At 35.7% G+C, this 241416-nt stretch overlaps 7 protein-coding genes and 1 long non-coding RNA gene across 9 annotated transcripts; 5 read left to right on the plus strand and 3 right to left on the minus strand.

Annotated features, from left to right (window-relative positions):
- Positions 1–477: 477 nt before the first annotated feature.
- wnt6a (wingless-type MMTV integration site family, member 6a) lies at positions 478–10882 on the plus strand. The gene is made up of 4 exons (XM_056458998.1): positions 478–912; positions 2632–2852; positions 5837–6162; positions 9597–10882. The coding sequence occupies exons 1-4, from the start codon at positions 839–841 to the stop codon at positions 10056–10058; spliced, it is 1083 nt and encodes a 360-aa protein (XP_056314973.1). The 5' UTR covers positions 478–838; the 3' UTR covers positions 10059–10882.
- A 6660-nt stretch (positions 10883–17542) lies between these two features.
- Positions 17543–19353, plus strand: cdk5r2a (cyclin dependent kinase 5, regulatory subunit 2a (p39)). Its single transcript, XM_056458999.1, is given in 2 exon segments — positions 17543–17997; positions 17999–19353. Coding segments are annotated over 2 exon segments (927 nt in total). The 5' UTR covers positions 17543–17823; the 3' UTR covers positions 18752–19353.
- Positions 19354–45272: 25919 nt separating this feature from the next.
- cryba2a (crystallin, beta A2a) lies at positions 45273–48151 on the minus strand. Its single transcript, XM_056459000.1, has 4 exons — positions 47927–48151; positions 47164–47305; positions 45707–45849; positions 45273–45588 (listed from the first exon to the last, which is right to left on the minus strand). Exons 1-4 carry the CDS (start codon positions 48124–48126, stop codon positions 45441–45443), a joined length of 633 nt encoding a protein of 210 aa, XP_056314975.1. The 5' UTR covers positions 48127–48151; the 3' UTR covers positions 45273–45440.
- Positions 48152–66521: 18370 nt separating this feature from the next.
- LOC130230057 (uncharacterized) lies at positions 66522–68120 on the minus strand. Its single transcript, XR_008837900.1, has 2 exons — positions 67980–68120; positions 66522–67011 (listed from the first exon to the last, which is right to left on the minus strand). It is a non-coding gene; the product is annotated as an uncharacterized LOC130230057 (long non-coding RNA).
- Positions 68121–75182: 7062 nt separating this feature from the next.
- Positions 75183–128435, plus strand: tmem198b (transmembrane protein 198b). Its single transcript, XM_056459680.1, has 5 exons — positions 75183–75605; positions 110809–111086; positions 118177–118758; positions 123954–124156; positions 126925–128435. Exons 2-5 carry the CDS (start codon positions 110918–110920, stop codon positions 127078–127080), a joined length of 1110 nt encoding a protein of 369 aa, XP_056315655.1. The 5' UTR covers positions 75183–75605; positions 110809–110917; the 3' UTR covers positions 127081–128435.
- A 1859-nt stretch (positions 128436–130294) lies between these two features.
- desmb (desmin b) lies at positions 130295–149648 on the minus strand. Its single transcript, XM_056459678.1, has 9 exons — positions 149011–149648; positions 144048–144108; positions 142812–142907; positions 140824–140985; positions 137420–137545; positions 137117–137337; positions 133131–133174; positions 132085–132173; positions 130295–130870 (listed from the first exon to the last, which is right to left on the minus strand). The coding sequence occupies exons 1-9, from the start codon at positions 149592–149594 to the stop codon at positions 130829–130831; spliced, it is 1425 nt and encodes a 474-aa protein (XP_056315653.1). The 5' UTR covers positions 149595–149648; the 3' UTR covers positions 130295–130828.
- Positions 149649–158289: 8641 nt separating this feature from the next.
- dnpep (aspartyl aminopeptidase) lies at positions 158290–177229 on the plus strand. The gene is made up of 15 exons (XM_056459681.1): positions 158290–158381; positions 158759–158849; positions 159913–160001; positions 161173–161286; positions 161463–161588; positions 161744–161868; positions 162968–163052; positions 167017–167124; positions 167471–167548; positions 167664–167744; positions 167825–167989; positions 171038–171073; positions 171181–171282; positions 174859–175026; positions 176985–177229. The coding sequence occupies exons 1-15, from the start codon at positions 158376–158378 to the stop codon at positions 177033–177035; spliced, it is 1425 nt and encodes a 474-aa protein (XP_056315656.1). The 5' UTR covers positions 158290–158375; the 3' UTR covers positions 177036–177229.
- An 81-nt stretch (positions 177230–177310) lies between these two features.
- On the plus strand, positions 177311–238444 carry ptprnb (protein tyrosine phosphatase receptor type Nb). 2 transcript variants are annotated; one of them, XM_056459682.1, is made up of 23 exons: positions 177311–177635; positions 187890–187940; positions 192010–192120; positions 195103–195208; positions 195298–195424; positions 197234–197582; positions 200085–200222; positions 200338–200372; positions 203325–203614; positions 204428–204514; positions 210541–210620; positions 213250–213314; positions 216898–217107; positions 217325–217582; positions 219486–219633; positions 219859–219932; positions 222730–222807; positions 225263–225382; positions 225802–225968; positions 231809–231862; positions 233411–233475; positions 233823–233896; positions 235398–238444. In XM_056459682.1, exons 1-23 carry the CDS (start codon positions 177557–177559, stop codon positions 235467–235469), a joined length of 2838 nt encoding a protein of 945 aa, XP_056315657.1. In that variant the 5' UTR covers positions 177311–177556; the 3' UTR covers positions 235470–238444. The 2 variants fall into 2 exon arrangements, with proteins under 2 accessions (XP_056315657.1, XP_056315658.1); XM_056459683.1 differs by lacking the exon at positions 204428–204514 and having other exon boundaries at positions 177312–177635.
- The last annotated feature ends 2972 nt before the right edge of the window (positions 238445–241416 follow it).

Below are 241416 nucleotides of genomic sequence, written 5' to 3' on the forward strand. Positions count from 1 at the left end.
TTGATAATGTAAACAAGATGACGATAAAGCAAGGCATCAATTAAAGTTTTTCTCTGCTCCTAAAATTTGATGTGAAGATTTGGCATGGTCATCAGAAAATCATTCTTTGGCTTGGAAATGCTCTTCTGGCTGATAGCACAGAATACTGATATAGCTTTAGGGCCAAGAGGACTGCCAAGGTCAACACAAGCAAGAGAACACTTTATGAAAAACATATCAAAAACGACAGCTGGACATCATGATACTAATTTAAATTTAGGGGCTGATGAAAACGAGAAATAAAACCAAAACAAAAACCTGGTTTACATAAATCCATGGGAATCCTTTTTGTTTCCAAAACAAATAAGGGTTGTGCGGGTTTACATCAACCGAGTGAGTGTCAAGTAGAGTTTCTGCACCGTTTGTTTACAAACTCCTGAACTTTTTCACTTGACAGGGATTTTTCTGACGCTACGTCAACAGAGGTGGAATGCGCGCGTGCCAATAGATGTTAATAAGATACGATAGACGCGCTGTTCAGAAGTGAGTTGCGCGGGTTCACTCTGTAAACACACTTGATGTTTTATCTCATCACAAGTTAACAGTTTTGTTGTTGTTGTTGTTGTTGTTTGGATTGGGCCAGGCTAACAGCAGAGATGGTTCTGTCTTCGCGCCTCAACCTTTTTTTTTTGCTGAAGGATGGTAAATAATTTTTAATGGCGCGACAGTGCATTTTAGACGTTTTCATACTATACTGTACTCTATTTTTGGTGATAAGATGCTAGTTCAAGGATTTCCTGACAAACTAAGGACATATCGATGGGACAATTTCAAGATTTGAGCCGTAAGTGGATATAGGATGCTCTCAAAGCAAAAGCACGTCACCTGGTTCCATGTTATCCTCTTTACGACTCTCATACCGCTGCAAAGAAGGTAAACTGGAGCTTTTCTTCTTCTTCTTCTTCTTCTTCTTCTTCTTCTTCTTCTTCTTCTTCTTCCTCCTCTTCCTCTTCCTCTTCCTCTTCATCTTCTTCTTCTTCTTCTTCTTAAACTACATAGATTTAAAAAAAGATATCTCTGAAAACGAATATTCTTGAGCAACTATCATTTTTTGTCAATTAGGTAAAATGGTTAAACCAAGCATTTCTGACTGCATTCAGTTCAATAAAGATTTTTAGATCACAAGAGGCAATGAAATAAATGTTAATAAAATAAAATAAAATTGGCTTGAAGAGGGTGGGCCATCACTTGAACAAAAGAAAATGTATTTTCTTTCTTTCTTTCTTTCTTTCTTTCTTTCTTTCTTTCTTTCTTTCTTTCTTTCTTTCTTTCTTCATAAATGTCTAACACACTCTATGTATTTTTTTTTAATTATAGTTAAACCTTTTTAATTCATTTTAAAATTTTAATCATTTTAATTACTTCATGTTTTTATTTCTTATACTTGTTTTATTTTAGTATAATCTTTTAATCTTGTTTATGTAAAGCACTTTGAATTACCATTGTGTATGAAATGTGCTATATACAGGGTTCATACACATTTTTACCACTAAAATTTCATGACTTTTCCGAGACTTTTCCAGAACTCTCAAGTACGTTTTCATGATATTTCATGTAATGTCTACATATACATGGTAAATAATAAGAAAAACAATGACGTTCAAATTTATTCCAGCATATCATAGAACACGCAACAATCTATTTTGTTTAAATTAGTTTTTATATCTATGTAAAATTGATTTTGATAATGCTTACACAGCACTAACAATATGAGAGCAAGTTTTTGGCTAAGGACAGAAAATAAGTAAAGACAACTAACCTATATTCAAATTAGGGCTGCACAATATATCGTTTCAGCATCGACACTGCAATGTTTGCATCCGCAATAGTCACATCATAGGATATGCAATGTTGGGATTAAAGTTTAATATAGAGTTTATCATCTGCATGCATTTTTAAAGAGATAGTTCACTCACAAATTACTTACCATTTTCATTACACCCTTCACTTGTTTCAAACATTTATGAGTTTTCTTTTTTTTAAATGAACACAAAAAGAATATAATTTAATAACTCCTATAGTATTGAAACAAGTGAAGTGTGAGTAAATAGTGAGTACATTTTAATCTTTGAGTAACTGTCCCTTTAAGGCCTGTGACTGTGTGAACATTTCAATATTTCAAATTTTAAAACATCCGGCCACAAGAAATTTATTGTAACTTTTATAAAGATGAAATAATATACAATGAAGACTATGCAGTATTGATTATTCAATATCTGTACCTGATTAGTAAATACCTGAAAACTATAATTCACTTTTATCTTTACTATATTTCATCTTTATATGCTTATAATTTATTTGTTATAGATTATTCGAGATTTACTCCTCTAAAAAATCCCCCCAATCAATCCAAATAAATTAAAGTATACAGATATTTGCTAAATTAATTTCCATGATTTTTTTCAAAGTTTTGTGGGTTTTTCTGTTTTTTCAAAACTTTTCCAGGCCTGGAAAATGCCATGTCAAAATTCCATGACTTTTCCAGGTTTTCATGACTGTATGAACCCTGTATATAAAAAACTTGTGTTTTTTTTGTGGAAATGTGTATCTGTTAATTTTTATATTACTATTTCTGTTTCTTTTACACCACAGGGTGAATGGGAACCCTTTAGTAATGGATCCCAATAGCATCTGCCGTAAAACTAGGATGTTGGCAGGCAGACATGCTGACCTGTGCCAGTCTCAGCCTGAGATAATTCAAGAAGTGGCAAAAGGTGCCCGGCTGGGCATACGAGAATGCCAACATCAGTTCCACAACCATCGTTGGAACTGCACCAGTCAGGGCAGAAACCTGGCCAAGATCCTGCAACAAGGTGAGGAACAAAACAAAAGCCTCACCTTGATAGTGCTGAGTTGAACCTCTTTTGCTTTCAGTATTGCATTCATTTTTCTTGCCACAGATTCAACAAGATGCTAGAAGCATTACTCAGAGATATTAGTCTGTATTAGTATGATGTCCTCATATAGTTATAGACTACACACATCCATGATGCAAATCTCCCTTTTCAACACATATATTAGTTCTATTAGTTTGAGACAAAATAGGTATAACAAGTGTACTTAATAAAGTGGCCAGTAAGTATAATTTATAACTGTAAGTCATTATTCCCCTTAAACTCAACCATTAGGTTGAAAATATAGAAAACATAAAAGCAAAATGTAGTTTTTTCCTGTAATCAGATCTGCCATAATTTCAAGAAATATGTTCTTTTAATGTGTTTTGTTTTGTTTTGCTTTGATTGGCATCTGCTGACTTGTCAAATGATGTTTCTGCAGATTCTGAACTACTCTGCAGTTCATTGCTTAGTCATAGTTTTATATGGGTGTTTGTGCAGTTTTTATTATTGTTTCAGATTGTAAACATGGGATATGAATTCTTTCAATGATGGTTTCAAAAGTGAATGTCGCTGTTGAATTCTTTGTATGGCCTTTAGAGGGCGTGATTATACTACAGTTTGTCAGTTTTACCAAAGAGATTTCTTGACCCATAAAATAAGCAGAACAAAGCAGTAGAGCTTTATTTAACTATTAGCAGATTGGAAGTACATCATAAAAATGTTAGTTACTTAAAACATAACATTACATTATTACAATACTTAAAAAGTGAGTAAAGCTATTGTCCTTAAAAGTATATTCAGAATATTATCAAGCTAGAAGAATACATTTGTGTGCATAAAACAAAAAAATAACTATATTCAACAGTGTCTTCTTCTCAGTATGAGTATATTGCGCAAGTTTACATGCAATGTGCAATGATGTATATGGCTATAATAAAACAGGTGTATGTGTAGGGGCGATTTTAGGATTTTCATTTTAGTGGGGCTACTTATATTGACAAAAAATAAAAATAAATATAAATCAATCAATCAATAAACATCTATCTATCTATCTATCTATCTATCTATCTATCTATCTATCTATCTATCTATCTATCTATCTATCTATCTATCTATCTATCTATCTATCTATCTATCTATCTATATATATATATATATATATATATATATATATATATATATATATATATATATATATATATATATATTTATTTTTTCCTTTCTGTGCTAGACTGTATGGTATAGTTAATGCCACACAAACTGTAAAGTGTTTTATATTGGTAGTTCATTTTGAAATAAAATCCGAGAAATGTTCATTAAGAGTTAAATTTTTCGCTGGAGGAAACAACTGTGCTGATGAGGTGAATGCCGAGAAAACCCGAGAGCTCCTCCATGACATTAAGATACAGGTTATACAAAGTTATCTATATCAAAGAACTGCAAATAAGCAGATATTATAACAATTTATCAATAAACACACACCTCATTCTCCCGCTGTCCCCGGCTGTGGTTTGCTGATCAAATGAAAAACAAAAGACAGGGAGGAGCCAAATTCTGCCGCTGTTTTCATATCAAATTTAGAGGGAACTGAGGTGATAGTTTAATGTACAGTTTATGAGCTAATCTCAAAAGTTTTAGGGGGGCTGAGTAGAAATATAGGGGGGCTGCTAACCCCCCTAAAATAGGCCTAGCAATGCCCATGCGTACAGTATGTGTATATGACAGAGACCATATGTGTGTGTGTGCCCCCTATACTGACACTGAGGAGAACAAACTATTGAATAAAGTCGTTATTTTTGTTTAATGTGTGCAAAAAAAATATGTAGCTTGATAATATTCAAATTGAACCACTCGAAGGCATACAATATGGACTGTGTTGGGGATGTTTTGGGGTATTTTTCTGGACTTTAAAAGAGTTGGTACCGTTCCTGTATATATGGAGGATGAGGGAGCTCTCGGATTTCACCTAAAATATCTAAATTTGTATCCTGAACACTAACAAAGGCCTCAGGGGTTTGGAAAGACAAAAGGGTGAGTAATAAACAACATCATTTAGATTTTTGGTTGAATTAACACTGTACAATAGGGTCACTTTAAGTAAAGTCCGCTGATCACTTTTTATAGTCCATATGTGAGAGAGTGAGAGAGAGTGAGAGAGAGAGAGAGAGAGAGAGAGAGAATTTAAGAATTTAATACACCTTTATTTAATACAAAATTTTAAACTACAACATGTTTCATTGATTTAAACAAACATATTTCCAAATCACACAATATTTTCATCAAAGAACAATACATTATTTTCCACCCAACACAACATATTTTTACACTCCACATGCCTTCAAACTCTCTCAGAGATGAGTCCAACTCTCTCATTGACAAATAAAAATTAAAATCATGCCTTATTCTTGCTCTTATAAGCCCTTTAAAAATCAGTTCAACTTTATGATTGGTCTCATACAAAATCTTGTATCTTCAGAGAGAGAGAGAGAGAGAGAGAGAGAGAGAGAGAGAGAGAGAGAGAGAGAGAAGAGGCTATAAAAAATCATTTAATCTGTTATGAGTAACTTTTTTTTTTATCAGAACATGACATGATGGCTGATAAAACTTGGATAAATTTATAAGCCGAAATTGTGTACATTGTAAATTTAATCCCTAGATTGAATTCGTCTTGGAGGAATGCTCTACACTAAAGGGAAAAATGTTCTTTTGGCAGTTCAAGGTTTATTAAGGCAAGTCTAGACAATGGAGATGAGCGAGGAATGCGAATCTGCTAAATGAGTTGTTGTTAATGTTGTAATTCCTCAAATATTTAAGTGATGAGTTTGATGGGATGTCAAAGTAAAATTGGTTAGATAGAGATCGTAATCATACCCATACCATGAGATCATCCACACAACAGAATGCACTTTTTGTGTATGAATAAAAGAATGTGAACTGTGGATCTATGAACTGTTTTCTAGATATCCAAGAAACTGCATTTGTGTATGCCATCACAGCTGCTGGGGTGATGCATGCGGTGACACAGGCCTGCAGCCAGGGAGCGCTGCCTCAGTGTGGCTGTGTGACCCGTCAGAGCTCCTCAGAAACTTACAGCGTCTCCCCAGCAGAGGAAGTGCTCATCCAGGCCTCATCTCTCCATGATTGGCACTGGGAATGGGGCGGCTGTGGAGACGATGTAGACTTTGGTTATGAAAAGTCTCGTCAGTTCATGGACACCCGGCAGCGAAAAGGCAAGAGCGACATCAGGAGCCTTATTGACCTGCACAACAACGAAGCAGGAAGAGTGGTATGTTTGCATTTCTGGGCTTGGAAATATGACAGAATAGGAACAGGAAACTGTTGTTATTATTATTAATAGTAACAGACTGTAGTATTATATTTTTGCTCTCCCATTTGGTTCTACAGCAAATGAAAAAGATATTCTACTGCTTTCCTTGATTTTCTAACAGAAAGAACAGGGAAAGATCTGTATCTCAGCAGTAGAAAGTAGAAATGTAGAAAGCTCTTACATGTACAGTTATTTATTTATTTATCTCTAATAATAATAATAATAATAATTAGTGCTGGGCAAAGATTAATTACAATTAATCACATCCAAAATAAAAGTTTGTGTATTATATGTGATGTGTTTATTTTATCTATATATTTATTACAGTGAGTATATGTGATATGCACACATTTACATAGAAACAATATACACAAAACAATGTTGTTACATTAAATAAATTTACAATTTATATATAATTTGTTCACATATATTTTATATCTAAAAATAAATGTACATTTTCTCAAATATATGCATGCCTGTGTGCATTTATATACACGTAATATACACAATACACACTCTTAAATTATGTTAAAACAAACTTTTATTTTGGATGCGATTAATCATGATTAATTTTTTGCCCAGCACTAATAAACATAATAATAATAATAATAATAATAATAATAATAATAATAATAAAAATAATAATATTTTTAAAATTATTTAAATTAAATATTTAACTATTTATAGAAAATAATATTGTAATAAATTGTATATATGTATATATATATATATATATATATATATATATATATATATATATATATATATATATATATATATATATATATATATATATATATAGGCGTCACAGTGGAGCAGTGGGTAGCATGATCGCCTCATAGCAAGAAGGGTGTATGGATGTTTCTCGGTGATGGGTTACAGCTGGAAGGGCACTGCGTAAAACATATGCTGGATAAGTTGGTGGTTCATTCCTCTGTGACGACCCCAGATTAATAAAGGGACTAAGCCGAAAAGAAAATGAATGAACTGATATACTATCAGTCAAAAGTTTGCTGTGAGTATTTTTTTCTTTTTCATGTTTTTTTTTAATAAGAAAATTATTCTTAATTAAAAATTAAGATTTTTTTCAACACATTTCTAATAGTTTTAATAACTCATTTGTAATAACTGATTTATTTTATCTTTGCCATGATGACAGTGTATCATATTAGACTAGATATTCTTCCAGACACTTCTATACAGCTTAAAGTGACATTTAAAGGCTTAACTAGGTTAATTAGGTTAACTAGGCAGGTTAGGGTAATTAGGCAATTTATTGTATAACTATGGGTTGTTTTGTACTATCAAAAATAAAATTGCATAAAGGGACTAATAATTTATAATGGTGGTTTGTTCTGTAGACTATTGAAAAAAAATAAAGCTTAAAGGGGCTAATAATTTTGACCTTAAAATGTATTTTTTTCTTTTAATCTAGCTGAAATTAAACAAATAAGACTTTCTCCAGAAGAAAAAAATATTATCAGACATACTGTAAAAATTTCCTTGCTCTGTTAAACATCACTTGGGAAATATTTAAAAAAGAAATAAAATTCAAATTCATATATATATACAGTTGAAGTCATAATTTTTAGCCCCTCTTGATCTTTTTTTCCTTTTTAAATATTTCCTAAATGATGTTTAACAGAGCAATCAAATTTTCACAGTATGTCTGATAATATTTTTTCTTCTGGAGAAAGTAATATTTGTTTTATTTTGTCTAAAATGAAAGCAGTTTTTAATTTTTTTAAAACAATTTTAAGGTCAAAATTATTAGATCTTTTTTTTTTCAATAGTCTACAGAACAAACCACCATTATACAATAACTTGCCTAATTACCCTAACCTGCCTAGTTAACCTAATTAACCTAGTTAAGCCTTTAAATGTCACTTTAAGCTGTATAGAAGTGTCTTGAAAAATATCTAGTAAAATATTATTTACTGTCATCAAGACAAAGATAAAATAAATCAGTTATTAGAAATGAGTTATTAAAACTATCATGTTTAGAAATGTGTTGAAAAAATCTTCTCTCCATTAAACAGAAATTGGGGAAATAAATAGGGGGGCTAATAATTCAGGGGGGCTAATAATTCTGATTTCAACTGTACAACTTGTACATATATTAATTTTGTGGAGAAACAGTCAGGAAACTTTACCATACGGTCACTTAACTGACCTTTTAATTCATTTAAAGTATAGTTCCCCCAAAATGAAAACACAAACATACAAGGAACTTTTCACAATATACACGTTAACCTAACAAAAACAGACCGAATGCCCCTTCGGAGTGGCGTTGAATAATTTTATAATCCATATATCATTCTGCACATTCTGACACGCTGTGAACTGATACCTAGATGAGCATCTGTATGCATCATTTAGAAACATATAGAAAACAATGCAAAGACAGTGTGCTACATGGCTGGCGTTTGCTTTTCAAAATAAGAGTTCCACACGCATACTAATTGTAATATAGGCTTATTAATTCAAATTAATGCTTTTGTGTTTAATAGTTTGTGTATTGTTCCGATTGGTCTGTTTTTTTACCAAATTTTACACTCACCAGATTTACATAAGAACGAGGAAACAATGATGTTTGAGGCTCACAGTATACCATTTCCATGTACTGAACTCTTATTATCCAGCTATGCCTGGATATATTCAGATTTTTATTATACGGCCCCTTTAAGTAATGAAAAAGTATATATGTGAATAAGTCAAAATTATTAGCCCTCCTGTGAATTTTATTTCTTTTTCAAATATTTCCCAAATGATGTTTAACAGAGCAAGGAATGTTTCACAGTATTATCCTATAATATTTTTTCTTCTAGAGAAAGTCTTATTTGTTTTATTCCAGCTAGCATAAAAGCAGGTTTTCATTTTTTTGTCAATATTATTCATTTTAAGGTCAATATTATTAGTCCCATTTTTTTAGATTGTCTAGAGAACCAACCATTGTTATTCAATGATTTGCTTAATTACCCTAGCTTGCCTAATTATCCCGGTTAAGCCTCTTAAATTGCACTTTAATGCTAGAGTATCTTGAAATGCTAGAATGCTAGAGAATGCTATCTTAAAAAATATCTAGTAAAATATTATTTACTGTCATCATGGCAAAGATAAAATAAATCAGTTATTAGAAATTGGTTTTTAAAACGATTATGTTTAGAAATGTGTTGAAAAAAATTCTCATTCCATCAAACAGAAATTAGGGAAAATTTTCAGGGGGGTTGATAATTCAGGAGGGATAATAATTTCATCTGTAAATCTGATTGACTTGACAATCAACAGATGTGCAAGCACACTTCGTCCTTTCAAATCTTAGTTTAAGAGATAAAATGCAATATAGTGGCTCAGAAAAAAAATAGATTGTTTTTGTCTTCATTTTTGATCAGGTCATCCAGATACAGATGAGGACTGAGTGTAAATGCCACGGTCTTTCTGGGTCCTGCACTCTCCGCAGCTGCTGGAAGAAGATGCCGCTCTTCCGTCAGGTTGGTGATCAGCTCATGCAGAGCTTCCACACGGCCGTCCGCGTGATGGGTGGCAATGATGGGAAATCGCTGGTGTCCATCGATCCGGATGCTCCCCCCCTTGATGCCAATGTCCTGATCTATTCAGCAGAGTCACCTGACTTCTGCAAAGCCAATCACAGAAGCGGCACAGAGGGCACATGGGGTCGTGTGTGTAACAGGACAGAGACTGGGCCAGGCGGCTGTGATAGTCTGTGCTGTGGGAACGGGTTTGCGGATTTTACAGTGGAAGAGGAAGAAAACTGTGAGTGTCGCTTTCACTGGTGCTGCGAGGTTCGGTGCCAGACATGCTCTCAGAGAAAGAATGTCAGCCTCTGCTTGTAAAGGAGTGTAGTAGTTGTAAGAGGACAGTTGATTTATGTTGTATGGCAGGCTCATTCTGAAACCATACCGCTATATACATTTCTGAAGATCACGAAATACGTCAAAGGAGGTAAGGTTTTTTGCAGCTTTTGTTTTCGTGAATCCACCAGAGGCCGCTGTGTATGCTTTTTCTGATCTCAAATTTCTCTTGCGAGTGCCATTCATACCTGCTGTTCTCACGTAAATCCACAAGAGGCCGCTGTTGACTAACTGACTGACTGACCAATCGACTGACCCACCCTCCTCCCTCCCTAAACCCAACCAATAGTGTTTCAAAAGCACTGATTGACCTGCCCACCCACTTCACTAAACCCAACTCACAGTTTTAAAAAGCAATCCAGAAAAAGAAAAGCCCTCGCCTGATTTTTACCACGTTTTCAGATTTTACCATATTCTCACCCTGTTATTTACTTGTTTATTTTATTTTTAGATTCTGTTTTTGTCTTACATTCTTTCTGGAACCGTTCTTCACTGGACTCAAACGTGGACAGCTCCTCTCTGCGTCTCAAGTCCGCCGACGTACATGGCGAACTAACTGGACAAACTGGTAATAGCGGGAAAACCATTTATACGGAGGTAAGCGGTCAGCTGGTAAACGAGAAAAGGAACAGCATAATACCACCCTATAGCGTTCATTTTAAAGACGAAATGCAGCCATACGTACTTCTGGCTACATAATTTGCAATTTCCAGAAATGTATAGAGGGGGACGTTTTCAGAATGAGCCTATGTTGTTGTTTTTCTTGATGGACCACTTTTGAGCAGTCTCTGTAAGTCAGGTGGGCATCAAGGCTTGAATGTAATGTCTTCTTTTTAAAATAAAAATAAAGCTAAGTGTATCATGCTGCCTTCTGCTGATCCTTTATTAAGAGAAATCAGTGTGCCATTTTCATTTCTGATTAACATTTAATCTATTAAAACACTACTATCTATTTTTATGCTACAACAATGGGAAAAAAATTGGTAAAATACTTACAAAAATTTGCACAAATCAAATTCGAATATATTTTACAAATCGAATTAGACAAATTATTTTGTTAACATTATGTAAAATGTGCTAATTGTTTTGTATAAAACTGCTATAAAAAATAAATTGAGTAAATGTTAATTGATTATCTTTAATTTTGTATCTAGATTGATTTAAAATTACTCAAATAAACCTTCATTCCTTTTAAAATATTGCTTTTATAGGTAAATGTATATATACATATATACACATACAGTTGAAGTCAGAATTATTAGCCCTCCTTTGAATTTTTTATATTTCTTTAAATATTTACCAAATTATGTTTAACAGAGCAAGGAAATTTCACAGTATGTCTGATAATATTTTTTCTTCTGGAGAAAGTCTTATTTGTTTTATTTCGGCAAGAATAAAAGCAGTTTTTAATTTTTTAAAAGCCATTTTAGGGTCAAAATTATTAGCCCCTTTATGCAATTTTATTTTTGATAGTCTACAAAACAACCTATAGTTATACAATAAATTGCCTAATTACCCTAATCTGCCTAGTTAACCTAATTAACCTGTTTAAGCCTTTAAATGTCACTTTAAGCTGTATAGAAGTGTCTTGAAAAATATCTAGTAAAATATTATTTACTGTCATCATGGCCAAGATAAAATAAATCAGTTATTAGAAATGAGTTATTAAAACTATCATGTTTAGAAATGTGATGAAAAATCTTCACTCCATTGAACAGAAATTGAGAAAAAAATAAACAGGGGGGCAAATAATATATAGGGGGTATATATATATATACAACTGTATTTATATATTCAACTATATTTATATTCAACTTCAACTTTATTTATATACATACACATATTTAATGTACATAACATTTAAGTTAACTAAATAAACATTTAAGTTATTTGTACTTAATTATTTAAGTTATCTGTAACTAAACATTTAAGTGAGACCACATTTGGTCAACTCAATTAATTGAGTTCCTTAAATCATTTGAGCAGTCTCAACTTATTAAAGTTTACAGTGTATGGATCCAAATTCTATTTAGGAGGTCCTAATAAAAAATAAGCACTAGTGATAATAATAGAAAAATCAATGTCTAACAAATATGTATCTTTTAAAAAGCTACCATATACATATTGTACATATTGCAAAGGGAACTGATATAAAAAATTCTAGTATCATAAATATGTTTTACGGATTAAATGTTAAAACAGCTTGCAGTAAGCCTGCTTCATTTTTGATTATGTGAGGCACTGTTGTTGTTGGAAAGTTACAGTCAGAAAGACAGAAAGATTTTGTTACAAATATATCTTATTGATGTTCTATTTTCAGGCATTGGGGAATAACATAGCACTATGTAGTTTATTGTGACATTGTACAATTATTGAATAACTTTTAAGGTCATTCTAGCCAAAGCACAATCTCACAAGGAAATATAAATTTTTACATAGATGCAATTTTTTAACCTATTTGTGCCCCCCCAAAAAATGGTTTTATGCATGTAGCCTTGTTAATAGTGTCTGATGAACATGTTTAGCATTTATTTTCTCTGTTTTTTTTTTTTTTTTTTAAAGAAAATTGTATTTGAATACAACTATAGTTGCTGGTGGGCAAAAATGGTGTAAGAACACTTTAATGTAAACATTTGATTAGGAGGAGAGCATTTGGTATTCTAACTCAAAACAACTGCTTTCAAAAGATCAATTCCTATTCATAAACACATTTATTATGAATAAAATTAGAAAACCATTTGATATGAACCTCTCCCCCAAGACAATTATTACAAATATTGCAATATTTAATTATAAATTAATACAAATATTAATATATAAAAAAATAATTCAAAATGTCTTATTCCCTACACTGCCAAATCCCAAGAGTGGAGAGTATTTGGAGTATTTGGTCCCACACTACAGAGTTACAGCAATCAAAGAAAGAAAAAAAATAACAAAAAATGTAAAAGTAACAAAAAGTAAAGTACTGGTGTAAATACACAAAAGTAAATACATACCTCAATGGAGACATCTAACAAAACAAGTATTTTCAGTGAGTCTCACTACAGAGTTTTGTAGACATCTGACAGAAATAGTCACACAGCTTAGTAATAAGTAAAGCTGCTGATTCTGTTTGTGGGATTGTTTAATGATCCTGATGAGCTGAGATTTTGAGAGATATATTTGAGAGGTCTTCAGTTGAATTCCTAAGGCCATGTCCACACATATGTTTTTTTTCTCAATTTTCTAAAAACCACACACCCTGGTGCTTTTGAAAATCTTCACCCTGACAAGAGTTTTAAAACAATGGTTTACAGTGACCTGATACTGTTTTTGTGTAGAAAAAAGCTGCAATTTAGGCAATACCCATGTTTGTGTGGACATCAGGGCCTAAGGTTGTGCATGAATTTGGTTGTAATTTTGTGTTTTTCTTCTGCGATTCTGCTTTTTAACAGCGAAAGTTCAATGTTATCTGTTCACTCAGCACTTCAACTCTTCTCCAGTGTTATTTGAAGTCTTTGTAGGAGTGGGACCAGTGAGAGATGTTAATTTGACTCTGAGGATTTTGCTGTGTATCAAATTGTGAATCAAAAAAGGCTACTTTAAAGTAAAGTTATCAGTTAAATGGTTATGTTTAGATGGGGTATTATGAAAGCAAAAATCATTAAACAAGACCAATAACCTTGATTTATTAACTACTTAACACATTATTCCCTAATTCGCCATGATTTATGCACTTACAAGGTATTTGCCCACCGGCAACTATAGTTGTCGCCTGACCATTTGACAAAATATACAGAAAACTATAGATCTCTTGAAAGATTTGTTTTATTTGGATGAATCTAGAGACCTTCATGATTATGTTGATATACCTTTGTGAACAAAAAATAACTTTCAGTATTATGAAAATTGCCTTTATTTGGGAGGGCTTGCCTCCATTTTGTATCCTGAAATTAGGGGTAGGAAGTGGAAAGCCTTATGTGGCAGAAAGTAAATCAATTCCTTTTTTTCTTTCTTGAAATCTTTTATTTGGTTGTTTGTTAGCATGGCATTCAGAAATGAAACATGGATAACATCTAGAAAATTACTTATAGAAGGAAAATTGCAATTATGTACTCATGTGGGCTTAAATGGGTTAATATGAGGTGTGCTGCCAAACCCCACGCCTCATTGGTGCATGAGCAAATCAAATTGAATGAATAATAGGAATCAGCTACTAAATAAAACTATATGAATTGCCTTGGGATTACGTCGGTTCTTCAAACAAGTAAAACAAATGTTTTAAGCACTGCTCACTGAAATGTTCTTTGCGTAACCAAAAACAGCCCCTGTTGGAAAAAAGGGCACATTTTGGCACCTTTATTTTTCAAAATGTATAACAAGAAAATGTGTGACAAGAGACCTTTTCAGTCTGCTACTTTCTTTTGCTCTTGATTATTTTCATTTTTCCTTGGTGACAGCATGTGGTCTGCTCTACAATGAATAATTCACTGGAACAAACTAAGAATATCTTGTCTTCTCCCCAGATCCTCACATCTCTTCCCAGGTTTGTTTTCACAGGGGTGCTTTTCTGTTTATAAAGCACATAAATATAATACTTGTTACCTGTCAAAATTTCAGAAGACCTTTTAAAATACAATATATCATTCAATAACCCAGGCTTCGAGTGTCAGAAAATATAGACATGTATTACTGCAGTTATATTTAAGTAGATACATTAGGAAGATACCTTTCATTATAAAGTCATTATAAAATGTGAAACTTAAAGTGATTGTTTACAGATTAACAGAAGTCACTGCCATTAAGCATGAAAGCATCATTGGGTGTAGGAAAATGGTGAATAGATTAAAATTAGTTTTCTATTTTCTGGAAAGTGTTTTCTATTTTTATACAAAATGCAAGTATAAATAAAAAGTAAATAGTACAAAAGTAAAAACAAACTAAATAGCCAAATCACAACTTGTCTTGTGGTTTTTCAATGACACCTGAAATGGAATGGATGAGAACTGTCCATGGTGCTGAACTCATGACTGTTATGTTACAAAGCTAAAGACACTCAACAATCTATTGGTTTAGAAGTCTATTTATAGATAATTTCCAGCATTTTTTCGTTGTGTAAGTGCATGCTTTTATTTAACTAAATATATTTGGTGCTAATAGTGAAAAAATGCATGCTTAAAAATGGAAAGAAATCTCTTTTGCTCATCAAAGAAGCATTTATTTAATCAAAAACACAATAATAAAAGAGTAACAACATGAAAAATAACTAATCCCATATTCTTTATCCCAGTCTTCAATGTCATGTTGCTTCAGAAATCAATCTAATAAGATTATTTTGATCTTTTTTTTTTACTGTTGTGGAAACTGTGATTTTTTTTTACTTTTCAGGGCTGTTTGTTAAACAGAATGCTCAAAATAACAGCATTTATTTGAACCCTTATGTACTATAGGGGATGTTTTCATGCACTCTAGGGTGATTTTGAGTCTTAATTTGGCCATAACGTTTCTGTGTTTCAGCTAGCAAAATGATTTTTGACAAATCCTATTTTGACACATATTTTGAGAACTCAATACATTCTGGGCAAACTGACCACCCTTTTATTATGTTCGGGATGAAAACATCCACTAAATTAAACTGCTGTAAAAATAAATCAGAAAAATATTTTTTCAGTTCTCTTTGTATAAATCTGTTAATAAACCTCAGTCCTGATCAAAACCACTAAATTGCTTAGAAATTTACAGGATTTTAACTCTTTAATTGCCAAATTCATAAATGATGTCACTGATTGTTGATAAAACCCACAAAATTACTTATTTTCGATATGAAAAGTAATTGTGGTCTGGATTTTTTACCGTTTATCAAAGTCTTGGACATGCGAAACAATATTGCCTTTGATGCATGGTTTTTGATTAATTTACTGTTGGTGGCTGTTTTTGCGTCATTGACTTCCATAATTACCACGTTTTTTGATTACAAAACCATAACATCATATAATCATGCCGTTTTGATTGTTGGTGGTTTTCCTTGTTGGGAACAGGTCAGATTTGTTATTTTTACTTTTGATCATCAGTTGGCACCATTAACCCTTTAGATAGGCCTGTGCAAAAAAAATCTTTGTTTCTTAGTTTATATGGAGTGTAACAGCAAATTATGTGTGTCTGTGAGTGTGTGAGAGTGTCCTTTATACACTTACCTTGATGTGTCTGAGAAAATCAAAATATGCATCTCAGCTTTCAGAACTACATGCAGTAAAAAAACAAAGACTGTATTTATGCACCATCAAATGAGGTAATAATGGAAGTAAATGGAGCAAAAACAGCCACCAACAGTAAATTAGGGAGAAAAAATGAAAATCTAACAATGCATCAAAGCCAATGTTGTTACTAATCAGTTACATGTCCAAGACTGATAAAAGGTACAAAAAATCCAGTCCACAATAACTTTTTATATTGAAAATACATCATTTTGTGTGTTTTTTTTCACCAAATCAGTGACATAATTTGTGATCTTGGCAATTAAAGAGTTAAAATCCTGTAATTTTTTAAAACATTTAGTAGTTTTGTTCAGGACTGAGGTTTATTAACAGATTTAAGCAAACAAATTAATAAAAAAAAAAAAAAAAATATATATATATATATATATATATATATATATATATATATATATATATATATATATATATATATATATATATATATATATATATATATATATATAATCTGATGCATTTTTACAGCAGTTTAATCCAATGGATGTTTTTATCCCAAACATAACAAAAGTAAATTTTAACAGAGCACAATATCTTAAAACTAATTTAGATCTGTTTTACATTGTATAACATATCAAAACATAATACCAGGGTGGACCACCATGCTGATGTTGTAATAATCTGTTGTATCTATGATTGTACAAATTAATCTCCACAAGGTGGAGCATAAGATTGACCCTTCAAATGCTGCAAAGGTGTCTGAGACTATACTGTAAGCAAAGCACCTGCAGCACTAGGGGGTTAAATGAACCTTTATTTGTGATATTTAAAAAGTATAAATAACCTAAATCAAGTTCCAGTGTGAAATAGAATTACAGTCACATAGTTAGGGAAAAGGTGGGCGTTTTCTAAATACCTCCTACCTTCTGACTTTCCTACCAGGGGTAAGGCATTATTTTTGGGAAATGTTTGTGTTGTCCTAAAGATATATAAGCTACTGCAATCCCTCACAGCTTGAAGACACGCAATTATGAGATACATTGCTTTCTATTGTTAAAAATTCTGTCTAAACCTCCTTGTAAAAATTGAGATCTTAAAGAGACTGTCTAACCTATATGCACACGCGCGCGCACATATAGATATATGTGTTTCAAGCTCCTCTGGTTGGTGAAACCTGACATCAGTCCTCTCACGTCGCGTCAGGATTGGCAGGCGTGGGAGGCTTATCCCAGTTAACAGGTCTGTACCTTGAGTTTTTTTGCCCGGCTACACATTTCAAGTCCTGCCCATTGCTCCTGCTGTCTGAGGCTGCGCGCGCAGTGGGATGCAGAAGGAGTGGCGGAGCGCGCGAGCGTGTGACTGAAGCGAGCATCGATTATTACATAGGTACGGTAACCTGATCAACTCAACAGCTGTTTTCCCCACTGTATACCCAGTGGTCACGCGAAACATAAATGGACGTGAACCTGTGATTCTGAAGTCGCACCTCCCCGAGGCACGAAAGGAGAGACAGCGCATTCCGAAGGGCCGGTGGGTGTTGGTCGTCGGTAGAAAAGATGGGCACGGTGCTCTCTATATCTCCTACGTCCAGAAAAGGAGGGATTCTGGACGAGAAGACGGATGGAGCTAGCGGAAAGACGGAGAAAAGCCTCAAGCGCCATTCGGTGCTGATTTCGGCTCTGACGTGGAAGCGGTTAGTCGCAGCGTCGGCTAAGAAGAAGAGTGCCAAGAAAAGTGAACCCGAACCCGCCCGTTGCTCAGATCGGCAACCCCGTTGACCAGCTGAACACTGAGAATCTTAAGAAATCGCAATTGGGCTCTGAGCGCAAGACGAAGCCTGGTCCCCTCGCAGTGCCAGTCCCTACAGTACCGGATAAAAGCCTTCGACCCAGTCAAACCCAGAATGCGTCCCAGAACGGAAAGCAGCTTCTTTCGGTTCAGCGGCAACCGAGCAGCCGCTCCATCATCTCCCCGAGACGAGTCATCGTGCAAGCATCCACTGGAGAGCTCCTCCGCTGCCTGAGCGACTTCATGTGCAGGAGGTGCTACAAACTCAAAGAGCTGAGCCCGAATGAGATCATCCTGTGGTTCCGAAACGTCGACCGGTCGCTGCTCATCCAGGGATGGCAAGATCAGGGTTTCATCACTCCTGCCAACTTGGTTTTCGTCTACCTGCTCTGCCGGGAGGCGGTGACCGAGGACATTTCCAGCGAGTATGAGCTGCAGGCCACCTTTCTCACCTGCCTGTACCTGGCTTACTCTTACATGGGCAACGAGATCTCGTACCCGCTCAAGCCTTTCCTGGTGGAGACCAACAAGGAGGTGTTCTGGGAGCGCTCGCTGCGGATCATTGACAAAATGAGTGCCAAAATGCTGCAGATCAACTCAGACCCGCATTTCTTCACCGAGGTCTTCCAGGACCTCAAGAACGAGGGTGGCTCGAGCGACACGAACGGACGATGGAGTAATAACCTGGACCGCTAAGTTTGGAGAGAGAAACGCTCTCTGATACCTCTCCACACCCTTAATTCCTTCAAGGGTGAAATGAATGTAAGGCCCGACTGCTGAAGGTGTGAGGAGCGTTTCGCTCTATATGCTGGTTTGTGCAAACGGACAGGGGGATTTCGCCTCACCTCCATGAGACGGGGTTTATGTGTAAAATACAACCTTCACGACCCAGTGAATGTCATGAGCGCGATCTGGGGTTTCTTCATAGTTTAATTAATGCATGCTTAAAGTGTTCTACTCGTATCATCATTGTGGTTTTGAAGATGAAAAAACAACGCTGTCTGGTGCCGAGCTAAAGTGAGAGATGTAAATGATTAGCTTGTGCGTCAGTCTTGGGGTCTTATTTTTCTATTAGTTTCAGAAACGATGTTGTCACCGACGCTGAGCTGTCCGGGGTGCTGGCCTGCAACAGACACTCTCCTCCTGTCTCCTGTGGCGCCTGATGCTATCTATCTGAACGTTGAATGTACTGTTTTACAACAAAACGATTCTCTACAGTCATATGTGCCAATTGTCATAGTATAAAACGTAATGTTTTATATTGTATATTTGAAAATATATGAATACAAATACCCCCAGACTCTCTGCCGCGTCTTTATTGTTTTGATGCTAAAAAAAAAAGATAAGGAGATATAGGCAGTCGATGCATCGGTTCGTGATTGAAGTGTCCTTTTTGCTGCGTTTTTGATCTGAGCATAAATGATCAAGGTTTTGCTGACATTGGCAGGCGCCAGCCAGGCCGGCATGAAATTGCATGCAGATAAAGACCACAGCTAGTTTGATTCAACCGAAAATGCACTTGCTTACTTAAACAAAACTCGAGCACTGATTGAAGTTGAATTTCATGCAGTGCATGAGACCACGCAACAGTGTATGGCTTGCGTCTACGTCATTCCTGCGCAGACTGCATATGCTTGATCGAGATAATCAGCCGGATAAAGGAGCGCAGTATAAATCCATTCTCATTATTCATCAGAGGCGTTTCAGCATATGTAACTGTGCAGAACGCGTTTTATTTTGACACAGAACAACAGACATCTACATTTAATTATTTGTTCATGATTAAGTTCTATAAATATGAATCGAGTTCTTTTACTCGTGAGAGGTCGCTGGCCGTGGTGCTGAAACTCGCTGCATTGTGTTCGTTAATAGGCCCGCAGTAGCCTCACAGATATGAGTTTTGTAACTATGGAAACTAAGGCTATGACTAGATTATTAAACATGGGGGACCTTGAACTTGGTCGATTATCTTACAAAAGCTCGACACGACTCTCGCAAATTACGTTTCAGTACATTTTGAAATCAATATTTAACCTGGTCTTCCAGTTCACAGATTTGGTTGTCATATTATGTCAAGAGCAAACTTCGAGATCTGAACCTGCACTGCTAAAAAAACATGATTTCTGCAAAATTGTTGCAAACAATTTTTGTGGGTTGAATTTAAACAAATTAAATGTAGAAATGTTCAACATAATTCGTTTGTTTAAATTCAGCCCATATAAATTGTATACAACCACATAACTTATTTTAGTAAATCCAAGGAATGATCTTTGAATCTTTTTGTGTATTTGTTAAAGAACAATTTTTAGCATTATGTTTTTTAAAGGAACTGGTGATTTTAATTGTAAAGAAATACTTTTGATTATAAAACTTAACTTAAAACTTAAAAATAAGCAATAAACAATATGAAAAGAAAAGAAAATGTGCTATTTTTAAATTCATTATATACAGGGTCATCAAATCAGTACAGTACACTGTTAGGCCTAAAAATTGATTTAATTTTTATTTAAATATTATTAAATATTTTATTTCGTTTGTAGTGTCTAATGTCTCTGTATGGTAATTTGTTTACATTTTGATTTTAAACATTTAATATAAATAGTAAATTCACTTTAACTACAAAATAAATATACCACACAAAATATCCATTATAAAGATATTACTTTTATTTAATGTCCTACGTTTTTTATTATTATGTCAATATATGTCTTATCATAGTGTTTTAATTTGTTTAAAAAAACATTTTAGTATAAGGTAAACGCATAATAATAATGCAGTGCCAAATCAAAAAGGTAATTCAAATAAAACATTGTTTTTATTAATATATTTTATTTCTATTAATAATTACTACTATTATTTATTTAGAAGTAGAGTATCTTGTTTTCCCAGTATGGCCAATATGGAACGTCATCATCTAACCTGACGTGTTTTATTCTGACCCCAATGGACGGGCATTGACATTCTGTTCACGTTTTCCTGTGGGTACAGGTAGTCCTCAAGAGGAGCGTCTTGAGTGTGAAAATGGTCCCGCGGGCGCATGACTCACTGAGCGAGTAAGCAGCAGCTGGTACAAAACGAGAGAACCCCAGAATTTGTGAATCAAGCACGTGGTGCGGGAGCTCGGCCATTTGATTGGCTGGATTTTGGTGCAGTCTGATAGAAGTGTCATTGTGACGGAAGGCTGCAGAACCGGCCATTGGAATTCAGTGGGCGCATTCCGCTCCGTCTCCAATGGCAACGGCTATATTAGTGAGAGGGTCTGATCCAGATCGCGCGTGGGCTGAAAAAACATGTCGTACAGCAGCTGTTTCTAAACCTGTAAGCCCCACTGTTGAAACATCACCGCAGCAGTATTAACTGTACTAAAATAAAACACGCACTTTAAAAAGATACCATTTATACAACTAATAGCTCATATTGTTGAGTCTTTCATTGTTATTGGACAGTAGATTTTGTAAATATGATTGTTAATCCCATAACCTGAGAAACTGCCTTGAAGCACATCATCTTTTTACTGATAAATCAACATTCAATCACAAAAGCCTAACATATAACCTATATATTTTTCTGTGATTACTATATTTACATCATGCAGATATAAAATGGGCACAAAATGAAAAGTCTATCATCATTTACTCACACTACTTGTTTACGTGAACACTTGAAGATGATATTATGAAAAATGTTGAAAACAGTCATTGACATTCTTCAAAATATCTATTTTTGTGTTTGTTAGGGGTAAAAAAGAAACTCAAAATTTGGGAATGTTTTAAAACAACTCATCAATGATTTTTTTAGGTGAACTATCACTTTAAAATACTTATAATTGCATTGATCATATGAGATTTCGAGCTGTAACATTCTTCAAAACATCTTCTTTTGTGTCTGTTAGAAAAAAGAGAAACTCAAATTTGAGAATGCCTATAAACAACTCTTATCAATGATTTTTTTTTGTTTTTTGGTGAACTATCCCTTTAAAATACTTTACATGCTTTGATCATACAAGATTCTGTAGCTCTAACATTCTTCAAAACATCTTTTATGTTTGTAAGGGGGGTCTCAAAGTTTGTGAATGTTTATAAACAACTTTTATCAATGAAATTATTATTTTTTTTTTAGGTGAACTATCCCATTAAAATACTTCTAGTTGCTTTGATTATGAGATTTTGAGCTCTAACATTCTTCTAAACATCTTCTTTTGTGTTTGTTAGAAAAAGTTTTGGAATTGTTGTAAGCAACTCCTATCAATGAATTCTTTTTGGTGAACTATCCCTTTAAAATACTTCTAATTGCTTTGATCATGTTAAATTCTGAGCTCTAACATTCTTCAAAACTTCGTTTGTGTTTGTTAGGGGAAAAAGATACTCAAAGTTTAAGAATGTTTATAAACAACTCTTATTAATTTTTTTGTGAACTATCCCTTTAAAATACTTCTAGCTGCTTTAATAATATGAGATTTGAGATTTGGAGCTTATTATGTCAGTATTATAATGTTATAAAACAAACTAGGGTTCAAAATTAGCTGTCTGCCTTTTCATTAAAGCATGCATCCTACTTCTCACCTCCTCAGTTAGTGTAAAATATTTTATCATACTGTTTTAATTAAGTTTAAAACAGCTTTTTCTTTTACAATGTAAAAATGTAATGATTGTAACATATCAAATGGGATTAAGGGAAACAAACTGATTTGATTATTTGAAAGCATTTATCTGACAATATTGATGATGCCATTTATGATGCCATACACATTGTATAGACACACACACTGCATTACATTTAAAATTGAATGGCTAACAGTACTTACATAAAGTTGAAGTCAGAATTATTAGCCCCCCTGTTAATTTTTTCCCCAATTTCTGTTTAACGGAGAGCAGATTTTTTCAGCACATTTCTAAACATAAAAGTTTTAATAACTCATTTCTAATAACTGATTTATTTTATCTTTGCTATGAAGACACAGTACATAATATTTTACTAGATATTTTTAAGACACTTCTATACAGCTTAAAGTGACATCTAAAGGCTTAACTAGTTTAATTAGGTTAACTAGGCAGGTTAGAGTAATTAGGCAAGTTATTGTATATCTGTTATGAAGCGGACAGGAGACAGAGGTAAGGAAACGTTAGGGTGTTTATTAAATGACAACAAGGAGCACATGAAGGATAGCCAGGAGGATCAGGAATGATGTTGGGGTCTTTTCCTCCGTGGCTGGGTAACAGGAATACACGAGGATGGACAGCACACACCAGATACAGCTGACAGAGGATGACACAGACTTGGAAGGACTGGAAGACAGGACGATTCGGGAGGACCAGGAAGACTAGGAGGAATACAAAGAGAACAGGTAAGTAAATCGTTTGTTTTAGCTGAGGATGACTACGCTGAGTGGTCGCTCAGTTGTCCGCTTTCGTCGAGACGAGCCCGGACAATGAGCGACTGGAGTGCTGTGCTTTTATCTGGTGCTCGTGAATGTGATGCAGCTGTGTGCTCATTAGAAGTCAGGTGATGGTGATCTTCGTGAGTGGGGGTCGTGAGAGCCTGACCAATCCATGACAATAACGATGGTTTGTTCTGTAGACTATCGAAAAAAATAGCTTAAAGGGGCTAATAATTTTGACCCTAAAATGGTTAAAAAATTTAAAAACTGCTTTTATTCTAGCTGAAATAAAACAAATAAGACTTTCTCCAGAAGAAAAAAATATTATCAGACATACTGAAAATTTCCTTGCACTATTAAACGTAATTTGGGAAATATATATATATATAAAGACAAAGTCAAAGTTTTGTAAATACAGTCTGAACATATTTTATAATATTTGTTGCCATAAAAATATTCATTTGTTTTCATTATTGTGTGATAGTGTATAGTAGTGTATATGATAGTGATATTGTATATTGTATATAGATAAATAGGCTGCTGTTACAGACCTACATCAGCTTTACATTCTTCTGATAAATCCTAATAATTACATTTACTTCAGTGAATAAAATCACAAAATGTCCTCCATAAAATCTTACTAAGATGTAAAAAATGTAAAACCATTTATTTCTGTACATTTCATATTTCTGTAACTCTCTCTTAGTCTATTTGTTTAGATGTTGAAATGATTAAAAATGTCATTAAAATATATTGTATTTTATGTACATAAAAGAATGTGGTTATCAAACTTTTTGCACCCAAAGCCCTCCATAAAGTAATATTCCTGGGACACCTTAGAACTTTTGGTAACATCTTAGTTTAAGTAATTCTGTCCATACAGAAGTACACTGAAAAAAATATTTTTTGCGAAATTGATGAAAACAATTAAATTTAGTAATGTTCGACTTAATTTGTTTGTTTAAATTTAGCCTAAATAAATTGTTTGCAACCACTTACCTTAAAAAATGTAGTAAATCCAATTAATTTTTTTTTTTCAGTCAGCGGTACCACTAGCAGCATTCGTTTTATGTGTTATTTAATGTATTACTTAACACATTAGTTAATGTATTAGATTAGATTAGATTAGATTCAATTTATTGTCATCACACATGTACATGTACAAGTACAAGGCAACGAAATGCAGGTAGGCAACGAAATGCAGGTATTGTATTAGTTAACGTGTATTAGTTAACGTGAATGATTTTTGGGTGAACTATCCCTTTAAAGTGATTTCTCTAAGAGCCATTTTAATGCAATTGTTTAGAGAGCAGTGGTGTCTATAAATGTACTGTACCCTGCCTAATATCAGTGATGTGCATGGATGTACAAAGATGCCCAGGTTAGTCACTCAATGTTCGTGACAGTGAAGCAGGAGAGGCAGAAGAACTGAATGTTAATGGCGAATAGAGCCATCTTACCTCTCTACCGCATGGTGTTGCCATATGGCAACATGATATTTATGTTCATTTCCTTGCCACTGTTTCTTTAAGACCAACATTAATTATTCTTTTTGTTGGAAAGAGAAGACTTTAGTGTAGCCAATGATGTGCTTTGGTTAAGTCACATGACATGCTGTGTTTTTTACTGTAGCGTGATTTCTGACAGACTAACGTTTATTGTGAGTAGTCGCTGAATGCAAATGTAAACGTCAATAAAAACAAAGGATCAACTCATGTCAGATCCACAAAAAAAAATCTGAAACATCAGCTCCAGTAAGTTATGATGACATATTCACAACTCCAATTTTTTAAATCAAATTAGTTTCTTGTAAATCGATCAAATGTATGTGCTGCCAAATGGCAACACTGTGCAATAGTGGAACGTGCAATATTGCAATGGGTTAGCTAGCTAGCAAGGTCAGCTGTGATCTTTTAAGTTGTAACAATAACAACATGAATGCTAGTAATATAATGTTGATTAGTTGTATGTTAATTGCATTTTCATTATGGATAAAATCTAGTTTTAATGGCAATACTACTTTTGAATAGATATAAATACAAGGAACAGTGTATTAGCGAGCACCACCATGTTCTATGTTAAGTGAAAGAAGAAAAGGACAGAACTGGCTCCTCCTGCAGATGAAAGTGAGGATGAGATGGGTTTTAGTGACCTTGAGAATGATGCAGACTGGACATTTGATAGAGACAGTTCAGGTAAGTTAGCTCAGAGGCAGATAAGACAGGCGTAGTGTAGTATAATATATAAACGTTGTTAGCTAGTAGCTACATTATTCTGATGCATCTGGATATACTAGACTTGTTTTTTATTTGTTATAATATTTACTGAAAAAAAATTATATTTACTGTATGTTGTATACATGATAATACAATATTGTGATTGTTTTCAATAATATTCAGCAAAAAAAGAATGGAATAAATGAAAGCTGTTGGAATATGAGTTATTGGAAAGTATGTATAAGTTCTGTGTTAAATCATTTCAAACAACAAAATTATTAATTATAAGGAAAGTTTTAAATTGTAAATTTCTAAGTTAGATCCATTGTTGGATGTTGTTCCATATGGCAACACATCATAAAGTACCTTAAAAAATATATGTTTCCATTTTTTACAGCACATCAAGTTAAGCCATTTTAAGAAAAGAAAAACAGTCAAATATAGTAGTTGGTTAAAGCGATTGGCCTATACGTTGCAGCAGGAAGCGCGAATAAGGACACATTACTCTTGAATGAAGCATGACTCCTGTTTATGTAAGAGTGCTGCTGTTTGCCACAGACAGATGCTGCCGCAGGAATTCCGTTGCCTTGGAAACGGCAGCAGCAGGAAGCGAGATGCAGGGACCACAGAAAGGATGAGGCAGACAATTAATAATTCACAATATTTCAATCGCCTTTAGTTTGTCTTGCGGAGACGACTGTCTGTTAGAGCTTTGGTGGGAATGTGGGATTAGTCCCAGGAGAACAGGCTATATGCAAACGAGCCAGATTAATGATCAATTCATAACGCAGGAAGAGAAAGACTGGTAGAGAGAGAGACAGAGGTGGAGATTGGCTTGATGTGTTCTAGTCAAGTGTGCTATATTTAAGATGCAGGATTTGGCTGAGGATTACATACCGTAAATGAATTACTGTAAATCAATTACAGCAAAAATACCGTATTTACTGTACATTTACAGCATTATTTAACTTGTTGTACATGTATTTACAGATCTGTATGTTTTTACTGTAAAATATTCTGTAATTTTCACAATGCAACTTTAAAATACAGTACCTTACTTCATAACTATCTTACAGTAAAATACAGTTCATATTACAGTTAAAAGTGCAGTAGGTGATTGTCTTCAGAAACATTTTTTGTTGTGCTGGTTGAAAGTCTCTTCACATTCCAATAGTAATGATTAAAGTAAATGATCTGAAAGTATTTATATGTATGTTTATTTTCTGGATTAGGCATAAGACTAAGAAATGTTCATCCAATTAAATATTGTCGGACCAGCTAATAACTCAATTACGACAGGTATCTCAAACTATCTGTCAACACATTTCAATTTTAATTTCTGCGCAGCCTTTTTAAGCAGACAGATACGTCACTCGCACGTGCACGTGAAGCACAGATCTACCACTAACCCCCTTTTTTATAATTGAGAATTTTTCCTTACTATGGGAAAATGTTTAATTTGGTTGTGTTCATTATAAAACAGAAGCTTTACATAAAAAGAAAATATATTTTCTTAATCTTCTTATCTTATTAACAAAATTTTATTCACATAAATGTAAATTTTCAAACCAAAAACCTTTTTTATATATTTTGCTTACTGAAATGCAGTATTACTTTGAAACTATTTGTAACTCTTTTACAAAAAATGCTTTAAAAACAACTGAAATTGGTAAATTATATAATCTTTTTCTTTAATGTGTGTTGTATATACCCCTTCTGTTTGTTTTTCTTTTGTTTTTTGTTGTTGTTTTCTTTTTTCAAAATGTTTTCTTTTTGTCTTTCCATTTTCTTTATAATGTACTCATTCATTCATTCATTTTCCTTTCGGCTTAGTCCCTTTATTAATCTGGGGTTGCCACTGCGGATTGAACCGTCAACTTATCCAGCATATGTTTTACGCAGCGGATGCCCTTCCAGCCGCAACCCATCTCTGGGAAACATCCATACACGCTCATTTACACTCATACACTATGGCCAATTTAGCCTACCCAATTTACCTGTACCGCATATCTTATCCTGTGGGGGAAACCAGAGCACCCGGAGGAAACCCACGCAAACTCAGGGAGAACATGCAAACTCCACACAGAAACACCAACTGACCCAGCCGAGGCTCGAACCAGCGACCTTCTTGCTGTGAGGCGACAGCACTACCTACTGCGCCACTGCGTCACCCTTTGTTTCTTTCTTATAATACTAATAATTCCTTACATTTAAATAGAGCTTTTCTGGACACTCAAAGCGCCTTGCAAATTGGAGGGAATCTCCTCATTCACCACGAGTGTGCAGCATCCACCTGGATGATGCGAGGGCAGTCATGTTGCACCAGACCGCACACCAAACACCAGCTGATTGGTGGAGAGGAGACAGAGTGATGAAGCCAAATATGATATGGGGATGGTTAGGAGGCCATGATGGACAGAGGCCAGTGGGCAAATTTGACCCCTACTCTTTTTCAAAGGACATCCTGGGATTTTTAATGACCACAGAGAGTCAGGACCTCAGTTTAACGTCTCATCCGAAAGACTGCGCTCACTGACAGTATAGTGTGCCCTTCACTATACTGGGGCATTAGGACCAACGCAGACTGCAGGTTCAGCACCCCCTGCTGATCTCACTAACCCCACTTCCCATAGCTTTCCCATGTGGTCTCCCATCTAGGTACTGACCGGACACAGCCCTGCATAGCGTCAGTGGGCAACCATGTGAGAGTTACAGAGAGCTAGCTGACGGCTGTCTGACCCTCCTGCTATCTGGCTTTTTCTTCATACTCTCTGTCTCTGTCTTTCTCAGGTAACGTTTTTAAAATTAAGATGGGTACAATTAATATTATAGGTTTTTATAAGTTAATGTCTTATCATTTTATACAGTTATTTTGAAACTAATTAATTTGCAACCATAGCAAAATGTTGTTATTGAATTGTTCCATTTTGAGATATTCTGTGAATTACTTTTGATTTAACTTCAACACTTAATTGATCCATATTTCAATTCAATATAATCACATGATACCAAAACTTTCCCACATATTTAGCTATTATAACTGCACTTCTTTCTGGTTTTGGAATAAGAATGCAGTTTGACTAGAAATGTAAATTTTTTCATCATCTTGCTGATACCGTTTTTACTTAGTCATTTCGGAGGGACTGCAGTTTAAATCGTTGTAGCTAATCGCTATCTTGTATATTATTAATTTTATACTACACCTGATTTAACAGATTATTTTGTTCGTTTTTAATCATTTTTTGTTGTTTTGATTTCTTTTACTTGTTTCTTTTATTTCGCATTTATGTAAAGCAATTTATATTACCATTGTGTTAGAAATGTGCAATATAAATAAACTTCCCAACACTGTTACTCCTTCCTGTAGATTAAATGGTAAATAACTTTTAAAAATATTGCTGCACGGTGACACAGTGGGTAGCAAGATCGCCTCACAGCAAGAAGGGTCGCTGGTTTGAGCCCCGGCTGGGTCAGTTGGCATTTCTGTGTGGAGTTTGCATGGTCTCCCCGTGTACGCGTGAGTTTCCTCTAGGTGCTCTGATTTCCCCCACAAGTCCAAAGACATACGGTACAGGTGAATTGGGTAAGCTAAATTGGCCATAGTGTATGAGTGTGAATGCAAGAGTGTGTGGGTATTTCCCAGTGTTGGCTCGCGGCTGGAAGGGCATCCGCTGCATAAAACATATGCTGGATAAGTGGGCAGTTCATTCCGCTGTGGTGACCCCTGATTAATAAAGGGACTAAGGCAAAAAGAAAATGAATGAATGAATGAATAAATGTAAAATAGTAAGTGTAAAAAAAAGAAACAGTATTTTACTGTAAAAAAGCATGGTAAGGTCATACAGATTAGACTGTTAATTACTACATTTATGTTTTTACTAATACATTGTTAAAATAAAAAAGTTTTAATTGTTAGCATACTACAAATTAACATGAACAAGCCACAAGCTATTTTATTAACTATTTTTTTTTTGTTACAGCCTTATTACAAAATCGATTAAATTCATTTATTTCCTCAAAATTCTACACACAATACCCCCTAATAACAATGTGAATTATTTTTTTTAATTGTTCCTAATTTACTCAAAATAAAAAACACCTGAAAGATCACATGTACATAAGTATTCACAGCCTTTGCCGTGAAGCTCTAAATTGAGCTCAGGTACATTCTGTTTCCACTGATTATTCTTCAGATGTTCACCTGTGGTAAATTCAGTTGACTGGACATGATGTGAAAAGGCGAACGCCTGTCTATATAAGGTCCCAGGGTTGATAGTGCATGTCAAATCACAAACTAAGCACGAAGACAGGATTGTCTCAAGTCACAAGCCTGGGGAAGGTTACAGAAAAAATGCCTCTTTGCCTCTCTGAAAGTTCTTATGAGCACAGTGGCCTTCATCATCCATAAGTGGAAGATGTTTGGAACCACCAGGACTCTTCCTAGAGCTGGCCGGCCATCTAAGCTGAGTGATCAGGGGAGAAGGGCCTTAATCAGGGAGGTGATCAATAACCCGATGGTCACTCTGTCTGAGCTCCAGCGTTCTTCTGTGGAAAGAGGAGAACTTTACAAAAGGACAACCATCTGTGCAGCAATCCACCAATCAGGCCTGTATGGTAGAGTGGACGGAAGCCACTCCCCACCTGGAATTTGCCAAAAGGCATCTCAAGGACTCTCAGACCATAAGAAACAAAATGCTCTGGTCTGGTGAGACTAAAATTTCACTTTTTGGCGTTACATTTGGAAAAAACCAGGCACCGCTCATCACCAGGCAAATACCATCCCTACAGTGAAGCATGTAGGAATGTTTTTTCAGCAGCAGGAACTGGAGTACTAGTCAGGATAGAGGGAAAGATGAATGCAGCAATGTACAGAGACATCTTGAATGAAAACCTGCTTCAGAGTGCTCTTGACCTCAGACTGGGGCGACGGTTCATCTTCCAGCAGGACAATGACCCAAAGCACAACACCAAAATCTCAATAGAGTGGCTTCACAACAACTCGGTGAATGTCCTTGAGTGGCCCAGCCAGAGCCCAGACCTAAATCCTATGAAACAGTAATGTAAATGGTGAGTAAATGGTGAGCAAATTTCCAGTTTTACACCCCTGCATGAACTATCTTTTTAATTTGGCACTTAGCAAATTGTTTACACTCAATCTCTGTCCACCAGAAGGCATCAAGACACAGTTGAGCTCATGTTCAAAACAAAGCCAAAGCATCCAGTGATCCTTTATAAAAACAAGTCATTTAAAATAAGAGCAACTGTCAGCGGATGTTTTTTTTGCTATCAAAACAACATTAACAATTCACACCACAAACACTCTGACTTCCAAACGAATCTATACTTAATCTATAAGCTGAGCTTCTTAAGTATCGGTTTATTTCCTTTTCTAGGTTATGTAGTTTGCTTTGTTTATCTTTTACCTCACACTCATTCACGATGGGGCTTATGCCTCTCGGTACTATATCTGTATGTGCTAATCTTGGCTATGAGCTTATTCTATTCTCCGTGTTACGCAGCCCCTTTGAAACACTCAGCTAAATGCGGAAGACATAATCCAAAGCTAGTGTTTAGAAAAACAACAATGGGGCCAAGACATAAACACTTCCAGAAATGGACAGAAGTGACTTATAAAATGCCTTTAAATGCTATTATTAGACGTCTATGCCTAGGCCCACACAGAATCTACGCCTGCAGAAATCCACCGATTGTTTAGCCCATTATTGAGTCTATTTATTTACTTGTGTAAATGTGTGTAAATATATATTTATTCAGTTTTATATACAGTAAATGTCAGTAATTTTATTGAAAATGTGCCAATCTTTATATGATTGATAAATGCAGTTTGTAAAGTAATATTTTCCGTCTTTCAGTAGATATATGGAAGATATATTATTTTTCCAAATAAGTGGTTCTAATTGGATTGGCATTTTAAACCTTAAATAATTTACACATTTTTTTTTTGCAAATTCTGTGCAATAATAACAACATTTTGAACACAAAAAAAGTAGATTCTGTCTGGCCTTGCCTATATTCAACTATATATATATATATATATATATATATATATATATATATATATATATATATATATATATATATATATATATATATATATATATATATATATATATATATATACAAGCAGTATCACACTCGTAGCAGTGCGATGTGGCTTTATATCAGCACTGGTGGGAGGCGTGTCTTGACATGAGGTCACAGGCCAAGTGCCTTAGAGAGGAAATACATCCACATTGCACTGCTATGAGTGTGATATTGTGTTTATACAACAGTTTGACAGCATAATCGTATATATAAAGAAGACAATCAAACACAGAGTTTCAAAATCCTTTTGTATGTGGAACTACTTTCTTCTGCCATTCATTCACATCTGCAGCTGATGTCAGAACAGCAGAAACTGTTGCTCATTCACAAACATCACTTTAGAGCTAGTATTTGAATGATTCCCTTGTTTAATATCTAAAGTGATGACAAAACAGGTGATTTTGCTGATGTTTTTAGATTATAAGGTTGAACAATATCCATCAGTCTAGAGACATTTCCAAGTATTTCTCTGTTGCAATCGTGATATCATGGTCTGCTCAATGACAGGCTAATGGCCGCTGATGCGCTGTCTCTCAGAAATTGTAATTTTTTTTAAATATAAATAAACTGCATAGTTGCAATCTAAACAACTACATTTTCAACTAAAAAAGGCTCAAAAGTACATTATGTTGTCCAACAGCAGCAATATTTGTCAAGCTGTAGAGTGTCCTCTGCTAGAATTGTTGTGTATATATAGCAGGCGTATAATTTAAATAGCATTAGACGAATATACGTTTTTTAAGACTTATAAGAATTTAGACTAGAAGAAAACTATAATGTAATGTAATGTGTATTTATATAGCACGTTTACTGTGTATGGCCGTACTCTCAAAGCGCTTCACAATCATGAGCGGGGTCTCTCCACACCACCACCAGTTTGCAGCATCCACTTGGATGATTCGACAGCAGCCACAGGACAACAGCGCCAGAGTGCTCACCATACACTAGCTATTGATGAAGTGGAGAGACAGTGATAGAGCCAATTCAGTGGATGGGGATGATTGGGAGGCCATGATCTTAAGAGCCGATGGAGGAAATTTGGCCAGGACACCGGGGCTACACCCTACTCTTTTACAAGAAGGGCCATAGAATTTTTAATGACCACAGAGAGTCAGGACCTTGGTTTAATGTCTCATCCGAAAGACGGCGCCCGGTGTCTCCTTCACTATACTGGGGCATTAGGACTCACACAGACCACAGGTTGGGAGCCCCCTTCTGGCCTGACTAACACCACTTCCAACAGCAACCTAGTTTTCCCATGTGGTCTCCCATCCAGGTACTGACCAGGCTCAGCCCTGCTTAGCTTCAGTGAGTATCCGGTGCTGGGCTGCAGGGTGATATGACTGTGGCAATATATAATAGTAATTACTGTGAAAATTTCCCTTCCTCTGTTAATAATCACTTTGAATATATTTGAAAAGATAAAAATATCACAAAATGCAACAATTTAAAACAATCTGTGTTGTTTTTCTTTTCTTTTTTTGAACAGTCATTTATTCACAAGCTTTTATAAACAATCTACCATTGTAACGCCATCGTTTGTGCAAATGAAACACTAAGAAAATGATGCATTATTCAAACTTATCTTTTCTTAGCAACTGTAATTTTGCCCCTTGACATGAAAACATTCATGAAGCTTTGCAAAGGACTTCCATTAAAAACAACTAGCCCACACATTGGTTAGATAATGTGAAGGAGGGGGAGTCAACAATACAGCTTTGATGATTTCATAGGAGCATGATGATTATCAAGACTGGGTCAGAACGCTGTCTTGGATCAAAAAATAACAATAACAATCAGCTTTGGAAACTTTTGGCTAAAATCAAAGTCCCTTTAAGACACGTCTTCTGCAGATATATGTGCCCTCCAGAAACTTGCGTTCTGTGAATGAACGTCGCCTCGTTGTTCCATCCCAAAGAGGGAAGAAATCACTTTCCCGAACTCTCACATTCAATCTGCCCAGTTGGTGGAATGAACTCCCTAACTACATCAGAACAGCAGAGTCACTTGCTGTCTTCAAGAAACGACTAAAAACGCAACAGTTTAGTCTCCACTTTCCTTCCTAATCTGCAACTGCCTCTCTGGCTATACCACTAACTGTGCTCTCTCTCTCTCTCTCAAAAAAAAAAATAAAATAAAAAAATAAATAAATTTTTACTAATGCTTTGCTTCTTAGACTTTACACACCTGAAACTTGTCTATAGCACTTGCTCACTGCTGCTCTTATAGTTGTGTGAATTGCTTCCTTGTCCTCATTTGTAAGTCGCTTTGGATAAAAGCGTCTGCTAAATGACTAAATGTAAATGTAAATGTACGTCATTTCACTCTGTGGCCATCTTTGAAACGCCTCTTGTGCAGTATACTTGGGCAATCTGTTCAAATAGGGAACATCAAATTCTCCAAATACAATGCCATTTTCCTTTGGTTTAGTCCCTTTATTCATCAGGAGTCACCACGTGAACCGGCAACTTATCCAGCATATGCTTTACACAGCGGATGCATATCCAGCTGCAACCCAGTACTGGGAAATCCATACACTCGCATTCACACTCATACACTACAGACAATTTTTTGTTTGATCAATCAGTTTGTTTGATTCATCACCTGTACCACATGTCTTTGGAGTGTGAGGGAAACAGGAGCATCTGGAGGAAACCCACGCCAACAGGGGGAGAACATGCAAACTCCACACAGAAATGCCAACTGAACCAGCTGGGGCTCGAACCAGCAACCTTTTTGCTGTGAGGCATATATTTGCCGTGCTACCCATATATATTTACATATAATATATTAATATACTGTACAGTTGAAGTCAGAATTATTCGCCCCCCTTTGAATTTGTATTGTATTTCTCAAATTATGTTTAACAGAGCAAGGAAATTTTCACAGTATGTCTGATAATATTTTTTCTTCTGGAGAAAGTCTTATTTGTTTTATTTCGGCTAGAATAAAATATTTTAAAATATTTTAAGGTCATAATTATTAGCCCCTTTAAGATATTTTTTCAATAGTCTATAGAACAAACCATCTTTATACAATAACTTGCCTAATTACCCTAACCTGCCTCGTTAACCTAATTAACCTAGTTAAGCCTTTAAATGTTACTTTAAGCTGAATACTCATTCATTCATTCATTTTCTTTTTGGCTTAAGCTGCGGTCACACTGGGCTTTTCCTCCCATAGACTTCCATTCTATGCTCGCAGCTCGCTGCGGTGCAAAGTTCAAGCTTGGTGAACTCTGACCTGCGAAATCGCATCACTTGACTGCGTGAGACCAATTGAGGATTAAAACACGACCTCTCTGGACAGAAATTTAAAACATTGAGCAATCGTTGGCTTTTTTAAATGTCTAATTATCTTGTTCAATCCCGCCCCTTTTTGCAGCGCCGTCCCTTTATTAATCCGGGGTCACCACAGCGGAATGAACCACCAACTTATCCAGCACATGTTTTACGCAGCGGATGCCCTTCCAGCCGCAACCGGTCTCTGGGAAGCATCCATACACACTCATTCACACTTTAGACAATTTAACCTACTCAATTCACCTGTACCGGATGTCTTTGGACTGTGGGGCAAACCGGAGCACCCGAAGGAAACCCACGCAAACGCAGGGAGAACATGCAAACTCCACACAGAAATGCCAACTGACCCAGCTGGGGCTCGAACCAGCAATCTTTTTGCTGTGAGGCGACAGCACTATCTACTGCGCCACTGCGTCGCCAAGCTGAATACTAGTGTCTTAAAAAATATCTAGTCAAATATTATTTACTGTCAACATGGCAAAGATAAAATAAATCAGTTATTAGAAAAGAGTTATTAAAACTATTATGTTTAGAAATGTGTTGAAAAAATCTCTCTGTTAAACAGAAATGGAAAAAAATAAACAGGGGGCCAATAATTCAGGGGGGCTAAGAATTCTGACTTCAACTATATATAATATGTCAGTGTGTACTTCACCCAATAGTTAAGAACTATATTTTTTGGTCGTCACTGCATTTTAATTTCTGTTCTATGCATGTTTTTGACCTCTGCTATTGTATTTTTTTGTTTTGTCAAAAATACTGTTACTCTATGCCTGTTGGACAAATTACATAATTCGACATAAGATATGATTTAGTATGGTGAAACAAGAATCTACATTAAAAGGAAAATTCAATCAGATCAACTTAAATTAATAACTTCAAGTTGTAAATATTGTTGAAACCTTCATTCTTAAGTGTAACAAGTTCATCCCTTTTTTATTGTACTTTTACTTTTTTAAAAGTTAAGTACAAATTTAAACCAGTCTTTTTGTTCTTAACTCAAGTATACTGGCCTTTCAGAGATATTTGTATATTGGCCTTGCAGATTATTCCTGATGATCTCGCAGAGAGACTCAAGGGGGATTAAGCTTGTTCGTCCCACCTGGCGTAATTATGAATAAAGTCTCAGCGCTGAGAGATGATGATTATATAACACCTCCATATAAGCTCGCTCAGCGTCTTCAGGATTCAGCTTGTATGTGCAGGGCAAGTCAGGGCAGGACAGGTCAGTGTGTTACATGTGTAGGTTTCGTAAGGTTAAAGTCTTTAACACTACTGTATCAAATTTGACACACAAACCTCTAAGATGATAAAGACTGTATAAAGTCCTGTCTTCTGCAATATACTAAATGCTTTTTAGTTATATGATTTTGAGAATTTCTTCATTTCCGGTTGGTGTTGCTATGATATTACAATCAGAGTTATTAGCCCTCCTGAATTATTAACCCCCCTGTAATTTATTTTCCAATTTCTGTTTAGCAAAAAAAAAGATTTCTTTAACACATTTCTAAACATAATAGTTTTATTAACTCATTTCTAATAACTGATTTATTTTATCTTTGCTATGATGACAGTATATAATATTTTACTAGATATTTTCAAGATACTAGTATTCAGCTTAAAATGACATTTAAAGGCTTAACTAGGTTAATTAGGCAAATTAGGGTAATTAGGCAAATCACCAATGGTTTGTTCAGTATAATCGAAATAAAATACTGCTTAAGAGGGCTAATAATGGGACCTTAAAATGAGTTTTAAAAAATTAAAAACTGCTTTTATTCTAGCCGGAATAAAACAAGTAAGACTTTCTCCAGAAGAAAAAACATTGTTGTTAGCCATAGTAAAACAGGAAGAAGAAGAAATCGTCTTTCTCGCCATCATATGGATTTACCTTCATAGGCTAGACACCGGCCTCACAGCTCCGTGAATGTTGGTGCTGTCACTTATTGATCTGCGATTGGTAAATGTAGCTTGGGTGGACGCTACTGCGCTACTTGATTAAAAAAATTGCTTCTCTACTGAAAAGCTATTGGATTTATAAAGTAGCAACGCTACCATCACGATACTGAGAAATGTATTTAAGCTAGTAGCGTAGCTTCTTGTAGCTGCTTACAGGTTGTGGCTCACAATCCAGAGCTTTGTCAATTGGAGGCGTTTAAAAGAGTTTTTAATTCTGAAAGTTCTCCTTTATCAAATGCTAGCTATATTTTTTTTCTCTGGAACATAATTAAAACTAAATGGTTAGCACTTCTGTCTTTGTGTCGTGTCCTTTTGAAGCCCAAAAACAGAAACAGAACAAGCTCTGTGGAAATAACAGCGTTTGGACGACATTTTAGCTTTCTCAGCTATAACATTACAGCGCCTCTGGCCATGCCCCTACGCTGTGCAGGGTGTGTGCGCGTGGTGAATGCACATAACCGGGAGCCCTTGTGTTCTCACTAGCCCGGATATATATATTTTCATAATCCCCAAACTTCGCTCGCTGCAGGCTTTGCTAAGCGAACTCTGTAAAAGCCAATGTCTCCCTTTGCAGTGAACTTTGAGTGTATTACATTCAAAGATGTTGTTTATGTTCACACAGCTACATTACACATCAACTAAAGTTTAAAATATGAAATTGCAGTGTACCACCCCTTTAATCAGTTGGAGAGCTTAATCAATTGTCCAAGTTGGGTTCAGACAGTACAGTACTGCTGTGTCAGTCACAACAGGCTGTCATACTGTTCGGTTCACCACTTGCTGAATCACGCTTGAGCAGTATTATCAATTGACCGGTTCTTAAATCTGATCTCAGAGTACGGTTCTAGTAACTGAATAACTCTGGATATTGTATTATTTAGAGTTGAGGGGGTATCAGGCATGTTAAAAAGTAAGTATTTTGTAGATAAGTGCTTACTGGAGACACAAATCAATTCAAAGAATTCAGTTGGAGTTCACTTAGAAGATCCAGTTAAAAAGAACGGTTCATTTCCGATCGGCCATCACTAGATCTTAATGTCTTTTTAAAGGGTAATTTCTTTTTAAACATTTTTTCTTTTTAAACAATTCTTTTCAGTGTACATTAAAATCTTTGTATTAGTGCTGGAAAGATTAATCGCATCTAAAATAAATGTTTTGACAAAATATATGTATGCACACATCTATACATATATTTGAGATTTGTTTTTATTTATATTTACATATAAAATATTCACGTGTGTAATACAAATTGTTTATACAAGTAAATACCTTTGTAACAAAATTGTTTTAAATAGTTTTGTTTTTATATATGTGAGTTTATTACTTATACATCGTAAATACACACATATATTATGTCAAAACAATCTTTTATTTTGGATGCAATTAATCTTTGCCAGCACTAATTTATATGCATTTAATAACATTGTTACGGTTATAGTCTAATTATTTTATTCAATCTATCTATCTATCTATCTATCTATCTATCTATCTATCTATCTATCTATCTATCTATCTATCTATCTATCCATCTATCCATCCATCCATCCATCCATCCATCCATCCATCCATCCATCCATCCATCCATCCATCCATCCATCCATCCATCCATCCATCTATCTATCTATCTAAATACATACAAACATACCCAGTACTATAATGACACAAACACAAAGCTATTTTTAGAAAATGGTCAAATGTACTTAGTGTTTACTTACAGTGTATTTAATAAAGTATAGCATATGGGTTAAGGTTAGGTTAAGTATGGTTTAAGGACAGTCTCTATATATAAACCAGTTTATGTAATGACTATGTTAAGTACATAGTACAGTGCTCAGCATAAATGAGTACACCACCTTTTGATAATCAATATGTATATTCATTTCTCAGTGAATGTAATAGTTTTTGGTGCATTTGTTTGGTCACCTAACATCTTCAAGAATAGAAAGATAATACATTTAAATTTCAATAAATTATTACTAAAAATACAAATACAAATTCACTTCAACATTTCAACTAAATTATAGTTTGTGTTTCTCTTGATTTTTCCTGTTTATTAAAGTTTGATTTTATATTTTTTCCCCAACATATGAATTTGTGTGTACTTTTTTGGACTGTGATCATAAGAATTTTTGTTAGATTAGTTAAAGTTTTGTCTTTGTGCTGACTAATACACAAATATATTATTGTACAGTAGAATTATTTTAAAAGAGAAATCTATGAGGGGTGTTCTCGTTTATGCTGAGCACTGTATATGTTCTTGCAAAACAGAACTGTAAAATAAAATAACATTTTTGTCTTATAATTATTTCAAATGTCAGACTTTAGGGTCAAGAGTAAGTGAAGAGGTGCAAAATGATTGTTATGAAATGACATAAGAAGGAAATAATTTTGGACTATTATTTATAAAGTGTTTTTTTTATTCTTGACCAACGTAAAGAAAATATCCAAAACACTTTTTGTCACACTTTAGCAATTTTGCTTGGTGGTTTGTTTGTCAATTGCAATACATATTTTAATATATTATTTATAAATATTTTTTCTATTGTACTGAGCAATAAATCACTTCAGCAGTACTTACACACACCAGAATTTTTACACTCTTACTACAGTTTTATTCATATCTATATTCTGAAGGATACTTTTTAAACAGAGATAAACAATCACCGGTCAATTTATTAAGTACACCTGTCCAACTGTTCGTTAACTCAAATTTCTAATCAGCCAATCACATAGCAGCAACTCAATGCATTTAAGCATGTAGACATGGTCAAGACGATCTGCTGCAGTTCAAACCGAGCATCAGAATGAGGAAGAAAGGTGATTTTAGTGACTTTGAATGTGGCATGGTTGTTGGTGCCTGACAAGCTGGTCTGAATATCTCAGAAACTGATCTACTGGGATTTTTAAGCACAACCATCTCTAGGGTTTACATGGAATGGTCCGATAAAGAGAAAATATCACAGTGAGTGGCAGTTCTGTGGGCACAGATGCCTTGTGGATGCCAGAGTGCCAGAGGCAGCAGAAGACCAAACAAGGTGACATCAACAACATGAAAGCATGGATCCATCCTACCTTGTATCAATGGTTTAGGCTGATGGTGGTGTAATGGTGTGGGGGATATTTTTTGGCACACTTTGGGCACAATAGTACCAATTGAGCATTGTGTCAACGCCTCAGCCTACCTGAGAATGGTAAGTTGCTGACCATGTCCATCCCTTTATGACCACAGTGTACCCATTGTCTGATGGCTACTCCCATCAGGATAACACGCCATGTCGTAAAGCGCAAATCATCTCAGACTGGTTTCTTGAACATGACAATGAGTTCACTGTACTCAAATGGCCTCCACAGTCACCAGAACTCAATCCAATAGAGCACCTTTGGGATGTGGTGGAACAGGAGATTCCCATCATGGATGTGCAGCTGACAAATCTGTAGCAACTGCATTATACTATCATGTCAGTATGAACCAAACTCTCTGAGGAATATTTCAAGTACCTTATTGAATCTATGCCATGAAGGATTAAGGCAGTTCTGAAGATAAAAGGGGGTCCAACCAGGTACTAGTAAGGTGTACCTAATAAAGTGGCCGGGTGTGTATTTTTATGCAGAATTAACTTGACTATATGCAACTCAGTAAAAATAAAATCTTTTATTTTCTGGCTGTTCGCAGTGTTCTATGATTTATGGAGCGATAAACTAAATACTAAAAAATAAATAGACTTTTTTATTAAAACGCATGATTAAAAATATATAAAATTTTTAATTAATTAAAGTTCTGATTTTTTTTGCTACAATTATTTTTCACAAAATAATGTCTGAGTTGCATATTAAAAAGTTTTAAAAACCCTGTCATTTAAAAAAGTGTGCAATTCTTAATAAAATCAATCAACTGGGGGAGATAGCTTCCTTTTCCTCATTTGAACCCTTTTCACCTGCAGTGTCTTAATTGATATTTGACAGAAAAGTGAATTACAGCCTGACAAAATGACAAGTAGGCATGATTCATGCGGGGTCATCACTGCCTCTGCCTTCTAGAACATCACTGCATGAGTGTCGCCATGGCAGCCAGCAGTGGCAGAGTCAAAGAAAAAAAAACTGAGTGAGAAAACCAACAGCAAGTGGGAACAGGAAGAACATCTGGTACTGTACTCACAACACAGAACAGAGCAGAAGGAAACCAGAACATGAATGAGGACAGTGTAAAGGTGGACCTACAGCAGAGAGAAAAAATAGGCTCAGGGGTGTATTTTGGGGGCTGGTGGGTACTAGGCATGATATATATATATATATATATATATATATATATATATATATATATATATATATATATATATATATATATATATATATATATATATATATATATATATAGCACACACACATGCACACACACAGGGCTCTATTTTAACGATCTAGGCACAAAGTCTAAAGTGCAGGCCGGTGCAAAAGCATTAAGGGCGTGTCCGAATCCACTTTTGCTATTCTAAGGATGGGAATATACACTCTGCGCTGCAGCGCAGAGTCTAACAGGGTTGTGCTTATGCTCTTAATGAGTTATGGGTGTGTTTGAGAATAAACCAATCAGAGTCTCATCTCCCATTCCCCTTAAGAGTCAGTTGCGTCGCACCATGGCGCATTTGCTATTTACATGGCAGACTTTGTAGGTGTTAAACCTGAACGCTTTACTAATGAGAGAAAACAATTAAACAGACCATCTGCAGCACAAGGATAAAGAATAAGCCTCCACCAATCGGCCATTACTTACACTTTCTATTTCTCTCTTTCATGGATAAGGAAATTGTGTTGTACGCACTTCACTGAAGACATGCATTAGCCTACAAAATTAAGATTTGTTTCAAAATTATTTCTAAATTCAGTTCTAATTTCCAGCAAACTAATAAATGAACAATAATAATGAAGTGTGGTCAAAAACTGAGTTATATCCAAACACACGTCCTATGCTCTATATGGTCCAAAACCTGACAGGTGGACAAATCTAAGCTTGTTTTTATAAAGCAAATATAACTATGCATTTAATAAATACTACTACTTATAATAATAACATTAAACAAAAGCAAGTTGTCGTGAATAAACTGGAAAAAAGCCCCCAAGATGAAGGCATGAAGGCAGTGGTTTTTATATTTATGTAGAAAATAATAATTTTTGTAACATTTTAATCCTTTAATTTTTTTTTCTTTTGTAAAGATATTTGTGTTTTACTGTACCTCCTGTTTGTTTTAAGTAATGTGTACGCGAGGTGGACAACTAACGTGCTCTGCGCTGGACTTTAGACCTGCTTTCAGCTGGTCTATTGCGCAATCTATTTTAGTTCCTCAAAATAGCAACGTGTCAACAATGCCCCTTAACGCACCTCTTTTCCAGACCACAACGCCCATAAGTACACAAAGTGGCGCAAATTGATTTGCTATTTAAACAACATGGTGCAAAACGGGAAAATTACATTTGCACTGGTCTGAAAATAGCAACACGTCGGGGCAAACACGCCTTGCGCCTTATTGTGCCAGGTGTATGATAGGGCTCATAATGTTGGTTGTAATATGGGTTGTTTAAGGGTGATTAAACTCTCTTGTTAATATAGAGTTGTGTAATAACTGGTATAATAAGCGTAGCAGCAGATGAAGTGTTTCTACACTTCAGGTGTAGTATAAGTAAACTCCAGTTTACATATAGGTCACTAAAGGTCTAACAACAACAACAACAATAAATCAACTGAAACACTTACTATTGTGCTTTTTTGTATTAGCTTTTAATAGACTGGCACTCACCTTGACTAGGCGTGGCCATTTTCAACCAAAGTCTATAGAATGTGCGAGACTTACGGTGTCTGTCTTCCAGTTATTTACGTGCACAAAACAATCATTTATTTTGCAAAATGCAGTATATTGTTTTAATGGATTGTTGTGTGTGTGTGCGTATGTGTTTGTATACATATATATATATATATATATATATATATATATATATATATATATATATATATATATATATATATATATATATATATATATATATATATTATTAACAGGAATTTTTTAAAGGAATTTTAAGAAGCTATAGTGGATTTGATGACAGAATGTCAACTTTGGTGATCTATAATTAGTCTAAATTTGCTACATCAACACTGTTATTAAACCCAACTAAGTCAACATTGAACTAACGTTAACTGAAATGGTTTCTTAATTGAGCAACCTGCAACACCATTAAATTTAAATAGACAATTTACTGAATAAACAATTTAATGAAATGCCTGAAATAGCATTATATAGTGCTTTTAATGTAAAGATTGCCTACAGTGCTAAACTGATCTACAGATATCGAGTGATTACTTTAACTTGCAGTGAAAGAGTTCCATATAAAATGTGTGACAAGGCAGAAAGTTTATTTGCAAAGAGCTAGGGCGCCATCGTGCGGTAGTTTGTAATGGTGGGAGACTTTTTTTTACATTTAGAATATAAAAGGGTTAAAGCATAGGGTTAAAGGCACAACTTTGGGAAAAGTTCATTTCTTAATTTATGGACAAAACATTAAATAATTTTCTCTCTAAAATTGAGCATCATTAACAAGATCGTTCTGCCTGCATAAATCTTTAACATAAAAAAACGTTTGGCCCCATAACCTAGCATACTACTCTGTTTCATTGTAATTTATTATTGCAGCAAATGAACTGTAACATAATTTATATATTTATGTATTTTATTTAAAAATATTTTTAAGAATTGCACATTGAAATATATATTTGCACTACGGTCAAAAGTTAGGGGTCAGTTTTTTTTCTTCATTTTTTTATTCTGTTCATCAAGGCGGCATGTATTAAATGTAAAAAATTGTTAAATATTTATAACAATTTGAATAACTGCTTTCTTATTTTATGTAGTTTCAAATTAAATGATTACTCCAGTCATTTTTGATTTTATTACTGTTACCATTTATAATAATAATAATAATAATAATAATAATGATAATAATAATAATCATAATACAAATAACAGAGATAATAATTAATATTGGAGTGATTTCCGAAGGATCATGTGACTCTGGAAACAGGAGTAATGAAGCTGAAAATTCATCTTTAAAATCACTTGAATAAATTATTAAATTCAATTATAATCTACTTTTGAACAGTTATTTTACAGTGTAATAACATTTCACAGCTTTACAATTTGTACTGTATTTTTGATTAAATATTAAATTTGTTTAAATTTGATTAAATGTTTTGAAATTTGTATTTTTGGTGAGCAGGAGAAGCTTATTTTAAAACATTTTAAAAAATACTCACCTTGAACTTTTGACTGGTAATGTATATTATAGCTAGAAAGATAAATTTGAATCACTTTTTAATGCAAATGCATAATAATGATTTGCCATTGTCATGACCTTTTAAACAACACATATTTTATGGATGAAGCCTACTTATTATTTTGCTCTTTTATTTATTTAAGTTTTAAACAACACATATTCAATGGATGAAGCTTACTTATTATTATTTTGCCCTTCTATTTATTTATTTAAGTTGGTTTTTTTTTACAACAAAATGCAAATGCAACTTTTTGCGCTTATTGTAACTACGAAAATCAGCCAGCAGAGGGCGCGTAATGATCATCTCATCCGTGACCAGATAATAATCTCATGATATTTGAATACGCCTTGATAATCAAAATACTAACTAGACGCTTGTAACTGATTCTGTTGTGCTGCTTTGAAGCCATTGTAGCTGTGCTTCAGTCAGGCGTTGAGTACATTTTCATATTTTCCTAAATTCCTCTCAGACTTTATATTTAACATTAAATCATAGGGAAATTTTGTAAAGTAAGACAAAAAAAAAAAAAACTAAAATTAAAAAAAATACATTGCCACAATTGACTCTGTTTCTCGAGTTATTTAAAACTTTTTTTATACCGGACTTTGTGTATTATTTAAATTACAAGGGCTGAATCGCCACAAATAAACGTTTAAAGCAGCAAAAACACAGTATTTGGCAACACTGCAAAAGTAGAAACAACAACCAACATCTCGTGCTTTTGTTTATTGAAAATAAATACAGTCCGAGGAGAACAATGTACATTCTATGATTGACATTAAGAAAAAAAATTCTAAAAAGTAAAATAAAACTAGAATCTAATCTAAAACTTTCTAATCTGAAGTGAAAAGCTCTGTTAACAATATGTTAAATCTTAAAGTACAAAGGCCAGGTTAGCCTTATAAGCTGTCATCATTTATTTGTATTGTTATAAAATAAAAACACTCCAGTTTTGACATTTCCTGGTTTGGTAAATTAAAGGAATGGCGACAAGCACACTCTTTTTGTCTGGAGTTTGAAAAGCATTTATTGCCTACTTAGTCTCATGTATTATAATACTGTCACTTGATACAGAGTAGCCAATAGGAGAAGAGCGGGGGCGGAGTTAGTGCTGAATTCTGCGCATTGATTGGATCTGGTTGCTGTGGGCCTGGGTGCCGAACTCGTAATATTTCCTGTACTCTCCCTGACGTCTGTCTCTCTCAAAGATATACTGGTATCCGCGGTAACCTGGAAACTGGTAACCCACCCAGCTGCCGTAGGTGCGAGGAGGAGGAAGGAAAAAAAAAATGTTATTCAGATAATAGTGTTTGTAGACAGCAGTAATTTAATGTTACAAACGTATTTTAAAGCAAACTCAGGATAACTTACGCTCCAGAGTTGACTTTGATAGAAGGAACCTCCTTACTGCACCAGCCCATGGCCATAAGAGAGGGGTAGTCATCGCACATCTCGAACTTGCGTCCCATCATGTCCTCACACTCATACATGGTAATTTTACTGTCACTGTGGTTCTGGTGGACAAAAGGTATATTTTGAGAGGTTTAATGGAATATTTTATGTCAATTTTCAGTTACGTGTACACAGTTGTTTCTGCCCTTTTTCTGCCCCCTTTTTAAACTTTTATATGTGAATAGACTTCAGATTAAGTGTAAAATATGGGTTTGTATTTAGATGGTGCAAAATGTTTTCATCACTGTAGCCTATTTGTAACAAATCAGAATCCAAATATAGGGTATGCAATAGGACTTTTAATTTGTCAGCGCTTCCGGTGAACTGTATGCAGTTACAAAATCGATGCGTTTAAGGTCTGTTTTCTTTAAAAATCAGCAATCTCCACTGGCGGAGTGATATCTGATATAAAGTGAATCTCCGATTGTACAAGAATCACTGCATTAAATAATATTCAATGGAGCTTTTGCGCTAGCCTGACAATCCTGACGGGCACGTGCGACTAAACGGATTTTCATCTCGTTTTATGCTTGAGCAACTAAATGAATGACAAAGTCTATTTAACCGATTGTATTTTAATAACATTACAACATCGATGCTGTAAAAGTAACCGTAAAAATGGAAGAAAAGTCACATTATCCATTCACCGGAAGTTTATCAGTATGGGAAGAAACACTAGCTCTGCATATACCCCATTATGTTCTCATTCTAACTAATCAGAAAATACATGTTTAGATATCAAACAAACTATTTTATAATATTAATATACTATTACTATTTATAAACTAGAGGACATTTTTATGAATCACCAATGTTTAAAGTCGGACAATTTAAAATAATATTGATCTGAACTGAATCAATATTGAAGCTGTATAAGCAGAATAACAACACTAATGTCTTTTTAGAGCTGTTTTCAGCTGAATTTTTCATATAGACCATTTCAATGTTGTTGTGTCATTTGCCCATGAACATTACCTGCTTGTTATTAAACTATTTCATAACTGTTACAAGAAGCAATTCAATCATAACTTAATGTTAAAACAGCTATCGTAACATTATTTATCTATATTTGGCTCTTTTCGCATTCTCGGAAGCTGTAGAAATTTAAAATGTAAAACAGGAAGTATATTGGGACCATTATTATTGTTTACATCCCTCAAAATGGTCTATATTTGAAGCTTGTATAATTGATTCTGTTACTTTTCTGTGGAGATGATTTCAAACTATTTGTATTGTAGAAATAGAAGAAGGGCATTAAAATCATATTTGAATTGCATTTTAGTTAGCAGATTGTAGGCCAGATATTTATTTATCCTACATATCATTCAGTCTTAACATTAATGTATTTTTTGTGATGTTTCACACTTTCGACTCACAGCACATTTGATGGGTCTGAAGGAAAGCATGTGTTCAGTACGGTAGCTGCTGTTTCCGCTCCAGGCCTGATAGCAAGGATAATCTCCCTTCTCCAGGATGAACTGCTGACCCTGATACTCTGGGTACTCATAACCAACCCAGCTGCAGGAATAAGAATCAAGTTATCTTAAATAAAAAAGGTTTGGTATAGTATATTGTATGTATGTGTGCATACTGTATACAAGAACCATCATGGCCTTGTAACTATTGTAAAAACTATTGTAATTTTTTTTTTAATGATCTATTATTTAGATGACATTTATATATCAAACTTTAAAAGTTTTTCATTTAAAAAAATACATTTGTATATTTTACAAATGTTTAGGGCACACTCAGAAGGTTTAACCATGTGTGTATATATATATATATATATATATATATATATATATATATATATATATATATATATATATATATATATATATATATATATATATATATATATATATATATACCCAGCTAATACATCAAGTACACTGTAAAAAAAATCCTGGATGCCTTAAATTTTTAAGCTGAATCAAATTAACCTTATGAGTCCATTAAACTTATGTTATGTTAAACTGACTTAAAACAGATTTCATAACTTATAAAATTAAGTTAGAACATGATTAACTTAGTTTAATAAGTTACAATAAACTAAAAACATATGCTGTCATGACTAATTGGTCATCTAATTTTTTACAGTGTAGGAAACTACTAAAATGTGCTCTCACACACACTTACGGGCCGTTGTCCACCTTGATAGAGCGGATCTTTTGGAAGTCCCTGTCCAGAATATTGGGGCACTCCAGTCTGAACTCACAGCGCTTGCCCTGGAAGTTTTCCTCTTCCCACACTGTGATCCTCCACTGGCACTGCTGCTCCATCTGCTCTCGCTGATTCATGATGGCCGCCTGTCTGCTCTCTCCAGCTACCGGCGACATTAGAGAATACGGTTAACAATACAACACCACCTGCCACCTCCACCCGACAGATCACAAGCACTACTATCAACATCAGCCTAACCTATGACCTCAGGCTAGCTTGGGTTATCAAAAGCTAGATCGCTGATAATGGTTTAGGTCACATTAGAACAAACACAGATCCTTTTGGTCTACCTGTGACAACAGACAGACATGCTTTTAACAAACTGACGCCCATCTGCTTTACAGGATATCTCAACCACAGGACATCAATAATTTAAGTTTGCATTTGATAAAAATATTAGGGCCCCCATGAATCCAGCGATGGCTGAAATGCCTCAATTCCAATGGTGCACTGAAAATAAATTCATTTTAAATAACCACCAGAAATAGGTGGCTTTTCAGTCCATGGAAAGATTCACAAAGGCCTCTAGTCCAGTCATGCATGGTTGCGTCCAGTCAAGCAGCGGTTTATCCAGTTTTAAGTTAAATCCACTTTCGTGAAGGTTAGGACCTAGGACGACGGCGGCCCATACTCACATGCTGTCGTGGGAGAGATTTGGCGTAATTAACATTAGGGGTCGGTCCATTGCGAGGTGTTTATATAGCCACTGTCACTGCAGTTACTGCAGAATGTGCAGAGGGACTGCCAGATCAGCAACATGTGTCAAAAGAGAGCTTAAGTCCCATTATTGTCTAACAGGCCTTCGGTTTTCTGACTCATCAGAAAAAACAAGGCCCATCCATAGAGTTTAACACAGACACCTATACAAACTCTGAATGCTCTTGCAATGTCCCCTGACTGCAGATTCACTGAGGAATGATAAAAGTGTAAAAAAGTTATTGAAATTGATGATATTTCAGTACAAAAAGAAGCATGTTGGTTATTGCTTTCATTGTACACTCTCATCAGTTTGGATTTAGCTAAATGTATCAATCAAATAGATGTTCATATCAGCTAAAAGTGACTGTAAGCACTGTATATAATCATAATCATAGCCTAATGTGCTGTTTTAATGGGGTTGTTTATTACATCTATCAGGATGTGGCGCCCTCTCAGATGTTCAGGAACATGATGCAGTTTTTGTAAGAGTCCAAACAAAAGGTAGTGTATTGTTATTCTATGGCTCTCATCTTTTGTGATGGCACAGCCTTTGTACCACCTAGAGATGGACTACATATATTCATCTGCTTGCTTCTACAAGCACATTCTAGCATACAGGAACATCACATATTGTGAACTTGTTTTAAAAGAGAGCTTGTTATGCTTTAAAAAAAAAAAAACTTTCAGGAATTGTTCCAAAGGAGCACACAAATTGGCTGGTCATAATCATAGTTACACTTTTGAAATTCTTGTTAAGTTAACAGTAACTTACTGTAAACAATTATCCAGTAGTTGCTGTATTTTATAAAACAGTAAAATTACTGTAATACTAATTACAATAGTGTTACGTGTACTGTAAAATTTACCTGCAAAAGTGTGTGGAGTTTTTCACGGCCATTTGCAATACTGTATTTAGATGCACAGTAACTGATTATTTCCTAGAGTACATTGAAAAATCTACAGTAACATACTGTAAGCCATGTACACAGTATGAAAATTTTGAGAATACAATTTGTATACTGTAAAAACAACAATATATACAGTAACACACTGTACACAGCTTATACAAGAAACTGTGAAAACAACAGAAATCTTTTACGGTGTATAGTCATCACTACAGTGTATAATCATCACTATTTCGAATTCCAAGTATGAAAAATGAATCATATGGTCATGGTTACAATCCCAGTGTATATGTGAGCAAATTTGGCAGTTTAAGGTTCGGCCTGTAAGCTCCACAGATATTAATTGAACATTGAAAGTTTTTGGGAAAGATTTTCAACATGATTTATGGTTCCACAAAACCCTTTCAGTTCATTCATTCATTTTGTTTTTGGCTTAGTCCCTTTATTAATCTATGGTCGCCACAGCGGAATGAACTGCCAACTTATCCAGCATATTTTTTATGCAGCGGATGCCCTTTCAGCTGCAACCCATTACTGGTAAACATCCATACACTTTCATTCACACACATACACTACGGACAATTTAGCTTACCCAATTCACCAATACCGCATGTCTTTGGACTTGTTCCCCCAAATATGAAAATTCTTTACTCACACTTTACATGTTTCAAACCTTTATGAGTTTTTTCCTCTGTAAAACACAAAAGAATATATTTTAATGAAACCTATAACCTATTGAATTCTGTAGTATTTGTTTATCCTACTATGGAATTCAGTGGTTACAGCTTTTCTTTCTTTTTTTTTTTTTTTTATATCTTTTTTAGTGTTCAACAGATTAAAAACAAAAATGTATTATTATTTTTTTTTTTTACATTTTCTATAAGTTTTAATAAGTTGACCTAAAACTGTTGTTGCTGAGCTCGGCTTAAGAAAACACATTGTATAATCTGGTTGCAATTCATAACTTTTGATTTCATGGCTTTTGATTGATTTATTTTTAATTCTTATGAGTTTGTACAATCTCATTTGTATACATTTTAGTACAGTATGCTCATCCCATGTAATTATTTTATGAATTGTCAGAAAAGTAAGTAAATTGTATGAAGTCATACAAATTTTTTCATATGAATTAGCCACTTTTCTGACAGTATGTAAAATCGGCTGGTACAGTGCATCTGCAAAGTATTCATAGCGCTTCTCTTTTTCCACATTTCTTTATGTTACAGCCTTATTCCAAAATGGATTAAATTCATTTCTATCACCTGATAGAGCTTGAGAGGTACTGCAAAGAGGAATGGGCAAAAAAGACAGGTGTGCCAAGCTTATGGCATCATATTCAAAAAGACTTGAGGTTGTAATTTCTGCCAAAGGTGCATCAACAAAGTATTGAGCAAAGGCTGTGAATACTTCTGTACATGTGATTTTTCAGGTTTTTTATATTTAATAAATTTGCAACAATTTAAAAAAATATTTTTTCACATTGTCATTATGGGGTATTGTGTGTAGAATTTTGAGGAAATAAATGAATTTAATCCATTTTGGAGTAAGGCTGTAACATAAAAAAAGTGGAAAAAGTGAAGCGCTATAAAAACTTTCCGGATGCACTGTATATCAAAAACGAGGAACTAAAAATGACAGAGGTATCGAACATGATCAGTAACCATGACAAATAAAAGTGCATAATGAAAAACCAAGGCAACTAATTAAACTAACTACAGGACTGAATAAAAAAAATTATCAATGAAGATGACAACATGGCAAATGTAGTATGTACAGATTGCATTTAAATAGCACTCACATATACTCAGCCTGATCTCACAAAGAGTTTTTGATTTTAAATTTTTTGAGTTTAGTGGCTAATTGTGGCTGAGTTCAGTCATACAAAAATGTACGGTCTTAAAAAGGAGGCAAGGCACCCAACTCCACCTCTAAAACCAACCATCATTGGGGATGAGCAAATTGTACGAATGAGATCGTACGAATATGAATTAGCCACTAAATTGAAAAGTTACACATTGCTGTGAGATCGTGTGGATATACCATATAGAATTTTCATTTTTAGAAATACAAAGTAATATTAAAGAGAGTACACACTGCAAATTTAAGAGAAATACACTGTAAAAATGCTTTTCTTACTTTTTTCTCATTTTTTGTCCAAATATCTAATGATTCCTAAATCAAGAAGCATAGGCAAGCAAAAAAATCTTGTTTTTAGAAATAATATGTCAAAGTTGAGTGAGTTTTTCCTTAAAACAAGCTAAATTTTCTTGTTTTTCCTCCTGACATGAGATTATTTTGCTTACTGCACATGCAAAAAAAAACTCATTAGATGAACTCAATTTAATCGAAGGCAGGATTTCCATCCAGTAAATTTATTTAGCACCAACTAAAAAAAAAACTATTTACACAATTAAATGCAGTTGAGTTGGTCCAACATGATTTTATAAAATAAAAGTTTAAATGCATTTGTATTTTTATTTAACTTAAACTCAAAGGTCTGATTACATCATGTATGTCTATTATGTGTCGTGCATTTTAAAGTCTCTTAGTTTTATTTGAAGTTATCCTAAATGAACTAAAAGAGTCATTTTAAAGCATATTTCATATGTTACTTACACAGTTGATTGAAACTGGTCTCAGAAACTGGTCTCAGAACTCATTTTAGGACAGTTATTTCTCACTGAGCAAAAAAACAAACTGCATATTTGCTAACTAAGCTGCCAACACCCAAAGCATGGGAGCTTCTGCAAGATGGGAATGTCAAAACCTCAAAGCATTACATCAAAATCTTCAAAATCTTCAAAAAGTGAAGATTAAACTCTAAAAAGTCTTAGATTACTCTAAAAACATCTTAGATTACTTTTTATTGTCAACATTTCCCTCTCTTAATTCAATCCCACACAAAGCATGTAGGGGCCCACAAATCCCCTAACCAGGTAGCTGGACCCACACAAAACGCTTAAGTTAATAGTTTACAAGTTTAAGTAGACTGAACATAAAACAAATAAACTGGCCAAAGCAATGACAAGAATTGTGTTGTTTCAGTTCATTTTAAACATGTAGTTTGAACAAGCAGCAGTCATCTTTTTTTGTTGATGCATTGGCAGATTATTTAGCTTGTTTTAAGGAAAAGCTCACTTAATTTTGGCATATTACTTCTTAAAACAAAAGTTTTGCTTGAAAAGCTTGATTTAGGAATTAAAGAAAGTAACAAAACAACAAATCTAAGTAAGGTGTAAAAGTTGCCCAAAACAGAGCATTAAATAATAACAGGTTAACTGTCACTGTCATGTAAAGTGACAATGATTTATATCAGTTATCAATGTTCTACATTACAATAAAAAGCAATGGTCATTATTGCCATGTTGTTACCTAACTGACCCAAAAATATACCCACAACCTTTTTCTTATAAATTATTTATTTTTCTCCAAAAAAACTGCTGTGATGCATCACATTTTGGGATGTTTTTGCAACATAACCGTAATTCGGTAAGCTGTGCAATTGCATGATTTTTATAAACATTAATGTAATGTTTTTAATGACAGAACAGGAATAATTTCACTTACTGATACAGATTTTTAATCCATTGTGATCATCAAACTGTAAATATATTTGCTAATTGTAGAATTTAGTGAGAAGTGTTTTCTGTGTGCCTGTGAATGTGAGGCAGAGGAGTTGCAGAGCTCAGTCAGGCCCTGAGGCTAATCACATCTTTCCTTGCATCACTACAGCATTCATTTCACAGTAAAATGAGTCCATTTACATCACTACTCTCTCACACACAGAGATAACCATTCAAAGTAGTTCAGTGAGTAAGCCAGGTCTTTATAAACCAGATTAAGACAAGATAACCCTTAAAATAGAACAAAAATATAGCCTTAAGTGAATGATTAGTATATTAAATTATTTAACATACCTATAAATGTAATATTTGTGAAAATGTAGTATCATTATAGTTTATAATGTATTTTTCTTATTACTCAGATGTGCATGTGATGAAATATGATTTTGAAAATGACTTAAGTGTACCGCTTGATATTTTACAGTATATTTGCATATATTTTTTGTTTTGTAGAGATAGTTAGTGCTCTATAACAGTATCTGCTTAATGGGCATTAAAGGTTCCATGCTATACTTTTAAAAAAATGCTTTTTTTGTTTTGTTTTTTACAATTTTCATGAAACCTGAATTTAAGTGGGTATAAAACATGAATAGATTATAAAAGCAGAGAGTTTGGTCTTTATTTGATATGTAATATCAGCCTGATCTCACGAGAAAACGTAAGTATTTTATGTTTTGTCAGTTTAGTGGCTAATTTGTACAAATTCGTATCATACAGTTCAGTCGTACAAAATTTTTAAAAAGGAGGCGTGGCACCCAAATCCACCCCTAACTTTATCGGGGGTTAAGCAAATCATACTAAATTGTACGAATTAGATCTTTCAAATTCATATGAATTAGCTACTAAATCAAAAAGTTACGAATTGCCGTGAGATTGCGCTGGTAATATGGCCATATATTCAAAGCCAAAAATAATCTGAGGACTATCAAATTTAGGTGAAAAACATCAAAAAATCCAGGGAAAGAGTGATATTTCACCCAAAAAATGAAAACGTTGTCATCGTTTACTCATCCTCAACTGGTTCCAAACCTTTATGAGTTCCTTTCTTCTGTTGAACACTAAACAAGATATATTGAAGACAGCGGAAAACTTAAAACCATTGACTTCCATTGTAGTAAAAACAAATTGAAGTCAATGCTTACTTTTTAAGTAATGCACTGCAATATTGAGTTACTTCTCAAAAAAGTAACTAGTTGAGTTACTTAGTTACTTTTTGTGGAAAGTAATGTGTTACGTTACTTTTGAGTTACTTCCGCGTTACTTTTTCTTACCTTTACCTAGTGTTGTCACTATACTAGAATTCGATACCAATCGGTACTGAAATTTTAAAAACGTTAATTTCCCACTAAAATCTGAGCGCTGTTGAGCTCGTTTTTAAACGGTGCTGATTTGATAGTGTTCACGTGCTCAACAGAAATGACTGTGATTGGCCGTGAAGGTAATCGGTTGACTGAACTCATCACTGTTTACAGAGAGTAACTACAGATATAGGGAAACTGGAGTGTTTTAAAGCTGCAAGATCAGCTGGTCTTTATAAGCTGACATATGAGGGATCCGCTGATGAATCCATCTTTGCGGTTTTAAAATGCTCCAGTGTTCCTGTATCTGTGGTTACACTCAGTAAACAGCAGTGAGTTTGTTGAACTGTTGACCTTCACGGCCAATCACAGTCATTTCTGTTGAGCACATGAAGACAATGGCAAGTCGACGGTGTTTAAGAACACGCTCAAATGTTAGCAGGAAATGGAAGTTTTAAAAATTTCAGTACCGATTGGTATCAAATTTCAGTATCGTGACAACACTACCTTTACCTTTTATCATTAAGAATTTGCAGGGGGGGGGGGGGGGGGGGGGTGGATAATAGAGGAGCTCTGCAATTAACAACGCACTGTATAACCTTTTTTACCTTAAAAAATCACATCAAATAATAATTCATGGATAATGTTATCTTCTGAGAACTTCTACACGCCGTATATACAGATAAATGACAGTTTAAAGCAATTTGTTTGATTCCTTTGTACTTTTTGTCTTATTAGTGAAGTAAAATGAGCATTGAGACAAACAATCCCCTTTTACTTGTCTTCCATGCGCTTAGAACAATGATAATAATTCCAGCACAGAAATGTAAGGCTCTGCCATCTTGGTTTCTATTTGTTTCTGCAGAGAGAATTTTTTTAAATTTTAATTCAGCAATTTAATTTTTAAAAGGCAAATTAATTAAACTAATAAGTAACTCAAATATAATTACTTTTATTCTAGCCGAAATAAAACACAAAAGACTTTCTCCAGAAGAAAAAATATTATCAGACATTCTGTCAAAATTCCGTTGCACTGTTAAACATCATTTGGGAAATATTTAAATACGAAAAAAAAAAATCAAAGGGGGGGCTAATAATTCTGACTTCAACTGTAGGTGAAAACATCAATGCAACATCAATATGCAACATCAATGCAACCTCTCCAAACCACAATAGTGGTAAAAAAAATGGTTCTAATAATAATAACAACCTTTATTTAACCAGTCAATTGAGAACTAGTTCTCATTTACAACGACGACCTGGCCAAGAGGCAACAAAAAAGCAGATACTGTACAAAGCAGCACAATACAATAAAAAAATTCCCAAATGCAGATTATAACATATAAATCCTAGAAAAAACTAAAAAACAAGCACAGGGATCTTGAACTATTGACTGGATTGAATTTTTAAAAGATGATAGTGGAATGAAAGTGCTGAGCTTCAGGGTCTGCTGCAGATGATTCCAAGAATCAGCAGCAGAAAACTGAAAATCGTAGCGACCAAATGAAGTACGAACTTTGGGTATGCCAAGGTTAATAAAACTGCTAGAGTGCAGATTTCGACGTGTTTTCTGAATATTAAGAAGTGACTGTAAATATAGTTGTTTACATTGTTAGAACACACTCTCCATGCCAGATAAATACCCCCGGATGCCAGATTCTGTCAGAAAATGTCTGTTTCTCTAGGTTCTCAAGCCAGTGGAACTGCCCAATACCAAAACCTGTTTACCAGTATTCAGCTGAATAACAGTCTCCTATCAAAATAGGAGTTGACTGAGAAAGCCAGGGAGGAGCAGAAGCAGGAGACAAAGTAATGATGATAAAGAAAGAGCAGAGTTTATTGAATAATCTTAGTTGCGTATGATTCAATAAATCCAACAAGTGTTATTATACCACAAGCAGCAGCAATGGCAAATGACTGCTTTACAGCATTGTCCAGAGACAATGCAGACCTTGAAATGGAGACATTCTCTTATCTCTTACTCTTGAAAACAAGTGTTGCTTGAATCCACACAGTCATAAGATTATAACAGCATAATAATATTAATAAAGCAATAACTAGCAATACTAGTAAATAATAACACAATACTAATAAAATAGTTATAATATAATATAAAAACATAATAAAATGACAAATAGGGGGCGATGCGGTGGCGCAGTAGGTAGTGCTGTCGCCTCACAGCAAGAAGGTCGCTGGTTCAAGTCTCAGCTGGGTCAGTTGGCATTTCTGTGTGGAGTTTGCATGTTCTCCCCTCATTCGTGTGGGTTTCCTCCGGGTGCTTCGGTTTCCCTCACAAGTCCAAAGACATGTGGTATAGGTGAATTGGGTAAGCTAAAATTACAATCCATAGTGTATGTGTGTGAATGAGATTGTATGGGTGTTTCAAAGGCATGGGTTGCAGCTTGAAGGGCATCCGCTGCGTAAAACATATCCTGGATAAGTTGGCGGTTCATTCCGCTGTGGTGACCCCAGATTAAAAATGGACAAAAAAAAATGAATGAATAAATGAAAATGACAATTAATAATAATACATCAAATAATAAATCATTAACTAGCGATCAATAAAATGATATAATAACAATTATATAAATGATTAATGACCATATGATTAAAAAATAATTAAATGAAGAATAAGAGGATATAAACAAATAAATTTTAAAAAACACAACACAAATAAATGGTTGTTTTCTTGAAACAACACACATATAAGCTTGCTACAAGGATTCTCAGATAGTTAGGTTCTTCAACATCATAATAAATATTTGAAGAGTTCAGATGCAAAAACCTCTAAATACCATCTAAAATGTCCTCTTAAAATTAACATTTTTCTCAGCCTATTTATGTTATATTTATAGCATATCTATGTTCAGTTATTCCACTTTAAAGGCAATTAAAATAAACTTATTTATCACTATAAAAGCAAAATTACTGAGTGCACACACAGCAGTCAGAGAAAAATTTAATTTTGGAAGAAAATATTCAATAGCATTTAGAGGTTTTTGCATCTAAACTCCACCAATCATCTACTGTATGGCATCACTGCTCTTTTGGAAGCTTTATTTTAAAGAGCGTATGATCCTAAACATTGTCTTTTTTACAGCTGTTTCACCCTGCGAATCATTCACTCCACCCACTCTTGGATAAAATCCAAGGCTGACACATGGAGCCTGAATGGACTGTATGGAGCTCAGTGTTCCAGGAGGACCATCACCTGCTTCTCACTTCCCCAGTCATTCACCCATTAGACAGAACAAACAGGTAGTGTTTACTCATCTGCCCCCACTCCTGCCGTCCGCGCGCTACACCCTATACCTGTGTGTCATGAATGTTTATTAGCGCGGATCTCATTCCGTGTGTGTGAGCAACGGGGTCAGTTAGTATGCAGGCGCACTATGTGTGTGCGTCTCTTTCATAAATCCATCTGTTCCATGGTAACCCTCTCTCTTTTTTTTCTGCGTCTCTGTGAGATGGCATTAGCATCCTCGTGTTGTCAGGTAGGCTTTGGAAAACAAGAGCTGTGTGGGGTGACGCACACATCTCCAGGACTGTTAACCAGTCACCTGTCCTTGGAACCGTATTCAGCAAAGTTTAACACTCACCTTGAATATAATATCCGCCATACAGGCGCACAGCGCAACAGTTACATCAATTTCACTGCCAAATTTCTGATTTGCATTCATTTTAAAGATTCCATCTCTTATGTAAATGCAACAGACAAAGATGTTGCAGTGTGGATATGTTTACCGGATTGGACAAGTGAAAGAGAATACAAATATCACCTTTTTTGGGGGGTACATACAAAATTTCTAGCTTATTTATACTTGAAGGGATAGTTCATACAAAAATTTTAATTTGGTCCTTTTACTCAGCCTTTACTTGTTTCAAAGCTTTATGAATTTCTATATTCTGTTAAAGGAGGTTTTTTGAAATATGTTGTAAACCTGTACACTGTAAAACGTTACTTAAAAGTTAGTTACTTAAAGCAAGTAAACATTGAAAATAAATAAACAAATAATATTAAAATTAAATAAAAATGTGCATAATTATAAAAATTGTCAACTTAACAGTTCCAAGTTACAATGGGTTTAACTACATTATTTTTGTAAAGTCAACTTGATTCTTTTAAGGCAATTGGTTTACTCGCTTTAAGTAACTAATCACTTTTGGTTTCATCTTAAATCTGCTTAAATTTGTAAAAACGAAAAAATGTGTTAAATTAATCGATTGGTGTTGGGACAACATGAATGAATTGTGTGGAACCCAGCATTTTTTACAGGGTACACTTATGTAAATTGAGTTGAAATGACACAATTTTTGAGATTTCATTGGGACAACTTAATTTTTTATGTTAAATTCACATAAATTTGTTCGAAAGTGTTAACTGAATTCAATTCGATTCACCTTTATTTCTATAGCGCTTTTACAATGTAGATTGTGTCAAAGCAGCTTCACATTGAAGATTATAGTGAATTGAAACAGTGTCAGTTCAGTTTTCAGAGTTTAAGATCAGTTCAGTTCAGTGTGGTTTAATATTCACTACTGAGAGTCCAAACACTGAAGAGTAATCCATCGATGCGCAGCTATACAAGTCCCGAACTATGCAAGCCAGTGGCGACAGCGGCGAGGAAAAAACTTCACCAACTGGCGAAAGTGAAGAATAAAAACCTCGAGAGAAACAAGGCTCAGTTGGGCACAACCATTTCTCCTACAGCCAAACGTTTTGGGGGCAGCTGCCATCTAGGCGCCGGAGTCTGGAGATTGCTGGACCTCAGCGAAGATTCGTCTGTCCCTGGAGTCTCACAGGAATCAGATGCATGCTCTCTACTCCTCCTTGACCACCACAGCAGCTGCTCGGGATAGGGCCTGGTCCAGGATTGTGGAAATCTTGTGAAAATCATCTCTTCACAGGGCTTGGATCACATTAGTGGCACTGCATAATATCTGGGGGCCTCGGGATGAGTATCCCCAGGTGGAAATAGAGAATAATTAGCGTAGCTGCTGTTAATAGTGTATATAAACGAGATGCATGGTGCACATTCATGCAAAACATTGAGTGTATGCTTTACTAAAAAGATAGGTTTTTAATCTAGTTTTGAACTGTGAGAGTGTGTCTGAGCTTCAGACATTATCAGGAAGGCTATTCCAGAGATTAGAAGCCATAAATGAGAAGGCTCGACATCCTTTACTCGACTCTGCTATTCTGGGTACTACCAGAAGTCCTTAGTTTTGAGATCTTAAAGAGCGAGTTGGATTGTAGCGAGACAGAAGGTTGGTTGGATAAACAGGAGCTAGATTGGTTAAAGCTTTATAGGTAAGAAGTAATATTTTAAAATCAATACGGAGCTTAACAGACAGCTAGTGTAAGGAGGATAAAATTGGGGTGATGTGATCATATTTTCTAAACCTGGTAAGAACCCTGGCAGCTGCATTTTGTACAAGCTGAAGTTTGTTAATAGAGGATGCTGGGCAACCAGCGAACAGAGCATTACAGTAATCCAGCCTAGAAGTCATAAAAGCATGGACTAGCTTTTCTGCATCTGAGATGGATAGCATACTTCATAACTTAGTGATATTTCTCAGATGAAAGAAGGCAGTTTTTGTGAGATGGGAGATTTTATTTTCAAAAGTTAAATAGCTGTCTAATATAAAACCCAGATCTTTTATTGTAGAGGTAATGCTAAATGTTGGAAACTAGTAACCACTTAATCAATTTGTGTTGGGACAACATGAATTGTGTGGAACCCTGCATTTTTTACAGTGTAGTATGTGTTTTTCCTACTATGGAAGTCAGTGGTTACTGGTTTCCAACATTTTTTCAACAAGAAAGAAACTCATAAAGTTTTTTAACCACTTGAGGGTGAGTAAATTGTGAATACTTTTCTATTTTAGGTGAACTATCCCTTTAATTTAAGGTTGTTGTTTTGGGGATTCCGTGTATACAGTGCATGGCAAAGATGATGAGTTTTTCTGCTGGTAGTACAAAGCTGAGGGCAGAAAGCACCTGCCACATGTTCACCGCCACCATGGAAACTAATCCCGCTCTGTGTGTGAAAAACGGGCCCTGACAGCTCCAACACAGACATCTGCATCTCCAACAAATACACTGTGACACTGTCCCACTGGGTCTTGGTGTGAGTGTGTGTGGTTAATCTTTTGAGTTTCTGTGATATGCACTGTTGGTTCAGATAAAAATAGAATGAAAAATTTTATATTAGTTAAAAAAAAGTTTTTGAGATTCATTTTTTTTATCAATTGTTTCCTCTGAGCACAAACTAATGCTGGTGTTTTACAATAGATTTTCACAGTTATGAGTTTCTTAAGTACCTTTCATTGTACAGTTCTTAAAATAACCAGTTTGTCTTAAAGTAAAGAGAGTTTTAAATCTCTTAAGAATGATTTCAGCTATTACGAACCATCTATAGATGTTAAAGGTTTTCATGGAACCATCATCGCCAATAAAGAACCTTTATTTAAAAAATAAATAAATACATTCAGTGAAACAGTAGTTCATATACCAAAAACATCGTGTCAGGTACAGTATATTTATTTTTAAGAATCATTAGATATTTTAAAAGGCTCAAATCAAGGATCATAGTGAGGTGGCCTGAAAATATGAATTGTAATTTTAAAGCTTTATACTTCGATACCATTTGTCACGGAAGAAATTAAATAATTGGGCACTAATATTTTATAAAACAGGATCAATTATTGGTATTCAAGTGTTTTTATTATAAGTCTACATTTTAAATTAGTTATAATATTATTTCTGAGTGATAGCTGAAGCAGATAATTTTTTTTATTGTTTTTATTCTCTATAGCATGCTTGCTTGCTACAATATGCATTTAAATAATGTAAAAGTGACTTAAAATGAAGTAGACTGAGGTTATAGCGTAAGGGTCAAGGGTAAAACTAAACTACCACTATCAGCTGGTTAATGAGATGGAGGATGACAACAGGTGGTTCCCCACGTGAATGATGATTGACAGATTTACTGCTTCCCAGATTAAAAGCAGCCATCTAAATCAGTGGTTCCTAACCTTTTTTTCCCTCTCTTTTTACATTTAAAATTCTTAACGACCAATCACCACCTAGATAAAACCCCTAGCAGATAAGAAGTAAAAAAAAAAAAATATATAGGTTTTTCTTAATTGCAACAACTTTGTAAAAGACTAAAATATATTAACATTACAAAATGATGGCCAGATTTATTTATTTAATTATGTAATGAAAAATATGGTTATTGTCATATTTACATTAGGGCATAGTGCATAAATTCTCAGTCAAACTGCAAGAACTGCAGTCTGAATAAAAATGCGAATGCATTTTCTGACAGTATTTGGTGCTTACCTTACGGAATGGCAGAAATAGAACTTTTATAATTGTATATGCTCCATAAGGGCCCGTTCACATAACACATGGAACTCATGAGGCGCATCGTTTACTTCACCAATGGGTACGTTTACATGGACACCAATAATCCAATTTTAATTTAAGACGATTAAGACAATACTCTAAATAAGACTCTACCATGTAAGCAGCGATTTTCGATTCATTTGATCTAATTAAGGTCATAATCAAACTAAACAGAAATGGAATTTAGACATGTGGAGTCGATTTTAGTCGCATTATTGAAGTGCAGTACAGACACGTAAACACCTTAATCAAACTATTACCGTTGTGTAGGATTTTCGCTGCATTTTGCAACAGGATATCCCATACACACACGGCTGTTTGACACTATTCTCTGCACCTACTGAGTCAGTAAAAAACCACAGACACATACACTGCAAAATGCGGAGTTTTTTTGCAGTATCAAATGCCATTAAAACAACACTCTTCCAGCAGTTCATAGTCACATCCAATATCTAGTTTGTCATGGTGGCATGCATGAAATGTTCCTGAATGAAAGTGAAAGTGCCAAACTGCAGTTAAAGTCTACAAATTAAAAATGAAACAACCGAAATTACATGAAACTCCGGAGGAATAGTGGATAGCGCAGTGACACAATGACATTAATCGAATTATGTGCTATAACATGTAAAACGGGATCATGAAAGGAACATTAAAAAAGCAACTCATGTAAACACCTTAATCATGTTATTGTCTTATTCAGATTAAGGCTAACAATTAGATTACTGATAACAATGTAAATGTAGCCACTTTCACCATGCTTAGTGCTAGCTCTCCCATGGCATTTGTTGTTGCTAGTCAACCCTCAACCATTCTCTCAGAGGATGTCAAACTGACAAATCATTGCTGCAGCTCAAATAAATTTTTTTGGAGAAAATTAAAAAGTGCTGCAGTGTTTGGGGGCGCTGTGTATGTCTGAGGTAATTAGTCTATCATAATATTGATGAAATTTTTATATTCCATACAAAATATAAAGCTGATTGGTTCATATTCGAGTTGCGCATGCTGCATTGTAAAAAATTGAGATGTTTTCAACTCGCTGGAGGGCATTGCAAGAAATAGTGTGCACTTTCTGACATTTTCATCTCAATGAACATTGATTTTTATGACAGTTGTTGACATGACAAGAATGTCTGTCAACTTTTGACGATTAAACTTATGGTTGCAATCTTTAAAACCTACTGCATTTGAAGCTCTGCTCACATTCTGCGATTTTAGCCAAGATTTGGTCGTCTGAGACAAATTGTGAAATCCTAAAAGATTCCTGTAAAGCTAAAATCTGTGTTGTTTGATCAATGGTTTGACATGTTCACTGTCAGCCGATTAATGGCCATTATGACCAAATTTTCCCTCAAATGAAATTCAATCAGTTTCAGAAGATTTCAGACACTTTATTGCAGTATGACTTCTCTTACGACAAGCGTCAAAACATGAACCAATAGAAGCGCTGAACTTGATAACAACGACAATTTCAAACCTCCTCAGGGAAATCTCGAAACCTATTTTTTCCTGGTGTTATTATCAAGGCATGTTAAGAGTAAAATTAATGCTACAGATTGTTTTATGTTTGCTGTGAGGTCTCATCATATCTGTGAGCTTACTGAACTTGTCATGGACTGATGATATTAAACAGGTGTCTGTGTTTGGTGCATGTTGTCATTCAGTCTAACGCCGCGGTCACACTAAAGTTTAAGCATGCGAAATTCTGTTATACAGTGCTGCAAAAGGGGCGGGATTAAACAAGATGATTAGACACTTTTTAAAAAAGCGAGTGATTGGTCCAGCAGGTCCACATTAAAAATTTCTGTATAGAGAGGTCATGATTTGATCTTCGATTAGTCTCACACAGTCACGTGAGTTCACCAAGCTTGAACTTTTCAACGCAGCGAACTGCATAAATTGTCGCACAAGCTTGCGTTTCCGGTCTGTCGCAGATGGAAGTCTATGGAGTGAAAAGTGCAGTGTGACCGCAGTTTAACATGATGAGATCTTATAGTGTGACATTCAGAAAGAATTATTAAAAATTGCTTTGTGAGCTACCTTAAGAGTTCTTCTATTGGGTCGGTGCCAAGTTCAATTCCTGGCTTGAGGTTGCTGATCCATCCCCCTCTCTCTGCTCCCAATGTATTCCTGTCTCAACTTCACTGTCCTATCCAATAAAGGTGGAAAAACCCCTAATAATAATAATAATAATAATAATAATAATAATAATAATAATAATAATAAAAGAGTAGAGTACTTCTATTGGGTCTGCATTTATTTTTAGTGGCGTCTAGCACAAATGAAAAAAATCCCCCCCCCCCCCCAAAAAAATATATATTTACAATAAAATAATTGAAGGGCACGGTGTATTATTTCAGCCACTAGATGGTGCATATTTACAACAAACAAAGGTATAGTTTGATGATGTCAGGACTCTAGCCCAATCCAAATTCTATTTTTGTACCCCACCCCTTCTCCTTGGCCCTTGAAACAGCGTGTGAAGGGGAAGGGCTTCAAAATGTACCCCTAAGAAATGGGACAGCACTACAGCACCTGCACACGTCATCATATGTCATCGCGATCTCTTACTTCATATGAAATCAGACAATCGCGACTGCTGTAGTTATTTATTCCAATTGTGTTATTTTTTGGTATTTATTTTCAGGAAATCACTGAAGGCATAAATCATGTTATCATAACGATCTAATGTGGCAATAAGATAGTAACTGTACTGTGCGTTTACACCGTGGTCATATTCATTTATGTAAACACACGAAAGCAACATTAACATTATAGCAGACACTGTAAAAAGACTAGACTAGACTTTTCTGACAGTGTATTCAAGTGTCAAGTGTCAGAATGTTGTGGGACTGCTATACAGGAGTTATTATTTGGGATTATAGATAGCGAAATTTAGCAGTTTCTATTTTTAGGTTTTTAGTTTTTTATTTGATTTTTATTTTATTTTTATAGCATGATGGTAAAACATGAACGTCATTATGGATGCATCAAAACAAATGCTTGTTTGTTGTAAAAATTTGTAATAATGATAAAAAATACTAATTTGTGTATCTCTACTTCCAGGTGCAGCTATGCTGCCGTTGTAGATGGTGTATTCTGGGAAAATTTCTTACCCCTTGGTTTTGAGTGGTCCTAAAAAATAGTTTCGAGGGGTATCTAGCCCTTCAAGCTAAATCTTCCCCTACACCTTCAAGCTAAAAAGAATTGGGACACCCCTACCCCTTCACGTGAAGATGCAAAACAAGGGGTAGGGGTAAGGGGAAGGGCTACGGGGCAGAATTGGGATTGGGCCTTAGTGTGGAAACATCGTAATTGGTGTTTACCTGTATTTCGTAAAAACCAAATGGAATTAGAGGGTGTATGACATCATTAGTATGGCCACACAGGACACGGTCCATAAAACTGCTTATTTATCTAGATTTGAACATTTCCTTGAAATAACTGAGGTAATGTAAATAGATCAGTCAGTAAAATTAATAACTGTTCTTGCGGGTTTGGGATATTTTAATGAAATAATCATACATATGCTGCCTTTAATGTATTAATACACTTTTACAGGAGTCTTTATACTTGGGTCATTGCAGTAAAGATGATGTCATTGGCTTGATTCTGGCAATCACACAGAACATATAAACCTGCAATAACTTTCTCAAAAGTGTTGGATTAAAAATATGGAAAAATTGCTAGATTAAATTTAAAAGTTATTTTAAATACAATTTTTAAACACAAGGATTGGGTTTGTCCAACTTTTGTGGACGGGTTGAAATTACTCAAATATTATTTGTAAAGCATGTGTGTGTTTAAGTCCACGTGCTCTTTTGGTGTGTTTTTGTTTGATTGCCAGATTAAAACCCCGAACAAAAGCCTCCTCCAACAGCTCTGGGCATATAGACAATTGACCTCAATACTTCGCCGTCTAATTGGTGAAATTGAAGATCCTCCTCTGACCAATCACAGACCGCGAGGCAGCCTGAAGGCACTTGCATATTTCATTAGTATATTGTAATGGTCTTTGACTGAAACACATGGCCCCTGGAGCCTCTTCAGCATCGTCCCAGCAGAACATTAAATTCAGATCTAATAACCGCCCTCTGAATCCACATCTGTTGCAAACCGCTTTTGTTTTTATTACTACGCTTGTATGGTTTTTGAGCTTTGTGTACTTAAGTGAAAGCAACAGATGTGATAGAAAACAATGCAGTCTACTCTATAACAGTTAATAATGCATCTGTAATATGAATGCAAGTAAATATGCACGTGCTGGCAACCCAACAACACCAGCCACAGATTAATGGCTTTATGTGCGTGTTATCCAGAAGAGCAATGGTAATTTATTTGAATGAATTTGACTTGAGAGATACGGAGGCCGGTGTGAAACAGATGGTCTGGCTGATGGAGAGGGAAGAGAGAGTCCAGGCTCTTCTAGTTAATGTTTTACCTGTTAGCTATTAGTGTAGATTACCCATTACCCCATCAAACTCCACTGACTGCTAGATTTCCATCGCAACCATATGCCTCCGCTGTTACCAGGCTGGCGTACGTGTGATAACTCAACATACAGACACAGAGGAGTTGAGAGAAACAAAAAGCAAACTTTATTTTGCCATTACATCACTGCAACATAGGTGAGCAGTTAAAAGCAGCACAGAGTAGAGGAAGTGGAGAACTCGACAAACATGGTGTCGGATGACAGATGACATTGTAAATCATGACCGTTTCAGAAGAGAGATGATCATTTGTGTGAGGATTTCACATTGATGAATGCATTTATGGGTTACTGGAGACTTTCTCCCCCAAGAAACGCTAAAGAAATTAATAAGTGGTGTAATTTCTAGTCCAAAAATAGCACTGAAGAAGTTCTGCACTTGCTTAACGCGAGCCGAACGAACAAAACTGAATCCACATGTATTGTGCGTGTGGCTCAACGTAAAGCAAGTGCAGTTTTATTCATCGAAGTTCTGCCGGCTCACTGGGAAACTTCAGTTACAAAAAAATAAAACCACACATTCAATCCATTTTTTTTCCTCAATATGATTTTCCAGGTTTGTTCTCTGCCATTTTCCTGCAAGACAGAAAAGATAAAATATTATTTTTTTAAGGCTTAAATTAAAAAATAAGATATATTGTTGTAATAACATATTGGTTTGCTTTTTCTACTTTTAAGTTAGTTTTTAGCATTTCAGATTAGTTTTCTCTGCAGTAACTGCATCTAAACTGGCTAAAATTGTGCAGTTTGTAGATAAATTTTATTAATATACAATTAATTTATTTATATAATATACAATTAATTTATATAATTAGTTTTTATTACGGGATATTAAAAAAAAAATCATAAAATGGTGCATGGTGAAGTAATTTTACATATTTCCTTTTATTGCAGCTGTTTTTTTTATGTTTTTTTTTGGGGGGGGGGGGGGGGGGGGGGGGGGGTTTGCACTGTATTGTGTTTTAGGGATAAAGGAAATGCCCATAAAATAAATGGATTAAATGTATTATTTTAAATAAATTTATTTTCAGATGTACTTTTTTTTTTAAGGAGTGTTCCCTTAATTTAAATGTTTAAATCCTGATATAGATGTTGATATATCTTGTGCAAAAATATAAAATATTTCAGAAGTCACTATTGCAAGGCAAATACAGTCATAAAAATAGGTTCTTTATTGGCATTACTGGTTCCAAGAAGAACTCCTCCAAAAGAACCTTACATTACACAAAAGGTTTCTTTAGAATTGAAACAAAATGATGTTAAGCGATGAAAATGTCTCTTTGAAGAACTGTTCATGAAAGGGTTTAGGTAACCAAATTCTGTTATTCTGTAGCATAAATTTAATAACAATATATTAAAAACATTAAAAAAAAAAAAAAAAAAAAAAAAAAAAACATTTCGGAAGCTTTAATTATTTAAAATTTAATCTTGTTTAATCTAGTTACAAAATAAAATAGACTTGTTTATGGTCTGGAAAAATGTTCAAATTAAGCAGCATTACGGTTTTTTTTTTTTATTTAGCCTGTTTTACCTGTCTGGCTCACCTTTGCAGCTTCATATCCAGGTTGTTGTGATGAAGGGCCTCAAAGTCGACGTTCTCGCTTCCGTACCTGCGGGTCCAGTGACTCTGCCTTGTCAGTGTCGCGTTTTTATAGTCGACAAAAAGCATGCCCCCTCTGCTTTCCCGGCAGCTGTAAAGGTGCTGATCTCTCCACGCACCTGTCGCTCTTCAGAGCAGGTCTGCTGTTGACCGATGGGCGGGGTGTGCGAGCTCCAATGCTCTGCTCAAGTTTGGGCCTTCAGTGCTTTAGATGCAAATTTTCTTTTTGCTCCAGCGATCTAACATCTGATATACTTATATTTTATACGGATCGACGTGATCGCGAACGGTAAACGTTTTTATTCATCCAGACGCTGAATCATTAGTCTATATGTGACAAGGAAGGGCTTGCTCTGCTACACACAGGGCGGGTTTCATTTGCACAAAATTTACATGACACTTGCAAATGTCTCTTTTTTTCCTGTATCGGATCCGATGTTGAAAAACGTTGTTACCTGATGTACGTCCACACTAGGTTACTAAGAAAACTGAACAGTATTATGAAAAGGCCGTCGTCAGACATCAGATTTATTCACCTCTGAGGCCACATTTTAAGTTATTGTCAACTATATATCACATAAAGAAACCGAGTTTAACTAAATGTTATTAGCCCCTCTGAAAGAAATATAGGTTTAACAACCAAAACTAAGCCTACAGCAGGCTGTATATTTTCCTTGCCTCAATTATTGTAATCTGCTCGGTTCTTGTAGCAGAATTATGCCTCCATCTTGTGGTGATTTGCGGAAATGACGTATTTGTTGTGTTTATGAGATTTGTATGAAACAAATGTTTATTTCAGCGTTACATTACAGGGAATAATGTAAATATACTGTGGTTTTTTTGTAAAAGATTAAGATTAAAGATCTATGAAAAAATTATTGAAAATGTTTTGCTAAAACTGGTAATAACCGGCAATTAATAATATCGAATAGCTGCCAGCATATTGATAGTTAATGAAACATATACAGGCAAAACAAAATTAATAATATGGCTCTTGCCAATATTTTTTACATCGAGGTCTTAAGAACTGAAATAATAAGTCCAACTTTGTAAAGTGTATTATGATTGCCAGCTGGATTGCACATACTCTGCTAGAACGCAGGGCCCAAACCTTCAGGGGGCCGTAAGCAGGATTTTATTTGGGGCCCCCTTGGTGCAAACAGTATGACAAATTATCGTCGATCCTTCATTATTCGCACACTTTCAATTTAAAACATTCATTATTGATTTTATTTGCTGTAGCTGTGTTGCTTATCATAACATATATGTTTTAAGACAATTCTAAATATTATTCTGCAGAAACAACTGCCTATTGATCCCACTTTAAACATGACTACTTGCCACAAAACTAAACAATTAGACACAAAACATTCATCTGAGCTGTAATTAATGTTGACAGAAACAAAAAACAGCTGGAAGTAGCCAATAGCACACTTATTATTAGTAGTAGTATTAGTAGTACTATCCAAACAGTCAGAAAATAGTGACAATAAAGATCATTAAAAAAATTGACATATATGTTAACACTGACATGTTTATTTTTATTTTGGAGTTCAAATATCTTTAAAGAATCTATCTATCAATCAAATTAAATCAGGAAGCATTTTTCGACATATTCGCGTATATCATATTACTAAATATCTAGAACAAAATGTTCAGTTTTCATAAATAATTCTAAATTAAGTGATTTTTTTTTTGTAAAGTGAACAAATTAATCTGCCAATGAGATAAATAAAATAATCTTATTTAAAACCAAAAACAATATTCTTTTATTTACTCTAATTGGCAGATTTAGTTTTTTTTTTTTTTAATGAAAAACATACACACATTATTTTGACGAAAAATCTGTCTAGAAAATGTTTATTGGTTTAAGAATTTTTAGATATTTGGACTAGGAACAAGACAAAAAACTATAAAAAAGAAAATCATTTTTGCAGTGTATTTACCAACTGTCAATGATCATTAGTACATGGCTGTGTAATAAGAAATTTGAACCAAATGCATAAATCAGAAGCTTATTTTTTATCACCAAGTTTATGAAGCATTTTGCTGCTGTGCCGTGCACTGTTGCTTTAATCACGATATGAGTGATTTTGCGATATATCGATAGATCACAAGAAAACCAACCAACGATATATCACGATTTTTGTAAATGAAGGGGAAAAAAATGCAAAAAATGTTGATACATTTCTTTTATTAACAGCACGTTCACAGAATTGCAACAATGTAAAACAAGCACACAGCTGTCAAACAAGCTTAACAATGCTGATTTGCAGAGAGCAGTTTGACTGAAAAGAGCACATCTCTATCATAGCAGCAGAATCTCAATTTTGTGGAATATGCATTGAAGAAAACACTGTCAAAATAGTAATTTATTGCTTTCTAGTTTTCTGTAAACTTAAAACACTTATTACAACTTGACCAACTCATTTTATGAAAACATTTATATGCTTTGCCCTGGTTTATTTTTAATTTAAAAAAAATCCTGCATTCCCACTAGATTAATAGTTTTTCTTCAACTGATTAGAATTCTCCGAGAAGTGAGCACAGACTCCTCTGAGCACGTATGATGTTTTCAGCAGTGGAAAACATTAGTTATTTACTCATCTATTTAAAAAGAGCATAATTTTTAAGATTTTTTAATTCCTCTAATATTTTTTAGCCAAATATCATCTACAAGACTTTGCAAAGGTCTGTAAGAGCACATATTCCTGTATGAAGTCACAGCACTGACTGCGGGCACGCACGGGCGATATAGCGAAGTGAAAGCACGTCTGTGAGGAAGAAACTAGCGGAAAATCCGGGGTGCTGGATGTCTGAAACACACAAATACATTGGTCCAGCTTGGACCAAGAATGTGTCCGTATAATTAAGACTTTCACCATTGCAATGGCCATCTGTCAGCGGTCTGCCATTACGGGTGCGCCACCTGGTGGGGGCTGGGTGGGTTGTAGCTAAAAAACTGCTGCAGTCAGTCTGCAGTCATTAATTAATTAATTCATATCTTTTGTAAGTTTAGATAAATATCGATACTTGGCGCCAGTGTATGTATGTATTGCGGCCATAAATGACATTATAAATAGGCATATATTTTGTCCCACCCCTAATCCACAACCCAACAAACTAAAACTAAAACAAAAGTCACTTCATTTCATGCACTCTTGGGGGCCCCCTTGGTGGCCATTGGGCCCTAAGCAGCCGCTTAGTTCGCTTATGCCTTGGGCTGACTCTGCTAGAATGCTCTATCCAGCTCTCTTGTCATTATTCTGGACTCCATTTCCCAGAACCCTTTGCACTGGTCATCGTCCCAGCTGATACACATTTCCCAAAATATTTAAGACATACTGTATAAGCTGCGTCTGAAATCGCCTAGTAGTTGAATGGCCTAGGTAATACATTTGAAATTTAATTTTAAAACTACAACACAACCTTTAGAAAAGTATGTTCTATATAGGATGAATGGAATTTGAACATACTACATCTGGCATTTTGTCATTATCACATGACTTGTCTTATTTGCATCGCTTCACTGCCATTCTCTCACGGTACATCATGGGATAGTATAGTGTCTGTTGGATGCGCACTTCAGAATCTCATCAGAAGTAGTAGGTCATCTGATTACTATATGAATAATAATAATAATTTGAATGTGGACTTCTCGGCTCACAAAAAAATATATGTTTTTCACATATATATTCGGGAAGCTAGCAATTTCGGACACAGCCTTACTCCTTTGCTTTCAATTTCTTTTATATGCTTTTTTGACTCTATGGCCTTTGCATTTTATGAATGGCCAAGCACCATGGCTTTGGTCATAAAATTCCTTAAATGTTCTTCGGAAGAAAAAATTAATTACATTTTGGATACTTTTGGATACCGGCGTGGGCCGGTATAAGTTTCTGATGTTATGATAACCTTGGATAAAAATATCATAGTTTCACGGTATCACTGTATTAAGTTTTTCGGCTCTAAAATACATTTTTTTAAATGTCTGGGTAAACCCATTACATTTACCCCAAACCCCCCGCCCCCCATTATTAAACACAATTTATTTTATTTTAGGACACATTTATATCACTTTGGAACTGTAAACATGTCAGGCTAAATAATTTAAATAAATCATTGCCTTCTGCTCTCTTTATTAGTTTCAAAAACACAGATTTTATACCTTTGGAACGGTATTATAGAACATTTTAGCAGTTTTAAAACCTTGACTTTTCCAAATCATGGTAAACCTTGAAACCGGTTAACATCCCATGCCTATTGGATACCCTGAGAATGCAGAAATTACTTTATGCTTGAACTATTCCTTTAAGAATTGCTTCTAGAAAGTACTTTACTGGCCTTCTCAATCTCCAACTTTAAATCTCATTGCGAGTTCTTGGTGGGATTTAAATAAACCAGTGACAACATGAAGCAAAGATGAGTGAAGCTTTTGAGGTATGGATTCCAGTAGAGAGGTGACAGAAGATTCTAAGCTTTTATTTTCTTAAAAAAATGTAATAAACTGTTCCAAAAAGTACCTTAATGCTTTATTTTATTTCTTATGGCACATTGGAATATTTTAATCATCTAAGGAATCATTTTGGGGGGATGGAAGGATTCTTTGGTTGTTAAAAGTAGAGAACTATCAACAGTGGTGGAAAGAGTACTGGAAAATCATACTCAAGTAAAAGTACCATTACTTGCCTAAAAATGTAGTGCAAATAGAGTAAAAATATCTGTTGTAGTATGAGTAAAAAGTAGCCCCTTTAAAAGAACTCAATAGTAGTGAGTATTACACTGAAAAAGCTGATGCATTTACATGTAATTTGTGGTTATGTGTAAACGTAACATTCTGTAGTGCATTTTAGTTATTGCCCAGCAGGCACACAATGTCATAAGACGTTAACATTAGGTGAGATTTAGGTTGTGATGTCAGGTGACCAAAATTCTTTCTAGCCAGCATCTAAGGACAAAATACAGTCAAATGAGGTTGATGTTTGATTAATTTTAGGTTGTGTTAGTAAGTGACTAAAATCCAATGTCGAGTTAACATCTTAAACCAACATCAAATTGATGTCAAATTCTGACATTTATTCGTTAGGTATGGCAACCAAAATCCAACATCTGATAAACGTCATAGTAGTAACGTCCACACAACAACAAGCTGTAGCATTAGACTTTGATATTTGATTGATTTTAGGTTGGTTGTTGAACTTTGACCACAGTCTGATGTTAAGTTCTGACGTTAACCTGATTTTCATTTTTAAACAAAATGCAATGTCCCCATGACGTTGGTGTACAACAAGAACCTGACATCACGTTGATGTCTTGTGCTTGCTGAATGTTTAAGGCCATTTTGGTCATCATACAGTAAATATCCGTCATCTTCTCATCAGTGACATGCATCTAAACAGTCTCTTGGTCAATGCGTGTTAAGATTTGTGACAGCTTCTTGACACTTTTAATGCTTCCAAACAGTTATGCAATTGTAAATCGCCCATGTCTTGAGGTGGTTCATTATGATGCGATTTAACTTCTATGTGCGATTTGATTGGACAGGAATCACAGGTCTCATTTTTCTAATCCCCATATATAGACTGTTGAAGGAAAGTACTGGAGTAAAATTACCAATACTGCCCTAAAAAATGTACTCAAGTGAAAGTAAAAGTACACATTTTTAAAACTACCTAGTAAATTACAGTTCCTGAGAAAAACTACTTAATTACAGTAGTTTGAGTATTTGTAATTTGTTACTTTACACCACTGACTATCAATGTCAGTAAAGAACCTTTATTTAAAGTGTTTTCAAACATTTTTGTTTACAACAGTGCAAGAGTTTAATTAGTTTCTACTGAGCTCTATATATACTCATAAGATGGCACAGTGTAGGATTTGGCATTCAAAAAAAAGAGGTTCCTTTTAAATCCCAAATAGATTACAATGAAATACAAAAATAGATTAGAATGAGAATTCTGGCATGATGACTTATCCAAACCATTGCATAATCACCATTCAGACCACACAATGAAAGTAAAAGGCGGCTGTCATTCAGCTTAACATCTCTTTGCGTTCCACAGAAGACAAAAATGTCTGAGTTATGTTTCCACATGCAGATTGTGCATCTCTCATCCATTTGTGTGCCATAAATCTTTTATCCACCAGATGGTAGCAGTGTTTTTGCACTTTCTTAGTCAAGTTCCTCCTCACGTCATTATTTTCCTTGTCTGCTGGAATGCTTTAATGGAACATTTGAGTATATGGCAAATATATGAGAGAATAACAAAGGCATAACAAGGTAACCAGCATACTTATTAATTGCACTCATTTGTGCTACTCAATAATTGTCAAAAATAGTCTTTAGATTATTAAAATATTCTTTAAATGTGCCATAAGAAATGCTAAAAGTATTTTTAAGAACAGTTTACTGAGTAATTCTTCAAATACTATAAAATACTTTTAAAATACGTGACACAGGGTCAGAAAATCAGACTTATGTTTTTGGCAAGAACCAAAAATAAATCGAATGGGTCAAAATGATTGATCTATTTTTAAAGTAAAAAAAAAAACATTAGAATTTTAGGTTGTCAAAGTCATGTTCCATGAATTTATTTTGTAAATTTCCAATTGTAAATATATATGACATTACCTGTCAACATTTTAACTAGTAATGTGCAATGCTATTAATTTAGACAAATTTAAATAAAACTTTCTTATTTACATCAATTTATAGTTTTTTAAATGCTAAGATTCCAAATTTTCAAATAATTTTATGTCGGCCAAATATTGTATATCATAAGAAGCCACACTTCGATGTGCTTATTTTTTACGTTTTTTTACATTGCCACTGACAACTGTTTTTGTGGTCCAGGGTTGCATATGATGCTTAGAACATTGATGAATCAATGCAGTTGCAGATGCAGAGAATCTAAGCGAGCACTTGTTTTTGTTAGACGAGAACAGCAGTCTGGGCATTTTATTACAGATTATATGAAATGGATTTTATTATTATTACTATTAGATTTGACCTCCGATACCACAAAGATTAGCTTTAGAGACTATCATTAATCGGAATGAATCCCAGGGATTTGCGTCTGGTCGTTGAAATTCGCGATCCTCCACTAGCAGCAGTCGCGTGCCCTACATCTCCGCGTGACCCCGCCTGCTCGGGCCAACACGGTCCGCCCCGCACTCACTGACTGGGTATTTATGGGTGTTTCGGCATCTTTTTGATGAGTGACTGTCATCTTAATCAGTTCTACGTACGGCATGGTATATAAGATAATTTATGCGCTTTATCTGCATTAGAGGACTTGTTCACAAACGCGAAGCAATACTCGGTGCGTGGACTAATTGGCAGCACCCACATCCAACGAAAAACCGACCGGGAGACGCTCGAGGGAACCTGGGGAACATCACCGGAGCTGCTCGTCAGAACAAACAAGTGTATTATTTGACATACAGAGCTCGAGTGTGAAGGGCTGGGACTGGAATGTGGCTGTTTGGCCGGAGATTAGACTGTCGGGCGAGCGAAGCCGAAGCACGAGACCGGGATCTGGGAGAAGCAGGATGCTGAACCGCCGTCAGGGTGAGCGCATATGGCCACGTCTGGACGCCTTGTTCAGAATAACACGATACCGATGTTAATCTAGGTACACTGGTGGTGACATTCGTGCAAAACGCGAGCGTGTCATGTTTAAATGGCTGTGCATCAGGAGTAGTAGCATAGGGGCATTTGAGTGCGTGTGTTCGGAAGGCGATCATATTAAGAAAATGATGTCGTGGCCTACTTTGCTTGCCATGTCTCATCTGCAGCCAGTCCAATAAGATTTTGTTATAAATTTATGGGACCGTCGTATAGCACTCTTATCTTTTAGCGCAATCCGTCTGCACTCGTGCGTTATTGTATTTATTTAACCGCAATACCGTACGCATGTGTGTTAGTACCTGCGGTAAAAGTGATCATAACTTCTGTTTACATGCTGCATTCGGTGATTGATGTGACAGACGAGACACGACTTGCCACATACACAAGCACACACCCACAAACAAGTGTTTTGTCTTGTAATAGCAAGTTACATGTCAAATGTAAACTTTATTTTTTTATATATATTTGTGCTGAGACATATTCTAGATCAGGAGTGCCCAAACCTTTTCTTATAAAGGGCCAAAAAGCAAGCTTGATTGGGGGTTGTGGGCCAAATTTATATACCAAACTGTATATATTAAATTTGCCATGGGTAAGTTTCTAATTTATTGGGTAATATTTAAAAATAAATAGAAAACGTTGGTTTAAATCATAATGACTAATGCAGTAATTTTTTTTTTACATTTTATAATGAAGTTATTACAAAAGAAAAACAATCCCATTTATAACACAAGTTCAATGCTGAATACACTAGTCGAGCTTACTTTGATTTGCTTGCAGATGTCTTGCGTCAGGGGTGCCCAAACTTTTTCCTTTAAAGGTCCAAAAAGCAAACTTGATTGAAGGCTGTGGGCCCAATGTATATACCAGTATATATAACAGTATATATTGAATTTGCTATGGGTAATTTTCTAATTTATTCTGTGATATAAAAAAACAACTAGAAAACATTGCTTTAAATCAAATTGACTAATGCAGTATCATTTTTAACATTTAAAAAAATTAAGTTATTACAATAAAACATAATCCCATTTATAACACAAGTTTAATGCTGAATACACTAGTCGAGCTTTGATTTGCTCGCAGATGTCTTGTGCATCTGTCAAGTGACAGTATTTACATTTTAAAAGTCTGATTCATTTACAGTATTTAATTTAATCATTTAATTTCAGTTTGCTTTCTTGTAGTTTATCAATAAATCAAAGAAACAAAAGGTTGCGTTAAATTCGAAATGACAATCACTGTCAAAGGCATTCGCCCCAACTACCTTCAGATGGGATGGCGGGCCAAATCAAAGGTTACTATGGGCCAACTTTGAGCATCTCTGGTCTAGATAAAGTTAATATACTATTAACATTGATCGCTTCCCCCCCCTTACTTTAATACCTCAATATTATTTTCTCTTATCTGAGATGGTTAAAATTTCAAGCAATTTTGTTACATAGATTTTTGGAGAGAACATTATTTGCTATATCTCATTCTGAGGAAGTGTTTTAGAAATAATGAGCACTTACCAAAAGTATAGATAAATATAGACTAGATTTGGGACGATAACCGTTTTCAAGGTATACCGTGGTTTGGAAAAGTCAAGGTTTTAAAACCGCCAACATTTTCTGTAACACCGTTCCTAAGGTATGTGTAAGATTTTTTTTTTCACTTTTTTGTTGTTGTTTTTTAGGACAACAGTATCTCCAGCAGAAATGATATCCAAAGATGCCGTTTAAAATTGTAAGGAAATCCGTGTTTTGGAACCTAATGAAGACAGCAGTAGTCAATCCTTCATTGGAATTATTTCGCCTGTCTTGTTTACTGCTGCAAAATATTTAAAATCTTTCATAATATAAAATATATTGTGTTCAAAGGGGAATCTTTTTTTACCCAGACATTTAAAAAGAACTTATTTTAGAGTAGTAATCGCAAATCCGTGACACCTTGAAATCGTGATTTTTTATCCAAGGTTGTCATACCGTCAGAATTTTATACCGGCCCATGCCTAATATAGAGCAATGTCATTAAATACCTTTTAAATCCAGTATTTCTTGGATATTTTTAACAAAATGGCTTTTTTTAACGATTGTTCAATACTTGTACTGTACAAGAACACAGTACTGTAGATTTGGCTTTTCACATAATCTCTTGATCTCCAAAAGAACACAAGGTTAGCTTTTCCACTGCTGCCATTTCCTGATATATCATGTTCACTAGCACGTGTGCCTCATCTCATCACCATATCCCCCTCAGGTATGGTCTGCCTCTGATACCATCAGAGAAAAGAGTACCAAAACATGTTGTACCCATGTCTGATCATTGACAAAAATTCACAAGCATACTGGCATCTGCACTTGCCTGTTGCTCTCTTACTCGCAGTGTGGTAAACCAAGATCATCTACACTTGCTTTTTTCTGGTAATATAATTTACTCACCTACTTGTTATTCAAGATTTAGATTTTTTTTTTCATCGTCAAAAAGAAATCTAGGTTTTTGAGTAAAAATTCCAGGGTTTTTCACTATATAGTGGACACCTATATGGTTAAAACTTCCAAATTACTGTAAGGCTCCCAGCAGAGGAGTAATTATTTTAGTGAAATGACCAATAATTGTCTTTATAAAGTTACTATTTAGGTAGCTAATGTAGTTTGCTTGCGTCCCGAAGCTAGTGGTGAGCATTCATGGTTAAACATTTTTATTTTTTTAAGAAACCATCAGATTTTTCACTAGGCAGGACACTTATTCCTTGGCCGGGACCATTTATAGTCCTTTGAAGTCTTTACTAAGGCTGCAATTTGGAAGTTCAAACCCTTGAACACCATAAAAACCCACTATATGTGGGAAAAATGTAATGTTTGGACTAAAGAAAGAAGGAAATGAAGATCATGTATGGCAAGGAGGTGAGAAAATCATCACCAAAGTTTTGTTCTGGCAATAAATTGATCCTTTTTAAGAATTGGTGACCGTCAGCAGCACACGTTTTGTTTGTGTGATGTTGTCATTTGCCCTTTAGCCAGTGTGAATATTCCCTGGAAGCCTTTGGTATTGGCACATGTCACCCATCGATTGCAGTGGTACAGTAAAGCAGCTGTGGCATGGCACAAATGATGCCCCTAGGACAGTCCCCATTATCTGTCCTAGATGTCAGCGTTCACATCCAATCAGAGTTCATTCATCATGCCTGCAGACCTATTCCTGTTGAGACGGTCACATTTAGAGCTATCATGTGATGCCACCAGATTTTATTGTATTTGATTGGACGGAAGGTTATGTTTTTACTGTGTTTGGGTTATGATGATTGGCACCCGGTGTCTTAATGATTATTCGCTGGTCTGCTGTCAGGTCTTAGTGTAATTAATTTGAATGAATTATTAATTTGTATCGATTTGGCCTGTCCGATGGACACTGGATCAAGTTAGTTAGCATCGATACACACGTGCTATTTCAGTCAATGCAGTGAAGCCGCAGTCACACTAATTGCTCTCCTGATATTTTTTTCCTGGAAATGTTGCGTCATTTTATTGGAAATCCAAGTGATAGTGAATTCCACAATGGGTTTGAGTTCATCACACTTTTGTAAAAAAGGAAAATACAAATTTGTAAAAAATGAAATATCTCTGCAGTTATATGCAAATATTTGAAAGCGAATGAAAGTGGCTTTTTTGATGAATTCGTAAATACTAGCTACATGTTTCAGTATCAAATAAACGCATAAATAAAGAAAATGACAGTGCTGAGATAACAGCAGTTAAAAAAGGCTTCCTTGTATAACAATGTGAATATTTTCCTATTATAATAATTTCTAATCTAATTATGCCGCTTTATTACACTTCATACAATCATGTATTGATTTTAACACCGCTTTATGATTTTAAAGTGCCCCTATTATGCATTTAAAAAGGTCATATTTTGGTTTTAGGGCTCTCCAACAGCAGTCTGATATGCATGCAAGGTCAAAAAACACTTTCATTGTCTTAAAATATGCATTAATTTTAACTAATTATCAGCAATTCATTCATTCAAACCCCTCCTTAGTGTGATGCTAGTCTGCGCTGATTGGTCCGGTGACCCAGTCTGTTGTGATTGGTGGACTGCGTTCAGCGTGAGACAATTTTATCATCAATTATCAACAATTTTGAAGTAGTCAGAGTGCATGTGTGAGCCCAATGCAGGAGTGCATTAAAGCAATGCTGGTAAAAACCAGCATATTGCTCTATTCCTAACCATTTAGTATTAATACATTTAGTATTAATCCACACAGTGGCAAAAGCTGAACAGTTTTGAAACCTGACCGCCGCATGTGTGTAGGAACAGCTGACGGTGGCCACAAATGCATTTAAATTCGTAAACAAAGCGACACGCGTCACATTTTCAACGTGGCTTAAGACGCAATATGAGAATACAAAGAGTTAACCAGATATAGTACAAGCGGTTACAAGTAACAAAACACAAATAAATAATTTGCAAGCTATAGAAAACAAGGAGGCAACCGTTTTAATCGCACTTACTTAAACTTGTGAAATGGAGGAAGAAACTGATCCATGAACTGTGTACTGTAAAGTTCCTATCGAGCTCTGACAAAGTCTCATACAGCAGTAGTCTTTTCTGATCCTTTAACAAAACGGCCGGCGAATGTCCCGTTGTAAGCACGTAGATTTCTAAAGCTCTCGTCAGAAAAATGATGGGAACACAGCACAAGGCTGGGGCTATAATGCTGAGATATTTTTTCAAAAATAAACTTCAACCACTGACTCTTTCACAGCCTCATCAGGGAAAATAACACTAACTTTCCCTCACACTTTAGAGCACAGCGTCTTGATTCAACCGGGATCTGCAACAGTGTCTGTCTTTTTTTGCTACAGTGTTTGTGGCCGGGGGTTTCAATTTTGTGCGTGCAACAAATGGGTGGGGCTTGAATTCTATATCGACGTAATGCCGTCACAGCTACCGCAGTGATTTCATTTGAACCACTATGAGTCGACTCTTTTATAGATGAATCAATAGTTTTAAACACGGTGCACTTTCAGATTTAAGCCTTAGCTGCATATTTCACTTCACTTAGAGCTGTGGTACACACTGAATGCAATGTCATTGGTTTGACCATTCGTCCACATGAAAAAGCAGTATCAGTTATAGGCTATAGTATCAGGTATAGGCTAAATTTCCTTTAGTGTATGTGTGTGAATGAGTGTGTATGGATGTTTCCCAGTGATGGGTTGCAGCTGGAAGGGCATCCTCTGTGTAAAACATATGCTGGATAAGTTGGCGGTTCATTCTGCTGTGGCGACCCCAGATTAATAAAGGGACTAAACCAAAAAGAAAATGAATGAATAAATGAACATTTACAATATTTTGCAACAGTAAACATGTTAGGCTAAATGAACTATTGACTTCTGCTGTCTTCATTTGTTTTACAATTTAAAACGGCATCTTTAAATATATTTTGTGCTGGAGATACTGTTGTCCTAATAAACAAAAAAAATGTATAAAAAAAAAAAATTCGTGCACATACCTTAGGAACAGTATTGTTTTAAAACCTTGACTTTTCCAAACTGCTAAATACATTCAAAACGGTGATTGATTATACCTTATCAGTTGACTGCAACTGTAACTTTCTGAAAACTCCAACCATATTGAAGATATTCAGAAACTCTGCTTCTGCTGTAGTGCAGAATTGTTTGCATCATGCTTTTTTCTCCTTTCTGATTGGCTTTATTCTATGGCTTTTATCACCACCTGTTGATTCATCATGCCCTTGACAGTGTGTTTTTGAGTTATGTGGATGAAGATTTGTATTAAAAACAAAAAAATATCTGTAGACATGGCATAAGTTTCACTTTTAACTAGAATAATACCTTCAGTTTTTACTATAAATCAGCTCTCTAGTCAGTGTTTTGCTGTAACATTAATTTGGTTGAAAAATTCCACTCATCATACATACAAAATGCCTGAAAGTTGTTTACAAAGTGTCACTATAGTCTTCGTTTTGAAACTGGATGCATTTAACAAGAACATGTGTTGCCCACACTGTTTGTGCCGTCATAATTTGAAGCATATTGTTGACTTAAACTGCAGATATTGATGTGGTTTAGCTCTGTTTATGCTGGCTTGGCTTCCATGAACACAGAAACGGCAAATAATTTTTCCCCCGGATGCAATTTATGATGAACAAACCAATCCATTGTCCTGCAGGCCTCTAGCTGGTTGGTCACATACGTTTTCCTCACTTGTGTTTGCCACATGGGGATGCTTTTGTCTCTTGTACAAATCAACAAAACATGTGGGTTCTTTTGATGTGCACCAACTCAAGGTTATTATAGTTAACGAAAATGAGCAAAAAAAATTAAAACAAAAATGTAAAAACATTTTCGTTGACTGAAATAAAATAAAAATGAGAGTAACCAAATTAAACTGTATTGTGTACATACAAACCTAACTGAAACTAACTAAAATTATAGCAAAACATCCTTCATTTTCGTAACTATTTAATGAGCCTACTGTATGCCTTTTAGAAGAAAATCTATTTACTTCATGCTGCCAAGTGTTTGACCCTAATGGCACCTCAAAGTCTGTAATCCTGATGCCATTGGCCAGATTCATCCGATTCTCCCCCAGTCATGCCTAGCTGTTATTCCTACGACAAAAACAAGTGGACATGACAGCAGCATGGTGACAGCATTAAATACGACCTGAGCAGATATTTAATTAATTTAATTAAATTTTATTTTAATTTAACACAGTTGTGCCCAATAATGGGTTTTATTTCCGTATTAGTGATTGCGATCTTCTAAGTAAACCCGTTGAACGAGTACATCAAATCAAACTGAATCATTTGAAATGATTCGCGTCTCCAGTAAGCACTTATCCACAAACTACTTACTTTTTAAACATGCCTGATAACCCCAATTTCCAGAGTTATTCAGTTATTAGAACAGTACACGGGTGGGATGTCCTGATCAAGTTTTTTTGCCCCTAAGTCCGAGTCATTTGAATTTAAGCATCTACCGAAACCCAATACGATACTTCTATAATACAGGGCTCGAAATTGCTGCAATTTTATCTATGCGACCTCAAAATATATTTTGGAGCATTTGTGCGAGTGCATAAAATTGTTGCATGCGACTGGATTTCACTGCAAAATGTTCACCGCATGCGCAGATTTAGTGTATCTAATTTCAGAAGCAGCCTTGCACTCATATTGTACTTAGGGCTGCTATCTTGTGGCCTGTTGTATTTGAATTTGAGGATGGTTCTAAAACTAAAACTATTATAACCTTCCACCAACTGTGACTAATATTTGACTCGCAAACTTTCTTATGATGGAAAAACTGATTTCAAGGTAAATCTGAGAATTTACAAGTGCAAGGAATAACAAACCTGTATTGTTTCGATAATTCCCAATCAGCGAGCCTGTTTATCCTCATGTTACGTAACAGTTGCTCTGGTTGCAGAACAGATTATGTGGGTTTTAATAGGTGCTTGATGATGTGTGTACTTCAGTATTACAGTATAATAATGAACAGACATTTTGGTGTGTGCAGTGGAAGCAAGTCATTGCTTTAACCTTAAAAGAACACAATGGAAAAGCTGGAAAGGCTGAGAAGTGATATGGTGTTAAAGAAAAGACAAAGGCGTACAGAGAGGGTGGAGGAGAGTGAGGTCATAATACTATTAATCCACTCAACATAAGCCACATGTACTGCAGAATCGTATTAAATATCAATGCGCACAAACACTCTTGGTCACACTTGTATTGAGTTATGAAGTGAGTTACTGTTATTGGATGGGACATTAACTAGTCTGTTTATTCTGAACCGTGGTCCGTGAAACAATGATATGGGCATGGGTAGGTGGCATGTGTAATTTGATGTGGATGGAGGCAGTGCTTTGTGGGTTGTAAGTACAATCAGTACAAAATTTATTCTGTTGAGGATTTTAGAAAGTGTGGGTTGTTCAGCAAGCAGAACATTGACTTTCTGCTAAATAGTAGATCTGCGTTCAACCTTGATTTATTCCAAAACTGTATGACTTTCTTTTTTTTTTTCTGTGGAAAAAATATATTTTTAGTGTTTTCCTTTTCTACTTGTTTCTTTTTTCTTATACACTGCAGGGGCTTTGCTAGACCCAATTTACAGGGGCACGTGCCCCAGTAAAAATCGCCAGTGCCCCAATAAATGCTTTGAGATATGATTTACTTCGTATGCAAATGTATATATTAAGCGTGGTAATTCTGAAATAAAGACGTTATTCTCTATGTTCAACCGAACCAACGCTGGGGAAAGCAATGTAGTTTAATCAAAAAGCGAACTGACGCATCTCCGCATGTGCGCAGAGAACCTGCACGCCTCTCGCACACGCTGCTCTTCGCCCGGTGCGAGTCGCGGTAGTTAACACGCACGCCAAAAAAGTAGGCTACTTGCTGCTCACGCACCACTCATGCGTTGTTAAACTGGAGTAACAGCCTTTTTTTGTTGTGCAAGTCGACAAAACTAAAGTTTAAACAATATGACAGTGATCTTACTAAGCATGCCTCCTGATAGATGTTTGTATGAAGCAAAATGGAGGGATAACGAGTCAGGGAGGTAAAGACTTAATAAACCTAATTCTCTGCCATGTGTCAAGCCTAAGACAACAAATAATTCTATAAAACATTTTTTTTGTATTTTATTGAATTGTCTATAGAATTTCATTCAAATGAAATTAATATTCATGCAAAAGATTTCTAAAATGATCTTCCCATGTCACTCCAGTTGTGTCTTAACATTGTTTTCCAGTTACATTAAGATTATTTAGAATAATAATTGTATAATAATAATAATAATACTTTTGTTTATAATAAATATTTGTTTTGTGTGTATGTATATATGTGTACATATACATAAAGGGGTGCGTGCCCCAGTTGAGCTTTATGTCTAGCAACGCCCCTGATACACTGTGTTTCAGTGGTCAACAAAACTGGTTGCATACAAATAACCAACATATGTGTTATATCAGTGGTCCTCAACCTTTTTATACTGTGGACCGGTCAACCCGTGACAATTTTACCGCAGACGGGGGGGGAGGGGTTTTAGGTTGCTAGGCGACCATCAAATGTTTTCTCAGAGGATGACAAGCTGACAAAACATTGCTGTAACTCTGATACAAGTTTTATTTATGGAGGGAATTACAAAGCACTGCAGTGTTTGGGTGTTCTGTGTTTGTCTGAGATAATTAGTCTACCGAAATATGTATATTCCATACAAGCTGAAGCTGATCGGTTAGTTCTTGTCCTGTGACTCACGGTGTGGTTGCAGGATTCATGCAACTTTGTGTGTCTGGAAGTGTTGAGCGTTGTTGAGTTGTTCTTAAACAGCGCTAATATGCCATTGCATTCACATGCTCAACAGCAATGACTGTGATTGGCTGTGGAGGTCATCCAGTTCACCAAACTCACTGCTGTTGACTGAGTGTAACCACAGATACAGGGACATTGGAGCATTTTAAAACCGCAATATATCAGTGGGTGGCTCGCACTGTATTTCAGTTAAAAGACAAACCAGCTGTATAACGTGACATTGAAATGCACCAAGTATCCCTGTATCTGTGGTTACACTCAGTAAACAGAGGTGAGTTTGGTGAACTGATGACCTTCACGGCCAATCACAGTCATTTCTGTTAAGCACGTGAACACACTGACAAATCTTGCTCAACAGCACTCAAATGTTAGCGGGAAATGGACGTTTTTAGAATATCAGTACTGAATTCCAGTATTGTGACAACCCTACATGTAACTACATTTCCTGATGCTGAAAAATCTTTCAGAGAGTGTGCTAGTGGCAAGTACACAACTGTACTTTTGGATTAAATTCAATTGTTTTTTGCAAGCCATGTGATATATACAGTATGTCATAATATGCACATTTTTGATATTCCAATAATTGCGATATATTGCTCAGCCCTAGTGTGAACTATGAAATACTTTTTCTAAATGAATAAAAAATAAGACATGTTACTATTTAATATATATATATATATATATATATATATATATATATATATATATATATATATATATATATATATATATATATATATATATATATATATATATATATATATATATATATATATATATATACAGTTAGGTCCATAAATATTTGGACATCGACACAATTCTAACATTTTTCGATCTATACACCAACACAATCGATTTTGAAATGTATTTACATTGTAATTACATTTGGAGCCTTAACAAGTGGGAGGCACATATGCAAACTGTTGTAATTTCTACAGCGTTCATCTGATTTGCATGTAAATACCCTCAAATTAAAGCTGACAGTCTGCGGTTAAAGCACACCTTATTTAATTTCAAATCGATTGTGTTGGTGTATAGAGCCGAAAATGTTAGAATTATGTCAATGTCCAAATATTTATGAACCTAACTGTATATAGCATTAGCAACAAATACTTAAGCTTACCTGTTTTTCTCATAACAATCACATTAGTTGCTTTTCCATTTTTAAATTGCGCTACTTGAAGCTGCTCCAAAGCCGATCCATCAGCGGAATGTCAGCCCATAGACAGACCAGCTGATCGACGCGGCTGTGAAATTTGGGGGAAAATATCTAATTGTGATATAAATTTTATTTTATTATTTTTTGACAGATACTGCAGAATTATATATATATATATATATATATATATATATATATATATATATATATATATATATATATATATATATATATATATATATATATATATATATATATATATATATATATATATATATATATTTATTTATTTATTTAATTTTTTTTTTACGATTTAATTTTGTAGTAAAGCTCCAGCTCAATAAATATTCCCATATTACCAACATGCTGTTTTTCTTTATATTAATTTGTCTACTAATGCTTCCGAAGCACCAAATGTCATCGTCCCACTTGTCTGTGCTATCCTGTTCTTTTTTTTATTGTGGCTGTAGTTTGCTTGCTCAATTCTGATTGGGCGGAATAAAAGTTTGCTCACTCAATTGGCTAGTAAGACTGTCACACACAGCCAGCAGTCACACATTTGCTCTGGCCGGGGGAAATTAAATTAATTATTTATATATATATATATATATATATATTAGTTAGTTAGTTAGTTAGTTAGTTAGTTAGTTATATATTTCATATTGCATTTGTATTAATCACACAGCCCTACCCCAGTGTCCTTGTACCAGTGTTTGCATTTAAGTGGTGAAAAGCTAAAAATCTTCTTTACTGTACTGAAAAAATAGTCACCTTCATCTTCAATGGCCTGAGGGTGAGTAAAGGTCAATTTGTAAAGCTTTATTTGGATGGATTGAATGAAGTTATTCGTGTCTTCACTATGTTTGTAGTTGGCTTCCAATAAAAGAACCTTTAATGATGCAGAATAATAAATGTCAGTCTGATTCGGGATATATGAAACCTTACATAAACCGAGATCTGATGTGCTTGTGTTTGCTAGACTAGTAGCTTCCCCATCTATGGGCTGTCATCAGCGATCATGTCTGTTTACTGCAAAACCGTCCTCTAGCTGGCTGCGATTTTTCAGTGGTCTGAGCAGTGCCACAAGTTATTTGTGCTGAGTTGCAGTACAAAAAAGCCACAATATCTTTTGTTTCCTCTCTGTCAGAGCAAAGAATTGTAGTGAAATCTGGTGTGGTAATCTGAGGAAAGCCTGTTTTTTTTGGGGGGGGGGTGTCAGGTAGATTTCTCTTGTGTTGAATTTGTGACCTCAGCACGTTGGCTTGGAATGATCTGGTTTAATCCGTTTAGTACTGCCTCTGGACATTTATTTGACTACCAGATATAAGTTTATCACAATGAGATCAGATTTCGGACTAGATATATTTTATGTTATTATTCTTGAGATCTTTTCGGAGAGATCTTAGGGAGGTATTTGTTGCCCATGAGCCTCTCTTGTTTTACATTAAAGTGACCTCTTTTTTTCAACTGTTGTTGGCCTCACGTGATCACCCCTGTGGGTACAGTTACAGCTCTGACGCCAGAGGAACTTGAATTCAATCCAGAAGTCATAAGGTTGCTTTAATGACAGATTGTTTTCATTACCAATGGTAGTTCGATGAGAGATTAGAGTGATAGAGCCTGCAGGGGAAAAAAAAGGTAGGCCTATGTCTATGATATTTGGATGCATTGGTTGGTGTGCGTGCGTGCATGTGTGTGTGTGTTTAGTTTTTTGCTCTGGCTTTTGTTTGATTTTTGTTTAGTGTTTAGATTTTACCTATTTATTAATTTACATTATTTTACAAAATATTTTTGGTGTGTGTGTGTGCGTGTGTGTGTGTGTGTGTGTGTGTGTGTGTGTGTGCTTTTTATTTAGGTTTTGTTTGTTTTGGATTTTGTTTAGTTCTGTGGGAGCAGAGTTATCTTTTTTATTGTTTTTACTTCTTATTATTAATATTATTACTGATAAGTATTAGTATTATTAGTATTTATTTACATTATTTCACAAAATAGTTGTTTTGTGTTTATTTATGTTTTATTTTTGTTTGTTTGGCTTCGATTTTGTTTAGTTTTGGGGAAGCGGGTTATGTTTTGTACATTTTATTTATTTTTTGATTGTTGTTGTTGTTGTTGTTGTTTTTATTATTATTTACATTATTTTACATAACATTGTTCTTTTGTTTTTTTATTTATTTATGTTTTGTTTGGATTTTGTTTAGTTTTGTGGGAGCGGGTTATGTTTTATTTATTTTTTGATTGTTGTTACTTTTGTGCATTTTGCTTGACCCAGGCTTTATTATTATTATTATTATTATTATTATTTAATTATATTATTATACAAAACATTTTTTGTTGAGGTTTTTTTTTCTTTCTTTTTTATGCTTTGATTGTTTGCTTTGGTTTGGATTTTGTTCCCTTTTGTGGGAGCGGGTTATGTTTTATCTGTTTTATTTATTTTTTGGATTATTATTATTGTTTTGTGCATTTTCCAGGCTTAATTTTATTTTCGCATTTAAAAAAAAAAATTATTTGATTTTTAGATTTTTTTTTAAATTATTATTTAGATTTTATTTAATTTTTGATAATTGTTTTAATTTATCTGCATTTTATTTCACATTTATTTTATTTGTGCTTCTTCACATCTGTTCCTGTTTTTTCTTTGAAGCGGTGTTGTTGTTTTTATCCAATGTGTTTCCTGTAGACCGAGGCTTGTGCTGTCGGAAGCATGACCTCACTGGATCCTTGTCATGCTGGGAGGCCCAGAGTTTGGCTGTTTAAACTTGCAAAGCAGAGGTTCACTTTCTTGTCATTCAGATTAAAAAAACTGTTATTGTTATTAAAATTAAGTTTGAGTCCATTCATCCATTTACCCAGATTCATTGAACTTATGAAAAGCTGTGAAATGTTTCATCCAGCTCCATTTTCTAGTCCTCTGCACAAGCAGGCAGTGGGTTCCTTTCACCCTACGTCAGCAGATCCTGCAGGCGACACATGAACAGAATGAGCAGAGCATGACTGATCCATTATGAAGGAGTTATGCAAGAGAGGGTTTCATCTCTTTCTCTTATACATACACATCACCTAAAGCTTATCAATTCTTCTATACACTGTATTTCCCTCTCAGTCTCGTATAAATCACCGCAGTCTTCTCCTCTCTTTTGTTTTGCTCATTGCTTTTCATCAATCTAATTTTTCCCTGCTTTTAATGCTCTGCATGGTTTTCTTCCGTTGGCGGTGTTCCACGTTCACCCACACACACATATACTCGCTCACACTGATCTTTTCCGGAGTGGAATTCTGTAACTCCACGCTGGGTGTTTGGCAGTGTCCAAACCGCAATGGGATGAGAGAAAAACAGCCCCTGCAGGGTTTGGCCGAGACGGCAGACTATTTTAGTAGCAGCCTGTGCCAACAAGCACCTTCCGATTCATGAAAATAGGAAAATCTGCTAGCATTATCGTTCGGATGGTGGTGTGTTGGCGCTATCTAGATAATGTGTGAATGAGACTGTGGTTCCATGTCTGTGCAAATACGATATAGATTGTGTGTTTTTTTGATTACAACAATGAAAATGTTTGGGGAAGAGGAAGATCGAGTGGTGGGGTGTAGTTTTTGGCGCCTGTCTGGAGATATAATTGAAATAAACAGCTGGACAGATGTTTTTTGCTGACATTTTGCAGCTCGCCAGACTTGCACACAGTACTGGAACAAAACAAAGAGGGAAAATCAAGGAAGTATGCATTTCATGAGCAAAACTGGATAAAGAGTTGGCAAAGAGGAGAGACTCTGGAGGCTGGATAAGATATTAAATACAATGAGGCAACACTATGATACACATTGATCTTGTAGAAGAGACTGGAACTCTGTGATCTGATGAACATACACACTGTTTAGCTCATCAGCCAAATTGTTCAGGAACTGAATGCGTTCCAAACACGATGCTGCCTAAAACACACACACGTACTCTCAGTATAATCTAGCCAACGCATGCTGACAGTGATGTAGGTGGGTTACTTCATAGATGATTGGTGTTGGGTGTGGGTGACTAAGGGAGTCGTGAGCGAACGTAGGCCACCAACTAGGCCCTGCTGTTGAATAAGACGGGGCAGTTTGTTGGGGGTGTAGTAGCAGGTGGTGCTGGATCTGCTTCTGCGGTCACATAGTGCTACTCATTCAGTGCATCATCAAACGCGTACAAACAAATGACTGTGCCTTGTTATTCATGCATGAATCAGATTGGAATCAAATGCTCTGTTTGAAGATCATAAGTTGCTTCACATAAAAGAGTGTTATGATACAGCCAGATAAATAATAACTGGTATTTAAAAAGTGGTGTCAGGTACAGTGGCAAAATCCCAAATGCCACCTAAACCCTAACGCCCTGTTCACACTGGGTGTCAACGTCAACGCTTTGCGCATCTGAAGCTCACCAGACACAATCGTCAAAGTGATGACAGCCAATGAAATCCAGCTTGTACGGTGGCACAAAAAGGGCACAGAAATAGTAATACTGTAGTTATAAAGATGTTCGTAGTTATAAAGATGTTTATAAAGATTGATCATAAAGCACTAGGTGATTAACAATCGTGATCTTAAGCTTGTCCTATTTTTGACTTGTGGCTATTCTCTGGTATATTTTACAATCATGATTGGCTATCATCTAGAGTAGTATTTGCATAAAGCATTGGCACTTAAAGGGCCATGAAACCCCCCTCTTTTGGTTCAAGTCTACCTCATATTTTTTTTGAAAAATACTCTTGAGATGGGCGTGGAGCTCTGCGAGCAGAGGGAAGAATGGGCGTGGCCGGCAGAGCAGGGCAAAAAGAGGGGAGCAAACAACTGTCAGTTGGCTCAAAAAATGAGACACAAACTGCGAGGAGACCCATGATTTTATAGTTACAAAGTTAAAATGCAGACTAATAAACAGTAATTTAATGTCCTGATACATTTATTATTCGTAATTTCATATACACAACCACAATTTGTTATATCATTATAAAGATAATCGAAACACTGTAAATGAGGACGACTTCTCTTCTCCTCAATCCCTGCGTTGAATGCAGATGCAGTGGATAGCAGTGCAGCTGGTCTCTTGCCCTGTCTATTCAAACCATTAGCCCTGCCGGTAATCCAGAGGATTTTAAACATATGGCGAACACAGCAGCATGGATATAGGCGATGTGTCTGAATGGTAGCAAATTCAACTGATAAAAGACAAAGTCTGCCATTCTTCCATTGTCGCACATCTCTCCTGACAAAAATGCTTACTGCAAACCCAACATCTTTGCTGTATCGGGCCTGACAGCATCATAGGGAAAAACATGCAAAAAGCCCCGTTGATCATAGAAACAAACACATATGCCCCGTGCTGTGCGCAGGCGTGGTCTCACCCTGAGTCTCACAGCATGGCAGGTCTGCCTTGCCTTTAGAAAGCACGTGCTCTCATGAATAATTAAGAAGCAGGGTCTACTCATAGGATAAGGAAACTCCGCTATGAATAATAATGAGAAACCGACGCGTCATCACTCGACTAGCAGATCCGCGCTACGTCACCAATTTTGATCCTGCCCCAAAAATTATTTTAAACCCAGAAGATAAAATTAGCTGACAAAAGGTTGAATTGTTCAGTTTTCCCCACAATTAAAGCTGACAGGTGCTAAAGTTGTCTAAATTGATGCTCTCACACACAAATCTGTAAAAAATTTTTTAAAGTACTCCAGAGTGTTTTGAACCTTTTTAAAGTTAAACATTTTTCAACTTCTGCAGCAAGCAAAGGACACAATACGACTCAGCGGACCCACAATTCAATTCAATTCGGTAAGGATTGATTTCACTCAAGTCGATGTCACAGTCTTCCTCTTAATATGTGCCTATCAATGGCACATGGTGGCTATTAAGGGAAGCCTTAAGCACCTTCTTAAATGATGAACAAAACACCCTACACTCAGAAATAAAGGTACACAAGTACCTTTACTTGAACACAGGTACAACCACACATATATTGAAATGATGAACTGGAATTTGCAAAAGATGTGAATGACATCGCAAATTTCTGTTGTACACTATGCCTACCAATAAGGGTACCATTGGGAAGCTGTCACTGGGCGGTACAAGACCTTTTCCAAATGTACCTAAAGGGTACATATTGATACGTACAGTAACTGGTCGTTTCCATTAAGCGGTATGGTTTGGTACAGTAGAGTAAGGTACATATTTATTTTTGTTTCCAATGTCGTACTTTACCACTATTTTGTAAGGGAACCATGCGCACAGCAGGTAGGGTACCTTCATTTAATGATATTGCATCACTTGCGCATACAACAAGCCATGCTTAAACAAAACTTATCTCTTCTTGTGACAGAGCCCAATGACAACATGAAGCAAGAACTGACTCTGCTGTATGTCCTCCACTTTTTATAAGGCCATTCAAATGTTGCGTCTAAACATTGTTGGAAAACATAAAAGAATGTGAGAACCCAGTCCAGGAGTCTTGAACAAGCAGAATTTCTTTATTGAGACATGTTGGTTAGTCTGCAGTCATACAATGTTTTTAAGAAGTCCACGAGTCTGCAAGAGCCTTCAGGAGTCTCTTACAAGTTTTTATAGACTGGTCTGTATAGTTCTTTTGCTAGAGTGAAACTCACCAAATCGAGGTTGAGCAGAAAAGATTCAGTCTGGATATAAGTCTGATCTTGTATTTGGGTAGATTCAACGTTCGTCAGGGTTGCATTCACCAAATAGTTGAGAATTTGTGACATCCGCGGAGTGACTTAAATTTGCCATTGAGCTAAAAATATTACATCTGAAGTGAAGCTTTTTCTTGAAGTTTCAAAATGAATTCAGGTGGATTTCAGTATTCTGTGGCAAATTATTTAAAATGTTATGATCTCAATCTCTATCCGGGTCACGGCACCAAGTTGTTTAAAAAAAATAAATCAATGAGAGAACCCAGTCCAAGCTAAATTTCTTAATTGAGTTGTGTTGGTTAGTCTGCAGTCATACAGCGTCTTCAAGAAGTCCACAAGTCTGCACGAGCCCACAGGAGTCTCTTACAAGTATGCAGTCTGCAAGATTTTATCACAAGTCTTAAGCAAGTCTAATAGAAACAGTCGTCCTGTCTATTATGTGTTTTAGGAGTGGGCAGAGTTTGTAGGTTGAAAATCTTGATTCAGGGACTTGAAAAGATCCTGAGGTTTCACCTGCCCTGATCACCCAAAAACAAAATCTTTGGGACCCTGTCTTTAGCCTTTGCATGACTTTGGCTCAGCCCGTGCTCAGGAAGGCAATAGGTTTTAATGTCTTTCACACCCTAGCTAGAGTTTTGAATGAAATGAGATAATTAAAAACCAAAGCGTAACTTTTTAGGTATACATTATTGTTAATTTGGAACTAGATTATATAAATTTACATTCCCATAACATGTGGAAAGTGAGTGGTGCCATTTTCTCTCTTTCTGCTTGCTTACCGCATTATTTGAAATGAAGAACTGGAGTTTTGCAAAAGACTTGTTACATGAACTACCTGAGTGACATCAATTCCAACTTTCTGATGTACACTATGCCTACCAGTAAGGGTACAGTTGGCAATGGAAACACGAGGCTTATCTGGGTGACTTATACCAAATCATTGGGTATTGAACTGAGCTGCACAGTGGAAACAGCGCATTAAGGGTCATATTAGGACCTAAACCATACAGTAGTATACCTTTTGAGAATGTTATGTACTAATATGTACCTTTTTAAGGTGTCAATATGGGCCCTTTAGGTTAATTGTACCTTTTGGAAAAATACCATTCAGTTGACAGCTTGTGGACATGTTTACAGTTATGATGCATGTGGCAGCCTTTGTAAGTGTGGCTTTTGTGGAAAGTTTTTTTATTTTTATTTTTTTAATTTTTTTTTTCTGTTGTTGTTTTTTCTTGGGGCACTGGCATTTGGGGCACACAAAATAATATTTTTATTTTATTGCAAATGTTTAATTTGTTTTCGGTAGGGTCTCCTACTCCCTTCATCCCTTTAAAGCGTTTTATCTATAAGAGTTTTAGCTGAAAAAAGGGCTGGGCGATAAAATTGATATCGTTATTTATTGACCGAACACCATTGTCAATATCGATAATAAAAAAAGTTTGGTATGTAGTTTTGGTATGAAGCGCTATACTTTTATTAAAACTTGGCTGCAGAGCGCATGCCTTGGAAGCAATGCCAAAAAGTTTAGGGTGTCAGTTTGTCATTTCCAATGGAGGTGCGTGCGACCTGCACAATGCACCCATGGGAGCGACGTGCACATGGTGTACAAGTGGCGCACACATAACGCAGGCGTTTTCCAAGTACCTAGAATTTTTCTGAATGCTACGAGCACACCGCGATTAATTACACCGCGATTCAGGACTAATTACCTCAGACAAACACAGCGTACCCAAACACTGGCACTTTTTACTTTTCTTCATAAACTTGCATCGGAGCGGCAGCAATGGCTCTCCGTTAGTCATTCCCTGAAAAAAACGCTTGTAACTTCAGGTCAGAATAACAACACAACTGAAAATGAGTACCGTATAGCAGCAGTGAGGAGATTGTAAATAAAAAAGGAATCAAGGATGTCGCCAGAGTGGCTTTTTGGTTTCTTTTCTTGTGCATCCCAGCCACTTGCACCCCATATGAAAGAGTTTTTAGCATAGGTATGGTAATGTAGTCATTAAACTTCACAATTTGTAATGTTGCAGTATGTATTTGAATAATGATGGTTGGTTCCTTTACTTGAAAGCTCAGATTTGATTATCATTATTTGTTTTGTTTGAGCTTTACTGTATCATTATTATTGACACCTTACAGATGTTGATCTACCTTAACCATAGCACACACTTTATAGCTTTTAATTCATCAAGTTTGAGTCTCTTCAACACTGTTTATTTTATTATAAAGAGATCAGATATTTTGTTTAAATATTTTAGTTTTTGACTATTAAAACTATGCCTTAGTAATGATGGTAAATTAAAATAAAGTGGTTAAATAAAAATCTTAATATTCCTAAATATATTGTTAAAAAATATTCAATAATTATTGATATCGAATGATATGAAACATGAAATCGTGATCATTGTTTTTTGCTATATCGCCTAGCCTTAGCTGAAACTGTGTTCCTTGGTGATTCATAAAATGTCAGTGGCAACAGGCACTTTGAGAGTCAAAAAGCTGATTAAAAAGGTACAAAGCTCATTCAGGCTTCTATACATTGAATCAGTCTGTGCAAATCAAGCATTATTTATAATATCATTACCTTTAATCCATGGTCTCCGCAAACAGAAAGCGTTCAACAAGGTCCGGAACAGTCTTTCTGTCACATAATGGCATGTTTCAAACATCAAAAGTATTCCCAGTTTAACACTGCATGTGTATCTTAATTTATTTTTCACCTCAAGTCAAGCAATCTCATTTTTTCTTAAGTTTTAGTATTAAATACTTGTTTGCTTCTGTGCCTTTAAGGCTTCATAATGAACTCTCTGTGTGCCAGTGAAGATCAGAGTCACTAGTCAGAAAACAGCCAGTTGCTGAATACTAAATAGGGGTTGTTTTGTAAACGTGGGAAGTGCCATGTAAATGTGCTCATGGCTTTAATGTCAATAACATCATGATTTCTAAATGACTCATTTTTGTAGCTTAGTTTTAGTATAAATGGCCTTTTGTGAACTTTTGTCGTATACTCTGTATCGTTTTTCAAAGATAAGAATGCCTCTTTTAAACATTTTTTTTAATAATAATTTTTAAAAATAATTTTTTTCTTCTGTGTATATCTTAAAGGCTAAATTACTGTAACTTGCAGAGAGTTGAATCGAAGTATATGTTTGGTAAGGAGAAAGTGACAACATCTGCATCTCTCAGTCTATTTTGAGGTGTGTAAAGTAATGGCTCAGTATTAGGGGATGTATTTGTATATTACGATCTCATTTTTCTGTGAGATTTAGGAAAGCTGCACTAGTATAATGTAAATATATAATATACAGTTGAAGTCAGAATTATTAGCCCCCCTGTTTATTTTTTCCCCCAATTTCTGTTTAATAGAGAGATTTTTTTTTCAACATATTTCTAGACATAACAGTTTTAATAACTCATTTCTGATAACTTATTTATTTTATCTTTGCCATGATGACAGTAAATAATATTTTACTAGATGTTTTTCAAGACACTTCTAAATAGCTTAAAGTGACATTTAAAGGCTTAATTAGATTAACTAGGCAGGTTAGGGTAATTAGGCAAGTAATTGTATAAAGATGGTTTGTTCTGTAGACTATATAAAAATAGTCTATAGCTTAAAAAATAAAAAATATATAGCTTAAAGGGGTTAATAATTTTGTCCTTAAAATGGTGTTTAAAAAAATTAAATACTGCTTTTATTCTATCCACAAAATAAAACAAATAAAACTTTCTCCAGAAGAAAAAACATTATCAGAAATACTGTGAAAATGTCCATGGACAGCAGTGCTCCGATTTTAATATGATTAAGACAATACTCTGATTAAGAGTCTAGACTACCATGTAAACAGTGATTTTTGATTACCTTAAAGGACCACAGACACCTGCGTCGCGAAATGCATTGTTTTTTTTCTTTCCATTCAACGTGCGGTATCAAATTCCATTAAAAGAGCACTCTTCCACCAGCCCTTACCTAATGCTCTCATCAAATACCTCAGTTTGTCATGGGCACATGAATGAAATATTTCTGAATGAAAGTGAAACTCAGGTAAAGTCAAAAAATTAAAAATTAAACGCCTGAAATTATATTAAACTCTGGAGGAAACATGGATAGTGTGGTGATGCAATGACTGTAATCAGTCTATGTATTATAATGTGTAAGACGGGATCATGAAGGGAACATTAAAAATGCAAGTCATGTAAACACCTTAATCATATTATTGTCTTATTCAGATTAAGGCAAATCATTAGATTACTGATAACCATGTAAACATAGTCACAAGTCCCAACGCTAGAAAAAAGGAGTTCAGTATTTTGATGACAGCCTTTCCACAGCTTAGTAGTAAACTAATGTAATTTCATAATGAAAATCTTACATTTATGCTAACCAACAAATGATCAAAGGAAATATATTAATGTAATTCAAATATATAAAATATGTATTGTTTACTTTTAAACTTTAATTATATTGTTCTATTAAAATTATTTTTTTAAAGATTGTCAAATAAAAGATTTTTCTAGAGTCATCCACCATACTTTTGATTTAGATTTGTTTTGAGTTTCGATTTAGCACGGGTATCGAAATAACACCAAACGATACCCAACCCTAGTGCACAGACCTGGGAAAATTTAACCCCCCGGCCACAAACACTGTAGCAAAAAAAAGAAGACGACAAACACTGTAGCAGATCCCGTTGAATCATGCCGTAAAGATTCTGGGCTCTGAAGTGTGAGGGTAAAGTTAGTATTATTTTCCCTGATGAGGCTGTGAAGAGTCAGTGGTTAAAGTTTATTTTGCAAAAATACCTCAGCATTATAGCCCCAGCCTTGCGCAGTGTTCCCATAATTTTTCTGACGAGTGCTTCAGCAATCTACATGCTTACAACGGGGGATTCGTCGGCCGTTTGTTAAAGGAAGGATCAGAAAAGACTATTAATGTATGGGACTATGTCAGAGCTTGACAGGAACTTTACAGTACACAGTTCATGGACCATTTTCTTCCTCCATTTCACAAGTGTCAGTGTGATTTTTAAAATGGTTGCCTTCTTGTTTTCTCTAGCTTGAAAAATTTTTATTTAATTGTGTTTTGTTACTTATAACCGCTCCACGCGGGTTGTACTGTATCTGGTTAACCCTTTATATTCTTATCACATCTAAAACCATGTTAAAAATGCGACTCGTGTCACTTTCTTTACCAATTTAAATGCGTTTGTGAGCTCGCGATCCACTGCTGTTTGTCATTGCTATTGCCATCGTCAGCTGTTCCTACACACGTGCGGCGGTCAAGTTTCAAAATAGTTCAGCTTTTGCCACTGAGTGGATTAATACTGAATGTGTGTCGTGGTTAAGAAAAGAGCAATATCCTGATGCTGGAGTTTAACTGCATCACTTTAATGCACTCCTGCATTGGGCTCACACATATCCTCTGCACTCTAACTACTTCAATGTTGATAAGCTGTCGTGGGCATTTCTCTCTGTCTCACGTTGAACGCAGTCAACCAATCGCAACAGACTGGGTCATCAGACCATTCAGCGTAGATTAGCTTCGCACTAAGGAGGGGTTTGGGAACAAATTAATTGCTGAACAAATCATAATGGAGTCGTTGGAATAATTAGGTAAAAATAAATGCATATTATAAGACAATAAACATGTTTTTTAACCTTGCATGCATATCAGCCTGTAGTTGGAGACCCCCAAAACCAAACTTTCACCTTTTTAATGCATAATAGGGGCTCTCGAACTCTTAACAGCAACAAAGCAGTTGATTTAGAATACAAACATCACCTATTTTTGTACTAACCTTATAGACTTCCTTTGGGAGAGGGTCACTGGCTTATGGGAATGGAAGGGACAATGAACAAAAAAAGTGATTTAATCTCACTGAGTGCTAAGCTTTTACATTCAGCGGTGTAATGTAAATTTGATGAGTGCTTGAATGTGTTACCTGGGATTCAAACGGAGCGGATGACTAGCGTTGGACCCGTTGGCTGATGAATCATATAGTGTTTGTCGGTAATCTGATTATGTTATTGCTCTGGAAGAGATATAAATACAAGTGTGTGGCATGAGGGTAAACTCTGAGTGCATATAGGTGCGAATCGGAAGCACAGGTGTCCAAATCCTCTAAAACACCTCTAGGGAATGAAGATGGGGAATGCTAAGCCTCTCGGTTTAAAGAGAAAGAAGTGCAAGTTGAGGTAAATGGCCGCAGATGGAAGTAATTAATGAGCTTTACAGAAGAACAGCAAGGGAGGAAGAGCAAAATGCAGCGGGAGACTAGAAGCCGAGCGAAAGGAAGGCAAATAGGAACAATAGGATAAATCGAAGCCAGACAGCTCTAACAGCTGTGTCAGATTAGGTTACCGTGGTTACAAGTGTCCAGCCCACTGGCCCACAACAGGCAGAGCAAGACACTCTAGAGGTCATAATGTTAACACAGCCCATACGCAGGTGGCGTCTGTTTAAACATGGTCATCACTATGACCTCAGGTAAACCTTTGGGAAATAACCCTTTCGGAAAGGATTTCAGGCTACATTTACACAACAACTATGTGGTCAAAAAATAAATGTCTTCCCTTGCTTTTCCAGAAAAGTTACACAACAATGTTTTTAAAATTATTCTGAAAACTGCCAAAAATGTGGACTGTTCCTTTTAATACTTTGAAACCCGTTTTCAAGAGTACACATTTTCATTCACTAAAACGCTGCTGTTGTGTAAACAAAAAGGCAAATTGCATTAAAGTTAATATAAATAACATTTCATTTTTTTGCTTAATGTTGTTGTCTAAAGATTTATGCAGTCTACATTCCAAAATAAAAGTACTAAAAACCCAAAGTGTTCAAAGAGAACATTCATTAATATGCATTTTTGGATACAAATGCGTACTATATTAAAGGGCACCTATTTTACCATCTTTTCAAGATTTAAGTCTTTTGTGTCTATAGAATATGTCTGTAAACTTTCAGCTCAAAACATCCATCAGATTATTTATTATACCTTTCAGAATGTTAGAATTTTCTGTTCTGAACACAATGTATCTGCAAGAAACCCACTGTTCCCATGTGCCTGTCAGAATCTCTTTGTCTCCGTCAGATAAACAGCACAGTGACAGACATGAAGGAAGCAGATCTCGCGTAACGTTAGTGATAAATACTACAGTAAGAGTTTTCCCAATGATTTGTTGTGGAGTTAATTCAACCCTTTATGGACGATGAGTCATACACAATGTTGTTACAAAGTTCACACACACACACACACACACACACACACACACACAGCGTGTTTAATTTTGCACTGTTTTTGCATGGCAAATGTGACTGGATACACATTAATATCCACTGCTGTATGGACATCAGTTATGTTAATGTACAAAATAAACCTGACTTAACCTCTACAAATACACCCTATCATACACCCGGTGCAAAAAGGCGCAAGACGTGTTTGCCCCGACGTGTTGCTATTTTCAGAGCAGCACAACCTTCATTTTCCCGTTTTGCGCCATGTTGTATAAATAGCAAATCCATTTGTGCCACTTTGTGGACTCAAGGGTGTTCCGGTCTAGAAAGGAGGTGTGTTAAGGCGCATTGTTGGGGTGTTGCTATTTGCGTGAGGAACTAAAATAGACTGCACAACAGAACAGCTGAAAGCAGGTCTAAAGTCCAGCGCAGAGCACGTTAGTTGTGCGCATCACTTACATATTGCTTAAAACACGGCGGATGTAAAATATTAAAAGGAATAAAATATTATTAAAATTATTGCTTTGTACATTAATATAAAAACCACAGCCTCCATGCCTTCATCTTGGGGGGCTTTTTCAGTTTATTCACGACAACTTGCTTTTGTATAATCTTATTATTATTATTATTATTATTATTATTATTATTATTATTCATTCATTCATTCATTCATTTTCTTTTCGGCTTAGTCCCTGTATTAATCTGGGGTCGCCACAGCAGAATGAACCGCCAACTTATCCAGCATATGTTTTATGCAGTGGATGCCCTTCCAGCCGCAACCCATCTCTGGGAAACACCCATACATACTCACTCACACTCATACACTACGGACAATTTAGCCTTCCCAATTCACCTGTACCGCATGTCTTTGGACTGTGGGGGTAACCGGAGCACCAGGAGGAAACCCACTCGAACGCAGGGAGATCATGCAAACTCCACACAGAAACGCCAACTGACCCAGCCGAGGCTTGAACCAGCGACCTTCTTGCTGTGAGGCGACAGCACTACCTACTGTGCCACTGCGTTGCCCATTACCATTATTCATTCATTCATTTATTTATTTATTTTTTTGGCTTAGTCCCTTTATTAATCTGGGGTCGCCACAGCAGAATGAACCACCAACTTATCCAGCCCATCACTGGGAAACACATACACGCTTATTCACATGCACATACACTGTACGGACAATTTAGCCTACCCATTTCACCTGTACCGCATGTCTTTGGACTGTGGGGGAAACCGGAGTACCCGAAGAAAACCCAAGCGAACGCAGGGAGAACATGCGTCACTATTATTATTATTATTATTATTATTATTATTATTATTATTATTATTATTATTATTATGATTATTATTATCATTATCTGTATTGTTTATTATATGCATATTTATATTTGTTTCATTAAAACAAGCTTAGATTTGCCCACCTGTCAGGTTTTGGACCATACGGAGCATAGGACGTGTGTTTGGATACAACTTTTTTGACCACACTTCGTTATTATTGCTCATTTATTCATTTGCTGGAAATTAGAACTGAATTTAGAAACAGTTTTAAAACAAATCCTTGCGCTTAAACTTATTTAATTATGTAGGCTAATGGATGTCTTCAGTGGAGTGCGTACAACACCGTTTCCTTATCCACGAAAGTGAAAGTAAAGGCCGATTGGTGGAGGCTCATTCTTTATCCTTGCGCTTTTTTTTTTTTGTTTCACTGTTTTCTCACTAGTGAAGCGTTCAGTTTTTACTCTTACAAAGTCCTCAATGTAAATTAGCAAATTGCTATGGCACGATGCAACTGAGTCTTAAAGGGAATGAGAGATGAGACTGATTTATGGTTTGTTCTCAAAACACACGCAGAACTCATTAATAGAATGAGCACAACCCTGTTAGACCATGCGCAGTGCATAGTTTTTCCGTCCTTTAAATAGCAAAAGTGAATTTGGACACGCCCTTAATGCTTTTGCGCCCTGCGCTTTTTGCGCCTAGATCGTTAAAATAGAGCCCATTGTGTTTCTATCTCTCCAATATGACTGTGGACACATGATACCTACACACAGTCCAAACAGCTGTCCAAACTGTCCAAACAGCTTACAAATGATGATTTTCATCGTAGGTGCCCTTTAAGGTACCAATCCAGGTTAAGTACAATTTGTGTATGATAACGGGCATGGTCAATATTCTCTTTTTTTACATGCACACGTTTTGACAGATAATATGTCAGTAATTTGATGCTTTGCAAAAGTTGCAGACACCTTTACCAATATCAAAATGCATTTTTGATGCACAATTAATTTAAACAGTCGTTTATTAAGAAACTTAAATAGGCCTACAATAATAAAGAAAGTCCGTTCTAAAGGTAAAACTAAATAAAGTGCTAAATACTCTTGGCACATGAAAGTGTAAAGCCTGCAATCCAAAAGAAATGTGGAATGTTGTTGTGTATCATATTTAACAAACAGTTTAATATGAATTTTATGTAATTTTGCTCACATGAATAATTGAATATTACTCATATGATGTCATTACGCTGCTGTGCCTTCAGCCTATTGTTATATAGCTGATCATGATTTTGAGGATCGATAGATCTGTCCTTCACAACACATGCAGCGATCTCAGATAAGTTCATCAAGACATTTTAATCTGATTCGCAAACTTGTTTGAAGAACCAAGTTTGTCAGAGATGTTAGAAAGGTATGAAGAACGGAACCCAGATTGGCAATATCGGAATAACTGGTGATTGTTTTTAGTTTTTGCTTAGAAATAATAACGTTTTATTTGACAATTAAATTGAGCAAATTAACCTATTATGCCCTTATGACATTGGATTATATTGTTGGCAATAAAGAAAATAAAGAAAACGGCAGCTGGAGTTACATAAATTAAATTACTGTATTTCATTAATTTATAGTCATTAACATATGTCAATGTTTTGTAGTACTAACATTTACACAATGTATTACACAGACATAAACAACCATAAGCATGGGGTGATAAAGTCGTATAATGAACCATCATGATAACACATCTAAAATTAAAGTAATGCAATAAACATTATTAATCAGCATTAGATGTAAATATAATAAAACTCTAAATAACTCCATGAGAATTTTCTTTTTAATTATATTATTTATTATAATATTTTTTTATTTATTTTATTTTATTTATTAGCATTTTACTGTTTTTTTTTTGTTTTTGTTTTTTTGAAAATCACAGACAGTGTATTTTTACTGCATTTATCTTTTAAAGTATATCATTTTACAATAAAAATAAGACTGGGAAGGCACTGATGTTCTTTATACTTCACCAACATTCATTCACTGTAACATTTCTGACCTCTCCAGTGCTCCACAAACATTTGGATGCCATTTTGAAGAGTCCTTATGAGGTACTTGTACACACTTCTGAATGAAACCACTGGTATTTGCTAGTATAGCCACTTGAAAGGCCTTAAAGTCTTCAAAGACCTGCTTAAACTTCAGTAAGTGATGATGACACATTATTGAGAGGGCAGTTTTTACTGTACCTTCAGCCTCATTTTTTTGTTTCACTCTGCATTACAATGTTAGTACGCTGAGTGAACTGTCTTGCCCAAACACATTTTTACTTGAAGCTCTCTAAACCTTTCATGTTAAACTTTTTTGACTATACACGGCCCTTACACAAGTCAAAGTCTAGTTGAGTTGAATCATTTCAGAGAGTGGCAGTGAATGTTTGTTTAAGGATATGATGATCAGTTTATTTCAGTTTCTCATGCTGGGATGATGATGATGCTACAGCAACACTTAGAAAAGCCCCACAAGCTAGAATGCCTTTGATTGGCTCCTGGTCTGTTGCTATGGAGGGAGAGCATGCCTTACTATTGGCTAATGCTGTGTGGACCCGAGCTGGTAAGGGTTGCATCTTTTCATTGTTATGGTCACAGACAGGAAGTGGATGGTCATTATTGTTGGACCTCTATCTGGATGGAGGGATCTATTGAGGTGTAATGAAGAGAACATGGCTGTTTTTGTCTGTGTCAGACTGTAGTTTGGGTTGGCAGGGATTTTCTCCCACGTGCGGGTTGATTTAAATAGCTTTGATTATCCCTAAGTTAGAGATAATTACTAAGGCATGTGTTTTGTATGACAGAGAAGTGGTGAAAACGGGGAGGGAGCATAAACGAAACAATAGTGTTCTCACGTTCAACTCTGACCGGCTTCAGGGGAATTATGGGCTGGGGATCTGGTTTTTCTGAATGACTAGTTGACTAGTCTGTCTTAAGGAAGCCCTGTATAATTAAGTTGTTTTTAGGACTTTGCCCACCAGTTCAGATGCATATCATGGAAGGCGTTTCTGCTTTAGAGCAGATGTATGTAACATTGCTGAATGGAAAATCACACAGGGCAGGTTTTAAGACTATAGCAGCATTTCTTTTTTTAAAGGGACGGTTCACCCTAAAAAGGAAATCCCTCACCATTTACAGTACTCTATGGTAAGGCTGGGCGATATTGCAGAAAAATGATCATGATATTATGTTTCATATCATTCAATATCAATAATTATTGAATATTTTTCAACAATACAATTAGGAATATTAGGATTTTTCGTTATTTAACCAACCTTACTAAGGCAAATAGTTTTAATAGTCAAAAACAAAAATATTTAAACAAAACATCTCATCTATTTATAAAATAAACATTGTTTGAGCAATGTGTATCTGCAATAGTTACGTTACAGAATTAGATTAATTAATAAAGATTAAAGATATTACTAAATATTATTATTTGTAATTATTTATACAATGATGACCATGCTATTTTACATTTGATTGTTCAATTTCTGTACTTGAATACCGTTCAACGACTCAGAAAACTAAAAAGCACAGTTTTTTTGCTTGTAATTTATTATATTTTATGCAGATGCACTGCATTGAGTTTGACTGGGGTGATCAAGTCTCTATCAAACTTTCCGAATAGAGCTATTCAAATCATCTGGTGAAATTATATTCATATTGCAATGTATAGTTGAAGAATTATTAGCCCCCTTATTTGAATTAGTTTTTTTTTGCTTTTTTAAATAATAAATATTTTAACAGAGCAGGAACGTTTTCACAGCATGTCTGATAATATTTTTTCTTCTGGAGAAAGTCTTATTTGTTTTATTTTGGCTAGAATAAAAGCAGTTTGTAATTTTTTATGAACCGTTTTAAGGACAAAATTATTAGCCCCTTTTAAGCTAATTTTTTATCCACTGTCTACAGAACAAGCCATCGTTATACAATAACTTGCCTAATTACCCTAACCTGACCAGTTAACCTAATTAACCTAGTTAAGCCTTTAAATGTCACTTTGAGCTTTATAGAAGTGTCTTGAAAAATATCTAGTAAAATATTATTTACTGTCATCATGGCAAAGATAAAATAAATCAGTTATTAGAAATGAGTTATTAAAACTATCATGTCTAGAAATATGTTGAAAAAAATCTCTCAGTTAAACAGAAATTTGGGCATAAAATAAACAGGGCGGCTAATAATTCTGACTTGCACTGTATATCGCAACAAAATGTTGTAATGTCAGATTTTTCTAATATCCTGCAGCCCTACATAATAGGAACAAAAACACGACGGTTCTCAAAAGTATCAAATATGGTACCAATCGGTTCTGAAAATTAAAAAACTTCCATTTCCCATTTTCCACATTTAAGTGCGTTCTTAAACACCACTGATTGACCACTGTATTCACATGCTCAACAGAAATTACTGGCTGTGACTGGAAGTTAAATAGATGTTTTTTTTCTTTTTTTTTTTAATTTTAGTACTAATTTGTACCAAATTTGATACTTTGAAAACTCTACAGAGCACATTATCAACTATACAAACAAATTTCAGATGTTCACTTGCGCTAATAAGCATGCTGTTTTTTTTTTAGCGGTCCTCTTTAATGGACCACCCTTTCATCTTAAAAATCTATAAATGCTTTTAAATGGTTTGTTTGAAAAATGTAAACCTTTTATCTTCTTATTGTTTGATCTGACTCCCTCATGAGAAGTCAGTCACAACATCAGCCCCATGTTTCCCTCAAAGCATGATTGCACTAAATTCATTTTGTCAACTCAAAACTAATCCTGTAATCTTGAGTTTGTTCAGCCACCATCATGGTACAGGCCCCTGATATTGTCTTATACGATATGCGAAATTGTGGTAGAAAATATTTGACTGGCTTCTGTCTTTCATTTGATGAATGAATAACACAAACCGAGGAGTAGAGAGATGAACGTATCAAATCTTTTTCTGGCTCTGACTGTATTTGATTTGTTCATCACATGAAAGACTGAAGCCAATGACTCAAACCCGATAGAGGACTCGAAAAAGGAATGAATATTCTACCCCAACTGCACAAATGTGCGCATGCATGAATGAATGAATCACTTCCTAAGTGAACTGATCTTTTTTGAATCACATAAAAGATTCATTCAAAATTAACAAATTGTAAAAGAACAACCCATTACTGAACTCAATCTGAATTTAACCCGAGGAGAGGCAACCTGTGGAACACACTAAACAAACTAGCCGGATCAACAGCCCCACAAAGTCCAATGGCTGACTGCCGACTTAGCGTGTCTCAGCCTTAAGGCTGATTTATATATTCGCCTGGCACCGCGTCGCGCACCTCATGTAATGGACAAGGGTTTTATACTTAACGAGTTCACCGATGGGATATTTTTTTTAAAACGACAGGTGACGGTCAAAAGAAACTAACTGTAAAATCATACGAATAAACATATGTAGGAAGTTTCCGGAACTATGTCATATCATTCTTAAAAGATTTTTAAAGTAATTATTTTAATGATTTTAAAGATTTTTTTAACAGTTCAAAATGTTTTTTCAATCAAACTTTGAGGAATCACTTGCTTTTATTTATATCTCGCACTGGACAGTTTTATCTATTAAAGTTCATAAAAAAATAAATAATAAACAGCAGAACATGGGTTGTTCTACAGATATTTTTTTTCCATTAAGGCAAGAATAAAAGCAACAAAAAAGTACACTTACTAAAAAATAATAAAGGTTTTGTTTAGATTTAGGTTCAAATATTTTTTTTCCAGTTATCAAAGCAATAATTTATTTCATTTTAGTTTTGTAACTATTAAATTGTTTTAAATTTAAAATTGTGTGTAAAACCTTTGAAAGGTGGGAAAACATATTCTGGGTCTCCACTTTTGCCATGGCCTCTCTTTTTGGTGCTAACAAAATTATCCCCCAAGTTTTTCTAAACTTTTTTGATTGCTTTGGTCTGAACCAGTTGAAAAGAACCAAAATGCAGTCATGTGACAAAATCGACATCACTCATTGGCCAGATGTTGTTGAATGTATTTCATAAACTTCTTTTCGGTTAGTCAGATTTAACATGTGGGAAAATGGCAATGGAACTCTCGCAAGTAAACAAACCGGCAGACTCCACTCATGGGTTCGTTTGAAAGTGTACCGAGACCACCTCTTCAAGTAGGTCTCGGTATGCTTTTCTGGTCCGCTTTTGGTGCGAACTCGAGTGCGAATGCCACATTCACACCTGCCCAAATGAACCGCACCAAGAGGGAAAGCGAACTCTAGTGCAAGTCCTGAAGTGCGTTACACAATTCAGGTAATGCAGGTGTGAAAGCACTCATAAAGATGTCTGTACAGGCATACCTGTTTCAGACAAAATCTCTTCAAAGTGATTCATATTCAACTTAAATGAAATGCGGCGCCATGCGAACTGTTTGCTCGAGTCTCGAAAAAAAGTTGTGCCCTCCGCCAGGTGAAATCATGTCACGCGCACCCAAAGAGAAACACCGCAATGATGTCACATTCGCCGCGCACTTAAGCGAACTAGCGGACGCGTGGAGTATAAATCAGCCTTTAAGATGTGAAGGTATTGCTTGGTACAAATGCTAATTATTTTTACATCCTTAATGACTTTGCTTATTATGAATCATGGTTGCAATAAAGCAGATAATTGAGATGAACTGTTCAGAAGATCCACTTTGCAGTTCCTGTTGCTGCAGATCAGTAGTGTCAACATGGATTTGCATAGATTAGAGTTTTAGTTTGAATAAGGAATGAAGAGCTCAAGATATCTTGCTGAGTTTTGTAGTAAACAATGCCAGAACAATCACACAACTGTCAGAGAAGAAGAGGCTATTCATTAGGTCTTCATTTAGAGAAAGACGACCTGACTGCAGAACAGTTATTAGGCACAAAATGAACCACAACTATGTGACGGAGGAGAAGGGCATGACTGAACAAGCGATAGAGGGGGAGGAAGTGTGTGGGGGAGAAAAAAGAAGAAAGCGAGAGAAGACTGGAGTAAAGTGAAGAATAAAGGGTATGACAAGCTTCTGCGAGTGATTTATGGCCTTGTATTTCAATAGTGTCTTGTGGACGAATTTATGTTTTATAAATGTAGCCTTGCTCAACCTAAAATCCTTTCCAATGAGTTTAGGACACAATAGTCAAGTTCTAAGGGAAATGTGAAGCTAAAGGAGTGTAACACATAGATACGCGCACACACACACACACACACACACACACACACACACACACACACACACAAAACAAGAACATGAAGTCTCCCACTTGTCCTCTGTTTTGGGTAGAGTCAGTATAATTCTTCAAAACCTGTTAAACTGGAATGCACTAGCTTTGAGCCTACAGCTGAGCTTTTTTTAGGTTGTGTCTCTGTGTGTGTATGTATAGCAAACCTCAACTGCATGATTCTGTCATCTAAAAATAGAACTATTATTGATAAACTTTTCATATCTCAAACTTTATCCACATATATGTGTGTGTGTGTGTGTGTGTGTTTGTGTGAGCAATATCACTCTCGTAGCAGTGTGATATGGCTGATATTACGTTTATACAACAGTTCAACGACAGAATCGTGTGTATCAAAAAGAAAATAAAACACGGAGAGTTTAAAAACCCTTTTGTATGAGGAACTGCTTTCTTCTGCCATTCATTCACAGCAGCAGCTGACGTCAGAACAGCAGAAACTGTTGCTATCTTACAAACGTCACTTTAGAGCTAGTGTTTGAATGATTCTCTAGTGTAATATTTAAAGTGATGACAAAACAGGTGATTTTGCTGACATTTTAAGATTATAAGGTTTTAAGATTATTTTAAGATTAAGGCTGAACGGCATGAAATGCCATCGGTCTACATAGACTTCCCAGTATTTCTCTGTTGCAATTGGGAGATCACAATAATTAACCCCAAAAAAAGCCAAAGCAAAGACTACCAGTTTCTGTGGTACACTGTAAATACAGCACTACAAAATACAAAGGAGAGAGAGCGACTTAGAATGTCACTTACCTGCTTTATAATGATTTGTTCAGCTGTAGTTTGAAACTTGCGTTGAGAAAACACTTTTATGCTGTCTTTGTCGCCATCTTGTGACGGAACGTCAACCGTCACTTTCTTTGGTCTGCGCAGTATGACAGTCTGATGAATTGCCAAGATTATAAATATTTTAAAATAGCCACTGTCCTTATAAATACACTGCATAGTTGCGATCTAAGTAACTAGATTCTTGATTTAAAAAAAGCCTCAAAAGTACATTGTGTTGTCCAACAGCAGCAATATCTGTCAAATCCTAGTATCCTCTTCTTCTTACTGTATGTGGGCGGAGTAATACACAAGGGTGAAGGATGAGGAGGCTGTACGAGTACTGTTTTGCAGAATATCGCACAGCTATCAGCCCATCAGATTTAAAAACCTGATATACAGTGCGTGCGTCAGTGTGTGCGTGTGTGTGCGTGTGTATATATATATATATATATATATATATATATGTATGTATGTATGTATGTATGTATGTATGTATGTATGTATGTATGTATGTATGTATGTATGTATGTATGTATGTATGTATGTGTGTGTATATAAATATATATATATATATATATATATATATATACATATATATATATATATATATACATATATATATATATATATATATATATATACATATATGTATATATACATATATATACATATATATATATATATATATATATATATATATATATATATATATATATATATATATATATATATATATATATATATACATATATATACATATATATATATATATATATACATATATATATATATACATACTAATGTACAGCACATCCTATTTTTGCACTGTAAAAAATGCTGGTTTCCACACAATCCCTTCATGTCATCTAAACACAAAACATAAACAATTAAGTTATCCCCAAATAAACCTCAAGAATTGTGTTGTTTCACAAAGCACTACCTACTGCGCCACTGCGTTGCCCTAGAAGAATTATTACCTGGGAAAATTATTTTCAGCAGCCAATGTGGCTAGTGGGAGTGTCTGTCTTACCCGCCACTGCTGAAATCTACCCGCATTTGGCAGGTTGGCGGGTGTTAATGTCAAGCCCTGAAGATAACGAATTGAACCGAATCGATGCCGTGATAATCATAACAGAACTGAACCATGAGACCAGTGATGGTTCACACCTCTAGTGTATATTTTAACATTCATCTCGATTCCGTTAAATGTTACTGTAAGGCATTACAATATTAAAGTATTATAAACCATAACATCAGTATTTCATTTGTATTGTAAAAAGCTTGTTACAAATAAATTTGACTTGATTTGAGATTTTAAATCTATTTGGATTGGTGCTGTTTTCGTACTTTGTTGTTGTTGTTTAATGGCTTTATGTATAATGCATTTGTTCTCTCTCTCACTCTTTCTCTTTTATAGGTAGATTGATGTGGATGCGAGGTGTACCCTGATTTCCCAGCCCCTTCCCCTTCCCTCAGTCACCCCTTCCCTTCAGCGTGTTCTGTCGGTCCAGCACATTGTGATCAGCATGACATCCACCCTGCAGACCCTGGCCTTTAAACTGGCCCCTCCCTCAAGAGAAGCTGGGTCAGGACAGCTGGAGCCCTGTAGTGATGGACAGGGGCGACGCTATGAGGTTGTCCCATCAGTGGTCTGCTCCATGTGCTGTCTCTTTGGAATCATCTATTGCTTCTTTGGTGAGTTGAGTCTACGGGTTTAATAACGAGACCATTTGTAAATATTAATAAACTACAGTAGTAGAAAATCAAAAAAAAATTCTAAATTGTCCTAAGACAAGTATGGATGGTGTAGAACAACTATGATGAAAGGTATTGATCCACTTCAAATGTTGACTACCATACTACGGCCACCTAATTAGGTACACCTTATTAGTACCGGGTTAGACCCCTGTTTGCCTTCAGAACTGCCTTATACCTTCATGGCATAGATTCAATAAGGTACTGGAAATATTCCTCAGAGATTTTAGTCCATATTGACATGATAGCATCATGCAGTTGCTGCAAATTTGTCAGCTGCAATTCCATGATGCGAATCTCCTGTTCCACCACATCCCAAAGGTGCTCTATTGGATGGAGATCTGGTGACTGTGGAGGCCATTTGAGTACAGTGAACTCATTGTCATGTTCAAGAAACCAGTCTGAGATGATTCATGCTTTATGACATATGGCCTGTTATCCTGCTTGAAGTAGCCATCAGACGATGGGTAAACTGTGGTCATTAAGGGATGGATATGGTCAGCAACATACTCGGGTAGACTGTGGCTTTTACACAATGCTCAATTGGTACTAATGGGTCCAAAGTTTGCCAAGAAAATATCCCCCACACCATTACACCACTACCAGCCTGAACCATTGACACAAGGCAGGATGGATCCATGCTTTCATGGTGTTGATGCCAACTTCTGACCCTACCATCCAAATGTCGCAGAAGAAATCGAGACTTATCAGACCAGGATATGTTTTTACAATCTTCTATTGTGCAATTTTGGTGCGCCTGTGCAAATTGTAGCCTCAGTTTCCTGTCCTTGGCTGACAGGAGTGGCACCTGGTGTGGTCTTCTGCTGCTGGAGCTCATCCACCTCAAGGTTGGACGTGTTGTGCATTCAGAGATGCTCTTCTGGATACCTTGGTTGTAACAAGTGGTTATTCAATTACTGTAGCCTTTCTATCAGCTCGGACCAGTCTGGCCATTCTCTGACCTCTGGCATCAACAAGGCATTTGCGCCCACAGAACTGCCGCTCACTGAATATTTTCTCTTTGTCTGCCCATTCTCTGTTAACCCTAGAGATGGTTGTGGGTGAACCTCCCAGTAGATCAGCAGTATCTGAAATGTCCAGACCAGCCCATCTGGCAACAGGTTGAAACAACCATGCCACATTCAAAATCACTTAAATCACCTTTCGTTCCTATTCTGATGCTCGGGTTAAACTACAGCAGATCGTCTTTACCATGTCTACATGCCTAAATGCATTGAGTTGCTGCCATGTGATTGGCTGATTAGAAATTTGCGTTAACAAGCAGTTGGACCTAATAAAGTGGCCGGTGAGTGTATAAGAATATGCGTATCTCTGAAATATTACATTTTGAACATTAAACCTCATGAAAATGAATTTTATTTAAATTGGTTTTACTTTGGAGATTACTTGTTAATCAATAGTTATTTTTGACAATATTTCTGTGTGTTTAATAGGGAATATTCGCCTCAAGCTTTTGCATAATGTCCTTTTTTTGGTTGTTTAATTTTTATTTTTTAGAAAATATTTTAAAATGTGCTGAGCCTCGCACATGACATGCAAGAAATAAATCATAAATTGTGGCCATGATTTATTAATTCGTTTCCTCCTTTAAAGTAAAAATGTGTGCTCTTCATTCATTCCCTCAGTCGGCTAAATCATGTGCATTTTTACTAATTAGTTCTCTTGATTTAAGCAATTTGTGCTGTCGTTATAGGTAAAATGTGTGCATAAAATAATAATAAAGTTAGTTGTACTTCCTGTCTGCGTACTACACGTTTACAAAACAGAAATCGTAATGCTTTACTGTAAAGTAACGACAACAGCTATAACTTACCAATCCGCATTCCAAGACAGGACCATAAAGAAAGCAGTTTCCACGAATAAAGGTGGTCACTATACAAGTTCTGAAGCATCAGCACTTGTTAGAAGGTAATGATTATTTCAATGCACACGATTTACCTCAAACAAGAGAACCATTTAGTAAATCATGCACTTAGTTTAGTAAATTGCGGGAAGAAATTAAGAAACCATACACATTTACTTAAAATGGTATTAATTAATAAATAGTACACATGCTCTAGTAATTAGTAGGGACTATTAAAGATATTGTGCTCATGTGTTAAGTGTGGGGCTTCCTAAAAATGTAATAAAAGTACCTAACAAAAAAAAACATTTATACAGAGCAAATAAAAAAATAAAAAGTGGGTGACCCTGATTATTATACATATACACTCAAGCCAGCACTGTTTCAATTCATATTAAATTTATATTCAAATCATATTTCTTCTTTGGAAAAAAACAAGCACATAATGCAGAACCAATCAAAATACAATGAACCTATTTCCAGTGCATGATCCACAGAACCACCATTTGCATTTAGTCATAACTGTGAGATTTAGTTTTCATGCATTTTTAATTTTTTTTATTTTATGAATTCCCTCAATTTTCATATAGCGAAGTTACATTTTCCTAAATTAGAATCGTATTTTGATTTAATAGAGTAATTATTGAAGGATGAATATTTGAATTATATACAATGTCATGATTGGCATACAGGTTTTTAAACTTGCCACAAGATCTCAATGCTCACAGCCTCTCCTTATTACAGTTACTTCTCAGGGTTATGTCAGCGGTGGCTTTAAATTTTTCATTCTGTTTCTGTGTCAAACCCATGTACTTATTCCGAGACTACTTTTTTCACCCACATTTCATTATTGATATTGTTCTAAATAAGGTCATAGCTTGTGTAACTGCAGTGCAGTCTACTTGAGATTTGCACAGATTTAAAGCAGACACTGCTCTTTTGTTGCATATCCTTTTTTTCCTTTAAAGTCCACTGATGTTGAAGGTTAATTTAATGGATATTTTTGATGTTGTGCCTTAAGCCTCCTTTATTATTGATGAATTGAAATGCAAACATAGCATTGAATGGACATTGATTTAAAAAAATTACACATAGACGGTTGTTAAATATGCCAGTACTAACATCAGAGCAATTATGTTTTATTAATATTAGTAGTAGTAGTAGTAGTAGTGTTGTTGTTATTATTATTAGTATTATTATTATTATTATTATTATTATTATTATTATCATCATTATTATTATTATTATCATCATCGTCATCATCATCTTCATTATTATTATTATTATTATTATTATTATTATTATTATTATTATATATCATATTATAAGCTGCTAATATCTAATTTCTTTCCCCATTTAATTGAATTGTTTTGTATTTTTGTATTTAGATTGCTTGGTCATCTCACTTAAAGTTGATCTTTCTTATATTTTAGCCCAATGTATCATATTTAATGCTCGAATTTGTTTAGTTTTTTTATTTTATTAGATTTATAATATAATTTTCTGTTTTATAATATTTCACTCATTTTATCACTGTGATCAAAACTTTGCTAACGTCTCAAATCTATTTCAAACCTACCTGGTTTTTGGTTTATAATTCAAAGCTTAGGATAATTCATAAGTGCTCATTTAAACCTTTAATAACCTTTATGATTCATTACATTTTTGATAAAATGCTTTATTAAAATTGAATGCAAGTCTGTCTAAATGACAGCATCTGCACATACAGACATAACAGCAGTGACATGCTAATATGAGCTGATGTTATCAAATATAATCTATAACAAAGAGGTTTTCTATTCATGGATATTAAATTGCTATAGTGCCTAGTCTGACTTGCAGCTTCTAAAATGAATGCTTTAGGGATTTTTTAATTTCATTTTATATATAAACATGATACAGAATTTCTACATGGACCAGAATATTTATGTTCACATCTCTACATGCATCAATGATAGCAAATTCTATACATCTCCCTTTGGTTTTTGACTTTTTCCCCTCATAGTTTCTGTCACTCTGTAAAGAAAGCTTTACCATAGTGTAGAATGGAAGTATTGTAAATGAAAGGGAATCCTAAGTGATTCAACTTCAATGTCACATTTCCGTATTGTTTTGAGTAAATTTTTTTTCTTCACCGATAATGAAAAGTGTTAAACTGCTAATAAACTGAGAAGAATCGTGATCTCGCACCACTGTGCTATTCTTGAGCTGTGAAATCAGACACTCTACAAATTTACACCAGTTTTAACCCATTGGATGCATTTTTTTCTCCCTCCTTCCCTCTTAACAATTTATTTCATTCAGATAAGAGTCACACAACATTTTTAAATGATTAAGTATCCGAATTTCCATCAGTTCACGAGGTTTTCGCCTACCATTTAATGTGGTTGTGAATTGTAATGATACAAATACAAATAAATGTGACATTTTAATGGCCCACAGAACACCTGTTGTTTTTTTAAAACTTATTTTTAGTAAAGAATACAACATTACATAAAGTACTTTAGTATAAATGTTTTTTGTGTGTGTTAGTCCATCTGAAAATCCAATTTCTAGCTACCTGCCTGCCTTAATGGTAAATACATGTAGAGAACAAAAAACATCCTAAGGACATGTTAAGAAGTAAATAAAAAAAATTAATAATAATAATTGAAAAATATAACAATAATAGTAAAAGAAAAAAAAGGGGGTCCATAAGGTGGATAAAGTGGAGAAGGAAAGGAGAGATCTTTTAGCTACGTTTTATCCACCTATTTTTATGCGCATTTTGGATGTGCACATAAAAAAAATCGGTTGATGGAAATGCCATAATGCACATAAAAAACATGCATAACCGAGTAGGATAAACTTTTTATTCGATAAGAATAGATACGCATAAAGTACGATGGAAACACTTTCCAGTATGCGCATTAAAAGTCATGGGATTTTGAGATCATCTGATGATAAAAATGTTATGAATGGATAAACCAGCAGGCCGAGCACATTATAAAACATCTGGAATGTTGTTTTGGTCTAAACCTAATTCTAAAATGCCTAACCATTTAAGTATTAGTGTTGTTATATTATTAATTACCTAACTGTCAAGAGCGTCTGTGCTTCGCGTCTCATGCCTCCAAATGCCACCACACATTTATAGTCTTCTGAAGCTCAGGTCATTTATTAAAGAGCCCCTATTATGGGTTTTTGAAAATGAGCTTCCATACAGTGTGTAAAACAGCACTAAGTGAATGAAAACATCCAGCTGAGGTTTAAATCTTAAAGTGCAGCATGTTTAAAACCATTGATTCTTTAGTTAAATATTTTACTCAGAGTCGAATAAACGAATCGAGTTGGGTTCGGATCTTTTGATTGATCGCATCAACGTTAATACGGTACATCACCAAATGTGTAGTTCCAGTTCCGGTAAAATATGAACGCGCTTTCACTTCAGACTCTATCAGAGGCGCGGGGGATCACAGGACTGATAATGACGTGAAGGTGACGGATCACTGACAGATGTAGATTCGGCTGTAGGGAATAAAGGGTTAAGTTCATTTTCACAACAATCCCACAGTAAAGCCAACATAGTGCGGTGTTTGTTCCTGTCATTTTTCAAATTTTTTTTAATACAATAACCTATGCTGCAACGTGGGATTCGCTGGCCGTTTGCTATTAAAGGAGCAGCAGAGACTATTATATATGGGACTTTGTCAGACTTTGACAGGGACTTTGTCAGTAACTGTTGCAGTTTTTATGGACCAGTTTCTTCTTCCTCCTGATCATAACATGCAAGTGTATTTAAAATTGTTGCCTCGTTTTGTGTAGTTTGCTAAATATGTGTATTATAAGTAGTAATGGCCCTGTGCGGCTTGTAATCATGTATCTATTATAGATCAGGTTAAATCTGTATGGGGATGTTTACATATCGCGTCCAAAACTACGTTAAAAACGCGACGCGTGCTTCTTCCTTTACCGATTTAAATGCGTTTCTGAGCTAGTGATCCTCTGCTGTTTGTTGCTATGGCCACCATTAGCTGTTCCTCACACACGCGCGATCAATTTTCAAAATAGTTCAGCTTTTGCCACTGTGTGGATTAATACTGAATGTGTGTTGTACTTGGGGTTAGGGTTAAGAGTAGAGTAATATGCTGGTGTTTAACTGCATTGCTTTATTGCATTCCTGCATTGGGTTTTCATACTTTCTGCTACTTCGTACTGTAGCCGTGGCGGGCATTTCTTTTTGTCTCGCGCTGAACCCAGTCGACCAATCACAACAGACTGGGTCATCGGTCCAATCAGCGCAGATTAGCTTCGCACGAAGGAGGGGTTTGAGAACAAATGAATCGCTGAGCGACTCATATGGGAGTCGCTGGGATAATTAGGTACAAATAAATGCATATTAAAAGACAATGAAAGTATTTCTTGACCTTGCACGCATGTTCATGTTCATGAACATGTTCATCAGCATGTTGTTGGAGACCCCCAAAACCAAAATATTACCTTTTTAATGCAAAATAGGGGCTCTTTAAATAGAGAAAAAATTAATGCAGCTTCTCCTACCTCAGCAAATTCAGTTTTTACTGTAGATGTTGTGACGAGTGTTTCCCAAAACTGTCTTTAAACCACGTTAGTTATAACGTAAAGCGGGTTGGAGTAACAACTTCTTTAGAGAAAATCCCCAATTTTTTGTGTTTACATGCATTTTTTAAAAATCCAATATTAGTTTTATTAAAAACATGCTCTCGTTTTCCATATTAATTGAAATATATGTAAATGGCACATATAGGACCTGTTTCCTTTACAAATATTATTGAGAATATTCCATATTCTATGCTAAAACATAAAACCACAAGCTAACATGTATTCTAATCTCATTAATCTCATACATAAATCACCACGTTAATTAAGTATTCGGACATACTACTCTGCTCGCATACTGATTTTAGCATACTATATAGTATAGAAGTATGCGGTTTCGGACACAGCCCTTGATTAGTTGCATCAGCTGTGTTTGATTAGGGTTGGAGAAACTGCAGAGCAATTAATTTTAAGACCTATGGTTTATATGGTTATCGGGGGCTAAAATGAGAGACCACCTAAAAATGTCTGTGTATTTTATTTTTTTTAATCATTTGGGTTAAAATTCCTAATTCAATTCTAACCTCCAGTTCTTTCTCTCAATTGCAGGTTACCGCTGTTTCAAAGCTGTACTCTTCCTCACGGGCCTGATGTTTGGCTCTGTCATCATCTTCCTCCTCTGCTACAAGGAGCGCGTGTTAGACACGCAGCTGAGCGTGGAGGCTAGTGTGGGCATCGGCCTGGGCATCGGCACCCTCTGCGGCCTGGTTACCATGCTGGTGAGGAGCGTTGGCCTCTTCATGGTAGGGCTGCTCCTGGGCCTGCTGGTGGGCATCGGGACCCTGATCGGCATGGAGGAGCTCTCGTCCAACCCCCCGCGGTCAGTATGGGTGCCCCTGGGTGTGCTGCTGGGCCTGGGCATGCTGTTCGCCGTCCTCACCCTACAGTGGCAGAGATGCTTCACCACGCTCTCCACAGCCGTGTTTGGAGCTGCGGTCATCGTTGTAGCCACTGATTACTTCGTGGAGCTCTTCGCGTTGGTGAGATATATTTACGAGCGGGTGAAGACGGGCCCCCGGGAGCCGGTGTGCTGGACAACGTGGGTGGTCCTGGGAGCCTGGCCTGCTCTCGCCCTGCTGGGAGTGTTGGTGCAATGGAGGGTGACGGCGGAAGGTTACTCCCACACCAAGGGTGAGTCAGGGACAGACATTTAGAGTATGTGACACACACTGTTCCTGTAGATTTACTGTACTGGAGAGAGGGAGAGAATTGGGCGAATGTGTTTGTGTGGAGAGCGGCAGATGGTTCCTGTCTGTCGGTGTGCTCTCAGGCCCGTGTGAGTAATGAGCACTGAAACAATCATGCAGAGCTGAGCATCAGGTCACAGAGAGAGTCTGTTTCTAGAAAGTGTGCGTCCACTAAAGGGTTTGTATTAATGTCAAACTTCTTTAGGGGTAGTTCACACAAATGTGAAATGTTTTGATTAATTCTGAGGTTTTCAAAGATTTTTTTTTTTCAGTAAAATTTGAGCATTTTTAGGTGATACTGTAAAATACAAGTGAACTGCAGTACCAGCACGTTGAGGGTGAAAATACACCCAGGCAAAGCTAAATTTATACCTGTTATTCCTGAATATACATTGAGGTCTTGTGAACTGAAATGATTGGTTTATGAAAATGAAAATTATTTTTACAACATTACATTTACATTTAGTCATATGGCAGATGCTTTTGTCTAAAGCGACTTACAAGAAGAGGCCGTACACTAGAGTTGGGCGATGTCGACCAATTTGGCATTGTACGATGTCTAATGTGAAACATTGTGATGAATGATGGCATCGTAGTTGTAGGCAGCGGTGAATTAATGAATTATGAATAATTAATTAATTCATAACAAATAAATTTTTTTGTAGCCTACCGTTTCAACTACTGGACCCGCATTGTCTTTGTTTTACCCATAGATCATAACCCAAATCATAAATAAATAAAGATAAGTTACACACAAATTACCACCTGTCAATCACTTTTTTCACGGTACTCTGGCATGAATAGGCAGAGTGATCTGTGTCGTTATAATGCCGTCGACAAATTTGGTTAGTAAATAAGGTGCACAACCAACAGCAACCAACCAACCAACCGTGTCTTTTCTAAAATTAGCTAGGTTTTCACTAAAATTAGCGTACAAGTGTGAAAGCGAAAGATTGAAGCAGTGTACTGACGATGTGACACGTTACCTGATAGATTCAAAAAACAGAAGAGTCATTAGATAGAGACAAGATTAATTAAATATCACGTTTAACAACTGTAGTAAGACGCGATCCAGCGGTGCATCCTTGATAAACTGTTCAACGTGCACTGCTCTCTTAGGTTTCGTGCTAAAAGCACCCGCTGACTGCCTGGAGCTCAGACGTGCATGTATGCAAGAGCGCATGACATAGTGGTTGTTGTTCATGTGTGTCTGTGTGTGTGGTCACAGTCACGTGATGTACATTTTCAACGGTATAGTGTGGACGGAGGGCTTTTCAGAAATGCTAGATGAAACGCCAGTGTGGACGTGGATTGTTTTCATTCTAAAATGCCTTTAGTGTAAATGGGGCCTAATGGCCCATTTCCACTGAGAGGTACAGTACGGTATGGGTCACCTTTACCAAGCTTGCGTTTCCACTGCCAAAAGGGTACCCTTTTGGTGGGCGTGGTTAGGCTTGTGCCGGTATTCGGTAATGCGATAAATCACGGTAATGAATATGCACGATATTGTTATCGCGGGCACTTCAAAATACCGTGAAAAAGAATAGATCCGAATTTATATTCTTAGAACGCGCCTTAGCTTATTTTCCATCAACCGCTTGAAGAAACACTGCGTATATGCTGCGCAGAACTGATGCGCACTCTGATGTAAACAATCGCCACATGTAGAAGCACTGTGTGCACACGGCGCGCGCCAAAGATGCCACCGCACTATAATCCTCACACGAAGAAGAAGCATGGCGGAAAGAGGAACGCTCCCGACAATTTATCCCCCTTCAGCTTATTTTCCATCCACCGCTTGAAGAAACTCTGCGTATATGCTGCGCAGAACTGATGCGCACTCTGATGTAAACAATCCCCGCATGTAGAAGCACTGTGTGCACACAGCGCGCGCCGGTGCTGCCACCGCTCTCTAATCCTCACACGAAGAAGAAGCATGGCGGAAAAAGGAACGCTGCCGACAATTTATCCCCCTTCAAAAAAAAAAGTCAGAGGTTTGGAAATATTTTGGGTTCCAAAAAAATGCAGAGGGATTGCTGATCGAAGTAGGGTTTCCCTTTGCACATTCACTTTTATATAATTGCTCAAGTTTACTTTTATATTGTGTATTGTTTTATTTATATTTATTTGTATTTAAATGTTTGAAGTACCTTTAGTTAATTAAAAAGTTATTAAAGTTACTAAGTTGACGAAACTGAAGTTTTTTGTGTTTTTTTTACCTGTTTCTCTAGTAAAATTACAATATCGTGATAATACCGTATACCGTGATAAAAGCTCAATCAATTAATCGCAGCACGAAAATGTGATACCGGCACATGCCTAGGCGTGGTGTACGACAGAAAGTTTCAGACGACATCATTTTTACTCGAGGAAAAAGTAAAGCCATAAGGGTCGTTCACATATCATACAAGAAGCACTTCTCACAAAACAGAGTCTACTTCTGTATTAATGTTTTTTTTTTTATTAACACAATTTGATAATTGAACACATGCAGATCTTTACAGTCTCCGGATGTCGGATGATCGCATATCAGAATAATCATGCGCACATTATTAATATGACCTCAAAAAGTTTATTATTTCAAAAATACATGCGTGGCGAGCTCTCCCGAGAACGTGAACCTGTTCGCACTTTTAGATGGGCTCGTAAAATAACAGGACTCTGGGCGTTGTGGCTGTACATCAAGACGACGACAAGGCTTGTTTGAGCTCAGGTTGACTATGGCTTGTTATTATATGCATATATTATTATTTCCTTTGTTTTCATTCTCCTGCTTCTGGAAGTGATGCATCTCTGTAAACCAATAACCTGTTGGTACCCTTTGCAAAGGGTGACCAAAAAGTGGTACGGTACGGTTCGCTTTTAGGTACCCTTTGACAGTGGAAACAGCCATAAAAGCATACCGTACTGTACCGTTCCATACCACTCAGTGGAAACGGACCATAAGTGTGTATGTTTCACGAGCGGATTGCTGCTGCGATGGGGGTGGGGCAGAGGATCGCGATGCCGACTCAGCATTGTGATGTCTATCGGCCATCAGCAATGGACGACGGCATCGTCTATCGACCCAACCCAACTGTAAACACTGAAAATGCTAATTTTACAAAGGAACTGTTAGTGCTCAGAGAATTAGGTGCTAGAGTAAGGGGGAGTGTTTTATCTTTATATAGGAAAAGAGTGTTTCTACAGGTGGTTTGTTAAGCCCACTCACATGTGTAAAGCACATTTTATAAATGAATTTTATTTTTACATTATTTTAAAGGTGCAATAGAATGAAAAACTGGACATACCTAGACATGACATGCTTCAAACATGATTGTTTATAGTTGTGAGTGTAATATCGCAATCAAAACACAACACCAACTGTTTCGTTGCACATAAGGTTGTTAATATGCACACCCCATGCAGTGCATTGGCCACAATGTTTTTTAGTGAGATTACAACAATATTTTTATTTCTAAGCTTGTATTAAACATACTGTAACGTATTAAACATGAAATACATGTATGTTAAACTTTTATTTTGTAAAAGTTGTAAAACAGTAGATACAGGAAGGCTAAATAAGCTTTCTGTGAGCTTTCATTTTGCTCTTCAGAATGCAAAACACAGGATGTATGAATCATAAATGTATTCAATACCACTCCAAAAAGGCATGAGTTTTGTTTTAAGGTGCAGTATGTAAGTTTGACACCCAGTGGTTGATCTAGGTATTGCATTCCTGGAGCAAAACAAACGCAAGCCCAACAGAAGCGAGTCTGACTATCTTGCCTAAAGGCTGATTTAAATCATGTTCTAAATAAAAGCAATGGCACGCAATAGAAGGAATATTTTCCATATCAAAAGGAGCTTGTACTTTATTCAGTGTTAAATGCTAAAGCACTGAAAGCAGCAGCAGATCACCTCAGATATTGAAAATCAAATAAACCATTTGAAATTGAACTTTAGAACTGTGACTCAAAATCAAAACATTTCAGTGATTCAGCATGTACATTTAATAATGTTAAAGAGGTTTAATATGTATTAATTAGATCACAAACTTTACAATTTAGTCATGCTGCGTCTGGTGCAAACAGCCAAATTGCTTATCACTGCAAATCTCATCACGTAGTTGTTAGGACACGGCGTTCCAATGTAACCTACACGCCTAATATTTATTCTTGTAATATTTATATTAATTGATAACCTCATGTGGAACTCTGAATCTGCGTTTCATTTAGGAGTCCGCTACTGTCCACCAGAAGTCGCATTTCAGTCACAGACGCATGCTTTGAGAGCGTTTCTGAATGAAAGAATGAAATACACGGTTTTCCACCAAGGCAACCCGGGGTGCTGAAATATAATTGGCTAAACTGGCAGTGGGCGGGTTGAAAGAACCAAAACAAAGACAGCTTTCATTCACGGAACAGACATTTTCAAAGCAGAATATCTGACTTTAGCATTGTTTTTCAGATAAACAAGAATGTTCACATAGCATGTTTCTTAAATATCTGCAAACATATAGCACCTTTAAGAGAAAGCATTTTTAAACACTTGGCTTTATGGCTTTTTAACACACATTTAACAATCAGACATTTTACAATCTTGTAAACAAGTTAGTTGTGAGCATTAATATTATAAGCACTCTTATAAAATGCCCTATAAAATTGCAGGAAGGGAAAACCCTGAAAATAACAAGATATTAACCGTAGTTACGAAATCTATTGTTTTCAAATGAAGCAAACTAATTTCTGCAGTCTACTCTAGGCAAACCTTTCATGCAGTTGTGAAATAATGTTTTGCAATTCCTAAAAACATGTTGCATTAAATACCTGCAAGAAATCTACTTTCTGTATGTACTTTTCTTACACTTTAGATTATTGCTGGTTAGACTTACTTACAGTTTAAAATTTATTTTATTATTCTATTTGTCCTTTATTGGTGAATCCAGATGAAATAAAACCACTTTCATCACATGAATAATAACTTCAGAATAACCTAGTGTGTGCTATTCCCATTCACACACACTCTCATTTTATTAAGTTATTTAGAAAAGAAAACATGAGACGATCTACAAAATAGCCAGTGTGTCGTTCAGTTTCTCTTCTCATAATGTTCAACATGCGTGTTAATGTCATGTGCTGGTCTTTTTTTGTTTGTCAGTGATGATCAGTCGTCAGCAGCGGCGGGTTCAGCTCATGCGTATTCGTCAGAAAGAGGAGAGGAGGGAGAGCAGCAGGAAGAAGAAGAGGAAGCAGCCGCAGAGCGCACAGCACACGCATGCTGCCAAAGCTCTGCATCCGGAGCCTGCCTACCGCAGAAAACCCAACCCTATACGACGCTTCGATGGAGACGTGCTTTCTCCTGTGAGTCCACACACACCTCCTATAGATACATACCTACAGTACTTCAGTCTATACAGGCATACATACTGGGGGAACAGTAATGAAGTAGGCATAAGACTCTGTTGGTATGATAACCATGGATAAAAATATTACAATATGACGGTATTGTAATTACTGCCATAAAATATGTTCTTTTTTTAATGTCTGGCTGAAAAAACAACTTTTTTTTTCATTGAACACAATATATTTTATTCGAAGAAACGTTCAAATATTTTGGAGCAGTAAACATGTCAGGCTGAATAATTAAAATAAATCATCAACTTCTGCTGTCTTCATTTAGTTCAAAAACACAGATTTCTTTACAATTTAAAAAGGCAACTCTGGATATCAAGTATCGCTGGATATAAAGTAAGCTTCTGCACTGTTCAGGTGGTCTATAGCAGTGGTTCTCAAACTTTTTTCACTAAGTACCACCTCAGAAAAGAATTGTCTCTCCAAGTACCACCATAATGACCAGTATTGAAATACACTGGCGTGGATGCCTAATTAAGCAGCTACAGCTCTGCACAGTTAAAAAATGAGGCATATTAATTTCTATTATTAAGAATATGTATTATTGTCGGCCACTCTAATAATTATAAATAGTTTGAACATTAAGGCCCAATCCCAGTTCTATTTCTGTACCCCTACGACTTCCCCTAGGCCCTTAGAACCCAGGGTGAAGGGGAAGGGCTTTAAAATTTACCCCAAAAAATTGGGACAGCACCTCCACGTCATCGTGATCTCTTGTTTCATATGAGATCAAACGATGGCGACTGCTGTAGTTATTCCAGTTGTGCTGTTTTTGGTGTTTATCTTCAGGAAATCACTAAAGGCATATATTATGTTATCATAACGATATAATGTGGCAATAAGATCGTAACTGTACTGTGCATTTACCCAGTGGCCATATTCATCTATGTAAACACACAAACACAACATTAACATTATACCAGACACTGTAAAAAGGACATTCCCAGCCACTAGACATTACTGACTGGGTATTTGAGTGTCATCGAGTGTCAGAATTTTGTAGCACTGCTATACAGGAGTTATGATTATGGATTATAGATCGAGAAATTTATCTGTTTTTATTTTAACGTTTTTATTTTTTTTTAAACATGATGGTAAAAAACGAACGCGGTTATGAATATATTAAAACATATGCTTGTTTGTTGCAAAAATTCATAATAATGACAAAAAATAGGATGCTGCAATCCTGCTGTTGTGGCTGGTGTATTCTGGGAAATTTTCTAACCCTTTGGATTCGAGTGAGGTCCTGAAAAATCTTCGTTCGAAGTGCTATTCACCCCTTCCCCTTAGCCTTACGCCTTCAAGCTAAAGAGATTTGGGACAGGTAAAGGGGAAGGTGTAAGGGGAAGAATTATTTATTATTTAATTTTATTACATTATTTTACACAACTACGAACACACATTTAACACATTTGTAATAATTATTTTACCAATGATGCAGCATGGGGAGATTCCTGAGTTTGCAGTAACTGAAATGCCAACACAACAGGACTGGTCTGCTTCTCTAGCACGTGTGTATCTGCTCCGCAAGTGCTGTGCACCTCTTCCTTGATTTTTGATTTTTAACATCTGATGCGATAAGGTAAACATTCTAAGCACACCAGTGTGAACGTACGCTTCAGGGAACAGCCAGTGCTGTCTGATCTAGGCATGGGCCGGTATAAGATTATAATGATAATGATATAATGATGATCTTGGATAAAAATATCACAGTTTTACAGTATCACAGTATTGTGCTCACTGCTCTAAGTTATACTCTTTTTAAATGTCTTTGAAAACAATATGTTTTATTTTTTGAAAGATTTATAATAGTTTGGAGCAGTAAACATGTCAGGTTCAAAAGTTCAAATAATGACTTCTGTTGTCTTCGTTTGTTTCAAAAACACAGATTTATTTAGTTTAAAACGGCATCTTTGGAGATTTCTGGAGTTACTGTTGTCCTTAAAAACAAAACAAAAAAAAGTAAATAAAAAATCTTACACATACCTCAGGAACGGTATTACAGAAAATTTTGGCGGTTTTAAAACCTTGACTTTTCCAAACCGCGGTATACCTTGAAAACGGTTATCGTCCCATGCCTAGTCTGATCACGTCTGATCAGTGTTATCGTACACGTATCGTACACGTCAAAGGGTTAGATGTGTGTTCCTTTTATTCTTTTATTATTTAGTGATCTTTCCTTACCACTAGACGTAAATCACAGTTTGAGAGCCACTGGTCTATAACATGCTTGGATGTTGGTGTATAAGTGATTTGTTTTTCAAACGCTGAATTGTGAGCTGACCAGTAGCTCTTAATGTAGCTCTTAATCCTTTTCTGCTGGAAATACTGTTCCCTAAAATCTAAATAAAATAGTCATAAAATCATGTCGGGAAAAAAAAAGGATATTGGCTCTCATGAATAATGAAGTTTTCATAAATGTGGTTGCGCTTACTAGCTGACCTCCGTTACACTAAGACCGACAGAAAAATGGAAAGTAGCTATTATCTAGGCTGATTTGGAACTCTGTCATAATAATAAAGGAACTACAATAAAAGAATCTACATTGTATAATCACTATAGAAATAAAGGTGACTTGACTCATTTGTCACAGGAGACCTATTAATGAATTACATTTTTCAAGCAAAACACTTTGTCATCTACGGAAGCTTGTTTCCACTATTTTTAATATATTTTGTAGTAAAATCTATCTACATATGTGTTTTTATCTCCGGCAGAGCTATATCCAGAGTTTCCGGGACCGTCAGGTGGATGGTCGGGCTTATCCAGTAGGTGGACTGATGCCTTCAGGCCACACAAGTGTGGATATGGACTATGACTGTGGCTCCACTGTCCCACTCACTGCTGGGGTCGGACCACACGTCCGGGTCTGAGCATTCTCACTTACTCACAAATAAACACACACATACACGCACACAAACACAAATCCGGTGCTGACCTGACCTGGAGTCCCACACGCACAAAGGCTCGGGTCTCCTCACCATTCGGGAAAAATAAACAAACAATTCAAGCACTTCTAACTCTAGAATACTGGACGCATCATTCTGAGACCACGGTTGTATGGAAGAGCTGCTTTCAAACACACACAATAACACTAACACACTTTACCCGAACATGTGCCTAAAATGTGGCATTCTGTTCACTTACTATACAAACCACTATCAACAAAACTAAACAATCTGGGCTCCATTCTGTCGAAGCGTTCAGTGTGGTGAATTAGTGTTCATCGATGTCTCGTTTCTGTGACGAATTCATCAGTCGGTGCTCAATCTCGTCTTCGTTCTCTTAACGCTGACCCCCATTTTAAAGTGTGTCATAGTAAAGTCCGTGGATTCCAGCACCAGTGTTTTTGTACTGTGAGATCCCGCTTTCCGGCCCAGGACCGTACCAAAAAAAACGTCAAGCAGGGGTGCCTTGGAGACACCAGTGAGAAACTCTCTCTCAGGAGAATTCAACCTCCTTAGCCTTGTTTCAGAAAGGCTGTGAGGCAAAGAGCCATATTACTGCTGATCAGAGCCACTCTGGGAGGCAGAGCTGAACGCCTGGTGATGAAGCCGATGGAAAAGAGGGAAGATGATACTCAGGGACTGCGCAAAATGAAGATTTGGGGAGGGGGGGGACCACTATGAATCATGAGGACGTAGATCGAAAAGCGCAACAGGGACGTCACCATGACTGTTCAGTTACTGCTGTGTATAAAACTAGTTTGCAAGTCAGAATTTGCGGGAAGTGATTATGACTGTGGAGCAAAACAAAAACAAAAAAAAAAAAAGACCCCCGTGATCCTTTGGGGCAAAACTTGCATGACATAACCACCATCATTTTCAGTCTTCATACAAACAACTGAAACAAGCTGTGGTGTCTCTTTCTTTCTCTCACTTTTGTTGTTTTAAATCTATGTTGTGTACATAAAATGCACATTTAGTATATCCATTTCAACATGGCCTCATATTTATTAGATATCGGTTTACTTCGAATTCATTTTCTTTAGGGATTCTAAGTCGTGGCAGGTGGATAAATGGTTGTATTTATTTGTTTGTTTGTTCATTCAGTCATGTTTTCTTTATAATTTACTGTCTTATAACAGCGTGTAGTCTTAAAGACGGGAAGTTCACATGCAATGAAACCTTTGACAATCTGACATTGACTCTTTCTTTCTTTTTTTGGACACTGTACAACAGCATGTGTTTGTATGGGCCTGCTTATTATGGTAAACTTTGTGAAATCACTACGTCTTTTGTGATTAATGATTCATCTGACTTTTTCTATTTCTGTTTGTGCTTTTTTATACAGGAAAATATGAAGAAACCAGTTGAAAAGTTTTTATTTAATTTTAGTTTTATTCTGTTAACTGGAGATATTTCTTCTGAACTTTAAAACCTATTTTTGGAGTGAGGTTGTTGTATAAATTAAGAAAAAAGTACTACTGTTTTAAGTTCAGAAGTGTTAAGAATTATCTTAGTTTTTTGGGGATGGAAAACAAAATGATATTAAGAAATATTATAAGACCTTTATAGAATAAAACAAACATTAAACCTAATAAATCCAGAGCAACTGAGATTTTTTTATACTCTAAAATATTAAGAAACCAGTTTTAAAAATCCAGTTTCTTTGGATTTAGTTTTAGCTTTATTCTGTTATCTACTAATGACATTACTTCAGAACTTAAAAACATATTTTTGGAGTGAAGATGTTGTATAAATGAAGAAAAAATACTGTTGTTTTAAGTTCAGAAGTGTTAAGAATTCTAATAATTTTTTGGGGGATGGAAAAAAATGATATTAAGAAATATTATAAGACCTAAACCTAGTAAATTCAGAGCAACTGAGAACTTAAATAGTCTCTTAAAAATATAATTTTTCTCTGTAGCTTTAGGTGTTTTTATACTGTAAAAAATAAAGAAACCAGTTAAAAATTCCAGTTTCTTTGCATTTAATTTAATAATTAAATTATTAATTTAATATTTTTTCTAAACTTAAAACATATTTTGGGGGGAGGTTGTTGCTTAAATGAACAAAAATACTGTTGTTTTAAGTTCAGAAGTGTTCAGAATTATTATTATTATTATTATTATTATTATTATTTGGATTGGGAAAAATGATATTGAAAAGAAATATTATAAGACCTTTATAGATAAAAACAAAAATTAAACCTAATAAATCCAGTTTCTTTGGATTTAGTTTTAGCTTTATTTTGTTAATTACCGATGACATTTCTTATAAACTTTAAAACATATTTTTGGAGTGAAGTTGTTGCATAAATTAACAATAAAATACTGTTTTAAGTTCAGAAGTGTTTAGAATTATTATTTATTTATTTTTATTTTTTATTTTTGGGATGGAAATCTAAATATTGAAATATTAGAGGACCTTTACAGAATAAAACAAAAATTAAACCTAACAAAATCCAGAGCAACTGAGAACTTAAATGATCCCTTAAAATATATATATATATTATTTTTCTCTGTAGCTTCTCTGTAGGTATTGGATTTCGGTCTTTGGATTTAATTTTAACTTTATTCTATTAACTACATATGACATTTCTTCTGAACTTAACTTATTTTAAGGAGGTTGTTGCATAAATTGATGAAAGTTAAACCTAATAAATCTAGAGCAACTGAGAACTTAAATGGTCTCTTAAATAAATATATTTTTGATTATATTTCTTCATAGCTTTAAGTGTTTTATACTCCTTTACATCTGTGGAATATATAAAGAAACCGGTTAAATAAATTCCAGTTTCTTTGGATTTAATTTTGTTTTTATTCTGTTAAATACTGATGACGTTTCTTCTGAGCTTAATACTTTTATGCCATGTTTTTAACCCGGTTTATTTTAATTTTCACACAACACAATACTGTTGATTTAAATTCAGAATTTAGTTTTATTGAGGGGAAAAATATTTATAAAAATGCTATCATGTAGAATAAAACAAATATTACAATTTCACTGAAACCCATACCTAATAAATCCAGAGCAACTGAGAATATAAATGGTATCTTAAAAAAAGTTATTGAATATTTTTCTCTATAGCTCTAGGTGTGCAGACACAAAGCCTTAAACAGAAATGAGACACAATAACAGAATGTGTTGGTTAAAGTCATTTTATTTTTGCATTGTATTTTCTTTGTGTCTTCTGCCTCTCTGCATTTACTGCACTTTTTCGTTTAATATTACATCTGTAACTTGCTTCCAATACACCTTTATTACTTCATTCCAAACTTGACACGCATGTACATCTAGACCAGGGATGGGCAAACTCGATCCTGGAGGGCCGGTGTCCCTGCATAGTTTTGCACCAACCCTAATCAAACACACCTGCTTGTAGCTTTCTAGTGATCTTGAAGACACTAATTAGGGTGTTCAGGTGTGTTTGATTAGTGTTGGAGCAAAACTCTGCTGGGACACCGGCCCTCCAGGATCGAGTTTGCCCATGCCTGATCTAGACGTATTCAAAACAAATGGAAAAGAAAGTAATCTCTCCTGGACCCTCTCATGCAGATGTGCTCATATCACTTTTAGGATTTGTGTAGGATGACAAGAGTACTACAGGATATGATCCTAAATGGTTTATTTTGATCTTTGTGTGATTTTTGTTTGGTTGCAGCAGCTGGACCGAAGTTTACATGATGTCCTGCTGGTGCTGTGTAGATTCACTCACCACCTGTAGGGGGCAGCAGACTGGTTTAAATGCACTGCAACATCACTTCCTGTCAATCATTCCTGCAGAGTGACGTTTCACTTAATGGTTTGTAATATTGAAGTTCATACTTTATCTGATCTTTTATATAAACCTAAATTTGTTTTATTGCACCAAAGATTAACCTAATTTTGAAAAAGTTTATGTACAAGAATGAATGAATGAATGAATGAATGAATGAATGAATAAGTTCTTCGGTTTGAGCCTAATTTTGTGTGTGTGAGAGTGAAAGAGAGAGATACACTAAAAAATATCTGTTAGCAGTTTCCGTATTTCGTGATTCACAAGTGTTTTCCATTTATTTACAGTTATGAATCGCATTATGAGACGTTGAACTCTGCTCTGTCGACTTTTGATATTGAAAATTGAACTACGGTTTAACAATGTGACATTTATTGACATTTTAGTAGTTTGAAATAATATAAAGTGTAAGAAAAAATATAGAGAAAAATAAGTCTGTAAAATAACAGAAAATGTACTGGCAGCTTTTTACAAGGTTTTTGTACTATAACATACACCAACTCAAACAATATACAGTTGGAGTCAGAATGATTAGCCCCCCTGTTTATTTTTTCCCCAATTTCTGTTTAAAGAAGAGATTTTTTTTTCAACACATTTCTAAACATAATAGTTTTAATATCTCATCTCTAATAACACTATTATATATATATATATATATATATATATATATATATATATATATATATATATATATATATATATATATATATATATATATATATATATATATATATAATTCTATTTTTTTCTGAAACGCACAAAAAACGCCAGTCTGGTGGAGAAGTGTTTTCATTCTGAAACAAAAACTCATGAGTGTAAACGGCACCTGAGAAAGTGTGTGTGTGTTTGTTTGTGCAGTTAAAGTGGTTTATAAGAACACAAATGTGTATGATGACATATTAGGTAAAAAATGTAAACATGGTTTATGAGGACATTTAATGTGTCCTCGTGATTGAAAATGCTTAAAAATGCTAAATGGTGTTTTTTGAAATTCAAACATTTTCTGTAAGGGTACGGTTGAGGTAAGAGGACAATATACAGATTGATTGTACAGTATATAAATTATTTAATCTATGAGATGTCCTTGTAAACTACAAAGTGTGTGTGTGTCCGTGTGCGCGTGTGTGTGTGTTTGTGTGTGTGTGCATGCATCACACCTCTCCGTCACGTGTCTCGATGGTCTTGATCAGGACAGTTTTCTTTGAGTGCATTTCAGACGCTCTCTGTTGATGCTCTGGGCTCGTCTCTGATGAAAATGATATTAATATAAATGTACGCAATATAAATGCTGGCTTCTGCACAATTCCTTTATGTTGTTAAAACACAATTCAATTGAGTTAAATCCAATTGTTTTTACAAATTTAAGAACATAAAACAATTAATTTGTCCCAAATAAACTCAAGAATTGTTGATTCAGCTCATTTTAAGTAGTTTGAACAAGCATCAAATGTCATTTGTTGAGTGTACAATACCATTCAAAAGTCTGAGGATGTTAGGATTTTATTATTTTATTTATATATTTATATAGAGTTTCTTTTGCCAATTACGCATTATTTCGATCTTTAATACAGTACAATTTTTTTTTTTTTGTGAAATAGTAATACAAAATAAAGCAACAGTTTTCTGTTTGAATATATTGTATTTATTACTTGTGTATGTCTATTTTCTTAATTTTCTTAAGTTTATGTTAGCTCAGGTGCATTAATCTTATTTTATATTTTGATATTTTAAAAATAGTCTAAGTCAGCTTACTATTAAACGATTAGCATTAGAATTTTTAATTTTTTATATTCACTAATATAAATATTGTAAACAAATGTAACCTTGTTGTAAAGTGTTACAGTGTCTCATGTTGAAAATGTTGACGTTCATTGTGTTTTTCATCATTTTATTTATATTTATGGTAGTAACAATGTAGTCTTCTTGAAATTATGATCAATTTAATGCGTAATTGCTGGGTAAAAGTAATGCTTTCTATAAAAAAGCACCAAAAGTTACATTGTAATTATACTAACTGTTCATCTTATACTAACACTCATTTAAATCAGTATGTTTAATACCTGTTTTCAAAGGAAAGAAAGGAAATTCAAACACAGGGTATCACAAATTGCAACAACGCCATATAGCGCCTCCTAGTGGCCACTGACAAAACTGACACTTTTACAATATTTCCAATAAAACTAGCATAAACTTCCCATCTTACCTCTAAAGCTTATAGTGGAATATGACTGCATGGGCATCACAATCCTTAAACACAAAATAAAATGACATCAGAACACCCAAAACCCCAATAATACCACATTTCAGGCCACACTAGTTTCAGACCACTAGATCCAGACTTACAAGTGGGAGAAACTTACAGTACGTTGTGAGTTGGTTGACTGCGGCTACTGAGAATGTTCACATATGGTGTCTTTTTGTGACACTATAAATACATTTTATAACTGTAAGGGTTAGACCAGTGGTACTCAATCCTGTTCCTGAAGATCTACCTTCCTGCAGAGTTCAGCTGCAACCTTAATCATACGCACCTGTCTTTAATTACCAAGTGCTGAGCTGAACTCTGCAGGAAGGTAAATCTCCAGGAACAGGATTGGGCACCCCTGGGGTAGACGATAATAAAACATAACGGGTTACTGTAAGGGGTAGGTTTACGCAAGTGGTGGGCAAAGCAAGGCTTCATGAAACACTGAAACCGTCGAAGCAAATGTGTTGAAGCTTTGAAACGTTTCGAAACCTGTCTCTACAGTGACACTTAGTGGTCATTTTTATGTATTGCTCTGGAACAGCTTTAGCAAAGTAAACAGTTAAGAAAATTGAGGAGTTATAGACGAATTACCATGTTTGTAAACATTCAGGATGCGCGCGCAGGGAGGTGGCAGAAAAAAACGGGAACACTAGCATTTACAGCAAGGTAATGACATCCGATGCGGTACAAAGTTTGTTGTTGTGTTAGAAATAAGTTATATTGATTACATATTATATATTTATTATTTACATAATGCTTCCAACGTATTATAACAGTTTGTCACCCAGTGATAGCACAGTTATTCTGCAAAATTAACGTTAAAGTGAGTGGCGTTCATCTGACAGGTCCATTTGCTATAGCACCCTTACAATGAATACTAGATAAGACAAAATGGCCAAGCATCCAGCCCCAAAAATACAATCCCATTGAAGCTCCAAATGTTTTAACAAGATGTGTGGTCATGTGCAAGAAATAATGTTCCATGCTTACCAGATTCAAAACTATGTAGTGCTAAAAACTAAGGTTCTGCCAAGACAAGGAAAGAAGATGGAGCTAACATTATATAAGGCCTGGGTAATCATCAACAAGCAAAACTACTGCATTCTGACAGCGAACTACTCATGAACTTACGGCAGGGTATGTGAACTTGCACATAAAGGTAAAGTTGGTTTTATATTTGCACATTTGGACTTTCTCCAATAATATTAATATTAATATATTTAATATATTATCATAAATATAATTTCATAAAAGTATTATTAGCAAACTCTAAATAGCGAAATCACATTAGCAGCCAATGACTATCAAAGTACAACATTATTCACAGTCAAATAAACAGTGTTAATGTTGTTTTCAAGTAACACTTGCAGGTTATTTCAGATCAAATATTCAAAGTGTCATTGTAAACAATATAGGGAGTGTGTCACAAGTTGTCACTGAATGAATATGTGAATATAAAACCAACTTTACCTTAATAACTTACACTTTCACATTTCATTCTTAGCATTCAGTGTCCGCAGTTTAATTAACTGTATGTAACTGTTTTTGCTGAAATCATTTCTGCAATCAAAAACGAGTAATGTATATGATTCAGCATAGCGTGAACTTACCTGATATAACATGAGAACTGCAGAGTCCAGCATTTTTAATTAGGTCCTCACTCCATTTAGCTCCCTTTTAGCCAAAGACGCATGCAGTCGAATTTGGCATCCTACTGCACAACACGACATGTTTACTATTGCCACCGGTCTCTTTTTGCAACCGGGGACCTGTGTGACTTAGGTTGGTAATTCTTCTATACCCCACGTTGTAGAGTTGAGACTTCAAGTGATTTAGTGAAGCGGTGAGAGTTCCAGACTAGCATGCCGGGATAATGGGTTCAAATCCAGGATGCAGCTATAGATGTTAGTTTTTAAATGCTCTGTTCTTGTAACTTGTTTTGTTTCAACATTGGTCTGACATCCAACTGAACACTGAACATATGTCTTGTTTTGGTCATAAAAAAGTAACATTATTAAAATTCGTCAAGTCATAATTTCAGAGTTTTTGTACAAGTCGGGATTCGAACAGGGGCTATTGACAGCACAGTTACTCTGTGCACATGCTACATGAGATGCAGATTTTTTTTCTGACCCTGTCAGTCAAATTGCTTTAGTCATGTGACCTGAGTGTTTCGAATCACCTTCGTCACATGACCTGGGTGTTTCGAATCACCTTTTTCACGTAACCTGGGTGTTTCGAATCAGCTTATTCAGATGACCTGGGTGTTTCGAATGACCTTTTTCACATAACCTGGGTGTTTTGAATCACCTTATTCTTGTGACCTGGATGTTTCGAATCACCTTAGTCAAGTGACCTGGGTGTTTCGAATCACCTTTTTCATGTGACCTGGGTGTTTCGAATCACCTTAGTCACGTGACCTGGATGTTTAGAATTATCTTAGTCACGTAGCCTGGGTGTTTCGAATCACCTTATCATATGACCTTGGTGTTTCGGATCATGCTTCAGTGCAGTGTTTCGAAACGCTTTGGGATCTCGACACCTGTGTCGAAACGTCAGTTTCACGTCAGCCATACAGAGTTTAGGCTTAGGATAAGGATAGACATAAAAAAACATAAATTATGGTAGGGGGTAGGGTTAGTGTTGGGGTAGGGATAGGGGTAGACATTAATAAAACACAATAAGTTACTGTAAGGGGTCGGGTTAGTGTTTGGGTAGACCTCAATAAAACAGTTCGGCCAGTTTTCATTTCTGCATGGAGTTTGCATGTTCTCCCTTTGTTCGCTCAGGTTTCCTCCACATGCTATGGTTTCCCCCACAGTCCAAAGACATGCGCTATAGGTGAATTGATTAAACTAAATTGGCTGTAGTGCTGGGCTGATAAACAATATTATATTGAATCGCAATAAAATATATGTCAATAACAATGATAAGCTCTGGACTTTTTACTCTATATTGATCTTAGAGCCAATTACACAGCAGAAATGTGAAACAATGGGAATCTAGAAGTGTGTTAATATTAGAGATGTGCCGAATTTTTGGCCACGGAAAATTTGTCGGTCGAAAATGTTATACCGTTCAATGGACCCTCCAATTTTTGTGGCTTCAGTCATTGTTGTGGTACTCCTTAAATCTGCAAGCATTTACAAATTATATGGAAATATATATCATTATCGTTCAATATGGAAAATATTTCTTGAGATTGCATTTTTGCCATATCGCCCAGCCATAATTTGCCGTAGTGTATGAGTGTGTGTGTGAATGCAAGAGTGTATGGGTGTTTCCCAGTACAACAAGGCTGTGTAAAACATATTTCGGAAAAATTGGTGGTTCATTCCACTGTGGCGACCCCTGATAAATAAGGGTTTAAACTGAAGGAAATAATAAATACTGTACTTATAATTCAGGTCGACATTCTTAGGATAGCTCATTTAACTATACAGAACCACGACTGATACGCCGTTACCCAACTATTGTTCAGCCCAGCCTGTATCTCGTGGTCTGGATCTAGTGGCCTGAAAAAGTGTGGGTCCGCAGCTGAATACAGTGCATACGGAAAGTATTCATAGCGCTTTCCATATTTCTTTGTTACAGCCTTACTCCAAAATGGATTAAATTAATTTATTTCCTCAATGTACCTGAGATGTAATGTAGAATGTACCGGAGCTCAATTTAGAGCTTCACGGCAAAGGCTGTGAATACTTATGTACATGTGATTTTTCTGGCTTTTTATAATTTTTTAAAAATACATTTGCAACAATTAAAAAAAAATTCACATTGTCATTATGGGGTATTGTGTGTAGAATTTTGAGGAAATAAATGAACTTAATCCATTTTGGAATAAGGCTGTAACATAAAAACAGTCGAAAAAGTAAAGCGCTTTGAATACCGGATGCACTGTATTTCTCAAAACTTATAGATCACTGTGCTTTTATCTGTACCTGCTCTCCTCTCCTTCCAGCAGCTTCCTATAGGTGGCGATCTCCACATCCAGGGCCATCTTCACATTCAGCAGGTCCTGATATTCCCGCAGGTGCCGCGCCATCTCGTCCTTCATGTTGGCGATCTCTGCCTCCAGCCTGGCGATGGTGTCCTGGAAAGTGCCGGCTTCACGGCCGTGCCGGTCCTCCATATCCCTCATCTGCCTCATCAGAGACTCGTTCTGCAGAGCAAGAAAGAAAGAGGTCAATTCTGCGGTATGGAGAAAGAGGTAAACGGATGTGCTCTGCAGCAGATACACATACAGAGCCCTTGAGGGAGTCGATCTCGCAGGTGTACGACTGGATCTGGTGTCTGTACTCCATTGTCTCCAGCTTGGATTGTTTGAGGGCCTCGTTATTCTTGCTCACAGCCTGGTTAAGATCCGACACCTGATGAGGGAAATAGAGATGAGCTGGTTCTCTTGTTTTGCTCCCGTTTTTGTCCTTTTCTCATTCACTGTATTGTAATATACATAGTTTTTATTAACTTAAAGGGTTAGTTCACCAAAATAAAAAATTCTGTTATTAATAGTGTACATGTGGAAGTATGGTAAAGGACTTTTAATTTGTCTGTTAGTGGGTTAAGCGATTCCGGTGAACTGTATGCCAATACAAAATCAGCACGTTTAAGGTCTGTTTTCTTTAAAAATCTGCGATTTCCACTAGCGGAGTGGTATCCGATATGAAGTGGGTCTCAGAATGTACAAGAAGCACTGCATTACATTACATTTTCCCCAGTATGTCTTTAAATTATGAACATTGATTTTACCCCAGTATATTCAATGGAGCTTCTGTGCTAGCCTGCCGATTCTGACGGGCGTGTGCGAGTAAACGGCTTTTACGCTTGAGCAATTAAATGAATGACAAAGTCTATTTAACTGATTGCATTTAAATTACATTCCAACATCGATGCTGTAAAAGGAACCGTATAAAATGGAAAAAAAGTCACATTAACCCTTCACCGGAAGTTTATGAGTATGGGAAGAAACACTAGCTCCACATATACCCTATTACTCACCCTCATGTCATTCCAAACCACTGAGGCCTTCGTTCATCTTTGGTACACAAATTTTATATGAGAACTCTCATCCTCCATTGACAGGAATGTTCCTGAGGCATTCGAAGTCCAGTAACCAAAGCATTGTCAAAACATACCATGTGACTATGCTTCGTTCACACCAGCTGCGTCTTGCATGATTAATTCACACTATTTGCGCATAATTAGACATGTGAACATTTTGAGTTTAGTCGCTTCATTTGCGCATCAAATTCACTTCACAATAGACGCGGATTCGTTTCATGGGCAGGTCTTCTGTCTGCCGGTGACTGTAGCTTTGTTGCTAACATAGATTTTATTGAGAGAGTTGCTGTGTTTATGTGCTTTAGGAAGGCTGAAAAACAGTGTATATTCGTTTGGCGCCATGTCTGAGTGTACTAGATCCTTTCAGAGGTGCACCCACAGGGCTCGAAATTGTCACCATTTTGGTTGCATATGTGCGCATAATTTAATATATATATATGACCTTATAATATATTTGGGAGCATTTGTGCGACTGCATATAATGGTTGTAGTGATGAATCGGTCTTTCCTGCTGATTTGTTGGTTCATATTAGCTGTCAATCACTCATATTCATGTTAGCTGCTTTCCGCTCTCAGATGACAGGGAGCTTTTGTGACCGCGGGACATGCAAAGTCCTCAAAGTTTGAGGAAGACGCAATTAAAAGTACACAGGATTGCAAACCCACCTAAAGTTATAAATAATGGTGCCAATGAGAGCGGTCATGTGGCGAATGTTGATCCGCCAGCCGAGATTAATCAAGTGTTTTCAGTGAGAGAGAGAGTGGCATATTGAAAGACTCTGAGTGGATCAGCTGTTTAATGGCTGGAATCTCGATACGTTACATTCACTGCCTGTTCTGCGCAAATGGCCGCTAAATGTAAAATCTTAACATTGTATATATCGTCACCAAAGAAGCTAAGTTTAAACTGGTGGTCATTGCGAGAATCCTGCTCCGACCCACTCATACCGTTTATTGGGCCGGCTGACGCATCTGCTTTTTTCCACAAACTCAGAAAAATATAAAGACATCACAGAAATATTATGTGTTTATTAAATTTACATGCATATAAAAACAATAGTGCACAATGGACAATTTCTTACAGCAATGCTTCATTTTTGTTTGACATAAGCCATAGATTTATTTTTCATTATGTAAAAGTGGGACTTTATAATAGCAGATTACTCGCATTCAAGCACATCCAAGGCTGTTAGTGTTAGTATTATTGTCATCATCGTCATCATTAATATTTTATATTCATTAGACATTCATTTTGGAATAATTGGGCAAATATCCATAATCCATTACAGAAATAGTTAGAGAAATTAAGAGAAGTTAGAGAGATTTCATTACAGAAATTAGTTTTTGTCATTTCTGATTGATGTTGTTTTCAAATACAACAAATCTGTTAATATAAAATTTTCAGTGGTGCTCATTCATTTTTAGTGGGTGCTCCTAAATTTTTTTATGGCGCTCCTAAGTTTTTGAAGTTGGGAGCACCAGCACTACCAAGTAAAAAAGTTATTTCGAGACCTGACCCAGCTCTGTGAGTTCATCAACTCCTCCAGAAACTGTACCTGGATGATGGAAGCTTTCAGCGGTGCTTCTGATTGAGCCGAGCCCAGTTTGATAAGCTGTTGTCCGGTGTCGGCAGCAGGATTTACCCTCAGGACACCAACAACAGGCACTACATCATAATCAAGCCCATACGAGAGCAAGCTCCTTATTGGTTAACCCGGCACGAATGTCCGTTCAGATTTTCCAACTCAAGCGATTCACTCGAATTGAGCAACTTACGCATTTGATGTGCCAAAGGATGTCTTTTCGTGTCTTTGCATTGACTTAACATATAAATCACTCGCACTTGGCGCTTCATTCGTGCCTGGTGTGAACGCACCATTAAAATGACTGTTGGCCTACATCTTCTCTCCCAAGTCAGGGTATGCATTTACTACAGACAGAATGACATATTGTCATTAGAGTTAGCATCATGGCATATAAGAATAATACTTCCCATAGTAAACATGCACACTGATCTAGACATAGTCCCTCTATCGTATCCTGGGTCTTCCCCAAAACCTACTCCCGCTGGGAGGACATGCCTGGAACACCTACTTAGGTAGGCGTCCAGGAGGCATCCGAACAGATGCCCAAGCCACCTCAGCTGACTTCTCTCGATGTGGAGGAGCAGCGGCTCTACTCTGAACTCCTCCCAGGTGACCTCACCCTATCTATAATGGTGCACCCTGCCACCCGGTGAAGGAAACTAATTTCGGCTGCTTGTATCCCGGATCTTGTCCTTTCGGTCACGACCCAAAGCTCATGACCATAGGTGAGGGTAGGAAAGTAGATTGACCGATAAATCAAGAGCTTCTTCCGTTCGATTCAGCTCCTTCTTTACAACTACGGACCTATACATCGTCCGCATTACTGCTGTCGCTGCACTGATCTGCCTGTCAATCTCATAATCAATACTTCCCTCACTCATGAACAAAACTCCAAGATACTTGAACTCCTCTACCTGGGGTAAGGACATTCCTCAAACCTGGAATCAATCTTGAAAACCCTTGTGCTGCATAATATATTTCATGTTTTTAGTTTGTTTTACCTTCGATTTGTACCAATCTTCAGCCTCCGCAATGTTCTTGGCAGCGATGCCCTCATACTGGGCACGGATGTCCCTCAGGGCAGCGGTCAGATCTGGTTTGGACATGTCCATCTGGATTTGGACTTGGGTTTCTTGCATCTGCGCCTGCAGCTCACGAATTTCCTACACACAAACAAAGAATAGGCTGTGTAATAAAGACTTGTTGTAATGAAGCAGCACAGCATTACTCGTAATAGGACTAATCACACATCCACAAACAGCTGGCCCTGAAAACAGGCATATCACTCTGTATTTAAAAGCTGTGTAATCTAGAAACAGATGCAGCTTTGAAAGCTAGAGTTTCTAATTTGAGCTGAACTCTATTACAAAGTTAGTAGCTTGTAATTAAAGTCCGCATGATTTAGAAACTGCGACCATTTATTTTTTGTATTGTGATGCAGTTTCTAGAGAAATGGAATATTATATGAGAAAACAGTGGGCATGGCTTGTTTTTTTATTCTACTGCAAGTTTATTGGATGTAGTAAAGTAAGCATGTTATTCCGAGAGATTGGGAAAAGGGTTTCCAGAGAGTAATTACAACCAAAGAGACACCTCTTCCTCACCATTTCTGTTAGTTGTCAAAACTGATAGTTGGAAGGGCGTGGTTAAGTAATAATAACCAATACCCAATACCTCAGAAAGACATAAACTGCATCCCAAATGGCACATTATATACTATGCACTATGTACTTATGCACTTACACACTCAACGGCATAATATGTATGTAATGTCATCCCAAATGGAACACTAACCTTTTTTTACTAAACAGAAATTCAAACTGTTACACAGATGACGGTTGACGGTTGCCATATTAGTGAAATAAATTACCAAAGTATCAAATAATACCTGCCATGAGTATAACCACATTCACCATCGGGAGGCGGTATAATCATTCTCGTAGGAGAATTTTCCTTTTAAAATCTAAAATAAATGAACTCATCCAGCATGTGCTCTCGAAAGCTCCACCCTTTCCGCTATGTGAGTAAAGCTGCTATTTGAAGTGCACTTATTGTTTTCAGTGTTAACACACTACTTACACTATTCATACTACAAAATGACATAGAATAGTGCAAAAGTATGCGATTTGGGGCGCACCTTCTGGCTGCGTCCGAAATCGCATACTTCCATACTATATAGTACACTAAAATCAGTATGTGCACTGAGTAGTATGTCCGAATTCTTAGAATTCAAAAATCAGTATGTGAGAAGTACCTTGATGACCTACTACTTCCAGCGAGATTCTGAAGTACGCATTACATGCACATTGCGCTATCTCATGATGCCTTGTAAGAGAATTCACGAATGGGAGTGAAGCGACGCAACTCACGCGGGTAGATCACCTTTTCCTTTTAGCTTATTCCCTTTTTTAGTCTGGGGTCGCCACAGGGGAATGAACCGCCAACTTATCCAGCACATGTTTTAAGCAACGGATGCCCTTCCAGCTGCAACCCATCTCTGGGAAACATCCATACACACTCATACACTATGGACAATCATACCTGCCAACGCTCCTGTTTTTCCCGGAAGTCTCCCATATTTCAGACCCATCTCCCGCCCACCTCCCATATTGTTATGTCTCCCGGAAAACTCCCGGAATTCCCCAATACTCTTATATGGTTAGTTTTGGTTTCATGCGTACTTTAAAGCTACTTTTGAGAGAAAAAAGTTATTTATTTAACAGACTGAAAATCTTTCAATCCTTCACACAAAAAACATTTCTGGTCACGTGACCTTGAAGTTTTGAGTAATGACTAAAGAAAATTCAGACACCAATTATTAAACGAAAATCATTGTCATTTTAAATTAATATTAGAATATTAATGAAACAAACAGGTTATTATCAAAGTATAGTAGGCCTATTAAAATGATGAAAAACTGCGATAGTAACAACATTTTAGGCTTTCATAGACAATGAACAAAATAAATTAAGTCTGGACGTTAACTGACCTCCTCATGAATCTTCTTGAGGAAGGCGATCTCTTCCTGAAGAGTCTCTATACGTCTTTCCAGATCCAGACGGGCCAAAGTGGCAGCATCCACGTCCTGTGAGTGATCATGTGACACCATAATGAAACTGTGGCATATTTTAATGTTCTGCGCAGGACAGGTAAGTACGGTACAAAAAATATATTTCAGCTAACTATTGGTTTTCATCACCAAACTTCCCCAGTTGCAGTAGTGGGCAAAGCATACAAATCAGGCACTTGAGTACAGATACCCTAATAAAATATTACTCCAGTAAAAGTATGAAGTCCTCTTTTTCAGTTTTACTTGACTCAGGGTACGAAAGTATTTGATTTTTAATGTACTTAAGTGTAAAATGCTTTAGTTTGCAAATTCAGTGAATCTTTTATTGTAACTCACTCTTAATCGATCATTAAAATAAGTGAATCGTTTTACTGGAGCCTCTTTCTGACTGTATCAATTTAATCAGGGAGTCGTGTTACTAGAGGCTCTTTCTGACTGAATAATTTGAATAAGTAAGTCGTTTTACTGGAGACTCTTTCTGACTGAATCAATTGAATCAGAGAGTTGTTTTACTAGAGGCTCTTTCTGACTGAATCATTTGAATAAATGAGTCGTTTTACTGCAGACTCTTTCTGACTGAATCAGTTAAATCAGGGAGTCGTTTTACTGGAAGCTTTTTCTGACTGGATCATTTAAATAGGTCGTTTTACTGAAGATTTCTTCTGACTGAATCATTTGAATCACTGAGTCGTTTGACTAGAGGCTCCTTCTGACTGAATTATTTGACAGGAAGTCATTTTACTGAAGACTCTTTCTGACTGGATCATTTGAATCAGTGAGTCGTTTTACTGAGGACTCTTTTTGACAAGATCATTTGAATAAGTGAGTTGTTTTACTAAAGAAATCTCTCTGTAAACCGTGATATGTACTTTCATCACAGATATGGATGCAACTGAAGTTTGGTGTATTTAAGTGCTGCTCAAATCGAGATTTACGGTTAATGCAAGAAAAAAAAAAAAACAATATTGTAATTGAAATCTACAATGGATAAACAGTGTATGTTGGAAGTTCTCTTATGTCAGACTGTGGGAGGAAAACACTTTATTAAAAGCCAAAAAGCACAAAATCTCAAAATTGAAAGGTTTTAATTCGAAGTCTCTCTACTTTAAACATGGAAATCAAAAGAGCAGTAGGGTTTTGTTTTAGAACACTCACAGCTCTGAAAGCAGACAGATTATTCTCAGCCTCCTCTCTCAGCGAGATCTCCTCCTGAAGCCTGTCGAAAAAGAAGAGTCGTGTAAATCATATTTATTACAGTCAGTCTCTTTCCTTTCCTTTTATAGAGTGAAGGTGTACAACAACCTTCATGCGAATGCTTTTCCCTCTGGGAGATGGAGGAAGGCCAGCACTTTTAGGCTGACTAACTCCTGAATAGGAAGTAAAGCTAGGCTGCTGTAAACAACATGTTTCAGAGCACAATAGCTTTCTTTAAAAAGGCAGTTACCTTGAGACTTTAATAACATCTCCCGGCCACCACATTGTATTTTGTGCGTAATTAGATGGTAGTGTCCATGAAAGTCATGTTAAAATACATTTGCTTGCTTGGTCACTGCGAAGAGAAGCAATTTGATGAAAACGTAATGATTCCCCGGTGAGTCAGTAACAGCTGTGCAAATCGCTCATGAACACAGTATATAGAGATTCGAAGTGAACATGCTAAGTGAACATTCTTGTTTATCTGAAAAACAATGCTGAAGTCAGATATTCTGCTTTGAACATGTGCATTTCGTGCCTGAATGTCTTTGTTTTGGTCCCTTTAACCCGCCCACTGCCAGTGTAGCCAATTATATTTCAGCACTCTGGGTTGCCTTAGTGGAAAACAGTGTATTTCATTCTGTCAGTCAGAAAGGCTCTCTAAGAATGCGTCCGTAACTGAAAATGCGACTTCCGATGGACCGTAGCAGCTTCCGAATTGAGAAGTGGATTCACATGAGGTGGTTATTAATTAGCAAATAATATTAATATTACAAACATAAAGATTAGGTGAACAGGTTACATTATAACCCACCCTGTGTTTTAACATCACGCTATGTGATGAGATTTGCAGTGATAAGCAATTTGGCTGTTTGCACCAGACGAAACAAGACAGAAACATTTAAATACAGCCATTCAGAAGCTCAGAATAGTGCACTTACTGCACTCCAACGAAATGGTAAGGTTTATAATGTAATTAATACATATTAAACCTCTTTAACATTATTAAATTTACATGCTGAATCACTGATTTTTGTCACAGTTTTAAAATTCAGTTTGAAACTTTTTTCAAGATCGGTAAGGTTGATGGGGAATTCATTGTGTCTTGATGAATTTCTGATGGATTTATTACTCTCATTTATATGCTTATTTAAAGTGATTTCAGTATTATTATTATGTATCTACCATACCTGTGGCATTATTATCATTTACCTGTGCTATGGTAAATAAAAAGTCACCTTGTGCAAATGCAGTCAGGGATGAGAAGGGAATTAGGAGAGCAGGATGAAATACCACAATGGGAGTAGATGTATGGAAGTAAGGTCATAAGGACACTTGCGTTTTTTTCATGCGCGACTCATGATCAAGCACACCTGCACACTCAGACATGCACCCATGCTCAGCTGCATTGACTTCCAAAAATATGATGACCTAAAACTACCCGTGAACTTCAGCTGAACTTACAGTTGACAGCTCAGTGTACAGTGAACAAGAAATATTGTTGAGCATTGTTTTTTGCTGAATCGCTACATATGAAGTAGGAAGAAAAGACCTTAACTGGTCATGGGTAAGATCCCTTAAAAACCTGAGATTCTGTTGGTGGTGAAGAAATTACTCAACTGGTCATGGGTAGGGTGCACCTGGGAGATTTAAAATCCTATTAGTGGAGAAGTGAATGAGTGTATGGATGTTTCCCAGTACCGGGTTGCAGCTGGAAGGGCATCAGCTGTGTAAAACATATGCTGGATAAGTTGGCAATTCATTCCGCTGTGCTGACCCCAGATACAAAAGGGACTAAGCCGAAGGAAAATGAATGAATGAATGAATAAATGAATGAACTATCTATAAACAGAAACAAAATGTGCATTTACAAACATGATGGATAGATGGTTAGAAGAGATGTTTATCTGCATTATATTTAATTAGCCAAAAACATTAATAACTTTTTTTTTAAGATATGTTTGGTAATTACCATTGGAAAGAATTATGGAAGACATTAAGTAACTGTGTAAAGATTTTTGTCAGGGTCATTTTAACAGTGAAATAATTCATTTAACTTAGCAACAAAATGATCTGTTACAGACGAAATTAGGAAAAATGAGTATGTCCCTCAACTCAAACTGAACATTTAAATTTTTTAAATATTAACATAAATATTAACTTAGATATTCTCAATCCATGAAAATTTTTATTTTAACTGCACACTTGTTTTCCTCTAGTTGTTAAAAGAGTAGCCTGTTGCTGCATGTGAAATCTCCACACTGAGTTATACGTTAATCAGATATTTGTGTTCCTCTCAGCACTCAGTTTAATGAGAATTTACAAAAGCTTCATTTAAATGTAAATTTGGTTTGATTTGTATGATTTAAAAAAAAAAAAAAAAAGTTAATTTATCAGTCGTTTTCAGAGAAGGGTAAGCAAGTTCACCCAAACCTAAACCATACAAAACAGCCAATTTTTTCCAACCATGCAATTGTTGTTATCATTGCTGTCCAGGGCGGTAGAGAGTTTGTGATTTGTTTGTGACAGCAACAGATTCCCTGAATGACTCTGAATTGTTACATAAAGTACTGTGTGTTTCTAAATATGAAACTCAAGAGTGGGTTGACAGCTACCTCAAAACATATGTGCATAAAATCTGTACAAATTATAAATGTTCAGGTATGTTTGCGATTTTATTCCTTTTCCTCCATTCACTCCTAAAAATAAAAGTACTTTTCATATGAAGGTTATTTCTAATGTAAAAAAAATCTTATATATTTTTAATTGCTTGAAACCCTAAGGAAAAAAGGCATCTATGACATCATTGCAAAAAACCACAATTTTGTAACTTATGTTTTTAAGAGTGCTCCCCAATAATTAAAAAACTAAGCCTATTAGAAATACAGGTGCAAATTTATTTTCAAAAGGTACACATTTGTACTTTTTAGGAACTAATATTCTTCTTTAAGGAACCAATATGGCTTTGTTAATATGTATTTATGCACTTATATATACAGTACCGATGTAGACCCTAAATTTTCTTCCCCAGTGGCAGCTTTGGTAATTTCTGAGACTAAGCTGGTTGTCTTAGAGCAGTGTTTCCCAACCCTGTTCCTGAAGGCACACCAACAGTACACATTTTCAACCTCTCCCTAATCAAACACACCTGAATCAACTTATCATAACATCAGAAGAGACTCCAAAACCTGAAGTTAATGGGTCAGAAAAGGGAGACATCCAAAATATGTACTGTTGGTGTGCCTCCAGGAACAGGGTTGGGAAACACTGTCTTAGAGGTATAAGTCTGGCCTAGAAAGTTTTCAGCTGGTTTAGCTGGACTCCCAGGTTTGCAAACAATTTTAAGCCAAGGGATCTTTATACTCTTTAAAATAAATGTTTGCAAAAAGAGGATTTTAACAGCAATGATATAAAATAATATATTTTAAATAATAATTTAATTGTTTTTCTAAAATAATTCAGTGAACAGTCCTTAAAATAATTTCACAGTATGTCTGATCATATTTTTTATTCTGGAGAAAGTCTTTTTTGTTTTATTTCGGCTAGAATAAAAGCAGTTTTTAACTTTTTTTAAAAACATTTTAAGGTCAAAATTATTCGCCCCTTTAAGCTATATTTTTTTTCCGATAGTCTACAGAACAAACCATCATTATACAATAACTTGCCTAATTACTCTAACCTGCCTAGTTAATCTAATTAACCTAGTTAAGCCTTAAAATGTCACTTTAAGCTGTATAGAAGAGTCTTGAAAAATATCTAGTGAAATATTATTTACTGTCATCATGGCAAAGAGAAAATAAATCTGTTATTAGAAATGAGTTATTAAAACTATTATGTTCAGAAATGTGCAAAAAAAAAATCTTCTTTCCGTTAAACAGAAATTGAGAAAAAATAAAATAAACAGGAGGGCTAATAACTTCAACTGTGTGTGTGTGTATATATATATATATATATATATATATATATATATATAAAAAAATGAAACATTTTATTCTCTCAAAAGAGCCTGTTGTGGAATGGTGAAATGGATGTTAAACATTCATGGATCCATCAATGCCAATAGAGAACCTTTATTCTTTAAAGCACATGGTTCAAAGAAGAACCTTTTAACATCCATAGAACACTTCTATTGCACAAAATGTTTTTCTTAGTCAGCAAAGTTTCTTTAGATCATTAAAATGTAAAATGAAAATTTACTCACCCTCAAGTGGTTCTTAAATTTTGAATTTATTTATTTTGTTGAACACTAAAGAAGATATTCTGAAGAAAACTAATCATTGACTTCCATAGTAGGAAAAAAAATACTATGTCAATGGCAACAGGTTATTTTGGGTGCGCAAAATGGTTCTTCTATGACATCATTTTAAAAATCTCTATTTTGGAACCTTTATTTTAAAGTGTGAAGCAGGAATTTAGCTGCCAGCTTGTTTAAATGTGCATTTTTGTATTCGATGGTTGATGTAATCTCAACAGTTGCTCCTGCCCTTAAAAAAAAACCAATAGCGTTTTGTTTTTATCACAGCTCTGACAGTGAGAGTGGTTGAGCTCAAGCACATCAAATGAAAAGCAAATGTGAAGAGTCTTAGGGAGTGGGATACTAGATACTAGAGATACTAGAGAGATACATCAGATACTAGAGAGCATTTGATAGGTCAAGATTTGTTAAGAAACGGAAGAATGAGGTGAAAAAAATCGTTGATCCATTTAGTCGTAAGTGAGAAACTGCAAGCTTTGTATGTTAATATCTGTTTTTTAATTTCCAAACGCTAATTTAGTTACTGTTGTGGAGCACGCTAGCTTATAGATATTAGTAAAGCTAACAGAGTGAAAGTAACCTCTAAAAAACTTTAAAACACATCTCCAGACCAGGTTTTTCTTTTACAGTATACACTCTAACTCCACACAATTCACACACACATCTCACCTGAGTTTTAGTTTCTGCAGGTCATCTGCCAGGTTGTCCCGCTCCACCTCCACCCGTGATCTGTGATTGGTCACCACTTCGACCTCCCTCCTGAGCTCCCTCATCTCGTCCTCATACAGGTCAGCGATGCGTGTGGGCTCTCGTCCCCTCAGCCGCTCCACCTCCACCACCAGCACCTGATTCTGTTGCTCCAACATGCGCACCTTCTCGATATAATTGGCGAATCGGTCATTAAGATGCTGAAGCTCAGCTTTCTCATTAGTGCGTGTTTGGAGAAACTCCTGGTTAAGGGCATCAGCCAGATTAAAGTCCAGTGTCTCGCCCATCCCACCATAAGAGCGGGTATATCCTGCAGACAAGTTGGGCATGCTGTAGGAGGACGCTCGATAACCGGAGAATCCCGGAGATGAAGTGGAGGACTTGGAGACCTCGTAAACTCTGGAACTGACCCGAGAGCTTCCCGACCCACCAGTGGAGGCTCGGCTGAACACACCACGGGACATTGGTGGCGTCATGTAGCCAGGACCACCGAACATTCGACGGTATGAGGAAGAGGAGGATGAGGAGGCATAAGAGTGGCTCATGTTGGAGCACAAGAAGGAGTGATCAGATGAAGACTAACACCCTCTGGAGAGGACAGAGACAGAATGAGCACATGACATGCTCATCAGGGGCTATTTGTAGGTTTCTGCCCCCTCTTTCCCTGCCCCTAACTACCACTGTCCCTCTCTCACTCTCCCATAACATGTTCTCCATCGTAGCTCGAGTACATCATTTCTCATAGCCTATGTCTTTCATTTACTGACTAGCTGTCCCAGCTCTTGTCTTGGATCATATTTTGGGCTGATTGACTTTGAACTGAAAAATGAGCTGAACTCATCATAGTTATGTGGTCCAAACCTGCAAGATTTATTATTTTTTTTGGTCTTTTATTAATTAATGGGGGGGGGTGGGGGGGGTTTTAATGCACTCAAAAAAAGATGTTTACTTTTTGTTCAAACTACTTATGTAAAATAAGCTCAAACAACACAATTCTTGAGGAGTTTTTTTGGCACAACGTACAGTTGAAGTCAGAATTATTAGCCCCCCGGTTTATTTATTTTCCCCAATTTCTGTTTAACGGAGAGATTTTTTTCAACACATTTCTAAACATGATAGTTTTATTAACTCATTTCTAATACCTGATTTATTTTATCTTTGCTATGATGACAGTAAATAATATTTTACTTCATTGTAAAAAATAAATCCGTTCAATTTACGGTAAAAGAACGGCAGCTGTGGTTGCCAGTATTTTACCGTTAAAAATACTGTACAAACCGTAAAAGTAATTTCTCATTTTTATAGTAGACTACGCATTTCCTTAATTTATAGATGTAATATGTCATCATCTTTTGTTGCACAGATAGACACGTTAACACAGCCATATGCAGGTGGTGATGAGAAAGTTACATAATGAATCATTACTCATCACAAGCAACTTATCCCACAAGCAGAAAACTATATCATTGAATAGAAGGTGCTCAGTGTCATTCACACAGCTACTAAACACCAGTATGGTAACACGCATAAAATAAAAGTCATGAAATAACCATTGTTTATCACCATTTCAACATAAATTTCTAATGTACATAACTGATGGGTAAACAACTAAAAAGATCCATAGTAATGTCAACAAAAGCATAAAAAGTTATGTGCCATGCAGGGAATTCTGGGAAAGTCAATTTACAGTTATTCGCCATATTTATTAAGGAAAAATACTGTTAGCCAGGTTACGGATTTTTACCGTAGCATTTTTACAGTTGAAATCACGGCCATTTTTTTACAGACACTTCTATACAGCTTAAAGGGACATTTAAAGGCTTAACTAGGTTAATTAGGTTAACTAGGCAAGTTAGTGTAATTAGGCAAGTTATTGTAAGATAATAGTTTGTTCTGTAGACTAATGAAAAAAAAATAGCTTAAGGGGGCTAATAGTTTTGACCTTCAAATGTATTAAAAAAAAATCAAAAACTGCTTTTATTCTAGCCGAAATAAAACAAATAAGACTTTCTCCAGAAGAAAAAATATTATCAGACATACTGTGGAAATTTCCTTGCTCTGTTAAACATCATTTGGGAAATATTTTAAAAAGAAAAAAAATTGAAAGGGGGGCTAATAATTCTGACTTCAACTGTATTTGTATTTGTTCTACTACTTAAATTAGTAAAAACTAATAAGTTAACTTAATTCTTTCATGTTGTCCCAACACAAATCAACTGTGTGGAACCCAGCCTTTTACAGTGCGTTTTTTCATATATTAGACTATATATATATTACATATTATATTAGTCCTTATTAGATTCAAAAGTGTAATTTATTAGTTGGTTAGTTAGTCATTTTATTTGTTGAAACAATGAAAATTAAACATTTCTTTGACCTCACTGACCTTTAATGTATATAGGCCAGGTCTATTACAGTTAAAGTGTTAGTTCACCCAAAAAATTTAATTGTTTATTACTCACCCTCATGTCGTTTTTTTTTTGGTGAAATCTGAGAGCTCTCTCATCCTCCATAGAGCAAGGTTCCTGATTGATTCAAAGTACAGAAAATACCAAGTAAACATCCTCAAAGCAGACCATATGCCTTCAGTGGCTTTTATCGAAATAGGAAGGAACCTTGCCATCTATGGAGGATCATCAAACTTCACCTTCTTTAACTTGAAATAACATGATATGTGATTATTTGTTATTACATTATACTAAATAACAACTGAAATTAAAATCAAATTAACAAAAATACATAGACATTAGAAAATGAAGTAATGAAAAACAGACAAATAAATATATTATAAATATATTTTCCCAATGATATTAAAAAAAAACTGTTGTATGGGTCAAAATGTGTTGAACTTGATCAACTGGAGAAATTATTTAGTTTACAGAAATGAAAAATAATGGGCTGTCATAACCCAATGTTGGGTCAAATATTGACAAACCCAATGCTGAGTTAATTTTTTTCAACACATTTTTTATTTCATCTTTATTGGATAGGAAAGTAGAGAGTATTGACAGGAAAACAGGGAGAGGATGGATCGGCATAGGACCAAGAGGCGGGAATCGAATTCAGGTTGCCGTGAGCACTGGAGTGCATGTGTTGACGCACTAACCACTACACCACTGGTGCTGACAATTACACTTTTTAAACCAATGATATTAATAAAAATATATTTTCCCAGTGAAAGTAAAATAACACTTTTGTGGGTCAAAAATGTGAGAATCCATTGAATATTTAATATCAATTGGAGAAATGCTTTTGTTTTCAGAAATAAAAAATACTGGGCTGTCATAACCCAATGTTGGTACAAATATTGAGAAACCCAGTGTTGAGTACTAATTTAAATGCCACTTTTTTAACCAACATTTTGGTTTGTCCATGCATATTTGACCAGAATTGGGTTAAAATAGATCGTACAGGTGAATGTATTACCTAATCTAATTCAAATGATAATTTCTCATATATTTTAATATATCTGAGGGGGAAAATCCTCAGATGTGTTCCATTACCTGATGAGCAAAATGAAAGCGCGTTCACATCAGGATTCTCTAAATTACTACACTGATGCCATTTGCAAATGCCCTGATAACAGCTTGAGAAAATGTCACATTCTGAGAAGTTCAGCTCCTGAAGCTGGTAAACAGATTGAAAAGAGCGTTTATGTAAGCTGCCTTAAAAAGGAAAGGCATGAATAGGAGAGCATGAAGATGTACGTCTGTGTACCTTCTCTGCAAACGACAGGAGAGATGATCCTGTCCTCCTGCATTGGTAAACTCATTGCGTCATTATTGATTAATATAATATAATATAATATAATATAATATAATATAATATAATATAATATAATATAATATAATATAATATAATATAATATAATATAATATAATATAGGGGCCTCACAGTGCCGTTGTGGGTAGCGCAATCGCCTCGCATCAAGAAGGTCACTGGTTGGAGCCTCTGCTGGGTCAGTGGGCATTTCTGTGTGGAGTTTGCATGTTCTCCCCATGTTAGCGTGGGTTTCCTCTGGGTGCTCTGGTTTCCCTTACAGTCCAAAGAAATGCACTATAGGTGAATTGAGTAAGCTAAATTATTCATAGTGAATGGGTGGGTATATATGTTTCCCAGTGATGGGTTGCAACTGGAAGGGGATCTGCTGTGTAAAACATATGCTGGATAAGTTGGCGGTTAATTCCGCTGTGGCAACCCCAGATTAATAAAGGGACTAAGCCAAAAAGAAAATTAATGAATGATAATATGATATAATATAATATAATATAATATATTGCAGCTGGAAGGGCATCCGCTGCATAAAACAAGTGCTGGATAAGTTGGTGGTTCATTCCACTTTGGCGACCCCAGATTAATAAAGGGACTAAGCCGAAAAGAAAATGAATGAATAATATAATATAATATAATATAATATTTAATAAACTAAATTGGCCGTAGAGTGAGTGTTTGTGTGAATGAGTGTGTAAAGGTGTTTTCCAGTACCAGGTTGTGGCTGGAAGGACACCCGCTGCGTAAAACATGTCATTAACGGAATAGTTGGCGGTTCATTCCACTGTGGCGACCTCTGAAAAGGAAAATGAATACTGATAATATAATATTTGAAAGCATGTGATATATCAGGTCATAGACTCAAAAAAGATTTTTGCTTTAAACTTCTTATTTAAAATGAGTTGAAATAACACAGTTCCTAAGTTTTTCGGGGGGAGAACTTAAATTTGTAAAATACAACTGTTAATTTGATTGATTTGTGTTGGGGGAAGGAATTAAGTTAACTTACTAGTTTTTACAAATTTAAGAGAATTGAACATAAAACAAAACTGCCTAATCGCTTTCTGCTGTGACTATATTTACAATACTGCATGCCTCATGATTGAATGATATTACTTTATAATATAGTTACCAGACAACCAATCTTTAAAAGGCAAAAATACATGTAATTTTTTTTAAAGCCATCCTTTCTTTCTTTTTAAAAGGCTTAGTGATCAAATAAGGCATATGAAGTGTTACAAGCCTCTGGTGACAGACCATGGTTCTTGTCAAAACTATTTATAGACAATGAAAGAGAGCTGGAATTCCATCATCACAAAAGCCTCTCTGGAAGCCTTCAGCTGATAGAAGACAGAGACCACAGGTGACAGAGGATATAAACACATCTTCTTTTCTCTGCTCTCCCACACTGCTCCTGCTTGATTATGGACTACTCTCTCTCAGCTCTATATATGGTGCACAGGCATCTGAAATCAGAAAACATCACCAGATATTGTTCTAATATTCATTCATTCATTTTCTTTTCAGCTTAGTCCTTTTATTAATCTGGGGTCACCACAGCGAAATGAACCGCCAACTTATCCAGCATTTGTTTTATGCAGCGGATGCCCTTCCAGCTGCAACCCATCACTGGGAAACACATACACACTTATTCACACACACTATGGACAATTTAGCCTACCCAATTCACCTATACTGCATGTCTTTGGACTGTGGGGGAAACCGGAGCACCCGGAGGAAACCCACACGAGTGGAGGGAGAACATGCAAACTCCACACAGAAACGCCAACTGACCCAGCCGAGGCTCGAACCAGCAACCTTCTTGTTGTGAGGGGACAGCACTACCTACTGCGCCACTGCGTCACTATTGTTATAATATATATTGTAAAATGATACAGATAATGTACATTTTTGATGACATGACAATCATAAGTGGCAGTTCATTCCGCTGTGGCGACCCCTGATTAATAAAGAGACTAAGCCAAAAAGAAAATGAATGAAAATCAGTGTTAAAAGTTGACAATCAGTGTTAAAAGTTAAAAAAAACTTGAAATGGGTGATCATAAGACACCTTTATCATCATGACGTCATGAATATGAAGGAGATATGCTTATGACAACTGTCATTAAAGTGTCATTTGCTAAATTGTCATTTTAAATGCAAAGATGACATTGTTTGAGATGTCTTTTTTATGACATCACAACCTGTCTTTGTATTTGTCTTGACAACTTGACCATCTAGATAACATAAATGGTCATAAATCTTTCATTGCCATGAGGCCATTGTTGTGTTATAAACTTTTTTCTAATCACTTTTTGTCATTAAAATGTCTCATTTAAAGTGTCAATAGGCTGTCAAATTGTTTTAAAACAGTGTCAGTAATGTTTAATAACCTTTAATTACATTTTTAACGAGAAATTCAGTTTGTAGCTACCACTGTAGTTGAGGTCAAGAAAAATATTAACGACACTGTTATAAAATTCATGACACAATTATAATGCGCTCGTGACAATCATGTTTATAACAAACATCTCAAACAATGTCATCTGCATTTAAATTCACCTGAGCGAAAAACACTTTGTCATCACATAACCATGCATAAAATGTCTTATATGATGATTTTAGTGTTTCATGACAGTTTTATAACACCCCTTTAAGTGAAGTGTTACATTAGAGTCAGATTTTTTTTTATTTGCTTTATTTGCCTTTCAAAAACATAACAATTTAGGCAAAACTAAATTCCAACATAATCTTTCACTAACTGACTGAGACATGTAAGATATACAGTGCATCCGGAAAGTATTCATAGCGATTACTTTTTCCACGTTACAGCCTTATTGGAAAATTGATTAAATTCATTTATTTCCTCAAAATTCTACACACAATACCCCATAATGACAATGTGATTTTTTTTTTTTTTTGTAATTGTTGCAAATTCATTAAAAATTAAAAACCTGAAAAATCACATGTGCATAAGTATTCACAGCCTTTGCCGTGAAGCTCTAAATTGAGCTCAGGTACATTCTGTTTCCACTGATCATTCTTGAGATGTTTCAGCAGCCTTATTGGAGTTCAACTGTGGTAAATTCAGTTGACTGGACATGATTTGAAAAGGCGTACACCTGTCTATATAAGGTCCCAGGGTTGACAGTACATGTCAAAGCACAAACCAAGCATGAAGACAAAGGAATTGTCTGTAGACCTCCAAGACAGGATTGTCTCGAGGCACATGGCTGGGGAAGGTTACAGAAACATTTCTGCTGCTCTGAAAGTTCAAATGAGCACAGTGGCCTCCAGTGGAAGATGTTTGGAACCACCAGGACTCTTCCTAGAGCTGGCCGTCCATTTAAGCTGAGTGATCGGGGGAGAAGGGCCTTAGTCAGGGAGGTGATCAATAACCCGATGGTCACTCTGTCTGAGCTCCAGCATTCTTCTGTGGAGAGAGGAGAACTTTACAGAAGGACAACCATCTGTGCAGCAATCCACTAATCAGGCCTGTATGGTAGAGTGGCCAGACAGAAGGTTTCCACTGCCCACCTGGAATTTGCCAAAGGGCATCTGAAGGACACTCAGACCATAAGAAGCTAAATTCTCTCGTCTGATGAGACTAAATTTAAACTCCTTGGAGTGAATGCCAGGCAATACGTTTGGAGAAAACCAGGCACCGCTCATCACCAGTCTAATACCATCTCTACAGTGAAGCCTGGTGGGGGCAGCATCATGCTGTGGGGATGTTTTTCAGCAGCAGGAACTGGAAGACTAGTCAGGATAGAGGGAAAGATGAATGCAGCAACAAACAGAGACATCCTGAATGAAAACCTGCTTTAGAGTGTTCTTCACCTCAGACTGGGGCGACGGTTCATCTTCCAGCAGGACAATGACCCAAACCACACTGCCAAAATATCAATGGACTGGCTTCACAACAACTCAGTGAATGTCCTTGAGTTTCCCAGCCAGAGCCCAGATTTAAATCCTATTGAACATCCCTGTCGAGATCTGACAATGGCTTTACACCGTCACTTCCCATCCAACCTAATAGAGCTTGAGAGGTACTGCAAAGAGGAATGGGCAAAAATTCCAAAGACAGGTGTGCCAAGCTTGTGGCATCATATTCAAAAAGACTTGAGACTGTCATTGCTGCCAAAGGTGCATCAACAAAGTATTGAGCAAAGGCTGTGAATACTTCTGTACATGTGATTTTTTAGGTTTTTACATTGTAATTATGGAGTATTGTGTGTAGAATTTTGAGCGAATAAATGAATTTAATCCATTTTGCAACATGTAACATGTGGAAAAAGTGGAAAAGTGGAAAAAGGAATACTTTCCGGATGCACTGTACAATGAATCAAATATAAAGCCATAAAATTACAATTACAGCAAAAAAAAACAAAAAAACAAAAAAAAAATGTATAAAATAATAAAAAAAAGATCAACATACCATGCAGACGTGAAACATACACTCGGTAAGGGGTTAAATAAAACCATTTTCTTGAATCAAATCATACAATTGTTTAACCTTCTCACCCTTCATTATTTTTAAAGCCATAGATGGCAAACTCCTTTTTAAAGACAATCAAATGAGGAGCTGTTTTCAAAATTTTGCATTTATGAATAAAGAATTTAAGTAAAATAAGTAAACAACTTGCAGATAAATCATCATGTTTGTTGTTTCACATTTCAAAATGTCCCAACAAATAGAAGGAAACATTGAAATATATTGTTTTATAAAGTTGTCCACATCAGACCAGAAAGGATTAACCAAATTACAATGAAGAAATAGATGTTCAACAGTTTCAATAACACTATTGCAAAATTGGCAAACATTAATTCACATTAAATCTTTTTCTCAGAAACTCCATTGCAGGGTAAACATCATACATTATTTTAAAGTGTACTTTTTTTGTATTTTGGAGGAAGAGGAAATGTCAAATATTTGCATCTAATTTTCTTAACTAAATTCTTATTAAAAGGTTTGAAAATATAATTTCTTTATATAGGACCAGGATAGCATTCCTGTATAAGACACTAAATGTATTTGTACATGTGTTGTCCACAAAATATAACTAACCTAATTTAATATCCATAATTTTTGGTGTGACAGTGGAATAAACTAGGATCTCAACATTTTAATTAATGGTAAGGGGATACATCTAATTAATTTCAAATTATCTTTTTTTAAACACAATTAAATTTAAAGCTAGTACCAAGCTCATTGCAACTAACAAAACAGCATTCTTATCCAAAATATGCAGTACTGACCAAATACCATTTTGCCACCAATCCTCCTCCTCCTCCAAAAAAAAAAAAAATTACGTTGTATTAATATATGGCGATTGTTCCAAGGACACATTATGAGGACTGAAGTTATGTTTGTTCAGGATTAAGCTAAACTTAAAAAATGCTAATGTGGGCTGCCAGTAATGTAATTTAATAGCTACTGCACCTCCAACCACTAGAGAGCGCGATCTTCCTTCTGCTACCAGACGACAGCAAATCCACAGAGCTTCCTGCCTTCATCCCCTGAACTGAATGTGAAAGTCCACTTTTTATCATTTATGCAGGTAAGAAGGGTTGACGGGTAACTCTGTAGGAGCGCTAGTTATTTGTGCAGAGCTTTATATAGTGGTTCTCGTGTCGAATTTCCGGTTTTCTGTAAAGGTTGTGATTTGGTAACGTTAAGCTATTTTTGGTGATTTTTGCGTTTGTATGTCACTTGTATTGCATATTTTTTTCCTCACTTGTATGGCATTTTTAAATGTGTGTACAGTATTAACTTGCTTCGAAATGAACATTTACAGAACAAGAGTAGACCTGGTTCCACACTTACTGGTTCCACACTTACTGGTTCTTACATTAACTTACATTAGCATATGACTCTCTGACTGACTGCTGTCCCTGTATGTTATTTATTAAAAAATTTCTTTTATGATTTCCACAGTCTTTCATCATGAAAAGCTCCAAAGAAGCTGTACAGGCCGCTGCCAAAGAGTTTCTTAATTTTGTCAATAAAGGAGTTTCACCTTACCATGGTAAGAATAACATGTATGGTAAATGTATTTTTATTATTGACCCTTATAGACAATACTACAATGTTTTTTTTGTGAACGATACAATAGTAAAGTACTTGAATTAACTTTCTGTGGTAATACAATAAGTAACACTAACAAATTACCTATTATTGTAATGTTTTCTTCAATCATTTACTTATTTACTACACTGCTTTTTACTGTAGTTAAAACAAAGTTATACTACAGTATTTATTACGTTTATCAGTTTACTATGGTTAATGTTACATGAATGCTGTAGTATTCAATAACAAAGAATTGGACATACTGAAATACATACAGCATATTATACAGTTTGGTTCCAAAACACCATAATTCACAACAAACTACCATAGTGTTTTTTTTATGTGAAGGGATATATTGCAGTATATTGAGCTGCAAGCCAAGGTTTTACAATTTAGCATTATATGGATGAATAAATGCATAAATTGTAATAAAAAAATTTTTTAGAGCTTGAGAAACACTTTGTTGATAATAAAATTAGCCAACTTTACAGTCTGACTATATACAGGTCTTGTACATTGTTCCTCTCCAGCTGATAAAGCTCCAGATATGGGTAATAGATCATTGAGGTAAAGTTGGTTTTATATTCACACATTCAGACTTTCTCCTAAATAATATAATTTCAGAAAAGTGTTATTTGCAAATTCTAAATGGAGAAATCATATTAGCAGCTGATGACTATCAAAGTACAACATTGTTCACAGTGAATTAAATAATGCTAATGTTGTTTTTAAGTTATACTTAAATGCAATTTCTTACTGAATATTCAAATTAGCGTCGTAAACTATATAGGGACTGTTCAAATGAACGAATGTGCGAATATAAAATCAACTTTACCTCAATTGATAGATCCTGATCTGGACATTGAAAGAGTGCACCTTCACTTTTTCCCTACATCAACAAACTTTGTGATTTGTCATTTCATGTGTATTTGAGCATGCAAGAATGTTAGTTTACAAACTGCATATTTCCCCTTTCCCTTTTAACTGTTTGTTGTTTTTCTGTTTCCTTCTCTGTCTTGCAGTGGTGGAGGAGTGCAAATCTCGCCTCCTGAAGGCTGGTTTTACTGAGCTCAAAGAGGCTGAACATTGGGACATTAAACCTGCCAGTAAGGTGTGTGTTTAAAAACATTTGCAAATCGTAATGTTTCCGTTTTAAAGAAGCCTTTTTTGCTCACCCATACTGCATTTATCTGACTAAAAGTACAATAAAATTGTATTATTGAGAAACATTATTAAAATGTTAAATATGTTTTATATGCCCTGTATGTATTATTCAGATTCCTAGAACTTAACATTTAAAATGAAACACAAAAAAAAATAATACGATTTAAAAAAATCTGTAGTCAATTGTGTAAAAACTTTCTGATTGTCTTGCAAAAGAAAGTCAACCTTATGTCTCATATTCTATTATTTATTCTTTATATTTATACAGAAACGATTTAGTGCTGCTTACATTGTTTCTACACTTGAAAGTATTCGAATTTCAGACATCTTGATTCTTGGCCTGGAAAGTACTTAAAAACAAATATAGGTCCTTAAAAGTGAAATTAATTATGCATATTATGTCATTTCAACAATTGTGCTGCTGTCCATAAAAGAATAACAAAAAGGAGAAGTTCTTAATTTAAAAATATAAAATTTACAAGAACTTATGCAAGAACTATGACAAATAATGCTCATTTTGCAAAAAATTGATATATATATAATATATATATAATATATATATTAATACGGTGTAATGTCTCGGCTGTGTATTTAAAACATGGCAGTTCCTTTGTTTTTATTCTGGCTTAGTGCGTGAGCGAATGACATCTCTGTAACCAATAGCGTTCAGCTGCGCGTGTAACTCCGCCTTTTGGTACCCTTTCTCATCTTTGGTACCCTTTCGAAAGGGTGCCGAAAAAGTGGTGCGGTACTGTTCGGTACGCCTTTTGACAGTGGAAACGGCCATAAAAGTGTACCGAACCGTACCGTGCCACTCAGTGGAAATGGGCCATATAATCTTCTATGTGAAGCTGCTTTGACACAATCTACATTGTAAAAGTGCTATACAAATAAAGATGAATTGAACTGAATAAAAGTGCAGGCCATATTTCCTGAAAATAAAACCTAATGGGAGCATATAGAGAGAGAAGGTGCTAAAATCGAACCTTGCAGAAGACCACACGTTAACGGTGTCATAGAGGAGGAAAGGTTACCTATCTTGACAAAAATCTTCCTGTCAGAGATGTATGATGTAAACTGATGTTTTATTGTATTCATTTTAATATTTCTCTTTCCAGTATTTTGTAACCAGAAATTACTCCACCATTATTGCCTTTGCTGTTGGTGGTCTCTACAAGCCCGGAAATGGTTTTTCCATGATCGGCGCTCATACGGACAGTCCATGTCTGAGGGTGAGAGAGACAGAAACCTGATGCCACATGAAACATCTTGATAAAGATATAAAATATCTCCAGTTCTCTGAGTGTACTGTTGCTTTGGATAGTAATTACATTATGGCAGTGAGATAAATTGAGGATGCATGCCATTATAGTTTTTAATTTCCTGTGTTTGTTTGTGTGTGTTTCAGGTGAAGCCGCGCTCTAAGAAGACAAAGTTAGGCTTCTTGCAGGTAGGAGTGGAGTGTTATGGAGGTGGAATCTGGAACACTTGGTTCGATCGTGATCTAACCATTGCAGGACGTGTCATGGTGAAGGTAATCCTATGTTATTTGTATGTTACTTGGTGACATTGTGACATAAAAATATAACCTACCTAGGTTTATTTAAATCATCCATTGTTGATGATCATTAGTTAATTATGAAAAATTCTATTTAACTGGTGTTTTCTGTTTGGATGTCTTTTGTATAGAGCGAAGGCAAGCTGGTGCAGCGTCTGGTCCATGTGCCTCGTCCCATTCTCAGGATCCCCCACCTGGCCATTCATCTGCAGAGAGACATCAACGACTCCTTTGGACCGAACAAGGAAAACCATCTGTAAGCACTATTTTAGGGGTGTAATGATTCACTGCCCTCTGGATTTGATTTAGGATTTTTTTTAAAAATTGAAATTAAGTTTTTAATAAATAACACAAAGTATTGTGTTATTTATTGTTATTTATCATGTTAAAAGTACATAGTTTTAGGATAACTTTGATGAAAGGAGATTATCCACTTTAAATGTTGACTTCTGTGTACTTGGCGCACTTTGGATGTTTTTTAAAAAGGCGTCCCTGGGAAGAATTTTAAGTTATTTATCATATATCGGACTGAAAAATAATATCTAATGTTTTAACGTAATTTTTTTGTATCATCTTTTATTGAATTATGAAGTTACGTAATATGATTTATCTATATTAATCTTGCCACGAAGTAGCCATAAGTTGTTTATGTGTAAATAAATAAAGAAATATTTCACAATTCGATTTTTCACTATTTTTAAGAATGATTTTAAAGACATTATACAGTACATGAGACGTTGTCCTCACTTTGCGAAACTGAAATCTAACTAAACAAAGGTCAATCCCTTCATTTAAACAAAGTAAGTCTTTGCTCTTTCCATTTAACATGAGAGGCAATCACAACATTTTAATCATGATCCACAGCTGAACATATTTGTGCCTTTATGAACATTAATTAAATCTGTATAATTTAGAGGCAAGATGAACAGAGAATATCAGGTTAATCTTTCTAAAGGCAGACATTTCCACTCCTACACTGAAAAAAAATGATGTCTGCAAAACTGTTGCAAACAATTTATTTGTGTTGAATTTAAACAAACAAATTAAATTTAAGAAAATTCAGCTTGTTTGTATAAATTCAACCCAAATAAATTGTTTACAACCACTTAACGTAAAAAAAAATTAGTAAATGCAAGGAATTATTTTTGATTTTTTTTTTTTTTTTTTTGTGTAGATTTAATCATATAAACTCCTGCTCCAATTGTATTGTGATTTTTAGTCTGTCCACTCGACCGTTTTGAATCCTCACATATTGGAATCATTTATTTCAGTGGTTTAGCAGTTCACTGCATGCCTAATTGATAAATGTAAAAGCTTGCCGAAACGCTATATTTGTGTTTGTGTATTTGTTGTAGTGCACCTTTACTGGCCACTGCTGTACAGGAGGAGTTAGAAACAGGATCTGCCTCTTCTGGAGATGCCAGCAATGCAACATGTGTGGTAAGATAAAAAAAAAAATCATGCTTATAAGGGACTAAGATCTTATGTAATTCATATCTATTATGTGTCGATGTATTATACTAAGTTGCAGATAGCCTCTTAAAAAAACGAACAACTTTATTAATAGAAATTATAAAAACAACACTCGATGGCGTGTGTGTATGTCTGTCCCTTTTGCATGCATGTTTGGCACTTTTGTCCAAAACCACCTCAAGTGAGCATTAATTATTTAAAATGAAGGGATTTTTATTCTAAATTTGCCATTTCCATCACTCATTTCTCATGCAATACTTCAGAATGCACATTAAGATGGTGATGGAATAATTTACTCATAATTTACAATGTTTATTTTGCTAGAGCACATTATAGTTACTGTTTAGTTTAGAGATGCACCAATCATGATACTTAGATTGGATATCGGTTCGATACTGCTTATTTTTGCTGGATCGGGTATCGGCCAGCTGGTATCGATCCAAATCCGATCTTGCGTGTGCGCTATATTCTGTGTGTATAAGCCAACTAAGCCATGAAGGTAGCCTATTATAAGACGATAGAACGGTGTCATGTAGGCCTACTATATCCCAAATGTTCTGAAGCCATTCTACAGTTTAATCTGAAGTACAGATGAATATTCATGTGCTTAAATTCATGTTCATTCCAGTGCTTTCCGCCGCTGTGGCTGCCAATCATTCTCCATTCATTCGAAATTTAAACTGCTTGTCGCATTTATAACAACACGAAAAATGTTCTCCAAGACTACTTGTTCCTGTTAGTCACACATGTGTCATACACATTAATCAGTGGAGAAATGGATTTAGTTTTGCATTAAATGAGTTCATTTTGACCTGCAACATGGAGTTCATTGCTGTTTTTAAATCATGTTGCGCTGTGTCTGTTAGATCAGCAGATCGCAATCGCAACACTGGAGTAAAGAGGGTTATTACCTGCTCTTCACACATAAAATAAGCCTACCTGAAATGTTTAATTAGAAAAGCCTCAATAATACATTGAACAGATCCTCAACGCACTTATTTCTTCCATTTGAGTTGCTGTTTTGGAAATGTCTGCAGATACTGGAGGGCTGCGCGCTGTGTCTCCGATGCATCAAGCGCTTTCTTTTGCGTGCCGGCTGCATACGCAGACGCGATGTGCGCCGCTCTGTAAGATTATTCTCACAATGAGTTTGTTCTCTCAACCTTTAGACTGAGTTTATTCTTCCGAGGGGAATACTTTTAGTGCTGCGAATAGTTTGTAAAGCCTGGCTCATTGTGGTCAAAGTAGTTGATTATATTAATAAAAGTGAAACTAACGCATACCTGCCAACACTCCTGTTTTTCCCGGGAGTCTCCCGTATTTCAGACGCATCTCCTGTTTTGTTCTGTCTCATGGAAAAACTCCCGCAATTTCATTTTGGTATCGAGATCGGATCGGTTCCAAAAAAATGATAACGGTGCTTAGTTTAGTTGAACGATAAATCAGTGCAAGGTAATTCAATGAATGAGTTTGTTTAGGTAATCTTCAATCAAAATCTGACCATCTGCTTGTGTGGCTGTCCATCGCTGTTGAAGTCAGTTTGACCGCTTCAGACACAATATTCTTAACCCCTCTTACCATTAGTTGGCTATTAGGGAATAATGTGCAAAAAGAAACCCCGCCCCTACTCAATATTCAATTTCAGTTGGAATTACATCAACATACTGAAATAAAAGCAAAGAGTTACAGTGCTCAACATAAATGAGAACACCCCATTTTGAAAATGAGTACTTTTCTCCATTTCTCAGTGAATATAGGTAATATATTTTGGTGCATTTGAACAAAACAGATTCATTAAACAGATGTATTTATTAAAATAATATATTAGTCACCGAACATCTTTAGAAATAGAAAGATAATACAATTAATGTCATGAAAAATATATGAAAAAAAATTACAAACTTAAAAATTTAGAAACTTAGAAACTTTTTCTTGAATTTTGCTCTTATAAAAATATTTTTCTCTAATGCCGAGTTCAGACTGCATAATTGTCAAAGTTTTTGTCAAACAGATGTTTTCATACTGGATGGCTATCTGGGCTAGCATTTCCTCGCTGCTTTGTTTACACTGCAAGATGGAGCGGCGACAGGGGGTTTCACACTGCAAGACTTTACAATAGGAAGAATCACCGACAACTTTGTTCAAACTACATGTCACAACCACACACATGCAAGAAGTGACACGGAAACAGCATAGGGTCACGTCGTATATGTTTTGTTATTAACTACATAATGAGAAAGAAGTCTTTAGAGCGGCAGAAAATATCCTTATTTTGCTCACCTATGTTTGAAGGGAATTATCAATTTCTCCTCAGCTTTTTGTCTTTATCGACCCGGTTGTGATATTTCTCAGGTGACACGTCAAACAGACAAGAGTGCTCCTATCAAATTTCCACTAGTTTTCCTCCATTTCTTGGGTCAAAATAAGCTGAAAATGAGCGCTTTTAACTTCTCCGCCAACCTCCTTTGACCTGCAAATACTCATACTAGTGGATGCTGCTCTCTGATTGGCTGTAGGTAATCGCTAATGTTATTTTCAATAAGAACACATTTCACACAGCATGATTTGATTGCCGACAGCTCCAGATATTTAGCATGTCAAATATCTATCTCACGGGCGTCTGCGACTCATTGGCGATTCTCTCAGATTGTGTCTTTGATAGTTCACATTGTGTGACGGTTGCTTATGTGCATGAGCATCGATATGCCTGTAGTTTTATGCATTTGTCAGCGGGTCAAAATCTGGGCTAAAATCATGAACTCGGCATAACATTGTTAGATTTTGCTGTATTTGGCTTAACCGTTCTTGGGTGGCTCACCAATGTATTAGATTACTCTAATACATAAAATAAGTAAGCTGACCAAAGTTCTTATAGGGAGAAGACTTTATTGAAGAAAATCTATAGTGCAGATTCTCAGCTGTGATGTTAACCCGTTGGTCTTCAAGTAACTTAACCCAAAGTACTGTCTGTGAGACAGTACTTTATACTAGCAACAAACAAACCATTCTTTGTTTACGAGGCTCAGCAAGACCCTCTTATAAGATGTTTCAGCTGTTGTTTTTCTTATACCCATATTGAGATTGTGAAAGGGTCACACCTATCGTAAAAGGGTCATTTAGTTCACACTTATCAGTTTGGGGGGTTGAGGCACACATCACCCCTACATACACAGAATTGATCACATCAGAGTTCATTCAATGTAAATGCACCTGAACCAAAATGCACACAGTCTTTTAACATATACATTTGGGTATACTATTTTTGAACATTTATCATACTTCTTTTGTTAAATAAGCTCCAGATTTGGCTTCAGCACTGACTAATCTAATGTATATGCTCAAATGTAATACTGCAAAGCTTCCTATAGACCATTTTGTGGGACGTAAACAAAAACAATTGTCCCAAAGTATTGCCTGTTTTACATTTTTAATTTCTATAGCTCCAGAGAATCCAAAAACAGCCACATATGGATAAATAATGTAATGATAGCTGTTTTAACATTAAGTTATGATTGAATCGCTTCTTGTTACAGTTATGAAATAGTTTGATAACAAGCAGGAAATGTTCATGGGTCAATGACATGACCACACTGAAATGGTCTAAAGAAAATATTCATGTAAACAAAATATGTGTTTATGAGGGGTGACTCGTATATGTTGAGCACTGTATGCTATGTTGGCCATGCCTTAAAGGGCCACGAATTAGCTCGAAATGACGCAAAAACAACCAATTTTCACTTTTTAGTGAAATATATGAATCTTAATATTGTTTTTAGCAGTGTGGGACACATATATGACTGTCAACAGCTCAAAAAATGTGTTTTGGTGTTTCATGACCCTTTAACACACATATCCATTTGTTATATTACAAAACAAGCCATACAGTAATCCATACATAAAGGAAAATAAAAATTTGTCACTGTGTGTTCAGGCAGAGAAGCATCAACCTGCGCTCATCCAGATGTTATGTGGACTGCTGGCAGTGGAGCCGAATGATTTACTGGACTTTGAGCTCTGTCTGGTGGACACACAGCCTGGCGTGAGTCTTTTTAACTTCATGTTCGACTAATATCCAAAGGAACTCAGTTTTATTTTCTAGTCTTTTTCCTTTTTTTGAGCTTTTCTATAAATTGTGCTGACGCAAAGAGGATTAGTATGCAAAGGTACATTTGTACTCAGCAGAAGATGGCTGTTATTTTGCCAGACCGAAGAGAAGCCTTTAAAGTGAAAACCAGCAGAATAAAACATTACTTTAGACAATCTCAAAGGAACGAGACTATACGATTTCTTTTCTATACAATTACACATAAAATAACAGTCAGCACTACAGCAATGGGGCTTTTAACTGATTATTGTGAGTTTTTATTTTTATTTATGCTTTGCAGGCTCTAGGAGGTGCTTATGAGGAATTCATCTTCTCTCCTCGTCTGGACAACCTGCACAGTTGTTTCTGTGCCCTCACGGTGCGTCTGAACACAGAGAACAACAACATATTAAATATTCAGTCATTCAGCCACTCAGAGATGATCTGAGGAGTAATGATGAATAATTAATGCTTAATTATGTTGGCTCTTCCAGGCTCTCGTGGACTCCAGCACACCTGATTCTCTAGCTAAAGATCCTAACGTCCGTATGGTTACTCTGTATGATAACGAAGAGGTGAAGAGATGCAGATGTATTTGTTTAAATCCATCAATCACTATCCTCGGAAATAATTTCTTATCTATTTATATCTATAGGTGGGATCTGAAAGTGCTCAGGGAGCTCACTCGAACCTGACAGAGTTGATTCTGCAACGTCTAGCGTCAAGCCGTGACAATCTGACAGCCTTTCAGGAGGCAGTGCCGCTGTCCTACATGATCAGCGCGGACATGGCACACGCCGCACATCCCAACTACCAGTCAGTCTGTCACTGTGGCAACTTGATATGTTTCTGTAGTAACACTTAAAGGGACAGTTCACCCAAAAATGAAAAATCTACTGTAAATTTACACACTGGTGAATTTTATTTAGGGATGCAAGATATATCAGCAGCCATATCATTTTCGGCCTTTAAATGCTACTTTTAATGTTATCGTTATCAATCCGATATCAAAATTAGGCCGATATCTTTAAGCCGATAGATTATGTAATTGTGCAGAACTACCTTCCTCGCGCATGCGTGGGTCAAACTTGTTCAGACTTGTCCAGTGCACTATAATGGAGCTTTCCTCACAGTGTTTGTTCTTTCAAAGTCAGTCCTCTCTTCGTGTGGTATTGCTGTTCGTTAATAACTCCGTAAGTAACCCTGTTCCTTATCATTGTACATGTGTTTGATAGAGAGTCATTGTGTATTTTAGTTTAAATCGCCTCAGGAAAAATACTACGTGTAAACATAATAGCAGCGAAGCACATGGGCTAAACAATTCGTTGGGTTGTTTGTAATCTAATATGATTATTTGTTATTATCAACGCGTTGCTTCCCATGTGTTGTTAAAGTAAGATTGTATTCAGTTTAATTTATAATGATTATAAAGAGCGCACGTGATGGCTATTACCACACACCACACACACACACACACACATAGTGACTAGTGAGCTGTCATGGCCTTCACAGCAGCAGGGGGAGAGGTGCGCCAGTTACTGAATCCAGCATAGTTAGTTCTTAACGCCCCACCACATTCTGTCTTTATATTTTGCAATGTGTTTGTCAGTCATCTGTGCTCAGGTGTGTCAAAATCTGAATCTGTGGACAAATCTGACTCTGCTTCGCTTGCACGTGAATCACACAGCGCCTGCAGTTAAAGCTTTAAACTCCCAGCGGTTTAATAAACCTTTCATCGATCATTTTTCCCGCAATTGACAGCAAGAACGAACGTTCGAAGCATTGTCTGATTGACAAGCAGCACCTACATGTGTTCAAAAGAATATAAAACGGCAAATGGGACAAATTTATACCAGATTTTCTAAAGTAATACTATCTGTATTTAGCTTTTCGCTTGTACGGTGGCTCTGAACTATCAAAACACCTTAAAATGCTTTTTCAGACATTACATATTTGGCCATTTGTACATTACTGTAACACGTTTTATTCAAAAACATCTGGGCTGGTTTTAGTTCTTAGTGCCTTCATTTTATTTAAAATATATTTATTTAACTTGTTTGTTAATTAAATCCCATTTTGTTATTTAACCTATTATTTTTATGCAACAGTCTAGTTGCATGTTAATTTGCTATGCGAAGAAAGGAATAGTGTATTTTTGGCATGCTGATTTATGTAGAATCGTGAATATATCTATATAATCCCCTTGCAATTTTAAGTTATTGCTTTTTTGCTTTGAGTAGGCTATTCAGTTCATAAGATCAGACCACACTTCAATGAAGAATTTTAAAATAAAATCAAATGTTCACTTAATAAAAATATAACATTTTGAAATATTTATATTTATCGATATATATATATATATATATTATATATATATATTATATATATATATTAATATATATATATATATATATATATATATATATTATATATATATGTGTATGTTATTGGCCTCTAAATCTTAAGAGTTATTGGTTATCGAGATGTCAAAAAATCTGTATCGGTGCATCCCTAATTTTTTTTTTAATTATTTTATTTATTTATTTTTTTTTTCAGTTGAGCAATAAAGACGTTTTTTTTTTTTTTTTGCCTAAAATTATAGTCTTTGCAGGGTTCCATATCATGTAATTTTTTAAGGTGCGTTCAAGATATATTCAGGGATTTTTGTCATGAAATAACAGGGATTTTTGTTTGTCGCTTTAAATTTAAATGAATCAAAAGATTTTTTTTATGTCGAGCCATATTTTTGCTTTTAAGCCTGTTGTTACACTGTAAAAATTGTAATGACAAAAAGTAAAGACATATTTTAATAAGTTTTTGATAACTCAACTAAATTGTTTGTTATACACAGTTTAAAAAATTTTGTCAGTTTGATTGATGCAAGTTGATATGACTAGAAAAGTTAATTTGATTCAACTAAAAAAGTTCAATCAACAATGATCTTCAATCAAATCTGACCATTTGATTCTGCTTTGAGGGGGCAGTCTGTCTCTGTTGACGTCGGTTTGATGGCTTCAGAGACAATATTCTTAACCACGCCCCTGTTACCATTAGTTTGCTATTAGGGAATGATGTGCAAAAAGAAAGCTCCACCCCCTACTCAATATTCCATTTTAGTTGGAAGTGCATCAACACTGAAATAAAAGCAGAGATTTACAGTGCTCAACATAATTAAGTACACCCCCATTTAAAAATGAATATTTTTATCCATTTCTCAGTAAATATAGGCAATGTATTTTGGTGGATTTAAACAAAACAAGTTTATAAAATGGAAATATTTATTAAAATTATGTTTTAGTCACAGAACATCTTTAGAAATAGAAAGATAATGCATTTAAATCCTTGTGACATATTGGGAAACAAATCACAAACCACAAAATGTAAACAATTTAAAAGATTTTTTTTGGTTTTTGGTCTTTTGAATAGAATTATCTATCTATATCTTTTTGGAATGTTTAAGATCCATCCATCCTTTTCTTTCTTATAGATCATTTATCAATCTTTTTATGTCCGTCCGTCCGTCAATCAGTATATTATAATGATTTCAGAAGGATCATCTGAGACTGGACTGAATTTAGCTTTTACATTCTTCTTTACATGTACAATATTTTTTTTTTTGTATTTTTACAATATTTTTCTTTTAATCTTGTGTTTAATGTAATAATGCAGCATTGATGAGGAGAAAGATATCTACAAAATAAAACATATCCCATGATTTGAGATGTAGTGTATATGTGAGCACAAGCTCACACATGAACTGCCCCTTTAAGTTAACCAATTACAAGTCTTTAACCAGTTAAAATACATCTCCACTTTTTTTTCTAGTGTCACATTTAATCTCATGATGTGGTTTTTCCTCTTACAGGAGAAACATGAGGAAAACCACAGACCTGCTTTTCATAAGGTATCACACACACTAACACACACACACACACCACACACACCAATGCCTTTTCAGCACATTCACTACAACCCACTGCAAAAACTGTTTCTCACTGTGTCCCGGATCAGGGTCCAGTCATAAAGTTTAACAGTAACCAGCGCTATGCAACCACTGCTGTAACTGCTGCCGTACTGCGGGAAATTGCTGGAAAAGTGGGTGTACCTTTACAGGTGAGCATGACATTCGCCCTGCTTTCGTTTCACTGCATCCTCTTTCACCATCTGTCAACACTCTTGTACCATTAAAAAATCAGTCATTATTTCTGCTAAATTAGCAGGGGTGCTCTGAGGAAGCAAGGAATGCAGGCGACGGAAGTTGATTATGTGGTTGTTTTGTTGTTGGAATTTCAATTTAATTAAAAGATGCTTGTGTATATCAGAATGTGATCTGGTCTCTACATAACATCAAAGGCACGAATGGCTCCTAGCAACAGATGTTAACAAGCCCTTGTGGGATTTCTAAACAAAACAGAACAGCAGAGGAAGGTTATATAATAAATATAAAATATTCAACATTTTGTATAAATATAAATGGTAAGTTTAGTGTATAGTAGTGTGAAATAGTAATAATAATAATAATTACTTTTATATAGTGATTTCTGTACACTCAAAGTGCTTTACACATTGGGGGGAATCTCCTCATCCACCACTAGTGTGCAGCATCTACCTGGATGACGTGACGGCAGCCATATTGCGGCAGACCATATTGCGGCAGATCCTGAAACACAAGCGTTTCGCAACACTGCAACGAATCATAATGCGAACTCCCAGGTCTGTGACTAAAGCGATTCAAAGCATCGGTCATATGATAAGCATTTCGAGATTGGGGAATCTGCATTTGACTGAAAGGGCCATAAAATACCTCATGTAGCCTAGTGGACCGTGCGTGTGCACAGAATAACTGTGCTGCAAATGACCTGAGTCATGACTGAGTCATGACCTGAATTTTGGCTTGATGTATTGTAATAATGTTGCTTTTTTATGACCAAAACAAGACGTATTTATTTAAAAAGTGTTCATTTAAATGTCAGACCAATGTAATAACAAAACACATTACAAGAACAGAAAAACTAACATCTATTGCTGCATCACCCTGGATTCGAACCCATTATCTCGTCATGCTAGTCTGGAACTCTCACCGCTTCACTAAATCACTTGAAACCTCAATTCTACAACGTGGGGTTAAATATCTCAATTTGTTTAACTGTTTCTTTGCTGAAATTGTTCCAGAGTAAAACATAAAATGACTACTAGGTAGAAACATGAAATGTTTCGAAGCTTTGACACCTTTGCTTTGACTGTTTCAGTGTTTTACGAAGCCTAGAAAAAGTGTTTGCCCCTCTTTAAAACATAATTAAACTTTTTAACGTTTATCACACCCAAGTTCAATTTCTCTAGCCACACCCAGGCCTGATTACTGCCACACCTGTGTGCAATCATGAAAGGCGTAAATCTGACCTGTCAGACGAAGTGAGGTAGACCAAAAGATCCTCAAAAGCTAGACATCATTCCGAGATCCAAAGGGATTCAAAAACAAATGAAAAATAAAACGGAGATCTTCCAGTCCCTGTGTGGAATATATACAGTGTTCAGTAAATATGTGTACACCCCTCACAAGACTATCTTTTATATTTATATTTTAATAGGAAGCTTTACAATATTATATTTGTACATATACATTAGATAAGCTCCAGATTTGTCTTTATTACTGACTAATCTAACAAAATAACTCACAATAATGGTCCAAAACTAGTACAGCCAAATTTATATGTTATAGAAAAATATTAAATACAAATTTAAAAAAGAGGAAAAATCAAGAGAAACAAAAAATTGAGAAATTTTGTTGAACATTTGTAGGTTGTAATTTTATTTCACAATATTTTGCTTGAATTTAATTGTATTATCTTTCAATTTCTAATATGTTTGGTGACTAAAATATTATTTTAATAAATACATCTGTTTAATAAATCTGTTTTGTTTAAATGCACCAACATACATTGCCTATATTCACTGAGAAATGGATAAAAATATTAATTTTCAAAATGAGGTGTACTCAATTATGCTGAGCAGTGTATTGATAGACTTTCAATTCAATTCAATTCAATTCAATTCAATTCAATTCAATTCACCTTTATTTGTATAGCGCTTATACAATGTAGATTGTGTCAAAGCAGCTTCACATAGAAGGTCACAGTAAATAGGAACAGTGTAGTTCAGTTTGTAGTGTTCAAGTTCAGTTCAGTTTAGCTCAGTTCAGTGTGGTTTAATAATCACTACTGAGAGTCCAAACACTGAAGAGCAAATCCAACGTGCGCAGCTCTACAGATCCTGAACCATGCAAGCCGTGGCGACAGCGGAGAGGGAAAAAAAACTTCACTAAGGCGGAAGTGAAGAAAAAAAACCTTGAGAGAAACCAGACTCAGTTGGGCACGACCATTTTAATTCTCCCGCTGGCCAAACGTCTTGTGCAGAGCTGCAGTCTCAGTGGCGGAGGCTGGAAGCTGGCCTCAGCGAAGACTCGTCTGTCTCTGGAGCGTCATAGGAAACAGTCTCATGTTCTCCACTCCTCCATGACCATCGCAGTAGTTGTTCAGGATTCGGCCAGGTCCAGGATATGGAAACCTTGGGATCATCTCGTCGTTGGTCTTGGATCGAATCAGTGACTCTGCATAGTCTGGGGGCCTCGGGAAGAGTATCCCCAGGTGGAAATGGAGAATAAAGAAAATAATTAGCGTAGCTGATGTTCACAGTGTATATCAGCAAGATGCATAACTATAACTGTGTGGAAGCCCCCTAAGTGGTGCACTAAGTGTATGCTTTACTGAACAGATAGGTCTTTAATCTAGTTTTGAATTGGGAGAGTGTGTCTGAGCCTCGGACGTTATCAGGAAGGCTATTCCAGAGTTTAGGAGCTATAAATGAGAAGGCTCGACCTCCTTTACTCGACTTTGCTATTCTAGGTACTACCAGAAGCCCTGAGTTTTGAGATCTTAAAGAGCGAGTTGGATTGTAGCGAGACAGAAGATTGGTTAGATAAACAGGAGCTAGATTATTTAAAGCTTTATATGTAAGAAGCAATATTTTAAATTCAATACGAAACTTAACAGGCAGCCAGTGTAAGGAGGATAAAATTGGGGTGATATGATCAAATTTTCTAGACCTGGTTAGAACTCTGGCAGCTGCATTTTGTACAAATTGAAGTTTGTTAATAGAGGATGCTGGGCAGCCAGCAAACAGTGCATTACAGTAGTCCAGCCTAGAAGTCATAAAAGCATGGACTAGCTTTTCTGCATCTGAGATGGATAGCATACTTCGTAACTTAGCGATATTTCTCAGATGAAAGAAAGCAGTTTTTGTGACATGGGAAATATGATTTTTAAAAGTTAAATTGCTGTCTAATATGACACCCAGATCTTTTATAGTAGAGCTAACGCTAACTTTGTATCCCTCTAATTGTAGGTCGAGTTGTGAGATCTGCTGTGTACAGTATTTAGGCCCAATAAGTAATAATTCTGTTTTGTCTGAGTTTAAGAGAAGATAATTGTTGGTCATCCAGTCTTTAACATCTTTAATACACTCAGTTAGCTTGGACAGATTAGACGTCTCGTCAGGTTTAGTTGAAATATATAATTGAGTATCATCTGCATAGCAGTGAAAGCTGATCCCATGTCTTCTAATAATGATAGACATGGCATGAGAGAGAAAAGCATGTTTCTGTTTCATGTATAAGCTGTTTTTTTTTCTCAGGATGTGATGGTTAGGAATGACAGTCCGTGTGGGACGACAATTGGGCCAATTTTGGCAGCTCGTTTAGGAATGGCGGTCCTGGATCTTGGAGCACCACAACTTGCCATGCACTCCATTCGTGAGATGTGCTGCACTTCTGGAGTCCTTCAAACCACAACCCTCTTCAAGGTAAAATCTCATTTTGGCAACTTGGCTCCGTCAAATTCAGTGGATAAGGTTGAACATTCAGTATTGTAAAGGCGATAATAAATCTAAGATTTTCATGTAAAATCTGTGAAAACTGAACTAAATATAAGGGTTTTTTAATTGAACAATTGAATAATGACAAATAAAGCATGTGAAATGCTGATAATAAGCTCTAAAATACTCAAAATTTAGTTTTCATGTTGTTTCCAAACCTGTATGACTTGAACTGTTCTATTGAACATTTTTTTAGGATTGAAAAAGGAGCATAAATACTGTATCGTTACAGTTTATTTATTTTTTATAAGTGTACAAATTATTCAAAGAGGTTTTGTGCTTCTGTTACTCATGCACTCTTCATTCAAGTGCTCCTTTTGAAGCCTTGTTTTCTATTCATTGTAATAGCATGTAAAATAAAAAAGTAATTTAGCAAGCTTATCGTGCTGTTTAAAACACCTTTTGGACATGTCACAGGACCAATCATAAGATTTCCTAACAGTTTTGTGTTATATAAGTAATAGAAGAATGTTGCTCTGGTGTTCTCTTAAAGCATGTACTTATCAAATAATATATTGCAGACAAATCAATAATGATGACGTAACGCACAAAAACATTCTTACTTATACTGTCGGGTTTTATGTAGTCAGCACTCTTTTAGCCAGTGTTGATCTGTCTCCTGTTTAAAAATGAATTCACAGTAAATTAAATCAACAAATAATAACTGGGTTTCCCTCCTATGAAATAAATCTTTTCAAAGTTTGTGTAAAAAGTTTGTGTAAAAAGTGAATTAGGTGTGTTTCCATCAAGTTGTTAGAGCGGCTGACAGTAGTATTGGTAACTTAGTAACCAACAGTAAACAAGGCAAGCATAATGGAACACAAAAGAAGATATTTTGTAGAATGTTGGAAACCAGCAGCCATTGACATCCATAGTAGGATCAAACAATTCTATGCAATCGTAGCTTATTTTACCATCCGATAAGCTAATCCAGCTAAAAATAGGGCCTAAAATGCATTATTTAAATCTTATAATTAGAAAAAAAATAGAAAATAAGGCGAATAACTGCAAAAATGTCCACTTTTTGAGAAAAAAAAAACCCCACCCCATTCACCAGGCTGGCTACGGGCCTGGCATATGCTGGCAGTGTGAAGTACAATGGTGCTTGATTTGAATTTAATAGTGCTTTAAAAAATCATTGAATTGGCTGTTTATGAAAGAGTGGGAACCTTGTAATAAACTTTGATTTGTAATAGCAGCACATTATTCTAAATAGCTTCAAAACTGCCTTTGAATTTTCTCTGATCAGCCACTACAACATATTGCTGCATCACCAGGTTTTCAAAATGCAATCCAAGAACTAGGCCTGCTAGTACAATCTATGCTCTCTTGAAAATGTTGTTTCTCAGTATCCATGATCACTTTATTGTGTTGTGGAAGAAAGTGAAACCGGTTTGGAGCAGCATGATTTAAGGTTGGGGTTAATCTGCTGTGTACCTCTTGAGTAGGCCCACATGGAATCTGCGCAGATTTTTTGCCCATCATTGATTCTGTTTATTTACTTGTGTAAATTCTTATTTATTCAGTTTTTAAATTCATTACAGTAATATTATTGACTAATATGAAAATATTTATAGGATTTATTAACTATATAATTTGTAAAGTAATATTTTCTGTCATTTTGTAGATGTATTATATGAGAGACTTGCTTTGTTTACCAAATAAAGTGGATTTAATTGGATTTGCATTGTAAACATTAAATACAAGTTAAAAAGGTATTACTTTTTATTTCATGTATTAAGGTTTTATTTATGATACTCCCAAAATCATTCCGCATAAATCCGCAGATTTTTACCAAAATTCTGCGCAGAAATGGCAAAAAATGTCCACAGATTCCGTCTGACCATACTCATGAGTTATTAAAGCCTGTTTTGTAACACACGCAGGGCTTCTTTGAGAACTTCCCCTTTATACGAAGCACAGTAACCGTGGACTAAACTGCCAAAGATTCGCCACAGCCACAGAGATGGGAGGATTCACAGACGTCATTAAGGAAATCAACATCATATCAGTCATTACCGTCTGTCCATTTGTCTACAGTAATCCATCATCTCTTGGTGAACCTAAAGTTTACACACACACGCGTACTGTGGCATTTGAACACTGTTGTTAATAAAAAACAATAAGCCCATGTTTGTCTTGTGTCTTTTAATAATGCTATTTTTATGAGCATATCACGAGCAAGTGACCATAATGACGTAATTTGTATATTTCTCAGAATAACTGCATTACTGTACCGATTGTCGTGCCCACTCTCCGGGTTTTCAGTGTGTCCGGTGCTCTCACCCCCTCCCCGCAGGAGCGCGCGCTGCTGCTTTTCGCGCACACACACTCCTCTTTATCGCACTCTCCCCAAGACTCGTGTTTGTGGAGTTTGGCACACGCGCAGCATCACATCGATCACCGTGTCATCTAAATATGTCGGTGTGAACGGTGAAAAAAGGAGAGAAGCCGAGGGATGATGAGATCGGCGCGTCTGTGGATGCTGGTCTGTTTGGCGACTGCGTGTTGTCAGCTTGGCACCGGTGATAAATATGGTACGTCAAGAGCACGAGCCACAGGTTAACTTCAGCTGGCTGAATGATGCACGATTCGGGGAAGGAAAAAATCTGCACTTTTCCAGCCACTCGTGCATTTAATTGCATGTGAAATTAAGTTATTTTTACTTAACCGCTTATAATATTTTTTCTCCAGTCTGAATGAGTAAAAACGAATTATTTTTTGGTTTCCTTCCGCAAGTATAACCGTGCATGCAAAATGTTATGCTATGTGTAAGCGTGTTGCATGCATTATATATAAATTTGTCACAATCGTGCTCTAATTGTTGACGTAGATGAATAACGCACGTCTCGGGTGGGATGAACGGCGGAGATTGAGAATAATATTTGATTTTTAGGGTATTCATTAAATAGTTGGTCATTTTGTTAATGTTTTAACTCAATCTTATATGTATTTCACTATCCTAAATATAATTTTAATTATAAAAAAAAACTAACTTCAGTTCATTGAGTGGATTTAGTGAATTGCGAACGAATCGAATAATACAAATAGTTGTGTGTGCGTGTATTTTATAGGTGGATTTATTATTTAATCATGTTTGAGTACTTTAATGTTCTCTGTAAAAAAAAATTAAGGAGCATTCTGGCTCTACATCAGATAACTACAGCATGATTCATAGAGCCTGCAGTAACGCAGTCTATAACCTGCCAGTCTATTAGAGATGTATAACTCCGCCGACGCGAGCTCTCCCATAGCTCTGTTTTGAAGCGTTAACGTTATTTTTATTCGGACTCTATGATTATTTACTGCACTCAATTACTTACGCTTGGATAATTTAGCCAGTTCAGCAGCCTTTTACGTGCGTTTTACGACTTTCATACACGGCCATAGTCCACCGCTGAGTGGTGTTCATGCTGTTTGTTGTGGTGGTGTAACCGTCCAGCACCACGGACAGCGGAAGCAGTCAGTCGCTTAATTGCGCACAATGGGTCGATTTGGGAACAACTGCTTTAAATTGATTTGAAGTTGATGGGGCGTGTGTGTGTGTGTGTGTGTGTGTGTGTGTGTGTGCGTGTGGTGTCTGAGTGGGGTTTCAAGCGTTGTCGGTTGGCTTGCGCGCTGCTTCTGGACTCGCTCTTTTTCTGCAGGCTGACTCACCGCTGACGAGCCTAACCACGTCATTCTCAAAAACCGTCACTGTGAGGCCACACGTCACTCAGAAACACACAGAACTCTGAGAGAAAAGTCTGAGAGAGAGCGAGAGAGAGAGAGATGTTGTTGTGTAGGAAAATGAACAGCGGAAGTATTGATTTTCATGTCTGTGGAAGGTGGCAGGATAGATGGGAGATATGTAATAACTGGATAACTTTTGGACTATCGGTTTCCTCGAACTCTTCACTTTCTCTTAGGCTCAGTGAAAGGGCTTCTATTTTACCCATTTTACAAGATGTAAAATAGGTCTCCAGAATGTGTCTGTAAAGTTTCAGCTCTTATTTAGATTCAGATTATTTATTAAACAATACAGAATAGGCCCAGTTTGGGCTCAGAGCAAAGTGTAGCTGGTTTTATAGCCTGTGCCTTAAGTTTAACTTGGCACTGTTTTTGCTCATAGGGGAGACCGGGTATAGTTTGAAACACAGGGAGAGTTGTAACACTACCAATTCCACGGAGTCAGGGATAAGATAGGGGTCCATGTAACATTTTCAGTTTCCTCAGGTTAACTTAACAATCACACATGGAGATTTCCAGTCAGTCTTGCAATCCCCCTGAAGCTACAACAGAAAATCGAATTCTGAGGTAAGAGAGTAAAAAAAATAAACATAACAAGATCTATTAGTACCTCTGCCGTTGTAGATGATGTTGTATGAGTGATATCAGGTCAAACTGTTTCTCTAGTAAAGAAGGTGTATCACCTCCTGCTAATTTCACAGCACCATGCTAATACAGTAAGCTAAACAATGGGTGTCAGTGGTGGGGTAGGTTGAAACACGTGTTTTGAAAGTACACAAACACTTACACAAGCATACATATGAATGTGCACGTACAGACATGAACGCACATGTGCACGCACAAACACAACAGAATATGCACTACACTTCCAATATCACATATATTCCATTGTTGCAGTCAGGGCTGTAGTGGACATTTTAAAAGTGTGTGTGGGGGGGGGATTATGAAGCTGTATGAAATCCAAAAGTTTTCATTCTTAATCACGTGTTTCTAAATGGTCTATCTCAAAATGTGAGGAGGACGTATCCCCCCCCCCCCCCCCAGTTGCTACACCCCTGGTTGCAGTCATTTATTCACAATAAATCTGTTGTTGTTCCTTATCAATTGTAGTACCCTTACTTTGTAAGTATGTGTTACTTACAACCTACCACAGTAGTAGGGTAGGATGTAACAAATGACCACTTTGTATTTGTCATCATCTCACAAAGTCTGTGATATAGTTTAAGAAATTTAAATAGTTGACATTTGTAGTAGACAAATGTGAGTTCTTTGCCTAAAAGTTTCAGTCTTGTAGCTAAAGAAAGGGTCGTTTAGGTGCTAAAGAAAATTTTTTACAATCATCCCCGGTCTCCCCTGCTGCTTCTTGTATAATGTTTTAATGTTTAGAGTTAAATAGGTGAGCTTTTACCATTTTGAGTCCATTCGGCTTATATCTCTGGGTCTAGTAGGAACACTGTTAGATTAGATCATTAGCATCTCGCTAAAATGACCAATGATATTTGATAATTTTCCTATTAACAGCAAACAAAAAATTGTTTGTCTAGGAATAAAGCTGCGGTCACACTGAGCTTTTCCTCCCATACACTTCCATTCATACGCACGCGAATGCATCAGACCGGAAACGCAAGGTCATGCGTCAAGTTTCGCAGGTTGCTGCAGTGCAAAGTTCAAGCTTGGTGAACTCTGACCTGCGAAATCGCATCATTTACTGTGTGAGACCAATTGAGGATCAAAACATGACCTCTCTGGACAGAAATTCAAAACATGGACCAATCACTTGCTTTTTAATGTCTAAACATCTTGTTTAACCCCGCCCCTTTTCACAGCACCATAAAGGTGCGGTCACACTTGACTTTTCCTTCCATAGACTTCCATTCATACGCACGCGAATGCGTCAGACCGGAAATGCGGGGTCATGCGTCGAGTTTCGCAGGTTGCTGCGGTGCAAAGTTCAAGCTTGGTGAACTCTGACCTGCGAAATCGCATCACTTGACTGTGTGAGACCATCGAGGATCAAAACAGGACCTCTCTGGACAGAATTTAAAGCATGGAGCAATCGCTCGCTTTTTTTAAACGTCTAATCATCTTGTTTAATCCCGCCCCTTTTCGCAGCACCGCACGACAGAATTTCGCACACACAAAGCCCGGTGTGACCGTAGCTTTAGACAGAATTTCACACACACAAAGCCCAGTGTGACCGCAGCTTTATACTCTCTTTGTGGCATGATAATCAAGGAACTTTGTTGCCGTACCATGGCTGCAGCAGGTGCAATGATATTACACAGCACCTGAAAATAGTCCCAGCTAATTTACTTCCAGCTTGCACACACTCCCTGTGCAAGCAGGTGGTCACATTGGTTGTTTTGAAAGATTGAAATGATTTTCAGGTGCTGCGTAATATAACTGTGTCTACTTCAGTAATGGTATGGCAGTAAAGTTTCTTGATTATTACACTAGAATGAGTGTTAAGTTCAAATATAATAGCAGCTTTCCATCAATCTTAGTATGCTACAAAAGAAGAGTCAAGCTTTAAATAGGAAAATTATCAAAAATCATTGTTGAGCGAGATGCTAATGGTCTAATCTGATTCAATGATTTATGCTAAGCTAAGCTAAAGTGCTTTTGAGAGATCCGTAGTTCGGCTAAATGTAAAACTCTAAAAATGTAAAACTATAAAAATGAGCATATTTACAAAAAGTTAAATGTTCCTTTAAGTAGCATTTGTGGTGAGATGCAGATGACAGCTGAAGCTTCTCTTGCTTTGTTTAGTCTGGCAACATTCTTGTAATTTATTACTGGTGGCCATAATGGATTTAAAGCCATTGCTTTTGTTGTTGTTGCTATGGCATTAAACATTCAACTTTCCAACATTTTAAGAGAGGCACAAGTTTTTACAATATGACAATCTTCAAAGGTGATTTTTGTTATTCAATATTTTCAACATTAAACAATTATTTAATGTCATTTAATAAACGTAACAAATAGAGCAAGTGCTGTTGCTATATGTAAAATATAAATTGTGATGCATCAGAAAGAAATGTTGACCATTAGCTCAAACCAGCTAATTATTTAATAATAATAATTTTGTGCAGATTATGTTCGTTTTTGCCAGTATACTAAGAGTTTTCTCTGAGAAACTTGTTGGATTATTTAAAAGACATGCAGCTCACTTCCTCCATGTAATTAATCAACTATCAGCGTTAAATTACTCTAATATCAGCTGATAAATATCGGTGGCCAATACATTGGTGCATCCCTACTAAAGGTACCTCTGAAATGAATTTGAATAGTTTAAGATCCTTCCACCACCATAATAGAAACATTGTCCATAAAGAAAGATATATTGTTTTTGAACCATATAATAAATGTGTATTATATTGTAAACTGAAAACTACGGTATTGTATGATTAGTTTTATTTAGACTTTAGTTGTTACCATACCAACTATAGAATTACCAAAATACATTACAGTTTTTTACAGACGCTACACATTTCTCAATACTTGGGTCACTTTTGCAGAACTCTTCACATAGTGAGCACAACACAAGTCTATGTGGGATAAACTCAGGATCAGTTATCATTGTTTTGGCATAAAATGCATTCAGTGACTACATCTCTCAAATTTCATGAATTCTTTTCTCACTCAGACACCACAACTGCCAAAAATCTTTGTACGCACAGGACATTTTGCACGTTCTTACATACTGTTTTCAAAACTGTTAAACTTCTGTTCAAACAATAACATCATGCAAAACTGAATAAGACAGCAAAATTCAACAGCAATATTTTATTGAAACATATTTCACATCTAAAAATGCAGTTTAACCAGCCAGATTAGCATTACTATTGTATCTGTATCAGTGGATGGTGTGTATACAACAAAAATAAAAATAATAATAATAATAATAAGCGACATAAAATATTGAGGAATTCTACATCATGTCTGATTTATTCCAGTAACATATATTGCAGTTATAACATTATATATTGCAATTATAAACAGAGATGTGTCCTTGTTCTACACAAGAAAACACTGTTTTTAGGTCATTGTTTTGTGGGTAACAAAGTGTGTTTGTCGGCTGTCAACCTTTGCTAGTGTTCTGGAAGAATGAGTTAATTTGAGACCTGACTAAAGTGTTTTGGTAGTTGTAAATTATTTTGATTGTGAAATGAACTGCTTTGCCAAGCTGAAAGTCTGTTATGCGAATTCGTACGAGTTCATTTGTACGAAATTGTATGATTTTAAAAAGGACGCATGGCACCTAACCCCACCCCTAAACCCAACTGTCATTGGGGAATGAGCAAATCGTACTAAATCGTATGAATTCATACGAATTAGCCACTAAATCAAAAAGTTGTGAATTGCCGTGACATTGTGTTGGGAATTGTGTGAAGAGTTTTGCAAAATTGACAAGCATTGAGAAATGAGTCCTAGCATCTGAAAAAACTGTAATTCAAGTACTTTATTATAGTATGGTTTAAAAGCACTAAAGTCTATTATTCTAATGTATTTTTCTTATGGGATCCTTTTTAAAAAAAAGGTTTCAATCTAATTTTAGTTTTTTCCCATATTTCTCACAAGTGAGTTGAAACAACCAAGCATATGTGTTTTTCTGAAATTTTACAAATAATTGAAAAAAGGTTTTAAAATTATGTTTTACAATTCTGTGTGTCTGCGTTTTGATTTATGTAGGAATACATTTGTTTTGACAAAATAATGCTTTTGTCACATCCACTACTATGACTGACTATCTCTGTATCAGTCATTGTACCTTTAAAACTGAATCCTGCATTTATGGGAGGATGTCACTCTTGAGATGCATGTGGTCATGCTCTTCTTGGCACATGATAAAACATTTATTCAAGAATTCAATGAATAATGTATAGCTTAGAAAGCGTACAAAGAATGCTACCATTATAATAACTTCAAACCTTTTCCTCACTTCAGTTTATTGAATAAAGGGATAGTTCGCACAAAAATACAAAGTTCCTCACCATTTACTTAAACTCAAGTGGTTCCAAGCTTTTATGAATACATTTTTTTTCTGTTGAACACAAAATAAGATATTCTGAAGAATGTTGCCACAAACAGCTATTAACATCCATAGTAAGAAAATAAAATACAAAAATTATCAACTAACCCTTTAAAAAGGAACAAACAATGGAGTTAAACTGGAATTTTTTACCATTTTGAATCAATTCAGCCCATCTCTGGGTCTGTCGGGAGCACTTTTAGCATGGCTTATAGCATAGATAGTTGCATCGGATTAGACAATTAGCATTTTTAATAATTATTTTCTTTAAAAGCTTGACAAAAAAATACTACATTTATCAGTATATCTTTGTGTTCAGAAGAATGATTTTGAAACAGGTTTGAAACAAGTGGAGGATGAATAAATAAATTATGAATGACTTGTTTTTGATAATTAATAAATTATTAAATTAAAAATCCTCAATCAAAAAGAAGGTTAATCAAAAACGTAACAAGATGGATTAAAAAAAATCCCTGGTGCCCTACGCTCTCACTTCAAGATATAAATCAAATCACAAACCACTGAGAATTAACAAGGAAATATTATTTGTAATGACCAAGAAAACCTCGGGAGGGGTTAAGCCAAAATAAAGTGACAATAAACCACACTAACTAAATTAAAGAAAATAGAAATGAAAAAACGAAAATAATAAACAGAAGGCACCAAACCTCCCTACCATGCTCCAAGTTAGAGAGACAGAAAACTGTGTTAGTTTCTCCGGTTAAAACGTACAATTTCACATGGGCAACTCACAAAATGCCAACAAGAGACACCAGCAACAATCACTCATTTTTCATTGTTCGAAATAGCAACTCCACAAAAACCAACGAGCTGGTAATCGAGAGAGAGCGGGGAGCCGATGAATCCATGTTCTCTGGTGTTTTAAATATGGCCGCCGCCGACCCAAGTCTCAATTGCGATCCGCCGTAATCTGCGGCACCTGCGAATAATTGAGAGGGAGCGAGAGAAAGAAAAACAACACACACGCACACTACAACAACAACTACTCGTAACAGACTAAATGTTTTGTGTGTGAACCATCCCTTTGAGCTGTCTGTTATAATCACACTCTTACTTGCATAATGTCTAGGCTAGTCTTTGCTACATTGAAAGTATACATTCACACAGAAAAGCCAAAGTGAATTCTGACCATATTGGCCATTGTGTTGAATAAATTACCAATATGCATCTATGACTGGATGCACTTCTCAGTGCTACAAAACACTGTAAACAGAAACGTGTCGCTCACCAAACACAAACAACACATAGGGTGAATTCAGGTAATGTGGGACACTTCTGCAATTTTCACTTCAGCTCTCTATTTCAATGTCTGTCTAACTGATTATAAAAACATATTAGACTTTTCTGAAATCCCCAAGATGTTTTCTAACCACATAAGAAAACATAATGTAGATATGCTGAGAAAAGCCATGCCACACCTATTAGTATTTTTATGCCAAACATTTTTTGCCTAAATTTGATAAAAGTTGATAAAACATGTATTTGGGCTGCAAAAAGTAAATATTTGCCATATTAATGCATGCCAAATACAATTTTACCAATTTTTAAAATGTGTGTGTGTGTGGTGTGTGTGTGTGTGTGTGTGAGAGAGAGAGAGAGAGAGAGAGAGAGAGAGAGAGAGAGAGATTGTGAATTTGTGTACAGAACATTGTACATTCCATCTCTGCAGCATCTCTCTAGTTAGCGAATTTTTGCTATATTTATTACCTCTAGTAGTCCATATTAGCATCCCTTTCTCATTAAGGCATATATTAGCCCTTGTCATTAAACTTATAAAGTCTCTAAATGCATATTTATCCTATTCAAAGCCTGTCCCAGATTACCCAAACCATACTGTCCCACATTATCAATCATATTTGATAAAGTGGGACAACAATAAAATGTTTTAAAGAAAAAAAATCTAAAAAAAACATGTTCAACACTTTGCTCTGCAGCGCAGTGTCTCTCATTGACAAGTGCCCTGCCCCCCTCTGTGGAACCCCCTAATGAAGTCATGTGATTTCCCTCACATGAAGTCCGTGCTAAATTTATAATAAAAGTCCTGTTGACTAAACTTTGTTAGAACAGAAATAAACACACTGAAACTTAGGTGTCCCAGATTGCCCAAATTCACCCTAGGTATTGGAACGTTTGCCATTTCACTAATATTCTGTTTTTAGACTCCAGTTTTTCAACCATTGTGGTTTAGCTTTTATTTAAGGGTGAATTCAATTGCACTTGCAGCAGAACTGGGCCTGCTTACCCCTTTTTTCCTCAGGAAGACTTTACATGTATTTTAATAGCAGAGTCAATGCACACAGCAGACTGAAGCAGGAACTCCCACTCATGTAACCAACTTTCATTCCATGATTTAATTATGTATGACGAGTGTGTCTGCCCAACTCTCAAGTGTGTGTGTGTGTGTGTGTGTGTGGTTGAGAGAGTGCGCTTGGGGACTGGATGAAAGGAAGGTTGACTTAGTGCACTCCACATTATTCTGGTATGCGCTCAAACATGAAAATCTGGCTTGTCATAATGAGCCTGATGTTGTATTTTCAGTTGTTTGTCTTCCTTGTTTGTAAATCCTATCAAAGGGATAGTTCACCCAAAAATAAAAATGACCTTGTCACTTATTCTCCCTCATGTGGTTTTAAACATTTATGAGTTTTTTTATTTTATTTTTTTATTTCTGTTAAACACAAAATAAGATATTTTGAAGAATGCTGATTGCTGACACATATCAACTTACATACGTACTCTGAAAAAAAAGGATGTCTGCAAAATTGTTGCAAACAATATATAATATTAATATAATTTAAACAAACAAATTACATTTAGTAATGTTCAATTTAGTTTGTTTGTTTAAACTCAGCCCAAATAAATTGTTTTCAACCCCTTAAAACTAAATAGTATATCCAAGGAATCATCTTTGAATTCTTTTTTTCAGTGTAGGAAACGAATGACTATGGAATTGTATTATAATATTATAATCTCTGGCTCTGACAAGAGCACTTTTAGCTTAGCATAGATCATTGAAACGGATTAGACCATTAGCATCTCCCTCAAAAATGACTAACGATTTTTGAGAAGTTTCCTATTAACAGCTTGACTCTTCTGTAGTGACATTGTGTACCGACCCGAACAAATATGTCTAGGAATTATACTCTCATTCTGGCGTAATAATCAAGGAACTTTGCTGCAGCAGGCGCGATGATATTACGCAGCACCTGAAAATAGGCCCAGCTAGGTAACTTCCAGCTTGCACTTGTTTCCTGTGCGAACAGGTGGTCACATTGGTTGTTTTGAAAGACGCAAGTGATTTTCAGGTGCTGCATAATATCACTGGGTCTACTTCAGTAATTTTATGGCAAAGTTCCTTGATTATTACACCAGAGATAGTGTATAGTTCATATAAAATAGATACTTTTCAATTTACATCAGTCTTAGTATGTAACTACAGAAGAGTCCAAATTTGACCAAAATTCAAGCCATTTTTTAAGAGAGATGCTAATGGTCTAATCTAATTAAATGATTTCTGCTAAGCTAAGCTAAAAGTAATTCTGTGAGACCCGTAGTTTGGCTGGTTGGATTAAAAAATGGTAAAAATCAACTTTTTAACACACACACAAAAAAAAAAACTGAGTGTTCCTTTAAGTAGCGTTTGTGGCAAGATGCAGATGACAGCTGGAGCTACTCTTGCTTTGTTTTGTCTGGCAACATTCTTGTAATTCATTACTAATGGGCGTTATGGATTCCAAGTATTGCATTTTGTTGTTGCTATGGCGCTAAATTGATTGCCATTCTGATAATCAAATGCACATATTGATTTACGGTGCTGAAATGATCAGTTTACCGGAAATGGGTCGCATCTCTGAGATGTTTGTGTTGCTGGGAGCTCCAGCAGCAAATCTTATGTTCACAGATGTGAACAGATGGCCTGTGCTGGTCTATTTTGTCAAATGTCTGAAAAACAATTACCTCTAACCTCCTTCATCAGTGTGTTCTCTTTCTCTGTTTCTCTGTGCTGAAGGTTGTCTGTTTGATGAAGGCCTGTGCTCCAGAGAGGAGATTTGCTGGGATGGTAAGTTTTTGACTCTTGCACAATGTTGCTTATTATTGGGAAAAAATAGTTCCTGGAACAGTTGTAATAATAGCAATTTAATACCATACTTTTTGTCCTTATGTTTAATTCGTCATGCATTCATCAGTCTTGACTTAGTTTTGTATGTGTAAACTGCAAAAAGATGATTTTCTTACTTAGTTTTTGTCTTGTTTCAAGTCCAAATATTGATCAATTCTTAAATCAAGAATCATTTTCCAGACAAGTAAAAATGATCGTCTTGTTTTCAGCAAAAAAAAGTCAAAATTAAAGGGGTGGTCTACTACGATATCATATTTTAAACTTTAGATTATGTGAAATGTAGCTGTGTGAATATAAACAACATCTCTGAATGTAAGACGCTCAAAGTTCAATGCAAAGGGAGACATTGGCTTTTACAGAGTTAGCTTAGCAAAACCTACAGCGAATTAAGCTTGGGGACTATAAAAAAATACATCCGGGTTATAGAAATCATAAACCCTTCAGGTTATGCGCATACACCCTCACAACAAAGGGGCGTGGCCAGAGGCACTGCAATGTTATGTCAGAGAAAACCAAAATGGTGTCCAAATGCTGCTATTTTTATACTACTTCTGTTTCTGTGTTTGGGTTTTAAAGGATATAACACAAAGAGAGTAGTGCTTACAATTTCATTTTAATTGTTACAAAGAATTATAAAAAAGATATAGCTCTAGCATTTGACAAAGGACAGCTTCCAGAATCTCTCTCAGTTCAGTGCTGTACTCGGCTAAAAACTCCTCAAAGAAGGAGCAGCTCCAACCATAATAAGAGAAGCTGTGGAATGTGACCCACAACCTGTAAGTATTTTTATTTGTTAAATTGATCTAAAGTGTCTAGCGTTAACAGTATGTTGTAGCAAGTACATAAACAAGGATGTAAACAACAGAAAATGCTGTTTGCCACCGCTAACAATTTAGCTAAAAATTCATATATATCAGTCAAACAGCTGTAAACTGCCACAATCTTCACCAGCACTGCAGAGTCTCTCTATGCGGCCGCTTTTTCCTGCGTTCTACATCTAAAATAAAAAATTTCAAAAGATATGTGAATGTTTCATATTACTTACGCATGCTTATAACCTGAATATATGTGAAAGACACTTGTCAGATTTTATTTTAGAGAGCAGGCGTGAGCTTCAGCTGTGTCTTCTTCATTTTCTGATTCAGGCTCAACTTGATATGGCTAACAGTTACACTCACTGACAAGGTGTGTCCCAAATCACATACTTTTGCACTAGTGTATGGCATTCTGTAGTATAAATAGTGTAAGTAGTGCGTTCACACTGAAAACTCTAAAAAGAAGTGCACTTTAAATACCCGCATGATGCACTTATTCAACTGTTAAAATGAAGTGTGGATTGTTGGACACTTCACACATTCAACAGCCGCTGCTTTGCTCACGTAGCGGAAGGGGCGGAGCTTTCCTACGAGAGTGATTATAGCGCCTCCTGATGGTGAATGCGGTTATACTTATAAGTAGGTATTATTTGGTAGTTTGGTAATTTATTTGCTAATCTGGCAACCGTCAAACATCATCAGGAAAACGGTTTGAATTTCCGCTTAGTAAAAAAAACGTTAGTGTTCCATTTGGGACGACACTACATACACATACTATGTTGTGAGTAAGAGCATAAGCACAAAGTGCATAGTGTATAGTGTGCCATTTGGGATGCAGCTACAGTATTTGCATAACAGAGGCACAGCACATGCTAGTATAAATGCGCGCTTCCTAGTGACATGGAGCCAATCCGCTATGTTAGCTGACCAGTCAGAGCCTCTTGAGGATGGGCTTACAGAGGAACTAGGAAATATCGTTTTTATGTTAGCTGAGTAGCTGTATATAATTAAAGTAAGATATATGAAAAAATTATTTTGATTTTCTACAAGTGATGCATGAGCACACATTACTTTGCACCCCATAAACACAGCCAAGCCTTAAAAATGTACTCTGGACCACCCCTTTAAGTGAGATTTTTTTATATCAAACAAGCAAAATAATCTACCAGTGAGGTAAAATAATTTTCTTTTCAGTTTGAAATAAGATTATTTTTTTCATATCGCATTATTTAGCTTATTTTTTTCTTATTGTTTCAAAATACAAGACAATAATTTTAATTTAAGTCTAGAAAATGCTTCTTAATTCAAGATTTTTTTTGCCAATTTTACTATAAACAAGACGAAACCTTGAAGTAAGAAAATAATTTCTTGCAGTTTATACAAGTACATTCCTTGTCTATCATGCTGACAAATTTCATTACATAAAAAGGGTGAATAAATACAGACTCTATTAACAGCTATGAAGGTTTGAACTCTCTGTTGTAGCTGTGGTTTGAGTGTGTAAAAAATCATTGACTACACAGTAAATACTGACTCACCCAAATGGTGCTCTTCCACCATTTCCATGGCAACTGTGACATCACACAAATTCACCCTCTCCGTAGTCTGTGTTTATGTCGAACAGAAGCAGAAAGAGCAGGGGTGAGACAGTAGATATAAATAGGAAAAGAGCTCCTCATAGGAAAACGTGCATTACAGCATAGTGGAGTGTTTTCCAGGGACAGTCCTAATTTCTGCTTTCTTGTCCCTGACCGGAGCTGTTTTATTTAATCTTATTTATTTTGAATATGGAGTTTGCATGTTTTCCCCGCGTTTGTGTGGGTGCTCGGGTTTCCCCCACAAGTCCAAAGACATGTGCTATCGGTGAATTGGGTAGGCTAAATTGTCCGTAGTGTACGTGTTTGAATGAGGATGTATGGGTGTTTCCCAGTGATGGGTTGCGGCTGGAAGGGCATCTGCTGCATAAAACATATCCTGGATAAGTTGGTGGTTCATTCCACTGTGGCGACCCTAGATTAATAAAGGGACTAAGCCGAAAAGAAAATGAGTGAATGAACGATTTTAATTATATTACAAAACCCAGTGAACAGTACAGAATATTATCTTATATAATGTTACAGAATGTTCTTTCCCACTACAATATTTATTAAACAGAAAAAAACATTTAAAATAAGTTACAAAATAAAATACAGTAGTGTGGGCATGGTGGCTCAGTGGTTAGCACTGTCACCTCACAGCAAGAAGGTCGCTGGTTCGAGTCTTGGGGGCGTTTCTGTGTGGAGTTTGCATTAGGGCTGGGCTGATAAACGATATTATATCGAATCGCGATAAAATTTATATTAATAACAATGATAAGCTCTGGACTTTTTTACTCTGTTTTGATCCTAGAGCCAGTCACACAGCAGAAATGTGCAACGATGGGAATCTAAAAGTGTGTTTATATTAGAGATGTGCTGAATTTTTGGCCACCGTTAATTGTTGGGGTACTATTTTAAATCTGGAAGCATATACAACTTATATCGAATATATATCGCTATGTTTAATATGGAAAATAATTATCAAGATTGTATTTTTGCCATATCACCCAGCCCTAGCTTGCATGTTCTCCCCGTGTTTGCATGGATTTCCTCCGGGTGTTCCCTCATAATCCAAAGACATGCACTATAGGTGAGTTGAATAAAGTACATTGGCTGAGTGTGTGTGAATTTTTATCTTCCATTTTTTATAACATATAACAAATTATAAAATAGACATACAATACTGTATACAAAGATAAAATAAGATGAAAAGAATAAATAAAAACATTTCAATTCACCAATGTGTGGGTGTGTGTATAATAATAATAATAATAATAATAATAATAATTATTATTATTATTATTATTATTATTATTATTATTATTATTATTATTATTATTATTATTATTATTATTATTATTATTATTATTATTATGACATTAAATTTCAAATAATCTTTCTAAAGACTTCCATTTGTATCCATCCATTTATAAATGACTAAAATTGGACGACACCTTTTTTTTTAAAAAGTCTCTGCTTTGACTTGCACTATTTTAGTTAAAATTGAAAATATTGTACAAAAATAATATTGCCCCCTTTTTTACTTTAAGATAACAGCTCAGCAGGCCATGTGCTCTGTGTATATTCCTACAGAATAAGGTTTATGTGTGTTTGCAGATGAGCTGTTTGGTCAGTGTCTTGCGGAGAGACAGGAAAGGTTTCGCTACACGGTGACTGCAGTTCTGTTGGACAGACTACAGTCATTACTGCAAACGCTCATGAAGGAAGGTGAGTCTGACATGCACATTTTAACATCCTCCATCAATGCAGCTTGCGATTTTTAAAAAAATGGTTGCCATGGGAACAACATATTGTAAACACAATGGGCAAAAAAGACGATTCATCTATTGGCATGTGACAAAAAATCGTCCGTGTTACCATAGCAACCAGGGCAAATAAATGAGTGAGTGCATGTAATGTACAGTGCATGGGTCGATGATGGGGTTTAACGGGTGTAAAGATGTAAGTGTGTCGAACCCTTGCAGACATTTATGACACAATCTGTCCTCTTAAATATATTGATTAGCAATTTATTTACACATAGATTTGCAGCCCTAGAAGTACTATCTGTTCTCTGGATTTGCTATTAATAGATATGTGTTTGAGTAAAATGGTCATTTGTGTTTATTTTATAAACTGCTTATAACACATCTTAACAATTTAAAGTATATTTTAAAGTCATTTAGAGTGTTTTTTTGTAGAAATTGACAATAGGTCAATATAAAATATTTCATAATTTTAGACCTCACATAGGAAAAATCATATGCATATTTGAACGTATACAGTTGAGGGGAAATTTATTAACCCTTCTGTCGGATTATTTTAACAACAGCCAATAGCGTTTTGTCTTATCATCACTGTGTCAGTGAGACTGATTGAGCTCAAGAGCCTCAAATGAAAAGCAAATGAGAAGCGCCTTAAAGGGGGTGGAGCATGTCAGACACTAGAGAGCATTTGATTGGTTATGATTTGATGAGAAACTGACATACGAGGGGAAATGAATAAAACAGTTGATCCATTTAGGCAGAAGTGACAAACTACAAGCTTTACAAGTTTATATCAGATTCATATCGCCTAAACGTGAATTTTATCACTTTTTTGGAGCACACTAGCTTATAGACATCCTAAAAACTAACCTTACTGAAAACTTTATTTAATATTCATAGGATTTTTCAACAAAGTAGTTTTAATAACTTAATTATAATAATTTCTAATCAGTCATTACCATGATGTAATATTTTACTAGTTATATTGCAAGATACTATTATTCAGCTTAAAAAGCAATTTAAAGGCTTCACTAGATTAATTAGTGTAATTAGGCAGGTTAAGTCAATTATCTTAAAAATCTTAAGGAAATCTAAAGGAAGGACTTTTTCCAGAAGAAAAGAAAAAAATAGATATCATATGGGAATAATAATTAATATTTCACAGGAGGGCTAATAATGTTGTTTTCAACTGTATATATAAAGGAAATTTGGAGACTAATTCATTTACCATGGGATTTACTAGGCATGGGTTTGTGTAAAATGTTAATATTTGTTTTATTCTATAAAGGCCTGATTAATTTTTTTCCAAAGTTCAAATAAGAATATTGTAATTTAGTGCATCGGAAAATAACAATTTGATCAGTACAACAAATGTTTTCAATGTATTGTGACTGACTGATTGATTGATTGATTGATTGATTGATTGATTGATTGATTGATTGATTGATGTTGTTACATGCCCCTTACTGTTTATTGGCTGCCAGTGTGCTTTTGGGATCTGGTTTGCTCTAAATGTTTAAGTAAATGACTATGTGCATAATTATAAAAAAATAAAGTTAAATCAACTGAACAGTTCCAAGCTACAATGGGTTTACTCACTTTTTAACGTAAAGTCAACCTGTCACTTTTAAGGCAATGGGATTACTCCATACCAGGCCCTTGCACAGACCCTTACAGGGGCAGGTGCTCAACGCAATCGAGCGGTGGCGATTGAGCAAGAGGGGCACCTCAGCCAATAAGGGCAAAGGGGCAGTGGTTCTAGCTACCGGGCCACCCCCTTTGCATGGCCCTGCCCCATACCTGTCAACAATGGGATGTTAAAATACGGGATACGCCTCTCCTCCCTCACTTCCTCCAAAAAAAAAACAAAAAAAACTCAAAGCTACCTAGAAGAAACCCTAAAATCCTTAATTGTAAATAAGGCTAGTTGTTACAAATATGGGTTACAAATACAAATATGGGGAGGAAACTGGCTTCAAATGATAGAATACAAACATTAAAAAATATTGAAAATAAAACAAAATAAAAGTTTTTGCCTAATAAAATCAATGACTTATGCAAGAAATTAAATCAAGCCATAAAATCTTGTTCACTTTTAATTCACAGTATTTAAGTATTGATCAAAGTTACTATAGTTATTTAGTGAAGAGCAGCTAATATCTTATTTTGATCCACTGCTTTGTTTGATATGATATCTATAGTTACTGTCGTAACGGTTTATGTTCATTTAAGATAAAATTATTTGTGTTTAAAATAAAACTCAACAGTACAGACATGTTTACATTTTATTAAGTTTATTTATCTGTTTAAAAACACACTCAAATCCCAAAGTGTCCACTTTTGCTCCTCTTCAAATTGCATATACAGAAGCTGATCTGGGAACAGTGTCTTTATACAGTGGTTGCATAGGAAGAGCGACGGTCGACGCACAGCTTTAATGGAAATGAAGTGAAAGCAGCTGTTTTAATATTAATTCCAATGTGCTTTCAAGCCTAAATAAAGGCGAAAACATAATTCTTTTGAAAAGCTCTTGCTATTACATCACATTTGCTATCGGCTTTTTAATGCCACTTTCATAGAAAGATTAAAATTGTGGGAGAAATACAGGAAAAAACTTAAACGGGATGATAGCAGGATAGAAGGGTAAAATACGGGAGAATCCCAGCAAAAACGGGAGGGTTGACAGGTATAGATTACTCACTTTTTAAAGTCACTTTTTAAAATCACTTTTTACAATGTGTAGAAGTCAATGGTTACAGGTTTTCAGCTTTCTTCAAAATATCTTCTTTAGTGTTCAAGATACTCATATAGGTTTATAATCACTTAAGGAGTAAATAATGAGTACATTTCCATTTTTAAGTGAACTATCGCTTTAATGGTTTTGTATTTTATCCATTGTATTGGACCCCAGAGCTAATGCATTTTTTCATGAACTATTTTGCAGGACTGACATGGCGGGATGATGTTACTCAATCAGTGATTAAGAAAGAACTCAGCAAAGTGCCGAAGATCCCACTGTTTTCTGGCACAAAGAATGGCCCCTCCACAGAGTAACATTCATAGTTTTATTATGTACTCATTTCTTTTTACTTTCACTTTTACTGCATTGATTTCTTTCTGAATCTTTCCATCATCAAAGGTCTCAGAGTGGCTCTACAAACCAGCTTAACTCCAAACAAGCACATCCCTATATGGACTACATGATTGTCGAGCCCCCTCAGTCTTCTCTACATATGCAAAGTCTGGATCCTTATAGCTACCAGCGAGTGAGTCAACCCATAAAAACAACAAACACAGCACGTTCAGGCCTGTAGCCATATTCTGGTGGTTCAGACAACCCACCTTCCACTGCCAAGGGTCCGTAATTTGTTTTCTTATTTGTACCATATAATCTTTTTGACTGCAATGCTATTTTAAATTGTGAAAATAACAATTCGAAGAAGGATTTAAGACTAAGCTTCAACTTCTTTTTGATTTCAGCAAATTGGTTTGTGTGAATCCAAATATTTGTTTTTTCATGAATCCAACATCCAGCTGAGGGAATACCTAATACCTGGGAAACACGTCATGATTTTGCCAAGTACTATGTGATCCTGGATAAACATCTATGTTGACCCTTGACCATCCTTTTTATTTGAAAATGTAACGCATATTCCCTACCCCTAAACCCAACCATAAATTATGGCTAAGTTATTCCCAAAATCATGTAGAAGTGCATGAACTGTAGGGCTAAACTTCAGATAAACTGTAAACATATCCCTTAATTCTGATTGTCTGATTGGAATGTTGTTCCAGGATCTACATAGATGTCCACGTCCTACATGGTGAAATCAGGTTGGCGTACCTGGGAAGTCATCTTCTACTATTGACAGTTGTAATGTTAATTAGAGAAAAAACATTTTACTTTTAGCGTTTTCTTAACCCCACACCTTATTCTTGTAACACAAAATGACCAATATAAATGTCAAGCACCAAAAGCAGCCCATATTAAAGTTTATTTTAATACCAATTAGGCTACTGTTGTTATCAAAAATTTTCAAAATAAAGAGTACTATATACATTTTTTTTTTTCTGTTGAACACAAAAAAAAATATTTTGAAGAAAGCAGGAAACCTGTAACCATTGATTTTCATGGTATTAGTCTTTCCTACTCTGGAGATTTCAGGTTTTCAGCATTCTTCAAAATATCTTCTTTAGTGTTTAACAGAGAAAAAAGCACAAAGATTTGGAATCACTTGAGGGTGAATACATTTTCAATTTTGGGTGAACTATCCTTTTTCAGTCTATTATGATTTTTATTTTCAGCAGAACAAAATAATAAAATAATTTTAAGAATGTTGGACACACTGAAAGCAACTGAGTTCCATAGCTAGATTATATGTACATGCTTTTATAGCTTCAATCATTCTGAATAAATGACTGCAAAAACGAGAGGGGAATATTTTCTCTATCCATCTGTCATTTTTCCATTACGTTAGCCTGTATGCCTATGATATTGTCTTGTCTAAACTTTAGCTAGCTTATTACATGGTTGTTAATCATGAGGATGTTAGCCAGACAAAACAATGCAGTAGTGATAAACTGTCACTGAGTGTTTTTAGTGAGAGTATGTATGGTGGCTTCCTCACACCTTTTACTCTGTGTTGGAAAAGTTGAAGACAGAATACCTATTATCCAACAGCATCGTCTCTGGATCCTGTCTAACTCCTCAGAGAGAACTTTAGGTAGTCCACCCCAGACTGAACTGGCATACTTATACTTATAACCCAGACCAGACTGGCATACATTGAGTAGTAAAGTAGAATGGCAACTAATGGCAGCAGGCAAGCTAATCCAAATAAAAATCTAATTAATAAAAATGTAATTAAAATATAGCATTTAAACCTCATAATTAAATACAAAATGAAGCGAATAACTGCAAAAAGTCCACTATTTGAGGAAAAAAAGCAGCCTTTTCACCAGTCTGGCTATGGGCCTGATTTTGCTTACAATCATTGCAGAGCTCTGAACTAATATATATTTTACAACTGCTTCTCTTTACTTTCATCATCCTGTGTGTGTGTTTTGTCTAATAGTATGGTTATCAAGATGAAGAGGAGCGCTCTTTAAACCTAGTGGACAAGGGCAGATATCCCGCATCCTCCTCTCGCGTCAGGGGAAATCCTCCAGTTCCTCCATCTCTGGATAAGGATGATCAGCTTCTGCAGGATCTGATGACTCTCCTCCTTTCCTCTCCTGCACAGCCCAGCTCGCGCCATCGTGTGGCAGCACCCCACTCCACCTCATCTTTTTTCCAGGATCTGGACTTCCCGCTTGAATACAAGGATTATAACAAGGACACCTTTTCCCAAGATGAAAGGATCAGCAGCCAAAGAGAGCCAAAGAAAGGTCCCCAGAAGTATGGAGGCTTTTCTGCGCACAGCGGTGAGATAGTTTGTTCATGTTTATTATAGCTTAAATGTACAGTATTTGCACAGCATAAAAATACATTGGCAATGATTGGCAAATAACTAGTTACTATAAATATATTACTTTTCAACTAAAAAAAGTCAAGTAAGTGATTGCCTTTAATTAGTTTTTTGTTATTTTAGTTGCAGTTATTCACTGTAAAAATGCAGGGTTCCACACAATACCTTCATGTCGTCCCAACACAAATTTATTAAATTAACTTACAGTAATTGTTTTTAAAAATTTAAATGGATTAAGCATAAAACAAATAAATTATACCAAAAAAACCTTACAAATTGTGTTGTTTCAACTCATTTTAAATAAGTAGTTTGAACAAGCAGCAAAAATTTTTGAGTGTTTGTACTTGCCTTAAATACTGCATTATGCATAAAGAAGAATATTTATCAAGACAACTGCATAATGTAGACTCAAAAAATAACTCATTGGATGAACTCAATTTAATTGAGGGCAGGATTTCCATCCAATACATTTGTTTAGCACCAAAAAAAAAGAAAACTATTTACACAATTAAATGCAATTGAGTTGGTCCAACATGATTTTATCAAATAAAAATTTAAATGCATTTGTATTTTTATTTAACTTAAACTCAAAGGTCTGATAATATCATAACTTATATGTTATTTTCAAATCCAAAACAAACTAAGCAAAAGCTAGGTTCTATTACTACTACACATGGTGCAGAAATTGAATTGGTGTCCCAGTACAAATATCTTGGAATTTTAATCGATGATACACTTACTTTTAGTTCTCACGTTCAGCAATTGGTGAAAAAATTCAAAGTGATTTTAGGCTTCTATTTTAGAATTAAAAACTGCCTTTCATTTGATGCTAAAAAGAAGCTGGTTGATGCAACATTTATGTCGATATTGGATTATGGTGGTGATATTTACGTATATGCATGCTTCGTCTCAAAGTCTGCATGCATTGGAGACTGTTTACCATGGTGCACTAAGATTTATAACTCATTTTAAATCCCTTACCTATCATTGTTTGTTGTATACTAGGGTAGGTTGGTCTGTTTTGTCCATTCGTAGGCTCAAGCATTGACATATCTTTGTTTTCAAATCTATATTGGGTTTCCTCCCATCATCTCCTTAATTACACTTCGGTCACAGGATATTTATTTACTGTCTGTTCCTAAAGTGCTTCTGCAAGATGGTAATCTCAAAACTCATGGAAATCTTCTAAATCTTCAAACTAAAGTGAAGATTAAACTCTAACAAGACTTTCTATTAACTTTAAACTTCTAAGATTACTTTTACTGTCAACATTTCCCTCTCTTAATTCAATCCCACGCAAAGCATGTTGGGAACTGCAAATCCCCTAACCTGTTGGATCAGCACAATTCCTTCATGTTGTCCCAACACAAAATGCTTAAGCTAACTTAATTGTTTACAAATTTAAATGGACTGAACATAAAACAAATAAGTTGGCCAAAGAAATGACAAGAATTGTTTTGCTTAAGCTCATTTTAAACAGGTTTTTTTTTTTTTTTTGCTGCTTGTTCAAACTTATTATTTAAAATAAGCTGAATCAGCACAATTCTTGAGTTTTTTAAGGGCAATTTCATTGTTTTATGTTTAATTCACTTATATTTGTAAAAAGAAAAAAGTTAACTTAACTTAATTGATTTGTGTTGGAACAACAAGAAGGAATAGTGCGGAACCCAGCATTTATTACAGTGTTGTCTGACTAGTGCACATTTCTAGAAGTTTTGTTTTAGAAATGTGTATCTTTATAGTGTTAAATATGGTGTCATTAATTTGATACATGTTGTGCTTTGATACATATATTGCTTAAAATGTAATTTTTTTAAAATTACTTCTTTTTTAAAATGAGCTGAAACAAAACAATTCTGGAGATTTTTTTGTTGTTTTATCAAGTAAAATTAAACTTTAAAACTTAAAATGTGTTATTATCAAAATTAGTTTTGTTAACTTAATGTATTTGTGATGTGACAACATGAATGACTTTTGTGCAACCCTGCATTTTCTTTACAGTGTATGCATTGGGGTTTATGTGGATTTTTAGTAATGAGTGAACTAATTAAATTAGTCATTAAATAGCCAATCTACTTTCCAGGCAAATTCATTAGAAAAGTAATTTAAATACAATTATAATTATGTAATTCATTACTTTTTTGACCTACAGAGACAGTCAGTATTTTCAGTTAGAGCCGTTCATTTCTGGAATACTCAATTGAATTAAGAGATATTCCAAGTTCAACATTTAAATATAAGCTAAAGAAATAGCTAAAAGTGAATCAAATTTGCAGTCGTATTTAATTCATTTTTCTTTATTTTTTGTTTTTTTATGATCTTTTTATTATTATTTTAAAATTAGTGCTTGGTGCTAACTTAGACTTGGGGCTTATTTACAGTTTTTACTGTTGAATAATAAGCACTGTCCCTGTTAACTAAATAAAATAAATGACCTTTGAACTCTAACTAACCGCAGGAATATCTCAACAAGGCCTAAATGAGCTGCTCCTGCAACATGGGTTTGATCTAAATCACCTCAACCCTGAGGAGATGGAGCGTCTCTTCACTGTCCTTCAGTTCCTTCAAAACGAACCACCAAATAATCAGAGAAAATGTGAGCACTTTGGCATTTTAATAATATTTATGGAATACGACTATTCATTTTAAATTATTACTGCTGGTGCTCTGAAAATATGTCAATTCTGAATTGCTTGTTTTTCTTCATTCAGCTGAAGCAAAGGATTCCTCTGCGCCTCCAAAAGTGGTAAGCAGAAAAAAATATAGAACTCCAATCGTTTAGTATTTCAGTAATGTTTCAAGGTTGGGTTGAGCCCAGTAGTAGTACTTTTCATTAACAGCGGGGGGCAGCAAGTGTTAAAGAGATTGTTCAAAACGGAAAGCTCTGTCTTTGACACAACCTTCACTTGAAATTCAAACTTGAGTTTCTTTCTTCTGTTGAGCACAAAAGAGTTACGTTGACAAATCTTGTAACCATTGACTTCCATAGTAGTTTTTTTTTCTGCTATGGGTGTCATTTGAAACCGTTTTGTAACATTATTCAAAATATCTTCTTTTTTGTTCAACATCAGAAACTCACAGTAAGCAAATATATAGTGAGTAGATTTAATTTTTGAGTGAACTGTCTCTTTAACCTATAATTCTATGAAAATAAGAGGGAACTGTGAGCCATGACTATGTGTGATTTGTCTTGTTATTTATCCAATATTAATGTTTGTCTGTGCACAATATTTAAAAGTTCTTTAGCACTTCTGTAACATGATACTTTCCTCCTTCTTTAGTCTCTTTATGATAATCACGGCTGGTTAGAAAATAAACAGACATTGCTTGATGGCCCATTCGAAAGCATTTTAAAAAGAATACGAAAGAAGAAGAAAAAAAGTGGGATAAACATTCTAGGAGAGTCAACACTATTGCCAAACGTCAGAGATAGTCTGCAGACTTGAGTCACGTACTTTAATGTACTACACTGTTGCAAACAATTGATATGGGCTTAATTTAATCAAACTAGTTAAATTTAGCAATGTTCAACTTAATTTAAAGTTCCCTGGTTTGGGACTTGTGGAGCTACGCATCGATGGATTTGCTCTTTAGTGTGTGTACCTCCAGCAGTGAAATTTAAACCACAATGAACTAAACTGAACTTCTGAAAACTGGACTGACCCAGTTTCATTTTACTAGAACTTCTGGTACCACTTTATTTTGATGGTCCATTTGAGTATTAGTAGACTGTCTGCTTAATATCTGTTGATATGCTCCTTTAACAGACATTTAACTGACTACAAGAAACTTTGCAAGTACATGTCAACTTACACTAGCCCTAACCCTAACCCCAAACCTAACCCCAACCTAACAGTCTACTTATAATCTAATGAGAATTAGTTAGCATATAGATGGAATGTGACTTAAACTCAACAAACGAACCATCAAAATAAAGTGTGACCGAACTTCTATGTTAAACTGCTTTGACAAAATCTACATTGTAAAAGCGCCAAAGAAATAAAAATTAATTGAATTGAATAGCAATACGCTGACTTCAAATTCCCGATGGGTGTGACTTTTTTGATACCAACTTTATAAATAAGTTAAGAAACCTACATCACACATTTATTTTTTGTGTGTGTGAGATTATATGATACTTTGATATTAGTAGCTAAACAAATTTTTTTATACAATAACGTTAACAATTTTATAATGTACATCTCTTTTTCATTGCGAGTTGTTTTTTAAAAGTCAAACTTTTATCAATTTTCGATACTGATACTTTAACTTATACAATAGTGATACCAGAATGATACTTTTCATAGAAACTTTAGAAAATAAGTTAACAAAATTATGTTATAGGCATATTTTTTTCAATGTGAGGTTTTTTGAAACAGTCAAACTCTCATTAATATTTTATACCAATACCTGAATGATACTTTTTTGCTATGATACAGATACTTTGATATCAGTAGCAATCGATACTTATCGATACCAGAACGATACTTTTTTGCTATGATACAGATACTTTGATATCGGTAGCAAACAATACTTACCTATACCGGAACAATACTTTTTTGCTATGATACTGATACTTTGATATCGGTAGCAAACAATACTTACCTATACTGGAACAATACTTTTTTGCTATGATACTGATACTTTGATATCGGTAGCAAACAATACTTATCGATATCGGAACGATACTTTTTTGCTATGATACAGATATTTTGATATTGGTAGCAAACAATACTTACAGATTCTGAAACTATACTTTTATGCTATGATACAGATACTTTGATATTGGTAGCAAACGATACTTACCAATACCCGAACGATACTTTTTTGCTATGATACAGATACTTTGATATCAGTAGCAAACCATACTTACCGATACTGGAACGATACTTTTTGCTGCAGATACTTTGATATCAGTAGCAAACAATGCTTACCGATTCCGGAATGATACTTTTTTGCTATGATACTGATACTTTGATATCGGTAGCAAACGATACTTACAGATACCGGAATGATACTTTTTTGCTATGATACTTTGATATCTGATATTTAATTTAAATTCAGCCCAAATAAATTGTTTGCAACCACTTACCTTAGAAAGTTTAGTAAATCTAATGAATCATTTTTTTCCCGTGGTTTTTTTTACGTTAGGAGTACTATGGACACACACCCAGATTCTTTGTATTTTGATTCAGATTCAAGATTTGATATTATGGGCCAGTTTTAAGAGTTTCAGTTGTAGTCCTTTCAATTGTTTCCTAGCAATGATACATGTGTGTCTGCATGTATTGTGCTTGAAAAAACCTTAATACTGCATGAAATCCAAATTTACATTGTTACTTTTGGTAGCGCACCTTGTCAGTCTGAAAGTGAACAATTAATTAGTTTGTTTTAGTAATCTTTAATTAAAATCTAACCATCTGCTTCTGCTCTGATGATGTCAGATTGATGAATTGGTAGGGCTGGCATGGTGAGGAAATTTCTCCTCCGGTAAATCTGGATAGTTCAGTACTGCGACATGCAGTATTACTGCCAACAACTCCTGAATATAAAGTTAGCACTGCATATACAGCTCTGGTGTCAAGTTATTATGCATCATATTTATATTAAATCACATTGAGACATGTTATAAAGCATTTTTGTTCACACACACATACCAGAAATAGCAGAGATAGTATGTCTTGTGTGCCATAATCAGATGAAGATTACCGAGGGAGAGATGACCCATGTGGTGGAGAAGGCTTCTTCACCCGCTTCAAATTCCTCCTCTTCTTCTCCGCTCAACCCTGGATCTCAAACCTCCCCCAAGAGCCCCAGCTCCCCAGGGGCCTCCAAAGATAACTCCATCCCAATGGGTGCCAGTGTACTAGGGCCTTTAACTTTCAAACAAGAGGAAGGACCGCTTGGAAAGGGAGCCCTGAGTGTACAACCAGGAAAGAATAAAACTAAGATAAAGGAGGAGTTTGGATACATTGTCACCAATCAGAGGTACAACTAACAGTTTTGTCTGTTGAACCGAGTGTAAAGGGCCATTCACGCCAAGCATGATAACTATGAACATAACAATAACTGTATTTGTGTCCACACGATAGCGATGGTGATCTGTTTATTTTGAGTTTGTGCATTTCTTTTTGCGTTACCCCTTTGGAACCAGCAGATATGGTGTAATGTTTCTATTTGACCAGTGAATCCAGCTCGTCTAACCAATCTAATAAAACAAGGAATTTAGCAATCACAGCCAGTGTATATATAAAAACATAGTTTTCTTGTCAATTTTATCAGTCATTTCCATGGTATAACCAATTGTTTCAATATAGTCATTCTCTTTAAATAATCTTTGAAAAAAAGTTAAACATCAAGCAGTGAGCTTCTCCACAATTTCACCTGTAACTTTAAATTACACTAAAATTCTATTTATTAAAATTGATTAGGTTTTGCTATCTGCGTTTTATAATTTATTAGCTTTAAAAATTAATTCTGGAAGTGATCCCAACAATATAGTTTCTCTACATATTTAAAATGATTGCTGTGGTCAGAACTCTGCTGTGGTCAAAATGTTTATAGTTATTGTTCTTGGTGTGAACAGGCCTTAAGTCTACTCGGGTGTTCCTTTTGTCTGAAAGTATGGTAGTCCTGTGGTACTTGTTTTCAAAACACTACACTAACGAAGGACCTGGGGGTACACATCACACTGGCTATTCAGCGGAGAGTCTGTTTGTGTGTTGTTTCTGTGCTGTCTGTGTTAGTTTGTGCTTGTAAAGTTGTGTATGTAGGCGTATGAATGTGTATGTCTCTCTACAGCCCTCTCAATCTGTCCGATGGGGTTCGTCTCCTCAAGACCCTTGCTGAGACGATCCATCTCACCACTGACTCTTTCATCAATATCAGGTAGGCTTAGGTTTAGCGCAGAGAGGTGGCAATAGCTAGTGAGGGTTACAGAATTCATTTAGGTTTCAGATATTTAAATACACATACATATTAGTAGGGCTGCACAATATAAAGTTACATCATCAATATCGCAATGTGATCGTTCGCAATAGTCACGTCGCAGGATATGAAATATTGAGTCTGTATTCAATTTTTCAGTGTGTTTTCTTTTTTCTTGTTTTTGAGGCCTGTGACTGTATAATAATTTTTAAAGCATTCAGGCATAAGCAATTGTACCGTTTGTAACTTTAATAACGATTAATTTTCGAAATGCATCTCCTACTAGACCATTCATACTACAACCACCAAACCAACTCCAAACCTCCAAACTGTACTGAATTAAGTTGCTTTATCTTTTCCAACGGATCTGACTTACGGCTTTCAAAAAAATTACCTGGAAAATTTGGAAAATTCCCATTGATCTAACATTGGGTCAAACTTCATGACCTCCCAACTTTGCGCCAGAATGTCATACAGACTTAAGATTGGACTCATTTAACTCAGACTACCAATCTGCCAACCACTGATAACATTTCAACTTACTAGTCACCCCCTTGCAACCTAGCAACTGTCCCTACTAATCCATACTAGAAAAATGCTAATTTATACTATAAACAAATATAAATATAAATTCATACTAAATTTATGATAACAACATGTTAGGTTATCTTAGAAATATGCTAGCAACATGCTAATTCATACTAGAACCATGCTAATTTATGTTAGCAACTCCCCACCCAGCAACACCATAGCAATCGCCTAGCAACCACCTAGCAATGCCCTAGCAACCACCTAGCAACCACTCAGAACACCCTAGCAGCAACTTAGCAACCATCTAGCAACACCTCAGCAACCACCTAGCAACACATTTGCAACTCCCTAGCAGCAACTCAGAACATCCTAGCAACCACCTAGCAACACCTTAGCAACCACCTAGCAATGCCTTAGCTATCATCTAGCAACCAATCAGAACACCCTAGCAACTGCCCAGCAACACCCTAGCAACGCCTTGGCAGCCATCTAGCAACATCTTAGCAACCACCAAGCAACGCCTTGGCACTGCCTAGCAACACCTTAGCAACGACCTAGTAACAGCTTAGTAACCACCAAGCAATACGTTAGCTACAGCTTAGCAACCACACAGAACACCCTAGCAACATCTTAGCAATGACCTAGAACACCTTAGCAACTGCCTGGCAACGCCTTAGTAACCACCAAGCAATGCCTTAGCAACCACCTAGTAACACATTAGCAACCATATTGTAACATCTTAGCAATGACCTAGCAACCACCTAGCAATGCCTTGGAAACTGCCTAACAACCTCTCAGAACACCCTAGCAACTACCTTGCAACACCTTAGCAACTGCCTAGCAACCACCTAGCAAGGTCTTAGCAACCACTCAGAACACCCTAGCAACCACCTAGCAACATCTTAGCAACCTCATAAAACACCATAGCAACACCCTAGCAACTACTCAGAACACCCTAGCAACCGCATAGCAACAACTTGCAACCGCCTAGCAACACCTTAGTAATTGCCTGGCAACCACTCAGAACACCTTAGCAACCGCCTAGCAATGCCTTAACAACCAGTCAGAACACCCTAGCAACGCCTTAGCAACCACTCAGAACACCCTAACAACTGCCTAGCAACACCTAAGCAACCACTTAGAACACTCTAGCAACCACTTTGCAACACCTTGGCAACCACTCACAACCCCCTATCAACAGCCTAGCAAGAAACAAGCCAATCCATACTAGAAACATGCTAACATATATAGTTATAACTCTTTCAAACATCTTAAAAACTAATTCAATTATTTAACTTTTAAACTACTTCAAACTTTCAGACGAGGCTGTCTCAATTCAACATAGAGTTTGTCTAAGAACTTTACTTTTCTAGTCTTATGATTTGCTTTATTCGCATCAGATAAACACTGTTTAGGTAATTAGAATATTTACTCTATTCTTCTCCAAGTTAACAAGCCACTTACCTTCATGTTGTTAAGGAGAAGTTGATGAATTAACATGTTGTAAATCCAGCAGCTCTGATTCCTCCACTAACATGGCAACACCCATCATAGATCAAATAATATGATCATTATTAAGCTGTTTAAATGACGAAGTACATGTGCTCACGCATATTTGAGAATTTAAATATCAGATAATGTACAATATAATTAGGAAATTTGTCAATATTTGTAGAAAATGGAAAAAAGAAACAAAAGACGATATATCCATAAATCATCAGGGCTGAAGTGCTTCATGATAAACTGATGTGTTAAAGGGTTAACTAACAAATCTTGCGAGGGGATTTAGTAACCCAGCATGTGAAGATACTGGACTAAAAATACAAATTTAGCTGTAAACAATTGTGTTTAATCAGTCCAAACAGTCTTGATTGGTGTTTGTTGCTGTGGTTAGGAAGCAAATCCTAATCCCACTAACTCCTTTTGGTAAATCAAACTGTGGTGAGCTGGAACCTTGATCCATTGTCCTTGGAGGACAGAGGGGGATGGCTAAGAGGGAAAGAATGAGAGAGAGAAAAGTGAATGGAATGAACTGACCTCAAAAGTGGATTTTCTCCACTACTTGTCCTGCTCTTACTTCTTGAATCCCAGTTTCCGAACATATAATCAGGGTTTGAAATTAACACCTGCCAAAACTGCCAAATGTGGGCGAAAATCAACCATGGCGGGTAACCCTTAAACTCACTAGCCAATTTGGCAGGTTATGACTCGTAAATTATGTCCTACCTCCCTTTTTAATGCCATCACTGTCAGAGCCCTTCAGATAAGAGGAGCCTCCAACATTCATATCATTCAATCAACATCAGCAAAAGAGTGTAAAGAGCACTTAAAATGTAGTCCCAGAGAATCTTTTTGTTCTATTTGTGACTCTGAATTATGAAGCCAGTCATCAGAGATTTTTACATCATCTGTAAGCTGAATAAATAAGCAAACAAAACCAAAGAAAATTATGTTTTTTTATATTATTATTTTTTATCACAGAGAAGTAACTAATTGAATGTGTAATTTGAGGGTTCAAAAAATCTAAATACTGAAAAAATCCTCTTTAAAGGTGCTGTATGTAAGTTTTGACTCTTCTAAAGCATAAAAATACCCAACGCAATCTCACGGCAATTCGTAACTTTTTGATTTAGTGGCTAATTTGTATGAATTTGTATGATCTAACTCATATAATTTAGTACGATTTGCTCATCACCCAGTGACATTTGGGTTTAGGTGCGGGGTTGGGTGCCACGCCTCCTTTTTAATATCGCACATATTTGTATGAGTGAACCTGTACGAATTCGTACGAATTAACCACCAAACTGACAAAATGTAAAATACTTACGTTTTCTCGTGAGATCAGGCTGAAATACCATAATGTGTTTGCAGATATTAAGAAACATGATAAGTGAACATTCTTGTTGATCAGAAAAACAATGCTAAAGTCAGATATTCTGCTTTGAAAATGTGCGTTATGTGTTGGAACGTCTTTGTTTTGGTCCCTTTAATAAGCCTATTTTAGCGAATTACATTTCAGAGTTTTCCATTCCTTGGTGGAAAACCGTGTATTTGATTCATTCAGTCATGAAGGCTCTCAAAGTATTCGTCCGCGACCAAAAATGCGACCTCTGGTGGACATTAATGTCCTTCGAAATGAGACGCAGATTTAGAGTTCCACATGTGGTGGTTATTTATCAGACCCCCTAGTTTTCCGCGATTCCGTGATCGCTGAATCTAACACAAAATCAATAAAAAGTCACAAATTTTTGCGACCCTGCAAAAAATTTAAATAATGTCATAAAACATCAAATTCCAAACCATATGATCAAATGATATTTATTTCAGTTTGAAATGGATGGATGTTTTCAGCCTGTGCAGTAAGCAGATGCAGATAAAGCGCGAGAGATTTACATGTGAAGTCATAGCAAAGGGATATAGACATCCTGTGGTGCGAATGGAGCGTTTGCAAAAGAAAGTTGGAGCAAACAGGGCAATGGAACAGACAGGTGGAGATGAGGTTGGTTTAAGGATGATGACCGCGGAACCTCTTTTCCTGCAGTTAACAAGAGAAAACGCTTTCCTGCCGTTGATGAGTTTTACGGCAATCCATGTTTTTATGTGTATTACGGCAGGGGAAGCCCTACCCCATGTCCTATGTGTGACATGATGTCAGATGCTCCGGGGAGTGAAATCTGAAAGAAAGTAAGATCGTGGATAAAAGTAAGAGCTATACAAACTTCCTTTAGTTTAATCCCTACTGTTTTAGATCTGTTTTAAATCAAGTCTTGACAAGAGACCAAAATAAAGAAGCTTTAGTTTTATGATTTGTGTCATTATCATAGTTTCAGAATGCACACCTAACATAGTAGGCTACATAGTAAAGTAAATAAGATTATTAATTAAAAAAAAAAATCTCAAAATTGTCTGCTTATTTCAGGGAATTACTGCCACATTTTATCACAAAGAATCACCAAAAATTGTGAAAAACAAGAGGGTCTGATTAATTAGCAAATAACATAAATATTAAAAATGTAATCATTTGGTGAGCAGGTTACATTGTAACCATGTGTCCTAACAACACGCTACGTGACTAGATTTGCAGTGACTAGATTTTGCAGCACGACAGAAATTTAAATACAGCCATTCAGAAGCACAGAATAGTGCACTCACTGCACTCCAACAAAATAGTAAGGTTTATAATCTAATTAATACATATTAAACCTCTTACATTATTAAATGTACATGCTGCCTCACTGATATTTGTTGGCTTGCACTGAGTCACAGTTCTAAAGTTTAATTTCAAACTGTATTTTATTTTCAATCTTTCAATTTGGCAATACATGTCATGTAAAAGGACAATCTAACTCACATTATTAGCATTTAACACTGAATAAAGCACATGAGATGTACCTGAGGTGATCATTGTCAGTTTTCTGCTGTTCAGGTGCAAGAAATTGAAGCCGTTTGTAAAATATAAATTTCAGCTGTTGGTTAGAACAAAAATTCCTTTTAATATGGAAAATATTCCTTCTATTGCGTGCCGTTGCTTTTATTTAGAACACAATTTAAATCAGCCTTTAGGCTGGATAGTCAGGCATGCTCCTGTTGGTGTCATCAATCTGGCAACTTGCTCTTGCATGTGTTTTGAACCAGGCGTGCAATACCTAGTTCAACTACTGGGTGTCAAACTTACATACTGCCACATTAAAGTTGTCCAAATTCCACTCTTAGCAATGCATATTACAAAAATTTGCTAAACATCTTCTTGAGCATATATTCTTCTTACTTAATACTCCAATGATTTTTGGCATAACAAATTTTTTTGATCCATACAGTGCATATTTTTCTATTACTACTTGCTAATGTATTGCTAATGTACCTAACTTATTTTTGGTCCAGGGTCTTACAATAAGGAATGTATTTAAAATATAAGCCTTAATTTTGATAACCAATTTATTTATGATAATTTAACTTTAGCTAGAGGGGAGTCACAGTGGCACAGTGGGTAGCATGATTGCCTGGTTCGAGCGCTAGCTGGGTCAGTTGGCATTTCTGTGTGGAGATAGCATGTTCTCCCCATGTTCGCGTAGGATTCCTCTGGGCTCTGGTTTTCCCCACAGTCCAAAGACATGCGCTTTAGGTGAATTGGGTAAGCTAAATTGTCCGTAGTGTATATGTGTGTAAATAGGAGTGTATGTGTGTTTCCCAGTGATGGGTTTCAGCTGGAAGAGCATCCGCTGCGTAAAAACATATGCTGGATAAGTTGGCAGTTCATTCCGCTGTGGCGACCCCAGATTAATAAAGGGACTAAACCGAAAAGAAAATGAATGAATGAACTTTAGCTAGAGGGTCTGAATAGCCTGTAACTTACAAATGTGTAAGCAAAAATGTCTGGTGAGTGAAAAGTTAATTTTAAACCCTGCACACAATCATGTGGCAAACTTGAATGTCATTAAAAGTTCTGCTTTACACAGTGTGGTTGGTCCAGCTGTCACTTTCCGGGTGCTCCCGAACAGCCAGAATTTAACAGCAAGTGAGATTTCCGAAAAGACTGGTGAGTAATAAAGAGTATGTTTGATGGCTAATGAGCACAAGCCTCCAGACAAACAAAATAGCGTATTATAAGTCATACAACATATGAACAATGTAAAAATGAAAGTTTTAACTCTTGTTTATGACCAAGGGCTTGTGTTTGTTTTAAAATGAAATAAAATTGTTTTTACTCAGCACGATCTCACGAGGAAAACGTAACAATTTTATGTATTGTCAGAAAAGTGGCTAATTTGAACGAATTCATAATTTGTTTTGTATGGAAATGTATGGGTTTTAAATGGAGGTGGGAGCATAAATCCCACTACACGTACCACTACACGTACTAAAATGTACTGTATAAATGATGATGTACAAATGAAAACGAATTAGCCACTAAATCAAAAAGTTACAAATTGCCGTGAGATTGTGTTAGTTTTACTAGAGCATAGGTCTCAAACTCAATTCCTGTAGGACCGCAGCTCTGCAGTTTTGCTCCAACCCTGATTAAATACAGCTGACCCAAGAGTCAAGAACACCTTCATTAGTTGGATCAGCTGTGTTTAATCAGGGTTGAAGCAAAACTGTTCAGAGCTGCTACCCTCCAGGAATCGAGTTTGAGACCTATGTACTAGAAGGAGGGAGATTGTCATTTATAGATCATTTGATTTGACAAAATGTGAGTGCTTGTTTATATTTCTGGAAGAAGACTGCAATTTTACAATGTTTAGGAGTGTAAATGTCCTCAAAGCTAACAGTAAAACACTTGAAGATAAACATTTGTGAAACACAAGTGTTGAATTGTATATTCCATATTGGACTATTTAAATTAATTTATGCAAATATTAAATCACTCCATTTAAAGCAATAACCCCAAGCAGCTGTAGTTTGTGAATTTATAATGGCTAAGAAGTGCTTTTATAAATATACAGTAATCCATGGCTTCATGGAGTTTATTGCTTTTATAAAAGGTTGTTCCATTTGCATAGCAGGGTTTCACTAAATAAAACGATGCAAATAAAACCGTTTGTAGCCAAGCAGCAGTCACTGGTGTATATTTGCGGAGTTTTTTACAACAGCTTTGAACATGGCTCAACCAATCAGAATTAAGGACCGGTGTTCTGTTGATTTGTCCTACCTTGTCATATTGTCCCTCTCATTCAAAAAGTACAGTGCATCCGGAAAGTATTCATAGCGCTTCACTTTTTCCAAATTTTTTATGTTACAGCCTTATTCCAAAATGGATTAAAATATTTTTTTTCCTCAAAATTCTACACACAATACCCCATAATGACAATGTGAAAAAAGATTTTTTGAAATTGTTGCAAATTTATTAAAAATTAAAAACCTGAAAAATCACATGTACATAAGTATTCACAGCCTTTGCTCAATACTTTGTCGATGCACCATTGGCAGCAATTACAGCCTTAAGTCTTTTTGAATATGATGCCACAAGCTTGGCACACCTGTCTTTGGGAATTTTTGCCCATTCCTCTTTGCAGTACCTCTCAAGCTCTATCAGGTTGGATGGGAAGCGACGGTGTACAGCCATTTTCAAATCTCTCCAGAGATGTTCAATAGGATTTAGATCTGGGCTCTGGCTGGGCCACTCAAGGACATTCACAGAGTTGTTGTGAAGTCACTCCATTGATATTTTGGCGGTGTGCTTTAGGTCATTGTTCTGCTGGAAGATGAACCGTCACCCCAGCCTGAGGTGAAGAGCATTCTGAAGCAGGTTTTCATTCAGGATGTCTCTGTACATTGCTGCATTCTTCTTTCCCTCTATCCTAACTAGTCTTCCAGTTCCTGCTGCTGAAAAACATCCCCACAGCATGATGCTGCCACCACCATGCTTCACTGTAGGGATGGTATTAGCCTGGTGATGAGCGGTGTCTGGTTTTCTTCTTTTTTTTTTTGATCTTCCTGATTTTGGTTCTTATGGTCTGAGAGTCCTTCAGATGCCTTTTGGCAAATTCCAGGTGGGGAGTGGCTTCCGTCTGACCACTCTACCATACAGGCCAGATTGGTGGATTACTGCAGATGGTTGTCCTTCTGTAAAGTTCTCCTCTCTCCACAGAAGAATGCTAGATGGCTGACCAGCTCTAGGAAGAGTCCTGGGGGTTCCAAACATCTTCCACTTATGGATAATGCAGGCCACTATGCTTATTGGAAATTTCAGAGCAGCAGAAATTTTTCTTTAACCTTCCCCAGCCTTGTGCTTCAAGACAATCCTGTCTCTGAGGTCTACAGACAATTCCTTTGTCTTCGTGCTTGATTTGTGCTTTGACATGCACTATCAACCCAGGGACCTTATATAGACAGGTGTATGCCTTTTCAAATCATGTCCAATCAACTGAATTTACCCCACGTGAACCCCAATTAAGCTGCTGAAACATCTCAAGAATGATCAATGGAAACAGAATGTACCTGAGCTCGATTTAGAGCTTCACAGCAAAGGCTGTGAATACTAATGTAGATTTGATTGGATTTATGATAGCTACCTGACACACTGTTGGGGTGGAGTAGGCAGAGGGGATGTTAAAATGAATTTAAAACATTAGTAAACTCATACTGTTGAATCATTAAAGAAAATAAATTGTAAGAATCATGAAAGAAATCTAAAAAGCTGTCTCTGTTTATTTCTTCACATGCAGTGTCTCAAAAGAACCTTCTAGAAACAGAGACTGGTCTGAAGGTGCTTCAGGCAGGTGTCGGGGAGGTAAGTGTGTGCAGAAACATTACCGCAATGCCTTGACATTTGTGCCCGTTGTTTTTCCCTTTTCCGTGATTTTCTGTTTCTGTCACCGGCGGAGATCTCACAAGACCCCTGACACACACCCACCCCCGTCTCATTTGCTTTGTTGCCATGACAACGACATCATACGTGTCAAACTGTCAGGCGCGTTCGCGAATCGAAGCGCGCGGCCGTTTGGCATCCCAAACGCTTCTCCCCTCTCAAACGCAACATTCCCGCAAAACATCACGATGTCTTTTCCAGGGCTGAGCTCCGCAACCGCTGTTCGTTTCTCGCGAACTAAAAATCCACCAAACGTTTCAGATCCTCACAAAAACGACCGAAATCCTAATGTTAAACCGGCGGAGAAGAGCAGTACGGTTATTACACGTATATTTCTGCCCATCTTCGGTGGAGCACCGGGCGCGACCGGTTTCCATTCTCCATTAGTTTATTGATTTTTTGGTAAGTTAAACTTCTTCCTTGAACTTAATCAAATTATACGTTGTATTGATGTTGTTTTTTCGTTTATCAACCGTGTAAATTAAACGGGTGCACCTGCTGGTCAGTAAAAAAGCCAATACATCCGCTCTTATTCAGCAAATGAATCAGCTACTGTCATATTAGTTTACTTGATTACTCAGACAGTTTATTATTAAGGTAATCTCAAACAGATAACATGTGACGGAGAAAAAAAAACATTTAAAATGTTTATTTGTGGGTTTTAACAGAATTCAGTGGTTTCAGGCTTATGATAAGAATTGTAAAAACCTAAATTAATTCACTGGTTATATCAAGGCGAGACACTGCAGGCAAAAACACATTTATTATGACTTTTTGGCTTTTTAAGAAGTGGGTTTTTTTTTCAGTTTAATGGAAAGGCAACATCTAATACACCTTCATGTATTTATTTAATTGCAATTTATCAATTTGTGTCTGTAGATTTTAATTACAATTAATATTTTCTCATTGTTTCCCCGTATTAAGCCAGAAACCACAAATTTTATTCACATCAAGTTTTTTTCATATCTATATTATGAGGGCTATGTTATACATAATTTGACTGATAATATATGCTACATTTTATTCTACAAACAAATTATAAAGATGCGTTTTTTTCAGTATGGAGTAATAAAAGACATTCCCAAAATTCCCTTGGTGAAAATGTCAACAAAATGAAACATATTTCGAGCCTGAATTGATCCAGTGTTTAGATTTTTGTACTATACATTTATGCAAATTAGCACATACACACACACACACACACACACACACACACACACACATATATATATATATATATATATATATATATATATATATATATATATATATATATATATATATATGTGTATGTGTGTGTGTGTGTGTGTGTGTGTGTGTGTGTGTGTGTATATATATGTGTATGTGTGTGTGTGTGTATATAATGTATCATTTACATATTTATACGTAGAAAACTAAACCTTTAGAAACTTTGAATACAATTTCTTTTGCAGTTCTCAGTGTAATCCATCAAATGGGGAGGTATGATCATAGCAAATTCATTTCATTATATACACATTTAATGTGTATATAAATATATATATATATATATATATATATATATATATATATATATATATATATATATATATATATATATATATATATATATATATTTTTTTTTTTTTTTTTTTTATTATTATTATTTTTTTTAATCATATAAAGACATAATTGTAGAGGGAAGTCAGTGGTTTTAGCCCCTGACAACAAATGTAAACATCTAAATGAATTACATGCTGCGTTAAAGTCCAGCCAGCCAGTTGTTATTTGAATCTAGGAACCTGCCTTAGCCATTAAACGCTTGTCCTTGAACTGCTCAGTGATTTGCTGAAATAAAGAACGCGCAATAAGAAAATGACCAATCGGAATGATTTGCATTCAGAATCTCCGCACAGACAGTGATGTCAGGTAAAGATGGTTGCTGTGGCGACAAGGTCAGTGCGGTGTGCACAGAAGTGATGATGTAATGCTCTGGCTCCTGTGTGGTCTGCATCATTCCAGCAGAGAAATAAGGCTGGGGAATATGATGGGATTCTTGTGTGTTGCAACGAGCTGTAATAAAGGATTAAGATAGTCTTTCCCCCTCTGTTTCCTCTAATCAGATCCTTGATGTCTGTAGTCATTTTAATGACCGTGGTTCTCACATCAAATGATGTGGTGTTGCCATAGCAACCAGTGACCCCACTGAGATCATAGCTCCAGACAGCAGGGTGGGATGGGCAGTCCTGTTTTAAATAGCCATTATTAATACTCGTCTTTACTTTCCTTACCCTAGCTTTTAATTCCATTTCAAAGGGTAATATGGTTCCTCTTGGGGATAAAAAGCTGTGGGTTTCTAAGAGTGATTTGTACAAGGAAAACCACGGTAGAACAACATTTATTTTGGCAATTAGATGCATTAATAACTTGCAAGCTTTACACTAACTACAGAATTTTTGGTGTGCAATATATTTTTCCATAAATAATCATGATGAAATGGTATGCCATTTTGTTTTACGATTATTTATCGCAAGTACAATTTTGAAGTGTCAGCCTGGCAGATATAATGATGCAATGCTCATTTTAATTTAGAATTACTGACGTGTGGATGACTTGTTGATATGAGCTCAATATTCCAAATTAGACATATACCAATATTCAGTAATCAAATCTATCCTGATAATCAGAGTGCGACTTACAGGGGGTGTTGAGGGGGATTGACCACCCTGAAGGTGGTCAAAACAAGATGTATAGGGGGGTTATTTCTCTAATACTGAGATCAGTCATTCATTTGTTTTCTTTTTGGCTTAGTCCCTTTATTAATCCGTGGTCGCCACAGCGGAATGAACCGCCAACTTATCCAGCATATGTTTTTACGCAGCGGATGCCCTTCCAGCTGCAACCCATCTCTGGGAAACATCCATACACACTCATTCACACTACGGACAATTTACCCTACCCAATTCACCTGTACCACATGTCTTTACCCACGCGAACGCAGGGAGAGCATGCAAACTCCACACAGAAACGCCAACTGACCCAGCCGAATGTTTTACGCAGCGGATGCCCTTCCAGCCGCAACCCAACACTGGGAAACACCCATATACACTCATACACTATGGTCAATTTAACTTACCCTATTCACCTTTAGTGCATGTCTTTGTACTGTGGAAGCACAAGGAGTAAACCAACGCGAACACGAGGAGAACATGCAAACTCCACACAGAACTGCCAACTGACCCAGCTGGGGTTTAAACCAGTGACCTTCCTGCTGTGAGGCGATCATGCTACGCACTGTGCCACCGTGAGGCCAACAATGTAATAATAAAGTAATAATAATAACAACAACATTAAACAGAGAACAGAGAAGTCAGCAAAGGCTGTGTTAACAACTAAAATGACAGTGTTTATTTTTATGTACACAAAAGGAAATATTTCATGCCACCAAAAATGCTTGAGATATGTCTACATATTAGTAATTATAGCAACAGGCCTAATGATTTGTGATTCATATGTTTGTTCTTATCTCCTCACTTCGGCTCTGCAGAAGAATGAAGGCCATGCGTTGCCAGTGGCAACACGTGTTCGTGACAACACCCAGTGGGTGTTCCTCATGTTTGTGGGTGTGGCTTGTTTGGGTGGACTCCTGGTGGGGGCGTTGACCATCGCCTGTCTGCGCACTCATGGCCGTCATTTGGCATCAGGGAAACTGGGACTGGGGCCTGAAGCAGGAAATGTGACACATTATGAGTACCAGGTAGGGGTAAATGCTTGTGGTGCATAAAACATCATATTCATAATATATTACAGCTTTTTTCCCCTCCCAAATGATTCTCTCTAATGCGATCAGGTTTATGATTTAAATTTATGAAAACCAAAGCAATTTGATTAGCTTTAGTATCAATTACCATGAATTGTGGGTGTTTTCAGTGCTCTTTCTCTTGCATTTTTTCCCTGATTTCGTTATGTCTCAGGATCTTTGTCGGCAGCACATGGCTGCTAAGTCCTCTTTGGGCAGGCAAGACTGTGGCGTCGGAGCTGCAGGTGGTGCTGGTCCGGGAGCTGTGGGAGGAGGTGGCGGTGGAGGAACAGATACGTCACGTGTCAGCAGTGTGTCGTCACAGTTTAGTGACGCCCCTCAGCCAAGTCCTAGTTCACACAGCAGCACCCCCTCCTGGTGCGAGGAGCCAGCGCAGTCTAACATGGATATCTCTACTGGGCACATGATTCTGGTAGACATTTTTTTTTTTATAACCAAAAATGCCAGTTCACACTAAAAATGATTACTGCAAAGTGAACTGCAGTGTGTGTGTTTGAAGATTTAATGCTTTTAACTCAATGAAAGCAAAATTAAACTGTCTGAAATCAGTGTTGATTGTCTTTCCTCTTCTCTAGCTCAGCTTGCCCAGCCCACTTTTGCAACATTTTTCCAAAATGTGGAGAGAAATAATTGGTGCTGAAAATGGGGGCTTTTATGAGCCTTTTAGACTTGAGTGTTTTAAAGGAACAGTCCACTTTTTTTTTTGGAAATAGGCATTTTACAACTCTTCATTATTACTCAAACAGTTGAGTTTTACCATTCAATAATTCATTCAGCTGATATCCGGGTCTGGTGGAAGCATTTTAGCTTAGCTTAGCATAAATCATTGAATTAGATTAGACATTTCACTCATCATGTACTAGGAGAGATGAAAGGAGAGAAGTTGCTGTTTTCTATATACTCTTTCTGTTTCTATACTCTCATTCTGGCATAATAATCAAGGAACTTTTCATTTTCCGTAGAAAATTATTGAAACTATTTTGAAAATTTTGAGCAATATGCTAACGGTCTAATCCGATTCAATGATTTATGCTAAGCTAAGCTAAAAGTAGGGGACTTGAGCCTATTTTCAAAGAATTGGAGTGTTCTTTTAACAGGTACAGTCTTGAAAAGCCTCGAAAAGTCTTAGGCTGCCTCCGAAACCGCCTACTACTCAGTAGGTACTGCATTTGAATTTAAACGTACTACTCGGCCGTTAAAAAAGTACGTTCTATACAGTATGAATGAGCAGTATGAATTGAGTTCGGACGTTCTACATGTGCCATTTTGTTATGATCACGAGACCTACCCTTGTGAGTTGCATCGCTTCATTCCTATTCATGAATTCTCTTGTGGGGCATCATGGGATAGCGCAGCGTACATGGGATGCACACTTCAGAATCTCGCCGGAAGTAGTAGGTCATCCGGGTACTTCTCGCATACTGATTTTCGAATTCTATGAAAGGATTCGGACATACTATTCAATTCAATTCAATTCACCTTTATTTGTATAGCGCTTTTACAATGTAGATTGTGTCAAAGCAGCTTCACATAAAAGGTCATAGTAAATTGGAACAGTGTAGTTCAGTTTGCAGTGTTTAAGTTCAGTTCAGTTTAGCTCAGTTCAGTGTGGTTTAAAAATCACTACTGAGAGTCCAAACACTGAAGAGCAAATCCAACGATGTGTAGCTCTATAGATCCCCAACCATGCAAGCTAGAGGTGACAGCCTCTAGAGAGGGAAAAAACTTCACTTCACATACTACTCGGCTCGCATACTTATTTTAGCAAACTATATTGTTTGGAAGTATGCGGGTTTGAATGCAGCCACAATTTGTCCTTCTTCAATTTAGGGTCTTTAAAAAAGTCTTAAACTCTTAAACATTTATTGTCTTCATAAACTCATTCATAAAGATGTTGTATGCATTGCAGTTTGTTTTTTTCTGACTATTATTTTAATACAATTTAATACATAAATTATATACATTTAGATAATCATATTAGGTTTCAAAATTTTATTGCCTTTCAATGTTTTTATTCTTCATGAGCTGGTGATAAAATAATTCTGAAAATAATTTCAGAGATATCATTTCTCTGTGTCATCCTTGGTGTGAACTGAACTTAATTATTTCCCTCCAGCTAGCGCTTTAAATATGAACTTCCCTCCAGGCATTTATAAACATTCATATTTACTCAATGTTTATACAAAGAATGTGTTGTTAGTGTTTTCATATTGCTAGTACTTTAGCATTTTTTTTTTTATAAGTATCACATGAATGAGCAGCATTTCTGAGAAATCAGGAGTCTGTACACTATCTCTCTCTCTCATGTATTCTAGGCATATATGGAAGATCATCTGAAGAATAAAGACCGTTTGCTCAAGGAGTGGGAGGCTCTGTGCTCCTACCAGGCAGAACCCAGCACCATCTCAGCAGCCCAGAGTGAAAATAACATCAAGAAGAACCGCTGTTCGGATGCCGTGCCCTGTGAGTACTCCCTCACCCCTCTGTCTCTCTTAAAACTCCTTCATTTTTTATGTAAGTGAAGAGTTAGTGCGCACTAGCTTGAGTTTCAGCATCAGCACACCATTTATACTTAAAAACACCATAGAATAGTGCACAAATTGGAATGCATCATGCATATCACAGTCCCTGATCGACCACATATATTTTTAATGGATCAGATGTGTAAATGTCACATGTTTTATGCAGACGACCATTCCAGAGTGAAGCTGAAGGCTGAGATTAACCCTTCCAGGACAGATTACATCAATGCCAGCACCATTGTAAGTATGGTGGTCCTCTTTTCTGTGGACCTCATCACTCTTTAGAATCAGAAATAGACTTTTGAAGCATGATATTTGAAAAACTGACACTTTAAAATTGTGTTATTCTGCAATATAAATGTATATATTTATTCATTTCGCAGATGCTATTATTTACAGCGACTTAAAAATGATGCTAAGAGAAGCACAAATCACAGGAGAGCAGCAATAAATAGATACCATGACATCTAAGTTAGTTTAACAGTTTATTTTTTATGTTTTATAGATACATAAACATACACATACACATACATACATACATACACACCCATACCCATAAACACATATTAACATACATGTGTGTGTATATATATATATATATATATATATATATATATATATATATATATATATATATATATATATATATATATATATATATATATATATATATATGCACACAGAGAGGAGAGAGTGTATCTCTTACAGATGGTTTGTCAAGTCCATTCACCTGCATGAAGCACACTCAGTACTGCACAATATTTTTCGAGAAAGTAAGTGTCTGGTGCATATGGAGAGGGGAAGAGTTTGTATCTTGAAAAATCAAATGTTGTTCATCATATTCCATTGAAGTCAAAATTATTAGCCCTCCTGTGAATTTTATTTCCTTTTTAAAAATATTTCCCAAATTATGTTTAACAGAGCAAGGAATTTTTCACAGTATTTCCTATAATATTTTTTCTTCTGGAGAAAGTCTTATTTGTTTTATTTTGGCTAGATTAAAAGCAGTTTTTTAAAACCCTTTTTAGGTGAATATTATTAGCCCCCTTAAGCAATATTATTTTCAAATGTCAACAAAACAAACATAACAAACTGTTATACAATGATTTGTCCAATTACCCTAACTTGTCTAATTAACCTAGTTACACATTTAAATGTCACTTTAAGCTGAATACTGGTGTCTTGAAAAATATCTAGTAAAATAATATAATTTTAATTAAAGTCTTAAAATTAAAATTTTAATTAGTCTTCATTAAAGCTACAAACATGATAATTTATTGCTTAAAATGCTTAAAATACATGCAAATTACAGTGGTGTAAATAAACACGGTCATTTTAGTTGTTAACACAGCCTTTACTGACTCTGTTCTCTGTTTAATGTTGTTGTTATTATTTACACAAATTACTGTAATTGAGTAGTTTTTTCTCAGAAAATATAATTTACTAAGTATTTTTTTTAAATGTGTACTTTTACTTTGCCTTAAGTATATTTTTAGTGCTATATCGGTACTTTCACTCCACTACTTTCCTTCAAATTGCAGTCGCTACTTTATTGTCTCTTGTCTATGGGGATTAGAAAAATCAGTCCTGTGATTTCTGTCCAATCAAATCACATATAGAAGGTAAACCGCATCATAACGAACTACCTCAAGACATGGGTGATTTATAATTGCAGCAAACTGTTTAGAAGAATTAAAAGTGTCAAGAAGATGTCCAAAATCTTTACACACAGACTCAGAGACTGTTTAGATGCAAATCACTGATGAGAAGATGACGGATGTTTACTGTATGATGACCGAAATGGCCTTAAACATCCAGCAAGCACAAGACGTCAACATGACGTCAGGTTCACGTTGTACCCCAATGTCGGTGGGATGTTGCATTTTGTTTGAAAATGAAAATCAGGTTGACGTCAGAATTCAACATCAGGCCGACATAAATGTCCAACATATAACCTGAAATCAACCAAATATCACCGTCTAATGATGTTACATCTTGACGTTGTGTGGACATTACCACTATGAAATCTATCAGATGTTGCATTTTGGTTGCCATACCTGATGAATAAATGTCAATATTTGACGTCAATATGACCTTGGTTTAAGATGTTGGCTCGATGCTGGATTTTAGTCACTTTTCAACATACCCTAAAATCAAACAACTATCAACGTCATTTGACGTCATTATTGGACATCAAAATAATGTTGTCCTTAGATGCTGGCTAGACATTGAAATTTGGTCACCTGACATCACAACCTAAATATAACTTAATATTAACGTCTTATGATGTTGTGTGCCTACTGGGCAATAACTAAATGCACTACAGAATGTTACATTTACACACATCCACAAATTACATGTAAATAAATACACTTTTTACAGAGTAATACTCACTACTATTGAGTACTTTTGAAAGGTCTACTTTTTACTCTTTTTACATACTTTTACTCTACTTGCACTACATTTTTAGGCAAGTAATGGTTCTTTAACTTAAGTGTGATTTATCAGAACTCTTTCTAACACTGGAAAATTATAAACTTTCACTCTATTTATTCATGAGTCCACAAATCACCTGTGTTCTGGACTGCCGTGTCTTGTCAACTATAATCCTGCCTCTACACTACACATTCTGCAATGCGACTTGCAGATGTGCACATCACAAAGTTGATGCTGAAACAACATATTGTGCAGCTCTAAATTGAAGTCTGCTTAATTTTTTTTCTGATAGATAAAGCTAGAAAGCCCTGCTCTCTTTGCATCCCTTTCTGTTACCAAGGTGATAATCCATTTATAGACATGGTGCTTTCGGAATCCCCCTCTCAGCGCTGCCATGGCTACATTGTATTGATCTCATTCAGGACGTGTAGGTCTGGAATCCCCCGCTGTTCTGTTGTAGTAGAGAGCGAGGGATCATCAATTAAGCCTTCATGCACCTCGGATCACATTAATGGCTTGTTGTCGTGGTGATGGGCAGATCCAGGGTTAAGAAGGGCTAAAGCACTGACCCTTGACCTTTTGTCTCCTGTTGACCCTTTAGATCGAGCATGACCCCCGGATGCCAGCGTATATCGCCACCCAAGGACCTCTCTCACACACCATCTCTGATTTCTGGCAGGTCAGTCAGGCGTGTGAATGTGAGAACTACGTAATTCATGCAGACAAAATTATGTAATCCAGTCAGAGTTCTATACTGTATAATGCAGAGATCTGGAAAAGCAGGGTTGTAGATAGGATAGGGATGTAGGGTTGCAATAGACAATTTTGAGGGATGTAAACAAAATCAATGTATTTCCTGTTTCAAATTTTTAATTTCCATAACTTCCGAGAATCCAAAAAGAGCCACATATTGATAAATTATGTTATGATAGCTCTTTCAACATTGTTATGATTGAATTGCCTCTTGTTACAGTTATGAAATAGTTTGATAACAAGCACGAAATGTTCATGGGCCAATGACATGACCACACTGAAATGGTCTATATGAAGTACTTTATGTGAGTATTAAAGTGCAAAAAGGTGATTTAAAAGTCTACAGGTTTAACTGAATTAAGGAGTAATCACAACATTTCTTCTCTGTTATAGTTTTAAAAAGGAATAAAGCAACATTTGAGACATAAAATAAATGCATTTTATAATACAGAGCTCCTAAAAATGCATTTAACATCACAAAATTGTAAAAATTTACAAACAGTTCACCCAAAAATGAAAATTCTGTCATCATTTACTCATCATCCATTTGTTTTTCTTTTGTTGAACACAAGAGAAGATATACTGAAGAATGTTGGAAACAGCCATTGAATTCCATAGTATTTTTTGTTCCTACTATAAAGTCAGTACCTAGGTTTTCATCCAAAAATGCAAATTAACTTTATGCTCAAAACTGGATAATAGCATAAAAGACGTGCAAATAAAGCAGAGTTTCCCTCCAACGAGTCAAAGAGAATGAAATTGTCACTTCCTGATAAACTGGTGCCAAATATCAACAGTAAAAAAAGGAATTTGCTCTGGTAAGAGAAGCTGCGTGAATCTTTTCTTCATTTAATAAATGACTTGCACCTCAGAAGGCAATCCTTACACAATCCTTGGCGTTTGAAGGTGTCAGACATGGAGCACAGACACTCTAGATTCTAGAGGTCATTAATAATATAATAACACTAATACTTAGAGAGTTAAGGCGTTTTAGAATGACCAAAACAACATTTCAGATGTTTTACAATGTGGTCAGCCTGCTGGTTTGTCCATTCCCACACAATTTTATCATCACATGATCTCTTAAAACAAAATCACATGACTTTTTTAATACACATACTGGAATTTGTTTGGTAAAAGTGTTTTCATCGTAGTTTAATCGTATCTTTTCTTATTGAATAAAAAGTTTATCCTACTCAGTTAAGCGCATATGTTTTTTTATGCGCATTTTCAAAATTTATACGCATCTTGGTGTTTCCATCAACTGTTTTTTTATGCGCATATCCAAAATGTGCATAAAATAGGTGGGTGGAAACGTAGCTGGCTGCTTTATTCCAGCATTCTTCAGAATATCTTATTATCATATCTTAATATTTTCAATAGGGTAAGGTTGCACCAGCTGCTGGTAAGTTCTTTCTTAAACTGGAAAGTAAAGTCCTCACTGGGGGCTTAGTAACTACTATCCTGTATGTAAACTAATCTCGTGGTCGTATCTTTTCTACCGTTATACATGGGGAGAGGCTGCTGTAACCATTTAGTTGAACGTAGTGTTACGTTTAAACTAAGTGGTGCAACACAAAAATATTTTGTAGTGCGTAAATTGTAACTTAGTGTCCGTTTAAGTCACAACTGGGCTACGTTTTAACTTTAACTTACTGGTGCAACCGGCCCTAGAAGAAGTTTAGAACCACTTGAGCATAAGAAAATGAGAATTTTTTGGGTGAAGTATCCCTTTAAAATGGACAAAAAAACTAAATGTGAAAAACAAAATGGAATTTGGGAAAAAGTAAAAAATAAAATTTCAAATAATTAAATTCATAGGGCCCTAGATATAATGTAAGATGCTTGAAATGTACACTTAATCCAAAAGTGTGAGATCAGTATGTTTTTTTACATATATATATTAATGCTTATTTAACAATAATTATAAAAGGATGGGTTAAACTAATCAGTAGTCACAATTAAATCTTCTGCCTTAAAATATTGTGCTTTAAAAAATGTAATGTTGAATTTCAAATGAACCAATCTTAAAGAAAGTGAAAGTTTTTATAAAAATATTAAAAGCAGCACAACGATGATAACAATAAATGTAACCAAAAATGTGGTTGTTAACAAAATCATAATAATCAAGTGATTGTATGATTGGATTGTATGATTGTATAGGATTGTATAATACTGATTGTATGATATTACTCTAATCGAGTTTCAGCTTTGCAATCACAGGTATAAATAAAACCTTGAAATATAAGTAATAATTTGTAATGGTTGTGAATTCTCTGCTCATTTAAGTAGTTCTGTGTATAAAGTGCTGCTTGTGTTCTGTGCATAAATGTAAATACTGGTTAAAATGCATATTTTGTATGTTGTGCATGTTTGCACAGATGGTTTGGGAAAGCGGGTGTACAGTCATAGTGATGATGACGGCTCTGGTTGAGGATGGAGAAAAGCAGTGTGATCGCTACTGGCCTGATGAAGGCTCTTCTCTATACCACATCTACGAGGTTTGCTTCAAAATGCCCAAAATATATTGTATTGTCAAAAATATTGTATAGTTTATACTGCTTAGTTCACCCAAAAATGAAAATTGACTCACTATTTTCTAACCCTCAAGTAGTTCCTAGCCTACGTGTTTGGATTCTTTCTTCTATTGAACACTAAATAAGATATTTTGAAGAAACCTGAAGCCTGTAACCATTGACTTACATTGTAGGGGAAAAAACGGAAGTGAGCAGTAACAGGTTTCCAGATTTCTTTAAAATATCTTCTTTTGTGTTCAACTGAAGAAAGGATGCGAAATGGGTTTGAAACAAGTGAAGGGTGAGTAAATCATGACAGAATCTTCAGTTTTGGGTAAACTATCCCTTTAAAACAACATTTTGTTGTACGCAAATTACATTTTTATTTAAAATGTCTCACTTAGGTGAACCTGGTGTCTGAGCATATCTGGTGTAATGACTTCCTGGTGCGTAGTTTCTACCTGAAGAACGTCCAAACACAGGAAACTCGTACCCTGACTCAGTTCCACTTCTTAAGCTGGCCCGCACAGGGAATACCCACTTCCACGCGCCCTCTGCTGGACTTCCGCAGGTACTGCATACAAAATATATAAATATACAGATCACTTTAGATGTGAATAACAGCATAAAAATGACCTGATAAAGATGATATATACTTATGAATTTTTTTTTTAAAGATGATTATGAGGTTATTATGAAATACAACCTGAGTGAACACGATCCGCTCATTGAGTTTGATGTGACGTGCCACAGTTTCTGGGTCCAAATGGCAAATGCTCTTTCAGAAAGTAATATTTATATCCATGCATAACCTCACTTTTTTATAAATATATATTGAATAAATATAAAATAAATATTGGAGTCTGGGATACAGAGACTGAAAGTTAAAAACATTTTGATTATAATGGTCATAATCCACTGTTGAGATTTCTTGTAATATAGATGATTAGAGGCTTGGACCTGGAAGCACTATTCCAACTGTCACAACTTAATGAGCAGATGGTATTATTTTATACCATAAAATACGGACTGCCATAATGATAAAAAATGCATTTTATTATTATAAAAATTTAAAGTTGCCATGAAACGAAAGTTTAGATTGTTCCTTTTTCCTTGTTGTGATTTATATCCAAGTGAAACAGCTTCTGTAATGGTTGGGAAAAATAAGGAAGGCGGGGGTTGATTCTGTTGGGTGTTGCTAAAAAAATGGAGGAAATTTGAATGGCAGGATTGCACTCAGTTGTGCAAGATTACTCTCTACCTGACATACCATCAATGTCATGACAAATCACGCCCCCTTTTGGAATCGGCTCTTCAATAGGACCCTGAGAGATTCTATTGGTTCACTGGAATTTATTGGGTAGAATTTATAGCGCCTGTTAACAATTTCTGTGAAATCACATTCTAATTTATTCATTAATTTTCCTTCAGCTTAGTCCCTTTATTCATCAGCGGTGACCACAGCGGAATGAACCGCCAACTTATTCAGCATATGTTTTATACAGTGGATGCCTTTCCAGCTGCAACCCAGTACTGGGAAACACCCATACACACTCATTCACACATACACTACGGCCAATTTAGTTTATTCAATTCACCTATAGTGCATGTTTTTGGACTGTGGGGGAAACCGGAGGACCCAGAGGAAACCCACACCAACACAGGGAGAACATGCAAACTCCACACAGAAATGCTAACTGACCCAGCAGGGACTCAAAGCAACGACCTTCTTGCTGTGAGGCGACAGTGCTAACCACTGAGCCACCGTGTTGCCCCTCGTTCTAATATACATCACATAAAAATCATTATAATAAAAGTATTGTTGCTGACCCTGTCTATCCCTTAATGACCCTATATGATCATCTCAGACTGGTTTCTCGAACATGGCAATAAGTTCACTGTACTCAAATGGCCTCCACAATCAACAGATCTCAATCCAATAGAGCACCTTTGCCTTTGTGCTTTGTTTGCTCGTTACTACACCCATATGCAGCATAAAAGTCCAGCATCTTCACATTGGCTTTAATCTTGATTAAGTGCGGCTGAATGACATTTGTCCTGGGAGCACTGTACAAGTGTGGCTATTGATGCATGCTTAGGGTCCGTATGCGATTTCTAGTGTTCATATTCAATTCAATTCAATTCATCTTTATTTGTATAGCGCTTTTATAATGTAAGTTGTGTCCAAGCAGCTTCACATAAAAGCTTATAGTAAATTGAAACAGTGTCAGTCCAGTTTTCAGTGTTTAAGTTCAGTTCAGTTTAGCTCAGTTCAGACCCAAACGGTCAGACCCAGAGAGTCCAAACACTGAAGAGCAAATCCATCGATGCGCAGCTCTACAGATCCCAAACCATGCAAGCCAGTGGCGACAGCGGTGAGGAAAAAACTTCACCAATTGGTGATAGTGAAGAATTAAAAAACCTTGAGAGAAACCAGGCTCAGTTGGGCATGACCATTTCTCCACTGACCAAACGTCTTGTGCAGAGCTGCAGTCTAGGCACCGGAGGCTGAAGATCGCTGGACCTCAGCGAAGACCCGTCTGTCCCTGGAGCGTCAAGGGAATCAGTCTCATGCTCTCCACTCCTTCATGACCATCACAGCAGCTGCTCAGGATACGGCCTGGTCCAGGATTATGGAAAGCTTGGGATCATCTCGTCGCTGGTCTTGGATCGAATCAGTGGCGCTGCATAGTCTGAGGGCCTCGGGAAGAGTATCTCCAGGTGGAAATAGAGAATAAAGAGAATAATCAGCGTAGCTGCTGTTCATAGTGTATATAAACGAGATGCAAAAACATGCGTGGGGCACATTCATGTATCATACCGCTAAGTGTCTATATCTATGGGGGAACTCAATTTTTCCTTGGACCACAATAATTCAGATAAAATGAAGAAGTGCACATTTTGGTTTCATGGCAACTTTGATTTGGTTTTATTTGTGGAATTATACCAACATTGTTATTATTATATATTTAGTCTACTTTTATTATTACAGTTGAAATTCAAACATTCCTGCAATTCAGTGTGAGCTAATGACAAATTCTGTGTTTTTTTGTTGTAAGCTTACACTGTAAATGTCAAATTAAACATGACAAAAATTCTATAAAACTATACTTTTTTTATGATTAAACATTTTAGCAGTCACAGTGTCATTGTGTGTGTCAAAATCATGGCAGTTCTATGTGTACAGTATGTATATGTGTATGTGAGTTCCACATCACGTTCTCCATTTTTACTCTCTCTGCCTGCCATTCCATCATGGTTTCACTCTCGCTCCCTCATTCTCATCCTCTGTCTCTTTTAACCTCTCTTTCTGAGAGCGATGGAGCGCGGTAGCGAGGTATTGCACAGCTGTCTGTGTCATTTTTGTGGTTTGCAGCTAGTAGTCTGGTTCCAGTTGCATAGTCACAAAAATGAGCACAGACAGATGTGACTGCAGCAACGCTGATGAAACGCTCCATCGCCAAACTCTGTCCATCTCCGTCTCTTTTCTACATCTCACTCCTTTCTCCACTCAAGTCCTGACGTGCTTTTCAGTGTTGAGTTGATGTTGCTCGTTTCTTACCACTGTTTACTGTGGTATAACACTCCTTATTTTGGCTCTCTACTATGTGCAGTGCTCCTGATCTTTTTTCCTCTGATGTCTGTGGGTCTCTACTCGAACCTAGATGTTTATAAAGCCTTGTTTTTTTTTTTTCATTTTGTTTTACACAAACATCTGCAAGTCTTTAAGCTTAAATTGTTTTATGTATTCTTGTTGTTGATAGCATTTAGTTTTAGTGTGCTGTACTTTTTATTTCCACTGAGGAGATCAAGGGTGAATGAGAGTGTATGGATGATTCTTAGTACTTAGTTGCAGCTGGAAGGACATCCACTGTGTAAAACAAATACTGGATAAGTTGGCGGTTCATTCTGCTGTGGCAACCCCTGATGAATAAAGGGACTAATCCAAAGGAAAATGAATGAATGAATGAAGATACATCCCAAAATTGTCATCAATTCAAATTACATGTTAGTAAAACATGAAATTAAGTGATATATAAATGTTACATGTGTATGTGTAAAATATTAATATATTTGTTGTAATCTGTATACAGTTGAAGTCAGAATTATTAGCCCTCCTGTTAAATTTTAACTGTTGTATATTTTTACCCCAAGTTTTGGGGAAATTGGAGAGATTTTTTCCAATACATTTCTTTAGTTTAACTCTTTTTTTTATTGGCAATTCTAAATCAGAGAGCTATTACAAGTGATGGAAAGAAAACCCATAATACGTTCAGTTCACAATACTGAAGAAAGAAATATTGGGGGTAATTAAACACTTTCCTTACTCTCTAAACCATATTTAGAGGAAAAGAAAGAAAGTAAACAAAACAACAACAACAACAAAGGAAAACAAATAAAACAATAAAAAAAAAAATAATATATATATATATATATATATAATAAATTAACAAATGACTTCTAGGTAAGCCATTACTATTAACACTCTTGGACGAGTTTGTATCAATCAAAAGCAAGAAAAAAAAAACGACAGATAAAGACAGGGTTAGATATGTAAGACGTGACACGCACGCATGCACATCCAAAATGCTTTTTTTTGTAAAAATACAACAGAAAAGGTTGCCAAGCTGCATAGAAATCTTCTGTTTTGCCATTAATTGTATATCTAATTTTCTCTTCTTAATTTGAATAAACTGCAACAGGTCATACATCCAATGAAAGTAGTTAGGCGGAGAAGGGTTTTTCCAGTTCCGTAGTACAGTTCCTTTAGCAATTATTAAGCAAAAGGCTAATACATTTGACTGCGAAGACGACAGTAATACATTTGTATGATTAAGTCCAAACAGTGCCACTGAAGGACAATATTGAAAGAAAAATATCAGAGATTTATTTAAAAACTGATGTGCAAAAAGAGATTAACTCTGGACAAAGTCAAAAAGTCTGATAAAGTGTAGCTCTAGTACAGCTCAAAACATTATAGTTTAACTAATAAATAATTCCTTTTTATCTTTGCCATGATGACAGTACTTATGTTTTTCCAGATACTAGTATTCAGCTTAAAAAAGTAGCTTAAGGGGGCTAATACTATTGATCTTAAAATGTTTTTTATGCCGAAATGAAAAAAAAAAAAAGAATTATAGGAAATACTGTGAAAATGTCTTTAATCCATTAAATATCACTTAAGAAATATTTGAAAAACAATAAATATTGCATACTAATTTATATATGCTGTTCTTTTAAACCTTTCTTTAAATGATATTTTAATCAGCCTTCCACTGTTTTCAGCTTTGATAATAGTAAATGTTTCTTTAGAACATAATTCATGAAGAAAGCTCAAGATTTTACATTATGAATAACATAAAATAAGTTGTTGTTTTTTTCACAAAATTACGTTTTCAATTAATCAAAAAGATATATTATCACAATGCAGCCATGATGATTCAGTTCAGTTTACGTTTATTTGTATAGCTTTACAAAAGGTGCACATTGCATTACAATCAAAATAAAAAAGTTAAGGTTATTATTTACTATAATTTTATTAGTTACTAAAAACTTTAATTAAGTAATTACTAATAACTTTATCAGGTAAAGTTATTATATATATAAACATAGTTAACCTGCAGTTATAAAGTATATAAGAAGAGCATGAGATTTATTTATGAATACATTGGTAAAACTTTGCAATAAGGTTGTATTAGTTAATATTAATTTATGCATTTACCAACATGAACAACAATGAACACAGCATTTAGTATTCTTTATGTTAGCTAATATTAATTAATGAAAATACAGTTGTTCATTGTTAGTTCATGTTAACTCATGGTGCATTAACTAATGTAAACAGCACACTCTCAGAAATAAAGGTACTGAAGCTGAGACTGGGGTAGTACCAAATTTGTACCTAAAAAGTCCCTATTAACACCTCACGAGTACCTAAAAAGTACAAAAGTGCTCCATTTAAAATTTTTAGGTACTAATATGTACTTTTGAGGTACCATTATGGACCCTTCAAGTACAAATGTGTACCTTTTGAAAAGGTACCACCCCAGTGACAGCTTCCATACCTTTATTTCTGAGAGAGCATGAATTTGGATGATAATAATGCATTAGTAAATGTTTTGGTCAAAAATCATTGTTAAATGCTACACAAGTATTGTTCATTATTAGTTCATGTTAGTAAATGCATTAACTAATGAAACCTTATTGTAAAGTGTGACCAATACATTTTGCATCAATGGTTTTATTCAAATTAGTAATATTTGCATAATGGATTTAGATCTTTTTTGTCATTTGACATATAGTTCATAAACGTCAGAAAGCTGCTAATCGTCACTCACTATCAAACCCTGAGCTAATCTGACTTACAAACAGTGGTTTTCCTTCAGAAAAATCTTTCTCTCTGTCCTTCAGGAAAGTCAACAAGTGCTACCGTGGACGCTCCTGCCCCATCATTGTGCACTGCAGGTATTTCTGAAACACTGATGCATTTGAGGAATTTAAAAAAATGTATTATAGATTTTAGCATAGTTTCATTCGTTTTGTAAGAAAGGTGCTACAAAACTGTTTATTAGAAGGTGTTTAGAAAATCAAAATGTATTTTAAAGATATGAAGTACGCAGGGTTTAAAAGTAAAACATTTCTCAGTGTTTCTCAATTCATTTAAAGGGATATTTCACCCCAAATGAAAATGTACTCATCCTCAAATGTTTTCAAATCTTTTTGAGTTTTTTTTCTTGTTGAACACAAAAGACATTATTTTGAAGAATGTTTGAAACCATTGACATCCATGTAGGAGAAATAAAGACAATAGATGTCAAAGGTTACAGGTTTCTTATACATTTGTGTTCAACAGAAGAAAGAAACTTAAATAAATTTTAAATCACATGAGGGAAGAGTAAATGTTCATTTTTGGGTGAACTATCCATTTAAGTGCTGCTTTCTGTGTTTTAAATTATTTTAAACATGTAAAGCGATAGTTCACCCATAAATGAAAATTAACTATTTGCTCTCCCTCTAGTGGTTCTAAACCTTTGAGTTTCTTTTTTTCGGTTGAACACAAAAGACATTATTTTTAAAGAACCATCCTTAGAGGAAAAATAAATACCATAAATGCCAATGGTTTCTTCCAAATATCTTCTGTTGTGTTCAACAGAAGAAAGAAACTCAAATAGGTTTAAAATCTCACAAGGGAAGAGTAAATAATGAAGTTACTTTCATTTTGGGTGAACTATCCATTTAAGTATTGCTTTTTCAATTCATTTAAAGGGATATTTCACCCCCAAATGAAAATGTACTCATCCTCGAGTGGTTTCAAATCTTTTGAGGTTTTTTCTGTTGAACACAAAAGAAGATATTTTGAAGAATGTTTGAAACCCTTGCCGTCCATGTAGGAGAAATAAATACCATAAAAGTCAATGGTTACAGGTTTCTTTCACATTTGTGTTCAACAAAAAAAAAAAAAAGAAACTCAAATAGAAGAGTAAATGATCATTTTTGGGTGAACCATGCATTTAAGTATTGCTTTTTAGGTTTTAAATTATTTTAAACAGCACTTAAAGTTATAGTTCACCCATAAATGACAATTTACTTACCGTTTACTCTCCCTCTTGTGGTTCTAAACCTTTATGAGTTTCTTTTTTTCTCTGTTGAACACAAAAAAGGATATTTTGAACTGGAAACCATTCAATTCCAAAACTAATCCAATGGAACTCAATGGTTACAGGTTTCCAGCATTTTTCAGTATATCTTGCTTTGTGTTCAACAGAAGAAAGAAACTCAAACATGTTTGGAACAAGTGAATGGTGAGTAAATGATGACAAAATGTTTGGTTTTAGTTTTGTATCACATCATGATATAGGTCTAAAATCTAATTTAAGTCTTACATTTGATCAAATTTGATGAATTGTGCAGAAACCCTGAGTACTGCAATTAATTCAGTTCATGTTCACAAATGGCACATCAGGTATTTTTTCCCTTGGAGTGTTTTGTTCACAGTTTCACCCTTCTGTTCAGTGATGGTACAGGCCGGACTGGAACATATATCCTGATTGACATGGTCCTGAACCGCATGGCTAAAGGTCAGTACATCATGCAAACATACAAAAATTGTGAAATGTAAATAATGTTAAATGGAATGTTTGCTCAAAAATTACCAGCGATTTTCCGTTTAGCACAAAAGAAATATTTTGAAGGATGTCAGAAACCAGCAAACATTGACATCCATTGTAGGAAAAACAAATACTATTGATGTCAGTGGTATACAACTTGTTTTAAAATATCTTCTTTTGTGTTCAACATAAGAAAGAAACTGAAATGGGTTTGTGACAAGTACAGGGCGAATTTGTTTTAGAGTGAATTATTCATGTATGTCAAGCATGCTGGATATTAATTTCAATTAAGTTTATGGTTTTTGTTTTCAACTCAGGAGTGAAAGAGATCGATATCGCTGCAACCCTGGAGCACATTCGAGACCAAAGACCAGGAATGGTTCGCACCAAGGTAATTAAGAACAGAACAACCTATATCAAATATACTGTACACTCAACGGCCACTTTATTAGGTACATCTGTCCAACTGCTTGTTTACGCAAATTTCAGCCATTCACATGGCAGCAACTCAATGAATTTAGGCATGTAAACATGGTCAAGACGATCTGCTGTAGTTCAAATCGAGCATCAGAATGAGGGAGTAAGGTGATTTAAGTGACTTTGAACACGGCATGGTTGTTGGTGCCAGACGGGCTGGTCTGAGTATTTCAGAAACTGCTGGTCAGAAAATATCTAGTGAGTGGCAGTTCTGTGGGCACAAATGCCTTGTTGATACCAGAGGTCAGAAGAGAATGGCCAGACTCGTTTGAGCTGATAGAAAGGCATTAGTAACTCAAATAACCACTCGTTACAACCGAGGTATGCAGAAGAGCATCTCTGATCACACAACATGTCCAACCTTGACGTAGATGGGCTTCAGCAGCTGAAGACACCACTCCTGTCAGCTAAGAACAGGAAACTGAGGCTACAGTTCGCACAGGCTCACCAAAATTGCACAATAGAAGATTGGAAAAACGTTGCCTGGTCTGATAAGTCTCGATTTCTGCAGCGACATTCGGATGGTAGGTTCAGAATTTGGCATCAACAACATGAAAGCATGGATCCATCCTGCCTTGTATCAATGATTTAGGCTGCTGCTGGTGGTGTAATGGTGTGGGGGATATTTTCTTGGCACACTTTGGGCCCATTATGCCACAACGCCTCAGCCTACCTGAGTATTGCTGCTGATCATGTCCATCCTTTTATGACCAAAGTGTACTCATCTTTTGATGCTACTTCCAGCAGGATAACGTGTCCTAAAGCATGTCATAAAAAATGAATCATCTCAGACTGATTTCTTGAAAATGACAATGAGTTCACTGTACTCAAATGGCCTCCACAATCACCAGAATCACCGGCAAAATTTTCTGTAATACCGTTCCTAAGGTATGTGTAAGATTTTTTTTATTTAGATTTTTCAAAGAAAAGGACAACAGGACAATAGGACAACAGTATTTCCAGCAGAAAAGATCTCCAAAGATGTTTTAAATTGTAAGGAAATCTGTGTTTTTGATATAACACATAATTCATTTGAATTATTTAGCCTGACATGTTTACTGCTCCAAAACATTTGAAATCTTTCACAAAATAAAATATATTGTGTTCAAAGGGGGAAAAAATTTTAGTTTTTTATCCAGACATTTAAAAATAACTTATTTTAGAGTAGCAATTGCAATACTGTGATATTTTTATCCAAGGTTATCATACCAGAATCTTATACTGGCCCATGCCTAGTAAGGTGTACCTAATAAAGTGGCCAGTGAGTGTTAAAAAAAGCACTATTGTACTCAATAGAAATCGTCATGTGTATCAATTTCATTGGTGCTGACGGTCTTATTAATGAGAGTTGTGTGGATGGATTTTGTGTGGTTTTTAAAACAGAAATGCTGATCTGCGCTTTTCTCTCTCCTCAGGATCAGTTTGAGTTTGCGCTCACCGCTGTGGCTGAAGAGGTTAATGCTATACTCAAAGCTCTACCGCAGTAAAATGAATGGCTGTAAATGAAGTCGACTCGCACATACATACGTACACTATAACAACGACATGCATGTGGGCATACATGCCTTAAATGGCCACCGAGGTTAGTATTATGGATGTGCATGAGTAAATGAACTAGTCAAGTACTTGTTTACTAATTAGCAAAACACGATTTGCACTTTGAGTTTTCTTTGCTGAAATGATTATTACTAAACCCTTCGCATAAATCATGTTACACTACATAAGTTAGACTGCGATATGAAAGGGTGAAAGATCCAAGTGTGCAACATTTCAATCTTTATGGTTCTGATTAGAGTCATGCTTTCCACTAGATAAAGATCAACTTTTATGATAGAAAGAAAGCCACCAGGAGATATGAGAGTTGTGTTCAATCTGTGGCCGAAGAGCACTTTTTTACCCATAGCAAACTGTTAAAGAGATTAAAATTAATATTTTGTCAAAAAAAATTGCACACCATTTACTTCTCACAAATCAGTTTCTGTCTTCTTTTGAACACAAAGATGACATTCTGAAAAAAAAAAACAATCAGGGAATCTGTAAGCACTGACCTCCATAGTATTTCATTTTCCTTCTATGGATGTCAGTGGTTACAGGCTTTCAGCTTTCTTCAAAATATCTGCTTTTAGGTTCAGTATAGAAAAAAGAAAAGCATAATGGTTTGGAACCAATTGAGGATGAGTACATTTTCATTTTTGTGTAATATATATCTTCTATCCCTTTAAACAAAAGCTGTTACATGCACCCAAATCAGATCATAATTGGATTGATGATTAAAAACTAAATACTAAATTCAGATTTCATCCAGACTTTAAAAAATGCCTTTTGTTCATCTACATTCGTGTGATACATATGCTTACATAGTTTTATTTACATCTCGGTGACTTATGAACTGGGGGATATTCCAGAAAGCAGGTTATGTGACATACCCGGATAAGTTTAATGATGTGTAAACGGATCATCTTTCGGTTCCAAAAACAGAGGTAATCTTTAGGGTTATTTTTTCATTCAAATGTATTCCTTGTAATAATGTAATTTTATTTATTTTAACAAATGTGGAAGCAAAACCAACCAACAGTTAAAATATATATAAATCTACAGATTATCCTGCAAGCACAAACTGCTTTTTCTTCAACTGACGTTTAATTTAATGTGTACAGTGCTTAGCATAAATTATTTTCATTTATAGAATTCTCGGTGAATATAACCAATATGTTTGTGCATTTAAACAAACGAGATTTATTAAACAGTTATATCTATTAAATTAAGACTTTGGTCACCAAACATCTTTAGGAATGGAAAGATAAAACATTTCAATTCAAACAAGTAAAAAACAAACAAAAAAAACAAATGTTTGTTATTCTGTTTATTTTGTGTTCGCGGTTAACATACTCTTAGTTGACTAAACTTACTCCCAGGAGTGGTTTTGAAACCGATATTTCTTGAGTAAGCAGGTATAGGGTTAATCATCCCAGAGCTCAGACAGTGAATCAGACTGAATATTTACTACACATTTCGTCACCTTAGAATTATAAGGTTCTATCTGACATTTTTGTCAAAACTGAATTATTCACATATTCTTGCTAAATGACATCTTATTTACATTATGTGATGTTTTTTTTTTTATAAGTTGTTTTCATTGTAAGACTTTTTATTTAAAAAACAAAAAAGGTTTCATCTACAAAGTCGAACTCTAGCTTGGCTCTATGAGGTTTTCTGTGAACCAATCAGCATTTCGAATGCAGCAACGAGGACCCATCAGGATCAGTTTTCTTTGTCATTTCACTGGTCTGCTTTGTTGATAGCAGGAAAGACCAGAAAGAAACACAAAATCAGAATCGACTAAATAATGCTGCACTACACAAAATTGAGAAGAAACCTGAAACTGAAAAGATGTGTGTAAATGTGATAATTAAGAAGCATTTTTGACATTGAGATGAAATGTAAAATTTTACTTTGTTAAAAAAGAAACGGTTATTAAAAGATTTATATAATAAATGTAAAACATATTTTTATTTGTGTATATAGTCAGTGAAACATTTTTTTGTGTTTTAAACTCATTTGCTCATTGTCTGTTTTCTTTTAAAGTCTTTAAATTTGATGTTAAGCCTTGAAGAGCAAATGCTTAATTTAACTAATGGGAAATATAATTCAATAAATATAATTCAATAGTTTATATAAAGCATATAATTCAATAAATATTACCATATTAATTACGTAAAATTAACAGCTGCACTGGATAAAATATTTCGCACAGCCTTGTTTAAACAAGAAAAAAATATTCATCTTAAAATATGAAATAAATGTTACAGAAGGCAAAAATGTAACTTTCTCAAGCCTAAACATATTGTTACAACCCCAATTTATATTTTATTTGTGATTGTATTTCTTGAAAAGTAATGCTTCAATTAAAGATCTGCCAGATAGAACCTTATAATTCCAAGCGGGAAATGACTTTTCAGAATTAGTAGCTTCTATCTGCATTTGTTGTGTTATTTTTACTCCAATCTGCAAATGTAAGAGAATTTTGATTTTTTTCGATTTAGAGTACATTTAGGGTCTCTGTCATGTTAATGTATGAAAGAGCATTGTTACACACATATTGTTTGCTATATGAAATGCAAAATCTTTGAAGCTCGATATCTCAAGATCATTAGGAGCACAGAACCTTATAATTCCAAGGTGACGATTTGCTAAAGCACATGTCTGCTTTTTTTTGATATCCAAAAGTTCCAAGTATAGCTCCAGGGACATTATCACAATGCTCTCTTCAGATCTGAACATTGCAACTCATGTGCTGACATGTAATGCCCACTATATATCAGTTTGATTGAAATGTTTACTCTGAATCTGGAATCACATTTCTATTATTTTATTATTCTGTAAACAGCCCTAAAGATGGCAACTGCCAGCGCTTTGAATTTCATAAAATTAAAAACAATATACACCTTAATTTCATTTAGATTTGACTACAGTATATATATATATATATATATATATATATATATATATATATATATATATATATCAAAAGGAAAACAGATTGTTCTGTTAAATAAGAAATATTCATTCTTTTTTTAAAGTAAATAACAAACATATTATATTCAGGTTTAAATAAACACACACATTTATGTTGTTAGAGTACTTGACTACAAATTGCTCAATGCCATCCTCATTTATTATATTTACTTTCCTGCACTTAAAACACTCCAAAAAAAAAATGTGCCACCAGTTTTGCCTTTCTACAGCACGTATTATCAAATTGTTCCTCTAAATTAATATTCAGACATACACAAATACTACCTTATCTGTACCTATATTTAAGCTCTTCAGGGTCTGATTTCTTCCTTGCCTTCACTTTTTGGAAAAAAAAAAAAAGAATTATGTAAATGATCTGTTTGTCTGCATTTGCTCTCTCAGTTCGACCATGGTGTAATGACTTAGTCCCGTTACGTACACTTCCTCAGTGTTATGTGAGTTTCTTTCACAATCTCCTGTCTACTGTGGTGGTTTCAGAGGGAGGGAAAGTCAAAAGTTGAGCTTATTTTTAAGGCATGGTCATGTGTAGGCTTGCATGGAATGTGTGCTCTCAGATTTCAACACGTTCCCCAGGCCTTGGATGTTCAAAAAAAAAAAAAAAAAGACCAATTTACCTTTTTACAACAGTGTTTCTCAACCACAATCCTGGAGGACCACCAACACTGCATGATTTGAGTGTCTTCTTTGCCCATCTCACCCATTACAGGTGTTTCAGTCTGCTAATGAGCTAAAAATCTGAATCAGGTGTGTTTGGTTAAGGAGACACATCCGGCGTCCTAATTCACATAGGCTACTTGTACTACGCCCTAAAAGTATACTTTTTTGTAAAGAATGAGTGTGTAACAGAAGAGTACGCAAGCTTTGGGACATACTACTTTCTCGTAAACTAATCGCTATGTTGGGCGATGTGATGGCGCAGTAGGCCGTGCTGTCACCTCACAGCAAGAAGGTCGCTCGTTAGAGCCTCGGCTGGGTCAGTTGGCATCTCTGTGTGGAGTTTGCATGTTCTCATCACCTTCGCGTGGGTTTCCTCCGGGTGCTCCGGTTTCCCCCACAAGTCCAAAGACATGTGGTACAGGTGAATTGGGTAAGCTAAATTGTCCGTAGTGTAAATGTGACTTGATGTTTCCCAGTGATGGGTTGTGGCTGGAAGGGCATCCGCTGCGTAAAAACTTGCTGGATAAGTTGGCGGTTCATTCCGCTGTGGCAACCCCAGATTAAGAAAGGGACTAAGCCGAATATGAATGAATGAATGAATGCTATGTTTTTGTTACGTCTCGTCAATCATCTCGACACATCATCCACATTTCTGCCATATTTAATTAGCTAACTTACTGGAGAAGCAGCAGCAGGATAATCTGCCATTCGCGAGTCTTTCATGCAGAGAAATCTCCTCAGCTCTTTGGGTGATAATTATGCATTCAAACGTTAATGGCCACCCATATCTTGATATAAGTTCACATTGTTGTTGCAGATGAAATATACCACAGAAAACACGGTTTAAATATGTTCCATTTGGCTAGATATTGATTTACAGTCATTCAAACAACTTTACCGAAGCCTCCCTACTTGACGGTTGGTCTCGCGTGTCCGCCATCTTTGTAGTTTGTTTACACTTTTCACCCGCGTTTGTAGTTCTAATCAATTTCACGTCCAACGTGCAATGTATTGTGGGCAATATCAGCGGTTAGAGTATGGACGCTTCTACACTTTATTTTACTGGAAATAGCAAACTATCTGGGAACCTTTGGCATCCTCTTTTCAACATACTATCTGCTTGTTAAGTGTCATGTGAAGCGGCTACCAGGTCCAAGTGCTTTATTAAACTGAATGGGTAAACTCAACAAATAGTACTGATAAACACTTACAAAGCGCTGTATTACTTTCAAAAATCAAGATCGCAATATATCTTACCTAATATCCGATGGCCAGAAAGTGTTACATTTTTTATAAATTGATAAAATATTGGTGTCTCTGATGCAACAAGTTCAGAGACTGTTGTGTACACCATGATTTTATACAAAATTCCCTTTAATGTGTGATATGACTAAAAATTCTATACTATTTAGGATGGATGGTATACGAATTGGGACACAACAATGGAAAATGTGTAGAGCTGGTCCTCCAGGAACGTGGTTGAGAAACACTGCTGTAAAACAGAATTGTGACAACAGCATTTCATAAGCAGAACATGAAACGTGAGAGTTCAGATTTTATTTGACTTTACCCATGCCTCCACTCATTGTGCGTCCCAAATATTTACCTTACAAGGAATCCATTACGCTTCATTTCAGCGAGAACTCAATTTAAGATGCTCGTGTGACAACAGAAATTGAATATGGAAGAGATGTTGGATTTTAGATCAGATCATTGAAGACAGATCGAACTCCCTCGTTTCCCTTCCCTCTTGGTCAGATTCTCTTTCTACTTTATGGTTATTGTGGTCAGCTTAATTGTCCTATTCTTCTTGCAAATCAGTAAAAAAACAAACAAAAAAACAGAATTATTAAGAATAATATATTTTGTATCTTGTGATGACTAATAAAACTTGTTTGTGAAGTGATGCAGCAGCATCACTGTGTACAGGTCTTTTCTTTATTAAGTGTTTTATTTTGAAATTGAAGATATTTGATGTAACAAACAAGGGTACATGCATGAATCCTACAGGTAATTTCAATATCTCGCCACCAGGTGTTAACCAATATCAAATGTGGTTGTTTTCAGTGACAGGCTTCAGCCACGGTTTAAACTCGTCTTTCTCCAACTTGGAGTAGGCAAACTTACATTTTCCCATTTGCCGTCTGTTTCGCACTATGATTTCGCTACACGTTGAGAGAGCGTCACATCACTATCCCACGTTTGTTGCAAAGTACGTGACATCACCTGACGGAGAAGCTT

The sequence above is a fragment of the Danio aesculapii genome, chromosome 6 (genome assembly GCF_903798145.1).
Source record: "Danio aesculapii chromosome 6, fDanAes4.1, whole genome shotgun sequence".
Lineage (NCBI taxonomy): Eukaryota > Metazoa > Chordata > Actinopteri > Cypriniformes > Danionidae > Danio > Danio aesculapii.

Bases quoted from the DNA above. Each gene is read 5' to 3' on its own strand.
- wnt6a (XM_056458998.1), top strand. From the start codon at position 839: ATGCTCTCAAAGCAAAAGCACGTCACCTGGTTCCATGTTATCCTCTTT. The intron at 2,853-5,836 runs GTGAGGAACAAA...ACTGTTTTCTAG, and splicing joins GGCCAAGATCCTGCAACAAG to ATATCCAAGAAACTGCATTT. The intron at 6,163-9,596 runs GTATGTTTGCAT...ATTTTTGATCAG, and splicing joins ACAACGAAGCAGGAAGAGTG to GTCATCCAGATACAGATGAG.
- cryba2a (XM_056459000.1), bottom strand. From the start codon at position 48,126: ATGTCGCCGGTAGCTGGAGAGAGCAGACAGGCGGCCATCATGAATCAG. The intron at 47,306-47,926 runs GTAAGTGTGTGT...TTATTCCTGCAG, and splicing joins ATCAAGGTGGACAACGGCCC to CTGGGTTGGTTATGAGTACC. The intron at 45,850-47,163 runs GTGAGTCGAAAG...TTTGTCCACCAG, and splicing joins TCAGACCCATCAAATGTGCT to AACCACAGTGACAGTAAAAT.
- tmem198b (XM_056459680.1), top strand. From the start codon at position 110,918: ATGACATCCACCCTGCAGACCCTGGCCTTTAAACTGGCCCCTCCCTCA. The intron at 111,087-118,176 runs GTGAGTTGAGTC...TCTCAATTGCAG, and splicing joins AATCATCTATTGCTTCTTTG to GTTACCGCTGTTTCAAAGCT. The intron at 124,157-126,924 runs GTGAGTCCACAC...TATCTCCGGCAG, and splicing joins ATGGAGACGTGCTTTCTCCT to AGCTATATCCAGAGTTTCCG.
- desmb (XM_056459678.1), bottom strand. From the start codon at position 149,594: ATGAGCCACTCTTATGCCTCCTCATCCTCCTCTTCCTCATACCGTCGA. The intron at 142,908-144,047 runs GTGAGTGTTCTA...GATCACTCACAG, and splicing joins ATCTGTCTGCTTTCAGAGCT to GACGTGGATGCTGCCACTTT. The intron at 130,871-132,084 runs GTGTGATGCATG...TGCCCCCTACAG, and splicing joins TCGAGACACGTGACGGAGAG to GTGGTGAGTGAATCTACACA.
- dnpep (XM_056459681.1), top strand. The intron at 161,287-161,462 runs GTGAGAGAGACA...TGTGTGTTTCAG, and splicing joins CGGACAGTCCATGTCTGAGG to GTGAAGCCGCGCTCTAAGAA. The intron at 167,990-171,037 runs GTCTGTCACTGT...CTCTTACAGGAG, and splicing joins CACATCCCAACTACCAGTCA to AAACATGAGGAAAACCACAG.
- ptprnb (XM_056459682.1), top strand. From the start codon at position 177,557: ATGATGAGATCGGCGCGTCTGTGGATGCTGGTCTGTTTGGCGACTGCG. The intron at 213,315-216,897 runs GTAAGTGTGTGC...TCGGCTCTGCAG, and splicing joins TTCAGGCAGGTGTCGGGGAG to AAGAATGAAGGCCATGCGTT. The intron at 225,969-231,808 runs GTACTGCATACA...TCTGTCCTTCAG, and splicing joins CCTCTGCTGGACTTCCGCAG to GAAAGTCAACAAGTGCTACC.